The sequence below is a fragment of the Rhipicephalus microplus genome, chromosome 10 (assembly GCF_043290135.1).
Source record: "Rhipicephalus microplus isolate Deutch F79 chromosome 10, USDA_Rmic, whole genome shotgun sequence".
NCBI classification, from domain to species: Eukaryota; Metazoa; Arthropoda; class Arachnida; order Ixodida; family Ixodidae; genus Rhipicephalus; species Rhipicephalus microplus.
Window position 1 is genome coordinate 15,290,259 of NC_134709.1, and position 286,951 is coordinate 15,577,209.

General features: G+C 46.1%; 15 protein-coding genes across 25 annotated transcripts in view; 4 read left to right on the forward strand and 11 right to left on the reverse strand.

The window, feature by feature from the left end:
* Nucleotides 1-732: 732 nt before the first annotated feature.
* Nucleotides 733-2,581, reverse strand: LOC119180582 (uncharacterized). The gene has a single exon (XM_037431690.2). It carries the CDS (start codon nucleotides 2,550-2,552, stop codon nucleotides 1,335-1,337), a length of 1,218 nt encoding a protein of 405 aa, XP_037287587.2. The 5' UTR covers nucleotides 2,553-2,581; the 3' UTR covers nucleotides 733-1,334.
* A 15,914-nt stretch (nucleotides 2,582-18,495) lies between these two features.
* On the reverse strand, nucleotides 18,496-75,280 carry LOC119180581 (DNA primase large subunit). 3 transcript variants are annotated; one of them, XM_075875087.1, is made up of 8 exons: nucleotides 75,160-75,280; nucleotides 74,359-74,431; nucleotides 33,437-33,645; nucleotides 31,553-31,812; nucleotides 29,155-29,366; nucleotides 26,014-26,166; nucleotides 22,555-22,830; nucleotides 18,496-18,931 (listed from the first exon to the last, which is right to left on the reverse strand). In XM_075875087.1, exons 3-8 carry the CDS (start codon nucleotides 33,643-33,645, stop codon nucleotides 18,707-18,709), a joined length of 1,335 nt encoding a protein of 444 aa, XP_075731202.1. In that variant the 5' UTR covers nucleotides 74,359-74,431; nucleotides 75,160-75,280; the 3' UTR covers nucleotides 18,496-18,706. The 3 variants fall into 3 exon arrangements, with proteins under 3 accessions (XP_075731202.1, XP_037287586.2, XP_075731203.1); XM_037431689.2 differs by lacking the exons at nucleotides 74,359-74,431; nucleotides 75,160-75,280 and adding an exon at nucleotides 34,497-34,697; XM_075875088.1 differs by lacking the exons at nucleotides 18,496-18,931; nucleotides 74,359-74,431; nucleotides 75,160-75,280 and adding exons at nucleotides 20,771-20,958; nucleotides 34,497-34,697.
* A 257-nt stretch (nucleotides 75,281-75,537) lies between these two features.
* On the forward strand, nucleotides 75,538-78,144 carry LOC119180569 (peroxiredoxin 2). 2 transcript variants are annotated; one of them, XM_037431667.2, is made up of 4 exons: nucleotides 75,538-75,678; nucleotides 76,553-76,690; nucleotides 77,102-77,472; nucleotides 77,939-78,144. In XM_037431667.2, the coding sequence occupies exons 2-4, from the start codon at nucleotides 76,557-76,559 to the stop codon at nucleotides 78,025-78,027; spliced, it is 594 nt and encodes a 197-aa protein (XP_037287564.2). In that variant the 5' UTR covers nucleotides 75,538-75,678; nucleotides 76,553-76,556; the 3' UTR covers nucleotides 78,028-78,144. The 2 variants fall into 2 exon arrangements, with proteins under 2 accessions (XP_037287564.2, XP_075731204.1); XM_075875089.1 differs by lacking the exon at nucleotides 75,538-75,678 and adding an exon at nucleotides 76,110-76,231.
* An 8,715-nt stretch (nucleotides 78,145-86,859) lies between these two features.
* Tnpo (transportin 1) lies at nucleotides 86,860-142,116 on the reverse strand. 2 transcript variants are annotated; one of them, XM_037432034.2, is made up of 21 exons: nucleotides 142,056-142,116; nucleotides 141,657-141,788; nucleotides 134,942-135,017; nucleotides 133,558-133,814; nucleotides 130,773-130,988; nucleotides 126,170-126,292; nucleotides 119,254-119,433; nucleotides 117,920-118,027; nucleotides 117,184-117,244; nucleotides 114,463-114,938; nucleotides 103,679-103,753; nucleotides 103,241-103,327; nucleotides 101,950-102,057; nucleotides 100,556-100,714; nucleotides 99,754-99,841; nucleotides 97,564-97,662; nucleotides 95,969-96,064; nucleotides 92,618-92,693; nucleotides 88,245-88,419; nucleotides 87,569-87,681; nucleotides 86,860-87,310 (listed from the first exon to the last, which is right to left on the reverse strand). In XM_037432034.2, the coding sequence occupies exons 2-20, from the start codon at nucleotides 141,771-141,773 to the stop codon at nucleotides 87,574-87,576; spliced, it is 2,685 nt and encodes an 894-aa protein (XP_037287931.1). In that variant the 5' UTR covers nucleotides 141,774-141,788; nucleotides 142,056-142,116; the 3' UTR covers nucleotides 86,860-87,310; nucleotides 87,569-87,573. The 2 variants fall into 2 exon arrangements, with proteins under 2 accessions (XP_037287931.1, XP_075731201.1); XM_075875086.1 differs by lacking the exon at nucleotides 142,056-142,116 and having other exon boundaries at nucleotides 141,657-141,831.
* Nucleotides 142,117-150,451: 8,335 nt separating this feature from the next.
* Nucleotides 150,452-160,709, reverse strand: LOC142774170 (acetylcholinesterase-like). Its single transcript, XM_075874564.1, has 4 exons — nucleotides 160,501-160,709; nucleotides 157,146-157,370; nucleotides 155,510-155,751; nucleotides 150,452-150,918 (listed from the first exon to the last, which is right to left on the reverse strand). Exons 1-4 carry the CDS (start codon nucleotides 160,690-160,692, stop codon nucleotides 150,759-150,761), a joined length of 819 nt encoding a protein of 272 aa, XP_075730679.1. The 5' UTR covers nucleotides 160,693-160,709; the 3' UTR covers nucleotides 150,452-150,758.
* Nucleotides 160,710-161,841: 1,132 nt separating this feature from the next.
* Nucleotides 161,842-162,887, reverse strand: LOC142774875 (cholinesterase-like). The gene is made up of 2 exons (XM_075876025.1): nucleotides 162,843-162,887; nucleotides 161,842-162,207 (listed from the first exon to the last, which is right to left on the reverse strand). Exons 1-2 carry the CDS (start codon nucleotides 162,885-162,887, stop codon nucleotides 161,842-161,844), a joined length of 411 nt encoding a protein of 136 aa, XP_075732140.1.
* On the reverse strand, nucleotides 162,868-167,586 carry LOC142774171 (carboxylic ester hydrolase-like). Its single transcript, XM_075874565.1, has 2 exons — nucleotides 167,192-167,586; nucleotides 162,868-163,218 (listed from the first exon to the last, which is right to left on the reverse strand). Exons 1-2 carry the CDS (start codon nucleotides 167,411-167,413, stop codon nucleotides 162,961-162,963), a joined length of 480 nt encoding a protein of 159 aa, XP_075730680.1. The 5' UTR covers nucleotides 167,414-167,586; the 3' UTR covers nucleotides 162,868-162,960.
* Nucleotides 167,587-169,495: 1,909 nt separating this feature from the next.
* LOC142774172 (uncharacterized) lies at nucleotides 169,496-173,756 on the reverse strand. The gene is made up of 3 exons (XM_075874566.1): nucleotides 173,180-173,756; nucleotides 170,826-170,985; nucleotides 169,496-169,800 (listed from the first exon to the last, which is right to left on the reverse strand). Exons 1-3 carry the CDS (start codon nucleotides 173,487-173,489, stop codon nucleotides 169,521-169,523), a joined length of 750 nt encoding a protein of 249 aa, XP_075730681.1. The 5' UTR covers nucleotides 173,490-173,756; the 3' UTR covers nucleotides 169,496-169,520.
* A 2,786-nt stretch (nucleotides 173,757-176,542) lies between these two features.
* On the reverse strand, nucleotides 176,543-186,674 carry LOC142774594 (acetylcholinesterase-like). Of its 2 annotated transcripts, XM_075875091.1 has the most exons (5): nucleotides 186,099-186,674; nucleotides 183,823-184,045; nucleotides 180,607-180,831; nucleotides 178,615-178,856; nucleotides 176,662-177,139 (listed from the first exon to the last, which is right to left on the reverse strand). In XM_075875091.1, exons 1-5 carry the CDS (start codon nucleotides 186,422-186,424, stop codon nucleotides 176,866-176,868), a joined length of 1,290 nt encoding a protein of 429 aa, XP_075731206.1. In that variant the 5' UTR covers nucleotides 186,425-186,674; the 3' UTR covers nucleotides 176,662-176,865. The 2 variants fall into 2 exon arrangements, with proteins under 2 accessions (XP_075731207.1, XP_075731206.1); XM_075875092.1 differs by lacking the exon at nucleotides 178,615-178,856 and having other exon boundaries at nucleotides 176,543-177,139.
* A 5,199-nt stretch (nucleotides 186,675-191,873) lies between these two features.
* Nucleotides 191,874-194,692, reverse strand: LOC142774173 (uncharacterized). The gene is made up of 3 exons (XM_075874567.1): nucleotides 194,520-194,692; nucleotides 192,619-192,930; nucleotides 191,874-192,169 (listed from the first exon to the last, which is right to left on the reverse strand). The coding sequence occupies exons 1-3, from the start codon at nucleotides 194,683-194,685 to the stop codon at nucleotides 191,970-191,972; spliced, it is 678 nt and encodes a 225-aa protein (XP_075730682.1). The 5' UTR covers nucleotides 194,686-194,692; the 3' UTR covers nucleotides 191,874-191,969.
* Nucleotides 194,693-196,066: 1,374 nt separating this feature from the next.
* LOC142774876 (uncharacterized) lies at nucleotides 196,067-203,032 on the forward strand. Its single transcript, XM_075876026.1, has 5 exons — nucleotides 196,067-196,169; nucleotides 197,002-197,733; nucleotides 198,444-198,615; nucleotides 200,082-200,414; nucleotides 202,606-203,032. Exons 1-5 carry the CDS (start codon nucleotides 196,067-196,069, stop codon nucleotides 202,982-202,984), a joined length of 1,719 nt encoding a protein of 572 aa, XP_075732141.1. The 3' UTR covers nucleotides 202,985-203,032.
* Nucleotides 203,033-203,792: 760 nt separating this feature from the next.
* On the forward strand, nucleotides 203,793-212,494 carry LOC142774877 (acetylcholinesterase-like). Its single transcript, XM_075876027.1, has 6 exons — nucleotides 203,793-204,071; nucleotides 206,775-207,241; nucleotides 207,458-207,572; nucleotides 208,231-208,455; nucleotides 209,558-209,799; nucleotides 212,284-212,494. Exons 1-6 carry the CDS (start codon nucleotides 203,793-203,795, stop codon nucleotides 212,492-212,494), a joined length of 1,539 nt encoding a protein of 512 aa, XP_075732142.1.
* A 4,617-nt stretch (nucleotides 212,495-217,111) lies between these two features.
* On the forward strand, nucleotides 217,112-237,076 carry LOC119181424 (hydroxysteroid dehydrogenase-like protein 2). Of its 2 annotated transcripts, none has more exons than XM_037432669.2 (3): nucleotides 217,112-217,260; nucleotides 234,017-234,151; nucleotides 235,721-237,076. In XM_037432669.2, the coding sequence occupies exons 2-3, from the start codon at nucleotides 234,034-234,036 to the stop codon at nucleotides 235,960-235,962; spliced, it is 360 nt and encodes a 119-aa protein (XP_037288566.1). In that variant the 5' UTR covers nucleotides 217,112-217,260; nucleotides 234,017-234,033; the 3' UTR covers nucleotides 235,963-237,076. The 2 variants fall into 2 exon arrangements, with proteins under 2 accessions (XP_037288566.1, XP_037288565.2); XM_037432668.2 differs by lacking the exon at nucleotides 217,112-217,260 and adding an exon at nucleotides 231,578-231,786.
* On the reverse strand, nucleotides 223,621-252,928 carry LOC119180730 (DNA helicase MCM8). 2 transcript variants are annotated; one of them, XM_075875094.1, is made up of 9 exons: nucleotides 251,991-252,928; nucleotides 251,142-251,515; nucleotides 249,737-250,084; nucleotides 248,760-249,039; nucleotides 247,595-247,854; nucleotides 246,328-246,551; nucleotides 242,182-242,380; nucleotides 240,872-241,204; nucleotides 223,621-223,740 (listed from the first exon to the last, which is right to left on the reverse strand). In XM_075875094.1, exons 1-8 carry the CDS (start codon nucleotides 252,445-252,447, stop codon nucleotides 240,899-240,901), a joined length of 2,448 nt encoding a protein of 815 aa, XP_075731209.1. In that variant the 5' UTR covers nucleotides 252,448-252,928; the 3' UTR covers nucleotides 223,621-223,740; nucleotides 240,872-240,898. The 2 variants fall into 2 exon arrangements, with proteins under 2 accessions (XP_075731209.1, XP_075731208.1); XM_075875093.1 differs by lacking the exon at nucleotides 223,621-223,740 and adding an exon at nucleotides 236,847-239,095.
* Nucleotides 252,929-266,375: 13,447 nt separating this feature from the next.
* Nucleotides 266,376-286,951, reverse strand: part of Mob3 (MOB kinase activator 3) — a 21,736-nt gene continuing 1,160 nt past the window's right edge. Inside the window, exons 1-7 of one of the 4 annotated variants that reach the window (XM_075875098.1) lie at nucleotides 285,988-286,951; nucleotides 283,149-283,311; nucleotides 281,203-281,296; nucleotides 278,678-278,811; nucleotides 277,702-277,817; nucleotides 276,770-276,856; nucleotides 266,376-275,783 (exon numbers count right to left, since the gene is read on the reverse strand). The exon at nucleotides 285,988-286,951 is cut by the window's right edge and continues 1,010 nt beyond it. In XM_075875098.1, coding sequence (XP_075731213.1) covers nucleotides 275,724-275,783; nucleotides 276,770-276,856; nucleotides 277,702-277,817; nucleotides 278,678-278,811; nucleotides 281,203-281,296; nucleotides 283,149-283,263 — 606 coding nt within the window. In that variant the 5' untranslated portion in view covers nucleotides 283,264-283,311; nucleotides 285,988-286,951 and the 3' untranslated portion in view covers nucleotides 266,376-275,723. Of the gene's footprint in view, nucleotides 275,784-276,769; nucleotides 276,857-277,701; nucleotides 277,818-278,677; nucleotides 278,812-281,202; nucleotides 281,297-283,148; nucleotides 283,431-285,987 lie in introns of all 4 variants that reach the window. The other 3 variants (XM_075875097.1, XM_037432146.2, XM_075875096.1) reach the window with 3 other exon arrangements.

Here is a 286,951-nt window from a genome sequence, read left to right on the forward strand (position 1 = left end):
TCTCGAGACCGACCCCTGCCTCACGCATTCGCGCTATGCGCCTTCCTAGCGTATTACCCGCATTTACATGGATTCGATGCATTATAACGTTGATGCAACGTGCGAGCTGTGGCGCGTTTGCACCTCAAGGCCGAACGAAATGATATAAACATCTCATTCACCACAGTGCAGCAATTCCTCATTCGATACAAACACGAAGCAGGTGTGGAATTCGCCTCGACCGACTCGGGTGTAGCACAACTTTAGCGAGACCAATTTCTAGGTTAACACGCGACATTGTTCGTAAAGCATTTCCTCTGGTATATCAAAGCCACGTGCCTCTTGAGTGGCAGCATTTTCCACGAAAGCAGACGACTCTCCGTTCGCTGACACAATAGGAGTTGGCATTTTGCCACGACGCAATTTAAGCTTCCTCCGGAGAAGCAGGCGCTTATTGAAAGAACGCCACAATCTCAAACTTGCGAAAGTGCCAGGTGGGAAGCATGCGCCAAGACGGCACGTACTACAGGATATCTGCTCGGAGGCACCAATTGTTGGGGCTTAACGTCCTAAAACCGCGATATCAATGACGCCGTAATGGAATCCCTCGGGCGTCCAGCGTGCCACGTCCATTGAAATGCGGCTGCACCAGCGGTTGGGATTCGATCCCGCGACCTTCGGGTCAACAGAGTGGCACCATCACCCCTGCCACCACGGCGGATTCCGCTATAGGAGATAACGACACACAACGAGTTCAAAAAACAATGCATTTACGCTTTATTCGGCATGTACAGATGCACGGTGTAGAACACACTAAATGCAAATAGACACAAGTAATGAATCGTGAAAAAATACAATAAGAAATGTTTTCGCGAAGAAAGCGTAAACACCCAAGCTAGACACGATATGCCCTCAAGGAACATCGACGCATATATTCCAAAGAGCTGACAGCTACTTTGGTCATGAAATTGCTTGATCATTGCCCGGCGCTGAAAGCCAAAGATCAAACAGCTGCATGCTCTTGGGCATCGTTACTTATTAAGGTAAGGCAGCGAGTAGACTGGCTATACCAAAACGTTGGACGGAGGCAGTACATAGACGGCGGGCGCCGAATGCCACCCAATTAAAGTCGCGCGCACGGTTACGATAGTTAAGAGTACGGCCTGCCCCCTACGAATTAAGGGCACCCCCTCGGAAGCACGCGACTATATACTTATTTGTTCGGAAACGCCTCACGTGGGTAGGAGAGCCACAGGCATGCCCACAAGTTAGCAATAAGGACAGCATATATCGTACACGGCGGACCCACAAGCCACGGTCAGTCCCCAAAGTCCACAGCCGCAAAAAGCGGGAGGTCAGTCCAGACGCAGCTCTTTGCGGACGTACTTGGGAGCTTCGTGTATGATGCCGGCTTGGATGAGGCCGTGGGCCGTGTCCAGGACAGACTCCCTGATGGGCCTCGGCTCGACCTTGAGGACCTCGCGCATCCGCTTGTTCGAGAACTTGAACACCTTGCCGACCCGAGGGTAGAGCATCTTTGCCGACCGATCAATGAAGCCGACGAGCCAGAGACCGATGTTGGGGGCCGATAGGAACGGAATGTAATAGCCCTGACACGACAGTTCTTCGCGGAGCATGTGCGCCATGTCCTTGAGCCAGACGTTGCCCGAGTTGATGATGTGTCGCTGACCGGCCGCCTCTGGCACGATCAGGGCCTGTACGTGAGCCTTGGCCACGTCGCGAACGTCACACACGGCGAAGTTGACGTATGGAATAAGAGGCGTCGACTTGTCGAGGAGTCGCTTGACAACCTCGATGCTCGTGCCGTAGGCACCGTGCAGCGGCGGGCCGAACACCAGCGACGGGTTGACGGTGACCAGCTCGAAGCGCTTTGCGGCGGGGAGCGCGTTGACGAAGTCCCAAGCAGCCTTCTCGGCCAGGGTCTTGCTCTTGGCGTACGTCTCGAGACCCTTGAAGTCCACGTTGGTCCAGTCGTTCTCGTCGTACTCGCGATCTGCCGGAGTGTCCACCTCACCGTGCACGGCACCCATGGTGCTGGTGAGGACCACGCGCCGGACCGTGCCGGCGTCAGCGGCGAACTTGAGCACGCGTCGCGTGCCTTCGACGGCCGGTCGGATCACGTCGTCGGGATGGTTCGGTTCGGCGTTTGGAAACGGCGACGCCACATGAACGACAAGCTGGCAGCCCTTGACGGCGTCGGCCCATCCGGCGTCGTCCAGGAGGTCGGCCTCCGCCAATTCCACTGGGTGCTGGGCTTCGGGGTAGCAAGTCCGTAGCGGCTTGGTCTTGCGGTCGTTCTGGGCGTCGCGGACCGTACCGCGCACTCGGAAGCCTTGCTTGAGCAGGGCTCGAACCACGTGCAGCGCGATGAAACCGGAGGCCCCGGTGACGAGCACCAATCCACTGTCCTGGGCCATCGCGAGGCTGCGGCGGGACTGGAGACGAGCGGTAGAGACGCAAGATACGGACAGGAGAGGCAGCGGAGAGCGCGCTACCTTTACGATGTGTGTCTGGCGCTGAACTGTCAAAATACCGGTTCTGCGCCACCACATAGGCCCGTCGCCTCCCCCCCTCCGGGTCGCTTGAAACGCGGAAGAGAACGCACGCCGCCCTAGTTTCCTCCGCCGGTGGCGGCACCTATCCCGGAAACGCGGGGTCGGCACAGGACTCGTCGCCTAGGCAGCCTGGAGAAAACGCATCATCAAAACTACACTACAATCAAAACAAACGACCGACGCCACGCCGCCTGGCGAGAGACTGGAATGACGCGCCTCTTTTGAAGGCGGGAGTACCACACTTGCCACGGTGACTCAGTAAATATGGTGCTCGAATGCTCGACCGAAGGTCGCGGCGTGGAGTCCCGAGCCCGGCGGTTACATTTCGATCAAAGCAAAATGCTAGAGGGCCCGTACACTTCGATTCAGGCGCGCGTTCAAGAACACCAGACAGCCAAAATTTCAGGAGCGCTCCACAACGGCGTGTCTCATAATGATATCGTTTGTTTTGGGACGTAAAACCCCGACAATTATCATTAAGAACGGGAAAGCTGGGACGACACTCGTTCCACAGCAGTCGCCCGCCTTTTTGTGCATGAACAGCCAGTGGTCGTGGGTATTAATGAGATAGCGTGCATGCTCGAGATGCAAATCAGGAATCCCCGTATTGCGATCTTGGCGTAGGCAAGAGCACTCATGCAAGAGTGGAAAACGGCTGTTTATGACGGCATCAGCACGCGCTGCTAAAAAAACGCGTTGTGGTGTGGCACTTGCCTGTCTCCGTTTTTGTATGTAGACTATTTCCCGCCATGGTTGCGACGTAGGCGACTGTATGAACAAGCGACAAAAAAAAAGTGACAACTATAGTACTTTCGCATTTGCCCCTTCGTGTCCTTGTGTACACAGCGTGTACACAAGGACACGAAGGGGCAAATGCCCCTTCGTGTCCATTCGCATTTGCCCCTTCGTGTCCTTGTGTCATCGTGATAAGCACCTTAGGCGCTAGGCTTGCCGGCGTTACCTGTCATCACGCTGTGTCATGTTTTCACGGTTCATCATACGAACGGATATGCACCACAACGTGTAAATTCCACTACTGAGCTGTCACGAAATAGCTATTGAGAGAGAATAAAACATTTATTTGTGTTATGAAGCGTGGAACAGCTACATTCATTTATTTGCGGCCAAGGAAGGAATGTCCGTGAGTGGGATTCTTAGTCCGGGATCCCATTGGCACGGGCCGCTGTCCGAGGCTCGCTCGTCTCACGAGCTGGACAGAGCTGCCATACACCCTACAGTGTTCTGTTGTGCTCGTGGGTTGCAGAGGTGGATTGTGTGGACATTCCAATACCACGAGCTATTGATGGCGAGGACATATACCGTAGCGCCATCTCCCAGAATCTTTCTGTGACGTATAAAACGACATCACGTGCTACCGACTGTGCGACATGTTCGATAACTCCGGTGATCCAGGCTGTTCACGCGGCTTTTCTCTCTTTGCAAGCGTAGGTTGTGTTTGTATTAGCCGCTAAACAACCTAGAGAGTTTGCTAACCAAGTTTTTTCTTCTTTTTTTTTTGCGAGCCAACGTGCTGTCGTCACCGCGTCGTGAACTTTCGACGGATCACATGCGCATGACGCCATGGACGCCCAACGCGAAGAGGAGCCCTGGTTATGGTGTGAAAGGTAAGTTATGATATTAATCTAGTAAATCTGTAAACCGAAGAATTCTCATATTTCGCGTACATTTAAGTTAACTGAGTTAACGACAGGCGCGATAGTGCACACCTGTCGCTTGCTTTTGCGAGGAGCGCCTCTGAGAGGTAACGCTTCCTTCGGTCAGCGTGGACTGCCACGCAAGATTCACGGCGACATTTCACCCTGCTTTTCGAGCGGTATCAAGTATCCGATGATGCTTTGACATTAATTCTTAACATAGCGTGACCTTAGCTCTTTTGCCGCAATATACCATTACTGTTCACAACAACCGTGGTCCATGCAGCCTGCTGTCGGCAGAAGTGTTACTGGACGATTATTTACAAAATATTGTAAGCACATTTATCGTACTTTATCGTTATTATTTGTACATGACCATCATCATCGCGATTGTGCTCGTTCGTTTCTCTTCTGAGCCGAGGCAATCATCGCGGAATAAACGCTCCTGCTGGTCCTGCCTGGTGAAGTCTTCCAGAGTCTTTCAATATATTTAAATAGGTGGAACTTTACCGGCATATATTTTTGTCTCCTTAAGAACACCCGACACCAATTTGGAAACTCGATATATATGCTTGTGTTTGATAGTCCTGCATGCGCGGCCTCTCCTGACCGATTATTAGTGACGAGCATTGTCTGTAAGATATTTTACCTTAGCTTTAAAGTAAGGTAAGGAAATACCTGGGTAACGATGCGAGCTCATCCGGGTATTCGGGTGCAATCTTTTTTTTTTTTTTCTGTGTGTGTGTGTGTGGTTTGACGCAGACAGGGGGCCCCCTCGTGGCGTTGCAGAGGTAAAGCAAGTATCAGAGAACACGGACTGCTGGGCTAGTTGGTAATTTATCTTAACTGAGTTGTAAAAAAAAAAATTGAAGTATACATAAGGAAGGCACCTGAATACAGCGCACACTAACTGAAACATTATTGAAAAAAAAAATAGACACATGTAAGCGGCCGGCTACGAGAGCACGTCTAGTGGAAGAAATGATTAGACGAGCAGACAAATGGTATTAATGACGCGTTTCCAGAAAAGCGCGGGAAATCGAAGAGGCTTGTTTTATCAACCAAGCTGTTGATTCATATGTCGCGAAACCCTCGGTTGTGTTACTCGCCACTGAGGTGGCTTTTCTGGAAGCACGTCACTAATACAATCTGTCTGCTCATATCTAATCATTTCTTCCACTGTCCCCGTGTTCTTGTAACCACTCATATATGTCTTTTTTTTTTTGTCAATGAAGTTCCAGTTGTTAGTGTGCGCTGTGTCCAGGTGTCCTCTTTATGTACTTCAATATTTCAAGCAACTCAGTTAAGATGATATCAGAGAACACTTGCAGGGCGCGCACAATACCCCGAGTGGCACCCGACGAGGACTATTGTTTGTCAACCCTCTTGCTCTGTTGTTGTTGTTGTCTTTATTTCAGACAAATGTATGCCTCGGATACAAGGGCAAAAGGCAGATGTCCTCTGCCTAACGGGACCCAAGTACCCGAAAGCACCACTCAGAGCATACAATATAAAAATAAATACAATATAACACACTAATAATGCATGCGTAACATTGTTTTTGTACAGAGTAAATGGAGTACATACTTGTACAGTAACAAAAAAGATTCATAACACTACAAATAACGAAACCACAGAAACATATGACTGCTATATACAGAACTGTCCGGCTGCTCTCAAAATGGTTTTTGGCTGCTTACGCCAAGAATGCTTTTCTTTTTTTTTGGGGGGGGGGGGAGGACACGCTCAGATCACCTACAGCATTTCATTCTTCAACGCCCGCGGGTCACCAAAGTCTGGGCGCGCGCACTCTCAGGCACTGCCCCATCGTGGTATTTAGGCGGGCGTTTCGAATAGAAGCGCAGTCATTTTGAATCAACGGCGCTAGCGTTAATTACGCGATGCGTTAGAGCAATTACGATTCAATTTCGGCACTGCCAGACGCAAAGCCACGAATAACTTTAAAAAGACCGCAAACAAAACTTTCGCTCTCGGGGGTTCCTTAATACTCGCTTTCACTGCACTTGCTTCTTGGGCGTGATATAACGCGAAAACGTTGCAATATCTGCACGCACCGCTTGCTCGACTATTAATTACAGTTACAGTGTCTTGATTGATTTATTTGTGGGGTTTGACGTCCCAAAACCACCATATGATTATGAGAGACGCCGTAGTGGAGGGCTCCGAAAATTTCGACCACCTGGGGTTCTTTAACGTGCGCCCAAATCTGAGCACACGGGCCTACAACATTTACAGTTACGGTGTCTTGTTTTCGATGACTCCACCGGTCTCTAGCATCCACCAATACGTATGCGAGCAGCCCAGCACATCCCGCGGCTGCTGACAGGTGAGACGTCCGAATATGCAATGCAAAAGAACAGCAGAATGTGCAATGCAAAAGAACTACAGCGTCGTACTTGCCGCACATTATAACTACTTTTCTACCATTCCCCCTCCCCGCAGGCGCTGCGCCGTGCTCACTACCGGCCTGCAGAGCAGAAATAAGGCGTCTTCTTTCTCTAACCATTACCACCACTACATTTTCACTCCCGTTCTGGACGCAACATATCTTCAAATTCATAATGGAATAATTGGAAGCGCAAACCAATGGGACACAAGAGAAGAGACAGACAAGCGCATGAATTTGTACCAACTAGCCCGCCTGGCAACCCTACTGCAATCTTTTGAAATGTACGGCACTCAAAAAAAAAAAGAGAGAGAGAGAGGGGGGGGGGGGGGCGCTGAGTGAGCTGCTCCCCCGATGATAAGCGCCGAGTCGTTTCACCAATTTTAAGTTTTATCACTCAAGTATATCCCTGCAGCGACGATTTGGAAGAGCTCACTTACATTAGGCTCGCTCGAATGCATCCGGCACTGCGGTACCAAGCGGTCAACAAACATGTAGGCTAGAAAATGAACTGCTTCGAGGTTCAAAGCAAGCGCACTGCACTGACGCCGGCATAGGCACGTCACGTACGTGATATTTGCTACGTCACAGCGACAGCAGCGCCGGCCTCTCCAGTAATCACCCTCGAGGCCAATAACCACTCTTATTCGGGGGTATATCTTCTCATCCGTCAGTACGCCACATTAAAGAAGCCATCATAAGGCGTACATTTACACACTAATCAGCGTCGTCGCCTTTATAATTTGTGTTGTTTACGAATAAATGTTATTAGCCTCTGCAATACGGATAGTCCACTTCAATAACAATACAACTAGTACTTCAAATCCCGCTTTATGCCGAAATTCTGAAGACCCGTTTTCTCGCAAAGCAGCAGGTCGTGCGTCTTTTGTCAGTGCATGCACGGACATCCACAGACCACCGTGAATAGAAACACGAACTTGAGGCTGTGAACGCCATCTCTCATTGCGATAAAGTAGCGCGTGAATGAATAAAGACGTCTGGTGTTCAAATTCTGTCAACTATCGTGAAGGGTTTAAAGGGGCCCTGAAACACTTTTTCTTTAGTAACCGTGGAATTAATTCACTGGAAAAGCGTATTGCCTCACAAATTCAACGCCGCAAAAAATTTTAAGAATCCGTCCAGTACGAGCGGAGTTACAAAGATTTGTCACACGCTGCAATCGCATTATCTCTTCTCTGAACCCGACGGAAGCGCTGGAAGCTAAGCAGGGAGGGACGGCAGGGGCAAACAAAAAACGTCACGCACGCCTTGTGACCTTAAGAACGTCCTCTTTTTTTTTCTTCGAATACGTGGCTTTTTCAGTGCGATCGCTCGCGCACGCGTGGACAAGTGACGGCATCCCGCGGCGATATCTGTAACCACCGAGCGCGCCATGTTCAAATTAGCCAATGGCTGATAGATGGGCCTACTACGATTGATTTTTGGGCTTATTTCGTGATTTGTCGAGAGAAAAAAAAAACAATTTTTAGCCGACTTTCATAATTTATTGTGAATTCCAGGCCGCATGCTGCGCTATAATATTTGGCTCGCGTGTTGTTGGGCGCCTCTACTACCGAACGGCAGCATTTCCTGACTATGCTCAAAACGTGTCGCAGGGCCCATTTAGAAGCATTCCGTAATAACTGCAGCGATATATAACCATCAAACTTAATTCCCCTCAAGCTCTTCAGCGCTGATATTTTATCCATCCGCGCGGCTCTTTCTGCGATGTCGATTTAGCATGTGGGGTCACGCGCGTACGTCCTCTTTTGCGTTATTTTGTGCTAGTGTCGTGCTTCTTTGAGACTGAACACAGCTGGGAAAAAGCTGTACTTCACAGTATGCATACAACTGATGGGCCCGAATTCAAGTGTATATGTTACTGTGAAGTGGCAGTCAGGCTGACTGAGTGCTAGGCCCTTAACGCAGTAAAATTCCCAATGGAGCACGCCTTGTCCTGCGAGCTGAGTGCTCTCGCAACTTCCTTTCGAAGGTGAGCGCAACACCTTCATGTGCGATGACCTTTCTTTGGATTTGTGGATTCTGTATGAACCACGGACAAGTTAGTTAAAAGACCAGTATATATAGCGTACACGGCAAATCTGCATGACACAGTCAGTACTCAAAGTCTATAGCTGCAAAAAAGCGGGAGGTCAGTCTATGCGCAGCTCTTTGCAGACATACTTGGGCGTTTCGTGCATGATGCCAGCTAGGATGAGACCGTGAGCTGTGTCCAGGACGGACTCCCTGATGGGTCTCAACTCTACCTTGAGGACCTCTCGCATCCGCATGTTCGAGAACTTGAACACCTTGCCGACCTAAGGGTAGAGCCTCTTTGCCGACCGATCAATGTAGCGAAGAGACCAATGTTAATTAATTAATTAGTCAAAATTTCCGAAGCCGTCTACTACGGCGTGGTTTTGGAACGTAAAACCACAGATAATCTTGTGATCATTAAATAAGACATTATGGATCTTGGGACCTAGCTTCTCTCCATTATCAGCATTCACTGTGTGATTATCTTCAGTAATTTTGCCTACTGTTGCACTGCTGAAAAAATGAATGCAGTATTTGGTGTTGTTGTTCACAGCCCATCTGGTATGCTCAAGGTCTGCTATGTGTCATAGAAAGCTATGTGCGTGGATTCGTACAGCGTGGGATGCAGTAACTCTGATGGGTGAGACATGGGCGAGGCTGACTAAAGGGAAAGAAGCAGAAACAGAGAAAAAAAAAAAGAACATAAGTTTTCAGCAAAAAAGGATTTCTCACCGAGACGAGATTCAAACATACTAATTAAAGGCGAGTGTCGTAACCACTTGCATATCCAGTTTATTTTTTCCTTCGTGGTTTTTTTTTTAACACAGGAGTTCCTAATGGTTCTCCCACTCGCCTTGCTCGCAGTGTGGCAGTTGGCTGCTGCTGCCCAGGACGTCGAAAACAGTAACTCAATATGCAGGCACCTTGAAGGGACGGCAACTTTCCAATCATCTCATAGAGACGTTTAATTAGATTTTCATTGATCCTCCTCTTTTTGCACAGTCTATGTACACATAATTTTAAGACTTGACAAACACCAAACGCTGTTAGAGCCCAATCAGGCTGCCGAAATGTTTCTCTCCTAAGCGATCGGTTGGCTGCAGTCTCCCGAATTCCTCCAACTAATCCCTGGGTGCATCACTGCCTTTCCTGCACTGATGGATCGTCACCGCTGCTCAACCCTTTTCGCCTCGGGCGTTGGAATACTTGCCATCAGGAGATGACCGGTTGTGAAAAAGCGCCTAGCAGTCTACCTACAGCGCTAAGCCGATAACTCGTCAACACCACGTATATAAATGAAACCGCTGTCACTTGTTTTGGTTTTCCCAGGAAATGCAGCAGTTGCCCCCCAGCCTTTAACCTTTGCAGCTGTGACTCGGCGCCTGTCTTCGGAAAGTGCTGTCCCTTCCTCGGGCTTTGTCTGCAATGCAGGTCTGTGCATACCTTTGTGAATGGCAGCAATTTACCAAAATCAACACCGACAGTTATCGCTCCCCCAATTTATGGTGCCCGTTTCACCATGTCTGAGTGCGCCCTCCATCTCGTCTTTTACAGAATGGCAGGCGGGGGTCGCTGTCCACGGGGACGGGTGACAATAGTAGGAGAAAAAATTGGGAGGCTGCGTGTCCTTGGCACCCAACGATAGGCGTGAAAATCTGAAGAAGATCAATACACAGGGAGAACTCATTCATTCCACCCATATCGCGACCATAATGTCCCAGGAAGCCATGTTCGCGACAGAATGACGAACACAGCACTAAACATTCACATTCAGCTTTGGAGCGAATACACGAAGTAACGGTATTTCGCCAATTTACACTGGAACAGCGGCAAGGATAAACAGCTCAACAATAAATATGCCATTATGGCTGCATTTCTTAGCTGAGTAACCATCTAATAATAAAACGGGCAGCTGAAGAAATTATTCGCTCAGTGTTCCTTTGCAATATGCCCTCACACTAGCAGAGCATAGCAGAGCCATGTATAGTACGGTATAGAAAGCAGGTGGTAAAATGATGTGGGGGTGAGGAGGAGGGGAGAACTAGCCCAGAGAGACGGAAGGAGAGAGAATGACTACAGAGAGCGATATATATATATATATATATATATATATATATATATATATATATATATATATATATATATATATATATATATATATATATATATATATATATATATATATATATATATATACACAACACAGAAAAACAAACAAAATAAGGAGGAAAAATTAGAAGATACAGAAAAGATAGAAAGACAAAGAAAATACGCAGAAATATGCTCATTGAATGCGACAAGGAGAGTTCACAAGTCTAGAAGAAAAGGCGAGTCAATGGACCTTTTTCATACTTTGCAAGTGCGCTTCTGTGCCCTGCGTACTTGAACAAGTAATGGCCGCACCTGTCGTGCTTAAAGCAGAGATGCAATTTTAGTTGGACATGATGGGTCGTGTCTTTTATGAGCGTTTATATCAAGAGAGGCGACTTAACATTTTCCATGTCATTCACTGATCCCGTGCTTTGCAATAAATGATGAGCCGCCATTACTTTTTCGAAATGCATATCGGGAAAGCTAACTTTACAGTTCTGAAAACTATTGTCACGGGTGTGAGAGAATGAATGAAACAAATATATTTACAAAATATGCAGGGAGAGTCAGAGGCAGCTGACGCCAAGATGGAGGCCTAACAGCAACAACACAAGCACGGTCTATGATGCTTTTTCGTTGCCGATGTCGTGCAACATATAACCCCCGCCGCTGGCAGTGCCGTCTCGGCATCTAAAGGAGAGTAGGATCATATGCGGATATGTAGGGTTTGAGGCGGGTCACGTGGACGACGTCAGTAGCGGGGGCGGACGACGACGACTGACTGTCCAACGGAGCAATCTCGTATGTGACCTCGGTAAGCCGGCGTAAAACCTTGTAACGCCCAGAGTAGCAAGACAGCAGCTTCGAAGAGAGGCCAACGTGGCGGCATGGTGTCCAGAGGAGGACCAATGAACCTGGAAAGTAGGAAACTACTCTGTGATGGCTATCGTAGCGGGCCTTCTGAGAGAGCTGCAAGCCAAGAAGACGTTCTCGTGCGATTTGGCGGGCCACTTGAGCTCGAGCAGTGGCATCCCGGGCGTACTCTGTAACCGTTTGCGTATTTGATGGGAGAAGAGTCTCGAAGGGTCACGCTGGATGGCGGCCGAACAATAAATAGAAGGAGGAGAGGCCAGCGGTGTCGTGGCATGACGAATTGTACGCGAATGCAACATAAGGCAAAGTACTATCCCAATCAAGGTGATCTTTGGAAACGTACATGGAGAGCATTGTGGTCAATGTTCTGTTTAGGCGCTTGGTAAGACCATTTGCTTGTGGGTGATAGGCCAAAGTGAGGTTGTGACGCGTCGAACACGAGCGAAGGATGTCAGTTACTACTTTTGAAAGAAATGAGCTACTACGATCAGTCAGCAGCTGTCGAGGAGCGCCATGGTGAAGAATTACGTCACGAAGCAAGAAGTCCGCGATGTCAGTGGCACAGCTTGTCGGTAGCGCTCGTGTGTTAGCGTATCTTGTGGCGTAATGAGTGGCTACAGCTATCCACTTGTTTCCAGTGAGAGAACTAAGAAATGGTCCAACGAGATCAAGACCGACGCGGTAGAAGGGAACGGTGGGTATGTCTATTGGTTGGAGCGGACCAGCTGGTGGCAAGGTGGAATGTTTGGAGCGCTGGCAGGACAAGGGTCAGAATCATGAGCTGAAAGGTCAGGTGGGTCCACGGGGTGACGGGATAGACAGTCGGCATCCTGGTGCATTAGGCCAGATTTGTATGCCACGTCGAAGCTGTATTCTTGTAGTTTCAAGGCCCAACGGCCAAGTCGTCCAGTTGGATCTTTAAGGGACGACAGCCAGCACAAGGCATGGCGATCTGTAATTACCGAAAAGGTGCGGCCAAACAAGTACGGTCGAAATTTTCCTACTGCCCAGACTAGTGCGAGACACTCACGCTCTGAATGGAAAACTTGCTCTCCGAAGGAGAAAGGAGGCGGCTGGCATAAGCAATGACGCGATCCTGTCCTCGTTGCCCCTGGGCGAGAACAGCACCAATTCCAAGTCCACTAGCATCGGTACGAACTTCAGTATGGTCTGACGGATCGAAATGGGCCAAGATGGGTGGGGAAGTAAGTAATGTTGTAAGGGTGCTGAAGGCAGGCGCTTGGTCAGTACCTCAATAAAAGGCATGTCCTTCTTCAATAGCTCCGTAAGTGGTCGGGCAATGTCAGCGAAATTCTTCACGAAACGTCGAAAGTAAGAACAAAGGCCGATAAAACTCCGTACATCTTTTGCGGAACGTGGTATGAAAAAATCTTTGACAACTCGAATTTTGTCAGGATCAGGTTGCACGCCTCCAGCACTGACAAGGTGGCCCAGCACAGTGATTTCCCGACGGCCAAAGCGACATTTGGAATAGTTGAGCTGAAGTCCTGCTGCCCGGAAAACCTCAAGAACAGCCATTAGGCGGCTAAGGTGGCTTTCGAATGTAGGTGAAAATACGATGACATCATCGAGATAGCACAGGCACGTGGTCCATTTGTATCCACGCAGGAGAGAGTCCATCATCCTTTCAAATGTAGCTGGCGCATTACACAATCCGAATGGCATAACCTTGAACTGGAAAAGTGCATCCGGTGTGATGAATGCGGTTTTCTCACGGTCTCGATGATCGACAGAAATCTGCCAGTATCCTAATCGCAAATCGATAGATGAAAAGTAGGCAGACCCATGTAGGCAGTCGAGAGCATCGTCAATCGGCGGCAGTGGATACACGTGTTACTTACGTGTTACTTTGTTTAAGTGACGGTAGTCTACGCAGAAGTGCCAGCTGCCATCCTTCTTCTTGACTAGCACGACCGGCGATGCCCATGGACTGCAGGAAGGTTCGATGACGTCTTTTGTGAGCATTTCTTCAATTTCGTGCTGGATAACTTGTCGCTCAGAATTAGACATGCGATAAGGATGTCGTCGGATGGGGCTGGCGTCTCCAGTGTTAATCCTATGAGTTATAAAGGATGTCTGACCCAAAGGGCGGTCATCAAAATCAAAGATGTCGCGGTAGGATTTCAGCAGGTGCCGGATGTCAGCTGTCTGTGCTGGAAGAAGGTCCGGAGTAATCATCTTGTCGATGGTGGCATCCGCTGCGATCTTCGAGGATGAGAACGGAGCAGAGGACGAAGAAGATTCGGCAACGAATGCGGAAATGGCAGCATCTATAGAAGAAACTTTTGCCAAAGTCATACCATCTGGGATAACTTGAGCGCACCAGCTGAAGTTTAGGATCGGAAGAGATGCTGTATTTCCCGTGACTGTCAAAAGTGTGTGAGGCATGGCAACATTTTTGGCCAGCAGAACGTCAGCAATAGGTGTCAACATGTAGTCACCATCGTGAACAAGAGGGACATATCTCAGGTTCATGTAAGTAATGGCTTGAGGTGCTAGGCGAACGTGATCTGCAGAACACAGACGGGGTTGAGCTGGTGTTGGGTCGTCATGGCAACACGGTAAATCAAGTTGAAGCATGCCGGTTCCACAATCAATAAGAGCAGAGTGGGCGGATAAAAAGTCCATGCCAAGGATAAGTTCATAGGAACATTTCTCGAGCACAGCAAATAGCACTGTCGTGGAGCGATCAGCCACACTTATACGCGCGGAGCACATTCCAAGCACTGGAAACGTGCCGCCCTCGGCGACCTGGATGAGTGGCACTGTGGGTGGCGTTAAAACTTTCCTAAGGTGGCAACAAAGTTCTGAACTCATCACTGACTTGTGAGCCCCTGTGTCCACAAGTGCAACAACGGGTGTGTCATCTACTTCAACGTCAATAAGGTTGCGTCGAGTCGGCAGCATGGTCAGAGGATTTGGCGGGCAAGTGGTCGATGCAGCATCACCTCCGGGAGCTGCATCATCTAGTTTTCCCGCGGCAGGTAGTCAGTCGGCGAAATTGGGGCGAGCGAGACGACGGGGGACGGGAGAGCGGTGAACGGGACTGGTGAGCATGCGGAGATGGAAAGCGACGACGATATGGCGGCATAGAAGGAAGGTTTTCACTGGTGGCCTGAGGTGACTCCCGGTAAGTTTGATAGCGTCCATGATCCCTCTCTGGCCGATGGGTGTACCCATAGGATGCCTGATGCCAATACCACCGAGTGTTACAATGATGGGCCACGTGTCCGATACGGTGGCAGTTGAAACAAATCAGGCGATCGTCAGCAGTCCTCCACTCTGCTGGATTGCGAGGGCGTGCCGGAAGGTTTTGGCTTTGGGCATACGAAACAGGGGGTCGATGACGGTTGATCGGCTGAGAGGGAACTGTAGTGCACTCGGAGGCCAGTCCAGCATTGGAAAGCTCTTGTCGCACAATGTCATGTACCAGTGGCATCATCTGTGGGCTAGAGTCAAAGGCATGGGAGCACGTGGACGCAGGAGACAGAGCTTCAAGTGCAAGTCTGACGATCTTGGTCACGTGCTCTGCAGTTAACGGCGTCTGTAGTGCAGGCCCGTCTTCGCACGACCAGGTTGCTGCTGTGTTTGGTAGAGGAGTGAAATTATGGGTGATACGTCGACTTTTCGCAGCCTCAAAACGCTGGCACTCCTTGATGATGGCATCGACCGTGTTGCAGTCCTTGCATAGGAGAAGGTTGAATGCATCATCTGCAATGCCTTTTAATATGTAAGCTACTTTTTCGGTTTCTTCCATACTGTGGTCTGCTTTTCGGCAAAGGGCAAGCACGTCCTGTATGTAAGTCACGTAGGACTCTGATGACGTTTGCGCACGAGATGCCAACTCCTTCTTGGCCGCTGCGTTTCTACCCACAGACTTGCCAAAAAGGGCGCACATCTTTTCTTTGCACGCATCCCAGCTTCCAATTTCATCTTCATGTTTCTCGAACCACACTTTTGCTGTTCCTTTCAAGTAGAACAGGATATTGGCTAACATAAGAGTTTCATCCCAGCGGTAATTCTTACTTTTACGTTCGTACAACGGCAACCATTCTTCGATGTCGACATTATCCGTGCCACAGAACGTGCCAGGATCTTTTAGCTGCGGAAGGACAACAGTTGTTGTTGTAGTCGCCTCGGCGGGAGCGGGTCCCTGGTTTGCCATGGTGGAAAAATCCAAGCGTCGGCCACTGCGGAGCTCCGTTATATCGTGTTGTACCCCGTACCACCACCAAATGTCATGGGGGTGAGAGAATGAATGAAATAAATATATTTACAAAATATGCAGGGAGAGTCAGAGGCAGCTGCAGCCAAGATGGAGGCCCAACAGCAACAACAACACGAGCACGGTCACTAACACTATCGTGCAACACTATCTATTGGTTTGTCATGACTGAAACTGGCAGCACACCATGGGGAGGAAGAAACAGCCGAGCCGGCCTACAAGAAAGGACAGAGTCGCTTACTTGCAACTGATTTTTATTGGTAAATTGTATCAACTATATAGTCTCGCACAAGGATTAAAAAAAAAAACAACACCGGAGGGTGACACCAAGATAAGACACTACTATCACAATAAAAATCTGTTGAAAGTGAGTGCTCTGTCGTCTTGCATTGGCTGGCTCAGCTGTTTCTTCTTGTCCGTTATGCGCTGTAACCGTTCAAGTGTCAACAGGGGACTCAACTAAGTAGCAAATGTGTGTCCTGCACATTACTTTATGCTGATATGTTCATATTATATCAGCATTTATTAAAAGCCTAAGTATTATTCCATGCAATGCGGTTTCCTGTTAAAAATACTTAAAAATGCTAGTGCATTTGTGGAGATTTCTATTTGAAAACCTGAAACATAGTATCCTTACGGCGCCTTTCAATATTGAGATGGAAAGTGCCACATTGCTTGGACTTGTAATAGACGAGATTGAAAGTTGCAGTGAGACGTGTCTGTAGCGTGGCCTGTGGTTTCTATAAAATTTGTCTAGGAGTCATTTCTATATTACGTTCATCTACTATAACGTGCTGTCGGCGATATGAAGTTCGTGTAGTATATGTAGCTCTATGTGAACCTTAAAATGCTGACTATATTTTGCCTCAGGATTATCCATCACTATAAAGTTGTATGTAACATTAATGTAATGACAAGTTCCAATTTTTAAAATGTAACTGTAATGAATTCCATTTGCATTACAAGAACTTCTGGCCCAAACTCGTTCCAAGATTGGGAAGGAATGCATCGCATGCTTTGGATGGCTGGCGTGGCGAAGTGTAATTTGTGAATGGCAAACTTAGCGGCCAGGACTACCACATGTTTGCCCTACGAGCGTAACAGTTTAACGTCTCTTGTTACTAATAAATGTTCTTCTGAGTTTGGAGGTAGAGTTTGCATTCCGTGCAATGGCGATACAACGAGAACACCACAAGTGGCTCTCAACGTGCTATCCGAAAAATGGTAGCAAGAGGAAGTTTTGTTCTAACCTTGAGGAAGACAAGTCCGCCAGTCGAAACGTCGACTCGACACAACCCCTGTTAACGAACTTTTCATCCCGACGTGCACGTGGCTAATCTGACCAGCAGGATGGGTGCGTCGTCAAAATGACTCCTCGAGACAAGGAAATGCTTCCACGTGGCCACCACAGTGTAGTGTTGTGCATGGCGAGGGGACATACCGAGTTCACAGCAGACTGCGCAGCGAAGGGTGTGGCAGTACCTACCATGAACTGCTGACAGTGGCCAGCACTCGCAATTGGGCAAAGTGACACGCGGACACAAGGTGTTGTGGAAGCTAGGTCACCTGCAGCGCATAATGACGAGCCTGGCGAGAAAATTGATTTGGTGGCCCGTGACATCCGTCACAGTCACGAGGCTGAACGTCGTAGGAGCGCAACAAGTGCAGCCATCACTAGTAACGAATCTTTTGGCTGCGGCTCGTTGACAGAAACATCAACCATTACCTTGCACTCGTCCTGTACACAAAAACGAGCAACAGTGGAGCAGGGTCACCGGCAGGCAAGCCCTGATGGGACAAGAGAGCACCTAAGCGAAAGGAGCAATGAGTGATGATGACTGTGACGTTGAAAGTTGTGAGCTGCACCACTGTATGGACGATCCTGCAGCGCTCGGCGAAACGGCGCGTAATAGGCACGGCAAAGGAGACTACGGCGACGGCGCGGACTACAAAAAGACCGCTGTGGAATGTCCCACAGATCTACTACAGTAGCACTAGCCGCCAAGATGCGCGGGGAGTTTGCGAGACTGGCATGGTGTATGTCCACATGCGTTGGACAGCCGGCGGGGAGAAGGATAGTCTGTGAACGGCAAGTGTAGGGGTCGGGGGGAGTATGTTTGACCAATGAGAGTAACAGTTCATTGTTTCTTGTTACTAATACTAAGTGTTTTTCTGAGTTTAGAGGTAGCATTTTCCTTCCGCGCTGAGGCCAGACGACGAAAATCCCACAAATTTCAAGGTGGCGATACCACCCGCCTTTTTTTATGTGTTTTCTTGCTCACCAAGCATCTTCTCGTGGTTAGGAAGGCGATTTATAAGTTATGAAAGAAAAATTAACCAATATTGGTACGTAGCGGTGGCATAGCAATCAACACAATGAAAAAGAGGGTGACAGCAGATAGACTGGCGCGAGCTCTTTGTATTGACAGCTCAGCTCAACTAACCAGTTGTAAATACATATATTCCTCCACGCCTGTGCCTGCTGGATCAGTCTTCCTCGTAACAATATGAAAAAAGAAAATCATTTTTCTCTTCTAATGGCCATGCGCTGGCCACGTTTCAAGATCTCTTTAGGTAAGAGTTTCACAGTCAACAATCTACCGCAAGTGGGTAGGCTTAAAGGTTCCATGCTTTGGAAAAAACAAAATATTAACATTTTATTAAAGCTTCGATTCCCATTTTGGAAAAAAATGTGTCACTTCAGTGACAATATACCTAAAGGAAAAGGCATGCTCTGCATTCACAGTGTGTGGTCTCAATTAAATTAAGTCTAGCAAGTCACTTTGCTTTTTCGAAAAAGGAAGTCACTTTTCCTTCAATGAGCTCTAGAACAAAACAAGGATTAGGACAGTCCGGTTAGTTTTCTGATGTAGAAGTATAACTGTGAAGGTTTGTGAATTCCAACTAGAGGTTCCTGAAGGTACTCCGCGTCGCGGCTTTCAAATGGTTCCGCCTGCAAGACCATCTCCGACGCGAGCTGTTTTCCGATCCTCCCCATGTGAAGCTTGCATGCTGCTACGTACTGCTTGTTTTCGCACAGCTGCGCGATGTCTTCCATATCTTCCACCTGGACATGGGAAGCAAACGCCCAAATAAGGCAACACAGCAAAGTTCTCTGCATCCTCAGTAAATGCAGGCACGCTTCCCGACCTGTGAGCGTCTGAAATTAATACGTAAACTTTCACCAACTTAATTTAGAGGGGGCGGGAAGCAAGGGGCATTCAGCTTTCGAGGCTTGCTTCGAGATTGTCTTTTCAGGCATGCGTCACTTTTTCATTATTATTGATTCACATTTACGTTTTCATGCAACACACAGGTACTCACAAACTTGGCACCACATAAACTGACCATGGTGACTTTTTCAGCGACTGCTTTTTGGTGATTCAGCATCCTTTAGAAACCTGTATTTGCGAGGCTTGTCCTTCAGCACAAGGTTTGGACATTCGCAAAAGCGACTTTCCTTTTACAACAAAATTTATTTCTCGAGCTTATTGACAGGCAGTACTATAAGGTTGCCAGATAAGGGCAAATTTGTATGCCTTATAAAGAGTGTGGGTGAGGTGGCAGGCATGCTGAGAAGGAGAAAACAGAAATGTGACTTTGAGTAGGGTAGTGCTCTGTTTTGTACGTTCAAGCACACATTCATGCTCTGTACACATACATGCTTTTCTTTTTCAAGCTGAGTGGCTTTGCACTTTATCCAGCTTGAATAGTTGGACAAAAGAAACTAAGATAAAGGAGATTATTCTCTAAAGCAGTGGTTCTGAGCGATAGATGTGTCGGAGACCCTTTATGGACTGGTGGAAGTGATGGGGGACTCCTTGAAACAGAGGGGAGGGAGGGGGAGCTTACGTAGATAAATTACCAAAACTGGAGTGTGAAACAAGTGCCGTCTATTGCTACGAAAAACATCAAACAAACGTGCCCCATCACTTCATTTTGGACAGTTCATCAATGCGTGGCACAGTCGCGCTCGAAGTAAAATGCGAGTGAGGGTTTGCCGGATCATCGAAATGGCTTCGCGCACCCCCATTTAAGAACCACTGCTCGAAAGAAACAATATAAGATTTGCTGTCCAGTTTTTCTTAAATACCGCCCAGTTTCTGACAGACCCTGCTAACATCGTTGGTTCTAGTAGTGAGGCCTACACGGTAATGCAAGTTTTTTAAGCTCAACCAGACATTTCCTGGCGGCTTCGTGCACGGTGTCGTTTTGTCTGAAGTTCCAGCTTGCCTGACATAAATTTTTGCTCCTTTGAAATAATAGCTTGCACAACATGACCAAAATAACGAGGTTGGTTGTTTATTTCAAATAACTGTTTTATAACGAACTGACCACTCACTGGATATGTGTATGAGACCTTGGGTGACCATTTTCATAAACCACTAAAAGACTTGAACTGGAACTGTTATGGGTCCCTGAAACTTGAGATTAATTGCAACAAATACCATACTACGTGTTGACATAAGCAGGCACGCCAGACTCATACGGTGGCGTTCTCAGATGCTTCTATTAACCAGTGAATGCCTGTGAACATAAAATTTGCTGCAGCAACTGTTTGTAATGAGAAACGGAAGCAACATGCCCAAAAAACATTAACCGGCTGCACCTCTTCTACCATGAAGTTGTGGTACTCGCAGTCCGAGTAAGAACATGTTGACCTGTGGTGAGTCAACTACCATCACGGTCCATCAAAGCCATACAGGATCCGTTGAATTACAAGTGAGCCTTTGTAATAAGAGGACAGTCAAGGATACTGCTGCCAATAGGCAGGAGCAACTGTTGTTTTCCAAAGTCTGTAAGCTTGCCTTGCTTCTTCAACACTGAATCCATTATCACTGTTAAAAGATTGTTCAAAGCCGCAATGTGCTCATTACAAGGAGCTGGGGTGCAGATCTGCTCTTTCAGTGAGGTCACGTACTAGAATGCTGTTAAGGTGCGTTTCCACTAAGGCGGCACGACACCGATGCAGAAACGAGGCCGACGCGGCAATCGGGAAACGATGTCGCCGGACCACCTGGTACCACTGAGTGTTGATGACAATGGTGGCGCCTCGAAAGACAGCACAGTGTCGTCGTGTAACACGCCAACAAACTGAAAACACCAGCAAAATGACACGTCAGGCTTGAATTTGTCCATGCCATTGCTTCTGATGATGAAAGGGGAAATCTTGGGGGGGGGGGGGGGGGGGAGATAAGAAGGCTTAGCACAAGAGAACCAAAAGCCTCTTAATGGTCACCTTACACACTTCACGTAAGTTGTTTTTTCAATTCGCTTTTTTCTCTCTCCAACTCCTACCCAGGAGAGACAATGGCAGAGCAGAGAGCACAGCCAAAGGTGAGAAGCAGGTGCTGCCCTGTTTCGATTTCTTCGTGCAAGTTTAGCTGGTGTCGCCGGGTCCCTCCAATGTGACTATAGAATTGGCTGACAGGAGGTTTTGAGCCCGACAAGGCTTGAAACGGTGCCTTCCACAGACCATCGGTGAACTGTTGGTGTCATTGCAGTGTGAATAGGACGATGACAAGACAAAAGACAGTCAGGGGACCAAAATCAGTGTCGCGTCGCTCTGGTGTAAAACCACGTTTACTGAGCTTAGAGATGATGGTGATGTTGGCGGGTCATGTTTTAGCACCAAACTGCTGTGTCAACAATTCAGATTTTTAAAAAAATTTTCACTATTTTTTATAGGTAGCTGATAACGATGAACCGACAAGAATTGGAGATGAGAAGGTGGACGTGGGATCATTGGCTTTTCTCACTTAGTAATGTTTTCGGTTCCTTTATTTATTTTTTGCAGATCATGTTATCTATGAGGTCGTGTGTCACCAACAAGCATATCTAAAAGCACGGTCATAAGCAGAATGGCCCACATCCCCTCTGATCTACACAAACTTGGAGTCACAGCATATTTGTCATATCTGAGACCAGCTACCATTGACTAAACAGGCTGTCATGCAATCTTCATCTGTAATAAATGACTATTTGTTATGTACGAGATCATTATAAGTGGGCTCGATTACAGAGCACTGGTCCTAGAGCTACCGTATGGTCTCTTCTTTCACAGATTCAATTAAGGACAGTTCATGTCGTTCAGAAAACTACGGCCTCTCACTTCTGCATTACAACGGCAAAGGGACATTGTTCCGCTCTCTTGATGTGACATCAATCACTGACGACATCAGTCTTGGGCTGTGCCGTATGATAACTTATCTCTACTCCTTTATTCCACGTCCTTCTAGGGACTGGAATGGCCTTCCCAGATCAATTGCCTCCATTCAGAACCCGTTTTGTTTTTGAGTATTAACAGCTAACACTGTACCATAAACATTCTTAATCCTTGTTACTCTCACATCTACAGCTGCAAGGCTCTTATGCCATACTAGCTGTCATTGAAAAATCTGTAAATAGGGCGGGTGCTGGAGCTGATGATTTGACAAGCGAACTTGTCTTCCAAGACAAGTCCGCTTGTCCAATCATAAGCTCCAGAACCCGCCCTGTTTATGGATTTTTTATCACAAGCTTCCATCTTAACCTTCCTACCATTTTCTGGACTAGCTATTATTGTATTTTTCGTATTGTCTAGTTACTGCCATATAATCTGACATCTATGTAAATGCCTTTGGGCTTGTGTACTATTAAATAAATAAATAAAGTAAACACTCACAGCTCAGGGCAGATGGTCTGCCTTACCTGTTCCTTTCCATAGATGGCCTGAAACTTGTCGGTGGTGAACGGACAGAGCCCGTTGTCCTGGACTTGAGCGCATCCGTGGGCGGTGTAGTCGACGCGCCTGCCCTCCTGGCCGTACATGTGTCGCACGCTGTACGTGAGGCGCGACGTGTTTGCCTGCCACGTGTGGCTGCAAGTGGCTTGCTTGCCGGGAGGCTCGACGTAGTGCCGACTCCAGAACTCAATCGCCTCCTTCAAGTCCAGCCCAATCTCCTTCAGGAACAGCGAAAAGACGAACTGAAAGGAACAGACACAGTTGTACACAGTTCAAGAACACATTTTTAAAGGAGCATGGCCTCAAGCTTGGTTAAATAAATAACACATACCGTGGAAAGCAGATGCTGCTGTGAACAGCTTAGCCAGATCTTGAAGTCTTGCATGGCAAAAAATGTTTGCAAGCGGAGAAAGGTTTTTACTTTATCAAGTTCACTCTCTTATGGTCTTCATACAGTTCCCTCACTGTCTTCTTACAGAGCAAGCGCCCTTCTCCCACCATTTCTTTTCAACCTGTTCTCTGCTACATAATGCTGCTGCAGCTGTTTCTGGAAATTCAAGTTTCGAGAGTCTTCAGATGTGTGCACAACGTATGAGTACTCTTACAGAGTGGCACTTTGGGAATGCACTCTGAGTTATCACAAATTGTCAGAATATTAAAGGGGTACTGGGGTACTGACACATTTCGCGGCAGATATAGCTTGCAGGATCGATTCCTGCGAACATGCGCATATCGTCTACAAAATATCAGCAGCAAATACAGCTTGGAAGGTAATTGCAATAAATTTTGAAGTTTTCATGGGCGATCGGCTCCACCGCACCCTTGGGGACTTCGTACTTCCCTCATGTGACCGCACCCCCAGTAAGTTATGACGTCATAGCCGCCATATTTATTTTTTGTTGCGTATGCTCTCGCAGAGTATTACTCGACGTGTGCTCGCGAGTACGTGGCTGCGGCACACAAGTTGAAAGTTTTGTGTTTCACGACATTGCTGTCTTGTTTCCTGTCCGAAAAAACTTCTTGATGCGAACTGCGCGGAAGTGCATCACAGTTCTGGGTGCTGACGTGGTCGGGCCTTGCACCACTAGGTGGTGATGGTTGCACCCAGCGGCATGTCATTTTTGAAACCGAAATGACATTGGTCATAATAACAAGCCTGTAATTAATTATCTTGCGCCCTGCAGAAAGCAATGTGTCGTATTATGACTAACAAGCCCCCAGGAGCACATGCAGCAAAAAAAAAAAACAAGAGGCAAATTGTACTGTGTCAGTACCCCTTTAACATTTGAAGAACATATCCCCCAGCTTCATTACACATGGTATTTCACAAAAAGATTCTCTCCTGTTAAATAAAAATAGTAAATACATGCATATTCAATAAAGGATAACAAGTGCTTCTTTGTGGCTCAATCAGCCGCCATTTTGAATATTGGTACAGAAATGGGCAAAGGCCACACCTCCCTCCAAATCTCGTCCAATTATCTTTGACCACATGGTTGGCCCCTGCATGAGGTTTTATGGTAGGATGAAATTAGGATGCTTTACAAATGCTTCCCGGTTATCACACTTACTAAGCGTAACCGTTTCACACGAGCAAAGTGCTTGGCAGGGCTTTTACTACGAAACCAAACGTCGGCACCTCTTTAACAGTGCTCTTGAACACTCCTTGAGTTTGAGCTTTTACAGTGTGCACAGGACTACCAAACAGTTGCTCCACTTTACCAGCGATCATGACTTTTACAGTGCACTTGAGGCCCGCAGCTAGAAGGTGTACCTCAGGGGCGCCCGAAATTTCGATGAAAGAGGGTGTTTTATCGAGGACAAATAATGAAAATTGGTTTTTCTCAAGGCCTTCAACAAGTGCCCCTTCCTTCCTGAAGAAATTCCTGTCAACGGATACGGTGCACTTGCCAACATTAGCCGAGATGACGGTATCTAGAAAAGTGGTAAGTCATGACCGAGTCCTCCAAAAGGAGAAGCCATGTGATCAAGTTAATTGAGTTAAGCAGACGACATAATCATGCATTCCAGCATCAGTAGTGCAGCTATGGTGTTAGAAAGGTCAGGGACTCACTCATGGTTACATTACAGCACTGCTGTGAAACATACATAGTGGCCACATTTTTCAAAGCGATCGCTTTCAGAGATACTTCTTCTTTTGCATAACACCAATTCTAACATGCAGCAGCTCAGTTCAGTAACAGGCATCACACACGATTCACTACTTGGACGCTTTCTCAATAGCTGGCACGTCGATAATTTTGTCCTCTCCATATCCAATTAATCCACACTCTATGCAATACCTATGTAATTGGACAAAAATACAATATCAAGAAGGTGCGATTTGTTGTGTTGCCAATACTAATAATTATTGTTGGGATTAACATACTAAAACCACAATAACATCATGCAAGACGGCGTACTGGAGGATTTCAGAAATTTCTACCACCTAGGGATTTGCAACATGCGCCTAAATCTAAGTGCACGGATCTCTAGCATTCTCACCTCCATGGAAAATGCAAGTGCTGTGGCCCCGATTCGATTCCGTGGACCTTAGGTTTAGCAGTAAAGCACTATAGCAAGACCACACTGGCAGGTGTGTTGCCAATACTCTCCAACCGCTTCATGCCCTAAATTTCAGAGTACAGAATACAGTAGCTCCACTAAAACATACCTTACCACAAATATAGAGGATAAATCCTTAGGTAACCACATTCATAATTCGAATTCATAATTTTTATAAGGTGCTCAAGTCAGATGGGGTAGAATGTGCCTGCTTGTTGCTTATTCGGGTCAATTTTTATGAACTATGTGATGCACGTGCCCATTACAGTAGCATTCCAATCACTCTTCATACAGCAACACTGATTAGAAATGGGAGCAACTCTTTTTATGCATTTTCTTAGCGAGTGAAAACGACAAAAGGCCCGTGCCGAATGTCGTAAAGTGGCGATGGTGAGCGAAACATGGAAAATTACCAGATGGTTTGCACCCCTGCCACATCCACATACGTGATTTGTTAGCTATAGGGCATGCGACATGAGCTGTAATGAAGAGCCTAAGGGGAAGAAACTGCATTATCCTGTACAGTGCCGAAAAAAAAGGGTTGAAGGAAGCAGTGTCGCCCTTGTGGCGAAAGCAGCAAGCACGCAGATATGGAAGCAGCGGCATGAGGGACCTTTAGATGATGATGGCAATGCCCCTCTCCTACCCCCACCGTGTGCGCACCCATGCTTACGGACAACCCCTTTGTCTAAAAGAAAATTCCAGTCTGCCTGCCAAGACAAGTAGGATCGAAGCTAGTTCAAAGTGAAGGGATGCTAAACTAAATGGTGCCTACTAGATTAGCTGCCCGACACAAGAGGACAGACCTCACATCACCGGCCCTTCTTCAACATTAGTGACGGTATCTTGGCACCACTCACTCGATGTTCGTGGGCAAGTCTCCTGTCCCTCTTCAAGGTGGCATACAATGCGGACATGCACGGCGGGAAGTACACGGCTGCCTGGCCGTCCACTTCGTCGGCCTTCAGCGGGCTACATGTCATGAAGTATCCTCGTTGTGCTTCAAAAGCAGCCTGCAAGTAATGCGCATTAGCCACAGTAAGTACATCATCTGCCCGAGAGTACTGCGACTCCACTGCGGGGGCTACTCTAAACAGAGTCTACAGATGGCAGCTGACAGCTCTCTTGCAGTGTTTAAGATTTCTCACTTCACGTCTGAAACTTCACTAGTGTAAAGAAACACATCAAAACTGCGCATGATTCCTCTTTGAGTTATTGTGTTGCTGAATGAAAACACTAAACATTGCACACAACCATGTACTTTCACACATTTTACAGGATTTGCCAGATGAAAACGATTACTTGTAAAGCAGTGCACACAGACACAACACAAGAGGAACGAACAGACACGACAACGCTGCACTCGAAACTAAATTGCGGAGTGCAGTGGTTGTCCTGTCTTTTCAATCCCTCTTCGTGAGCTGCTTTGCAAGCCAACAAACCAATACAAACTCACCAAACTTTCAACAATACTGAGATGAAAATGACACTTTCAACCATGTAACGACCTTCTTCCTTGGTTAAGGATACCTTGGTTAAGGATACCATAAAAGTCTAGATTACAGAAATAAAAGCGATGATTTGCCATAACAACCGTAATTAATTGAGACACGACTGCATTACGCATGCCTTCTTTCTTAGCAGCAGAGCTAAAATAGTGGGAGCCACAGTAGCAACAACAGCCACTGAACAATTTTCTGCAATCTCAAAGGCCATAGTTCTGCTTGCTTGGTTCCACTGGATTCCTCTAGATGGTACCACCTATCCAGCTTATCCAGCCGAAAACTGAACTTTTGAACCACTCGCACCATTACCCATAGAATGCCAGGCTTTTTATTTTTCTATTAATCAAACAGAAACACACAGGCAGCATTTTATTACATCTCTTGATGCACCAAAAGTTCTTTTTTTATGCAGCTAGTTTGATTACTAGTGTAGGCGGACGCTCTCACGTCATCAGGATCATTTTGCAAATGTCCCACTGGTGGGGCATGTTGTGTGATACATTTAGCTTGATTTCTTGGTAAGTAAGGCACTGCTGTTGATAATATTGCCGTTTCATACATCGTCATACATTGAGCTTCAACTCCGACATAAATTGTCCTTTGCCTTTAGTGTCCCTTTAACTGGAGCTCAACCATTTTGGAGTCATAATGGACAAGTCGGCACAGTGTAATCTGGTCTTGGTTTTTGAGAAATCGTACCTATGCAAACAGGAAAGTGACGACAAACCGAGAAAGAAAAACTGTAAGTACTCATAGTGACATCTAACTGTAGCATTTATACTGACATCAAGCTGCCTCGAGCAGCCTTTAGCCTTGAGGACCATTCAGAACTTTCTGGTGAAACAACCTTTCGAAATATCGATTGATTTACCTCCTCTTCTCTTCTTCATCTCCATCTTTATATTCACCCCACCTGAGTTGCAGTCAAAAGACGAGAAGATGAACCTTGTGGGCTATCCAGAAGACGAGGAAATTGTTATATTATGACTCGAAACCAAAGATTACTGAAGAGCCCTTTTGTTAGCCTTACAACAAAAGGAAGGTATGCGACACAAAAATGTCAGTGACATGGCCACGACAGCACGAAGACATGGGTGGCTTGATAGACAGATAGGTACAGTCAATGCCTCTGCATCACCGAAGAATGCTTCACACTTGTAACTGTCGTCCACAAGTCCGCACCACTGTCATCTTTTTCCTCTCTTGAGATTACCACAATATATTTTTTCAATCACATGTTCTGCGGACGTTGCCTCCATGTTCCCTTTGAGAGACGCACTTTGTTAGACACAATTAAATTAATCCAGCAGACTAACTGCATGTTGGATTTGTTTGGTCGTGTCTAACAAAGAAACAAGCCCCTTCATAAAACATTCCCTTGGTATTATTCATTTACAGCGTGGAGCTGACCACGGAAAACTCAATGCAGTGGGATAGTATGCAAGTTCTTGCTGCTCAACAACCAGCTTGCGTAAAAGTAAAGTGCCTTTTGACGCCCTCTGGCAAAAACGAGTATTCCACACTCGCCGCCTTTACTACAAACAGATATGGTTAACACTCCCAGGGATTACACGTACAGAAATAACCAACAAACTGAACGGAGAAGCATCTTCCGTTATAGCTCAATTAGTAGAGCATCGGACACGTAATTACTACCTTGGAGGTTCTGATCCCACTGAGGATGGTGAGAATATTTCATCCACATTAAATCGATTCAATTTATGTCACATTTGCTACACTGAATTTAGAGACAAAAATTAATGCCTGCTACCCTTTAGTCGGCCTGATTCTCTGTTGGATTTGTTTAGCTGTGTCATCAAGTCATCTTATTACCATCATAACATGAGCATGTTCATTTCACTACAGTTAAACAACTTTCTTGATTGTAAACCTTTTCCAACACAGAAGGTTTCCGCATGACACATTTTCCAAACTTTCATTCCCGCAATAGCAATCATATGGACACTCTCGGCAGCTCCTTGCCGTCAGCGTCGCCGTACTGTTCCGCAACATATATATAGTCTACAAAACCCACACAAAAAAGAAGTTCATTCCAAAGCATGCAACAAAGTAGCTCAACCTGCAACCCCTTATCTTGTGGTGTAACGTTTTGAACCTTTCGACTATAACGCATAAATCATCCTGCATTTTGATGGCAAGCTATTTACGTACACTAACTAACGTTGGTGGTATGCACATCTCTGAGGTGCTTGTTCACCATCAGAGACATGTTCACCATCCCTTGCGAAATGGCGCAAGGGGCCAAAGTATGCCCTAGAGCTTCGCCCCGTCCTTTTTTCTTAACCGTAATGGGGCTACACCTTTAGCTCCATACTTTGTCTTACAGGGCCTGTGGTTGCATGCTCATCTCTTTCATTGCATTGTTGGCGCCGAAGCCGTACAGCGCACAAAGGTCGCTTTGCTTGCCGCAGCGGCCGTGCTTATCAAAGATTCATTGTTTTGCTCCTGCAGCAAAACCATGGCATTTGTTCTTACCCTCAAAGATTTCCGAAGTTCCGCCATCCTCTCATCCTGGTGCAGCGTGCGAAATCGAGCCGACCTCTTGAAGTGTGCGGTGCCTTGCTCGCACGCTGCCTGGAACATGCCTGCAAGGAACTCGGAAAGGTGGTGCTCTTGAATGACGGCATCGCCCGCTTGCAGAATGACCCGTCGAGCACTCACAAGGGAGAGGGCATGCTCGAATGGCACTGCAAGATAGGGAGTACACCCGCGCAAACATGGTCACACTTGATGCTGGTTCACTGATTGTCACCTATCGATTGATTAGATGAAATGATGACTTACATAAGGAAACATTACAGCAGGTATGAAAGTAACCACAGTGAGGTGGCTTCGAATTACCATAAACTCACGTAAGAACCACAACTTGCACTTGGCAGCCAGAAATCGGGAAAGAAAAGGCTGGCCCGTAGAAAGGGTGCAAGCCAGAGACCACATTGTTTTCTAACCTTTCGTTAGATGCCCGGATACATTCAATTTTTTCTTGTGTGAGAGCTAGATGTTATCACGTGAATTCCCATATATCCTTGAGTGAGTGGCAGCATGTTCTTGGTTAAGTGCCAGGCTGTCTCATTAGAAGTGTCAAGAAAAGCATTTCATGGTTAACAGTTTGGCAGACAACTAAAATAAAGAAACACATTCCAACCAGTGCATTCGAAATACTAGCAATGAAGAGCACAGCCCACTGGTAAAGGGAACACCTAAACGAAGTATTTTTTCTACTGCTGAGCCCTTAATTGCAAAGGGATATGAAAACATCATTCAGAAATATTCGCTTAAAAGGAATCAGAGCTGTTCTCTCCCAGCATTCTTACACAGTTAAGCCACTATGCTTTTGCATGACAACAAAATCACGATAGGCACTGCATAGAAGTATTCCCTTTAAGAGTGGACCGATCTGTACAGTCTAACGCATTTCTAATCATTGTTATGAGCATTACATGTCACCATAGGTCTCTACTGCCACGGAACATGACGGAAAGGGCCCATCATCAAGCCCTCCTAAATACTTTCGTTAATCACTGGAAGTGTAGGTTGTCTGAAAAACATTTCCCCAAAGCAGTTCACTAACGAAAGAACTGACGTGTCCTTGTCCTGTTACCATGCTTCTAGGAGGAAAGTCCTCGTTAACAGGGACCACGCACTCTCCTCCCCCATTTGCCGTAGCTAGTGTCCACAAGCGGTGAAGCCCGCAGCCATTCCCTCGCATGCCGAGAGAGAGAGAGCAAGCATGTTTTATTGATGTGACATGCCTTACACCCGTTTACAGAGAGACTGCATGTGGCTAGGTAAAATCAAAACTAATTCTTCCTATGTATTCTAAAAACTCCCAGCGCATAGTATGTGCCAGAGAAACTGGGCAAGTGTCACTGCTTACCAGTGGTCTACTAAAGATGAGGTTGTCCTCGAGCGAAAAGACATGTGCCGAAGAAATTGGTCAAATTCCACCACACACCACTGGTCCAGTGAAATGAAGGGAACACACAGGCAGAAAATGCTAAATGATTTCTGGACAGACAAAACTAATCATTGAGAAATACCTCAGTGAACTGTCGCAACGAACCTAATGATAAACACTGGGGCTGCACACTTTAGCTTCGCTGCTTAAACATCTGTCCAGAGGGTTTGTGTGGTGGTTTATCTTCTTCTTTCTATGTACTTTGGTTCTCGATGCTCGCATTGAACGAGCCCACATCACATGCCATGGCCAGTGAAGTTTCATGACCGGCTTTGGGCTCTCCGAACTAGTACCTGTTGCGTAAGAATATGTACATGCACATCGTCTTTCCCTCTATATCTCAAGGAGCCATTCTAGCAAAAAGGACAGCATGACCTTCCAGATACAGTTTTGACCCTTTTATCATCGTGCATGCATTCCGTAATTTCCACACACAATCACTTCAGAGTGATCTATGCCCTACGCTTGTTTGTTTACAATGCAATATATATCTTTTTTCAATGCATGAAAGGATGGTGAATCATGCAGAACTGGCAACCACAGCAAAGATGTGCAGTCAACTGTGCAGAACGCGTGAAAGAATAAATTCATTATGAAAGGGCAGCACTCACTTTTGTGGTGGTGTGTGACGACGGAACAATATGGCAAATTACACTGCATAACGCTAGCAGCCAGAAAAAGAATGAAAGGCCTGGTTCCCGCGTAAGTGCAGGATGCAGCCTATTCAAGATTGTGGAAAAGAAGAAACTTGTAGTGGCAATTAATAGAGTGTAAGAGGGTTTCGACTGCCTGTGTTTGATTAGCGTGCGCTCAGGCCGCAGCCATCTCACTGTGGCTTTTCAATTGTGCTCTTCATGTGTTAAATGAGAAATAAAGACTGAGTGACTGATTGACTAATTGAAGCTGTGCTCTTACCATTAACAGAAAATTGTTTGGCTTCAACGATGCGAGGCCAGTTCTTTAGCATGGCATCGAGAACCCTGGTCAGTGTCGTCAGAACATCGCGAAACTGCTGGCTAACGTGGCACTTCAGCAGTTCATTAGATTCGGAGAAGGCACGCTCGATGATGGCTCTGCGCTCGTTCCAGTTCAGTGCCTCAAATCGACACTGGAACAGCATTGACTCGGCCTGTACTACAGTGTTGAGGGCAGACTTGAACGGGCACAGCAACAACCTGCAAATGAGGTGCATAAGGTGTTAAATTATGGAAAATTCAAACAAGGCAGAAGTTTTCGGGAAAGAGGTGAAGCTCAAAGTGACAAAAAATTGTTGAACGGGGAATTTTGTCACTGGCAGTAGCATAGCCAGAACTTTTTTTCGAGTGAAGGGGAGAGGGTAACCATACTTTATGTATCTTTGTGCAGCATTTGTATGTGTGGGTGCACATATACGCGAGCAAACTTGAAAAATGAACCCCCCCCCCCACAACAGCTATGGCCATGGTCACTGGAGGTAAAGAACTGATAAGCAAACATGTCTTGGTACTTCTCTTTAACTGGCCTCATCAAAAACAAGTCCTCTTGTGAAAATGTTGGCTACAGCGACGAGCTCTCTATTCAATACATACTTTAAAAGGAATGCCCTAAAAAAAAAACGAGTCATACTTAGTTGTCAAGCACAACCACTGGCATAGTGAATGTGAAACAGTGTAAAAAACAACAAACAAAACAGGCAGGATTGGGCACTGACTACCAACAATGCCGTTTCTTTTATAACATGGCCACAGTGACAATACGAAATTGCTGTTTGAAATGTGCTTCCTGACCTTTCCTTCAGACTCTGCCTTTTCCATAAACCCTTGCATGCCCTTCTAAGCTGCTGCTACATCACTGTGCGTCATCGTGATTGACTGTCATTCCAGTTGTTCCTCTCCTTCCGCAGCACTGCCAGTACCAATGAATAAAATGCATACAATAAAAATATGTTCACACTGTACAGTAACTGCATATCTCTATTTGGAAATTTCACAAGGTAATGTAAATAACCATCATAAATGTTTGCTTTTCTTTTTTTTCTCAATAATAAACGGTATACGTGTGACTTAAGCTAGACCAGGAAGCTTTAGTAATTGCTTTGATGCTCAATCCATTTACTATGACAGGAGAAAGCTGTCCCTGCATCACCGTTTTGAGAACTTCCATTGTGATTATTAATTCAAACAGTCATTCATGGATGCCAAGACTTAGACTAGAGGTCGGCGCACTTGCCTTGAAGCCGCGTGGTGCTACAGGGTATTATTTGCTAGCAACAGCACTGGGCAGAGTCTTGTTTTTCTTCCTCATATGATCACTAGTCGCTACTATGGCATCGCCGTCATGCGCGCATGGCTGCGCACCTGCACCGCGAAAGGACACGTGCCACTCGAAACTGTCTTGCAGCCACACCTGAATTGAGTGACAACAAGCTTTGAGTCTGAATATGACAGCATCTTAGCTTCAAGCTCCCAAGGCGACAATGTTTTGCGTCACTGTGGAACATCCGCTGATCATATTACGACGATCAAGCAGTACAGAATGACAGAAAGAGCATACTAAAATAGCGAACATGGGTTTAAGCCATGTCTCTGCTTTTGGTTCTTTCAGAGTAACAGCATTAACAATATACAGCAATCGGCACCGTGTCTGTGCTTACTGGCACAAACTTCGTTTTTCTAGTATTAGGTACAGTTTCTGAAAAACAGACATATTTTGTTCAGACAGTGCCGAAAATGAGGCAAACGTACAATTTAGTGAGAAGCTTGAGAAACAGCAACACATACAGGGATCTGAACTCTGGAAAGATCTGGAAAACTTTCTCACCTAAGGAAAAAGTGAGAAACGCTGTCCTGCCGACTCCCTTCGACGAGGCACTCGTGGCAAGTGTCCTCTTGCTCGAGAACACTGCGGACAGTATCAATGTTACCCTCACACCGGGCAATCTTCATCATAATGGCCAGCCTAAGGTGGCATAAGTTGCACAGGAGTTCCAGATCAACATTACCATCTGGATATGCGAGGTAAAACACCATCTGAAAGGAAAACGGTTAATGTGACATTTATAAACCCGTTCCAAGAAACTGCTTGTAGTCATGGCTGCCACAACTCACTACCGCTGCCTCGATCTAAATATTTGCAATGCCGTGACGTCAGACTTCACTGCAATCTACTATAAGTTACAGACAGTTTACTCATTTGTTTTGTCGCATAAAAAAACTTGGCTCATAGCCACAAGGGGGACTGGTCAAACTGTCCCTCATAAAGGATACTTAAAGGCTACGCCACATTAAAAATAAAGCATAGAAAAGGACGACACGTAATATAAACTAAAAAAGTGAAAAAAGCAAGAGTATTCAAAAAGCTAGAGTAAAAAGTTTAACAGCTTCAGATCCTCCTTCTTTTTTTCTTTTTTGATCGACGTAATGCAGATCGTTTGACGATCAATCTTCCGAAGACCTTCGTGCAACTGAGCCAGCGCCTCCTGTATTTTTTTGGAAAATAGAAAAGGCGCTTACTGAGCATGTCAATTATCATAAGTATCTGTATGACTTGGGGCAACCTGAATTTTTGTACTGATGCCTAGCCCTGATGCCACATGAGTAAAAACAGCCTACGGCATCCTTTTTTTTTTTGTTTGTTTTACATCTTCAGCATATGGGTTCGTACGAGCACATTCTGATTAAATTGGCGCCAGCCTTGAATTACTGCGTCAGTTGTTTTACCGCAATAGGAACTTCGTTGTTTTGAAGTGGAATGTCTAAAACCATCGTAACACATTTACTTATAGCCTTACTTTTTATGGTAATTCATACTACGGCCGCTCCAAAACGGGTCGCTGATGAAAGTTTAAAAGGGCAGTTTTTTTAAAAGGGACTATGCTTACTTTCGGAAACCTGGCATGGGCGCTGACGGCTTACTTCTGGCTTTCTCGCCCTGCTGCATCGCACCTGCACGGCATACTCGCATAAATGTGGTGCATGTCGTCCGTGAGGCCGTTAAGACCACGTTGCGACGTTCGTCTTCCCGCGCCGATTCGCGCACAGCGGCGTGACAAAGGCGACAATGCAACCAGTTGCAACGCGCTTGAAAATCAAAAGCTGCCTGTCAACCAGAGATGCCAACCACGCTGCCAACAAGCTGCACCGAGCCAAGAAAGAGTCGACGCGAGTCAAACCGAAGCTTACGGCTGCAAATTGGTCTTTCGTCGACTTGCGGCCATTTACGTTTTTTTTATTAAATGTATCTTTTACACTGTTGCCTTTCATCTACATTTAAAAAATAGTAGCAACTAAAATTTTATTGTGAAACCGGTTATGTTGTAGTATTACGTGCTTAGGGTGACATTTTATAAGAAGCACTACTAAATCTCAAAGGCTATGTTTCTGCAGGTTTCATACGCCGAAAGACAATTGTAAGCATAGATGTTTGTAACAAACAAAAATACGTCACCACGACGATGTACCTACGCGGACTTGTATTACTGAGTATTAAGGGCAGGTTCTAAAGCCTTTCAGATGCGCCATTTGTAATTTCAACGTCAAGGTGATTAAACAGGTGCTGCCACTTTGTGGTCAGAGCTGTAGCAATAATAATTTAGCCTTCAAGACTTGTGACGCTTGCAGGTGCCGCCATCTCTCGCGCTGACAGGCACCTTCAGCTGGTAGGTCTTCTTAGTCTGGAGCAGTAGTAGAGTCTAGACACTGTCGCAGTAGGTTGATATGTAGGGTTTAACGTCCCAAAACCATTATATGATTATGAGAGACGCCGTAGCGGAAGGCTCTGGAAATTTCGACCACCTGGAGTTCTTTAACGTGCATCCAAATCTGAGCACGCGGGCCTACTGCATTTTCGCCTCCATCGAAAACTAGAGCAGTGGGTTGTTGCATACATTTAAAGTTTAGGTATTCTCTTGCCAGGTCACTGCTGCAGCGCCGTTAGTCCCGTCCTGGCCAGGAAATCTTACGCGACGTCGAGTGCCTGTTGTAGGTTTTCCTCCAGCTTGCCAAGAAGAAAAATAAAACCACCTTTGCCGGCCATGTGGTGATGAACGAGCCGCTTCGATAGGTTGTAGTGCATTGCAATGTTAAATAAAGCCCCTAAATCTTCGTACGATGTTCTAGGAACTTTATTGTAAGAAAAAGCGGGGACGACGCTGACCTCTGCGGTGCGCTAACGTAATTACCCAGAGTCAAACCCGTAGCCAGGAATTTTTTCGGGAGGGGGGGGGGGGGGGCGGCGACGACGACACATGCTGAGGTCTTGCAAAACATCTCTTTTCGTAATTTGTTGCCGGTAAAACACTCCCCTCCTTCCGAAGTTTAAAGGGGAAGGGGGGGAATGTAAGCTCTTCTTGCTACGGGCCTGCCCAGTGTGTATTCCTTGCTATTGATTGGACGAATATACTGGCTGCAGCCTTTCGATCTACCAGGAAACACTTGCGAGTGCTTGTCTGGAATGTTGCTTTTGGTCTTGTCAGAAGGTTAACTGTCTTGGAAAACACAACAGTAGTTTGTTTTGAGTCGAGGAAAAAAAACATTGCATTTTTGCTGGTCTCACAAAAAGTGGCGTGCGTGTGCGCGAGTGGTCGGGGGATTTGAAAAAGATATGTTGATACACAGATGAGAACATACGCAGGAACATTCATAAAAGGTAGGAGACACCCCCCCCCCCCCCTTCCCTATCTGTTCGAAAGAAATGTCTGGCTATGCCGCAGCGTAGTTGCACACTCTGCACGTCATTTAATGCCTTGAGCCGTGGGAAGAGTACCTGAATTGCAGCGTAAACACCTCTGTAGCTCCACTGACAAGTCCAAACAATGAATTAAGATAAACCACGAATAGCCGGATCCAGGCCAGCTTTGCGCAGATCACAGCATACCGCAGAAAAGGAGAAAAATGTGAAAACTAGGTGACTTTTGCGTAAGCATTACTTCTTTTGAAAGCTGACACGACTTGAGCGCCTGGGCGTGATTAGCTTATAGGGTCCCTGGATTAGCGGGGTGGCACGGGGTCTCCCCTACGTCTTCTCTGGACCAAAATAAAGTTATTGATTTCATTGAATTATATGTGTGGTGTAACGTCCCAAAACCACGATATGATTATGAGAGACGCCGTAGTGGAGGGCTCCGGAAATTTCGACCACCTGGGGTTCTTTAACGTGCACCCATATCTGAGCACACGGGCCTACAACATTTCCGCCTCCATCGGAAATGCAGCAGCCGCAGCCGGGATTCGATCCTACTACCTGCGGGTCAGCAGCCGAATACCTTAGCCACTAGACCACCGCGGTGGTGCGAAATAAAGTTATAATCATCATCATAGGGTTGAAGAGCAATCGCGGGCACGTTCTTTAAATGATTTGACTTGTGCTCTACTCCTCCACATTTGCATTTTGCTCTTCTGCAAAATAACAGTCACGTGGACATCAGCGGTTTTCTTCTACTTTGTACATCCCAACGCATTCCCCCCCCCCTTTTTTTTACCTATGTTTTTGAAACAAGGGAACCTCCGACCTTCACTCCCAAGTCTTTATACGATAAGTAACCTCCCTGTACTTCCTCATTTATTCCTCCTTTATACGGTAAGTGTCTCTCCTATGTTCGCGAGCTGTGCTATTCGCTGTCATGAACCAAAACTAACTCGCCAAAAATTTTTACTCTTCTTGTTCGCGAAGTATATTTTTAAAATATTCCTTCACCTCAGAAAAATAAAGCAGATACATCGCAAAAAATTTAGACGAAACGGAGCAATTTATTTTTTTATTAGTTATAAAAAAGCATTGCGAGACGAGAATTTCTGAAACCTGACTTAATTGTACAGGTAAAAAGTTTGAGATAGAATCCGACAACTCCCGCTTACGTCTTTTACTTTTTTTCGAAGGCACATAAATTGCATAACATGTCGATAAATTTACCCTCAAGTGAACGCGGGAAATCGTTGCCCCCATAAAGTTTCATAATTGAACTTTATGGTTGTCCCTGGCGGCCTGACGTATCGGATATGCATGACAAGAGAGAGAGAAAAGAGGGGGGTGAAGGAAAAAGAGTTTATTACGACGTCATTTCTACGCGGACAGGTGGAGATATAAAAGAAAGAAAATACTAAGTGAACGGATTTGTAGCCAAGCGTAGCAGTAGATGGACTTAGAGTACCACAGGCATTGTGCAGCTAACCAGTGACCTTTAGGGCAGATAGTAAGTGGTAATAAAGGAACTAAGAAATCAAGGAACTAAGAGAAGAAGTTAGAAAAACAAATCTTGCTATGGGCACTCTGAGGGTGGTTAGTTTATGGTACAGAGAAGTAAATGAGAGGATAGAGAATAGTATATTATGTAGGATGAAAAAACTGCATATATTAACTCAATAATTGTTCAACAAATTTTCATTAGCCTATGAGAGCTTAATTAAGGGTGACATAGCTTTAAAGCATAATTGATCAGTTTATACACTGCAGACTGATTTGGCACGTTATTATGTGTCCATTTAAGGCCCGCAAATGGTTGATTTAACGAAGCGGCCAATCAGAGAGCTTTAGAAACTCCAAGCTCTTGCTTTTATTTATACTTTCCTTTGGACGAACGAAGAAACAGAGAGCAAGCGGGAACGCAAGAGTTTGGGGACCAACCGGCTACAGGTAACTGCCACTAAAACTCTATATTAGAGTCTTGATGCCACCAGACTCTATTAGAAGGCCATATAGTACCGGGCACTCCTATGGGCTGTGTGCAGAATTTTTTTCAGGAGGGGTTGGGGAACGAAGCACCAAGTGATATAAAACGGGGGCCGGACAGGCAAATGATCATCTTGCGCTACGGCGAAAAAAAAAAAAATTCTGCGGGAGTGGGGCAAGGGCTTGCGTTGTGTTGCTCCCTGGCTAAGCCACTTTCCCTAGCCATTGTTTCCCCGCGTTTTCGCGTTCTTTCATACCCGTTATACAAATGAGAGTTTCGGTTCCGGAGACCCCAAGCGTGTAGCGTACGCACGCTCGTGAGTTCCTTTGTACTCCCAGTCGCGTACGCGCAAGCCGCTATGCACCAACTGCCTACCGACAGCACGCAAGCAGCCGCGCGTTACACGCCGATCTTCCGTGCAGTTTCATTCACAAGGTGTACGCAGGGCAACGCGCATGCATTCGCTGCAATAGTCAGCACATCCTCCTCGTTTCAAACCCAGTGAGAAACGCCCCTGCGCTTCCGGCATAGCCCATGGACGTGCATACAACGTGGGATGCTGCTCTCACGTCTGCAGAACGTGTCTTCCTGTTGCCGGCATACGCCATCCAGCTGGTCATCACGTATCACGCGGGCCGCGGCTTGAGGAGGTGTCGACTGCAGGAACCGGGAAGGGGAAGATGTGCGTCGAGATGCGAGGACGGTGAAAATACGACGTGTGCTGCCGGGGGCGGGCGCGTCACTGTCATGGTCAGCCCGCGGCCGCCCAGCTTCCAAGGTCGTCTCCGTTTGAACGAGTATGGCCCCTCTCTCCTTCCTCTTACCCATCGAGTCTGGCGTTCACGCCTCCGACACCTTGCGCCTCCACACTTCGTCTGGCTGGTGTTTCGCCAGCTGTAGCGGCGACATCGGCAGGTTGCAATGAAAAAAAAAAAAAAAACGGAACGCCTACATCGTGCGGGGGCATGCCTCATTGAGATCGCTTCGGTATGAATCTTCGATTATTCATCACCCTTTGTGAGCAGCCGTAATTACCCGGCGCAACTCCACATGGGCTCTCTTCCAATCGTGTCCCTTTATAGTTTGTGTTTTGTAGCAAGCGGCACCGCCTGGCGAACGCGGATTGAGTTCTTTCTTGATCATATTCTTCTCTCTTTCATAATTCTTTGTGTATCTCTGTCTACATGATCATCTTGTTCTTTGTTATGTCATATTTCTTTCCTTGTCTCTTTCTGTATTGCACTCACTCCTCCTCTCCCTGCTCGTAACCCTCACGATGACTTCTGTTTTTCGCGCCTTGCTATACTACAATGTACATGGCTATGCTATGGTTTAACCTCTCACCTGTTCCTTTACATCCTGTTTCCTCCCTCCTCACCCCTTCACCCACACTTCCCTTTCTCACCCCCCTGCTAGTGTGTACCATGCAATGCTAGCCATACTTTATCTTCCCCATTCATCCTTTGCAACCTTCTCACTCTCACATAATTCCTAGTTACCACCACTTCAATTTCCCACCCTCTTACAATGCCATGTACTGTACTTACTGGAGCTGCTTGGCCCATACCCGCTTCGTGTGGCGCATACTCGCGGAGCTTTCGCGGATGAAGCCGGCCGGACCCCAACCTTGAGCAGCTCCGCTGTTAATACCTATACCAGATCCCCTGCTATAATAGACGACTACCTAACCCTATACTAGGGGAAACAGAGCGCAGCAAAAGGACGAGAACGAAGGAACACAGTGCACAACGCAAGCGCCGAATCGGTGCTCGTCCTTTGTCAGTTTGCCACATCTTTAATATCCCCACACCATCTCCCTACAGGTGCCGTGCTCCCAACTAGGACTGCAGAAGTTGCATCTTTTCCTTTCCTCAATCTTTATCTCTCTCATTCTTCACCTCTCCTCAGTTTTTTTTTTTTTTCGCAATCTTAGTTCTAGCAGGACAGAAAAAACTTCTTGAGGAAGGCACATTTATACGTCCAATATCTTCTGCGTCATTTCCTTTCTCGAAAACAGGATTTCATTCTCACGAGAAGCTATAAATGCTTCCGGCTGTAAACAGAGCGACAATCAACATGGCGCTCGCGACCGAATGAGATAAGACCGCCCCCCGACGTGTCCCAGACGCCTCCAGGCATAGTATTATGAGCAACGACATGTTTACGGCGTCTTCTCGGTCCTGGCCGTCTCATCAGAGGTGCGCAACCATGCGCGTACGTGCGTACGTACGTACACTCTTTCTTCAAGACACACGACTGCATACACAGACCGGCCCTTCCGGCGCATTCAAGCGAGAGGAAACAGATACGCGTCGTGCCGTGCCAAGCACTCGCCGTCTAGGGCAAAATATGTGCCGCGTGCCATCACGGCCACCGGGCTCCCATGCGTCTCTCGCAGCTGAACCGACGACACTGACGATCACGCCAACGGCCCATTTCGCTCCGACTGCCGCTTGAGTGCATGGTGTGGGTTCTGTGAGTCAACAGGTGCGCCCGTCGGGACTACAGCTGCGTTCTTCGCCTGCGTAGTACATACGCCATCCCTGTGCGCACGAGGTAGGTTTTGGATCCCGACACCCGATGGAAGGCCGGAAAGATGCCTGCGGTGTCCTCGTGAATCGTGCGTACTCCAACTGTATACGTCAGAAGTTGCACCAGGACACCTGCGGGTTGTGACGACCCATTTACGTCACGACATGTCTACCTCGATGACGTTGAACTCCCCGTGTAAGTTCTGCCACTGAACGCATTCGAGATCGTAACAGTATACCAACAGGCTGCCGTGGCAGCCGCTTAAGCGTCACCCTGCAGTCTGCGTGGAAGGTGTTCACCCCAGTTGGGCACTTAGGCTTCATCATTATTGTAGCTAGAGCCCTTTCGTTGTGACGGCTGCACAGGATCAACGCCAGCGACAGAACTTTGAGAGGCGAAGTCGACGCCGGAGGACCAATGAGTGTGTGTTACAGTCTGAGTGCTGTGGACTGACTGAAAGAGACGCTTTGACTTAGAGCTGAAGCTAATGAAACGGTGCGAACGAACTCGAACATCAAGCCTTCAACGCCTAAGTCACCGCGTATGTGTCACAGGGCAAACTGCGCGGAAAACCTTCTTGTGGAGTGACAACAATCAACTATTCATCCACCGATGAGCTGCTGTTCAAGATCCTATATATACCGATACAGCTGCGTGCAACATCCCAAATCGGCGAGTCGCTCTTGGTGTTCCTGGTGATCGCTGTCGTGTCACAATGCCGATACAGTGCTAACTGAGCGTCCGTATGTGACACCTGTCATATACCATGTCTCACCATGGATTAAGCCAGCTACTATATTTAGAAATCGAAGAGAAACAGCGTACTAACCGCCGCAAACATTGGCGCTAACCTTGCTGCGGTATGAGCGTTGACTGACGGTGCAAAAGCAAGTACATGATAGAGAAGCGAAGGAGAGCGATGCCGAAATCGTTGGCAAGAAGCGTACGAGACCTAAGTGCTCAGGCACATTGAAGGCAAAGCGAATCACAAATGGATCCTGGGCGCTTATTCAGACCCGTTTAAGAACGCCACTGCATGGCGCAACGACGACTTCTCCGGGTCGGACTGGTTGCAAGCATCGCCAGAAGGCGACGAGTAGTACTTCGATCCCTCTCTTCACCAGTCGCGCCATCGTCTCGGTGTTGGGCCCACCTGTGTTTATACGAGTTAAGAGGAAAACGACAAGGTCGCCATGCGCATCATTCGCCGCCAACGCAGACGATCCACTGGCGCACCGCGCTATGGCAGACGACGACAAAGATGTCCGGAAAACGGCATCAACGCCACCACATTCGCCGCCAGTCGCACTACCGCCGAATCAGGCGTAAATTCGGGCGGCGCTGGGCACCTGCGGGACGGCAAGATGTCAGACCCCATGGTGTACAACGTCCTCTTAGGACTTGTCGTAGTGGCGGCCGTGGTGTCGGTCGTCTGCTTCACGACGCTCACCATCGTCCCGCGCGCCGTCCTTGCCATGGGCATGATGGCCTGCATATGGAACGTCATCGATAACCTGTGGGGCAACGACGCGATCGAGGACGAATGAAGAACAGCCAAGCGCAGCGCGTGACCATCGGTTGCCGCGTGAGTACAACGATATGGACGAGGGGAGGCCGTCGCGCATGTTCGGCGAAATCGGACCGCTCCCATGAGTACGGTTGGGAAGTCGAGTGGACGTGCGTGACGGTGTGACCAGCTGGTGTGAGACGTCAGCGACGACGGGTCCCGGGCCGTCGGGTCATATCCGTGGTTGACGCCGTGCTCTAGACCCTCGAACCGCAAGTCCGGGCCTCTTCAAAATTACACACACTCTTGCCTGGAAGTTGACCGCACCAGCGCCACCTGGCGCGAAATTCGCGTGTGATAACCACCGTATCGCGGTGCTCTATGACAAAGAAATGTCCGCTGAAACGTACCTGGCTCAAGCTCAAGGTAAAGCCAGACACGAAAATTGCGAGCAGATTCGAAGACATCTGAAGCGATTGGAATGTCCACACGCGAGATAAAGCACCGAGTCTTCCACGACCACCGCGACCAAGTAGAGTCGACGACTGCTCCTAACTATATACTACCTAATTCCACGGGACATCAATCATCGATGCATGGCGTGTCGTTTGCAAATCTGCTGACGCGACACCAGTGGACAGCAGTGTGTGTGTACTTAGTGTGCGGATGAAAGATATGGTGATTACAAAAGCGTGGTGTACCGTGATGTGCCAAGTGCGTGCGTGCGAGCCAGTTATTGAGAAACCCTCGAAATCAGTGCACAGCTTTAGCTGTGAGAGTAGATTTCAAGTCGGCGTGTTTCTACAAATACATTGCCCGTTAGCGTGGACATGATAACCAATTACGCTGACGTGGATAGCGTGCCGAGCAGTACGTCGTGGAAAGTGACGCATGCAATGAACATGCCTATTGGGAAGGACAACTTAGGGATGCTGTGCGAGAGCACTGGTTTTGCAAAATTTTACCCGTTGATGAACTGAAATGACATGCAGAACAGGTGTTGCACGTTCAAACAGTGTGAACCAAGACATTTAACTCCGCAAAGCACGCGAGGCAATGAGCGAATCGCGTGCACGATTGCTATAGAAAATTTGTGTAACCGGTGCCAAGTGGTGATTATTGAGAAATTTCAGGACGCGAAATGCTTGCTGCGGTATAGCAAGTCTGTGATGTGGTCAAACTGTGTAAAGCGAACCTACGTCAGCACGGGACGCCGAATAGTAATATTAATAGTAATAAAAAACGTAGTGCTGACTGCAAAATATTTAGGGATATTTCCCGTATCACTTGTCAGTTCACCAGCCTAAACATGTTGCTAGGCATGCCAAATGTTTGATGATGTAGTGCATCTGATTGTCATCATCCAGGAGAGAAAGAGAGATAAAAAGCAGATTATTGAACGCAGCAATTAGGGCTAGTCGATGTCTAGCGCCCGTCCTGTTTATGGGTCTTTCTATGCGCTTGCTAAAATGCGCACGACAGAAAACACTTCAATTGCATCCGCCACAGAGCATGTGTGGTCGGGTTGAGATTAAGCTCCCGCTTTCACTGTCTGCCCCCCTCCCCCCCCCCCCCTCTGCGTTCCTGGTTGTCGGTCGGAACCAGTTGGCGTCCGGCTAAGGCCTCGAACAAACGTTGGCCTCGGTTGGGTGTCTGTACAGCCAAGGAGACCATCGGCCAAGGAGACCATCTGCCAAGGAAACATTTTCCTACTGACGCTCTTGGGTATATCAACCAAGAGTCATGGTATTTTAAACAATCACTCCGTGCTTTGCAAGCAGCAATGCGAGGACAGAGAAGGAGAATGAGTCGAGCACGCAACGCAACCGGTAAAAGCAGTGACATTAATAATTTTTGTAAAAAAAAAAAAAACGGGCATCATATGGATGGAGGCGCCGTTCCGTCAAACAGAAGGGATGCAAAACGGTCTCCTGGCAACTTGAACTGGATCGAAATGTTCTCTCTTGTGCCGAAAAACCGAATTTACTTGTCCTTTATCTGGCTCACTCGAATCCAGCGCCGATAGCTTGCGAAAATCGCAACCAGCTCCCCTTCCCCACCGAACGAGTCGACAAATTGCGACACCAACTAGCGCCCGCTCAAGCCATTAACAGGAATAAATTGTTAAAGTCGTCGCGCGCTTCAATTTCAAGCTTTTAAAAACAATGTATAATCATTTATGTTTCTTGATACGTTTAAAACGTTTCTGTACACCGTCAGTTCACCTTCTGTTTGTTCGCGCCTCGCGTTTTTCTCTCGTCACGTTTCGTTTTCGTTCCTTGCGGATCGTGCTCGATGCAACCTCCTCACAAACCCTCGCCGGTTGTCTTCTTGCATACTGAATTTCGGACGAACTGACGTAGCGTGAGGCGCGTCGTGCTCTGCTCATTTCACAAACGCAATTGTCTTCTTCGAGGCTGCAACCTTGTCGAAACGACGGCTACAGCGACAACCCGTGTTCAGGATTTTTTTTTTTCATCTCTTCAAGCTTCCATCTCGCACTGAACTTGTGTCTTTCTTTAGTTCATTGTCAGACATGTCCGTGAACATACAGTGAGAAACTCCATTGAGAAGCCGTTACCGCGGCTCCTTTTACCTTGATGCTGTGTACTGTCGATTAATCGGCGGCCCATTGAAGCCTTTGCATATACCAAGACGCTGTCCTAGCTCGACAGACACACACGTGGACGAGTGGCTGAGAACGACGCGATTAGAGAGTAAGAGGTCAGAACACGTAACAGATCACTTTGTACTAGAAATGCCTGCTAGTAACTCTAGCAGGCATTTCAGTTGTACATTAAGTGGTATTTCAACAGCAACACAACAAGCTATACTTCCCACCTTCAAGAAGAAAAATGTTTCTTTTTGCTAGTGCTGTAAAGCGAACTCCTTTACTTTTTTTTTTCTTTGCGGGTGCGCGAAAAGTATACTCGGGAGAAAGAATGCACCCTCTTTTGGAGAGAAGCTTCACCTGCACGTTCATTGTGTGCTTCTAGCAGAGGTGCTTCACCACGAGCAACCCCCAGTTACACGAAAGGCTTCCAAGAATCCTTTATTTCTTACACTATCTTTCCTTTTTTTTTTTTTTCTTGCTGAGGACGAACGAGTTGGAAAATTATGTTGGGCTGTAAGGATTCTCTTCCTTTCTTGGGACGGCGGAAACTCGAGCGAGACGGGCGCGAAACGGACAACCACGATGCCACACAACACAAATGCCAGTGCTGTCTCTTTCTTTCTTTCTTTCTTTCTTTCTTTCTTTCTTTCTTTCTTTCTTTCTTTCTTTCTTTCTTTCTTTCTTTCTTTCTTTCTTTCTTTCTTTCTTTCTTTCTTTCTTTCTTTCTTTCTTTCTTTCTTTCTTTCTTTCTTTCCTTCCTTCCTTCCTTCCTTCCTTCCTTCCTTCCTTCCTTCTTTCTTTTTTTCTTTCTTTGAATGATGGAACAAGCCCAACCAGTTCCCCTTCTGACTGGCAACAGCACTGCCGGGGTTTTCTTTTTTTTTTTTTTCATCGCGCTCTTGTGAAGTGTGGGGTTCCCCGTTGAAAGGCTCTGTTGGGCGCAAATGGTCTGCGCGAGATGAGGCTGACGGTCGAAGCACGACCTCCTCTGGTCGTGGGTTGGAACCCTTTCCAAAGGAAACGCTCGTACGCGCAACCGAGAAAACGGCGTGCTCAACTGCAGTTCTGAAAAAGCTTGAACAGTTCGTCTCGCGGCGTCGACAACCGCGGCGGTGCAGCAATGTCAATCGAAGGAGTCATCTTTTAGCGAAGCGTCTATGGCGCATGCTTGTGTTTAGAGAAATTTATTCTCACAGACAGTGAACATCAGTTACAATCCAACAGAACATTGCGACAGAACACAACATCCACAGACCCACCAAAAGTTGTCACAAAAAGATATCTGTACATATGTAAACGGAACACAACATACACCACTTACCCAACTACACAGGAATTGTTACAAAAACAATGTCTACATATGCACAATACATGGTAAACGAAGAACGCACAAATGAAATGTACAGATCAATATGTCAGATATTTACATAGTATTTACAAGGTGTTTGTATGAGTACTAAACAAAGATTATCCTACCAATACCAGGCAGGCCTGAAAACAAGCCTTACACGTCTCTCACAGATGAACACAAAACGGCAGGACCAGTGTCGAAGGAATTCCTCCTCACCCAGAAAGAAGCGTTCCCCCGACAACACAGATAGTATTTCTTTGTACAGTCGCTCCAAAATCGGGTAGAGAGCACGGCGGCGACGACCTACTGCAACAGCTTCACAACGGTTACGCCAAAGACAGTAGTCTGTTATATCGGTTGTGGAGTCGTACACGTAAAAATCCGGCCCCTGCGAGCGTGCAGAAATGAAGTCCCCGAAGGTGAACCGGTCGCGTGCCCTGTTTGTACACGCCGTTCGCGACTAATCGATGACCTCTAGATAGCGGGCTGGTTAGAGATCGGCCGTCTTTACTATGGCAATTTGCCTTTTTTTTTTAGTTGCGAAGCAGCTCCTTGACTAGCCTCTGCAACGTTCTCTCTCCGTACACCTCCGCTGCGCATGCTGGCGTCTTGGGCAGGACCAGGAATACAGCCGCAAGACTGTCGTTCCCAACTCCCTCTTTCGCCTCGCGTGGCCGACGCAGGCAGCGTCTGCTCGTAACAAACCGTCTGCTCGCGCTGCACAACCGTGGGTGTAGGAACAGGATCGAGCGTTGTCAAGGGCGTCTTTACTTGGCTTTCGCTTGAACAGCGCCAGAGTCAACGCCAACGCCGCAGTGTAAGCGTTAGCGCCCGCTGCTTCGCATCTACACACGGCTCCCTTTAGCGGGAGATGATTCAAGACTTTTGTTTGTTTTTTATCGAGGTGGCTTGCCATTTTACGTTCCCGTATTTCGTTTTTGCCCGCATGCCCACACGGAAAGCACGACCATAGATAAGCGTGAAGGGGGGGGGGGGGGGGCAGCTTCCTGGTCACCTAAAAGGGGTGGGGCTAACTTAGCCCCATGCGTTGACATAATATGCAGGTGGGTTGCGGCCACTCAGGGGAGGGGGGATGCAAAGTCTGTTCTATTGACTTAAATAGGGAGGGGGGCGCTGCGACAAGCTATCGCATCGCCCCCCCCCCCCCCCTAGCCCACAAAGGAAAACCTGCACACGTCTATGAGCACGAACATCGTTGTTGCGCCTGTAACAGCCTAAGTACGTGGATGAAGAGAGAGAAACAACTTTATTGATGGCATAGCAAGGTCGGTAAACTTAATTTTTCGGTGGTTCGAAGGGTGAAGAAAGCCCGATTCGCAACATGGAGAAGAGAAGCAGCAAGGAGCTTTGAGCAATGCGAGGGCCAGAAAGAAAGTAACCCGTTAGGTGCGCATACGCACATCATTTTGTGCAAGCCCCCATTTTGTCCGATAGGGCAAGGGCTCTGAATTTTTCTTTTCGAAAGAATGGTGCCTACCTTAAAAAAACTATCTTCTTTATAGCGGGGGGGGGGGGGGGGTTGGCAAGATGTGTTGTGACAACGGTGCTACATTATTGTGAAACGGCGCGATGGAAAAAGACTACTTCTCGCTAGTGCAGATTAATGTGTGCTTATTTATCAAGTACAGCATACATACATACATACATACATACATACATACATACATACATACATACATACATACATACATACATACTACATACATCTTCATTTTTCATAATGTCCATTTTTAATTACAATCCTAATGATGTAAACCAACAATGCGAACCCAGGATGAAAGCGTACACAAAATTACTGAACTTCATTAAAAGAAGGGGCGGAAGTTATGAAGTTAACATACTAAAGTTAGATGCCTAAATTAAAGTTATATAAAGCGTCAAATAAAGTTAGATGAAAGTAGCGCTGGTCATGCCCTGTCGTCTTGTGAATGTGAGTTTTTCGCGGTCAAATTTCTCGTAAATTGTAATAATCTGTGGCCTGGTACGGAGGCCACGCATCGGTACGTCTGTGGCGTAACGACGCAGCCGCAGGGGCGGCGCCATAGTGGGGTGTACTCTGGAACCCCCGCCCGAGGCGCTCCGGAAGTAAGTATATCTGAAGTGTGGGGGGGCGAAGTTTGTGGGCAGTAAAATATATATATATATATATATATATATATATATATATATATATATATATATATATATATATATATATATATATATATATATATATATATATATATATATATATATATATATGGCACAACGGGAGCATTGTAAACAAGGATAAATATATTTATTTCCCAACAGTTTCGGGAGGGGTCATCCCTGATGAAGGGAGGACCCCTCCCGAAACTGTTGGGAAATAAATATATTTATCCTTGTTTACAACGCTCCCGTTGTGCCATATATATATATATATATATATATATATATATATATATATATATATATATATATATATATATATATATATATATATATATATATATATAATCGGCGTTACTACATGTCTCTGGTTTTGCTAAGGCGAAGGGAGATGGGATTGTAGCAGCTGTTAGTTGGCGGGCATGCCCCCCCCCCCCCCCCCCGGTTCCGGAGCCCCTGCTCCACCCCCCCAAATTCCTGCCTGCCCCCTTCCCCTCAAGAACAAGCATAATCGAAATAAAACGCATTTGTTCCCAGGCTTCCTGCCTCGCTGAAGAAACTCGCGTGCCGTGAGGGCCTCACCTCCCACCAAGCAAATAAAGAAAAAGAAAATCCTCGCGCCACCTCTGCTTAGGCACGGCGCGTCTATGTGAGCGTGTGTTTGTGTGTGTGTGTGTGTGTTTCTGCTTTACTGAAAAAGAGGCACCCACGACAAGCGAGTTCCTTCGAGTAAGCTGTAAGCTGTAACCTATGCACTGTGTGTTGAGAGTGTTTGCTTTAAAGGGACAAAGGGGGAGGCATGCAGCAAATAGGGGGGGGGGGGGCAGAGGGGACAGCTGCTTTTTTACGTGCCACCATCCACGCCAGAACTCTGTAAACGGCGTGTCCGTTCAAATTCCGCGCCAGTTCAGGATCAATGCTATATTGCACTGACTGCCACGACTATGTTCCAGTCCGTCGTTCGTGCAGCAGAGTGGCGCAGTGGAAGCGTGCTGGGCCCATAACCCAGAGGTCCGTGGATCGAAACCACGCTCTGCTACAATATTTTTTTTGTTTTTTACACAGTTTTATTTTATTAGTTACACGTACGTTCTGTAGCGTACTATAATATACCTCATTTCTGACTAGAAGTTCTGCCCAGTCTCGAAAACGGTGCAGTTAAGCCTACTTTACATTAATATTCTAGTAACGTTCAGTCAATCAGCCTGTCTCTCAAGTTCCGGAGGATTCGACTGCCGTATTTGTTTGCACACAATCAACACTCGTGAACATTAGCTATGTTGTCTATCACCCGCCATCACACTGACTTCACTCAAACACTCACATAGCCAAATTGACGGTTGCCCACCGAATTTCATAATGCATTCCCAGACCTATTTCTGTACTTTCTGTGACGGTACGTGTGACAATCTCCAACGACTACCGAAAAAGCATAGACCAATCTCGCAGGCAGTACAGTGACTTTTTTTATAATCATATTCATGTTCACTCACATACTACACTGACAATCGCCAGCACACGATTACGTCGGCAAAACTGTGGCTGGTACGGGCTGCTTAAGTTAGCTAATACTAATTAAGTGGCTAGTTCTACAGTCAGTGCTGGCTCAAATTGATTGCATGATTGTAAGAATCGATATTTAGTGATATTGCCCACTCGCTGTTTTATCACCCAGATTGTGTTCATTCAATGTCATTTGAATGACTGAGTTGTCACGAGTCTTTATCTGTTGTCGTTCTTTTTGAGGCATTGCATTCCGGGTAAATAACCGTGAAAGCGAAACAGGGCAGGCATGCCGACGCGGCGGGAACGAACTGGATGACGCAATAACGGCTTGACGTTGCTGCACAAGCTATTGGGGCGCTGCAGTGCGCGTTCTCATTTCGCAACCCACCGATTGATTTGATTTGATTTGTGGGGTTTAACGTCTCAAAACCACTATTTGATTATGAGAGATGCCGTAGTGGAGGGCTCCGGAAATTTTGACCACCTGGGGTTCTTTAACGTGCACCCAAATCTGAGTACACGGGCCTACAACATTTCCGCCTCCATCGGAAATGCAGCCGCCACAGCCGGGATTTGAACCCGCGACCTGCGGGTCAGCAGCCGAGTACCTTAGCCACTAGACCACCGTGGCGGGGCAAAAGGATAGTGCTTAGGGTTATGATGTGATGGCAACCCGCCGAAGTGAACAAAATAAGCGCTATGCGCCCCCTTTCATTACTATGCTGCCACCACTGCATGAAATATCAAAAGTGTGGGAGCAGAAATTTCGGAATACGAATCGAATACAAGCTTAGTGCCACATGCTAATCGAATCAATTCGGAATCCCCCCCCCTTTTTTTTTTTGGAATTTAACAGTCTCTCAACCTTTCTTTTTCTTCCACGTTTCATACTGAACAACATGTGCGTCCACGAGTTCTTGGCATTAAATTCACAACCAGCTCGCACATCAGGAACAAGTAAGCAGATGCTCAGCATGCACAAAACTCTTCAAAAGTGTGTTTGCCAGCCATACTATATGCTCACTGTCTCATTAATAATATCAAATGTTGGGGCTTTACGTCCTCAAACCGCGGCACGATTCTAAAGGACCCCGTAGTCTATATAGGGTCGGCATTTATACACGCAGCAGCAAACACTCGAGCATTACCACTGCATGGTCGCTGCATTTGTTCGAGAATGAACTCCGGTGTTCGCACATATGAACATTTTTCCGAGGGAAGGGGGCTTTAACCATACTTTTCTCTTGTGAATGTTCTTGCTTACGTTGAATATGTACAGATGCAAAATGATAATTTCGGTGGGAAGGGAGGGTTTGAACCCCTCCGCCCCTCTGACTGTGCCAGCTGCCTATATACATAGTTACACAGCCCTGAACACATGAGCACACTCGCATGATGACTTCCGTGACACGTTGCCCGATGTCGTGTCCCTCGACCTCGGTGTCATGTATACGACCCTCGATCGGAGACAATGTCTAATGACAGAGCGGGGGTGTGTGCTGTCACAAAGGCGTGCCTCCGAGATGCGGTGGCGCCGCCAAGTGAGTATTACGTGCGCCGACAACAAAACCGACGCGCTCACCAAGCTGCACGAGGCGTGACGCGAGTTCGAAGCTTCCTGGACGAAAAAAAAAACTCGCCCATTGTTTGAAGCGGTTTCGCGTGCGATGCCGGCGGCGTTTTCGTCCGCTAGCAACTTAATGAACAAGTAATTGAAACACGCGCCGGTATACACGGCGAGACTCATATGCGAGTGAATATACGTTATTTCAGTGAACTTGTTATGCACGAAAGAACACAATGAAGAACCATCTACCACAGCTGTATACACGACGTCTGTTTGTCATGTCACGAATAAGGATAGTACCTGAATTACACAGTGCATTGTGCAAGCGCTGGTTGTATATACTTTCAATGTGTTTTTTTTTATGTCAGAAACAGAAAGAACGAATTAAAAAGGGTAAGTGTATAGCTGAAGCTTTTCGAAGAGTACATTATACAGCGTATTACAGCATTTCAATAAGAGACCGGTACTGCATGCAACATTTCCAGACATCCGACGATGGTTATTCCTAGATTTAAACACACTCATATTTACAATCTTACGTACCTCATTCCGCCTATACACCTGGCCACTCTCCTGCAGTCGTTTCCTTGACACATACCAATATTTTACATGGCGGCAAACTATATAGTGTATGACGAACACGATGAACGGGTCATTACACGAATAGCGGGAGATATACTTGTCGGTTACGTCACTAAACCCCTTTTCTTCGGCCACGTGTGGTACATATACCGCATACCACGTCCCACGGAATGCTGGTATGAGCCACAGGTGAATCACGTTTTTTTTTTTTTTTTTTTTTTGTCACGTGGCGGTGACGTGGACCAAGGCAGCATGGCTGCGCGTCCAAGAGGAAACTACGTATTTGGCCGAACTTGTGGCCGAAAAACAGAAAGTCAAGACTACAGCAAAACACACCGCACAATGATAGCGGCGAACTGAGGGCGTCGGCCGTCGATAATCTGATCCGCGGTAACGCACGTCGGAATTCATACATGCAGGCGGCGTCGAAAACGTTATCGCTGGTGGCCGAGTTTGTACCAGCAGAATAAACTCGGCTGTTCGCGCTTAGCTTGCTCAAGCCATAAACTATCTAGAAAGGTCTAAGACATTCTGGCGCGGACTGCGCAAGGCAGTGCCTGTACACGTGCGATACGCCATGGACATCAAACGTAGAAAGTATAGTGTGTGTGGCATCAACCCAGGGACGGTGATGACAACTTTTGTCGCGACGGGCCTGTCCACGATATGCCCATAACTACTGGAAAAGAACAAAGACGACGATCCGACTCGCAACGCTTGACCCAAATCAATCTAAAAAGAATTCGGTATAGCCCATTAATTGCGTTCTGCTTCACATAACATTGACTCTCATGCAGAATGAGTGGGATCTGTGGTTTTTTTTTCTTCCTCTCTCTCTATTTTTAGTGTCTCTCTAACAAGGTGGATACGCCTCACACGTTGTCCAAACGTTGACCAAAGCCCACGAGGGCGGCTATCGGTGTATATAACCTGTCGCACCGTTGATACATGGACGGTTGGGTGACCGACGGAGAACACATCCAATCGGCCGAAATGTGCCTATACACGCAAGAACATCGATCCCGTGTCCTTGTAGGAACGACGGTTCAGGGAACAAGGGGCAGAAGAGACCGGAGGTGGAAGTTCGCTACGGTAATACAAAGAAAGAAATGACGATTATCGATCGCGTCGTCGATAAAAGGAAAGTCGCTCGGTCGATACACGTCTATGGAAACCCCCGCATTTTCTCAGTGTTTCGCTCGGAGGAGTCCCGTATGCCATGCGATTCCAAATGCCGCCACTACTTCGGTCCTCGGTCAAAGGAGCACTGTCACAATTGTGTGGCATCGCAAGAGAGACATCTTTCGTTTCCCTGGCATGTATAGTGCTAACGTTCTCCGCACACCGGAGCCAGCAAACACGCATAGCATATTTTAGTTTGATGTCGAAGTTTTCGTCGCCCAGCATCTACCAGACAGCCTCACCGCAAGGGACAGCCCACACACATTATAATGGCAACTCCATCCTCTATTCCCTTCTTCCCCAGCACAGGGTAGCCAGCCGTTCTGAGAACTGGCTAACCTTCCTCCTTTCCCCCTTCCCTGCAATAGACGTTGTCTGGATGCGGCCGAAATTACTTGCCGAAGTCACTGGGTGTCAATTCACCCTTCGTTGTTTACATGCAATATGCACAACTAAGAGTGAACTACACGGTGCTGCAAGAACGTCACGATTTGCTGTACTCGCGTGACAGCTTACGTCACGCTGTGTATGCACGTCATCATGATACCATTGTCTCGATATCGGAACCAAAAGCGTTTTTTTAAGGACTTATCATTAAAAATGTATTGAAACTTTTTTCGAACAACCACGATAAACTCTTTAGCGTTCTCGACAACGAAACCTTCATTCAGAGCAACAATACAAAAACTCACTTCAGTACTCCTTAGAACAATGAGGTTGCTTTACGGGCTTGCTACATCGAAAAAGAATATGTATTATTATTATTATTATTATTATTATTATTATTATTATTATTATTATTATTATTATTATTATTATTATTATTATTATTATTATTATTATTATTATTATTATTATTATTATTATTATTATTTGCATACATTAATGCACAGGGAAAAGAGGGAGAGAGAAAGCTGGCAACTGCCACCTGAAAGGGCAGAACGCCTGCCAGCTATTTCGGGAGAAGGGAATTAAGAGATAAGATAAAAGAACGGAAGATGAGAGAAAGTGGAAAGGAAAGAGGGAAGTAAAGATATAAATTTGAAGGAAAGTGAAGAAGGCTGCGACAAGCATAATTAAACCTGACAAAAAAAGCATATAAAGTCACCAGGTTCATTTGGTTTATAAAAGTCGGTAATGGTCGATGGGACTGGTCGCGTAGAGAAATGCAGCCTCTTAGAAAGATGTAATCGTATATGGTCGTGCACTTAAAGAGGCGCCGCAACACTTTTCGGGCATGGTCAGAAAACGCTGCCGATCAGTACTCGAGGATCGAACTCAAACATGCCAGTCGAATATTATAGCGCTACACGTGGCCTGCAATTCACAACGAATCCTCAAATTAAGCTAAAAATTGATTTCTGTTCTCTATACAAACGATTGAACAAGCTCAAAAGTGACTCGTCACAGCCGTGGTACCAGCTATTGGCTGATATATAAGCATGGCTGCTCGGTCATTACTAAAGCCGCCGTGGGACGCCGCTACTTGTTCACGCGTGCGTGCGTGCGTGATCACGCTGACAAGCCGCGTATTCGAAGGGAAAAAAAAGGAGAAAAATGCTTAAGGCTATAGGAGGCCCGTGTGACGTATTTTCTTCCCCCGTGCTATATCTCCCTGCTTAGCTTCCTGCACTTAAGTCGGGACGAGAGAAGAGATAATGCAATTGTAGCGTGTGACAAATCTTTGTAACTCCGTTCGTACTGGACGGATTCTAAAACTTTTTGCAGTGGTGAATTGACGAGGTAATAAGCTCTTTTAGTGAATCCATTCCGTGCTACTTGAAGAAAGTGTTGCAGGGCCCCTTTAAATTCAAAAGTCACATATTTCCTTACGAATCTGCCTGAGACGACTCGAACACAAAAGTCATCTCCTTTTTCATCTGAGTTGATTGGATTCACCCCCCCCCCCAGCCCTCACCCGAAAACTTTCTGCACCCGGCGTGGTATGCAATGCCTCCGAGATCAATAGCATTCAAGCGTTCTCCCTTCATGTGGTGTTACATTGCCTCTGGGATCGGTCCATCTTGGCTCATGCAGCTGGCCCATGTCATGTGATGGCGTTATCGTGCGACGTTAGGTTATGTGAAGTCATAAGATGTCACATTACATGCCGTTGCTGTCTTCTATCTATCATATGGTTGTTTTGGGACGTTAAACACCACCACCACCACCACCACCACCACCACCACCACCACCACCAACAACAACAACAACAACAACAACAGCAACAATTATTATTATTATTATTATTATTATTATTATTATTATTATTATTATTATTATTATTATTATTATTACTTTCAATGAATGACCACAATACGTGATCAACGCCGACGTATTAATTAAAACAGGAGCTGGCGCCTCTGTTTACCTGCTCGCTACCCAGGAAACGAGGGAAGGTCGTCGCCATCGATTCGCCGGCAGCAGAGCGCGCTGTGTTTACGTTGCACGCCACAGGGGACGCGAAGCGCGGAAATCACTTCGCCACCGCATTGACCGACAAGCGCGCGAAAACCGCGGGAATCCATTCCGTTCTAACAGGCTGCAGCGCAACTAAAGAAGCACTCGATAAGTTGATCGTTTCAGTTAAATTATAGAGCAACGGTGACAATGAGAGTTGCAAAAACGTAGGCTAACGTATTGCATTAAAGGACACTCGATGTAATTTTTTTTAAAGGCGATGGTCTTTCTTGCGATCCTTCAACGCAAAAAATTTGATCTATCTGTCTGTCGGTCTGTACAACGATTAAGCCAGCCGGCGAAAGTTTAAGTCCGTACCCAAAGTCCACCCATCTTTATTTGGTGGATGCGTTTACACTTGTGAACGATGTCCGCCAAAAAGCAATATATTACGCATATTTCAAGCGCTACATCAATACTTAAGTGTTAGACAGTGTGTATGTTTATGTATAAAATGCATAGATACGTAATTCTAAGCACCAAAGTGTTTATTACGATGTGCTGACAATGCGAATCTATAAATAAAAAAGTGCGTGTTTCCTACGCTTCGCTAAAAAAAAAAATCAGGGCCTTTAACTCAAAGTATTTGGTGCTGCCACCTACCAACGGCTCTGCATTCTAAAAAAAAAAACTTGTGCTTTTTTTTTATTACTGCCAGATGGCGGCACATTTCATGTAATCAAAAGGAAACGATCAGTCATTTCTTATTACATTGTCGCCGTTTCGATTTATTCAGGCAAAGCATACTAGCACCACCTCTTCAAAGACTGGGCTTGCAACTATCACAACCTGATCTTCTTTCATTTGGAGCCTCTACACTGGGTTTCAGCCACAGGGATGTTTTATTCGCCGTTCAAGAATACATCACTGCGACTAAACGATTTTCTTGCTAAATTACTGTCTCACTATTTTTCTTCTTTTTTTTTCTGCAAACTTCATATCGGTATTTCAAATCAAAATTAAGTTACAAAAAATTTGTAGGAATGACGCATTGCTGAAAGTTTAGGGCAAATTCACCTTATAATCGGCCAATCCCCTTCTTTGGGTACGAGCCATTTGCACAGGGAAACAACAACAACAACAACATCTCATGCAGCGCCTCCGGACAGAATACTATGGTCTTTCAATGTCATTTGCAGCGAAGCACGCAGACACGCGGTCATTTTTTTTTCTCGTATTATAAATTGCTTTTTCAAGACGCCAAGAAAATCCCGCTTGCTGTGAGAAGACGCTTAGTAAGGGAGGAAACACGGAGAAAGCGCGGGTTGCGACGCCTTCTATCCCGCACCAGTTGTCGTGACGTCATATATTTTGATGGCGCCTACTGGGGCATACGTACTCCCTTATCGGTAAAAATGAGGTACATTGTCTTCTGAAGTAGCCAGAAACTCAACCCACCAAGCTTCAGCTAATTTGGTTGAGCAAATGCAGGCAAAATACGAAAGAAACGGTTTCAAATCTGTGACGTCACCACCAAATTTTCGGTGGGAACTTCAAAAGTGAAACTTTCGACATTGACTTTCACATCTCTTAACAAATCTATAGTGGTGCAATTGACCAAACTAGAGTTTTCAGAGTATACTTTTGTCAGAGTCATTCAAAAAGTATTGAAGGACTGTGGTAGTACGTATACTATTCACATCATCACACCGTAAAGTGTGCTTGGTTTTGATAATGTATACTGACGCCTGTGCTCAAGCGTGAGGTTTGACGTCACGTCAAACCATGAATTATTCTTTAAACGCCAGTGTAGTCGAACTTTCTGAACAAGAACAGGTCGATCCAATTCCTAACGCTCGGCTCAAATCCAAAGAAAAGGCAGCTTAGAAGGGCACTGGCCGGCTGTTTCGTGTTAAACTGATTCTCACAAAGCGTGGGATCTGCTTTTTTTTTTAGCTTCAAGTTTACTCTGCAAGACAAAAAAGTCACCGGGCCCCGTATGCATTCGCCTCCGACTACTCTAAGGCGAAAGCCGTTAATGTTTTTCTTTGACAGCAGTTTACATTGGTCCCTTCTACCCCAAAAGCTTTTCGCACCCAGCGTGGTTTTGCATGGCCTCCGTGATCGGCCTAAGGTGTGACCTAGTAGTGGCCATATGGTTTCCTACTTATGCACTAGAGGGAACTCTGGCGCTAGTGTCAATTGGACCTGCAACGCACGCCACTTCAGCGAGCGTGGGAATGATGAGTAGCACATGGATTTGCCTAATTTTCTTACTTTCAGCTCCGCTTGGCTTCGCGTGGCTTGAAGTTGCTTTTTCGCGAAACGACAATCAGCAAAGGTTAAGCAGTTGCACTACACAACTTCAACCAATTAGGTTCACCAGTTGAACTCGGGTCACGAAGTTCAAAACTGTTTGTTCTTTTTTTTTTCGAAACAAAACCAAAACTTTGAAATAAACGAAGCCACAACAGCGTTCGAAGCCTGCAAGCACGACGACTAGGCAAATCCATGTACTACCCATCATTCCCATGTTCGCTGAACGATCGCAGCGCCAAGTGCCCTCTAGTTAATTTTAGGAAACTGCTAGCAGTGATGCCACGTATGACGTCATCACATGATGACCCGTGGTGTGTCGTCATGTTGGTGCAACAAATATCGGTGACCAGTGACGCCACGATGACGTCTTGGGTGGTGTTTCTCACAGGATTTCTTCGGGTTGTCGCCGTCCAATGGTACAGGCGGTGGGAAGAAGAGGGGTTAACGCCCTCCTCCCTCTTCCCGAACTTTCAATTTTGCATTCTATTTGCGCACGTACAAACGCACGCAAAAAATGCATGAAGTATAGACTCTTAACCTAATAACTCTTACTATCCGTGCACAAAATCGTGTTTATGCTTTACTTTGTAACGGATAACTTGGAGGGATACATTGTAACTGATACATAGATAAGGTACATTGTAGCGGATACAGATAGCAGTCACATTGTAACCCTTGTAATTGTTAATTTCATAGAGGTTACGCTGTAACCTTGTATTTTTTAAAATCGATTGTAACTTATAAAGTGGTGTTTTCGGGGCTACGTCAGCCTCAGTGATATCTTTTAGTTTTGATTGAACACTATTTTAAATAGAGGGCAATCATATAACTATATATGGTTAGATATTCCGTTCCTTAAAACCACTCCCCTCGCAGAACTTTTCTGGGTATATATAGGCCCCGCCGCCGCTACTGGTCACTTCCAAATGTAGCGTAACAAGTGCGAGAAAATGCCAAGAAGTAGAAGAAGAAGGTACCTTCGTTTTCTTCGTCGATCGCCCGCACGCATCGCCCAAGAGACCGCGCGGCGTTTCGTGTAGCAATATTTCTCCTTTCATTGTTCAATACTGCCCTATTATTACTTTCTCTTTAATAGTACCACCCACTGTTCGTGAACTATCCCTCACAGTGAATACCTGCTAAGAGAGTATAAGACAGGCATCATCATCACCTTTATTACTCGCGCATGCCACGTCGGGGTATTCGACTCGTGCACCCCCCTCTCCACCCCACCCATTCATCGTGTCACACGCACGTCGACAGGAGCAAGGACGCCGAGAGCGCCGACACGGACCAGCACCCCCCTCGAGCTCCGAGCCTACGTGTCCCAGCACGCAGCCACTTGCAGCGGCGGCATTGATTAGCAGGACCCCGGGTCACAGCTTCGAGCCGGCTACCCTCCCCGCCTACCTCCGCACCACCGACCTATATTTATAGGGTGAGTACAAACGGTGCGTTGCGCGACCCTCCGCTGCCAGCATGTATCTCACGTGTGCCTGTCAGAAACGGAAGCAGCTGGTTGCGTGTGGTGGCGCCCGATCGCTTGGCCTGCGTGTTGTTGTGCGTCCGCCGCCGCATGGGCTCCGCCTGCTACCGCGCCTCGGCTCACTACGTCGTGGGAGCCCTGCAGAGCAAGTAGGCACATAGGGGGCGTTGCTTACCATTCCGAATCCTCACGGCAGAATGTCGGACAAGTGCGGATGCCGGTTTTGCCCCCCTTTGTTTTCTTTCAGGTGAAACGCTTAGGTGCCTTAGCAATGGAAGGAAACAGCGCAAAAGACTAGAAACGAGGTAAATAAGGACACGTACATATACAGAGCCTTCTTTGTCTGGTTGCTCGTCTTTCCCGTTGTTTCCTTTCAATATGTCTTACCAACACGCCCAAGCAACAACTTTAGGATGACCAAAAAGTGACAACAGCAAAAAAAAAAAAAATTATTTGTGTATGCCACTTAATCCCGCCATCATGACGCGACGGGTTGCCAGAATTCACGACTTCATCATGACGTCACTTAACGTCACATTAAAGTCATTTGATGACGTCATGACATGCTCTAGTCGCCAGGTTAAAGATAATTGATATGTGAAGTTTAACGTCCCCAAAACACCATATGATTATGAGAGACGCCGTATGTAGTGGAGGACTCCGGAAATTTTGACCACCTGTAACGTGCACCCTAATCTGAGCACACGGGCCTACAGCATTTTCGCCTCCATCGAAAATGCAGCCGCCGCAGCCGGGATTCGATCCCGCGACCTGCGGGTCAGCAGCCGAGTACCTTAGCCACTAGACCACCGAGGCGGCGCACTAGGTCAAAGGTAAGCTGATCTCCGAGGCAGTGCGAAAAGCCACGTTGAGATATGCAAGATTTTGCGACATGGGGTGTAGTCGATTGAGCACAAAAATAAGACGGCTTTCGCTTTACAGTGGTTTCAGGCAAATGCATAAGGGACCGCCACAAAACAATTTATACCGTCGTGATTACGTTACAAAATTTTGTTATATGTGACGCCCTGACGACGTCATCAAGTCATGGTTATATCTTGCATCATTCTCGTCTCCGACGCCGTGGCACAGCCGCTTCCGGTTGGTAAATTTCCCGTTTGATGAGGCATATCAAAGACTTTAGGGACCACGCCACTCTTTTTCATGCGTATAGTCGAGAGAAGCGTGGTATGCTCATGATAACTGCATGGACAGGGGCTGACAGTTGTCTCCTCGATTCAGCTGCACTTGCTGCACTAATTCAAGAGTGGCTTTGGTCCTGGATTTGGCGAGTGGTCGCGCCAAGTGCACTTATACACTCGATTTAACTTCCTGCTGCACGAGTTCATCGCCACTTCAGCACTAGCTTCACCGTGACTTGTAGCGCAGGATATAATGCGGCGTGGCTGCACCTTTGATTTGACCGCTGCGCCGAAACCCCGACTGTTCAACTGATTTGCACCATACGCATGACCAATGCTCTGATCACTTGTTGAGACTAATACCTACTCCCCTTTCTGCTTCAGTGAAATCGCCTTGTGCTCTCTTCCACATTTTTCTTCCCAAGTCCCATTCGCACAGCTAGCATTGTCCAGAGCGTTCAGATATCAGAAGTATAACCCGAAACATTTCAGAATGCTCGTGTTCTACAACCATACTGAAAGAACGATGATACAGGATGTCGGGGGTCTGACATGATGCATTTCTTTTCCTCCGTTGGGGAAAGGGGGGGGGGGGGAGGGGAGAGTCGTTTAGTGTACAGCAGGGACAACCAGTTGTTAGCCAGTGCTCGCATTCTGACTGTGCTATATTAGGACAACCAGCTGTTATAGCTGTCTCTCATCCTGTTCACTTTGTCTGTGTCTCTTGTGCTATAGCTGCACGAAAGAAAAAAAATTGTAAAAGCAATTTTAGATCGGCAGGTGCACATTTTAGAAGTCAATCGAGTCGCTTACCTCTAACTGAAACGGGTATCATCAGCGCAGGAAATAAAAGCTGTTCAGTTTTTTTTAATTATTTTGTTATGGCTTCACGGCTAACTTACCAACATTCGTTGATGTCAGGGCAGCAGTACGAGGTTCAATGTACCCATATTGCGCGGTGCTTTGGTTCATGTTGTCGACATAGTCGACAAACCTTGCACTCTAACAAAAAAAATCTTTATTTTGAACTTTTTCTTTCGAGATATTACTTGCTTAATAATGCACTTGGATTCTCTTTGAAGATCATTTACTCGCGGCGGAGAGTATAGTGGAACCCTAAAGGGAGTCAGCGGGACTATTTAGAGTCATTCACGTGGCAAAGTTAGGGCTACCCAAAGGTGTCAGACATATGCGCTGTCCAATCTTGTTAAGGCTAATCTCGATGGGGTACGCTATTGCGTATGTTGGTGTCTATCCGCAATGAAAACATCATTATTAAACTTCTTTTTCCTGCTCAAATCGAATATTCGAATGTCCGATATGAACGGAGCATAATGCATGGATGCTTCACGCCTCCGGTAGCTTGCCCAGAAATGTTCGATATCTTATTGTTTTATTATTATTATTATTATTATTATTATTATTATTATTATTATTATTATTATTATTATTATTATTATTATTATTATTATTATTATTATTATTATTATTATTATTATTATTATTATTATTATTATTACTTCTTTCTGCACTAAGCAACCTTATGCCATAAAGCCAGCATACGTATCCGTACCGTTTACGTTGTTGCGTTGGTGCTAACCTACGCACTATATCGTCTATTGACGCAACAGCACTGTATATATAGTTGAAGCATTCCTGTTATAGTAACAGCCAGAGCAATAGAAACAAGGCCTTCAAATCACCCTTACCCTTGCACCATTTCCCATTACCACCTCCACATCGCATTATGCATGCCTCGTAAGGTTCGGAAAAGTTGCGCAACGCTGTCCCAATACGCAAATAGGCTATGTCAAGTAACGAATGAGAAAAATTACACGGGGAGCATGTAGGTTCTATCGTTGCATAACAGCAGCGTCGGAGCACGTTTTCATTTTGCGCCAAGCACCTTGAGAGATAGCAGGCAAATTGGCAACGGTTACTACGCGGACGTTCTGACCTTGGATACTGTTTCCAAGAGAATTTGTCCTGTGTTCGTAAGTTGCTCCCCCCCACCTTTTATCTCCTTGTTTTTTTTCGTTTTTTTAATACTCGTACACACTTATGGACGATAAACACAGTATGCGCAATCCCTATTGGCGGAATACTACAGCTATAAAATGGGAGTTGTATGAGACTTCAGCAGTCACATACTCTCTGAAACCGAGGTGAGGGCATACAGTCGAAGAATATGTCCCATATTTATATTTACCCAGTACAAAAAGAAAAAAAAAGAAAGAAAGAAAGAAAGGAAGAAAGAAAGAAAGAAAGAAAGAAAGAAAGAAAGAAAGAAAGAAAGAAAGAAAGAAAGAAAGAAAGAAAGAAAGAAAGAAAGCTTTGTGGCTTTGTAGGCAAATCACGCTGTTTTCTTATAGTTTTCAATGCTCAATTAAAACTTGTATGGCGGACGCACGCCCATATATGGTGGCCTAGTGGCTATGGTGCTCCACTGCTGACCCGCAGGTAGCGGGATCGAATGCCGGCTGCGGCAGCTGCATTTTCGATGGAGGCGAAAATGATTGAGGCACGTGTGCCTCGATGTAAACGTGCACGTGTTAAAGCACTTGACGTGGTTGCAGTTTCCGAAGTCGTCGATTACGGAATCTCTCATAGCCACATCTTAGTTCTTGGACGTTAAACCCCAACAATTATTAATATTCATTATTACAACTCACACGGACTGAAACAGCGTATGTATGACGTCATACCCGAAAGTCGATTACTTATCCAAAGCAAGTCGTGCTAGCCAAATACAATGCTAATCGCACTTGAAAGACTTCAACTGTACCGAGTGGTTTACCACTTACAATTGTGATCGAACATGACAGGATAATGAGAATCTCTATCGATTGGTGGTGCGGTTCGAAGTATTTCGACAGCCCGCTTCTCTGATAACCTTCGACAAACGGCAGCGAAAGTCGTTACATCATCTCGATAACATTTGCCGATAAAGCGGGGACAAGTAACTTTACACGGTCCGCACGGGACAGGCCTTCCTTAAACACGCCTGATAAGGCACCGGCTGTATACTTGTCAGATAAATGCGCCTGCTCAAAAGTACCGCCATATATTCGACGCCAACCCCGTCCTTCCTGATATGTGGTCCGCTCCCAAGTTTGCGCAGAAAGAAGATAAAAATGCGAAATCTGCTCCCTGTATATAGCATTACACAGAAGAATGCTTGCAAAAGTTGTATGCGCATGCCATATGAATAGATTAAATCCGTGCTACAATGGGTGCGACGAAAGTTTCAATGCCCGGCGAAGGCCGGACCCCGACCTAATATTTTTAATGTGTGGGATTTTGCGTCTGAAAATCACTATTTGATTATCAGTGACGCTGAAGTGAAGGGCTCCGGAAAATTCGACCATCTGATGTTCTTTGAGCGTGCCCTAACATCGCACAGAACACCGCCGCGGTTGGGATCGAATCCGCGACCTTCAAGTGCGTAGCCAGCGCCCCTGTCACTGATCCATCTAGGCGGACGTGGACCCCGACCTAAACGTTGGCGATAAAATGTCGTGTTTTGTTGTTTGTTCGTCCGCTTGACGCCCGCGTAAAACACACACACACACACACACACACACACACACACACACACACACACACACACACACACACACACACACACACACACACACACACACACGTGTGGCATTCATTTTCTAAATGTTCCAAATGCAGAAACCGAAGCCCAAGTTTTTTTTTTTTTTTGAGAGCGTATACAGTACGCCCAAGTGTATTTGACAATAAAAAAAAATTCTAATCAGTGGGGTAGTTACTTATTGAAACACGGACTCGAGAAAGATGTTGCTATATAGTAAAAAATGAACCAAACGCTGCACCTGTTTGAATCAAACTGAGCCAGATTCATTAAACTATAGCGCTGCGCAAACATTCGTGAGCAACACAATGAACATGGTCGCATTGAGTCTGCTTCATTTGTGGCCTAGTACATTTGTTACCGTGCTTTCGCTCCACAGGCGCTTGTTCTTGGGCGAATTGGCGCTCACTGAAGGGAATATATACTGTAGTGCAAAATCGAATGGAAAGAGTCGAGTGCCTATATATATTTCCCGCCTGTCTGTCAGTTTCCTTGCGACTATTGCAGTGCGGTATCAGGTTCTCCTTCCGCTCTCAAGCATCATATTTGAAATAAAAGACAATGAAAATAAAGTTAATCGGCACCGACCTGTATTTTGAAGAAGTTATCCTAAATGGCGAAGCCTAACACCGCCTAAAAAGCTGAGAAGACGACATGCATGATTGACACAGTGCCACGGACCAAGACGAAAAGAACACATAGAGTGCAAAGGACGAGCGCTATAGCGCAGAGTACGAGCGCTGTTCTGTCCTTTCGTTTTTGTCTGTGGCGCTGCGTCAATCATGCAAGCATTCCAACTAGCCGAACTTTTCATTCTACTGAGAAGAAGAGCTGAGACATTTGTGCAAGCCTTCAGTAGATGGCAGGAACAAGAAAACTGCTCGATAGTTCAGGACAATGCACTTTGTTTGCAAAAAAGATCGCTCGTTGTTCAAGTGTAGCCATCACCATTGTACGTCCACGAAACGAGGCACGCACGGCATGGACGAAAGGCAATATGGGTACTAATTTCGTCGAAAAATGTAGCTTTAACGTTTATAGATAGATAGATAGATAGATAGATAGATAGATAGATAGATAGATAGATAGATAGATAGATAGATAGATAGATAGATAGATAGATAGATAGATAGATAGATAGATAGATAGATAGATAGATAGATAGATAGATAGATAGATAGACAGACAGACAGACAGACAGACAGACAGACAGACAGACAGACAGACAGACAGACAGACAGACAGACAGACAGACAGACAGACAGACAGACAGACAGACAGACAGACAGACAGACAGACAGACAGACAGATAGATAGATAGATAGATAGATAGACAGATAGATAGATAGATAGATAGATAGATAGATAGATAGATAGATAGATAGATAGATAGATAGATAGATAGATAGATAGATAGATAGATAGATAGATAGATAGATAGATAGATAGATAGATAGATAGATACTGGCACACCCACTCCATTACATCTGTCGTGGCTGAATGAATGCGTGCTAAAGCAACATGAAGAACGTTTGTCCCACTGATGCCAATGTCACTGCCACCTTGACCTTCGAGACGAAGGGTCTCTTATCGAACCCCGCTGGTCAATTACAGCCAGCGCCTTACGGAAGCTTGTGGCAACGGCATACGGGAAAAGGGCGAGCTATATGTATACATACATCAATGAAGCAACGACACATAGATGCGTGTATTTTGCTGCGCACGCATATAAGATCAAGGCTCGCAAAAGGAGGTCGGGAGGCACGTATGTGCACGGGCGATGTCGGGCGTAGCCTTTGCCACTGTTTAACGTGCACGGCCACACACGATCGCCGTGTTTGATGGTGTCCGATCACGCGATTCTCGCGCTGTCTCGGCGCAGTCATTGACGACTTTAGAGTCGGTAGGGGGCCGCAGTGGAGGCGATGAGCCACGCTCACAGAGCTGGAGCCTCGTACAGGAAGAGAACCACTACGTTCGGCAAGCCGACCAGGGTGTTTCTCAGTGTTGGTCCCAAGCGGTGAGTCCATGGCTGGTAGGCACGGCACTATCACGCGAAGCACTATAGTAATTTGCTGTATTTTGCAAACAAAAAGTCCAATTTGTAAGCGATAAAGGACGTGTTGAAGGCACAAGACAAGGCGAAGCGTTTGTAGTTGATGGGGCCGGACCTCATTTCTCAGAAAAAAAAAAAAGTATAGTTAATTTAAAGAGGAGGGGCGGGGAAATAAGCCTATTGAATGTCCTGCACAGGGCAGGAGAGCCCGCCTGACTATACAAGTTGAAAACGGCGGGTGAGGAGCCTTGACCTGCCTTATCATACTGGACAGCTAGGACTCGCTGCTTTTACGACCCGATCGTGCGTCAGAATCTGTCACGAGTGATGACAGGCCTAAGCGACCAACACTACCAAAACTGATGTTACAATGTACAATCTATTTTGCATGCTTTATTATTCGTATCTTGAATGTTTCGAGGCATGCTTGAAGACAAGTCTTGAGCCAAACCGAGAATCACTGTTTCAGGTTGACCGACCTGCCGCAGGCGATCAAGGCAGCCGAGTCGGGTAGCAGCGCTGAGCACGGTCCGGCACAAGCACGATCCACCGACTCCTCTCCCGACGCGATGCCTCAGGGGCGACAGCATAACAGGGAAGTTACCACAATCAACGCATCCCATCGCTCCATGCACTATCCGGATTCGTCGGCCACCACCGAAATGTCGTCGGACCTGGTGTGAGTGGAACGTCTGTAACTTCAATAAGGTTCATTTGAGACTGGGCTAGTGACTGATCGTCATATACCGCACGGTGAAGTAGTAGTGCACTTTGGACGAGTGCACGGAGGGGACAAGAGGGCGAAAGTCGTGTTCTCCTGGTACCCTGCCTACTACTTCACCATACGGTATAGTGAACCTCTGCAGCGTTTCTCTTTCAACTCCGGCTAACGCGACCCAGTTTAAGCTCAGTTTAAAGGCACATTATAAAATTAAACTCGGGTACGTCTTACGAACTTGAACTGTATTTTTCGTATTTTGGCGACGTCGGCTGAAGCAGATTTCCTGAAACTTGGAGTGTCGCCCTCTAAAGCGACATCGGCTAAACAAAATTTCCTGAAAATAGGTATAGAAGTCTGTGGCCCTCTTAGACGACAATGCGCTTCATTCTTACTGATCACGAACTGCGCAGGGGTAGTTACTTCTCCTCGCAAGTACCACTAACCAACATCAAACCATAAATGTAGAGGTGTATTAATGTCGACTATAGCTGGGCAGGTTTGGCTAATCGAGGCTATCCATCGTTACATCAGTGACATCACTCAATATCTAAATGCAGGGATTGACGGGCCTAACAAGCTTTTATGTAGTTATTTCAACGGGTCGCATTGTGATTGCTGCGCCGCGCTTGCGTCCTCCGGACGCTGCGTGACGATAGTTATAGCGCGAGAACAGAACGACGACACAGAGACAAGAAGGGCACGAAGGACTGTATCTTTGTGTCGTCGTTCTGTTTTCGCGCTATAACTATCGTCACGTCATACCAACTAGCCCAAGCTGCCACACTTCTAAGTGACGCTGCGTGTTCCCAAAAGAGGGCACGACTGTAACTAGTCCCCCCCCCCCCTCCCCATCACCCTTCACTTTTCATTTCCATTTCTCGAACACTTATTTTGTAAACATACGTGACCACACCGGGTATTGACCTCCTGTGCGAACTCGCTGACGCCATGGATGTAAACGTGTGTCCCTCACACACGTGAACGTCGTCTCGGTGAAAAGGTTCACGTCACGTGGCGGAATATACAAGACAACAAATTCGTTCTTCTGCAAGAGCACTAGGGGCCTCCCAAGGTCACGCGCTCAATGTGCGCGCCCGGAGAAAACGAAAGCGTTAGAGGGGATTAAAAGAAAGAAATAGAGGAAGCAGAAGAGAAAGAAAGAAAGAAAGAAAGAAAGAAAGAAAGAAAGAAAGAAAGAAAGAAAGAAAGAAAGAAAGAAGCGTGCTTTGCGTTGTACGCGCGCAAGCGACGCGTTCCTGCTTGACTGGCTTCGTCACGCACTTCCGTGATGTGTCGAGTATTACCTCATTCCGGTAGGAATCGAAACGAAGAGAGATAGGGGAGAGAAAGCGAGAGACTTTGAGAAGAGAAAGAAAGAAAAAAAGAAAAGGCCTCGGCTCTCTCTTTTACGTGGCCGGCACCAAAGGACGCAGAGCCAAGGTTGCTTGCGAAACGTGCATTGCATCGTACGGCGTGCCGTGCTTTCCGGGTTCTACGCAGTCAGCGTTGAGAGTCAACTAGCGCCGCCGCGGTGGTTACACGGATCAACTTCTGACGGGGTTCACTTGCAGTAACGTGCAGCACAAGCTCTAACTCTGAGAAGATTGCAAACACGTACGTACATAACATCATCCAGCTAACACAGAGTCGACCCCGACACACCACCCACATGCTCCCTACTGCAATTTTGAGCACATGCTTTGGCTGTGCCCTACCCAGAGCGTAGCACAACTGAATACCCAAGAGGCTTGGCAGGAAGCCCTCGAGAGCAACGAATACAAGCAGCAACTACAGGCGGTCCAGAGGGCCCGGGACATCGCTACTAGCCTTCGGCTGCCAGCGCCATCCTGGGCGGAACCTCCAGGTTGAATTAAGGGTCGGAATGGCCCTTTATCGGACTCCTCAGGATATGTTTAAATAAAGACAATCTCTCTCTCTCTCTGCGGTAACGTGTAGATTTTCGAAGTCACCGGTGCTACGGCACATATTCTCTGATTGATAGGTATGGTCGCTGTTGTCGTAAAGCTTACTGGAAGCGCGGGGTGAATAAGCGCGGGAACGATTCGCCCTCTTGTAGTTGTACGCTTTCCTTTTTATTAATAACTCGCACAGCCAATCGTACCCGTATCGCTGCTCATGTCGCAAACGAAATATTGGGAGCGCAAACTAAACGGGACCCAAGGGAGGAGACAAACGAGCGCAGTTTGTCTCCTCCCTTGTGTCCCGTTTAGTTTGCGCTCCCAATATTTCATCGTGAATATATACCGACTAGCCCGGCTACCAAACCTTCTGCATGTCGCAAACGTTTTCTACACGTCATCGCAAAATCAGTATCACTGCATATCAGTATCAGCCTCACGTACGTGAGGCTGATACTGATATGTACTGGTGTCTAATGTGCGTAGGTACTATAGCTATTGTAATAACGTTTTTTTTTCTCTCTTATTCTCGCTCTTGCTTCACACGCCTACAGAATGTCAGATTTGGGTGCACGTTAAAGAACCCCAGGTGGTCAAAATTTCCGGAGTCCTCCACTACGGCGTCTCTCATAATCATATGGTGGTTTTGGGACGTTAAACCCCACAAATAAATCAATCACGCCTACAGAATGGAAAAACCATTCAGGTATTCTAATCTCTCGACGATAATCACAGCACTGCCTTCTCGCACTGTGCTTAAACCTGAAGGTATATAGAACGACGTCAATCTCTTTGTGCGAGGACTGTAGAACACTTTTCTTTTTTTTCGTTTAGTGTGTCGTATGCGTGCATTTACTCGTAACTTCGTACCTCTGGCATAAATGACGCGGGCGTAGGGGGGGGGGGGGGGCTCAGAGAGGTAATGTCTTCTCCCCCTCTCCTTTTTTTGTGTGTTTGCAAGTGTCCTGCCTTGATCTCTATCTTTCGATCATCGTGCATTTGAATTGCCGCACAGTTAAGTACAGCGCATTCAACTTTTATTTATTGCCTGTTTGTCTTGCGTCTGCGTTCGATGCCCGTCAGCTGCGCGGGGATATTCAAATCGTTACTGCCACACGACCAGCTTTAGAGAAAACTCGACAAAGCAATGCATTTACGCCTGCTGAGAACGCATAATCGTTTTTTTTATAATTCAATTTCAAGGCACGATTTGAATTTTGGTATACATAAATATAAAAGCTATGTCATGAAAAACAAGATGGACGTTATGACAAGATGAGTGTCCCCAGCTTGTGATTTTTCTAGATTTACGCCACTGCTTCGCACCCTTTTCGCTGGTGTGATATAGTACTGATCGTAGCGTATAACAGTAAGTTTCCAATCGACTGCTGATTTAACGGCCTATCGCTTCCATCGGAGTCACGCACGCATTTTCGGAGAAGATGAGGGTGTCAACCACCTTCTCAATATATGAATGTTAATGTGTGTGTTTGCACGTGTATACCCACGTATATACATATACACACAACCCGAACTTGAAATTGTTCGTGAGGAGCTGTGGATAGGGAGTTTCTCTACCCTTCACGTCTACGCCAATGGCGACCCTCGACATCTACGGCAAACAAAAACTCGAGGGAAGATATCCCTGGGGTCTGATCAAGCTCAATTCCCTCGCCACAATTTTCCACGGCATTGCGATCTTGCCCAGAACCGCAGTTAATACATATACCACCCGCCAATATCGGTATTCCACGTCAGCTGAAGCTCAGTCCCATTAAGAGCACTGGGTATAATCCTGAAAAAGCGGTATACGTGTACAACCTTTTGTTGCCTCGCGACTGTCTAACCGTGCCGTACTTTCATAGGACTGACATGAGGAAATTTACAGCGCACGGCGCTTGCCTATCGCGCGTTGCATAACATGCGGAGTGTCCTCCGAGCCGGTGGTTTATTTCTCCACTGTTGGCCGTCGTGGGCGTTAATGACGTCGTCCGATGGAAGAACTGCCTCGACGTCGTTTTGAGGGCGTTGCAAGAGGTAGTTGCAGAGTGCACAGAGCTTTCCTATTGAGGAAGTAATGTATCACCGCCATGACCCTGCCCGCCACCCGTATCGGTCAAGTCCGAAGAGGCATAGTCACAAGAGTGCACAATGCTCTCCTATTGAGGAGGCAATGTATCACCGCATTGACCCTGCCGGTCACCCATATCGGTCAAGTCCGACAAAAGAAAGTTTAGAAAAAAAATACACGAAAAAATATTAGACGAAGCGGTGAAGTGCTTCTCGAAATAACCCCTGCTTTTGTCCTCGGGTTTTCCGAGAATGAAGGCGAAAAGCGACTGGGATGCAACATCAGGGCGTTTCCAAAAATTCGCTGGTTTAAGCTATGAGGAGACAGGGCCGACTGGGTTAGTTTCCATCTACAGTGACTACCCCTGTTCGCATGGGTAGCCGCTGTAGTGCGTGTAAGCATATACGAGTCTGTCATGCTCTAACGAGGATGGATGAGGCTAGCTGTGCATTTCTGATTGAGTGGCAGCTCATGCCACCTATAGGCCTACGCACGAGGGAGGGGGGCAGGGGAGGGGGGAGGGCGAGCAGGGGCACTGAGTTAGCTCCATACACTCTAAGAAGTAAAAGAGGAAGAAGGGTACGGGGTTGCTCCTTTACAGGAACTAACTTGCCATACCCATTGCCTCTAACTGCGAAGGAGTAACCGCGCTCTCGCGGTTACTCCTTCGCAGTTAGAGGGAGTAACCGCGCTCGAGGGAGTAACCGAGTAACTTCGCAGTTAGAAGGAGTAACCGCGCTCTCGCGGTAACTCCTTCGAAAGGAGTAACCGCGAGAGCGTGGTTGCACCTTTGCGGAGTAACCGCGCTCTCGCGGTTACTCCGCAAAGGAGCAACAGTCATTTTGTGCAAAAGAAAAAAAAAGCAGGTTTATACTGACTTAACCAGCCTTTCGAAGAGCATGCAGGCATTTGATTAGATGTACAATCAATGTGCAAGCACCACGTTCAGAAATAAATTGCGGAAAATTTGCAGTAAACGCGCGGGATTCAAACTCGCGACCACCCAGCATGAGCGTACGCTGACCACTGCACCACACCATGCTATACGGCGCCATCTGGTAGGAAACGTGCTTGTATAGGTACCGATGGGTCGTTTGCACACGGCGAGAACATTCCCGCAGTTAATCGAAATTAAAAAGAAGGCGTTTTACTCCACAAGGAGGAAATTGCTCCTCCTCGCCGTTTCGTGTGCAATTTTTCGCGCACATTTCGTCTTTTGGGAGGAGCAAAGAGCCTTCGTCGGAGTAACTGCGCAGTTCCTCCGGAAAACTCTTTAAAGTGTACATTGACATGATAGGGAGGGGGGCGTGGTGACGAACCTTCACCCCCCCCCCCTTTTTCCCCCCTCTGAATGGGAGCCCTGCACACACGCTCATGGACCCATCCACACCTAGCGAGGGACTTGGCTAAAATTACTGTATATGCTACCTTTAGGCAGCATATATAACTAAAGGTAGCATATACAGTAACTCTACCTAGACTTGACTAAAGTAACTTATACAGTTACTCTAGTCAAATCTAGGGTATATACAGTTACTCAAGACTTGATATAGAGTACACAAAGTCACTCTAGACTTCACTAGAGTAACTTATACAGCTACTCTAGTCTAGTCTAGAGTATATACAGTTACTCTAGACTTGACGGCGTCATGGCGCCCTCTATACTGAGCACTTCGTGCATGGGAGTAATCGCGACGAGGACAGATATCTGTCACCGTGACTGGCACTGAAAGGGGAATCGTATAATTCATTGCTCCTTCAAGCAACTCCTTAACGTGGTCCCGCGACGCTCTTGTAGTGTTTGTCCCGTTTTCTTAAATGCCACAGGATTGATTGATTGATTTGTGGGGTTCAACGTCCCCAAACCACCATATGATTATGAGAGACGCCGTAGTGGAGGGCTTTGGAAATTTCGACCACCTGGGGTTCTTTAACGTGCACCCAAATCTGAGCACACGGGCTTAGAACATTTCCGCCTCCATCGGAAATGCAGCCGCCGCAGCCGGGATTCGATCCCGCGACCTGCGGTTGAGTGCCATAGGGTTCTCGACGTACTGTAGTACCGTATGATGTAAATGGCGTCGAGACTTGATTCAAAATACTACCCGAATGGCTTTCAGTCAAGGGGATGTGACGAGAAAAAAAAATGGCCCCGTACTTGTACGTTTGACTGTCGAATGATGATAGTCTTCCATCTGGAGAGAGTGAATGGAACATTTATTTGAATTCAGCGGGACAAATTCGGTTAATCGTATCGTGTTAGCAAAGCGCGGGAAACACCCGCCTTTTCGAACATAACGTTTAATTTTCGGCTTAGCGTAATAAACGCTACGTTCCCTAGAATTACTTATGTATGACGTTTATAGTATTAACACGCCACAGTATATTGACGGGTTGATGTTCTGCCTCAGATATGCGCAACATTTGCTTTTTAATCGGTACTACGCACAAATAAGAACGATGATACCAGAGCAATATTTGTGTGCGCTGCGGATGTGGTTGGATTTTGGAATTAAATGCAAACAATAAAAAAAGATAGAGACAAACCGTTTCGGGTGACAAACAGACAAGTCGACGGACAGGCAGACCAAAATTTTAGCGTCGGAGTATCCCCTCCCCCCCACCCAAAAAAAAGATTATCGCCTTAAAAAAAACAAAAAAAAAGCCCTCACACGAAGTTATACACGTCTCGTTAGGTGACGTCTAAAATGGATCATACACGGCGGCTACCACAACAGCCAGCGGTGGTAAAAGCGTTAGAAAATATGCTGTTTCTGGCATATCAAACTGTTATTCCGTGTCACCCTGCTTGACGGGTGGGGCGGTGAGCCGTCATGCCACGCTGTGATCGGGAAGACAGCGCGCACGCAATTTAGAAGAACAAACCATAAACAGTTGCGTGAATTGAAGGTGATAAGCCCCATCAGAAGGTGATAAGCCCCATCGCAGGGCTCCGACGGCTCGCGAAGTAGCAGCTGCACAAACGACTCCTACTCGTAACGCAGACTGGATGATTTTCTCGGAACAGACCAGGTGCTTCTTTTAGCCGGTTTTAGGCGTGCTCTCTTCAGCCGCCGCCGGTGCCAAGAATGCAAATGATTCAGACGGGCGCCTGGCGAGGGGAAGTGGGCGCCGCGATCCGTGATTACATCATCACGTAACGTCACGGTGTGACGTCACGAGGGAAATCCCTCTCGTCTGCCGCACCCCGGCAGTCACACCGCGAAAGATTCCGACGCTCTTGGCTTCTTCGAACGGACGTTGCCATCCGACACGGCCAATGTTCTAGAAAGTTAGACGGAGCGCCAAAGCGAGTCTTTCTTTTTGGTCATCTCCTAGAACGCGCGACAACAGCGTAAAACATTTCACCTTGTCAGCCAGCCGTTGTTCCGCAGTGTCCTTCAGCGCCGATGAGCTTGGGCACTAATGCATAGCTGGTCACCTGAAATCGAGCGAAAACAATTGTTTTGTAAGCCTCGGAACAATTATTTTACTGCCTTCTTTCCCGTTAAACCTATATAAGAACACCGCCTAGAATAAGGTAAGCTAACAGACCCGTTCACAACACTGCAGGTATTTGAACGCCTTTGAACATCGGCGACTGACCAACCTAAATAATATCAGTCGGTCATCGGCTACAAAAAGCTTATCGTTCGGTATCAACACCCTTACTTCATCAATTTTTTTGGGGGGGAGGGGGGGGTTCTTTCCTCTTCCTCCCCTGGCTACGGGTTTCTGTCGCAGTCACGGTGCAAGAATATTGTTAACCATGGTCGCAACACCAAAGCAACCGGACGCACCTTCAAGAAAAAAAGCGCGCGTAGAAGTCCTCCACACCACGCCTCCTAGTAAGCGAGCGAGTACTAGAAACTGACAGATTGATTGATATGTGGCGTTTAAAGTCCTAAAACCACCACCATATGATTATGAGAGACGCCGTAGTAGAGGGCTCCGAAAATGTCGACCACCCGGGGCTCTTTAACGTGCATCCTAACCTGAGCCCACGGAGGCGGAAATGTTGTAGGCCCGTGTACTCAGATTTGGGTGCACGTTAAAGAACCCCAGGTGGTCGAAATTTCCGGAGCCCTCCACTACGGCGTCTCTCATAATCATCAGTGGTTTTAGGACGTTAAACCCCACATATAGATCTATCAACCTGAGCCCACGTACCTAAAGCATTTTCGCCTCTGTCGAAAATGAAGCCGGGATTCGATCATGCCTAGAAACTGCACGAAAAAAAAATAACAGACAAAATAAACACGTGAATAACAATTATAGTAATAACGTCGCCCTGAATCGTGTCGCCTCATGCGTATGCGCCTGCTAGACTTCCTCCATTCGCTATCACAACTGTTTATAAACACTTTACGTAGTGCCGATTGTCGCGCGTGCTCGCGAAAAGAACGTTCTGGAAAGTGAACCCTGCGCCGAAGGAAAAAAAAACGAATATAATAAAAAGAGCTGCCCCTACGCACGCGCGCAAGGGCTCTGCGCGCCTGTCACGTGATACGCGCCATTTCCTCCCTCCCCGCTCGTTGCGACGCGCAAAAAGTACAAAAACGGAAAGACGCGCCGCCGCTCGACGCAGATAGCGCTCTCCTTTCGAGCCGGGTAGCGGTTCTTTTTGCCGGTGTCTCCGTGGATTACCCTGAATTTCTCTTCTCTGCACATACCACCTACCAAAGTCACGTGAGTAATCCAATTGTCTCGTATTTTCGTTGCCTGCCGTGTAGGCGGGCGCGGGTTCATCCCGCGACGATCTATGCCCGATTTCCATTCATACGGCCGGCGTGGTTCTTTGTCGCCGGCAGGCCTGGGAGAAAGCCCATTGTGCCTCTGTACTCTATGATTCGTCTCTCGCGGCAGAAGAAAGTCGTCAGCTACCTGTCGCCAGCGCTGCCGCGCGATAGTCTTATATCCGTCAGAATATTCCGCAGCGAATTCTTGCACATTGCGGTACAATTTCCGCACCGCTTTATGTCCCCTACTCATTGCATTCGCTGGCACATTGCCGTGTGCCTGCCTGTCTGCTGCGTCTCAATTTGATGAAGAGGATATGCTTCCTGTTCTTCGTGTGCCGAAATTGTAACCCTTTGCGTCCTTCCGTTCCTTCGTGTCGGCGGTCAATGAAATGTGCCGGCATGCGCGGGTTGGCACCGCCTCATCGCATTGTTCAAGGTCGTAAGAATTTGCCTGACTTGTCGCCTTGCGTTGTACGGCGCCGTACTTGTCCGCTCTTTCGGTACGTTTTCTTTCGTAACACGCCTCCGGCGGCCGTTGTCGTTAATTTAATTGATAATTTTGCGTACCTCGAGACTCCTGTCGCATCGTTTTAACGGTCGTGTCGCTTTCGGGTATCGTATCGCTCCTTGTATATGCCGCATCCTCTGCCCCCTCTCACTTTTTCTTGTATATTTATTCGTATCCTCCTGTTCTGCGTGCCGTGCTGTGTTTCTTTTTGGTGTCAATCATACCTTGCGCACCTGCGTCCTGCATACTCCGGTACTGCGCTCCGCTCCGAACGCCGACCTGCTACATCGCATTTTCTGTTTTCTTTCTGCAGAGACATGTCCCTTCCTCAGCTGACCAAGCCTGCCCCAGACTTCTGCGGTACTGCCGTAGTCGATGGTCAGTTCAAGGAAATCAAGCTGTCCGACTACAAGGACAAGTACCTGGTTCTCTTCTTCTACCCGCTTGACTTGTAAGTAACCCTGTTGCGTACTGCTGTCGAGTGTTACCGATACTTTTCTTAAGCGCTGTCCATTCATTGGCCTATATGTGCGCGCCTCCGGAACAAAAGCATAGTTCAAGGCAGCCATCAAACGTCGACACATGAAAGCCTGGCATGATCGGCCAGATACGCTATATCACTGAATCTGCACACCCACACCTGAATTTTTGAGGTACATACCTAGAGACCACTTGCATTTTTACATTCATGCCTATCGCAAGTCACTTCCTAGAAGTGCTTTCGAGATTCTAGGCACATCCTCTTCCCTTGCTAGGATCTGCAGATTTTTCTGTAGTTTCTACAATCGCTACTGTATTTACCTCTCGGCATTGCTAGTCATTCTTGCACGACACTTCACACCAGTCTTTCTTTCCTCTTCAGCACCTTTGTCTGCCCCACGGAGATCATCGCCTTCAGCGACCGTGCTGAAGAGTTCCGCAAGATCGGCTGCGAGGTCGTGGCCTGCTCCACTGACAGTCACTTCTGCCATCTGGCATGGATCAACACGCCCCGCAAGGAAGGTGGCCTTGGCGAAATGAACATCCCACTTCTGGCCGACAAGAACAGCAAAATCGCAAGAGCGTATGGTGTCCTGAAGGAGGATGAGGGTATTCCTTTCCGTGGCCTTTTCATCATCGACAACAAGGGCCTTCTTCGCCAGATGACCATAAACGACCTCCCTGTTGGCCGCTCTGTCGACGAGACCCTCCGGCTTGTCCAGGCTTTCCAGTATACCGACAAGTACGGAGAAGGTATGCCGCTCTGGTCCTACTGTAGATGTGTTGCTCTTCGTGCTTGCAGATATATTGTCACCTATTGTGCTAGGCATATTTAAAATAATCGAGAACCACGCTGCTGTACGGAATCATTTTGTCCATCTTTCTCTCGTGCTTTGTCCATTGGAAGCCACTCCAGTAATGTTGCCTTTCTTTCTGCACCAAAGTTTCTATTTTTGCCGTGTAATGGTTCTTCATTCACCTGTTCACATAAGATCTTTGTAAGTACATTTCCCTCGCTGACCACCTTTTTTTTTTTTTGCTTTTCACTGGCATAAATATTCAGATTGAAAATGTTCTTGTTCATTCCTTTTGATCACTTAAGCACCTAGTTCTTATCCACATTACTACTGTTCATGGTAAATCTCATTCTTGCCCATTATGGTGCAGAACCACACTTCCTTTGCAGTCATGATTTTCCCAATTTTCTGTCTCAATCCAGTTTGCCCAGCCAACTGGAAGCCTGGTGGAGACACCATGAAGCCTGACCCCAAGGGTAGCAAGGCCTACTTCTCAAAGGTTGATCACTAAGTCCCCTCTCCCACAGCTTCAAGCCAAAGCCCACTCTTGTTCAACCCCATGTTCTTGTGACACTGTACTGTTCTATCCTCCTTCATATCAAGTATTAAAAGACATTTTTTTTTTTCACTTTCTTGTATGCCTCTTCCTTTTTTTCACCTATTACTGAACTTGCGACTTGGACCGCACATTTAATTACCATTATTTTCATAATCTGCTTAGTCTTTTAATAGCTATTCCTCATGTGTACTTCTATACACCCAGTTCTTTACTGCTGAAGGCCAACCTTTGAAGCTATGGCATCTGCCACTAATGTAATTGACCTTTGGTTTTTAGGGTTTTTTTTTTCTTCCATTGAAATTTTATACACTGCCACTGTACTTTTAGCAGAAACTGGAGATCTGCCATTCATCTGAATCCATGAAACATTTGGCTCCTCCAATCCAGTGCTAAATTGTTGGTCCACCAGTACTTTTATGCAGCTGCATATAAACTTGTACCTGTAGACAATTAAAACAAGTCCCTTTCAAAGCAGCTGGAAGGTTTGCGAGCCTCTTGTTTGCATGTTAATATTGCATCCCAACTTGGCCTACGGTTTTGCTGCCACAAATTATCATTAGAAAGCAGGCGATGTCGGCAATATTGGCAGCGCTATCAGTTCCTGTTCAGACTGAGCCGTCTTAATTGAATACCGCTTCTATTTTTCGAAGTGTTAACGTGGTTCCGAAAGTCGACATCTGCAGTTTTGTTGCCGCGGAGTGACCATACAAAGTATAGCGACTACTATCAGGGCCGTTGCCAGCTCTTGTTTTCGGAGGGGCGGGGGAAGGGCTGTTTAGTCATAATTTACGGTCCAGCTTTCGTTTGTATACATGCGTTTATGTATCTACACGCAAAATTCGAAAATCTCCCCCATCCCGGCTACCAGAATTTGATGATCTTAGCTTCGCCTTGTCCACAAACTCTGTCAAATGACGAGATAGGGTGCTCTGCCGTTGTGGGCGTTTAAGTGAAACACGCTATCGGCTTAGACATAGATTGTGCTCTGAAAAAATGTTAATTTCACTATCATACACTTAATAGAGGAAAAGCAAGGTTAATGTTACATTTTTAAATTACGCGCCGAAAGAGCTGCGCGTGACATCACGGATTTAACATGGTATTTTTCATATAGCGACATCGGGGAGTTTTCGAATAGGGGCCCCAAAGGAATAGCGTCAAGGCCACTGCGCATGCGCAGAGCCCAAACCGCGTTTGGGTTTTCGTACGCTGTTTCACGAAATTAAGCTGGAGCCGCAAAGCCTGCCCCAAAGGTTACTGTCAAACGCGATGGCACCCAGTGGATCTGACCAAGAATTTATTTTTTAAATTTATTTTACCCTCAAGGTCAAAAGCATTACAGAGGAAGGTAGGAATTTGGCGAGTATCCAAAGCGCCGCAGATCCTATTCGAAAACTCCCTATTCACTCGACGAAACCTCTTAAAACATCTTCAATGAGCCCATAGAACAAGATGATATTGTACATGGTTTATTGCGATAAGGAACTTCACGGGACTGTAGCAGACGTCGCAGCGTTCCGTGCGTGAATCTTGAGGCGGCGTACCTTACAACCAGGAATTGCTCTTGAAGCCTCTTCACACCCACCGATCCTCTTCTAGCAGCAGGCGTGGCGATCTCGACATTGTGAAAAAGTAATTTGATAAAGTAGTGTAGCGAGCAATATATTTTTTTTTTCAGAAAAAGAGTACGCCCCCCACCCCTGAATACACTATAGTGATTTACCAATACAAACACCATTTTCCTCTTTATAAAGAAGTTAGAAAATTACACTATCTCGCGCTAAAGAGAACCACCATGTGTCGATGCGAAGCAGTAGGCGCTAGCGCTTACACTGGCGGCGACGCTGGCGTTCTTAGCGGCGTTGCGCAGGAGAAACTTGGACGCAGTGATATACCGGAACATGCCACCAAGCGCTGCTAATGGGCGGTGAGAGACAAGACTGCGATTGGACGCAGACACCCGCAGTCCGTTTTTATGAACGCGATACCGCGAATTTTCATTTTTTTCAACAACGCACAGGAGAAATCTCCCGTCCGGCACTATTTCATCATTCCGACGACTATAGGCGGCGCAGCGGAAGCTACAAACGGTAGAGTTGCTGTATATGCTACCTTTAGCATATATATAGCAGTATATATATATAGCATATATAGTAACTCTAGTACAAACGGCGGACGAGACGATGTTGCGAGCGTTTACGTCAGCGTCTCAGAGCGTGAAGACGCGTTCAGAACTGCGTCGCAGTTTTATCACCGTGCGACAGCTTCGGAGCACGGCTACATGGCGCCGCCTGCGTCGCTGGAATGACCGAATATACTTAGAACGTTAACATTCACTGCCTACATATACGGGGTGGCCAGTGAATGGTTGTGCCAGGGAACACACCGATTGACTTAAAATGCCGCCATTCCGAAATTTGAGTGTCCAGAATAGAACGACCTAGTTCATCTGAAATGTGCCTGCGAGGCCAGCTAAGCGCCGTTATCACAGTAACACTTGCTCCAAGTTTTCCAGACCAATGCAGTTAGAATAACTGCCCTTTCTGTTTCGAAACTGCCGCAAAGAAGGGCGTTGACCCAATTTCCAAACTACATACTTTTTGCGTTGCGACGACACGGTCTTGCCACACGGTTCAGACACCAAAGAACTAAAGCAAGTTTTTTTTTTTTTTTTTTGATGCAGTGACAACTCAGTTTTGCCGTACGGTGGCGCCACCAAAGCAACATCCTTACCTCTTCGAAACTTGCATATACACAAACGAGTATTAGCCTCTAGCCAGCCTCGGGGAATCGAACCCGGGACCAGCGCCTACTGAGAGAGGTCCTTCCAACAGGAATCCATAGGTTCAACAAATGGGCAGATTCACTTCACTACTTCAGCATACATTATGCCAGAGAAGGCTTTAGGAAATTTCATTGCTCCATATAAGATAGTGCTAGCCGGGAAGAATATATCTGTGGTGGGCATGTGCCACGTTGACTTCCGGCAGATGCACACAACAGTATACTCTCTCAGTGAAATGAGCACCGAGCTGTCTGACAGTTTTGATCCTCGTCTTTACTAAGCTTATGCTCTAATATCGTATCTTATTGAACTCAAATTTGAACATTAGGGGCTTCCTAACATTCTAGCTAACGCTCTACTTTCAGTTGGCTGGGGGTGAATTCCAGTGCGCCTTTTCGCAATATCATCAAGTGCAAGAACCACAAGTCTACCTGATGCCAGCAGTACAAACCAACAACCATTCTGCAATTTTCGTAAATAATCTTTGGAGTGTAATGTCCCAAAACCTCCACATGATTATAAGATGCTGTAGTGGAGGGCTACGGAACCACCCGGAGTTCTTTAACGTGCACCTAAATCTTCAGCACACGGGCCTCAAGCATTTTCGCCTCTATTGAAAATGCCGCAGAGATTCGATCCCACGACCAGCGCTTCAGCAGCAGCGTCTTAGCCACTATGCCACTGTGGCGGTTCTGCAACTTTCGTACAACACACTTCATCAGGTGGTGTCCTAGCAGTAATTGCATCGGACAATGTCCCAATGACAAGACGTGTGCAACTATTTACATTTTGAGAGCAAGTGGAATAAGCTTTCCGCAAAAACATGATGCAGCTTAGTTTTTTTGGACAGGAATAGCGTAATAAGCCATCTCGAATGGGCTTTGACTGGTGCTTCTAAAACTATCTTTAAAGGCCAACTCTGGGGATATTGTGACCATGTCAGGGCAATGGTGCTTTTTTATGTTTGAGACGCACTAGTCACGCGCCCGACAACTGTGAGAAAAGTAGTTCAAATTATTCGGAGACGATAGGATACGTTTGGAGAACAAGCATTGCTGTTTCCCTTCTATGAAGCAGAACAGACTTTCGTATTTGTCTGCCTGGTTTTCCATAACGCTGCCAGATGGCACTACTTGTCCAGGCTGTCCAAGCTGAGAAACTGCGTTTTGAAACCTAAACACGCAGTTAGCCCGAACTTTCGAGAGTTGGCGGTCTGCCACGCCACTTGATACGGCAACACAAAACGCAAATAATGCATTTAATAGTGAGTGTCCTGATCAACAGATGGCACGACAATATAAACACTCCCGTAATGACGTGTGCAGATTTTGATACATAAAAGAGTCTATTCTATAAACACTCCCGTAATGACGTGTGCAGATTTTGATACAGAGTCTATTCTATTATGAGTTTTGCAATTCACTTTAAGGAATAACTCTGGTTCAAGTTTGTGCCTGCAGCGATTGTCTGAATCGCTTATGCTGTTATGGTGAATTGCGTGCGGCCCACAACACAACACCACTTGCCATCCATCACAAGCCAACAACACAGAAAATGGGAATCGAACGCTCAACCAACGAAGCGCCGACCGAACCTACACAATCAATCCATAGCAGACAAGCTGACCCCAAGGAGGTTATACTAAAAGTTTTAGTATAGCCTCCTTGGCTGACCCAGCAGTGGCACATCAGTTCCGTCACTTCTTCCTTGCAAAAATCTGTCTCGCACACAATGTTGCCATTAATTCTGCAAAGCGAGGTAAGCGTTTGGATGGAAGCTATAAAATTCATTTGAAAAGAATCAGCAAAACTCTCAAGCCTGCAATTACGCATCAATGGCGCAAATGTGAAAATGAAACGCACCCAGTGAATTACATTGAGATCTAATGACCTCTAAAAATCGCAGGAGTTTGCCTTTAAGCAGCAGTTTTTTAGTTTAGTTCAAGTTGCGGGATGAACTTTCAGCTTCGGCGGCTGCATTTTCAATGGAGGCTTGTCTAACGCAACAGCGCATAATCAGGTCCTATTTACACTGCATTCTCACTCTCCGAAGCCAGACTTGTCACTGCATGCCTCACTGTCCTGTAAGAAAAGCAACCTGCAGCCGTGTTAAACCAAACTAGAATGCCTTTAGCAAGAACAGTTGCAAAGTGCCCACTATGCCGCAATTATTCGGCAAATTCATGAAGTACTCGGCAAAAGTCCCAATGGCATTATGTGCCATAGGGACTCACAGGCTTGTCAGCTGCAGAATTTTTTGATGCTGTTGCTAATAATTATAACTGTGCGAAAGCACTTTTCAACAGGGGGGCCCTTAAACCAGTCACTCGTTATGCAAATCACACGGTATAATGCTGGGTGAAATTTTACACTTCTGGCATAGGACTTTCGTACCAAAGTAGTTCAAAAAATACGTGTGACTGAGGTAGAACGCCTGCTTGCAACAGAGGGTGCATGGGTTTGATTTTTTTTTTCTGGCATGCATCGCAATATTTTACTACAGGACAACGCCAAGTTTTCAGTCACAACTAACAATGCCAACACTCCTGCAGACACCAAAATATCCGTGATATGAATGCTTCAACAGTTTCTTGTTAAAACGTTCGCAGCTGCATAGAGAAATCGCCAGTGTTCAGGGCTTCATTGCTTAGCTCAGCCAGATAAGTTTTAAGGGTTTGCTCAGAATTATAGCATTTCCAGATTACATGTCTCATTAAGACAATATCAAGAATACATTAAACTGCGGTGCAATTACTTATGCTTAGCTATGCAGTTCTGGTAATCTCTACCTGATATGTGGGGTTTAACGTCCCAAAACCACCACATGATTACGAGAGACGCCATAGTGGAGGGCTCCGGAAATTTCGACTATATGCACCCAAATCTGAGCACACGAGCCTACAACATTTCTGCCTCCATCGGAAATGCAGCCGTCGCAGCCGGGATTTGATCCCGCAACCTGCGGTTTAGCAGCCGAGTACCTTAGCTACTAGACCACCACGCCGGGGCCTGGTAATCTCTACTGCGCTTTTAAAAATTTGTAAGGTATGTTGCCTGAAATCTGGTTGTCCGCCTACCTGTACTGTATTGACTAAATAACTATGGTCATTAAGAACAAGCATCAAAAGTCCATTTACACTCCAAGGCTACACTACAATAATGCAGACAGACTCAAGAACCTGTTTGAAACAACTGCATGCATTTTTTTTTCAGGTGAATGTTCTGAAGTGAATAAAAACCAAGGTACACACAAATTCATGCACATTACACAGAGAAAAAGCACAAAGTCATTGTCGTTATCTCTTTTGTTTTTAACAACACTGAATAACAGAAGGCAGTTCCATATTTATCCCATTTTGCTATCACTTTCAGTAGCTGAATAACAGTGGTCAGGAATATTTAAAGCCTTTTCGCACACAGAATGACCATTAATAATAAACCATCTCCTCCAACTTTCCTCCACGCACAAGAAACATGCAAAAATAAATCTGCAATAGGTTCAACTCTGTTGAGAAAGAGAAAGGGGGAAAAAGAAACCCTTGTCATGGCACAGAGCGAGAATTACAAACAACTGGCAAGTGTCCTGCCACATGCAATAATAAATCACATCTCTCTACGCATCAATAAAAATGGTGAGAGGGAAAAGATAACGAAAACAGATAAGCATCACTACACACCAACAACCAGAAAAAAAACTGCTCCCATCAAAAGTCATCACTATGACAAGCATCTTTTTGAGACGGGTGCCTCATTCAAAATGGCAGGTACGCGTGTGCAAACACATCTAACGGAAACAAGACGCCCTCTGTGGAGGCTTGAAAAACTTCCGCGAGGACGAGAGGGGAAGGTGTGACACCTAGGAAAAACACTTTTTTTTTTTTCAACAGTTTTTAACTTCACACGACCATGACTGCTGACGTTAAGCCAGCAAAAGAAATAAGCAAGAGGTGCGGAGGAATGCCGGCAGATAGCTTGATGAAAAATAAAATAAAAAGGCAGCCACATCAAGGGCCTATTTACGAGGCAAGCCGCTCAGGTGAAGGAGATGGAAACAAAACAAGGTAAACAATTCAATGCAGTTTAAAGAAAAAACAGGAAGCGGGGACCAGCCCAGCAGTACACAAAGTTTCCGGGTGCTTGCTACCGACAGCATCGGCTAGCTATTCTGCCAAAATTTAGGAACAAGGAAAACAACAACAACAACAACAAAAAAAACCAATCGAGGCACCCACGAAGTCGCACCGCTTCACTTCTGGCCACAGGGTACAAATGAACTGAAAGGAATATTGGGATTCGAAGCAAGGGGAATCTTGGGACTTTTTCAGGAAGGGCATCACACGACGGAAAAATACGAGAAAAACAAACGGGGAACCAAAGACGCTGGCCAACGCGATTCGTGCCTTCGCTAAGCCGCGAGCGAGAAACCGATCCAGTTTTTTTTTTTTGATTAACGCGATATTTTATTCTGTCCCATTCCGTACAAAGTTTTCGCTTTCTAAACGCGACCCCCACCCCCCTTCCCAGGAAACATTTTTTAAACGAGCTTTTCATCACGAGGAATGACAAGAAGTTGTGTGTGTGTGACGTGTCGACGACGGCGATGAAAAAAAAAAGTTAAAAACGCGAAGGAGAAGAAAAAAAGACACGCAGTCACACGCGCACTCGCTACTACACATTCACGCGGCTCCCACCCATGTTATGTGTGTCGTCCATAAAAAATAAATGATGGAAAAAGCGATACGTGAAGAAATACTTCCTGTACAACAACGACTCATCTTGCACTCTAGTAATTGTAGCATCACAGATCCTTTGAGAAAAATTGTATAAGTAAAAAAAATATTAACCTAACAATAAAGTTAAAACAAAATGACCAATTTGTTTCACTCTCCTAAGGTTGCTATACTGACTAACCAGCTCAAAAAACTGTAACCTGAGGACCCCCGACACACGCATTGAGAACTTGTCGCGTTCCTGCTCACGAGTACATTAAGAAAAAGAATAATCAGAGGAACTTTGTTAACTTTTTTTTTCGACACTAAAAAACAAGCTGACAGTCACTTTTTTTTAACTCTGTACAAAAAACAGTAAAAATAGTCTCCTTAAGTACAACAAAGAAAAAAAAAACAGAGGAAAAGCTGCCTTTGGCAAAAATGAAAAGAATATCCTAGCAACACACAGTAAAACAGACTGTCGCTCAATTGAAAAACAGCTGTGTTACAGTTACACAGTGAAAAAAGTTAGCACACAAGTTGGCAGAAACCCCAATGTCGCGAGAGAGGATTGAATTAACAGTTTTTTTACGTGGCGTAACAATAAAATAAACGAGCCAAGATGTAGCCGACATGAGGAAAAAAAAAGTCTCACTAGAGGGGAGAAAAAGCACATATGACCCTTATCGCGCATTTAAAGCGGGGATCCAACAACGCGTAGACTATCGATTGCATCCGCGAGGTAACTTACTGACTTGTCCCGGAAAGAAAAAATAATGAAATAATAGCGCAACAACACGTGACAGCGGCAGTCACTGCAAACGCAGCGACAACTTACAATGAAAAAACGACCTAGACAGAATGTGTATAGGACACTCGCGATCGGCAAAAAAAAAAAAAAAAAAAGTTTCACTTATTTCATTGGCTCTAGAAAGATTTGGCATGCTCTTTCTTCTGCAGAATCACTGTTGACGCTTCGGCACGCAAGTTCGGCACAAGTCCATTGGAGGGCACAGCACGCGGCTAGTGGCAACGGACAGTTTTTATCCGATGGAAGGGTTCAGTTCCTCCAATCCCTACAGGGTGGCACCACTTCCGTCCTTTTTGCTCATTCCAAGCAGCCAGAGTAAAGCACCTTTGATATCTCCCTAGGATGACGATTGTGCCGTTGCCGTCCACACAACATCCCGATTTCCTTTTCCATCCCGCAGGTTCGCCGCACACACAAGGCGCATTTTCACCTTTCTGTTAACCCGTCCATATGACCTAGCGGAGATACGGCGACGCGAAGCTATCCCGAACCGGACGCGAACAGATTACCACGAAAGAGAAATCGTCTCGGCGGAGGAGACCAGTCATATTTCGTTTCCCTTCGGAGGCACGCGAGATTACTATGTCCATCACACGAGTACGCGAACGCGATTTTTCTAGATGTCCATCCCGCGAGATCTAAACGCGAACATACGGTTGTTTTTACTGTCCCTCTTCAGCTTCAGGGAACCCCCAACTAACAGCGCGGACACTCCCCCCTCCCCGGTTCTTTACGCGATGGCTGGCGGTACGACGCGGAGGCGGTTAGGGCCCAGCACGACAACGGTGGCAGCGGCTTGGAGGGGGGCACGTTGGTTTCTTCTTCGGTTGCTACCCTCTGGTTGAGTAGAGAAAAAACGCGTGTGTGCTTTCTTCTCCACTCCCGTGTCTTCTTCACACGACGCCATCCAACACTTCCCTCAGAGGGCGCCCTGCGAAATAACAGATGAATGCTCAACCAAAACAATGACTGTGCCACCTATGGCAAAGGAAACTGCTATTACTCTACATGAATGGATGGATGCCTGTTTTAACATCAAACATGTTGCTTGATATTTATTTTCCGTCGATTGCCCCCCCCCCCCCCACCCATCCAATTTTGAGATGCTCAGTTGGAGTTGTGGCCTGTAATTAGCAATTCTCTGTACTTAAGACCCGTCGCAATGCCATACGGTGGATAGGTGCCATACCTTTCTCAAACGCCGTAATTGGTCGCAAGCCTCTCCTTCAGGGCAGGTGGAAACTGTTCGGAAAAGCGCTGCCAATTCTCTTCCCCAACCTGGTTCTTGAAGCCATGGAGTATCTGTGCAGTAAAACAGGCTCAGATGTAGTAAAAAAAACTGCTGCCTCGTCAAAACCATGTTCATTACTCGTGTACTGCTGCAGTTGATTGCAACCCAAAAACTTGAGCTCCGCCCTTAACAGTCTGCCATTCACCTTCGTAACAGAGTTGCGCCAGGCCGCTTTTTGTTCGAAGTGTTTTTTTCACTGAACAGAATACTAAGAACATTGGAAAATAAAAGTTCACTTCTGACGAAACCACTGTCACGTGGTTCTGACAGTCGTGCTGTTAAACTCTTCATTGGGTGAACTTGCGCCAATGAAATTAAAAGTGCAAGCGGTACACGCTGTACATTGATAGTGGCTATCACAGTTGGTCGCGGGAAATCTGATCAGCGACAAAGTGCGTCGGCTTTAATACATGTGCCATCCGAAGTCCGGCGTTATTGTTGCAGCCGCGTTAGTTCCAGAATAACTCCACCATGCCTTTCGTAACATAGCGCGTTGAGTGCGCAATGTTATTGGAAGGCTTCAGGAGTATTACTAGATCCCGCTCCGCCTCCCAACCACCCTGTAACATCTCACCTCGTGGAACGTCTGCTTCAGGTCTGCCTTCGGGTTGACCCAAGATGCGACAGCGTCGCAGAAGAAAATGAAGTCGTGCACAACTCCGCCGGGGTTCACACTGATCATGCTGCAGATGCCGCGGAAGGCAGAGTCCTTCTCTTCATTGTCCCTAATGTTCCGCAACGACGAACACCTACACACCAAGTCAACCCGGCACCGCACAAAGGAAGAGAACAGTTAGGACAGGCCAAGCAACCCACGTGATGGTCTACTGTAAGATCTCTATCAAGAAAAGTTAATTTTCATGCAAAACTGATGTAAGCATTGAGTTGTGATAAAAAATAAGGCTCCAGAGAAAGCTGCTAATTTAAGGATTATCTGCCATACCTTTTACATATTGAATAATGACCATAGCATTGGACTCCTGGCTAATGAATCTTCCACAACAGCTAACACATTTGTTCAGCCAGCGCAGGTGAAGTTTCTGCACTACAGAAGCCATCTCATTCTCGTTTTGTTGCCAGCAGCGTCAAACAATACAGGGGGGGGGGGGGGGGTTCAGGGGTGCGATGAGCAACCCTGATGTTAGATTGCCACGCCTCTGCCATTTTTTTTTTTCCTTCGATCACACTGACCACTCTCCAAATTGAGATTACAATAACGTTGTCGCATGGCTCCAGAGATAGTTTACCAGCACCCCACCTGCTTACTGCATAGTCAAGGAGACATTGTGAATACGGCAAATTAGAATTCTGTTCTTGATACAAAATTGCAAATTCTATGCTGCTTTTTAGTGTGACAATATTGGGCTCACATGCCGACTGTGGATCAGTGATATTTTTTGGCCGTGTTGAAGCGTTGCAGGGACCCCTTTAAGCTAGTAGCCAAATATATTAAGACAATAACGGTAGGCCTACTTAACTGCATTGCATATCAAAGACACCTCTAAGAATGCTCAACAGGTCATGCTCTTAGTGCCCAAGCAAAACATCATTAAATTGTGCGAGGCGTCGTACGGCCAACTTAAGAGGTTTGCGTGATCAGTGCCACACAAGCTCCCATCGAGGCGAGTAAAAACAAAACCCATTTTCTTAACCTGAAATGAACAGAAAACATTTGTGGCAAAGGGTTGCAGGGCCATGTCAGTTCAACTGCTTTCTGTTTTGCCTGTCTTTGGCAAAAGTAATCAACACTTCTTCACTTAAACACATTCACAGCTCTCCGCAAGTGACCGCCTCATTCAAAATGTTCTGCACTGTTGCCCACAACATTGAAGCTTGTAACCAAGATTTCTTTGTGCCATTTGATGCGCTTTTTTGAATGAATTCTGATGCTTCACAAATAAAAGTGAGCATACAAATCAAGATAACTTAAGTTGATGGGTACTCTTTTTAAAGAAAAAAAAAAGCGCTATCTGCTATGTATTAGAGCCAGTAAAATGCAGTTACTTTCTTCATTCAACTAGCCTAAAAGGACAACTCCAACATTACCCTGTTTTTTCTTTTTTTCTTTTGGAAGTTCGAAGATCATAGATAACTTGCACAATGCATTTTTCTGGGGGTGCACATGGTGTCTGCACAGCCATGCACGATAAGAAGGCCGAGTAAGAGTGCTGACATTTTCGGCACAACTGGAATTGGAGGGAGTTTTTCACCTGTCGGTTACGATACCACGCGAGCTCAGGAGGCCCTCCGATTTCCAGTGGCAAACAACACTAGAAGACGAGACGAAGAAAGGACACAAAATCTCAGCGCTGTGGCTTCAGCGCCGTAGATTCTATCCTCCTTTCCTGCAGTCTTTTAACACTGTTTTCAGCTGGAAATCATGAGCCAAACAGCCCAAATGTGAACCCTCACTTAAAGGTTCTCAACACCTTCCTACCCTGCCCTTTGTAGCAGCAGCCAGTTTTAATCACATCAGATGCATTCGCTTTTATTTATTTTATAATCAGGGAGATGAGTTGGCACATTGCCAACTCATCTCCCTTCAAGCGCTAACAAACAATGGTTCCACATATGTCACTAACATATGCCCAAACATCGATGTAGCTGTAATGTTGTTCTCATTGAAGCCATCTAGTAATTACATTTAAAAAATGTACTTAAAAAGTTGACTAGTGTAAATTATGACTTGCAAAACGGTGCCTCGATGATGATTCATTTTGCTGTGAAAAACATGCCAAGCGTGTCTCAACTGGCTTGCATGAAAATTCTCGAGAAAACATCAGTGCACATAAACATGTTTATGGCCCCGCTATGGTAAACGTTAATTTTTTTTTAGTTACATTACAGCAACATTACTTATTGCCAACTATAAGAGTACCAACCCCGCAGCCTCGTCAAGGTTGTTTCAGTGGCACATAAAGCTCACTTCAAGTGAAAAACAGCCAGCATAGAGTTCTTTGCAGCTGGCCTTTAAGCTGAAGTGAAGCAAGAATATTTCTGTCACCAATTCTCACAGACGATTTTGATCTCCACCAATCAAACATACTTGGTCAGTAGATTGTTTAGATTCAGATCCATAAATGTTGCGATAACCGGAGAGCGACTAATATCGGCAAAATAAAGAGAGAAATAAAAGTAAATAGCATACAGCGTGAAGTTCGAGATGTGAATGTGGGGGGTTCTTAATAATAAAAAATAAAAGAAAAGATTGTTTGGAAGTTAAGGCACACAATAAATGGTCTTAACAGAAAGGGGAAGGGAATGCGCAGCACATGAGAAATTCACAAGGACAAGAATATATGCGGTGTTTCCCATTCATGGTGGAAGCGTTGCAGGCAGCACTGTCAGAACCTATTGCAACTTTCTATCACTTATCTTTAGCTTTTTATGCTGATGAACAGAACATATGTCCCATGATAACATCCACAGACAAGTTGACCGTCATCAAAATTTGTTTCCTGTTTAAACTGACCTAACTTATGCAGTTTTATAGCTGCACTCTACAGCGGCTCTGTTACTTTGCTCAGTTATTTATGGCAATATGGCAATCCACAACGTTTCATACGATGCCTGCTTTGAGGGGTGAGGCACTGGGAAATTTCACCACAGCTTGGCAGCTAGAAGCCAATGATTCGCAGATGGTTGGGCTAGTGGGAGGCCTCGTACGGCCTCCCAATGAAATGGGTGCGAGGTCGCCAAAGTGCTAAATCTTGAGCAAGTGTGCTAGGGCTTCGTTTCACTTTTGTGGGACTGTGCGGAAGCAGAATGCTTGGCACAGCATCAGAAACACTGTTGTTCGGTGAAAATTTGTGAAAATATTAAAAAAAAATGTTCAACCTACTACAGCGTGCTGAAAAAAAGCGTGCTGCAACCTACTACAGCGTGCTGAAAAACCTACTAAAGCGTGCTGAAAACAAGCACACAGCTACAACTCAGCTGACGAAGTCGCAGCAACTGAAAGTAGACTGTTTTTCAAGCAGTGCATCAGCGATGACGTATGCCACACGATATTGGGAGGGGCGCTCGGCGAGAGGTCAAAGCGGTTCGGGAATCCCTCTTTTTGCTATTTTCTTCGCTACCCATGGAGGGTAGCGAAGAAAATAGCAAAAAGAGGGATCACTGCGGCTTTGACAATTGAACGAACCTAACCCTTCTATTACGCCACTGTTTCGAAAAATTCTCGCAGCTCCGCGTTTGTTGTCACAATTTTCCCACCATAACTGAATTTCGACTTCTGGGTGGTTTACGGGCCCTTTAAGACATGCTTGTTCCCCGACCCACTTATCTTTTACAGCATGGTCCGAAAACGCTATTGATCGATATTCAAGGCTCCCGAGAGCATGAGAGCCAAACATAACAGTGCAGCAAGTGGCCTGGAATTTACTCTTAATTCTCAAAGTCCAGTTTATCCCTACCAATGATGATATATACTCAAATGACCTGTGGCCACTGGCAGAGTTGAGTCTCGCGGGCTGCGTAGTTACTGCGCCCACAAGAGAGTGCCACATGCCGCACTAACGATCTCACTGAAGGTCAGCCACGTGTTAGAAAAGTGCTGAAGAGCATAATGCACACGCAAAGCATTGTTCTATTCTGAGACAGCTGGCCATTGCTATGCCACACAAAGTTACAAGAACATTTGTCAACCAATTTAAACACAGTGCTGCCTCAACGCTCCAAGTGGGGGGATCAAAATGAATAAAATATACACAATCAGCGAAGCAACGCACGCATACACCACCAGATGGGAAAGACTTTCTACCTCTACAAAGTGAGAGCAATAAACCATAAACAGCATGGCAACTGCAAAAAAGAAAACCAACTGCAAGTCAAGAAAACTAATTATAAAAATGAAAGGCAAAAAACGTTCAACAGACCCGACAGAGAGGCAGATCAAAAAGATACGACATAGTAGAGAAACAAATTAAAAAAAGGGGGTTTACACACCACGGGCGTATAAACTGCTGTAACATGGGTGCCACTTCTTCGGGGCAAACGTAACCAAGGCGCCCGATCGTAATGGCTACATGTTCGAAGAGGAGGTCCGAAGGAAGAGGGGAGGTTGGCAGCGGCAGCGTAGGTTGGTGTGGTGAGCAGGATGGTGATCCGTTTTTTTTTTTTTTTTTAAAGCAACGGGACCGGTGGTACGGGAAGATGCAGGCAACGAAACAACAGACGCAGTGGTGGTGGTGATGGTTGAGGTGTAAATGAGGTGCAGGTGGAGGAGGGGTGGAGGGAAGACGTCCATGGCAGGTGGAGGGAGGTAGGCCGGGAGGGTAGTCCAGGAAGTTGGGTGGTAGATGGGTGGAGGGAAATGGGTGGGGAAGAAAAAAAGGAGAAAAAAGGAAAAAAGCAAAGACAACCTATAAACAAACAAACAAACACAGCGACACTCGCAAAAAATCATTGGCAACAATGTTTCAATCAATTAAAAACAACGGTCCACACCACGCCAGGTGCGCCCCACACACAGGCTAAAAAAATTATATGTATACATAATCGTTTAAACAAGTTGGCAATCAAGACAAACGAGAAAGAGAGAGATTGTTGCACGTAACGAGGTACACAGAGCGCACCCAACCATAATAAAGAGTGAAAATAACAAACAAATGAGAAATAGCAAACGGCACAGAGGATTGATGAAGAGAACGGTTCGAACCGGGTGTAGAGTGTTGATGAGTGAGTGCGGTTCTGGATGGCTACTTTCATGGCGAGAAATTTATTAGTGAAATTTATGCCCACTCCTGCAGTATCATTCGCAGTTGTTGCCTAAAGGTTTTTTTCAAGTTATAGACAGCTTTAGACTAACGTGAAGCACACAGAAAATGGATTTGCAACATACCACGGGGCTTTGTACACCACTGCATAAATTGTGTATGTTGTGTCACAATACAGCAGACCCTTGGTAAACGTAACCTGAAGGGACCATGAAAATATGTTCCATTTAACAGGAGTTTCGTTTACTGAGAGGTGAACATTGGTGCAGAAGCCCGAAACCAAGCATTGCAGAGATAAAAGTGCCGTTTAACAGATTTTCATTTACTGAGAATCTACTGTAATGTGCTTCCTGTAATAATTACGGCTGCTAGTTTGTGCGATCAATCAGCCTTGGCCTCTGCAGTTGCAAACTTTAAACGAAATTGTGAATTGACCTTCACTTTATTGTACAGACCGAAGAAATACTACCAGATATTGTACAAGTGCACCGGGGCTGCAAGAAACTTGATTCCGAGGAAGTTCCCTACTGTTTTAGTTCAGCTTCAATATAATTGTGCCTCGAACGATGCTTCCTGTGCTACTGTTTTTAAAGGCATAGTCTCAGCTTGGCCACTGTTATGCCTAACATGCACTTAGTGGCTACCATGTCAAAACATTGAAGAGTCATCTGTAACGACACTTCCCAGAGTGCTGACCGCGTAAAATTACATGGCTGAAATGAGCCCTTTCAAGTTAATACTGAGGAAGACAAACTATCCCCTGAAACTATTCAGACACTTTGATATAGTATCCTTAAATAATATAACTAATTTCTTTGATTGTGTGAAATAAGAATGTCCAGGAATATCTGCTGCACCGATGGGTACACAGGCAGGCAGACAGAGTCTTCAGTTCCATGCTCTATTACTAAGAGGAACAAATTTGGAACACTGCAGAAATTTATGTTGCTATTTTAACGACCAACTCAATTCGTTATACACTCGTAAAGGCAAGAAAGATCTGAAAAAGTTTTTTTCTCCACATCCAACAAATTAGAGACATCCGGGCAACTTTACAATGAGGTTTGATGCTAACAGAACTGTTATCGTGATCACTCCAAGTGGAACGACCATCACCACCGGCCTAATATTTTATATTCACTAATGTACTAAACCCCTAACATTTCCCAGTTCGCAGCACCCTTGAAGATAACACAGTAAAGGTTTGCGTGCGGATTTGAAGTACAGCATAACCTAGCAGTCTGCATTAAAAGATAGCAAAAAGCCACACACGTCAGATGTGAGCATGAGTGTAGGTCACCTAAAAGTGTTCATTGCCAACAAGACATAGACGGTACCAACAACAAGGGCAGAGAGTCGTGGCAACAAGCACATGCAGGTGGGATTTGAGTTTAGCTAGATGAAACGGCTTCGGCACCAACGATACGCAAATGAATCCTGCACAATTGATACAGGGAGCAAACTTATAGTAAAGTGCTTTATGGTACCCAACAACATTGCAGGCCAAAGCGTAGCCAAGTGTAATACAGTTCAGCTCAATGGGTACCACTACTCCGCTGGTTTACGGCTTTTGCCCAGTCGTGTGATTACAGCATAACAGGTCGGATTACAGGTCGGTGCGTATGGAGGCCCGAAAGCTGCTACTGAACTTGTGGCAGTTTGAAAAAGTTCAGCAAAAAACATCTCTCAGATTGTTACCAGGATGACAACACTGCACAAAATGAATGCCTAGCTACTGAATGAAACGAGGAAGGACACGAAAGTATTTAAGTTAGTAAAAGCTCAGTATAACAAAAACAGTTATAATGAAGTAAATGAATAACCTTGCTTTTGGTACAGTGATTATAAGAAATTCAGAGGGTTTATAACAATGTTTATAACTAATTTTCAGATACTGCAAAGCTCTTTTCCTCTGACATGACCCTGTTATAGCGATGTTCAACTGTAATGCCAGCTCAAAGCTGCACTTGTTGCAAATCCTGCCACACAACTTGAAGCCCAAGTTGCACTAAGACGACCACATTTACGCCAGTTGATGCTAGAGATAAAGCATGCCCCAATACGCTATGATCAGCGAGAGTTCCTTATGCTGTAAACTTATGACTTTATTCCCCAACCAATCCATGCAAGCACTGAAGCGTAGAATGCCAGAAAGCTTAACCAGTCTTGAGCAATTCAAGCAATTAAAAACCACCACTTTAGCCAATTGCCATTAATGCAAACTTCACAGCCTTGTGAGTTAGGTCAATAACCTCCCAACATGTTCCCATGCAGCTCAATGTGCCATAACAATGGCCTTGCCTTTCATGCTGCTAGATTTCGGTGTCTGTAAGAACATGGCCAACATGCTGTCCCACAAAAGGCCAGTGTAGCCAAGATTTCCTTTTTACATGGGTTTTACTTTCTGTGCTTCTAAAGTTCACTGCCAGCTAGACATAAAATCAAGAACCAGACTACAAAACAGATGCCATGCACTGGACTAGCAAGTTTACACCTGCAATAATAAAGAAAGGACAGTAGGTAACTATCCCAAAGCATTACTAGCACTACTACTGCAGCTGCACATGCAAACACACTGTACCGGTGTTCTCCAGCAATGTTTTCGGCGTGTTGGGACGGTTGATGATGGTCACCAACTGAGATAGTACCATGGGGATGTATGGCTTCATGTCCCTGCCTGCACGACAAACATGGCACAAAAAGGCAACTAAGATGTGTTTCTCCGAGACAACCACCCCTGCCACAAGACACATTCAGCGTCGCTCACAGTGAATCACAAATGATATTCGCAACGAATGTTATTGAGACCTAGGATTTCACAGTGTCTGCCAAAAAACCATTCACAGCGACATCTGTTGGCCGGCGACTGTGATAACTTTACATTCCAGGTCATGCTTCTGATTTAGACGTTTTCACGGTCTTTCGTGAAAGGCAGAACTATTGCTGGCAAAACGCGCTGCTTCGCGAACGCAGACGACAGCTAGGGCATCGACTGCCCCCTTATTTGTGCGCTGACAGAGTAGTGCTAATTCCACACCCCGCTACGTCTAAACATGATTAGTACATTAATATTATTGAAATGGTTCCTTTTACTGGTTATTGTTCTCACTTGCTTAGCCCCTGCTGTCGGGATTAAAAAAAAGTACGGCAGGCGTGGGTTCGAGAAACACATTCTATAAACAAACGTCAGCTGCAAATCTCAATTGCCATGCTCATGTCACCGCAACAAAAATGGTATATACGCACGACCTCTTTCGCTGCTAATGACATTATTGATGCCCTGTGACAGGATCATGAGATGACTGTTTCCCACTTAAGCAAGGGAGACAGTCCGAAATGAGGTGGTCAAATTGCTATGCGTACTTGTTTGTATGAGAGTATTAATTTTGTGTGTACAATGTGCGTGTTGAATACTGATTGTGATTTTTTTTGTACAAATGCTTGTTCCCACTCCTGCATAGGCTCTGATATGAGCCTGCAGTATTCTGTAAATAAATAAATGAATAATAAATCTCAAGCCCACTACAACCCCCAAATACTCAAAAGCAAGAATAGGGCAGAAGTTAACGAAAACCAACCCAGAAGCAAGCGGCAAGAGTGGTGCCAGTGAAATTTGCTTACCAGAGGCTGCTAGTAAAAAGAAGAAAAGAACAAAAGAAGCAAGCTTTCAAGTTCAACACTTGTCACAGTGAAGAGATGTACTATGCCGAGGCATTCACAGGCACGCTAAGAAGTATGGGTGCGAATGATGACTTAGGTGGCAAACTACAGCAGAGTGCTTAGCAACTTACATTCTGAAATGTGTTACATTTTAAAATTTGCCATCCTTTACACACTTTTAAACTGAAAAAAAAAAATAATAATAATCTGGGTATGAGAACGAGAAACAAGCTTGCATAACTTTGCGCAACTTCACGGCAGTGCAGATTTTCTCAGCATTGGCAGTTTCACGACACAGCTGCTCTGTGCTGCAGCGAAACCACCTTTCCAGGTTATTTGCATGTGGTAAAACGTGTTTACTGATATTTGTCTTGCACACTTTGAAACTTCAGAAATTTTATATTTATATTGAAGCAAATTCAAAAACCACAATATTAGTTCGGACATTCGAAGCAGTAATATATCCACAAAAGATAAATTACAGTGCCCCACACTACAAAGGAGCTGACTACTCACCAAGTTTGACAGAGATCTCGCCAATGGCCCATGTTGCATTATTGCACACAGATATAATCTCAGGGTTCAGATTCTGACCGAGAATGGGAAGAAAGTCGGCTGCAAAGGAGGCAACAAGATAAGTCCAAAAAGACTTCGCACAATTCTACTTCACAAGCAAGCTACTTAAATCTGCTTCTGCTTACCTGATTAAGCCTGTCCCTTTTATAACAAAACTATTCGAATTGCACACAGAAATGTTTCTAGGTGAACCATTTCCGTACCCCAAACGAGATTTGTAAATTCGATTAAAACTAAAACACACCATAAATGGGACATTTAGCTTATAACGGTGCCACTTACCCCAACTTTTTTTATTTCTCTCTTCTTTACAGAACTAAAACTTGGAATGTAAACTACTATTCACAGCGACATCTGTTGGCCGGCTACTGTAATAACATACCAGGTAATGCTTCTGATTTATACATTTTCACGGTCTTTCGTGAAAAGCGGAACTATTGCCGGCAAAAACGTTTATCAAATTGTGGCACACTGAAAGACTTAAAGTGCTGAACTGCAGCAGCTGCGCTTTCAAACAGAATGAATAGTTTTTGTGAAATGTTCTCCCTCACTGCAGGCACCATCTACAATCATCCCCCCTGCCTCAAGTGCGGAACATGCTAATATATTTTTACCGGATGGCCACACAATTCGCTCAAATCATTAATTCGGCACTTGTTACAGTGAAATCTCGGTTTAACGAACTTCAGGGGGCTGCGGCATTTTCTTTGTTATTTTGAAAGGTTGTTATAGTGAAAGCCCAAAAATTAACCATAAACACTTAGTTTTCACCGACCAAAATTACTTACCTTTACAACGGTGGGTCGTTGAGCTCATTTTTCAAGAGAAAAAACACATGCACAAGTGAACACCATAAAAAGCACGTTTACTTAAAAGAAGTGTGCTTTTTTTTTGTTATGCAGCACGAACTTTGCAGCGCGAAGGCCTCCAGCTCATCCACATTCTTGTGGTGCGATTTGGTTCTTTGGTCAGAACAGCCTGCTTTCTGCCTTCCAGTTGCCGAAAAATATCCACTTTCTCGCTTAGCGAAAACTGCTTCCGCTTCTTCATCGCAAGCAGAGATGAACTCATTTGTAGTAGCGCCGCAGCGGGAACGCCGACTTGCTTTGCATTCGCGATAAGTGATCGCCGAAAAGAGATGAACACGACTGACAAACAACGCCTCTAGAGTCCATGTACAAGTGACGAAGAAAGAAAAACCAGAAGCGCCGCGGCTGTCGTCTCTTCCAAAGAAAAAAGTGCTAAAAAAAATTCCTCGAGCTTTGTTTTATGCTCCCTTGCTGTTTCAGGTTTTCCACGCCCATGCTTCCTGCTCTGCAACTCCCACTTTGCCTCGCTGACTTTGCCCTCCCGTGTTGCCCTCACCCCTTGTCTCTGCGCTTGTAAACCTGCAGCGTTGGCGTTTAAACAAAAAGAAAGTAGCCTTTTCCTTTTTTTTTCTCCCCCCTCCGCACCGTCGCGTCTTCAGAGAAGCAAGGCGTCCGTTTGCTTTGACGTCTGTTGCGTACCGCTCCAGAGGTCGCGACGAATTTCACAACAAGAGTTTGCTGTACTGAGGCGTTAATATAACGCAGAAGTAAATTAACGCTCGTTATTTTGAAAAGGTCGGTATGCTGAAGTACATAGTAGTGAAACACTTTTACATCGGAACTACTAGCAGACGGCATGAGATTTTTAAAAGTTTGTTAATCTGAAAAGTTCGTTAATATGGTGTTCGTTCTACCGAGATTTCACTGTAATAAGGAAAACTGAACCTCTTAATTTTGTCCTCTGGGTCCTGGTAAACATATGCATTGTTTAAAGAAGTACTGACACGACTTTAAAGCATAAAGAAAGGAAAAAAAAAGGATATATTTGTATTCATATTTTCATAGCCATTCTGTGCACTTCCGAACGAACATGCCTATTTTCATTGCCCTACTACTAAGAATGAAGAAACTCTGCTACGACCCCCCCCCCCCCCCCCCCTAGTTATGCACCTATATTTATGCACATAGGCCTCAAGCACTTCCACCTCGATCAGAAATGCAGCTGCTGCAGCCGGGATTTGATCCTGCAACCTTCAAGTCAGCAATGGATTGCCGCGGCGTGTCTAGATCAATTTCAAGAGGATCTTCATGGCGGACTTACAAATGCAGGGATTCACGTGCTGGAAGCAAGCCTTTGTCAGGTCACCGAGCAGTGCAAAGGAGCTCTGTCGCACTTCAGGCATCAAGTCCTGCAACACGCACAAAACAGGCAGATACGTAAAAATGCATGGTCATACTGAATGCGTACTAGGAAGTAATAATTTTTCTCGCTGCGTTACTTTCAAGAACCATGCCCAAGCTCTGCATGATAATGGTTCTGTTGTTGCCACACAGTGCTTGATGTATTTTCACACAGTGCTTGAGTGTTTTTGCATCACTTGGAACGCGAGAACCTACACATGTCGACAATTGTTTCTATACCCCCCCCCCCCCCCCCACCCTAACATTGGCGGAAATTATTATTCAGGTGGAAGCCTTAAATGCCTCATCAAGTACGAAAAGTGACAATCAGTGTCGACACCCCCCCAAGTGATGTAAAAAATCATGACAATGTGGTGTCACCCTATGATGTGATCACATGACACTTGCCACTAGGTCAACAGTGGCTTAGTCCCGCAGGCAGTGCCCCTCTATGGTGCAGAGAGCTGGAAAAGGGGTGGGGTAAGCCCAGCTGACAGACTAAAAAGATGACGATGGCTTCCACCAAGTTGTCACAAGAATCCGACTTAATTTATAAGCAATTAACGTAAACTGCAACAAAAACTTGACTGAACCATGGCATAGTTCGATATAGCCTTGATATGCAAGAGGTGACATAAAAGGGACCAATATTTGACATTCCTACACGGCAATACTAAGTCTGGCTCAAGTGAATGCGAGTGTTTGCGTAGCAGACGCAGCACCTGCATGCACTGGTAGAGCAGCTGCATGATGTTGGAGGACATGACGAGGCTCTCCATGTGACCGTCCAGGCCTTCGGCCAGTCCACTCAGAAGATCCAGGGCCACTATGACAAAGTCCTTGTCGGGGGCCTCAAACTGGTCAGGATGGGCCGCGTTGGCCTGCATTTCGTGCACAAGTCATGGACAACCTTAGCACAGTGAACAAGCTTTTGTAAACGTGTTCACACGCACACTTAGCACTCCACTTTAGCCTCTTGAGGCGAAACGTACACACATGTGGTTCTTTGTTCACTAGCGGCCAAGAAAGAACCGGATCAGGCTAGTGCAAATGCAGTTGAAGCCCTTCATAAGAGACGAACGGGTATAAGAGACACTAGTGTGCCAACAGTGAAATACAGGTAGACAAGAAAATGCATAAGAGGTACCCTGCTTATAAGAGACATCTCATATAAAAGACAAAAATTGCTGCCCGGAGCATGCCTCTTATCAGGGTGTCTACCGATTTGCTTTTTCGAAATTCCCTCACTTTTCAAGGTTTTCCATGATGATTTAGGTACCCTGTGCCTTTCTTATGGCTATTATTGTGAACAAGGGTCCCGTAGAAGGTATTGAAAGACCAGTAAACCTTAAATTCCTTTGGTAGGTGTATCCTTTCGCGCCTACACTTAGAAGCAATGGTTATGCACTGTCTTTTTTTTTTCCCCTGTATCTTCTTGCTCTTTTGCAGCCGAAAGAGTGGCTTTTTACGCTTGCATCAACGGTAATGTCTATTTTTGTGACGATCACACAGACTGCTGTCAGTCTCCATGACCCTGTAATTCCCCAATTTTTCCAGAAAGATACAAATTCCCAACTTTTCCAGGTTGGTAGACAACCGGCTAATAAAGCAGTTTGACTGTGGTAAATTTTAAGCTTGAAGTGAATAATAATTAGGTATAACGATTTCTAATTGCATTCGAACAGTCTATATCGCACGCTACACAGAAAAATAGACATATTTGTCCTGACAAAACTATATCTTACACAACTTAAAAAAAAATGTACACAAGGCCTGTGCCAATGTCTTGGGTTCAAAATTATTGGAAACAATTTTGAATAGTAGCAGGATTTGACTTTTGGTAGAATGCAAGTGATAACCTGCAATATATGTTACATTTCAAAATTTAGTACACTCAGTGCATATGAGCCACTACTACAGAAGCTTTCAAAATTTTTAATGCACACATAAACATAAATGCCAGACAACAGATATGTCTAGCAAAGCTGTTTTCCTTTTGTGTTTATTTTTCCTCCCCCTTCTCTGTTTGTGCATAAACATTCCTAAATAATCCACCTATTACAGAATATGTCATATTAAAAGGCACAAAGCAAACAGAAATGCCTTGAAGACTCACCATGTTTTGATTTAGCGTCTGCTCCACCAGGGAGACGCACCTCCTGAAAACAGGTTCACAGTACGGCAGGAACCCGGACTGGAGGGCAGTGGCCACACTAGACAAGCACTGCGCGATAGCCCAAAACAGCACAGAACGGTTAACACCCAAGAGCCCAGTGCACCAACAGCAAATGCGCAACCACCACGTTGGTGATGAGAGAACATAGGCAACCATGACAACTCTATGTACAACCTCCCAATTCTGTGAACCTGTACACTCAAACCCCATTATAAAAAGTTGCGTCTTACACACAAATAATTGCGTTGTATCCGAAAATTCGCCAAAGGTTTATTCCTAATACTATGTATATGTTACAAGATTGTTCTTCACGTACTTTGTTATATCGAGGTATGAGTGTAGTTGGATACAACTTTGGAAGTCTTTTAGAAGTCTATAGCATTTCCATCTCCAAGGCCGTTGCACAAAAGCCTGTACCACATGTTATGAATACAAAAGTGATGTCATGAGCTGGACAGCCATGATTCTGCCTTTAGAGAACATAGCCAGGTTCCGGAGCAGGATTATTTCTTTCGTCGCAACAGCGATCGGCTTCAGCGCCTCGGTAATTCAGGCAGGGCCTGAACAGGCTCACATAAGGCTACATGCTCATCAGACTGCCACAGGACTGCTCGTCATACAAAGCATTCACTACAAACTCATAATAACAAAGTTGAATTTTGCATAGAAATAAGTTCGTTACATCCGAAAATTCGTTATAAAGGCTTATTTCCAACACTATATCAAATACAAGACTATATTTAATTTACTACATTATATAACCAATATTTTGTTATATCCAGGTTCATTATATTGAGGTTTGAGCGTGTTATAGTTGATTTTGCCGCTGCGCTAAGGCACTCATCGACTCAGCGGTTGTCGTTAGCGCATGTAGGCTAAAAAATCTGGAGGGTGTACATTTTTTCCCTCAGCAGTGACTTGTCCCAATGCAGCAATACTGTACCAGGGTGTATCAACAAAGCTTGCGTGGTTTTGGGTGGCGATACAAGCAGTGAGTTCTTGCACCACGCTGTGTAAGAGAAGTAAATGTTATCAACAGAGCCCGTGAGTTGCCTAAGCTTGCCTATTACGACATGTCAGACAGTACGATTCATAAGAAAATCAGAGCCAGAAAGCAGCTCAGTTTGAAGAATGTCATCATCACATGAAGATAAAAGTGGAAGCAGATTTCAGCACTATAAATGAAAGAAACAGACAAAAAATGCCATAGGAACGTATCCAGCATGATTACCTCTAGAAGAGGAAAGAGATCTTTATCGTCATCCTTCAGGACATTCCACTTCTCTATTAACGGTGGCATCAGCAGGTTGATGTACTCCTGAAAAACAATAAGATGAGCGATCAGTGCCAGCAACCACCCTTTCATTTATTTTTGCTTTATCCAATCAAAAGTAATTCACTCGCGTGCTACTGCAGAGCCATTAGTGAAGGTATCAGCCACATTTTGTAAAAATTATAGGCAAGTCCACGCGTTCTGTGCAGTGCTAGCTCTTCCAGTGCTGAACGGCTTCACTGCCGAATGAATACTCTTGTAAAAAGTATGTTTGTGGGACAAAATTATGCCAAGAATGCACAGTTATTCATTTTTTAAGCAGCCTACCTCACTTCAAGGGAAGCCATGCGCCAAGACATCAACAAAGTGCAGGCATACAATTGCAAAGATTCTTACAGGTTTGTTGAGATGATGCCCGACAGAATCCGCCAAGGTCCCTATGGCGTCGTACAGTATTAGAAGATTCTTGTGCTGCATAAATGTAAGAAAAAAACCACTTCTGTCAACAACAGTGCACGTGAACTTTCATTAAACATCAGAAAGTAGACAAAGTATAAAGAGAATTTACTGAAACAGTCATTCGCAGCCTGCCGTCATTGTTTCCATCCACTGTGATTGCGAGAGCACAGCGTTTCAGAGCTTTCACCATGGTGTTTTCGACATATGCAGCATTTTTTTAGACCAGTGGTTCTCAAATAAGGGTACACGGACCCTAGGGAGGCCATTAATATTATACATGAAAGCCTCACCCACATTTCTCTTTAAGCATGACTGTGCCACGTATTGATGAACTGTCCAAAATGAAGTGATGTTTTTGGTAGCAATAAAAGGCACCTGTTTCGTGCTCCAGTTGTGTTTTAATTTACCTACGTACCCCCCCCCCCCCTCCCCTCCACTGCAAGGGGTCCCTTATCACTTCCACCAGTCCACAACACATCCATGGCTGGGAACCACTTGCAGCCTGCCTAGAAAATGGCAGTTGTTTTAATACGTCCTCGATCACAGTTCTGTTTAACACGGTTTTACGGTCCCGTGTTATCACTAAGGTTTAGCACCAGTAGCGCTGCACAAAAAATCTCGTGAACGGTCTTCGCAGCTCTTTTAGCATAAACGTAGTTCTGATGCTTCTGTGAAGCTATGTGAACCAGTAACGTTGGGCTTTCTGCCACGCGAAACACTTGCATCGCAGGCACATGTGGCACAGAATTCATACTTGTCACCTTTCTGCAAAAGTCACAGAACTCGGCCGTGTGCACAACCCCAGAAACACTTGCATGTACTCCTTTGCTTTTGACACCGCCATTGACTTCCAAACTGAACTCTGGGAAACACAGAACCCACTAAATCATTCAACAAACACAACTGACGTCTAGGCAGGAGGCATAGGCCTAGCGTACAAAATGCGGGGGCCTAGACAGACAAAAGGAAAACTTGTATTTTTTCCCCTCGCCTTCCTTTGGTATGTGGCAAGCGCACCTCATGGCCACAGGCGTTCGCCCAGATGCGCGGTTCATACTTAGCCCTACTCTACAGTACAGCAACAAACTAGAAGTGTAGTGGCGAGTGTTCAATAGCAGCGCCAACTGTCGCAGTAAGGAAGGCTGGAGTATGCGCGATTAGAGGCACAAAAAAAAAAAAAAAAAGAAAAGGGGGGACGCCTCTGCTGTGGCAACTACTTTTCGGGGGATTCAAGATAGCATTCGTACAATGGGATATTTGGTCAAAACTCTGGAGTCTCCCGGACAATTCAGGCAAGATGGCAGTTAGTTCATGGTATAGTAGCCCTCCACTGCAGTGAAACAACTTTTACAGCAAAGTTGCATGCTGGTTAAAATGCACCTATTACACTAACTTAGATATAGCAAACCCAGAAATCACAAAATATCGGTAATAACTAAGCAAACTAAAGATACTCTTGTAATAGATATAGTATTAAGAGTATACCTTTACAATAAATTTTCGTATATAATGAACTTATTTTCGTGTGGGACGCAACTGTTATAATGCAGTTTGAGTGTACACTCAAACCTCGTTATAATGAAGTTGAAAAGGAGCCACAATTTTATCGTTATATTAATTATACAGTCAAATGCGGATTTTTCGGACCCTCTAGGGAGCAAAAAACCGTCCGAAAATTCGGGCAGTCCGAAAAAATGAATGCAAGGGGAAAAAAAAAAACGCATTATTTTACTGATAATTTTCAATGCAACCAAAAAAAAAAAAAAAACATATACCATTTCATTGATATTTCTCAAATCAAGAGGGTCAAGATCGAAGTACCAGACTTCCGGAACTCTGCCAAAGCATCAGTGGGTTGGCTGAAAAGAGCCACTAAAAAAAAATGCGTGCAGCCGACAGTGGGTGCCGTCAGAGCAGCCGGCGTTAGAGCTGCAGTGGCTTGAAAAACTTGCTGATTCTTGTTTGAACGGCGTTCCGCTTGCATGTGATCACATTCGCCTCGATCTAAGCAAGGGTCATGTCATCACTGTACACCGATGTCAGCGTCATCAATGCTCGCATCAATTCGACGGTCATAGGTGGCGCAGGCGTTGGTTCCTCTTTTAAACATCGAAGTTGTCTGAATCCGCCATAACTTGACCGACTATTTCGTCGTCAGTTAGCTCTGCGCAGAAGTCGAGCTCGTTGTCAGCGTCGACGAACCGCTCAAAAGTTATTTCCGGGGGCATGGAAGCACCAGCAGAGCGGAGGTCGTTGATAATATCGTCCATGAGAGGGCACAAGTCAGTCACGCTGTCACTTTCTTCAGGCAAGTCTGCTGCCTCTGTGTCGAGTACGAAGCCCGCGTGACGAAAGCAGTTGCGAAGCGTGTCTTGCGTTACTGCCTTCCATGCGTCTGCAAGCATTCCGACGGCAGACCAAAGGTCAACGCTGTAGCCTTTTCCGTTTTCCGAGCACAGCACCATGCAATTAAGTATTAAGTATACGTGAACGGTACAAAAGTTTCAGATTATGGATAACGCCTTGGTCCATGGGTTGAAGGATTGCGGTCGTGTTGGGTGGCATGAATTCCAGCTGGATAGCCTTAAGTTATTGATGTGACCATGAGCAGGGCAGTTGTCAACGAAGAGCAAACACGTCTGTTTTGTTGTTCAAACTTGCTGTCCAACCTGCGGACGTAACTCTCGAACTGCTGCGTTACCCATGCCTTTTTGTTGGCTTCGTATAACACTGGCAGCGTTGCCCCTTTAAAACACCTCGGGCTCTTGGACTTCCCGATTACTAACAAAGGAAGTTTCCCGCTGCCAGACATGTTGCTGCCGACAAGTACGGTCAACTGTTCTTTGCTACGCTCGCCACCATGCATTCGTCACCAGCAACAGCGAGTGTTCTTTCCAGCAGCAGCTTAAGCCAGTTTTGTCGCAGTGCGGCATGCGTCACCAGCAAAAGCGAGTGTTCTTTCCGGCAGCAGCTTAAGCCAGTTTCGTCGCAGTTGAAAAAGTTGTCAGCAGAGAATTGCTGCAACAAAGACTGGAGTTTTCCACTGCGGTACTGCGCAATAACTGCACTGTCAACGGCGCCGCTTTCGCCACACATCTTCTTGAACTTGAGGTCATTTCGGTGCTTAAAGTTTTCGCTTTTTGTTTCAAGATGCAGCCGAGACTGGCAACCGATTGGCAATCATTGAATTAAGCCACACGACGAGAGCGTCCTCAAGCTTTGGATGAACACCTTGGCTTGCATTCATCTTTTGGGCACAAGACGGTTTTTCGGCCGCTTCCAAGACCTTCTTTTTGTTCCTCAGGAAATAGGACACTGCTTGGAAATGCCGAACTCCTTGCTCACGTCAGCCTGCGATCAGCCACTCTTCACTAACCTAACAATGGCGGCTTTCTTCTCCATCGTTAACCGACTGTACTGTTTCCCGCGTTTCGATGCCATTGTCGAGAACGACGAAGGCGTAGTGGGGGCCATCGCAGGCAAGCGAAATCCTCACGCGGTGAACAAAGGAGTTTGCTGACGAGCGTCAAAGCACCTAGGCTTAGCGTTGCAGAGCACACTTCACACGATCGCACAACCACGCACTAGGCTAGCCGAACATCATGTGGGCTGCGTAAACAAATTGGCGCGACAGCAGGCGACGGTGCCTCGGGTACTCTGGAGGTGGCGCTGGTAAACATTCAAGATAGCCAGCGTGGCCAGACCAAATAGGTGTGTGACGGTTAGTTATCAGTGTGTGACGGTTAGTTCTAGTTCGAAGCAATGAAACACTTCGCGAAAGCGCTGCCCGGGAAGCCAGAGTGGCACGCAGGAGCACAAGCGCTAAAGCGAAAGGAACTTTATTGGCACCAAAAAGTTTCGGGGTGGATAGTTTCAATTGTAAGCGAAGCAACCTTGCACGATAAACACGGTCAGTGTTAGGAATCTTTGAGGCCATGTGTGTTTCTCCGCTAACGATCAACGAGTCCAAGCAACAGATGCCGCCACAGTAGATCAGCGCGCTCATTTAAGCGCTCGTAATCGCGTATGACGCAGTTGTGGTGGTTTCCACTGGAGGTCAGTGGTGGTTTCCAACCTTCCATCGTGTCAAAAAGTCCGGAAAATTGGACACCGGGGAGTTCGAGCATCTGAAATTTCAGACTTCCTTATACATTGATTCTATGGGGCTCATTGCGGTGCCGCAAAGATGTCCGAATTATCGGGCATATCCTAAAATTCGGGTGTTCGAAAAATCGGCAGTTGACTGTAACAGTTTGTGGCAATGTATGCAAAGATGAGCGCACACCTATAAGCATGCAAAGAAGAAAACCGCCTTGCGACCCTATGTACCGCTACGCGACCACGAGTGCCACGGAAAATAAACTCAATCGAATCTCATTAATTCGAACTTTTGGGTAATTCAAACTTACGCTGAGGTCCTATCAAAGCTATGTGTATTCCTATGGGCGAAAACGCCCAGTAATTCGAACGTGCAAGCACTTGCGACAATTAATTCGAACATACCGCACTCCGAAAATGCTCTCAGCACCATGCCCAATGGTGCACAACACCTCTCAACACTGCGCGTGAAGAAGGAAAAGAAGAAAAGGAAATAAAAGACTGTGGTGGATTCAAATGCTCTGTCTCAAATGCCGATCTGTGATGCGCCTGTTCCACGCTTCTCCCTTTCGCGTCTCTGCACGTAGAGACCCTTCTCCTTTCAAGACCGCGCGTGGAGAGGGAAAAAAAAGAGAGCTGTCGCGCAGAGTCCTCCTTTCTCGGTGCAGAGGGTAGCAGCGGAGAGGCAGTCATTGCTGTAGGCGCGGAGAGCGAAATCATTTTGCACCGCTTCTTGGTCATGTGACCCGCTGAGCGCTTCCTCAATCCTTTTCGCTGGCTGTGCGAGGATGGCGGCTCAGCCGCGTCGAACAAGCGTCAAACTCCACAGAAAACGCTATACTTAAGGGGAGACACTAGTCTGAATTGTTTTTTTAATTTTCAGTATTTCCAGCTGAAATTTTAATACAATATGTATTTTAATCGCTGAAAACAAATATGCAATTAGTTTTTTGCTATCACTTCTAGATTTTTAAATATTGACTGTTACATAAACTTGCATTCTGCCCAGCCTTTTCTTCCTCATAAAACATTGCTACAAATTGATATGACAGCATTCCATGAAGGCCAGGGAGTGCAACAAAACCATAATTTTATTTTTAGCTTCATTAGTACCAGAGTTATGGCCTTAACTAGTATACTCATTAGAAATGCGAAACTGTTGCTTAAGTTTGTTGCTAATTAAATCACTATTGTAAATAAAAATATTACATTTTTTCGGTTTTCTTGCACTAATCAATGTATAGGCTTTCAAATGCTGCAAGAATTATCAAAATCCGACTGCTACATCAAAAGATACTGTGGGCAATGGTTTAGGGTGTGATGAAAAATGATGTTTTGAGAAAACGAGAAAAGAAGTTTAGGAACATGCTGAGCACTTATATTTAACAAGAAAAGGTGTGAATCGGTTTATTAACCATGTTAGAAGCCACCAGGAATGTAGTCATCATCATTCTCCTTGGTGCGCTTTCTTTTCATGGCATGCTTGAAGTTTTCAGCATGCTCATGCTTCTTCTCCGATGCCACTAGTCGGCGACTGTCCTTTTCTGAGCATCTTTCAGCGGCCACAACACTCTGCTGCAGGTGCAGCTCCTTCAATATGGCGGCATCTGCTCTCCCATTGCCAGCGTTGAACCTTGCGACAGTATCGGCCACAGCAGCTTCAACAGTGAAAAGCGACGTGTGTTTGTTTTTGGACACGAGCTACCAGATGACAAAGTGCAGGCTTTCGTTTGGGTTCTGTGTTTTGCCTCGCTGATAACGCTCCAGCAATTTCTTGTCAGAGAGGCGCGTGTAAATGGGCCGCAAGGCATCAACCACATACTCCGGCAGGTTGTAGCGATGATTCGGAGGAGTCTCCTGCTTGGCAACAGCCTTGTTGTACTTGCACCATGACTCTCCACCAGTTGGGCAGTGAGAGTGCTGAGGGCGTGCATCAGTAGATGCTGCGTGATAAAAGGTTGCCCAGACAGCATTATTCATGGCCTCAATGCTTCCTTGGTTGCTTCGTAAAGCCTATCCATAATATGACGTGAGCTTTGTGACCAGCTCGCCTGTCAGTTTGCCCTTGCCGCCAAGGCTTGGCTTTCCTTCGGCTCTTTGTTTTTGCAGGAGGTTCCGAAGTGCTGTGCCCATGCGCTTATGCACATGGTTGACACAGTCCTCTTTTTCTATTGGCACGAAGCCATATACCTGTGCCTCCTGCAGACTGTTGAAGGCCCGGCTGTCTCCATCACACAACATGGTTGTGTAGTGAAGCCCATGTCTCTCCAATGAGCGGCCAAATAAAATTTGTGCTGCTTCCACCTCGATTTGTCCTGGCTTACTGGAGGTATTCTTTTGGCAAGTGTGACCAGCTAGCCACTCGGCATATTTTGGGTTGTCCTCCTTCGGCCCTAGCTGGCAGCCCAAACAAAAGTTCGATAGGACGACGAAGTCGAGCACATAACCCGTGATTAGTTCAATCATGGTCCTTACACAAATATGGGATGAGTGGCCCCTGGTCAGCCAAGTCCCATCAAACGAAACGGCGATATTTCCAGGATTTCCATAGTTGAGTTCAGAATACACCGTTTTCACGGTGCTTGCGCAAAGGTTGCACGGCGGGCTTGTTGGTTACTTATGTTGTTCGAGGTATAGCGCATCCAGGACGGGACAAAGAAGAAAACACAGAACACATACACGGCGCTAATGTGTATGTGTTGTGTTTTCTTCTCTGTCCCGTCCTGGATGCGCTATACCTTGAACAACATGCGCTATATGCTCGCACAGTCGTCAATAACGCGCGCGGCAGACTTCTGCGCGGCAGGGTTCATTTTCGATTTCACATAATCCTGGTATGTCTTGGTGTGCAGGCCTCTCCGTGAAATATTTAGGGCGGAAAAAATATCGTTGAGCGCAGTTTGCCCGTATCTTGTGCTCATTGCAGCACGAACCGCGAGCACGTTAATTTCGAAGGGGCCGTGCGCTGCGCCCCCCCTCCCCCCTCTCTCGGCGAGCTCTATACGGTCCTCAGTTTACTGCACTCGTCACATGTAAGAACAAGTTTCGCGACTATGCCATATTCGCGGTCTTCCGTGGAGATTCTGCCAGGCCCGCCACACACACCGCACTTCATACACTGAAGAAGTTCGTTCACCAACTCTAAGCTAACGACGGTGAACGGCGTACCAGGCGTTGCGGCTCCATCCGAGTCTCGAAAAAAAGACCGCTTGCTTTTGTGGCAGACTTCGATGAAAGATCTTGCAGGACATTGCTCGCACGACACTCGATGGCCACTTTTTCAGCGTCGGAAACCAGGGGAGTGTCGACGCGCACAGCTCTCGTGTGATCTTGGGACGCGGGTGCCGCGGCGGTGATAGCGCTGGCACAGTCTGGTTCTTCCGAGTTCTCGGCAGCAGAAGGTCTCGCTGGTGATAAGGTGCGGGCTCTCGGACGCCGTTTTCGCCTTTTTCCGAACGCATGAGCACTCCGGAACTTCCGATGACCGCCTGCCATTGCACCGAATGCACAGCCGTTGTTAGGCCTCTATGCAAAATGGCGGCTTGCACGCCGCTGTCTAGCAGACGAATCCCTTCGCGTCCAATAGGAAACCGGGAACTGCCCCACGTGACAAAAACGCACCAATGATGTGCGAGTATTTAGTTTTTCTTTATGCGCAATAGCTGCGTTGCTGCTAGACAAAAAACGTTCTTCTGCTAGGAACAGATAATAGAAAAATGAGACCAAAATGGTCGCGCTACTTGGTGCAGTTCTCGCGCGCTGCAGCGATGAATACGACCGTTTTTGAGGTGGTTTAAGAAGCGAAAATGGTCATCAAACTGACTTTGCGACCCAATAACTCGACAAATACGCATTACAGGGCTATAATATTTTAGGAACAGCTTCCTTAGACCTTAATGATTACGAAAAAAAAAAAATACTTCAAAAAATCGGTTTTACGGAAAATTTTCGGCCTCCCATACCCGTGTCTCCCCATAACACACTATGGTCATTTTTTCTTTTTATAGACTATTTATTAGACTACTTTAGTTCGTTAGATTAATTTAACAGTCAATTCTAGTTAGTGACAAGGAGGTTTAAAATACATGATTCTCAATGGAGTTTTCAAGGGGAATTCCATTTACTTCGTTATATCGATTATTTCGTTATATCTCATTACATTATAACGAGGTTTGAGTGTAGTTCATTTCGAGTACAGTAGACTCTCAGTAAATGAAAATCTGATTAACGGAACTGCTGCTTCAGAACAACTTCCTCTCATATGATTGGTTTCATACTTGAATGCTGCAACCAACTTCATCTCTGAGTAAACGGGACTCCTGTTAAATTGAATACATTTTCCCGGTCCCTTCAGGTTCTGTTTGACGAGTCTACTGTATTTCAAATTTACAACAATTCAAATAAAGCGAGTTAGAATACACTTAAACCTCGATATAGTAAACCTGGATATAACGAAACATTGGTTATAATGAAGTTTATGAAACATACTCTTGCAATAGATATAGTGTTAGGAATAAACATTTATAACAAGGTTTTGGAGTCGTGTAAGATGCAACTTTGCTATAATGATGTTCGAGTGTGCTGTAATATTTATTCGAATGTTCAAAGTGCTCAAGGGGGGACGTGGCCCTTGAAAACCGAACAATCGTAAAAAAGTGTTTTCGAAAAACCACATTGTTGGGTTGTACGTCACATTAACTACATATTCTGTAAATATCAGCGCCTAATTCTACCCCAAAGTGCAAAAAAAAAAAGATGCTAATTTCGAGGCCGCTACTGCGTCCAAAATGCGCAAAAGCCAAAATGAAACCAAACTTCGCGCAGGCGCCATTCCGAGACCATGCGGCCGTCTCGTGCCATCTTGGTGTTGTTTTGACCGTGAATTCTTTCTCGTTTGCCACCTTTCAAAATGGCGTCAACAGCGCGGTTGAGATGCTATCAGCGTTTCCCCAAGATGCGACGTGGAACGCTGATTGGCTAGAACAGCTCATTAATATCTCGTGGGCGAAAACGCGCCCGCCATTGGCTGCTGCGCTGGAAGGGGGGGGGGGGGGGGGAGGCGGTCCCTTTCGACGAGGGCACATCTGGCGCGCTCATCTTGCTGTTGCTTTCTGCTCCTTCCATCTCGATAGACGTTTGCTTACGAGCTGCTTTTTGCCTTGCGCGGCATTTTTCGATCAGTTTCTCTCTCTTTTTTTTTTTTTTCGCATCATAAGTTCTGTGCCCTTCATCTTTGTTGCTGCACGTGATGCCGGCAAGGAAGCCGATAACGGTGCGCTAGTTTAGAGCGCGTTATGCGGCTTCTACGAGAATCGAAATTCCGCTTTTCTGCATCAAGTTCCCAGTGCATAGATGCTCGCGGCTGCAAAACTGTGCTGTCAGTTGCCACCAGTCCAGAATTCGACAAAGCGTGTGTACCTGGAGCCGCGAATGCGTCGAGCGTGTCCAAGATCACCAGATTCAGCACGTGCAATCAATCGGGGCAGTCGAGCGTGACACAGAGTGTTGCTAAGATCGCCAGACCCAGCACATCGTCTGCATTGGGGCCAATAGCGTGCATGGGCTGTCGACCCTTCATCTGCGGACGCATTTCCCAACTAAGGGAGAAATCTATGCAAATGCGAGAAGTCGAGACGCCGTTCATGTTGAACTCTAATCTATGCCAGCACTGCAGAAAAAATTTGAACTGATGCAGCCGCCTTTTGAAAGAGACAACCTACGTATGAAAAAAAAAAAAAAATGCAAATGGCACTTACAGAAGATGGAGGGAAGACAAAAGAGGAAAAGAGTACACAACGACATTTCAAGCTACTCTGCTGGAGCTTTTTGAGGAAAGCATGTGCTGAACTTTCCAAGCTCGTTTTCTTTTTTAGCTAGTTGTGGTGCTGAGGAAAGCAATTTCTCAAGAACTGCTTGTCATATTTGTGTGCAGTTTCATTTATTCTGCACCTGGATGATTTTGCCAGGGTGTAACAAGCTTCTCTCTCTTTTTTTTTTAAATTGGTGCCATCAATTATTGATAAACAATTGATTTTTGATAAATCTCATGCCTACTGGCTACATCAAATTCAAAGTTGCAAAAAATTTTTTGGAGGGAAAATCGAAAACTAAAAAACAAAAAACGGCTCTTTAGCATTCTGGGATATCTATCCAGGGATGACCACAAATATCTGCAGCCTTCTGGTATGTCCTGGGATTTCTTCCGGCCCTTCCTCACGCACACAAGTGAACCACCAAGTTAGACATCAGTAACTCTAGAACCTCTCAACACAATTTCATGGAACTTTGCAGTTTTTCTAGTTTTAATGTAGTGAATATACCCGAAAATTTTCACCAAGATATCTTAAAAATAAGAAAATTCGGTTTTTGAGGTAGGCTCTCCCCTTAAATATTGTTGCAATCCTGAAGTACAGTGTTATACAAAAAGGAAGTACAGTGTTATACAAGGTGGCCACAGACCTAACACGCACCAACATCGCACAGTACACTTGCTAGCATTTCACCTCCACAGAAATGCAATTGCTGCAGCCAGGATTAAACGTATGCCCTTTGGGTCAGCAAACGAGCACGGTAACTGGCGAGCCACAGCAGCCGGCATGGAACACGAGAGTGAGCCAAATTACCTGGTATTTGCTGAAGGCAAAGACGAGCGTCTCCAGGATGAAGCTCAGGTACGGCACCAGCTCGGTGCAGGCCTCTTCCTCGAGGGTAGCAAAGGCGCTGCAAGCCGCCTCCTGCACGCGCTTGTTGGCGTCCAGCACCCGCTTGAGCAGCTCGGTCATCAGGGGCTGCAGGTACAGGTCGTGCGGCTGGCTGACCACCCAGTGGGAGTAACGGCTCAGTGTCCAGCAGGTGATGGAGCGCACCAGCGCCTTCTTGTCGCCCAGGCAGCCAATCAGGTAAGGGATCAGCTCGGGCAGGTGTGGCACCATTCCCACCATGCAGCCCTCGGCGATGGCACCCAATGCCAAGATGGCAGACTCCTTGATCTCCCAGCCTTGGTGGAATAGCGTCTCCTTCAGGATCGGCAGCAGCACCCCGAGGAGCTCCTCATGGAACACGTTCGCCAGCACGTCCAGGGCTGCGGCCGAGCACTTCCCTGCATCGAGTGAAACCGCCACCTTGAGATCTTTGTGTGGAAAAAGCACAATGCGATTACAAGCAGAGAGTGTGGGGGTATCTTCGGTGGTCTTCAATTGTCAATACAAATGCGAAGACAACTTGCCACGAGCACAGACTGAACATACAGCCTTCAGATAACATGTCCAGTGTTCTACCAATGGACCTTTTTCACAATCCGCAAATAAACTTTCCTTCGCTGCTTATTTGCACTACTAATAGAGGCACCTGCCTTGCTTCAAACTGAGACGACGTCCTAGTTGAACCTGGTGGGGCTCATCTGCATACAGTGAAATCTTGGTAGAACGAACCCCACATTAAGAAACGTTTGAGATTAACGAACGTTTGAAAAATCCCACGGTGACTGCTAATAGTTTCAATGTAAAATTATTTCACGACTACGTACTTCAGAATACCGAACAACGCCTCAGTACAGCGAACTCGTGTTCTGGAATCTGTAGCGGCCACAAGAGTGGTACGCAAGCAGACGACACAGCAAACGAACGCCTTGCTCCTCGGAACACGCGCGACGGTGCAGAGGGGAAAAAAACGAATGAACGACTTTCTTTTTTTTTTTTTTTGTTGAAACACTGAAGCTGCAGATATACAAGCGCCGAGGCGAGGGGTGAGGGCAACATGGGAGGACCAGGTATTTTCTTTTTTAAGAGGTTTTTTTTTTTTTTTTTCGGAAGAGGCGATGACAGCCATACGCTTCGGGTTTTTCTTATCTTTGTCACTTCTACATGTGCTCCAGGAGGCCTTGTCAGTCAAATTCATTCATCTCCTTTTGGCGATTACTTATCGCATCTGCAAAGCAAGTCGGCGTTCACGCTGCGGTGCTACCACAATGAGTTCATCTTTGCTTGTGACTAAAAAGCGGAAGCAGTTTTCGCTCAGCGAGATAGTGGATCGGGCAACAGGAATGTAGATGAGCTGGAGGCCTTCGCGCTGCTAAGTTTGTGCTGCATGCGTCAATAAAAGAACTTTTTAAAGTAAACATGCATTTTCTAGTGTTTACTTGTGCATTTGTCTTTTCTCATGAAAAACGAGTTCAAGAACCCACCGTTTTAAAGGTAAGTCGTTTTGGTCTGTGGAAAATCAGTATTTATGGTTAATTTTTAGGCTTTTACTATAACGGCCTTTTAAAATAACAAACGAAGTGCCATGGCCCTCTGAAGTTCGTTATAGCGAGATTTCACTGCAGCAGGAAAGCTAGCTTCACAATTATTAAAAAGGTCTATTGAGCTACAGCTGGGATTGCCCAGCTCGCTTTAATGGATATTTTAACCCAATAAGATGGAGCATATCAGGTACACATTATTGGGTATTGCTGTCCAATAAAGTGGAAGAGAGGGCGACTACCACTGTAGCTCAATTGCTACAGCATCAGACAAATTTTCTGAAGGTTGTGGGTTCAGTGCCTGCTGGCGGCAAGTTGTCTTGTCGTCCTGTATAATTTTTCTACATTTATATTTGCAGTTGACAACACGTGTTGCCCCTATACTTTGCTTGGCTGATGGTTTCATTAGGCTGTACATAAAAACCCCCTGGCCAACACGCCATTTTCATTTCAGTCACTTGGTGTTTAATATGTATTCACATTTACATACTGTCAAGTCTCGAAAGGAGAACGCCCCTCTCGGAACACATGGAGACAAGAGACACGGTGGGCAAAGCGAAACACCGTTTACATTTATTCAACTCCTTTTACAAACGTCCACTGCACCACCTACCGCTCAGTGGCTGTTAAACCTAAATGCGACCTATCTGCTAGGCACACATATGCTACGAGGTGCAAATGACTTTACAAGGAGCGACAGCACCCCCTCAGAATATAGGTTTTTTTTTTTTCCTTTTTGGCCTCTTTAAAATGCGGCTGCCACTAAGCACACAAAAGAATGCAAAAGGAGTACAAAATACTTCAGTGCGCAATAAATTTGTACGCCAATTCAATAAGAATCATATTGTTCATGGGAGTGTCAAAATTGCGACCAAGCACGCACATACCCCTGTGCCAACCTTGTCGGCAGAGAAATACTGCCGTAAGAACCAGGGAATAACATTTGATGACAATCACATCTAAGAGATAAAATATTGGTGAGCTGGATCAAGTTCATGGCTAACAGTACCCTATTTTGTCTGTCCTTTTGCACTGTTAACTAAGATGACTGTTTACAGCATGTCTTCGACAGTGGCCATGAAAATGCCTGTGGCACTACACTCACGCAGGTTCCAGTCAGATAGCGTGTTGTCATCATCAAGGCCGTCATCTGACACAGAGTCCTCCTAAAGAAAATAGATCAAGAAGATCAGCAATGTTTAGACAGAGATTATTACCTAAGGTAGAAAAGGACAGCGGAGATAAGAAATGAACATGTATGACACAAGAGAGAAAATAACGAATTAAATGATTTAGAAAAAAAGAAAAGCACTGATCATCCAATGTAGGATGCCTCATATTCCTGCAGGCAAAGCGCGCGTGCGTGCACACACACACACATACACACACACACACAACCCACCAGCATGGCAATGGGGCAGGCTGAAAAAGAAAATACGCATCTCTAAAACATTTTGCAGGTCAAGGAAGATCGAATACAGTCTACAAAACAGGAAGATCGTGTGTGCTCCCAATTTTGAAGGCATCAAGACTGGCCACAGGATGCCAAACTTGAGCCAGCCAGTGGAAAGTCCAACATGGCCGCTCTCAAAATCAAGCAGCATGGCTCGAAACGAGTGATTTAGTCCGAAAATTCAAACATTAGGGCACAAATTTGTCCGAAAAATTGGTCGCGAGTCATTTATGCACTGGGAACCTTGACGGTGCACTTATGAAGTTCAAAACATCCAAAAAGTACAAATTTTTGGAGTCCAGAAAGTCCCACGGCGACTATGACAAGATCTACTAGGCAGCAATCCCATATGCACAGGAAGAGACCGACAGAGAAAGGATTCACTCACATCGATGTTATCGTCCATGTGCTTTTGACTGTGCGTTTTGGACTTGTGAAACCTGGGTCGGATGTCCTCTTCACGATCGGGAATCATCTCGTCCTCTTCCACGTCTCCCTGCAGAAACGAGCCAACAGAAAGAAGGAAGAGGAAAAAAAAAAGCACTTGGTAAGTGAAACGGCATTTGCTTTCTTCCACCTATTCCTGAAGAGTTCTGCCCCACATTTCAGACAGTACGATTCATTAGAGCCATCATTTTGGCATCAAATAATGTTTGTGTCATCATGCATGTGGGCATAAATCTGACCTAAGGAGAGGCCTTTGTCCTGCAGTGCAGAAGTCAGGCTGATGATGATGGTGATGATAATGTTCACCCGAGATTTAAAACAGCTGGTTTAGCTAGGTTCGGGAACTTTTCCGCAAACGCTTCCTCAAAGCAAGTGTACCTGGCATTCTTTCACCATCATTGAAATAACAGGAGAGGGTATGGAGATCGATAATCAAAACTTTGCCAACTAAACTTACTTATAACACTTCACTGCTAGCAAGATTCGCTCACTGTAAATCTTTGATATGTGGGGTTCCGCGTCCCAAAACCACCAAATGATTATGAGAGACGGCGTAGTGGAGGGCTCCGGAAATTTAGACTACCTGGGGTTCTTTGAATTGCATCCAAATATGAGCACACAGGCCTACAACATTTCCGCCTCAATCTGAAATGCTGCGCCGCAGCCGGGATTCGGTCCCGTGACTTGTGAGTCACTGTAAATCTTCACTGGAAGATACCGATTGATTTCATTGATTATTTTTGCAAATGAAAGCTCATGAGCATCTGCACACAATAGAGCATAAAAAAAAAAACATGTCCAACAAGACAGTATTTTGACAAAAATTCTTGGGTTCCAAACCACCATTGTCACAGATGGCAATAACCTTTATATGAAAAGAGCTAAAGTTACAGCTATGGTCTAGTTTCATCTGTTCTAGATTTTCATCTGTTCTAAAACATGCCCATTTGAATTTTTCTAAGAAATTCAATACTATAAAACAGTAGAAAAATTGGGCATATCGACTTTTCGTAATGAATTATTTAAAAAGTACTTTATTAATAATAATATTAATGAATTGCATTTTAGAAGGCTAAATTTGACTTAGCCCAGAAATTTCATTTTTTTATGATGAAAGTTCTATGAAGATTTGGAGCCTGATGAACGAAAGTTATTGGACTTTCCCTATAACCTGACACCCCATTTACAAAATGCTAAGCCGTCCCAGATTCGCAAGCTTTTAAGAGAAATTCAAGAGAGGCGACGGGTGTTTCAGATCGAGTAGGTGAGTCTCACCTTGAGCAGGATGATGTCAATCTCCGAGTACTTCATTCCCCGGACAAGGATGGGCACGAGGCGCGACAGGTGCGGCGCCAGCACCTCTCGACAGATGGGCTGCTCAGCCAGCGACAGCCAAAACTCGCACGCCTCTAGCGCAACCCCTTCATCCGTATCTTGTGTGCGCATCAGCATGTACTGTTCACAGAGGAGAGAGCAAAAAAGACACGAATACTTACAATGAGGGTTCCTTCTGAAGAGTGGTATTCAACACTCGAGAGCGGCCAGCTTAGCTTATCTGCATACCTGGACTATTTCATTCCACTTCTCTGATACTTGCAGAAGAATCGGGATCATTTGTAGTAGAAATCCTAAACCCGATTACAATGTACACATGTACATAAGCACACATAAGTACAAGTACAAAGTACACAAGTACATCTAAGTACATAAGCATTTCTGCACTGTGCCCACATAAGAATGCAGCCACTGTAGCAAGGAATCGAGAAAGAGTCGAAACCCGCTACAATGTAATTGAGTTTGTGCGTAAAGTTTTGTCGTGGTGAAAGAAGAAAAAAAACTGACACGAGCCAGTAGAACAAAAAGCTCCGGTTACGAAGGCGATTGAGTGAAGGGTGAAGGTGCGTCCGCTTGATTTCGCAGTTATTTATTGCGAATTGCGTTCTCATTAATTTTACAAGGAAGCAGTGGCTTTAGTCTCGTACACCATGATCTTTTCAGGAGCCCCCTCCCCTTCAACCACTTGCCATGCTGGGGCTCAGATCTTGCTTTCCACATGGAATTTTTTTTAACGATTCCTTGGATGAAATAAGTCACTTTCTGTTTAGTTTAGCAGGGGAATAGATAGAAAACATCTAAATAAAATTTATTGTGGAATATTCCTTATAAAAATTTTTTGCCAGCCTGACTAGCCTTACGGAACTTTTCATTACGTTTTTGTTAGCCAATTTTAATAAATGTTATACTGTTAAACTCGTAAGGAATCAAACTGTGGAGTAATGCTATTTTTTAAGGTTAATTTTGTGAACAATAATGCGAGTGAATTACATTTCAAAATTATGGAGCATCAATACAATTAAAAATTTTCATATGATGATGGATATCAAGCATCAATATAAATAGCGTAGCTCTACATGGCGGATCTTTGGCTACAGCTGCGTCTTAAACTGAACCAAAAGATATCGAGGAAAAGTGCCTTGATCACCCGTAAGAAATGACTTAATTAGACTTCATTTGTTTTATCATAAATTGCAAACTACTTGAGGTACAATAAAACTAATTACATTTTTAAAAACAGGAGGAAGAAACACATACACACACCTAATTTCCTTGAAATATCTCTAATCATAAAAATTTCATTTCTAAAAAAAGACACGGATCAAATCATGAGAAGACAAAAAAAAAAATAGATTTTCTGAAAATTGAATTTTTATTTTCTGAAGCCCTCCCAAATTCCTAAACATCATAACTGAAAACCACCTAGAAGTGCTTCGACATATTTGTTGCACTAGCCAAAGTGGCAAAAATTACCACAAAAATGAACCAAATTAAAAATAGAAATTGTAGCTCCGCAACGGCGCAACCGAGTGCCATTGCTTTTAGCTTGTAGAAAAGAGAGTTTTTCCATGCTCAAATTCGCGCCTCAGCTGGCTCCTCCCTTTAAAAACAAGCGCGCAAAAAGCAATTGTCTGAAGGTCATCTCAAGGCCTCGGATTGGCCGCGTCCGCCATGTTACTTCGACACGCCTCGCCATTGGCCGAAACGAAAAAGCGCATCTGCTGCTTTCCCCTTGGTGCGCAATGATAGGCGCTCATTAAGTCTGCTAAAGCTATTCGACAAGCGAATTCAAAAAAAAAAAAAAAAAAAACACCCTCTGTCACGCCCGGAGGTATCAATCTGGGAAAAACCATAGCTAATTTCACAGTTCCAGCACCTCTTGAAAGTTCTCCAGGCCTGGAATAAGGGAACCATATGCACTATTCTAACATACCGCCATTACATATGACCAGTGAGCATAACTTCACAAAATCTTGTACAGTCGAATCTCATTAGGGAGTTTTAGTGCTGGGTACGCATTCTTTTGGGGTGATGCGGGCTTGGGAGCGCGTGGCGTTGCGTGCCCAACCCATACCCAACCGGAATGCCTTTTAGTTGGCGCCACGGTGGCACGCACGCAAACGCAAGCCGCACGAAGGTCACAAGTGCTCGCAGCACCATAGCGTCTTGTTGCATAAGTATTATTTAAATATTTCTGATTGAAAATGTAAAATTAAACATACATAGTGATCAGGACACTTTTTTTTATTGTGTACAGTATCCTGGTATACGCAAAAAAGTGAAAAATACAAGGTTACTATAACGACAGTGTTGACATCTTGTGACACTTCGCGCAACCACAGTCATGAACTTGTTAGCTTACGCGTAATGTTTTTGAGATGAAAACAAATAAAAACGTTACTCATTTGTAATATTGTCGCTGCGCAGTTTTTGCATCAGATGTACAATGCACAATGTTTCTGCAATAACAATGTTGTGGTTGTCTGTTTCAATATAGCCGCGCTAGATGGCGCCACCTATTCAGCTGGTCGGGGCTGGCATATATTTAGTTTTTATGTTCCAAGCCATTCTAGCTTTGGTAATCTGGCTGAAACCGTGTAATCGCTATAAGTGCTCGCACTTTGGCTTATTTTAACTCGACGGCTAGAGTATCCGTAGTGCGGATACTGTGCGTTCTTGCGAAGGTGGACCTTACAAGGCGGCCGATCCATGCTGTCCGAGATTTCGCGCCTTTGTGTCATGCTATTTGTATAGTGGCTAGCCACTATAATATTTGCGCTTAAAACTTAAATGTCAAAGTGGTGGCTCTGGCCAGCCTCGGCCTTGCTCGCCGTGAAGGTAACATGATGCGCCAGCATGTGCGCCGGGGCAGCTTATCTCCGCTAGGAGGCCAGTGGTGGCAGCGTTGTTTATGGGCGCACAGATGCATCGCCCCATCGCCCCAGCGATCTTGCAACGCATCTGTTTGGGGCTTCGCGCATGCGCAATACCGCCGCCCCAAAGTCCTGCGTACGCAAGCCGCTTGGGTACCCAGCACTAATACTCCCTATTAATGCGAACACGCTTAATTCGAACTTCCGGTTAATTTAAACTCGCGCTGAGGTCCCGTCAGAGCTATGCGTATTCCAATGAGCAAAAGCACCCTGTAATTCGAACGCGCAAGCACCTGCGACGATTAATTTGAACATACCGCGCTCCGAAAATGTTCTCAGCACCATGCCCAATCCCACGGCAGCAACCCCAACACCTCAACGCTGCGCGCGAAGGAAAAGAAAAGGAAAGGAAAGGCTGCGGTGGAATGTTTGCTCTCTCTCAAATGCCAATCTGCGACGACGCTGCTCCCTTTCCAGTCTCTGCAAGTACAGACCCTTCTCCTCTCAAAGCCGTGCGCAAAGAGAGAGGGAAAAAAAGCTGCCGCGGAGTGTTGGCTCTCTCTCGTGCGCCTGAGACGTCCCCGCTACACCGCCGACCGCCAAAGAAAGGGAAGACCACTCAACCCCTTTTCTCAGTTCCCTCTTGGCTATGAGTCTCAACCAGTTCTTCCACACGCAGGGATTCGTGCTGGGGTCGGGAAGTAAGAGACGCTACGACATTTTCGCAATTAATTAATTAATGACGCATTTAATTTACCACCAACAGCAAACGGCGTTCACACATGCTGCCCGCATACAACAAATCTGCTGCACCAAATTAATAACACATGAATAAAACACTCGCGACGTGCGACACAGGATACATGAGCAAAGTACCGGCAACAAACAAGAGTACGACCATATGAAGGAAAGACGCGACAACACAAATGATGAAGTCATCAATTAACAAAACCACACACCATGTCTCAACGTGCTGCCTCCCTTCCCGCAAAGCTCATCTGAATAAAATACAGGAAGTTCATCTCATGAAAAGTGCATATTCTCAGGGGCCTCGGAGCTGGCTGTTCGAGTCTGGGATCACTTCCTCCAGGGGTCACTGTCCAATTTGTCAAGGTCTTCATCGTCTTCGTCATTGTCACCTTCATCGTCTGTCACAGTCACTTCCATCTTAGCCTCTTTCACAACGTCCCAATCGCTCGCTTCCTTGTCTCCTATTCCTAAATTTCCATCATCTTGCTGTCTCTGCCTCAGTCATCATCTCATCGACTCTCATCACCATCTCATCGCACCGCAGTATCTTCCTTTTTCATTCCGCCTTTCTACCATCTCGATCTCATTGGACCATCTCTTCGATCGCAGTCCCTTTTCATAGGACCCGACTCCGCCCCTCCGTGGCACCTAACCAATTGCCACTGTTGATGCGACATATTTCTTTGTCAGTCGGTGTGCGCCAGCCTCGACGACCACCCCCGCAGCTCACACCAGCAGAAAGCCCTTTCTCAAGCAAAGTAAAACAAATAATGTACGAACTCCAAATTCAGAGAGAAACGGCGAGCTGTTTGATGACACGTGAATTATGGGCGACCAGGAGTCCTAACCCTCAGACATAGCACGCCATCTGTAATGGCAGACGTGCGTAGTTTAGAGTGCTGCTCTGAAAAGTCCCCAGTTTCCGGTGCCCGACGACCAGATCGAGTTTCAACGCCACCAACCCGGTGTCTCCCGCACAATTCTTTGCAATCGTCGCCACTTCGTCCTTCAATGCCGAATATGGTCATCTGGGCAGAACGCAGTAATGAGCCTGGAAGCCGCGGAGGCTGACGGAATGTGAGGTCAGGCCTGGCCTGGCACACGCGCTGCAGCTGAGTCGCATGTACAGAACCAAAACCAAAGGTGCTCCGCTGCCCTCATGCCATAAATCGGAAGGGCGCGCTTTGTGCATCGCCACTGTAGTGTTCGTAGACAAGAAGCCGCCACACGGTCCTGGTGTTTGCGCGGTGGGACCACTAAACCGCCGCCAGAACTTTTCCCAGGAACTCCACTCCGAAATGCGCATTCGTTACCCCAGGTGTTTTTCTTTTTGCCGTGGCGTGGGTTGAATAAATGGACGTAAACATCTTGAAAGACCCGGGTTCCATTCAACGTTTGCGGGGACGTCACACATTGGTGCCACGCCTCCCCCCTTTCCCGTGCCTGCCCACTGCCACGTACACCTTCTTTCAACGACGCGAGCGAAGAGAAAGAGAGAGAAAAAAACTGCCGTAGAGTATTGTTTCTCAAATGCCGATCTGCTTCTTCCCATGTGGAGATGCTCCTCCTTTCTCGTCACGTGCTGGCCACGCTGCGGCTGCGTAGCGGAGACGCAGTCGTTGTTGTCATTGTCTTTGGAGAGTGTCGGCGCTGAACATTGCCGCGCGCAACTTCTTTTGCCAGGAGAATGCTGAAGGCGAAGTAGAAATGTTTTGCAAGCTGCGTGCGAAATTGACTCGCTGCAAGACAAACGTGTGCAGACGTCTGCAAGACAAACGTGTGCAGACGTCTGCAAGACAAACGTGTGCAGACGTTTGCAGACAAACGTGTGCAGACGTTTGACCAATTGCTTCAAATAATGACGATGTCCTGTGATTTGTAAATAAATGTAAGTCTTCTGAAACTTCCCCCTCGTGTGTTAGCTCAATGCACATGCGCCACTGCATGGTGAGCCCTCCGTTCATTTAGTTTTCATCAATTCGAAAAAATTTTTGGGCCCCTTCGAGTTCGAATAATCCAGACTCTACTGTAGTAGTTTCGATGCTTTTGCTTAGAGAATGCCCTGAAAATTTCATTCAGATATCTCAATGAAGAAAGAAGTTGGCATTTGATAGTATCTTCCCCCTTTAAATAAGGCATAATCGTACCCTAAATTATTGCCGACCCATGAAAACAGAACGAGTGCGAATATGTCACTAAGTAGCGAAATTTTAGACAGCCACGACCTCAAAACGCAAAAGAAGCAGACAATGATATCCCAGATGCATATCCCGGAACAAGCATTGGACCAGCGATGCGTACTAGAACACTGCAGAAGCAGCCAATCAGAGGCCTCGAAATGAATTTCAGAGGTCTGTTTTTTGAACCATGTTTCGAACACAGAATGCTCTTTACGAAATACTTTTACGAGCCCAAAATGGTGGTGGGCAGTTCTGCCATTGCGAAAATATAAAATTTAGAAAAAAAAATGCTTTTTTAAAATGATTTCCACAATAATTTTTGCCACCTCGGCAGGTGCAAAAACTTTTTACAGCACATCTACGTAGTTTTCAGTGAAACTATTTCGGAATAAGAAAGAAAAAGGGCTACAGAAAACGAAAATGCGATTTTAAAAAAATCGCGTTTTTTTATGTCCTATTGCGAATAAATCTGTATACGACTCTTATTCTCACTGGTTATAGCAGACCGAGTCAGTGTTAACATAAAGGTCTGTTTGGATTTTACGTACTCATTTTACACCAGACCGAAATTGTCTTCATTATGGAGGTCTGTCATAATGAGGTGATACTGTAACATGTTTAATCATTCGATAAAGACCCAGCATTCACTGCCACATAAATCCGGCACACCGTGAGACAGTACGATTCGTTCCAAGGCCGTCATGTTGGCATCGAAGTCATCTGTGTCATCACTGTGTGCCAGCTGAAACAAGAGCCAGCATACCCTATCTTCTCACGTAAAACCCACACCCTATAAAACAATTTGTGAAACACATTTTAAAAAGGATCCTTACATTTTCCTGCAGAGCTAGCTTCATTGCGCAGCCGTGAAGCAATGTCATGAAGGCACCTTTGAAAGACCAGAATTTGCATTTTTTTTCTTCCAGTTGGCTCCAAATATACAAAGCTTTCTTTCATGCAGGTTACACACAAGAAAATACAGTATATTTGTCTACGAAGAGTCACCTAAGGACATCTAGAAGCAGATTGAGAGATTAGCGGACCAATACTTACCTCGATGATGTTGTGTATATGGGGAATGAGACGGTCCATGCGAACCTCCAAAAGCATGACTAGAGCACGGCACACATTCTTGCGGACTTCAGAGTCTTCGTCCGAGGCGAGGTGGAACAAGTTCTATCGTAGAAAAAGATAAAGAAAGAATGAATTCATTCAAAAGACAAGGCACAAAGTTACAAAACCAGAAGGGCCAGTAAAAAGGTCAATTTTTTGCACCAAGTGAGGTACTACATTGCATTTGTTATACCTTGGTGACACGATGTTCCCATTTGGAGACGCGACATACTTCTGTCTTTTCTGTGCACTATCAAGAAAGAGGAGACCGCAAATACCGAACTAATGGTAAATTAAGCATTTTTGTAGTCTAAAGTTCCTTCGCAGCACTTCTGAGGGAACTACCTTGCTATGCATGTTGACTTTGATGAAAGTGAAAATTTCAAAATGATTTTTTACTGTTTCTAAGAGTCCTCACAGCTAGCAGAAAACCAGTGTAACTAGAGTGGGGTCGTTGAACTTGGTTCATGAAGAAATTTAACCTAAGTTATCAAGCAATACAGTGGAATCAGCATAGATAAAAAATGTGATATATTTTGTAAAAAAAAAAATGTCCAAGTTATAGATTTTGTTCAACAAGTAATGTCGCCTGACCCAATGTTTTGCAGTCAAAATGTCGGGTCCAGCCACATTAGTTGTTCAACAAAATCTATAACTTAAGGGGAGACGCTCCTCGAAAGCACTTTTTTTTTGTTATTCAACTTAGAGCTTCAGAAATTGGACCACTGATGCAGTTTTTCCTCCTGATTCCAAATCTGTAATCAGTTTTTACATAAGTGCAATAGTTTGGGAGTTGTGTTTCAAGTAATGGTGAAACTTGATAAGTTTTCCGGGAACTTTCGCGCATACTAAATGTTCATGCAGAGAGTTGTTCAATGGCTCCTTTTGCTCCCTATTAGCCATAGAGTGCCGATATCTAGCTAGAAATTGTGCTCCAACTTTGAAACTATGAAAAAAACATCTGTGTAGCAAACTACCCTTTTTTTTCCACTCGACCACCATTAAATTTATTAATAGATATTTACAGCTGATAGGTTGTGCTGATTCAAGTAGATATCGGCACCCTACGCACTCTCCTCAATGTGTGTGCCAAATTTCGTCGTCGTATGACCATTCTAAGTGCCCGAAACACTTCCCGCAAAAAATGCAAATTGGCCAAAATTGCGAAATGAGAAAAACGCGTTTGAAAGTTTGAAAGTCTGTATTTACAAAAATGAAAAACGCAGTAGCACGAAACTTGTGCTGAACACATACACACATGTCCAGAGGGAATATCAGTTGTCTAAAACTCTCCAGCACCGTAGGTTTTCCCTTGCCGGCTGGTGCGGCAGGACTCTTCCACCCGGGCCCTCTTGGCTGCACTGCGACGGTGTGCCCTCGCCTCAGCGGTCTGACGCACATTCATCTTGTGCATGCGCATGCTGTCTCGGCGGTCGCTGAGGGTAACCAGGGCCTCCGAAGGAAGCACCCCAAGCTCTTCCAGCACCTTTTCAAAGCTCGCGTGGCCCCGGTTGAACCACAGGACTGCAATGGCTGTGGCTGTTTCCACAGCAGTCCGGGAAGCAAACCGGGTCTTTGGACACAGCAGCCATATTTTGCTGTTCAGGGACTCGGCCGCGTTCTGTGTCTTGCCGTGGAGGCACCGGGCAAGCAGCTTCGCATCTGTGAGACGCTTGTAGATTGGGAGGACTGCCAAACCCTGGGCCTTGGTCAGGAGGGGGGTGTGGCACGGTGCAGGCTGGCCCTGCGCCTCAGCACGTCGGTGCTTGCACCACGAGTCTGGGCCTGCAGGACAGAACTTGTGACTTCCAGCACCGTCTGTTGAGCACGAGTGCAAACATGAGGCCCATATGGCAGTGTACATCTTGTGGACATTTCCCCGATTGTTCACAATGGCCACCTGAAAGTAAGTTTGAAGCTTCTGGATGGTGGTCTCCTTCAGCTTCTCCCCTCGTGGAAGTGGCGTTGGCAGCTTCCGCAGGCCGGTGCCCAGACGTTTCGCCACGTGGTTGGTGCACTCCTCTTTTTCAATTGGAGTGTCAGGGTACACGTTGGCATCACAGACCCCGTTGTAGGCCTTGCTGTCTCCATCGCTTAGGAAGATGGTGAACCGCAGGGGTGTCTCATAGTCCACAGTCCTCTGCCAAATGCGCACTGCAGCTTCGGCCTCCATGGCATGCGAAGAACAGTCGCAATTCTTCTCACAAACGGGATGATGAAACGCCTGCCATGTTTCTTCATCGCCTCCCATGTCGTTATGCAAACTGCACGCCAGGCAGAAGTTGGAAAGCACTTCATAGTCCAGGCACAAACCAGTGTCCAAGGACACTACAGTTCCCACACCATTGTGGCTTTTGTGGCCTCTTTTTTGCCATGTGCCGTCAAACATGACTGGCACGTCACTGTTACCAGCCACCTCTTTGGTGACGCTGCGTGCCCTTTGCATGTTTTCACAGACAGCCTTCACTGCCGCACTGTGAATCTTTTTGCCGATAGCATGGAAGGTCTTATGGTGCATAGGGTTTGGCAATCCAACTACTGCACAAAATCGTGAAAGTTGCTCATGCCCGATACCGACGGCACGCGCTGCAAGCACCACTTTCAGGTTCACGGCAAAGGCGTCACGCGAACTCCCGCCGTCGTAGCTTCTGCTTGCACCGCGGCCGCCATCTGACGCGACCCGCTTCGACGAGTACGCGGACGAAAGGATGCTCTCCGAGCACTCCGCATTCTCGCAGTGTAGCTCCAGAAACGCCGAAAGGCCTTTCCGCTTTTTATTCGGTGCCCGAACTGCGAGTTTACTCTCGTGACAAACGGGGCATGCCGCGCCTGCGACGACGGCCGTCAATGCACCCAACTCGCACAGCACTACGCTTTCGGCACGATCGGCATTCGGCCTGACGTCGTTTTCGAATAACGCGATCTTTTTCTGCGATGCACTCACAAAATTCACTGCAGCGTTGATCTCGTCGTCGCAGTTGCCATGGTCGACGTTGCCGTGGTCGATGTTAGGCCTACCGGCCGCTGGCCCGTCGCGGACATTTTCGTTGGCGGTGGCTTTCTTGTACGTCCTCCGCCGCTTCCCTCTGAACTTGTTCTTACTTCTGTATTTCCGATGGTCGGCAACGGCCTTTTTCGGGCTTGCCATCGCACGAAAACAGCGAAAAATAACTCCGGAAAACAGTGAAGCGAACTACGGCAAGAAAACACGGGTGCTGTCAGCCAATGGCGGCCCTGCGTTAGTGGCGCGCGGTTTGAAACGGCGGGAAAAGACTGTTTTTGTTGCTTTTTTTTTAGATTTTTCGTGAACGTACGAGACTTCAAGAACTGGGATCGTGGAGAGTAAGGACAACTCTACACGAGCCAGCGGCCGCAATATGGCGGACAGCTCTCTTCGCGGCCCCGCGAGCACGCGAACAGCAGCCCGTTTTGTGTAAATTTCGTGATGCCGCGCGTCACTGCCGCTCACTCAGACGCGTTTTTCACTGACTTCTGATGCTTATTTCGCTGTGATATTTTCAGATGTCAAAATATAATGTATAAAGATGATAAAGCAACAAAAAACAGAAAAGGTGAAATTTGGAAAAAAAACGCGACTTTTCGACCCGCGTCTCCCCTTAAAGACTAGAGAGACAGAGAGAGAGAAGAAAAAGAAAAAAACGAAGGTAGGGAGGTTAACTAGCAGGAGTGCCTTGCTGTTGTTTCGGCAGAGCAAAGATTTCGACCATATCTCCTCAGACGGTCACTTTACCGTCGTTACCAACCATAACGCCCTATGCTGGCTTTCATTACTTAAAAATTATTGCGTCGCCTCAATCGTTGGGTGCTTCGCTTGCAGCAGTACGATTTCAAAGTCGCCTACAGATCTGGGGAGAAGCATCAAGATGCCGATGCTCTATCGCACTGTCCTTTGCCCCAGCGGAGGCCACTCACCATCGCTACTCCAAAACGGCACTACCGCTCCAATCACAGCACTATGTTTATCACCCGGCACCAAGTCCGTGCTTGTTTCACAACAGCATGTCGACCCATACTGCCGCACCATTGTTGACCGCATGACCGACTCTACTACTCCTCCAAACGCCTGACTCTGTCAACAACTTAAACAATTTAAGCTACTCAGTGACGCTTTATACTGCTACATTTACCACATCGATGGCAACAAGTGGGTATCCGTCATCCCACATTCTCTGCAACTTGAAGTTCTAGAAGATTTTCATGATGATCCAACCGGATTTTCATGATGATCCAACCGCCGGTCATCTAGGCTATCACAAGACTTACGACAAGGTATGAAGTCGTCATTTATGGCCGGGCCTTTCTTCAGCCGTCGCTAAGTATGTCGCCTTCTGTGTCCATTAACGGCGAAAACGACCAACAACTGCTCCGGCTAGCTTAATGCAATCTCTTCGTTGTGCTACCTTGCCTTTTAAAGTCGTCGGAATCGACTTGTGTAACCACGTCCCACGAAAAGAAGCTTTACGAAAACAACGACGAATGATGTCTACCAAAGAAAGCTTCCACAGGAAGCAGCAGAACACACCTCGATAAAGGAGTCAATGTGGAGCATCAGGGCCTGTGTGCGGTTGACAATGAACTGGTTGATGCAGGCGATGGCGTGTGACCGGATCCGAGGGCTGGTGTGCCGGAAGAACTGGAGGAACTTCGGCACCAGTACGTTGAGGGGCCGGTTCAACGCATCCGTGTCCAGCATCTCGGCCGAATCCTCGCAGATCTTCTGCAGGGCTCCGAAAGAACCCTGCATTTATCAAGACAAGAACGAATGACATGAGGCAGCACAGACAAATTCTAAGGGAAATTCACTGCACGGTTGACTGATCCGGCAAAAATGAACTAAGCTCACAGAAAACTGTGTTGGTGCTACCAGCTGTGACAGTATTCATGAACCCTCCATTCTTTTGAGCTTCGAACAGTTCACAACAGTGTTTCGAACAACTTTGACAGAGTTAATAAAGTTTTCAACTTTGCGCACAATCACATACTAAAGCAACAAATAGAGTAGAACTTCGATTATACGTCCCATGTTTCCCAACGACCCACTTCTTACGATGAATCGGTTAGGTACCGGCGATATTCCCATAGAAGAAATGTATTAAAAACCTTGGTTATACGGCGTAGTTTTATGCCGACCCCGCACCTTACGAAGACTTTCACATTCTGTCTTAGAGAAACAAAAACCACTTTTACAAATTTCCCTGAGTGCAAAATATGGCCCATAGTTTTTTCCCCCATTTATATGATGCCCGGATTATGCAACGGTTTTGTGTGGTCCTCTGTAAGTCGTATAAGCAAGGTTCCACTTTAGAAGTGAAAGCTTAAAACCTCACTTAAACTAATATAACATGAATCATGTAGAAACAATTGATCAAATCAATACTATTAACATGAAATGATAACACAAGGGAACCTCTCGGCTCTTAATAGACAATATTTCATGAACCACAATATGACATTACAGGGACTTATTCCCCCAATTAGTTTTATGCATGCAAGTTCTCCGCTGTACTATGCACTCTGTAGTAGTTTCATCTATTTTCTTTTCAGCTTATCAGGGCTGCGATCATAAGCTGTTGTATAATTCTTTCTTCACATTCAGCAATGCCACATTGGCAAAGCTAATCGACACCAAACACTAATCACCACCATCAGCCAAACCTACGTCAACTGTTTGTAAAATGAAGGCATGTCCTAACAAGCTCTCATTTACTCAGTCTTAAGCCAATTTCAGTTTGTGCCTACGAACGTTTTAATATCACCACCCCACTTTATGTTTGTAATCTGCCCATCTGGAAATTGTGTCGACTTTTATGCTAAGTGAACCTTCCTGCATTACCACTGGTGCCCCCCCCCCCCCCCCCAACGCTAGACCTAAAATAAACTCAACTGCTCGTGGTTTGCACGAAATCATTACGAAACAGTCCGAAACAATCGCAAAGTTCCTAAACATTGTGCTGTGTTTTATTACGAGTGGTGGTATTTTTATGGGGTGAAACCTGATCACTCACGCACAAAAGCTCGTGAAATCAAAAGGCAACTTGTGCCCGTTGTTGCTGCGTTACATGCTCACTTTCAACGTGGCTCTCGCATTGACAACCAGCCCGAGGCTATGCTTCCCTGGAAATTGATCACCATCACATCTAATAACGCTCCGATACATCATCTACAATCGACGAACGCTCCATCATCGAGGCCCCATGCAAATACCTGCAAACTATATACAGATGCTGCTATCCTGACGGCGGAAGGACATCATTCCCGAGTACTACGCATAATTTTGTCAGTGGCCACCAGCGTTATCTATCTGCGGAGGCCACTTCTCTTGTGATGGAACTTCAAGCCATACATGATACAATCCAAGATGCCACCTCTAAGCTGCCTATAATTAAGCAGACTGATGTATACACTGATTCCTTAGGAGCTATTGAGGAGTTCAAGAAAGTACACAAGGTGATGGAGATCTGCCAGGTGATTCATAAGCTGAACCCTAATACAGCTACTTGCATAAAAGTACACTGGATTCAAGGCTATGCTGCGAACCCACACAACATTGCTGCTGACCAGCAGACGCACTGCCCTCCAGACATCAACCTTCCAGCACATTCCCCTTCCACCTCAGCCCCTAAACTTACTCCATACCGGTAAAAATGTTCTCCGGCAGGATACACGCGCTTCATTCCACCGTGTGTCTGCTCTCTCACCCCTCACCTTACTAGGGTGGAGGAAGTTGTGCTTAGGAAGCTTCGGGCAGGGGTGGCCCTTACACCGGCCATTATATTATCATAGAACTGGTCACATTTACGAGTTGGTGAGACTTCTCCATATTGTCCCACTCCAGTGATGCAAGCAGATGCATGCCATTTTATATGGACATGTAAAGGGCAGCAGCCAGATTGCTCCCGTCACCTCCTTAAAGCCGGCCTTCTCTACAGCGACACAGCCAGTTACAACCGCTGGATACATTACAACACATTCCACAAGACATTACTTCATACACAACACCGGCCTAACGGCGCACATTTAACAAACATACTCGCGAAAATATTATGCCTTAAAAACAAGTCTGTCACAATTAAAAATAATAACAAATAAAAAGTTAAGCATGCGTGGCAAAGCCCATTCAATTAGCCTCAGTGGCTGTCAGACATTTATTTTATGCACTGCATTAGCTGCCTAGGTCCACTCTTTCTTTTTAGGGCCACGAGAATCTCTGCTAACTCTATCTGCTCTCTAATCCACACAGCTCCCTTCATTTCGATCACAGTCTACAAAGCTGCCTGCAACAGCGGTTGAAATGCGAGCAAGCCCACCTCGCAAACATTGTAGTCCTCGGAGTCGAGCAGCTGGCACAGGCGGGGCAGTAGTTCGGGCCACTGGGTGAGCTCGCCTTTTGAGGCGATGGTGGTGATGAGGATGCCCACTGTGGCACGGATGAGGGGCGAGTGGTCGCCCACGCTCTCCAGGCATTCTGCCTTAATGAAGTCGCCAACCTCTCGCGGGAACTTGTCAAAGTGGGCCTTCACGTTGTTCTTCAAGATCAGACCGCTCAGGGACCTGGTTGGCTCATCTGCACAACACCGAAGTGGCCAATGAAGAAACAGTGTAGCAAGCTACACTGAATTCTTGACTTTTGCAAACACCTAAACACCGGCCACGACGGTATAGTGGTTATCGCTCTCAACTGTTGACCTAAATGTTGCAGGATCGAATCCCAGCCGTCGCAGCTGCACTTTGATGGGAGGCGAAATGCTAGGGCCAGCAGACTTAGATTTAGGAGCATGTTAAAGAAACTGAGGCAGCCGAAATTTCCAAAGCCCTCCATTAAGATTTTCCTCATCATGTCGTCGTTTTGGGACATAAAATGCCCACTAATTAATTTTTAAAAACCACTCTATCTGTAAAACTGCTTCCTAATGAGTCAATATTATATCCACAAATAGAATGGGCAAGCACTGGCAGATACAGAAAACAAAACAATGTAATCATATCAAAGTGCAGTTTCTATGGAAGTTACACCGTAAGATAGTGAGCTAGCATGATTTATTTGTTTACGAGCTGATAAGATGAAACAACAGGCGTCTTTCTAAGCACTACTACTAAGTTGGGATGTTCTAATCACATTTCGTCTTTGGGTTAGGTTTTTAAAGTATGAAAAACATTCAGCATCTAATTTGGAAACTTCACTGTTGAAGCACTTCTAGTTCAAAACATACTCCTTTTGAGATATCCCAATCAAACAACACAAGTTGCAAAGAGATTCACAAGGAGGCTGAGTCAAACATTTAATTGTTAACATGGCTGGAGCACAACATTTGTGCCTGCTCATCCCAGAGCAAGCAATGCCGAATCAACATACTCTTCAGAGGTTCCCGCTGACTTCAGTTGTATTCGTGACGAGCCCCATTTCCATGAAACTAAATGTAAAGTAAATAAACCATTAACCCTTTGCGGCCAGTTGTCAGGCAGGGCCGAATGATGCAACACCGTCACGGCAGTTCATGGTAGGGCAGTACTGGACAATTTTTTCAAGTTGCTTCACAAGAATTTTTCACTATATTATGCACCATCCGTAAAAGAGTAAGTAAACTTCTTTTTCTTGTGGTTTGAATCTTTTCGATTCTGACCAAAACAGACGGAAGGTGGTAAAGGATTTAGGTCCACGACAGTAAAAAGATGAGAAATCTGCCAACTCACCCTCAGATTTCAACTTTGTGAGGACAAATATGAGGTAGTTGTTGAAGTCGGGGTACTTGTTCAACTCCTCAAGTTTCTGCAGAGAAGGGAGACAGAAAACCCGAAATTTGCGCGTCTCAAGACTGGCAGTGCAATGCGACAATATGACAAAGAGCCCACATCTTGGCAAAAGCCACATCTGCGTCACAACAGGGTTTGAACAAAGCATCACCACATGCCTACAACTGCAATCATGTGAAATCATCTAATGAAGCATGTCACTGGAGCCGATGTTTCAACTAATGAACTTGTTTTCAACGTGCAGCAACTGCAACCGCAACAAATATGAGTCCCATTGCCGCAATGCTGGCTCCAGCTAAGACAGTTCAATGTACCTCCGCCAGGTTAGAGTCTTTCTCTAATGTTTGTATTACAACTGTACTGTTATTTAGTTATTTTCTACTAAATATTTTTTTTGCACTACAGCAGAAATAGTCAGGACCACTTTTGTTGTAGTCATGTAAGACTTGACTACAGCAAAATGAATCCCAATCTGAAACTTGCTCAGAGTGCACCTACATCTCCACTACCATTAAAAATTATTTTTTTCTTGTACAACTGGATTAACAGTTTTGTTCCAGATTGTTTAGCGAATGCTGCCTGGTTTAAAGGGACACTAAAGTCAAATGACAATTTGCGTGAGAGTGAAAGCTCAATGTATGGCAACGTATGAAACGACGATATTATTAACAGCAGCATCCTACTAGACGAGAAATTAAGGTAAATGCACAAGATAAGTGCACCACAGTAAGATGTTTGCAAAATGATCTCAATGAAATTAGACATACTGCCTACAATTAATCACTAGTAGTCAATCTAGCTGCACCAAATAAAGAACCTTCCACGCATCAAGAGACCTAATAAAATGCTGGTTGTTCATTTGATTCATGGAAAGAAGAACCACTGGGCGTTTTTATGGCAAATGGCACAAATGGTTCAAACAGCCAGTTTTTTCCTGGTAAAACTAGACGGGTCGTGCCATCTAGCGGGGCCCAGTTCAACCAAGCCCGCCTGTAATCTTGACAGCTATGGCCGAAAATTGTTCAATGGCCGTTGTTGCTGCTGTGGCTCCCACTATTTTCCCTCTATTGCCTTCAGTGTGAGCGGCTGCCAATAAAGCCGAGCAACGTTGTGCACAGCAACGGTGACGCCAGACTGCAGGCGCGGGTAATTTGGAGTGCGCAAACCCGATGCGGACCACTAAAACGTGATCTTATCCCAAAATAAGCACGTCCTTGGCACAAAAGTAACACCGAGAGATTTATGAACCGCTATTTCAACAATCAACGTCGACTTAATAGTTGCTTTAAAGCAAGTGTCCCTTTAAAGAAGCCATTCAATGGTTGCTTGGAAAAGTGTTGCAGGGCTCCTTTAAGATATGTCAACACCCCACAAAAAGTACATAAAATAAATAAAAAATGTTTTTCGTACATGATAACGATCCAGTTCATCCAAGAAGGTTTAGCAAGAACTGATGTTTGTTTTCATTCATTCAAAAACTGTTAGAATGCATTGCGGCCCCTCCTGCATGTACATGACACTGAAAGCTTCGAATTCGACATTTATCAGATCAGTCAGAATTGTCACTTCATTTGTGTATTATCTCCTTAAACTTTATTTAGGTATTATAAGACTTTAGAAAAGCATTTTGTAACAGCTGAGAGCTTGGGTGCATTACAAATTCCCACTAGAGGGCCGTGGGATGTTTCGGTAATCTGCATGCCTGAAAAATGTGTATTTAAGCCCTAAAATTTGTATATCTCGGATTTCCAGATGTGTTAAAAACTAAGTACAATAAGTGAAACGGGCATACTTTCCACTTTAACGTATTTAGCCCTCAAATTTGGCTACCAGAAAAATGAATGCTCTTAGATCGTTACAAGAATTATGTGCATTTAGCCGAACTGGGGCACTAAGTAGGCAAGAAAACAACAACAACAATAATAATAATGCACTCCCACACATGCAAGAACAGAATGCACATTTTTTTTTTTTTTTCAAAGCCAAAGCTATGAATGTGTAAAAGTTCAGATGTAGTGCATGTTTTTCCATTACCTTAGCTGTACCTTAATACCTCTAAAAATAATGATCTCTTAGCCTTTTTTTATATATTTAGAGTTATGCAAGCAGTGAGAACTCCCTTTGCACAAATATTTATGCATGAGGTTTGGCTTGTTATTTACTTATACGATCACCCCATCAATGCCTCCCAAGTTTTTACAATTAGGGCAATAGTACGACAGCTAACTGCAGCAGAAATAAATAGCCTTTTTCAGTTTTCCGGTTAGAATTCTTTTCAGCTTACAGCTTATTGCACTTTGTACAAACAGACCAATTACGGCATATGTACATAAAATACAATTACAAAATCTGTTAATCTTGTACATTCAAAATACATTATCTTTAATATACTAAAATAGCACTTCAACTTTAGGGCTAAAACTTGTGAAGTTATTTTTTTCGGCGGTGGTAACATACCTTATACATGAACAGGACATTTAACACAAGATTTTGACTGGTGCTTATTGTAATCACTTTCAAGTTAAACTGCTGTTAAGCTGGCAATGCAACAATGGTATAAACAGCACGCATTCCTTCTGGTGTAATAACTGTGAAACAAACAATGGAAGCTATTCTCAAGTGCTCTTTTCACAGCAAGCTCTATAATGACTTTATATATAAACAAACGGAATGGCAGGTCATCAGGTCAAGTTTATTTTCAGAACCCTCCCACGGCCCTTTATATAGATCGCAGTTGTAACATACACTTCACTGCAAGCCATCTACACAAGGTTTTTTTTGTGAAACATCTTATTAATCAACGCATACAGGCCTCTTACAATAACAACAAGAACACTGTTACCGATGCAAACAAGCATTCCACAAGATAGGTTTCTTGACTGTGTGCAGAGAAAGATCAAGTAATATTGAATGCCATTTAACTGCCATTTAACCTGCCAAATGTTCCATATGCACTGAACTACCCTACAAGCCTGCCCTAGTTATGCCTGAAAAAAATTGGCAGACAATTTTTCCAAATATCAAACACGAGCTGCCACAGTTTCCCAATTTTCACAACTTATTTTTGTCTGAGTTTCATTCTGTAAATGCTTCATATTGATTAGTTATTCGTTGCATACACTTCAAAAGGGCCCTACAACACTTCTACAAGTACCTATAGAATGGCTTCATTACTGTGTTAATTGTTGCACGAATCGACCGCCGTAAAAATGTTTAAAATCAGTGAAGTATGAGCCCAGTTAAGAGATTTAACGCGCGCTGTAATCTTTCTCTATTTTCTCACTCCCAAGAATGCACTGGAAGCTAAGCAGGTGGGGATGGCACAGGGGAAGAAAATTACATCACATGCGTACATGACCATGGGCTTTTTTTTTTTTTTTTTTCCTGAAACGCGCAGAAACACAATAGCTTCGGTAACTATGCCGCTGATAATGCTCAAATCAGGCAAAGGTCGCGAATTTGGGTACATGGCAAAGTCATTGGGGTATATGGCATCATTTGTAGGCAGAAGAGGGAACAATATTTAGAAGACATTGTAAAATAGCTGTGAATTCGGGAATGCGTGCTGCGCCACAATGATTGGCTTGCATGTTCTCGGGAGCCTTAACGACCGAACAGCAGCGTCTTTCTTTGTTAACACCGTGAAAATGTTGCATGACCTTTTTGAGGAGAATTATTCTATGCAATTTATAGCAATGACACCATGCCTAGAATTTTCACCTTTGCAAGGATAGTATGACTAGAACCAATACCGTGCGTACAAGCCTGTAGCTACACTAAACCCAGCAGTGATCTCAGCATGAAGCAAGACTGAGCAGCTAACAAAACCATTCACAATATTCGGTATGAATGTAAAATTATCTGTAGTCTCTTTACACACTAAATGAGTTTTGGGAATCGGCAAGTGAATAGAAGTCTAGCATTATTAAAGGGGCATTGGGGCACTTTTCCAAGTAGCTGTCTAATGGCTTCATTAAACAATTCAAATCACACAGCTCATTAAAATAGCACAGCAATTCTTGCACTCTGTTGCATACTGTGCAAGTACAGCAAGTAACCTGTTCAGTTCCACTTTCAAGTACATTGCACGCTTTGTGCAGCATCCCTGTTTTTTCTTACTGGTTGCACAAGGTTGTGTTTTACGGTGTGCTATGGGAGGCTTAGTCCACGCTATGCCAATATTGCATGTGTATCTTCAGTGCCACAGCTTATCAAAGTGAAAACCACCTCTTTACAGTGGTGCAATCAAACTGGTATTATGCTACGAAAATCAACAATGCAGCAAACGTAGCTGCATCGCCATGTTTTGTTGATGAGACAGACTTTTCATTGGCCTACTTAAAGTAACCCCAGCTGTACAGTTGAGAGGAATGCGGGCTGGGGAATCGAAATCGTGCTTTTACAGCTATTAAGTGAACCCAGACAATGAAACAAGCTGAGGTATAGTATTACTGAATGAACAGGCAAAATTCTGAATGCCCACATAGTTGAAAATTTTCAGAAAATGTTTCATGACCTTCTTATAAACTATGTGGGCGCCAGTAGACAAAAATCCATGCCATCATGGTGACTAGCATTTCGAAAAAGACTTCAGGGTGGGGTTGCCACCCGCAATTCCTTTTTGCTTGTTTTCCTGGCCTTCTCGCAGCAAGTGGTAAGATTTCCAGATCGTGAACGAACAATTTCCCCAACATAAGATAAATCTTATTTCTCTTCAGTGTCCCCTCACACAATTTCTCCTCTCGTACCAGTGAGCGTGCTGAAGCTAAGCAGGGAGGGGAATGACAAAGGGGCAAGATGATGCATCCCTTCGGAGTGCACGTCATAACCTAAAGCATTTCCCTTTTTCCTCCAATGCGCGGCTTACTTTCAATGTCATTGTGAGAGCCCATGCCACCACAGTAGTGATACAGCTCAGAAGCTAATTTAGTCAATGGTCATGGACATTTACTATATGGCACAGAAATTTAGGTATATGACATCTTTTGCAGAGAAAAGATGGAAGGATTTCTTAAAATGAATTGTAAATTTCAGGCTGTGTGCTGCCCTATAATGACTGGCTCACATGTTCTCAGGAGCCTTGACTGCCAATAAACAGCATTTTTTCACCCCACTGAAAGAGCATTGCAGGTCTCCTTGAAGTGTTCATTGAGAACTTCAGGGCAGGCAACCTTCAAATGCCAAGTCGTGATGCAATCAAACCATTACCATCAATGCATCGCAGTTTCTGTAATCCCCACTGCAAACCCACATTTATACCAGGATCAGACGAATACATAACACCACAAACGTAGAAGTGAAGTACAATATCGGCTCTATGCTTTCTGTACTCATGGCAACTTGTTCCACCGGGAACCTCATCACAACTCGTCACATGTTTCATTTCACGAAGCTACTTCATAAGCGTTTTTGCTTGTGCTCGCATGCAATGATCACTGCTAAAGTTTACTATAACCGAATGCATTAGTGTGTTGCCCATCCACAATGTAGCTTCCCGGCACATGAGGCGGTCAGGTTCACCTGAAACTGCTTATTGCTGCTTCCAATGCCTGCTTATGCTTGCAAGCCAGTTGTAAACTAAGTTATTCAATTAGCTCAACAACATTTCAAGCGAGGCAGTTGGCCTCGCTGGGCGTGGGATCTTGATTTAATGCGTTCCAAACTGGCGTTCCCGGGCTTCAATTAACGAGGCATTCGTTCTAGTTCACTCTTGATAAAGGCTACGGCTGCGAGAGCGGCAATAAAATTTCATAAAGGTGCGACACGTGAGAAAGCGGTGACATTTGTTCATCGCTGGGAGTCAACTACACTTTTCCCGAACGCTCGAAATGTTCTCACCGGCGTCGCACTAAACTACCAACTAGGCTTCCCGGACGCACCGCTCAAACCCGCAGTTTCGAGAATGGGCAAGTTTACGCTCAGTTTCAACACGCGCCCCGACCAACCCCAACGCAACGCGGGGAAAACGGAGTCGAGGCACACGTCTTGGGCGCGACAAACGTGCCGAATGAATGTGCTCGCCGGGAAAGCTTCGCGGAGTGCTACAACCGAACCTCATCGACAGACCACTGCGGTCATTAGCGGACGCTTGGAACCGGCTTCACGTCACAGTGCGGCCTTCACCGTACTTTCTCCGGTCTTTTCGGCCATTCATGAATTGATCGAAGCCGGCAACGGGGGAAGAGATTCGAAACACCTCGCCTCAACGCGGCAGCGACTTCCTTAACCGGCTTAACTAAGCTGAATTAAGCCGTAAAAAAGGAACTCATTCGAACCCGCAACGCGCTGGACACAGGTAGCGAAAAAGACGACGCGCAAGCACGATCAATGGTGCGAAGATTAGATTATTGCCTAGCACGCAGAAACGAGAAGAAAAAAAAAAATGCAACTACGCTTAGCGTTCTGACTGTAAACGAAAGCGTGGACCAGCTTTTCTTTTTCGTGTGGAAAGCGTTTGTTCGGGGACAACCCCACGACATCGGAAGGTTCTGGCGCTCGTGCGGCGAGCATTTCAAAAGTGCCCATTGATCGGTGCAGGCCGGCGGGATGGGTTACGGCGGTCGACTAGGCCTAACTCATGCGGGTGCATGCGCGAGCCCGACACCGAGGCGCACGGCCGCTTCGACCGAGCGCCGGCAGAAATCATCGCAAGTACCTGCTGCACGGCACGCTGGGTCGCTGTGTCCGGTGACTGGGATTCCTTCAGTAGCTGGAGGATTTGCCGGAGTCCATCTTCTTGCGGTTGCCACGATAACGACATGCTGCCTCGCATCTTTCACGCAACCGGCTAAAAATTTGATGCGGCCAAGGGGGAGAAGAAAAGGAAGAAGGGTAAGAGAGAAAGCGACAATCAAAGACGAAAAAAAAAAACACACACACACTGGCACAGGCGTCGCTTTCTACCACTGCGGCGCGAAAGGTAGCGCACTAGGCTCATTCGTTCGCTCGGAAAAAGCAAGTGCAGCGCATCGACGCATGTTTGAGAACATAGTTACGCGTTGTGACTCGAAATTTAAGCGGCATTCATCTTATTCCAGCAAGAAATGAGACAAACCTCGCGTGTGTCAGGCAGCGCTCATGGCGGAAAAGGTGAGCGAGTCGAAGAAAAACCTGATACATCGTGTACTTTTCATCTCCACGGCCATCCACGGCGTTTTGTGCCAAGCTTATTGATATAAACTGTAAGAATACAAATAAAATCAAGATAAATGTTCGCTGTTAGGTGTATTTACAAATGTAGGTTTGACTAACCCACGTCGATCGTTTGTTTACATACAATTTTGCTCAACAGGCGGCGACAGCAGTTTTAAGCCGCGAATAAAAATACATTTGCGGGAAATTTAATTTGCGGCAATGCGATAACGTCCTGCACCCGAAAAGAACGCGTTTATCACAATCGTCAGAATGGCGGGCGGGCGACAATAAACTCATCGAAGATAATTGCGATCTCTTGTCATTTATGTTCACTCGCAAAAGTGCCTCGCCGGGTCGTTATCACAACGTATATTAACGCTTACACGAAAGGGAAAACAAATGGGACGATTCTGCCTTTTCGATCTATTGTGGCGCGGAAACTGACTGCAAAACTTAAAATTACACAATTCCGCAAATTTGGATAGTTATTTTTGGTCATCTTTCCACGGAAGCAACTTCGTCCCTCGAGGCGTGGGAGTCGCTCCTGTCGTCATCTGACTACCGTCTTCAGGCAGAAGTGGTCAACTGGGCCGAAACGGTCGTGGCAAGCTTTTGGCCACCACCCTTCGAACCACCGGCAAATTAAGTTTGCCGACCTCGCTATACAGTCAATAGAGTTGTTTCTCTCTCTCCCTCTCTACGGGAGCACCACTGAACGCTTCTGCAGCAGGTGGCTACAACCGAGGAGAAGGATACAGATTTGTTGAGAAAGGTGAGATTTTCAAGTTCATCGTTGATGGCCACTTGTCTGTGGCGACGTCTTCTGAAGCAGAAATGTGGAGAAGAAGCCGCGATATTACCGCCCTAGAGCTATATTGGAACTACCCGCACACTCACTTTGGTTCACCAGCCAGAAATGTTGGTTCACAGTGCGTCAGTGCTCCGCATAGACGCGCGCACGGTGGTTGCAAGGGGGGGTGGGGGTGGGGGGTTAGTTACGCAAATTCAGCCCCATATGCATACCACGGCCACCAGATGAAAAGCGGCCGTGCACATTGACATTGAAGAAAGAGGGGGGAAGGGGGGTCCTCTGTGACTCGAAAGGGAGTGCACCATGGCCCCAAAGTCAGCCCATGTGTTGACATAATTCGGAGGGGGAGGAGGCCTGCGACGAACCTTCGCTCCCCCCCCCCCTTCCCTGAAGGAGAACCTGAGCCGCTAATGGTGCTAATTCCGTGATTTATTCTGCACGAAATTCGCTTTTCGATTCTGGTCAGCGAGAAAGGAAGAAACAAGCGGAAAGACAGGAAGGGAATACAATAGAAAAGAGACGAAAAACTACTACTTCTCTTCTCTTGCACAAAGGCAACATCACACATTTTGTAGTAAACACAAGGCTATACATATGTACATAGCACAACACCTACACAGTGAGTTCACGTTTTTCCAACACTGAGAGTCCTCCAACACAGAAATGGGTTCACACTGCATAGGAATGTGTCCGCACCACACTGAGGTTGTAAAAAAGACAAGTAATCACGCCAATTTGAGTGTTCAAGCAAAAACGTGAAAGTTCAATAAAACGTCTAAGGTGATCTTGTCGCTTAAATACTGAACTGTTTTCAGAAAGGTTTTCCCAAAAGTATAGTGAAACACAAAAATGCTGTTTTGAAACATACCGCGGTTAACAGTGAAGTACATTTGTTTTTTGTTTAGTACTTTTGAGCTATTTCTGATTCCTCCAGAAAGTGAACGACTGCACGCGCTGCAGTGGCTTGTAGCTTTCCTTTTGGCCATGGACCCAAGATGATGGAGGTATACAAAAAATTGAGTTTTTAAAAAAAGGTTCTTTTGAGGTACGTCATGATTTTTACAATGCAGAAGAATGTGTTCCACGTCTTCTTGAGCTTCTCCACATGAGCAGGTAGGACTGCCAGCTTTCCTCATTCTATACAGGAAAGCCTTCGTGTAGGCTGTACCAAGTCGAAGCCTATGGTTGACTGCTTCTACCGATCGGCTAACCTTTAACGGAATACTAAATTCTATACCGGGATCAATGTTATACAACAGAGAGTTTTGCGCACCATTTTCGAACCAAGTTTCCTTAGACAGCTGACAGCTCAGCTTATTTATTAGACACCGTGCATCACTCATCGATAGAGTTAGCAGTGATATATTATTTTCTTGATGTGCTGCATGTGCAATGTGATCAGCTATGTCATTTCCAGTGATTCCACAGTGGCTGGGCACCCACTGGAACGTTATGGTGCGGTTTAAATCTTTTGCTATAGCGTACGTCCTCTGTATTTCATATGCGAGCTCACTAGCTTTGTTGCCCAAGCTGATTCCTTTTAAAGAAACTGATGAGGACTGTGAGTCACTGATAACTACCCATCGAAGTGGACCTGGCTGTAAACATATGAAGCGTAAAGCAGAGTATAGCATAGAGTTCTGCCGTTGTGGATGTTGTGAAATGGCCGAGTTTAAAAGCTTTTCACGCTTGGTATGCAGGTACAAAGAATGCCGACGTAGAGCTTTGATTCAGACATGATCCGTCGGTGTACACGTGAATATAGTCTTCATAATTGGTATTGAGGTGTGTTAAAGTTAATTGCTTTATTACAATTATGGGCATATCATTCGTACAATTTATTCCCGGAATCTAAGTTGTATTATCTGGGATCGAGAGTCGCCATGGTGGGTGGGATGCACATGGAGGCCAGTATTCGTGCGTAGGCAGTAAACTCTTGAATTCTAGTAACCCGCAGGTCGCGGGTTCAAATCCCGGCTGTGGCAGCTGCATTTCCGATGGAGGCGGAAATGTTTTAGGCCCGTGTACTCAGATTTGGGTGCACGTTAAAGAACCCCAGGTGGTCAAAATTTCCGGAGCCCTCCACTACGGCGTCTCTCATAATCATATGGTGGTTTTGGGACGTTAAACCCCACAAATCAATCAATCAATCAATCTTTAATTCTAGTATATTTTTATGCATTCTTGCAGCTGATCTCTCCTGAATGGCTCGGAATAGGGGATGATTAGCGTGTTGAGTTGCCAACCGAAGATAATGCCGGCAAGTTTCCGTAAATCTCATAGCATGGAAAGTCGGCTGACGAGACTCCGCAATTACTAAAGCACTGGCAGACGCTCGCGGTACACCAAGGCATATACGAAGGCTTCTGGCCAACAATCCTCTCCTCTAAATTACGTCATATCCCATGTAAAACCGGGGCCGAGTCAGCTATTCTTCGTCGAATTCTTGCTGAATGTACACGCAATAAAGAAGAACATGAACTACCCCATCTCACTCCGGTCAGTCGACGTAATATAGTGATTAGGGAGTTGACTTTATCCTCTATTACTGGGCTTCGCGCCGCCTCTATACCGGACCCCGCACGCGGTTTGGAGAAAGCGGACGAACGACTGCTACGCCGCCTGCAGACGAACACCTTTATCAGTCCGGCGGTCGCAAGGCACTTTTTGCCGGAAATCAATGGCACCTGCTCGACCTGTCATGTCCTCGCCGACACATATCACGTCGTAGCATCGTGCGCAGTTAATCCCGTCCCTTTCTCATCCCCTTTTCCTATCGCAACTGGGAGGAGCACCTGCTCGGCTGCTCTACCTTGGCTGCGCAACGCTCCTTGGTGGAGCGCGCACGGACAGCTTCCAGCTCCACTGGCGTCCCGGAATAGGGTCTGGCCACTCTAGCACGCCGATGGGCCACGTCGGCACTATCTAGTAGACTTTTTCTGAAATAAATGTTTTTACCACCACCACCACCACCACCACCACCTATCCTCTAATGATTTTATGTGTGGTGCCCAAGACAGACGTCTGTCTAAAATAACACCTAAAAATGTGTGCTGTCGCACAAGTTGTAAGCGCTGAGAGTCTATCTGAAGTTGGAATTTATTAAGGCATTTCCTTGAGAATGGAAGTACAGATGTTTTCTCACGAGAAAGAATCATGCCTCTGCTCTTAAAAAGGTCATTGATTATTGTCAGCCCATCTTGAAGTTTTTGCTGAACTGCTTGAATGCTCGTGTCTGATGACCAAATGTACAGATCATCTGCATATATGGAATATTTCAAACTGGTAGGTAAATATACTTGTACTAAGTACCTCCAGTTAATATGTGTGCTCTAGAACAAGGCCCGTAGCATGAATATTTATTTTTTCGGCTGTGGGAAGGGCAACATATGGTTGAAAGCCTTAAAAACACCGCTATTATTTGTCCGTGCTAGATCACTCCCCGCCGTCCGAATTTCGGGGTGGGGGGGGGCGGCACTTCCTTTTCACCGGCTACGGGCCTACTACTAATCATGTTTCGTCATGTTCCGTGCGTGAAAAGAAAACCAAAACGGCAGGGTTGAAGCTTGCGATGAAAAAACAAACAAACAGGGGCTGTGTGCCCTCGAGCAGACGTTTCGTTGTACAAGTGGAGTTGTCTTCCTCCAGGCTAGGACTGAATTCCTTGGCGTTATAGCGTTGCTTGGGCGGACTTGTCTTCCTCCAGGCTAGGACTGATTTCCTTGGCGCTATACGGTTGCTTGGGTGGCGTTGTCTTCCTCCAGGCTAGGACGGAATTCCTTGGCGCTATAGCGTTGCTTGGGCGGACTTGTCTTCCTCCAGGCTAGGACTGATTTCCTTGGCACTATAGGGTTGCTTGGGTGGACTTGTCTTCCTCCAGGCTAGGACTGATTTCCTTGGCGCTATAGGATTGCTTGGGCGGACTTGTCTTCCTCCAGGCTAGGACTGATTTCCTTGGCGCTATAGGGTTGCTTGGGTGGACTTGTCTTCCTCTAGGCTAGGACTGATTTACTTGGCGCTATAGGGTTGCCTGGGTGGAGTTGTCTTCCTCCAGGCTAGGACGGAATTCCTTGGCGCTATAGCGTTGCTTGGGCGGACTTGTCTTCCTCGAGGCTAGGACTGATTTCCTTGGCGCTATAGGGTTGCTTGGGTGGCCTTGTCTTCCTCCAGGCTAGGACGGAATTCCTTGGCGCTATAGCGTTGCTTGGGCGGACTTGTCTTCCTCCAGGCTAGGACTGATTTCCTTGGCACTATAGGGTTGCTTGGGTGGACTTGTCTTCCTCCAGGCTAGGACTGATTTCCTTGGCGCTATAGGATTGCTTGGGCGGACTTGTCTTCCTCCAGGCTAGGACTGATTTCCTTGGCGCTATAGGGTTGCTTGGGTGGACTTGTCTTCCTCTAGGCTAGGACTGATTTCCTTGGCGCTATAGGGTTGCCTGGGTGGACTTGTTTTCCTCCAGGCTAGGACTGATTTCCTTGGCACTATAGGGTTACTTGGGTGGACTTGTCTTCCTCCAGGCTAGGACTGATTTCCTTGGCGCTATAGGGTTGCTTGGGTGGACTTGTCTTCCTCCAGGCTAGGACTGATTTCCTTGGCGCTATAGGGTTGCCTGGGTGGACTTGTGTTCCTCCAGGCTAGGACTGATTTCCTTGGTGCTGTAGGGTTGCTTGGGCGGACTTGTATTCCTCCAGGCTAGGACTGATTTCCTTGGCGCTATAGGGTTGCCTGGGTGGACTTGTCTTCCTCGAGGCTAGGACTGATTTCCTTGGCACTATAGGGGTGCTTGGGTGCACTTGTCTTCCTCCAGGCTAGGACTGATTTCCTTGGTGCTATAGGGTTGCTTGGGTGGACTTGTATTCCTCCAGGCTAGGACTGATTTCCTTGGCGCTATAGGGTTGCCTGGGTGGACTTGTCTTCCTCCAGGCTAGGACTGATTTCCTTGGCACTATAGGGTTGCTTGGGTGGACTTGTCTTCCTCCAGGCTAGGACTGATTTCCTTGGCACTATAGGGTTGCCTGGGTGGACTTGTCTTCCTCCAGGCTAGGACTGAATTTCTTGGCGCTATAGGGTTGCCTGGGTGGACTTGTCTTCCTCCAGGCTAGGACTGAATTCCTTGGCGCTATAGGGTTGCTTGGGTGGACTTGTCTTCCTCCAGGCTAGGACTGATTTCCTTGGCGCTATAGCGTTGCTTGGTCGTACTTGTCTTCCTCCAGGCTAGGACTGATTTCCTTGGCGCTATAGCATTGCTTGGGCGGACTTGTCTTCCTCCAGGCTAGGACTGATTTCCTTGGCGCTATGGGGTTGCTTGGGTGGCCTTGTCTTCTTCCAGGCTAGGACTGATTTCCTTGGCGCTATAGGGTTGCTTGGGTGGCCTTGTCTTCCTCCAGGCTAGGACTGATTTCCTTGGCGCTGTAGCGTTGCTTAGGCGGACTTGTCTTTCTCCGGGCTAGGACTGATTTCCTTGGCGCTAGGGTGGCTTGGGCGGTGATTGAGCGAAATTCCTACGACACGCGGCAAAGCTTGACCAATAAAAGAGAGAGAATAAAATTGAAAGGCCGCGAGGTTATCGAGATGCAGCGTTTTGTAACGGTAAAAGAGCGAAGGTTAGGTTAGGATTGGTTGTAGAAGCAGAATTGTAGCCTCCGGTTTGCTACCTTGCATTAGGGGAGGGAAAAAGACGAGAAGAAGAGTGGAGATAAAAGTGTCTACAACATTATAAACGTATAAAAAACCAGAATATTGCTCTTATTTAAACAAATTCTTTTCTTTATATAAATAATTACACGCACTGGATTAAGCACCACAAGGTCATCGGTAATCTTTATATTATATAATCGCCATTCTAAAACTGCACAATATTTTATAAAAGCACTCAATTCTTGGAAAATCCCCCACAGTGGGTATTCACCAGGGGCAATAGGTGACAAGAACAAGAACTAGACGCGCGGAAAATAAAATGAACAAGAGCGATGGTGCTATATATCGTATTCAGTAGGTCACTACCATGCAAAAAGTTCATAAGGTCTTGACTGATTTTCTGTACGGAGATGTACTCGTGTCGGCATTCGACCACTGGCCATTCCGACAATGGTCTGTTGTCAAGGCGGACTAACGCACCAGCTAGCACTCGCGTTGTGTCCACTTTTCCTTCATATATAGTTGTCGTTCGAATTGCGCCGTTTCGCCGCTGTTCGCCATGCGAGTTTCGTCGTGAAAGCTGGCTTTCCGACAGTGAGCTCTGAACGCGCAGTCGGAGCAATGAGTTCGTCACCTGAATATGACAAGGTACCGAGGCTACAATACGGTATCTACGAGAAAGCGGGGGAAATAACTCCGCTAACAAATCGGCCGACTACAGTCGATTCACTGAGGCTCCCTGGCCGTGTGTATGCATCGTCCGATACGTTTTCATGCGGTTTCAGGAACACTGAGAAGGAAGGTGACAATGGGCTGTACTCTATTCGATTTTATTACATTTTCAGTAACACCATGAAGAAAGGCAAGAATTAATTGGCTGTGTAGCGTGGCATATGCTTAAAGGTGCATTGCAGCACATTTGTAGCACGGTCTTAAGACGCCGCTGATCGGTAGTCGAGGCTCATGAGAACACGCAAGCCAAAATTCTAGAAGTCGCTTCCCGTTCTCTAGAAAAATGACATATACTCAAACGACCGCGCCATATACCCAAATTCACGGCCATTGGCCGATTTGAGCATAGCGAGCTGCTTAGTTAACGTGGTCACCGAAAGGTGCCGTCACATGTCCGCGATCGCGCTTGCGATCACACAGTAAGCAAGGCGGGTGTTCAAAAAAAATGGAAATAAATTGCTGAAGATCGTGACGCCCGCTTCTTCTTGACCCCTCCATCATCTCCCCACTTCCCGCGTAGCTTTCAGGGCGCTTGCAGATACGGGGAGAGAGGGAAAGAAAGCGCTTGAAGTGTGGGACAAATTCCAGCGTACTTGACGGATCCCAAACAAAGGAAAAAAGAAACACATCGTGACATACTATTTGTGAAGAGACCGTTTCATTATAACTCGGGGAGGTGTTCCAGGGCCCCTTCACAGTCTCGTGCGCCACGGTGTGTGGAAAATGGTGGATATGAGGATTGTGAAAGACCAGTAGCATAGCCAGAAATTCTTTGCGGGAGGACGATGAGGTTAGTAACACGCATAGAGTTTCACACAATTATTTTGTGGTAAAACTCAACCTCCTACCCACTTCCTTTGTTCTCTAGAGCAGAGCTCTCTCAGCTGCGTAGCTGTTGTCGTTCGTTGCAGAAAAGAGTGGAAGGTTGGTTGTGGTTGTCGTATTTCCTCATTGCGCTAGCCAATGTCCTAGCTTTCTTCTTACGTGTCCTCCGCCAGACGACGAACTCCTTGGTACGCAGAGCATTCCTTGTCGCCGTTGTCTAGATCCTGCTCGGCTGCACCAGTGAAACGCAGCCTTCTGCCCACTCCCGCACGCAGCTGAAAGAGCTCTGCTCGACCCCCCCCCCCCCTCTGTCGTCACCTAAAGCTACGCCAAAGGCCAAAACCGCACCACGAATCCTGTTATCATATGGCCAGGATTCTGGTAATTCTGGTGGTGCTCCTGCAGCCCGTGCATAGCCGAACCGATTTAGGCACTACGAAAGCACGACATCAATACTAACGCATTCATTATCCACGCAAAGACGCGCGCGTCCAGTCTCCGAACGGTTGCTGGGTCGACGCAAAGTATAGCGCGCGTCGATCATCATATATCGCCTCCGAGATTCGCAGCCCTCGCCGATCCTCTCCGGGTTTCGGAGGCAGACTTCGTAACGTCCCTCAGGGCAACGAAGGCGCGGCGCCCGAGTCTCGAAGTGCCCGGCACCGCTGCCACTTAGGGTCTGGCTGCGCGATCACTTCCTTGGGACCCAGCTTCATGATGGTGCGTCGCAGTGTCTCGTATTCGGGCCACTTGGTCGCCTTCAGAATGGGTGTCCTCCTGCGCAGGATGAACACCGGCGAATCAGGCCTGACTATACAGCCGATGAATTACTCCGAAAGCAAATCCCCATCCGAAAGTGCAATGCCGTACAACTTGTACAAAATTGGCTATGATTCTATGTAGCACTATAATTTCATAATATGCAGCTCTTTCATAGGGTTCCGGGTTGCATCGCCAGCAGACGGCACTGTCTTCCAATGGCGGATCCCGAGGGAGGAGGGGCAATAGGGTCGATCGCACCTCCATTCCTCACTGCAGTGCTTGTAGTTCATCTCCTAGCCCCAATTAGGACAAATGAGTAAAAGCATTGCACTTTGACACAATAACAGTTTTTATGCTATGTAGGGGTTTTCCTGCTCGAAAAAACAAGATGTCATGAACACGCCCCCCTCTCCGGTGTTACCTCAGGCGACCACCCGCCTTCCCCCCCCCCCCCCCTAAAATCAATTGCTCGACCCACCCCTGCTTTGTGAAGCGAATAAATAAAAAAAAAGCCATGAAGTATGAACTGGATATGCAGTGACGGCTGCGTAACCTATATATGTGTACACGGTACGAACAAGTGAGGTCCAATTGAGCTTTGCCCGCAGGGACGACCGTGACCTGCCGTGATCGTCCAGTAGTTATATGCTGCTTGGCTGTTGACTCGAAAGTCGCGGGATCGAATCCCCGCAGAGGCGGCCCAATGGAGGCAGAGTTCTGGAGGACAGTACGCTTAGATTTAAGAGCGCGTTAAATATCCACAGATGGTCGAAATTTTCGGCGCCCTCCACTGCGGCGTCCCTAGTAAGCATATCGTTGTTTTGGAATGTAAGACCCCAACAGTTACTATTACGAACGATTGTGGACGCACTCCCTGAATCATTTCCAGGATTTGGAGACATCTGAACGTGGCGCTATCTCTCGGCGGTGGAACGGCAGTCTGCCATAACCAACGTTTATAGATACTTATCTATAAACGTTGGCCATAACTGAATGGGAAATAGATGAAAAAAGTCACCTCTTTAAAAAAACAAATGTTTTCAAAAACGACTCCGGGTTATATGACCCACTGGTACATTCAAGGAAGCCACACTCAAGAAATACTGAAGGAAGCCACGGGGTTTGTAGTGCAGCGCTGTAACTTTACCGGACTGTTAAAATAAGTCTCCTCTCTCTATAACTGGAAGTTCTTTTTGACAAATAGCTTTTAAAGAGGATACTCTTTCTTGGGGACCTTCGACGGAAAATTTTTTGTCTGTCTGTCTGTACATTTGTATGTTTGTCCGCTCTTAACGATACCTCAAACGGCCTAGCCCATCCACAGCACCCACCAATAGTGCTCAAGATTTAGCATTTATACTTGTGCGATTGTCAAATAAAAATCAATCATTGCGCATATCTGAGGTACCAAAACAACACGTCGATGTTTTGTATGGGTGCCTTTATGCTAGAGACGGCACACACATCTAAGCACCGTAGCGTTAAACACGCTGCGCTGGCAGTGCATTGCGATGCTCAAAAAGGCAAGTGTTACCAACGCTTTGCTAAAACGACACGGTGGTGGCACCTGTCCGTCGCTTTGCGTTCTACACCTTATCGCCTCCGAGAATGGCACGCATCTTTCTCCGCAGGCGCGCATATGCCTTCCTTCGTTTTCGAAGATAAATGCCAGATGGCGCTCGTGTATACCCGGCCTCTAAACTCCCTAAGGACCATCTAAACTCCCTAAGAAATGAGACGAGCCTAGAGCAGAGTTTTATAACTACAGCCCAAGGTGCCAGGCTAGAAGGGGACGAAGCTATTGAATATTTAAGAACAAGGGTGACAGAAAAATTTCAACAAAGAAGTACTTTATGCACCACAATAGACAAGGACGAATCAAGTGGTGCAATGGCAACATTTTCACAACGAGAGTGGGAAAGGGGTGAGAAAAGGGTTCCTAGTAGTACATCAACAGGCCCAGATGGCATTCCAATAAGGCTGATAAAGACATTAGGTCCGAAGTCTAAGCAGGCTTTGAGAGAGGCAGTGAGCACAATAATAATCGATGGTGAAGTTCCCGATGGATGGAAACTTAGCAGGATGAGCATGATCTATAAAGGAAAGGGGAACAAAGCTGACATAAACAACTACCGTCCTATAACAGTGACATCAGTGGCCCAAAGGCTGGCGATGCAGATTATAAAGGAAAGACTGCAGGCATGGAAAGAAGATGAGGGGGTGCTGGGGGAACTGCAGAATGGGTTTCGGAAACACAGGAGGTTGGAAGACAATCTGTTCTCACTGACGCAGTGCATCGAAATAGCAGAAAAGGAACACAGGCCCCTGTGGCTAGCATTCTTGGATATCAAGGGAGCATACGATAGCGTGGTTCAAGAGGAATTGTGGGGAATACTGGACACACTAGGCGTGGAACATGTAGTCACTAATCTTTTAAAGGGTATCTATAAAGGTAACAAGGTAGTTATAAAGTGGAAAAAACAGGTATCCAAGCCTGCAGAGGTAAAACGGGGGCTTAAGCAGGGGTGCCCCCTGTCACCCTTATTATTCATGATGTACCTACAAGGATTAGAGGCAAAATTAGAAGGAAGTGGGCTGGGCTTCAACCTCTCTTTAGTCAAACAAGGAAAACTTATTGATCAGGCACTACCAGCATTAATGTACGCAGATGATATAGTGCTAATGGCCAACAACAAGGAAGATTTGCAGAGATTGATGGACATCTGCGGTAATGAGGGAGATAGGTTAGATTTTAGATTCAGTAAGCAAAAATCAGCAGTCGTGATTTTCAATGACAACGAAGGTAGTGAGCTTAGAATACAGGAGGTCACGCTAGAAATAACAGATAAATACAAATATCTGGGCGTATGGATAAGCAATGGGACCGAGCACCTGAGGGAACACGAAATATACGTGACGACTAAAGGTAACAGGAATGCAGCAGTGATGAAAAACAGGGCACTGTAGAATTACAATAGGTATGATGTTGTGAGAATATGGAAAGGGGTCATGGTTCCTGGGCTGACGTTCGGCAATGCGGTCTTGTGCATGAGATCAGAAGTTCAAGCAAGATTAGAAATTAAGCAACGTGGAATAGGTAGGCTTGCTTTAGGAGCTCACGGGAATACACCAAATCAGGGAGTACAGGGTGATATGGGATGGACATCATTTGAGGGCAGGGAAGCTAGCAGCAAGATAAAATTTGAGAAGCGATTGAGAGAAATGAAGGAGGAGCGTTGGGCTAGGAAGGTTTTCAGCTACTTGTACATGAAGAATGTCGATACAAAATGGAGGAAGCGAACCAGGAAGTTGACTGGTAAATACTTAGAAAACAGCTGGTGGCCAAACCAAAAAGAACTATCGGTTAAGAAGAATGTGAAGGAAACGGAGACTGATATGTGGAAAATGGGCATGATTAAGAAGTCCGCACTAGAGATCTATTAAAAAGGAAATATTAAGCAGGATTTAAGCAGGAAATTGCCAAGGAAAGGATCTATGATAATACTCGGGGTAGTTCTCTACTGTTCGAGGCAAGGACGGGAGTACTGCGAACCAAGACATATCGGGCCAAATACGAAGGGGTAGACACAGTATGCAGTGCGTGTGGAGAGGAAGAAGAAACTGTCGAACACTTGATAATGTTCTGTAAAGGGCTTTACCCTATAGTCCAGGATGATGGCGCAGAGTTTTTCAAATCACAGGGGTTTAGGGACCGGGAGGGCAAAATACACTTTAAGCAAGTAGACTTAACTAGAAGGAGGTTATCTGATTGGTGGCTAAAGTCAAGGCACGAGTGAAAATTAAACTCTTCACTGCAAAGTACGAATCCTCAAACTCACTTTTAAAGGAAGAAAAAATAAATGTAGTTTTGGGTTCATTAAGTATTACGGCTTGGTGGCGCTAGCCACTGCCCGATCTAAAGGGCACAGCCATATCCATTTATCCATCCATCCATCCTCGATGCGCTCGTTCGCCTCCGCTGCGTGCTCGAGGCACTCCAACGCAGCGCTTCCAAAATATTATACCGCAGAACATCAAATAAATGTTTTGTTTACTCCCTGCGAACGCAAGACTATCGTCTTTCGACGACATTTGCCGTGTAATATGCAGATTCGGGGCCAATTATTTTTCGTTAGATATTTTTTTCGCCCTTTTACCATTCAGTTACGGCCACGGTGCAAGAATGTGGTTACGGGAGACCACCGCTGGGACCGATGACAGATGGCGCTACGTGCAAATCCTGGTCATGGCCGTATCTTAATTCACGCAACTTGCCCGCGTACATAGCCCCTTGATTTACCTTCGTACGAAGGCAACGTTTCGTTAGAGGCTAATTCATAGCGGTCAGCCTAAAAAAGGGTGGATGTGGTGAAGTGGTACTGCTGAATTTTCGTTGAATCTCGTCTCGCGACAAAGCGGTATCAGGTCACACCGCGGAGCTTAAAGAAGGAAGCTTAAGCAGACCCTTGCACTATCCATCACTCCGAAACTGGCATGAAGCGCCATAGGCTGCATGTTATACCATAAACACTATATCGTCAGATCTCCCTCCACAGCGGACTATTATGGAACCCTGTGAGAATACGAAGGCTACAAAGGCGCTCACCCCGAGTGCGCAAACGTGGACCACACTTGTATCATGGTCCTGGACCAGTACTTGTCCATCTCGCTAGAGGGAGCGTCGGGCTTCAGGGGAGCGCCGAACACCAACTCCATGTCCTCGAAGTGTACGGCCTCGGTCTCGTCCGTCCAGTCGGAGTACGAGGGCTTGTGTCCCAGCACGTAGGCATACACACGGTTCTTTCCCACGTGCAGCTGCTCGACGAGTTGAGACGTGGGACACGACTCCTGCAACGTAGCAATCAGCTCCGGTATATGTCAGAGTGGGCCGCGGACCATTCCAGCGAAATTGGAGTGTGTGTAACGTGCACACACACACACACACACACACACACACACACACACACACACACACACACACACACACACACACACACACACACACACACACACACACACACACACACACACACACACACACACACACACGCACACACACGCACGCACGCACGCACGCACGCACGCACATACATACATACATACATACATACATACATACATACATACATACATACATACATACATACATACATACATACATACATACATACATACATACATACATACATACATACATACATACATGCATGCATGCATGCATGCATGTGGGGGGGACTGAGTTTTTGAGGATAAAGACGTCCTCGAAAAAAGGGAGAGTCGACTTGGTTGGTTGAAATAGCGTACTATAGACCATATTCTAGATTGGCTCCTGTGCCACCATATTGGGCTGTTAAACTTGCCGTTCATGTTAGCCTGGCGTATTCATGTTGTGGTACACAAAAAATGATAAAACATTCGTTTAGCAGTCCGAGATTGCAATGCCCATATATCTCACACGACATCGTCTTATAAACAACATTGAACGTGTCGCATACTGCCTTAATCCAAGTCGCAACCACGTGGCAATAAAAGCCTTGTATGTTCGTACTGGGGAAATGAGTAGTTGAGAAAAAAATCGGATTTTAGTGGTCCGCATGCTGTTAGTGCAATTGTCGCCCGCCTCCAAGAACGGCTTTCCAACTACCGTGCGCCATGCCCATGATCGACAGTACGAGCTTCGCTTTAGCGGAACACAACCCGGCGACAAAACTTGCGTCATTCTCAGGTGTAACGTCAAGTTATTTTTTTTTTCGTAGATAAGACTGAACTGCGAAAATCTGATTTTATTCCGTATGGCGACGAAAGCAAATACTTGCTATCAAGGGTTGTTTGAATATACGTGGGATTAACTGTACCGACGCCCCACTACATAATCATTCTTGTATTCCTGAATCTCCCCACTGGTGGCACAAATGGTATTTATCTTAATTTATCGATTACTGACGCACTGAACGCTGTGCAAAATATGGAAGCTTTTAGACGCCAGTGACTTTTCAATCGCACATGAAATGCCATTTGCCCTTACTTTAAAACTTCTGGAAAACCATGTTACCCACTAAAAGCCTTAACTCGTGTACAGAGAGCACATTGGGTTAAAATGTGCAAGGTTATGGAGTACGTGATTAGGCGCTTACCAGGACGTCCCCTACGGCGTCCTGGTTATATATAAAGTACGTGATTCGGCGCTTACCAGGACGTCCCCTACGGCGTCCTGGTTATAAAGTACGTGATTCGGCGCTTACCAGGACGTCCCCTACGGCGTCCTGGTACGTCGCGTCTCCCGTGGCGGCATCCAGCACGATGCCCGTGGCGTTCTGCCAACGCTCCAGGAGCTCGTACCCGACGAGCCTCGTGGCCAGCTGCTGGGAGTCGCCCACGCCCAAACGTTGCTGCTCCAGGAACCACGGGTAGGCGCCCTCCCGCTCCACTCGTCCCAACAGGAACTCCTTGCCTTGCGGTCCAGTCACCTATACAGTGCGTGCAAAGCGCAAATAGTGTTCCGCTTACCCTCCCGAAACCCACTCGTCAATACGTTACATCGTACTTCTCAAAAACCTGGCGTGGTACTACCTACATGGCCACTTTACGCATGGAATGCATCGCTGTAGAAGATATTCAAACAGTTCGGTCAGCCAAATGTGTAAGTCTGCGCGTCTTGCGCTTGGACTTCCCTTCCCTATACGTGCGAAGTGCGCGCGTTATACTTCGCAGAAACCTGCCACGGTATACCTACACCTAAACGTTCTAGAAGCTATTCATAAAGTTCGGTCAGCTAAATACGTAAGTCCACGCGTCTTGCGTTCAGATTTCTCCACCTGTCATAGTGTCAATAGACCCTTTTCAAAATTTAGCGCCACCTATCGGACGAAGCCGAAGACACATTTTCTTCGCCATGTCTTGTTCACCCAAGAGACGCTCATTGGCGCATAGAGCTTCCTAATAAACACTAGAGGGAACTCTGGCGCTAGTGTCTATGGGAGCTGCAATGCACGGCGCTTCAGCGAGCATGGGAATGATGGGTAGTACACACATTTGTCTAAACTTCGTACTTCTGGCCCGCTTTTGGCTCCGTGTGTGTTCGTGTGGCTCGAAGCTGTTTCCTCACGAAACAAAAATCAGCAAATGTTCTGCGATTGTGCTTCACCACTTCATTCTCTTTAACTTACCTTTCCAAATTGGGTCACGAAGTTCAAAAAAGGGTTAAATCTTTATTTCAAAACAAAACCGAAACAGAGCAATAAACGAAGCCGCAAGTACGAAGACTAGGAAAATGTGTGTACTACCCATCATTCCCATGGTCGCTGAACGATCGCAGAGCCAGAGTGCCCTCTAGTTATTTTGAGAAACTCTATGCATTAGCGTACCGTCCAAACGCGGTACTCGCCCTGCAGGAACGCAAGCGCTGTCCGTGTGCGGTGCAGGGAACGCTCACCGGCGTCGCTGGGACACACAGCCCGTTAAGGTCCCTAGATGAAACAACTTGTTTCATCTAGGGACCTTACAGCCCGCCAGCTCGCACGATCGAGTGAAAACGATATGGCGGAAGGGCTATGTTGCCAGACTGAATTTTCCAAAGGGTCTATTGTCACGGTTCTCGACAGCTCGCCCGGGGCTTCAAGGTCGAATGAGGCCGCAGCGGGTGCATTTTCGAAGGAAGGAAAATAGCTCGACGCCAGTCTACTAAGATTTAGGGCCATGTTAAAGATACCCCGGTGTTAGACATATTTCGAGCCCTCCACTGCGTACGGCGTCTCTCATAATCATATCGTGGTTTTGAGATGTCAAATTTCAACAATCATGAGTATTATACCTACATTTCGTTTTTCTTTTTTTGTAAATGCGGCCTCCGCGATAGGCTACTGCTGCGGCTACCGGAACGAATCGCGGAGGCCTCGATATGAAAATGAAGAGACGATACACGACTAAAAACAACCTGTGGACAACCGTGTAAATGCCCTTTTTCTAAATTCTAAAGCAAAACGCACCATTGAATATTCAGTCTCAAAATAACAAGGAAAAGACCACATTACGAGAGGTAACCTCACTAAACTACAGAGAAGTTGCATAAATGCCAGCAACACTGTAAAAAGCCGCGAAATGCTCAACTGCTTCTTGGCTAAGCCGCCACTGTGCATGTAAACGAATAAAAAAAATTGGCAGATCCCACGTACCTTGATGAATGACGTTATGCGAAGCATGCGGAGGGAAGGTGACCGTGTTGTATTTTTGTGTGTGTGTGACACGTTATGACATGACGCTAAACAGTATGTATAAATGTTGCACGCCCAGCCATAAGTTGTACAGTCGCAGATGTTTATATAATCAGTCTGCGCTTGCTCTATGATGCCAAGAGGACCATGAGTATTAGCAACAGAAGTGATAAGCTGATATGAAGCGCTGCTGCTCACGAAGATGCATGGTAGCCCTGAACATTTACTGCTACATTAATCAACTTCAACGAATGGCACCCAACTACAATCGACGTTAACACGACCGGCATGGCGGTAGTATATAGAAGCACACATGTGATGTTTATGATATTGGATAGCCAGCACTGCAACAACAACTGACGTTTCACATTATAGGTTTCATTTGAAGAGTATAGTTCCGAGACCTGGCGTGGCTCTGTGGTAGAACACTTGGTTGCCACGCAGGATTCTGGGTTTCGATTCCTGCTGGGACACTGACATTCATTATCTGCATTCCTCGATCGGATCAACGCTGTCGATGTCAGCTTTTTCTTAACGATCATGCGCGTTATAATTCCACATGTGTGTTGTTGCCGTTCCTGGGTAGATAATAAGTATCAATCACTTGTGGCACATACCCGCGTGCCATACCCGCCCGCGGGCATGTGCCACTGTTTGGCGGAAAGCGTTTTGACGACGTACGCGACGGGATTGTAACACTATTCGTGTCTTGAGCAGCGCGTCATCTAAGGTTGCACGGCGGGCTTGTTGGTTATTCATGTTGTTCGAGGTATAGCGCATCCAGGACGTGACAGAGAAGAAAACACAGAACACATACACGGCGCTAGCTTTCAACAAACAAATTGTTGAAAGTTAGTGCCGTGTGTGTGTTCTGTGTTTTCTTCTCTGTCCCGTCCTGGATGCGCTATACCTCGAACAGCGCGTCATATTCGTGAAATCATCTTAGCCTCGCATAATAATTTTGGTCATAAGAGCACCCAGACGTAAGCGGCTAGATAGATAGATCTGCGTGGATGGACGCCTAAAGTGCCTGCAGTGCGCAAAGAAATGATTCGCATTTAAAACACAAGAACTCGGGGCTCGCGCGAGTGAAAAGAAGCATGATAATGACTCGATGGCTAGAAGTTTCATTTCTGCAGTGTGAAGACTTTACGTGATCCTGGTGCCATGCATGCCGACCAAACGCACAGGCCTACTCATGCACAGTAGCGGGCATAGGCTGTTTCCCGTACATGCATGCGTATACAGATGACGCTGCAAAAATTTCCTTTTAGTAACTCGTGTGTTCCTCGATGCCAACGTATTCATTACAAGAAGCCTCGCTATAGCTTCTACGGTGTTGCGCTGCAAAGCCCGAAGTCGGTAAAATCCTACACGTCTCGTATACCTTTGACGAGGATGACTTCTCCAGCGCTTCTCGTATCTGCGGCCTCGACAGCGGCGGCCTGTTGAACACCGGCGCGAACCTGGGCGCTATCTGGCTCCTGGCGACCACATCTGCGGACGCCCTCTGCAGGCACTGCATCGACGCCTCGGTCACCAGGTCAGCGGGGCACTGCAGGCTGATCGCCAGTCGCATGGCGCCTTCAGCGCCATCAGTTTTGTACCTAAGAAAGGAAAGAACCATACGCGATGACCTTTGACCCAGACATATAGAGGCTCGGCTGCTGACCGGCAAATCGCGGGATCGAATCGGCGGCTGCATTTCCTATGGAGGCAGGAATGCCGTAGGCCCGTGTGCTCAGATTTGGGTGCGCGTTAAAGAACACCGGGTGGTCGATATTTCGGGAGCCCTACACTACGGCGTCTCTCATCATAATGGGTGGTTTCGCGACGTTAAACCCCACATATCAATCAGAAACATAAAGGAGATCAAAGAAACGAAGTTAGGACTACGCCGCCAAAGCCATTGGAGAGCGAAGTTGAAAGCGTGTGAGTGGTAGACTAAGAGAAAGTAGTCTAGTGTTGAGCATAATCATCGACATCATAATCACTGAGCATCATCGTCTCGAGCATCATTATCATCACGATAATCGTCGTTTAGCATCACCATGATAATCATATTATCATTTAGTACAGAATCGGGCGTCGGCATCATCATTCCTTCCTTTTCTTATAATCACTACCCCGCTGGTAACGGCCCTATAAGAACGTCAACGTTACCCCTTGAAAGCGGCAACGCAGCTCCGCCAAGAAGTAATAATTAAGCAACTACACCCATTTTTAAATCTGACCATCCGTACGCTTTATTAAATAAAAACAGTGCGATGCTATATACTTGACTGCAAGCCTAATTATTGCCGTAGTTAACAAGGTTCTTCAACAAATCATAGCCAGAAAGTAGTAAGAAGAAGTCAAAACTACGGGTTTTTTCTTGCTTCTCATTTTAATGTCGCCACTTTGAACTACTATCAAACTCAACTTTTCTACACGAAGTGTTGGACATCGCATTGTTAATTTATCTCTAAGAAGAAACCTTGGTTCCGTCGGAGATATTCGTCGTGAAGGACCCCGGCGTGTCATAAAAGAACTTCCTGCGTTTACTCCGAAAAGAAGAGGACCAATGGCAGTTGTAAGGAAAACGACGTCGCTTCATTTGTTTTTAAATTTTGGCGGCCATTGCGGCGCTCGTTTTCTTTCATTCAGGCTCGACCAACGGGGGTGGGGGATGGGAGGAAAAAGGTCACGGTGGCTAACAAAGTCGTCCCCCCCCCCTGCTGCAGTACTTCTACGGTACACTCGATATTCGACTGTACCTATGGAAGGGTCCCCCACTCTGCAGGATGAACCGGGCCACATTGCGTGTCCAGAAGCCCGAGTCCCCGTTGAGCAGGTGGTAACCCAGGGACGTCGCCCCGGCGTCGTGACCGGCCAGCACCAGGCGCGAGGCGTTGCCGCCGAAGAGCTCGATGTTGGCCAGCGTCCAGGACAGCGCGAGACGTTGGTCGTGCAGACCAACGTTGCCCGGCAACGTGTTGGGCGACGGCCCGCTGAGGAAGCCCATGACCCCGACACGGTAGTTGGGCACGACCACCACCAGGTCTCCCAGGGCGGACAGGTATCGGCCGTCGTAGAGCTGCGTGGCCGCAGATATCTATAAGTGGGATTGATGCCCCCTCTTGACATTTAATAGTAATACCATGCAGTGACAATAGTATCTGGCATTTCATGTGCTAAAACCATGATAAGGCTATAAAGCACGCCGTAGAGGAGGGCTCCGAAATTCGTTGACTATCTGGTGTTCTTCAACGTACGCTGACATCACGCAGTACATGGGCCTCAAGCATTTCTCATTCATCGAAATGCGACCACCGAAGCCGGCACCTGCACCACGGCAAGGCGAGACGGCAGTACACAGTAGCGCACAGTGCCGGAAAAGAAGCACTTCTCTGCGCATGCTCAGGCAAGAGGCGACGCCTATGAATACGACGGGGGTGGACTACTTAAGAGAACTGTTCGGACCTTGGTTTTCTTTTTTATGCAAGTTAATCTGCGACATATATTAAGCTTTAGTAACCGCTGTTGCTATAGAGTCTGTTATGATTATTAGCAGCCCGACAAAGAACACTCAGCGATTGGTGAAACTTTTTAACAGGCTCCGACCTATGTGAAGGTGTTTTTAGCGACTCCTCGGCACCCACAAGGCAGCCTTGTTACCAATGAACTTTTGATATGCCTTCTCTCGTGTCTGTGTTTGCACATCTACCGCATTTTATCATTAAACTCTACCACATAGTTCAGCTCTGTCGTTCCAAGCTGTGCAGGTCCGCGCATCGTGTCATAGGCGTCACTTTGTCACAGACATGTCATTTGCCACGCTTAGAAGCAGCGCGACTGCAGTAGTGGCCTACTGGTATGCGGCACTCGCCTCGAAATTGTTGCCGCCGTTCTGGAAAGCCGCACCGTACAAGAAGAACAGAACAGTCTTCGCTTCGCAGGGGCCCGACTCGGTCGCGCAGTTCAGCGCGGGCGACCAGATGTTGAGGTGTAGACAGTCCTCGCTGCCGTTGCTGACGTCCACGCGTTGCCGACCTAGGTAGAAGTCCTGCTGCGGGCAAGGCGGACCTTTGATCGCGTTGTCCAGCGTGCTGCCCCTCTCGTCTTCCTGCGTTCAAGCGAAGGAAGTGCACCTTTGGAGGCTTTGATCGTTCGCGATTATGCTCCAGATCACAGAGTGTAACCAGTTCATCCACGGAAGTCTCACGCTGTACGAAAACAAATATGAAAAAAATTGCCCCCACCTCCCCGAAGGGAATCGAGAGGAAATGAGAATGAATTTTTTGCGGCGAGAGTACACGACGTAGTAATTTCAATGGCGTAAATTAATGACAAGACGAAGATTTGTACCGTAACCATTAATTTACACATTCATCAGCCAGCGAACGGTCAAGAGTGGGGCGCAGAAACGAAAGAGAGCGAACGGCGAGAGGAGGAGTGGTGAAGCACTGTACCTACCCGCCGAGCTCCCGTGATGCCAGCGCCTTCACGAGCCAAAGCGCGCTCCTCCTCTCCACTCACTCTCTACTACTCCGCCCTCACCACCTGCTCCGGTTGCTAGGGTCGAGGATAAGCGCGCGCGCCCGCAGCTGCCACTATGGGAGAGGGAGTGTGAGTGGAGAGATGAGACCTGCCGGCGCGTCGACACCGACAGACGCCTGACATGCCCCGACTAAGAAATGCATTCGCATTTAATACCTTATTTGACCATAGCGCAAGACTAACTATAGTGTACAAATAGGAGGAGATCCACACGATCGCGTTTCCATAATTTAACATTCATTTTTTATCGTAACAGCTGATCACGGTCAGCAAGGTATTCAAGTTCGCACTACTTGGTAGATATTTTACAATAGAAATATAACAAATGATAATAATAATAATAATAATAATTTTTATTTCCATCAGCGATGGAGGAGACTGCGGGTAAAAGTTGCCTGAAGGCACAAGCAACTTGACAGAGGCCCGCAGCCACCCCTACAGTGCAGGCAGCGATGGCAAACATTCACATAAAGAGAAAAAAAAAATCACAAGAAACACATATTCGGAATACAGATATGTCTAAAAAAAACACATCAGTAAGGAAGAATGAAAAAAAAAGCAATATTTTACACTATTTACTATGTTAGCATGAATTGATGAAATGCTCGCGCAGTGTTCGTGCAGAAGTTATTTTCAATTCAATGTGTAATTTATGAAATGAATTTAAAAGGGTTGGCAGCGTGTATGATAGCTTCTGCATAGAATAGCTTGTCCGCGCAGTGACCACCTTCCACTGTTCTATGTAACGAGTGCCGTATGAATGGGTGTTTTTGGCAAGATGAGATAACTCGTGGAAAAACTTTAGGTTTTCTTTTATCTCTCGTTTGAACGCTATACTTAACTTGTAATTGTATAGGGTAAACACGCGGATGACATTTCCCTTCAAGAATAAATCTGAAGTATGGGAATTGTAGGGTACATTGAAAAGCGCACGTAGAAATTTTTTCTGCAGTACATGAAGTCTTTCAAGATTTGTATATGTCGTCGTACCCCATACCAAAAAACAATAATACAAGGAAGAAAAAAAGAGCGCATTGTAAACAAGAAGCTTTATTTTAAAAGGTAATATCAATCTGTGACGCGCCATCATACCAACCACACGAGATAGCTTGCCTAAAACTGATTCGATGTGTAAATCCCAAAGCATATTTTGTGTGAAGGTAACTCCCAGTATTTTCACACTACTCACTATTTCTATTGCTTCATTTGTGTAAAGAAGGGTGATGTGATCGCAGGTTATCTGCTTAGATTTTGGTCTGAAAATCACGGCTTTTGTCTTTTTAGTATTAATTTGCAAAACGTTTGCTGCTGACCATTCTTGGAGCGCCCTTAGAGCAGTGTTGGTACATCCTTGAATAAGAGAAACAAAAAGAAGAGCGCTGAACATATTAAATTTGATATATGTTTTCAAAAGCGCACATCGCATCGGGGCTCTCCCGACGGTTGGTGGCAGTGGAAATGCCGCCCACCACTCCGATTGAACCTTTTGAGATGCGCGCCTAAGGAACCAATAAATAGCAATTGTGTGTGCGCAGCACCATTGAGCCGTGCCCCCCCCCCCCCCCCCCGCCGCCTGGTTATGTAACAAGTTCGAACACGTTGTCTTGTGGTTCAAAGGTCACCAGGTCTATTTTCATGCATTGCTAGAGCACAAGCTTCCGTTTTTTATGCGTGTCATAGCTACCATACTTGCGCGACCAGATTCTAAATAAGTAAACATATATTATAATACGTTATGCTTGTGATGTGCTGCAAGGTGCGAAAAATCGCCGCCGTATTAGTAATGTAATAGGCTTTACTACTCTTTAGCTCGATTGGGCCTCGCACACTTTACTAGCTTTTCGTTCGAGAAACGCTTCCTGCATCACTGCGAAAATACTCACAAGGTCTCTGCTAGCGATTCGGTCAATCTTTAACGGCCCTAAAAGCCGCGTGGAGGTACCACGTGGTGGCGTTCTATTTACACCATAAAGAACACGTCCTGTTCAAAGACTGGTTGCGCTGACTTAGAGGAGGTCGGGGGCCAGCTCGACCAGCTTAACTGCCTTTTTTTCCCCTTACATAGCGAGTGTAAGCTTTATTTGTTTTCTCCGAATAATTGCCAAATGGATACCGCAGCCTCCACCGCCCGCTGGATGACGCAGCGTAGGTCTTCAGGTCCGTATGGGGGAAGGGAGTGATTCTTAAATGAAAAGAAGAGAAAAGTGAGCTCCGTAACTGTCTCTCAGGGGGAGGACACCTTAACAGTAGCTCACGAGGGCGGGGGTAAGGAGCGATTAAAAGGATAGAATTAAAAAGTAGAGAGATAGATAGAGTAGAAAGAGAGAGCGAGGCGCAGGGACAGCGACACAGACGTAAGAAGAAGATAGGAAAGATGGACACGGTCGCAGGAGTCCAAGGACGGGGCACCACTCGGCGAGAGCTCTTCTCGGCGTCAGGAGATGGCGTATGGCGAGCCCAGTCGGCCAGAGCTGCGCTGTCGTCGGAGATCGCGGGGGCACAACCGGTCGGCACGAAATCCAGAGAGCGAGTCTCCGTCCGTAGGCACGAAGGAGGCACTCCCATGGCTGTCAGAGTATTTGGTTGGTCTGTGTAGTCGTGCGTGCAAGTATACACATCTACATACAGGGCAGCGACGGGTCTCCTGCCTGCGGTGGCTTCCCGGATAACGCTCACGTTTTGTGGGACTGCCCAGGTGGTCATCTAGCCATGAACGAGAGCCTCAAACACATACCTGGAAACCTAATAACTGTGACCCTGGATGACTGGCTGGTGGACACCTCCCCGGACATTATGAAGGCACTAATCCAACATTTGAAACCTCTAGGCCTGTCTGATGGCTAGACCTCGCTTTTTTTCATAAATGGACTTTTACTGACGTTCGCTTATTTTAATAAAGTTGTTCCCTCTCTCTCCACACCATATGTACGAGTGCGGCCGGAGATTGGCAATGTTGGCACACGAGAAAAAATCACAGCATAACCACGTAGCGAATGATGATGAGTGGGGCAAAGCAGCGTTCGTCCGTCCATCCATCCGCGCACGCGTCCATGTGTCTGATCACGTTCGAAAATGCAGACGGCGCGTGGGTAACACAGAGGAGACACGAGCCAAGGAAGCCGAGCGCGAGCGTCTTCAACGTGCCCGCCGCTCTGCTTCGTCCATTCCCCACCAACGATCCGCCTCGTACGGCGACTATCCAGGAGACAGAGAAGCACTCGTTCTCCGCACACTCAGGCAAAGCACGCGCAGCAGCCAATCGGAGAGTAGTAGCACATCGGAGAGCAGCGGCAGAGTAACGCCATCTAGGAAATAAGACGAGAAATGGTCATCCATTTTTTTCCCTCCCTTTATTTCTCGTCTCTTCTTCTCTCGGTTACGCGTGACCAGTGACAATGTTAGAAGAGAAGCTTCGCCCCTAACATTTCTGGCTACGCGCCAATCTGCTCCGGACGAACTTTGCCGCATTAGAGGGGTGTGTCGGAAGATGTCTACGTGTAGTTGGCGACATTGAATGGAACCGTTAGGCAGCGCCTTACCCCGACCGGTGAATCCAGCGGTTGCGGCGGCTTGAAGCGGAGAGCTCCTCGGGGCGCCTTGGCAAACGGCACGCGCAGGAATGCATGCACGGTCCACTCGCGTCCCTGGTCGCTGACCACGAGCTTGGCCCCACGGACGGTGCCGAACTGGCCCTTCACCAGTGCTCGGCTGCGGTTCGACCAGCGCTCCACGACAATGTAGGATACGAACGCCAGAAGCATCACTGACCCGACGGCCACGCACGCGAAGACGAGTTTGTTGCGTAGGGGCCTGCGAGAGAACGGAATGTCGTTTGATATTCGAAGATATATCTTCAGGAGAACCCAAAACTAAAATGTGTAATCCTAGGCCAGTGTACTCAGATTTGGGTGCACGTTAAAGAACCCCAGGTGGTCAAAATTTCCGGAGCCCTTCACTACGGCGTCTCTCATAATCAAATGGTGGTTTCAGGACGTTAAACCCCACAAATAAATCAATCAAAATGTATAATCTAGAAAATTTCAGTCAAGAGTTCGACAAACGTTTGTCTAGTCAGGTATCATAATCAGGATGAAGGTCACTGACCAAAGCAAGGTGAAGTCCGATGTTTCGGGACCCGTACGGATTGCGTTATCTAACTAAAGGAAGACAAGAGCGCTAAGTCGCTTTTTATTTCAAGATGTCGCACAATGAGCGGGTGTAGATTGCTGGTAGATTGCCATCTGTCTTGTCAATAATGTCATCGGACGTCTGAATAAATGCGAATTACAAAAGTAGTGTCATGGTGGGATTCTTTTTCTTGACACAATATAGCTGCAGCATTATACCAATCGACCGAATGATCATGATTATCGCCGTACTCGGCCAGGGCGTTCGACGCTTTAATTGTTGGTCACGTCCCTTTGATATTCCTGTAATCTCCTGAAGAAGTTGCCTATTTCGCCGACGTAACTGCCGCTATAGTTTGCGCATGGTATTTTGTAAACACAGCTGCATCTCTCGATGCCTATAACCGCTCTTTCACGCCCACAGGCTGATTCCGAAGTTGATTGGACGGCATGCGCGCAAAGCGAAAATCCATATACCTTAACAAAATGCCGCTTAATGTTTCGCCGACCCCAGTATAACACAGGACCCCGGCGCGTCTTAGAAACGTCTTGCTTTGGCATGACGTGTGATTGAGGACACGATCTTCAAGTTTCCTAAAAAATTTCTTCGGGTACCCGCTTGTATATAGTCCCTAATGTATTCTTTTACATTCCTTCAATATTTCGTCGCCATCGACTTGAGAAAATGGGTGTTGCCCACGTCACAAGAGAGGAAACGACCGATTGCTTGTGACGGGCTGAGTGGCGCGAAATAAAATTCAGGTAGCTGTATACGCTATTCGTCGCTTTCTTGTGCACAGCCAACGGAAGGCTAGTTCCGGTACGGCTCACCAGGGCGTCCTGGAGGAAGAGGCTGCTGTCACTCATATTCTGCAGTGAACTGCATGCCGGCTTATATCGAGTTCGAAATAAGAAGGAGCCATGGGGCGTCATTTCTATCTACTTCAGTGTATCGGAAGCTACACCCGTCGATTACATCACATTTTAAAATAAAAAGCAATTTACGGTTCATGCTTGCTTAGTGTGATCAAGAAACCCGCACTGGTCCCGAATAGTCGGTGTTTTCCCCTCGACTTGGTCAGTGACCGCGTCTTCATCCTCAAAACAAACAATCACCCGAAGCAACCTTCATAATCCGTGAAATTATACTTTGCGCCAAGCTTCCTTCTTGGCTGCAGAAAAAATTAGCGTCTCTCCTAACGTCAAAACGGTATCAAGAAAACGAGCCAAGCCTAAGTTCTTGAGGTGAAAGACTAGCGTGAGGCACTCCGTGGACTCCTAATGTTACATTCCCATAGTTCCGCAGGCTGGTACCTGCCTGCCCCAGCTGACAAGGTTTTTTCGTGTCAGCCGGGGCGACTTCGCACGCGTTTCATTTCTCCCATTTTTACTTCTCGAAAGCATAGAACCAATGGTATGAAGTTGTGACAACCACGCCATCGCTTCAATTTAATTTTTTTTTCATCCGTGGCGAAGCTCGTTTTGAGTCAGTGGTACCCGACCAATGGAAGGTGGCGAGACGAGGGGTACTGCAGTAAAACAGCCCCCGCCTCCTTGTCCCCCCTAAATTGAGCACTCTTCGCACGCCTGTGGTTAGTGCAATACCCCAAGCTGATGCGTAAACAGATGGTCACTGCATGCTGACGCTTGAGTCCTGACCTGTCAGTCCACTTCCGGTGACCCTGTGCCCTTCTATACGGTCTATACGCCCTGCCGTCGAGGACAGCGTTCGCACTCACCGTTATTCTAAGGTGTTTAAGCCAAAGAAATCAAACGCTTGCCGGTCGTCCACTCTGTGCGGCCGCTGGTGCTTGCTTCCGGTTGTCCTAGCAACGGATGAGGCCACAGCCGCCATGCCGTGCTGAACCCTGGGTTCCGCCTCGTCCCTTTTCTCCGACTCTTCGTGCGGTCGTTTCTCGTCGGAGGTCGCGCTGTGCACGCTGAACGGCGACGTGGCTCCAGCCTGCAGCGCTGTCTGCACCAGGAATTCCGGTCCTTGAGGCGACCTCCGCTCTGGCTCGCTGCGTCGTTCCGGTAGTATTAAAATAAGTCGTTTGAGATTTGTAATAGGTTAATTGACTGAGGACGAAGTAAGGTAGTGGTGCTACAGTTGTCATTTTTTTTTCATACGCATGGCTTTCAGTGTGATCGCGAGCACGTGCAGAACTGGGAGGCAGCCCTGCTCGGCTGCTCCGACCCGACGAGCCAGAAGGCCTGGTCGACAAAGCCAGAGTGGCAGCAGTCGCCAATAGACTCCTGTAAGGAGAAATCCACCTGATTGTGAAGGGTGTGGAATGATTGTGAAGGGTGGCCTCCTGTGGGCCTTCTCAAACTTCCTCGTATATGCACCAGAAATGAAGTTTTTTTTTTCAAGCAAGCAAGCGGCATTTCGTCGTAGCCGCCATATCTACAAACATCCCTCGATCCCCAAAACAGTCAATGGTCATATATAACGGTATATTACGTCATTTGTATAGAAAAAGGGAACGATTTCTAGCCGATTTTGATAATCGATTGTAAATTTCAGGCAGTGTGTTGCGCCATGTTTGGCTCGTATATGTTCTCAGGATTCTCATCCACCTATCGGCCGCGTTTTTGACCTGGCTAAAAAGGTGGTCAGGGGCGCTCGTTTAGGAAAACGGTCATCTTTTTCGCGGGTTCGCACCTTGGATAGAAACAAGGTGCGAACCCCTGGAGAGCTAATCCAGTGTCTTGCTGGTGCTATACAACTAATTTTTTTATGAATGAAACAAACCCGCAGTCCCATATCAGAAGAAGTGCAAATACCAAGGGTATCCAACGGACAATTAAGGAAAGCACATGGGAGGTTGTTCTTTTCTAAATGTAGTTTATCAATTGCGTCACAAATTCAAAAGCAATTAAACTGGGTGCTAAAGTAATCATTCGTCATTGGGATATCCAAACCCACACGCACCCTTCGAAATTCATCCAGTCTTGTGAGAGCTAATACACTCAAGCCCGTGCTTCCTTAGTAAATTGCTTGAATGAACTTTGAACTATACATCCCTTGGAATGAACAACGTACCTGCGCGCAGCGTCTCTATCGTATTCGGAGTCCCATCTGGAGGTAGCCTTCTTCTCCTGACGTCCCCTTGTAGCGGACGCCGAAGTGGGCCCTTCGCTTTTGCTCGCGAACTCTTTGCCCGGCGGTCGACGAGCCTTGCTGTCCGATCTTCCACTGCTCTCTGCGAGAGTCAAGAGTTGAAGTGATCTAGTTTTTTTTTAATTTTTTTACAGCGAAAATTTTATGGGATCACGACAACAGCCGATATTGCCGGCGTTAGTTGTCCACCACCGTCAGTGTCCGTAGCCATTACCACGTGAAATCAGATGGAGTTTGAACTCGGACCCTCTGCGCGGTAGACGAGTATTCGACCACAAAGTCACGCTGGTGCTCGAAACTCCTTGATTCGTTGATATGTGGGGTTTAACGTCCCAAAACCACCATTTGATTATGAGAGACGCCGTAGTGGAGGGTTCCGGAAATTTCGACCCCCTGGGGATCTTTAACAAGTCGGAACATGTACCTTCACGAAAAGACCCCTTGCCAGTGTCATGTCAGGCAAGGCATCACGTTAACATGTTATATATAGCGTGTTATAGGAGTAAAATAACCGGGCGTCTCACAATGCGACCTTTGCAATGATTAGACCGTCTAACGCTTCCAACCAATCACAGAGGGCTCAGCCACTGTCTTTTTGTTGTCGCCAGCCGCAACATCAAGAGGGTGCGCGTAGTGCATTTCAGCTGTGTCGTGGATACCTCGATTCTCTGCTCAGTAATGAATAATGGCACAGAGGGTGCTTCCTTATAGTCTAAAAAAATCCAGCGAGTATACTTGTAGCAGTTTCCCCAAGAGAGTTTACATCAGGAGGAAGGCCACGCTTTCAGCTTTCTTGCTGCGTGATCCGCGCCGGCCCCGCGTTTTTTTTCACAGGGGACACGACACGGTCACCCAACCATTCGAGGTTTTCAGTGAAATACGATGAGTAGATGGTCTATTGATTGATTGATTGATTGATTGATTTATAAGTAGGATTTAACGTCCCAAAACCACCATATGATTATGAGAGACGTCGTAGTGGAGGGCTACGGAAATTTCCACCTACCGGGGTCATTTATCGTGCACCCAAATCTGAGCACACGGGCCTACAGCTTTTTCGCCTACATCGGAAATGCGACCGCCGAAGCCGTGATTGGATTCCGCGACTTGCGAGTCGGCAGCCGATTACCTTAGTCACTACACCCCCGCGGCGAATCACACGATTGCCAAGGCAATTTATGAAAACGAACAATCTTAGATGCCTCATCAAATGCGAGAATTGACCGTCGCCGTCACCAATGCGAGTAATGCAAAAAAAAGAAATGTCACAGTTTCACCGCAAGGGCGAAGCAATAAATGCGACAGCAACAACTTGGAATGTGACGCTGATAACGGCAATGAGATCGAAACACGGAGCGCGCTGCTCACGCGCTAATGACGCACGAAAACAACACACACAGGACGAGATCTAACTATATAACAACGTTTAGAGCTCGACACTTAACGCGCTGTTCAAACCAAAACGACGAACGAAACGTATTCACGGGTACAAATTTGAATGCGAACTAACAAGCGTCCCAGTTATTACTTCGCTGTGTTCCAAAAGCGCACTCTTTATTGCAAACGAGGCCTGTCCAGCGAGCGAAGTGATCTTTGTGCGCGCGGCAACTAAACGCAATAGTTCCGTTGCCAAATTCGCGCAAGATTTTCTCCCACCGAACGATAAGCGCGCGCATACACAATCGTCTACGCCCCGCCCCCTCCGCGGGGCAAAGTACACGTGAGAGATCAGCGCGCGTCGGCGCATCGCGACGAGCTGGTCACGGAGCGCGCTCATTGCGCCATCTCGCTGGTAATGCTCAAAACACGCCATCTCCCCCGAGATCGGCCCCGTCAGTGGTAAGTTGTAGATATGAATAGCTTGCCGTTGTAACGCAGAGGAGGTGTTCCCTCGTGGCTCAGATAGCTAACGCCACGCGCTCAAAAACGAGGTCAGACGTCCGACTCCGCGTGCCGGTGTCTTTTCTGGCTTTTTTTCTTTTTTGCATTTTCATACAGATACGTATTAATATACGGTGAATAACGACGGGAAAAACCAGTTAAGAGTGTCCACATAATTGCTACCGCAATAAAAATCGTGCGATGACGTAACCACGTGACGTCGTCGTGATGGCACTGAGTGCAAGGCTTGATAACCTAAGAAGGAAATGGTATGGAGGGGTTTTTTGTTACTTTTTTTTTGCTCCGACTACTGCGGGAACCTTGAGCGCGCATGTATATACGGCCTAACCATTATTCGTTTAACCTTCTGCCGCGATATTCTATCACGTGCCCACCTGCCGGATCAGAGCTGAGCTCCGAGTCACTTTCCGCCGACCGATCACCGGATGCAACGCCCGAAGTTCCGGAAGTCAGTTTCGCCTTCTCCTTGGTCCCGTCTCGAGGTATGTAGGGTATACCCAGTTGAGACAGGCGTCGCGGCAGCCATTCGTCGCTAGGCACCTTGACGGCAGGCGGGCATTTTGCTACCTGGTCGGCGTTCGGCGTCGTAGTCGGAGGTAGCCGAGACACACCACGGCTGTCTTCGTCTTTCGCTGCCTCTGTAAGGGTGCGAGAAAATCCCGTAACACCATATAGTGTGCGCATCTGCGGATGCCTCTGTCATAACAAAACGCTGTGATTGGTCTCTCTTATCCGAGTTATCTCATCCCGGCGAGCGAAGAGGAAGCGAAGCCAGAAGATGTGGTACGAGGAAAATAGCAACGTCCCGAGACGTTTCTGTTTGGTCACGTGACCTCAACAGAAACGCCAGGCACGACGTACTACAAGAGCAGCACGTCGCAGTCAATTGCTATGGCACAAGTGCCATTGGTCAAACCGTAACAACTACTAAGCGGTATTGCATAGGTTATAGCGTTCCTATGGAGAGAGAAAACGCGCATAGGGAAAGGGCACGCCCCACGCTAGCACGCCGTAGCGCGTACGTGTGGTTAGGGCTTTAGTATGTGGAAGCACATGAAGGCCTGACTACATGTACCCGTCGCAGAGCGTCAGCCCGTGTCGTGTTGACGCGGCGCCGGGAGGCTGGCTGCACGAAGCTGCGCGCCCTCTCTTTCCACGTGGGAGAGGCCGCGGCAATGCTCATCCGGCCGACTAAAGGCCTCACCCCACGTTCCCGTAGCAGCACGTCAGCGCGTGTCGTGTTGACGCGACGCCACGTCCTCTCCCGTGTGGAAAGCGAGGGCGCGCAGCTTCGCGTAGCCAACCGCTCTCTCTCTCTCTCTAAGGAGAGGCCGCAGCTTCGCGTCAACAAGACACGCGCTGACGTGGTGCAACGGGAACGTGGGGTGAGGCCTTTAATCGGCCGGAGGATCGTTGCCCGTCTGACCTACTGCTCCGCGAAAGTGAACGAGATAATTACAGAGAGAGGTTGAGAGAAAGGTCACCTTTGTCGGGTGCTCTTGCACCGCGCTGCTTGGACGTCGAAGTGAGCGCCGTCTCGTACGAACTCGTGCTCAACGACGTGTCGGTAGTATCACGCTTCTTCATGCTTGCGGGTGCGTTCGCGGCTCACCAGGTTGAACTGTCACGATCACCGCCTTCGTGAATGCACAGCTCTAGCCCGCGAATAATGGCAGCGAGCACGCGACTGGATGGCCGCAAGAGCACGTCCCGTATGATGATGATAGTGATTATGGCGATTTTCTAAAAATGTGATGACGATGTGTTTTTGAAAAGTTTTCGTTAAGATTGTTTACGCTTGAAATTAAGGCCTAAAATATTCATGCAACTAATTGATGATTGATCGATATGTGAGGTTTAACGTCCCAAAAGCACTATATGATTACGAGAGACGCCGTAGTGAAGGGTTAGGGAAATTTCGACCACCTGGGTTTCTTTAACGTGCCTTCATGCAACTAATTCATGACCAATCCCCCTGAGTGGGTATGAGCCATGTTAGAGGCATCAATCATCATCAACATTGCACATATTCGCAAGGCGGAATGGGTTACGAATCAGCTGGTTACTTATTGAATTCGCAGTTGATTATATACGAAACCGCAAGTGCTTTTCAACGGCGAAACATCATCATGGTTAAGGCTTTCATGTAGATTGTAGTGGGATTTACACACAGAAAGTGTGTAAATCCCACACCACCGCTCCCTCTGCTCTACGCGATTCTCCCACAACTCACCCAAACGCCCACTACTACTCCCGTCACTTCTCCCGCTTCAATCGCCGTCTTCAACGCAAAACTCAGCCTCTTGCTGTTTGGAAGGACAATTGACAAAATCTACAAACCGAACAGCTAGAGGCCGAGTTCAACGTTCTCACGCCAGTAATAAAAGATTGTATCGAGAGCTCAAAAGTGATGCATGGACTTCCGCAGAACGGCATCATAAGGTTTCTGGACCTTCATTGGTAGCTCTGCTGTGATCACTCCAGGTGGCATTATGAACCACGTGAAAGTGAACCCCCTATATATATACTCCCCTACCACTCAGCGGATTCCGAACTAGTTAAGAAGGTGATCAAGAGGCTTTGTTTCGAGAGTGCCCTTAAGAGGTCCTGTCACCGTGTGGTCGAATCCAGTTTCAACAAACAAGGAAAGGAGCTGCTGGATGTAGGGTTTCCCCAACCTTTGCTCTGTGGATGAATGTAGAACAGTTGAGCAAGGGAGTAATACCACATGTATGTATGCACGCGGTTTCCCGTAATCTGAGAGAGATTGCTCATTGGGTTAAGGTACCTTGCGGTGCTAGTTAGTAGGGGTTCACCATTCATATGGGTATAGCGCACCACGACAAGGACACAAGAGAGAGACACACACACACAGGAGCCAAAGTGCGCATCCTTTTAGGGGGCTAAGCTTCTCAAGGCGTGGGACGGTCGTACCTGCATGTATGTATTAACCACCTCACAGCATATCCACGGAGTGAATGAGGGACGCACGTACGGACGCACAGACGCACGCACGGACGGACGGAAGCGCGGACGGACTGACATACGCTTCACCCCACTCGTCATCATTCACTCAGTGGATATGCTGCGATTTTTTCAATGCCAAAGAAGTTAAAAAAAGCTGGGCAAGATAACGAGAAATGCAAACGAAAATCAGGGGTGCGACACAAATCACAAAAACAGGTTTGTTGACTGCGCTGAGTGTGTGGTGTATTGCCTGCAGCTATCTTGTGGTTGCAACTACGTCGAACAATCCGATCACGGCTTAAATCAACGGCTGAGTGAACACCATTACAATGTCAGAAATGTGGCAGGTGGTTTCCTAGCAGTGCATTGTAAGAAGTGCAGTTGCTCGCTTTTGTTTTGACGAATGCCGAATTGCAGCAAGAAATAGAAATCGACTTACACGCGAGATAATAGAAGCAGGGGGGGTGAGATTGAAAAGGTGGGGGACAAATGTATTGACATGCTAAACAAAGAATTTGATTTACTTGGTGTCTGTTACGGTGATGATGACATGTGTGGTTTAACATCCCAAAACCATTATGATTACGAGAGACATTGTAGTGGAGGGCTCCTTAAATTTCGACCACCTGGGGTTTTTTAACGTGCACCCAAATGTGAGCACACGGGTCTACAGTAATCGTCTTGTTAATTATGCGCAGCAGATTTGTTCACGTTTTGCCCTATTAGTGGTGTTGTAATCACAAAAAAATAAACTGTTGAAAGCAGCGCTGTTTGTGTGCCTTCATTGTGTATTCAGTTCAAGTGCGTTCTTACCATTCATAAACATGGAATACTAAAGTGCCCAGATTTCCGCCTTGGTTGCGGAAAACATTTGGCTTTGAGCAGCATATACCTGTGCAGATGTGAACATTTACTTCGATGCCGCACAAAAACGATTATTCTAAAACGAAAGAAATATTATTCTAAATCGTCAATCAGTACACGTGGCCTCGAGAAATCACTCCAGCATTTCGTAGCGCCCATATACAGCCAGCCGTGTCGAGGAAGCCGTGGTTCCAACCGGCGTCCTTAGGCACATGAGGGAGAGTTCTAACTACGCGCGAAGTGCAACGTTGGCCCACACCAGCGCGGCCACTGCGATGCCGTAGCCGCAAGATGTCGTGCCGGCGCGAGCAGCGCCTGCGTGCGGCACCGTGGTGTTGCCGTGGTGGCCTGTTGGAGTCGTGGACGGCCCCGACCGCACGATGGCGCACTCTTGCGACTTGTCGTCGTCTTGCTCTCCGATCTCCTTGGGGCCGAACTTCATGATCTTGGGGTGGGCGCTGTCGTACAGGGACCATTTGGCGTTCCCCACACGTGGCGCCCTCCTGCGCCAAGAGCGGCAGGTGTCGGAGGGAGAGTGATGTTAGGCAGTGCACCCTATAGCGATTTGCTGCGATTGAACCAGGAACTTCGCTAAAGCAAACGTGTTGGATCAATTCGACAACCGGGGGGGGGGGGGGGGGTTGGAGCAACCACGTTTTCAAAGTCATATTTCAAGAACAAGCGAAAACAGAGGGGAAAACGATGGGAACAAAACAGAGCGTTCTGTGTTGCGATTCTGCGTCAGTGGTATTTTTCGCTCTCTTTAAAGACGATGGTCGTTCTTGGGGACTTCCGCCACAAAAATTTTGGTCTGTCTGTCTGTCTGTCTGTACATTAATCTGCTTGTCCATTCTTAACGGCACCGGGTACTTGAAACGGCCAACCCAATCCGCAGCGCCCACCAATGTTGCTCAAGGTTCACCGTTCATACTCGTGCGATTGTCAATTAAAAAGCAATTATCGCGCATATCTGAGGCACCATAACAACACGTATATATTCTACATGTGCGTCTTTTACTAGAAAAGGCATACATAAGTAATTTTAAGGAACGTAGCGCTTATCACGCTGCGCTGACCATGCAACGCTTGCACGAAAAGGCGAGTGTTTCCAACGCTTTGATAAAACGAGACGGTGGTGGCACCTACCCGTCGCCTTGCGTTCAACACCTTATCTCCTCTGAGACGGGCGCGCACAACCGTCTCAGAGCCACGCGCTTCGTTTTCCAAGAGAACTGCCAGATGGCGCTCATGTCTCACGTGTGACCTGACTTGATGCGCTCGTTTGCCTCAGCAGCACGCTCGCGGAACTCTAACGCAGTGCCTCCAGAATACCATTCACCAATTTTGTTGCGCAGAACATCCAATAAATGTCCTGTTCACTCTCTCCGTACGCAAGACTATCGTATTTCGACGACATTTGCAGATTAACATGCAGATACGGGGCCAATTTTTTAAACTTAAATTTGCCCAGTCTAACCCAGTTGCTTCTATTGTCCTTGATAGTACGACCCTAAAGCTAAAGCCAGCTTGTTCTTTTTCTTCTCAGTCGATGTACAGATTCTGCTAGCCTTGAACGACCATTGGTTATCCTGGCGTCTCCTTACACGCGCTGCCCATGCCCGTTCTTCTTGATAACCAGCGAGTTTCCTGAAATGATAGTACCACAGGACTGCGGCAATACGTAAAGGGACAGACGAATATCTGTTATACGGCAATCTACAGACGATACTACTTTAGGAATCCGTGGCATTTCCTTCAAAAGGTAAATGCAGACAAGCCTACACCAAAGGGCCGCACTCCAAAACTGAAGTCTAACTAGAGGGCCGGTGACACCGCCTTCGGAGAACAATGCGGAGTGGATGAGGGCGACTATCACTCAAGTCGTGGAGGGGATCGAGGGATCGACCGCTGCACTTTGGTCATCTGGGCGGATGCCTCTCTCTGGACTTGTACCCGACTACGGCTGCTATCGTCTCACCCCGTGCGCGCGAACGTGGCCCAGATGTCTATCATGGTCCTGGACCATTTTTTGTCCTCGTCGTTGGAGGACACCCCGTGCCTGAGTGGCTTGCCGAACACGAGTTCCACGTCCTCGAAGTGCACAGTCTCGTTCTGGTCCGTCCAGCTGGAGTAACTGGGCTGGTAGCCGAGCACGTAGACGTAGACGCGATTCTGCCACGCTTTCAGCCGTTCGGCCAGCTCGGACATCGGGCACGCCTCCTGCATATGGGGATGAGCCGCGTGGATGTCGTTGAAGGTGGCTTAAACTTTTTCTGAAAGCACACTGCTGAAGTTTTCTCCGGCGGAAACAAGCTCATTAGATGAGATAGGAGTCCTATATGCCTCATCAGTCCGCCTCAATGTATCAGTAGATATAGGGTACTCGGCTTCTGGAACGAAGGTCGCGGGTGCGATCCCTGCCGCGGCGGTCGAATTTCGATGGAAGCGAAATAGTGGAGGCCCGTGTACGGTGCACAAGTTAAAGAACACCAAATGGTTAAAATTTCCAGATACCGCCTCTACAGCGTCTCTCATAAATTTATATCGTGATTTTGGGATGTGAAACCTCCACACACATATAATTATTATTATTATTAGGAGATGCTTCATCAAACACAGAAACTGAACATCGAAGACGTGAACAGGATTGATGCGAAAAAATTATCGTCGCGTGATGAGGTCACCACATGACGTCATTATGACAACACAGATTGTAAAATTCGTACGACTTCGCTGTGGTATATACCATCACTACTTTACACAACGTGACGTAACGTGATGTCAACACGTGGCATCATCTTTGGTCAAGAGCGGGCCGATGATGGAGGTAGTGCAAAAAGCTGGTGGGACACAGAAAACGTGTAATGCTTCCCATCCTGGAGGCAGAAAACTTACGGAGGGGGTGAAAAGGCAGGATCAATACATCGACTGAAAATAAACTGAATAGTGCTTTCGCCTTTCGCTCACCTTATAGGGACCCTAAAGAGAAACAATGATTGGGTTTAGATTGATAAACTGCACTCTGAGAACTTAAGGCCATTTGTTTCACAGTCATAAGTTAAGTTATAGCGGAGAAAATCATGATTGAAGTTTCATTTTTTATATTTTCGTGAAATATTGGCTCGATGAAATATTCCGTACCTTCGTATGATAGGTCTATGGCACCCTTGATGACAATGTACTTCACTTTTATCGAGTAAAAGATAAATACGTCAAAGAGCCTAGGGGGTCAAAGTGAGTCCAGAATCGTGCACTGCATGCGGCGTGCACGATTCCGTACTCACTTTGACTCTTTGGGGTCTTTAACGTGCGCCTAAATCTTAACACACGGGTTGTGAAAAAAAAACTGTAGTTCACCCGTTTCGAGCAGCTGTTTGTAGCTAATGCGACATAACCGCTGTTCGTTAGAAGGAAGGATTCCGAAAGAATTAAGACTTAGAATAACATAGAGCCGAGCTAGTTCCCCGAGTTCATTTTCGAAGACTGTGCGTGAAAACACGGAAACAAGAAATATGCCCAGACACCACACGGGAAGGCATGCGCGCGATCGGGAAGCAGGAAGTGGGATCGGCAGATGAGACTAAGTAGTTTGCGTAGGTAACGTTTCCACAGAAAGCACAGGAACGGGTTTATTGGCGAAACATGGGAGAAGCCTTTGTCCTTCAGGGGGCGCTGTCAGGCTGACGGCGACTCCGATACGATTCATAATCGTATCGCGGTTTTGCCAGGTAAAACTGCATTATCTACATTTAATCTCGTCCTACTTGAACTGGTATAGCGCATTACGGGGAAGAAGAAACGGCCCAGCAGACCGACACAAGAGGACAGAGCGCTAACTTCCAACTGTCGGTCTGCTCGGCCGTTTCTTCCTCCCCGTAATGCGCTATACCAGTTCAAGTACGACGAACCAACTCGCCCAATCTTCAACACTCGTGTAATCTCGTCCGTCTTCGAAGGCTTTAGTCCTCACCAAGACGTCTCCGACGGCTTGCTGGTAAACCGCGACCGGAGAATCCGCGTCCAACGTGATCCCCGTGGCGGTCTGCCAGCGCTCGAGTACCTCGTCTCCGAGGAGCCGTGCGGCCAGCCGACGGAGATCGCCGGACGCTGACCGGTGCTGCGCCACGTACCACGTGTAGACTCCCTCGCTGGCCGCCCTGCCCAGGAGGAACTCGGAGCCCTCGACGTGCCGCCGCTGCAGAGATCGAGGTGCCGCTACAATTGCCGCCAACTGCTCCGAACTGACTTTCATTACTAAATGCCCCAAACTCTTCTTTTCAACTCGACGTGTTGGACGTCTCGGTGAAACGTGAAAATCGCCACAGTAGTAGCTTTGATCTCATGAAATGCTGCTTTGAAAGCAAACGTTATCACTACCTTTACTTCTGTAATTCGGTGCTCAGCTTTACCGCTTTGATCTCATTTCTTCAATAAGCATGGGGCACTCGCACATCGGCACTCGATCGTGTGCCCTGGTGTATTTCTTGGGCTAACATAGCGTTTCGCTTCGCCGTAAATCTCGGAGGCCACGTAGAAAAGATGCACATGGTCGAGATCTGATCCGCCAGATGCCGCAGCAATGCCAGCTCCTCTCTCTCTCTCTCTCACACACACACACACACACACACACACACACACACACACACACACACACACACACACACACACACACACACACACACACACACACACAAACCGGCTGTTTTTTCAATGACCACAATCATCTAATTTTCGGTAAGTATTCACACAGTGAGCTAGTACGCATCTTAAGTAAACTTATAAGATCCGACAGTGTATGTATCGATTATATACCTCATGAACCAGAACCATCAATAATGTACGAGGTTTATTTTTTTAATACTTCTTCTGAATATTCCAAAAATTGGATGTGCTCATTCAAGAGCCTGGAATACGAACTAGTCTTGATTTGTGCACGAGCCCCTACAAACAATGACCACGAACGAACAGTCAGTGCATGAATGTTGTGCAATATCTAATGCATCAATGATGAATGAATAATGCATGAAGAGAACGTGTGGAGGACTATTGGATTTCCGCTTCCCGCTAGCGGCAGAGTTCGTTATGTTGCCGGCTTTCTTTAGCTTCCATTTCAGGAACATAGTGCGTAATATACAGCACACCATCTGAACTCTTTCCTGGCTGTTGCTGCTTCCTACCTTCGTGCCAGCCTGATACGCTACCTGTTCGATGATATGAACACACTAGTCTGCAAAAAAATAGGTCTTACTGCGTAATATCATACGGAGAAGTTGGGGAAGGGTGCAAACTATAGCACACTCAACGCTAGGCCAGTTGGTGATCTATGACCTACATACACTGAACAGAAGCAAGCAAGGACTACAAACAAACGGTGGCTTTCGTCTGCTTGCTGTTCAAATTTTTTCCCGCACAGTGTACCTCGATGTGTCAGGTATACAGCCGATTACAACCTAAGAAAAAAAAAGTAAGGTCCACCCACCCATCACAACGAGCCTGCCCTTCGCATGTGAAATGCAGCCGTTCTAGCTAGCTGCTGCTCAAAGCGTAAGTACACTTCTTCTAAGCTATTGTCGACTCTAGGCCTATAAGGAGGTAAAGGTTTGCCTTTACAACCTAAAACGTTGCGTTTCGCTGAGCCATGATGTCAGAATACCTGACGAAATTAACCGGAACAATAAAGTTTCTGACCTGAAAGAATGAATTACAAAGATAGTTTCAAGGTCTTGTCTTCTTTGCCACAGCCTTCATCAAGCCCGACAGATGAAGCCAAGAAGGTACTAGGAAACGTTAATGGGACTGGCTCAAATGCACTTAAATTACGACAAAGATACGAAAAAAATAAAATGCAGGAAAAAAACAACCTGCCGTTGACAAGGAGCTACCTTGCAACCTTCGGATTACGTGCCCGATGCTCTACCACTTCAGCTATGGCAGCAGTCGCGCTATCGTCTTTGTGTGCATGCAGACCTGGGAGAGTGAGTCAGCGTCGCTCGTAACCATGACAGGGAGTGCGGAAGACTTTTTTTTAGTCAGCTGGCGTCACATGGCATGTGACCTTTTTAACAAACAGACAGCTCCGGCGCACAATCTAAACGTTGCAGTTCCTGTCCCGGCCAGCGGCAAATGTTTTTTTTGTCCACTTTACTTTCTTCAGATCTGTACTGCGTAGTATACTATACTCTTAAAGCAATACAGTTAATATCCGCTACATTTTCTTTCACTCCATTACCTGCTCTGTTTTTCATTATTGTTAAATCAACCCAAAACAATAGACAGAATAAGGGCATGTCTGTATGGGAAAGTCACGCTAACTGAAACCCTCGAGAACTTCTTGACGTCAGGAAAATGAGTTAGCACTATCAGATGGAGCATTTATGCACATTCTCTGCAGGAGAGAGAGAGACAGCAACGGTTGTGGGCGGAGCAAAATTTTTTTTTAAGACGGTAGTCTTTCTTGGGGACCTTCGCCGCAAAAATTTAGGTCTGTCTGTTTATACATTTGTCTATCCACTCTCAACAGTATCGGGTACTGTGAGCGGCACCCGAAACGACAACCGACCCCATCCACAGCGCCCACCAATGTTGCTCAAGCTTCAGCGTTCATGCTTGTGCGATTGTAAATTAAAGAAGCAATTATCGCGCATATCTGAGGCACCATAACTACACGTATATATTCTGCATGTGCGTCTTTTACTAGAAAAAGCATACGTAGGTATTCTTAAGGACCGTAGCGTTTATCGCGCTGCGCTGACCATGCAACGCTTGCACGAAAAGGCGACTGTTTCCAACGCTTTGCTAAGACACACGATGGTGGCGCCTACCCCTCGTATTGCGTTCTACACCTTATCACCTCTGAGACGGGCGCGCACGCCCGTCTCAGAGCCGCGCGCTTCGTTTTCCAAGAAAACTGCCAGATGGCGCTCATGTCTCACGTGTGACGTGACCGGATGCGCTCGTTCGTCTCCGCTGCACGCTCGAGGCACTCTAAAACAGCGCCTTCAGAACATTATTCACCGATTTTCTTGCACAGAACATCAAATAAACATTTTGTTCGATCTCTCCACACGCAAGACTATCGTCTTTTGACGACATTTGCAGATTAACATGCAGATACGGGGTCACTTTTTTTTTCCCAGGATGCAACCGACCAGAGGAAACGTTCCGAAATCTCGAGCGTTGCCCGAACCTTGGTCCCTGATACGGCCTGCCCGTTGTGTGCTTCAATGGGCATGGACAGCGGTGCCCTGTTGAAGACTGGCCCGAAGTTGAGCGCCAGCGGATTACGTGCGACGGCGCCGACGTCGGCGTCCTGCAGACATGAGACCGCCCTGTCCGTAGACAGGTTTGACGGACTGCAGTGCAAACTCTCCGCCAGGCGGCGCGCACCTTCCATGCCCTGGCTCTCGTATCTGCGTGACCACGGTACTGGATCACTAAAGGGACACCAAAGCGAAGCAACGACTTCACTTACATTGATGCACTGTAAACCCCGAGCGCTCTCATCATAACCCAAGTTTCGCCATCACAAGATCTCTGTCAGAGAGAAGAAATTCAAGGTTGAAGCTTCGTTTTTAGATTTCGCGCCGAAAACTCCGCACGTGACGTCACTGATTTCAAAACATTTTTCGTACTTCCGCGACATTCGCTGGGCGAAATTTTATTGGACTTGGTATGTTAAGTCTACAGCATCCACTGATGACGATGTGCTTCATTTTTATCGGTTTGAAGCTACTTATACGACCCAGCATGCAGACGCCATCACAATCGTCTACGTCACGGTTTTTGGTGCGGGTATCTAAAGGTGGCGTCTCCACCCACATTTTTGTTTTCGCGCGTTGGCTTGCTTACTAAACACTTTGTCACGCTAGGAGTTTCGCTTTCGGGATTGTGTAATTGTGCTTTACTAATACGCGAAAAATGGTTTTTATCTTTAGTGTCCCTTTAAGGTAGCACTAAGGGAACGCAGTTTGTATCGTTAGGTGCGGTGCACTCTTCTACACTGGTATCACCAATTGTTGAGGCAAAGTTGTGAATGGCCCGCCACTGTGGTTTAGTTCATGGGCTCGACTGCTCACGTAGCGGAATCGAATCCCGAACGAGGTGGCTGCATTTTCGATGGAGGAAAAAATGCTTGAAATTCGTTAGCTTATATTTAGGCGCACGTTAAAGAACTCCAAGTGGTCGAAATTTCCAGAGCCTTCCACTGTGGCGTCCATTGTAATGATTGGTGATTTCGTTTAGGGACGTTATACCTGAACACGTACTTATCAATAAAGCTAATCTTGCCTCAACCACCACAGCTAACTCGACGTTCCACACACTGCTCCAATGTGTGGAACGCCGTAATCAGGTGGCCCGTTCTTTTGAATAAACGGCTGAAGTTTAGCGCCCGCCCTCTCTGCTCCCTCTTGCTTTCTTCTAGAGCCTCCCCCCACGCCCCCCCCACCCCAAGTTTGCGCTATTATCTACCCCATTTTGAAATCTTAGTTTGCGTAGTATTTTCGTTAGCCGAAAAAAACGTTCTTGGCGTTTGCGCCAGACAATACGACTGCTTCATAGGTGAAGGGCAGACAAGCCTTGATTGTGGGGGTACAATCGACTGTCGTTTTTCTTTCTTAGGTTGCTAGCGAGTATTTAGAAAACCACGGCAGATGTCTGTGTTCGCGTTTTGCACTAAAGAATTCATTGTCTATAGACTCGCGTTCGTTGGCGGGGGTACATACGAAGGAAAAAGATTATACTATAAGAATATATTTTTTTCAGCTCACCACAACACATATCACTAGAACACACCACACTGGCCCAACGTTCCCATCAGAACTGACCACACTGTGTAGGTGTTCCCCAAGGAGGATTAAAGAAAAATTGCTGGAGTGGAAGCTCCCGCAATGCCTTGCCAGCAGAAGTGAAGCCACCTTTTGCCACTGCCAAGATGGTGGAAACGTGCTCTTTTCTGATAGTGCCCACTTAAAGATCAAGTGGTTTTGATATTTTACGTAAATGCTACGTTAATTCTATATTAAAAGATAGTTGTTCCTGACGAAATAACACGCAGAAACAAGTATGGATGACTGAATCTTCAAAGAACTTTGCCTCCAATTACAGGCTCACTAAGGAAAACTAGTAACTGTAAAACGCACTTGTAGCACTATGTGACCCGAAAAAGTTCCCACATTAAACTCGTTGGGCGTGCGAGGGAAACGCTTCGTCTTTAATCGCTGAACGGTGATACTATATCATGCCCCTAGTAAGCTGGCCGCCACAACCGCCATCTTGCCAGAGGAACGGCTTCACCTCTGCGCAATCATTTCCACTCCAGCAATTTTTTAAATCCTCCTTGGTGTTCCCACCAGAATGCAGCACACCAGGCTGGTGCGCCCACCGAAACCCACCAGTGTGCTGTGGTGTTAACACAACACACCAAACACACTCTGGTGGGTTTTTCAACAGTGATATGCGTACCTGTGGTAGGGCCCTCCACTCTGCAATATGAATCGCGTCACGTTGCGCGTCCAGAACGCCACGTCCCCGTAGAAAAGGTGGTAGCCCAGAGACGACGCCCCGGCGTCGTGTCCCGCGAGGACCATCTGCGACGTGTCGCCTCCGAAGGAGACAATGTTGGCCAACGTCCACTCAAACGCCAACCGCTGATCTTGCAAGCCCGCGTTGCCGGGGATCCCCTTCTGCGTGGGACCGCAGAGGAATCCCAGCGCACCGACTCTGTAGTTGGGCACCACGACGACCAGGTTGCCGAGAGCGGCTAGGTACCGGCCGTCGTACAACTGCATCGAATGATACACGACCGAAGGCTACGGTACAACTATCCCTATACTTTGTACAACACAACTTCGGAACATAAGATGCCTCATGAAACACGGAAAGCCGACATAGGCGTCGGCATCGTGAACACGAGTGACGCGAAAAATCGTCGTCATGACAGCGTCATGATATCGCGCCATTATGACGTCAGAGCTCGCAAAACATTGTGACCGTTGTCACACAACATATATCGAGCTAGTTGGTTCATCATACCGAGGCGAAAACTGCGCACACTTGACGAGGACTGACCAAGGAAAGACAGCGCCTGCGTGTTGCGCTTCCTCGGCGCGTCCTCGTCAAAAGTGCGCAGTTTTTGTCACTGTACCGCATAGTTTCCTTGAGTTCAGTGCTGTTGGTTTCATTGAATCGTATCTACCATTGCAAATCGAGTCTTCGATAAGTTTAAATCGATAAATATTGTGAATAACCTGCGGTACATACCTAATGCCAGAGGACACGTTATGCTGGTATATACCACACGGTATTAGAGGAATTAATTTTATGGGCACACGAAGGAAAGGGAGTCACGTTCTTCGTGTCACCACCTGCGAAATTTGTTTGCCCTGCACTCACGTCTTCCTCTGTCAATATTGGTATATGTCAAGCAGGCGCGTAACCAGAAACTTTTTCGGGGGGCGGGCACCTTCTTCATTTTGGGGGAAAGGGGGAGAAGGGCACTCCTTTGAAATGGTCATTTTTGTTTTCTATGCCATGGCAAACAATATTTTCATGGGGGGGGGGGGGGGCACGGGCCCAGTATGCCACCTCCTGGCTACGCCCCTTAGTAAACTTGTACGTGGACGTTAGGCAGGGCTGGAGGGAGACGAGGAGGAAGAAGAGGTTAGAAATAAATAAGATGGCTGACACCCCAGCCTAGTACTGTGTATTATTACAAAAGTAAGGAGGGGACCATTTTCTATTCGTTCGAGAGTGTCCCTGCTATCGCGTCCTCAGCAATGCTGAAGAGATTTGTACTTTTTATCGCTCCTACGAACTAAAATTTCCATTTTGCCCGTACATCGAAGCTGTTCCCGCCATTCTGGAAAGCCGCCCCGTAGAGAAAGAACAGGACGGGCCATCTGTCGCAAGGACCCGGCTCTATTCCAGTGGTGCAGTTCGACGGCGGCGCCCAGATGTTCAGGTGAAGGCAGTCCTCGCTGGCGTTGCTCGTGCTCACCACGTCGCGACCCAGGTAGAAGTCGTGTTGCGGGCACGGTGGCCGCTTGTGGTTGCTGTCCAGCGGTTTCTGGCCGCCGTCCTTCTGCGAAGCCGCCACGTGGTATACAGTTAACCTCCAACGAGCGTCGCTGTGGCCACGACATCATCTGCAGAATATTGTACCCTGAGGTATGGTCTTATCACCTCATGCTTGCACAAGATACCATGACGTTTCTTAAGCCAATGCCCTCCGTGGCTACGCAGGTGACGCGCAATCAGCCATTGTTTATGGTATGGTACCTGACGTCATCAGAACTGGGCGCACATTGGTGCTTGAAGCCACCAGAAGCAATCATGCTGATTCCACGCCAGTGTATATGCCAGTAGGGTGCCATTACAAGCTGTCCTTATGGGGGTCATCAACTACTTTTCCGAGCAATCATAATATGACCTCAGTGTCTGAGTTTAGTACCCCTCATAATTCGATTGCCTCAAAAGTTCCAGTGGGGTTGTTTGTACCACGCTTTAAGCACCTTCTCTTCTAGTTCCGACGAGCACGCGGGAAGATATACGCATAGAAGAAAGAAGGTACGTCCGCGCGTCTCATGACGTTACGCGCGTGATGAGATTGATCTCTCGCGTTGCGATTCCGATGCACGTGTGTGACTCACTGCGCAGGTAAGGACGCGTTTACACTAGAACAACACGACACTCACATGACCCCAAAGAAAACACGGGGCAGACACAAATCATCGGCCGACGAGTCGCCCGCCGACGAAGTCGCCAGACCCCATGGTCACACTAGGCCGACGACGCTGACGACGCCTCAAGACATTTCATCGTAGTGTAGCATGATGAGAGACCAAAAACTTCAGCAAAACTCATCCACAGACCTGTCATCGGCATGTCTTCGGGAGATCGGCGGCTGAGCGAAAATTCGCCCCATGTCTTTGCATCAAACGACCACGAAGTGGGCAATCTTGGGGGAGTTAACAATGTCCTCTCCGAGGCTTCCGCGGCGTCTGAATAGGCAGCTCGAGCATCCGACGGAAGTATTTTTTTCGCTACCCTAGAGCTACCCTATTGTGTATCCACAACTCGGTCCCTCGTCATACCATGAGTTATGGCGGGGGCTGCGCCGGTTAGCCTGAAAGGGACAATGTCGGATCGGGGAGCATGGCTGAAAATGAGGTGCAGGTATGCAAGCTTAGTCGGTGTCGCTGCGTGTGCCTCCAATGTGACTACAGAATTGGCCAACGAAAAACTGTGAGCATGAAAAGGCGTGAGCGCGGTCTTAGAGAGACCACTCGGGGACTGTTTGTGTCTTTGCAGTGTACCTAGGCCAACGACAAAAGAAAAGACACTTCTGAAGACAGCCCGCAGACAAAAATCGGTGTCGTGTCTTTCTAGTGTAAACGCGCATCTCGTGGCAAGGAGAGCATCTGATACGAACGGTACTCTTGATTTATGTCGACTATTGCTAAATAGCATGCTCTCTGCTGTTTGACATCGAAGAACAGGCGCCGGTATATAGCTTCTAAGAGAGTGAGCGCACAGACCTCTCCATGAAATGCGGATGCCTGAAAAAATGGCAACTTCTTACTCTGCTGCAGAACTCTCTTTGCCGCACACGACTGCACAATTTATCCGAGATAGTCACAACAGGGCCTACCATCTGCAAAATGATTTCTCACTAAGCCCGAGGGTTGGTTATCGAACCCTTTAACGTCAATTATAACAAATCAGCATTTACTGGTGTCTACACTCGCTCAGAACCGTCTCTGTATGCCGGAGATCAATGTGGCGGAGTAAACTCAGCTTCGAAAATTGTCGTCAGTGCCACTTCAATAGAAACGCACCCCAAGCGGCGAGTCAAGCGGTTGCGGCGGGTTGAAGCGCAGCTGCCCACCCGGCAGCTTGGCGAAGGGTAGACCCAGAAAGGCGTCCACCGTCAATTCGCGGCCCTGGTCCTTGACCACGAGTCGCTGGCCACGCACGGCGCCGAACCGACCACTGACCAGGGGTCGATCGCGCAGCCTGAGGTAGTCCAGCACGGCCATAACGACCATGAGCAGTGCCAGTGCCAGCACAAGCACAAACGCCACCGTCAGGGCGGTGCTGCGACTGCACCTGCACCTGGACACATGCGTGCTAGTCAGACTACACTACCGTAGTTGCTCGCAGTAGCATGCAGCTATGGCTAATTTCACCTAGTATGTAGGCTGTGGACCTGTTCAGATAATACATGGCATTGCCAGCGAGCCATGACTAAACAAGACAATTGTCTTCTATCCGAGTCTTGGCCTTGCCGAAAAAAACGCAGCAGGAAAAGTGCAGACAAGACGACGAGGAGGCTTTGCAAATGTGAATCACATGCATGAGTCACGCGAATATACATGGGAGAATAAGATAATAAACTGGCAAGAATACCAAGAGATGTGCTGGCAAATAGACGATCTTCAGTGCAAAAATAAGCTGGTGCAATAAAAAATTGAAGGATCTAGGAAAGCAGTTGGTAAAAACAAATTCTAAGAGCTGCTTCTACTTGTATGCTCGGTAAAATGTGGAGAAATATGGTGCCTACACCTTCGTTAAATGCATTAAGTACAGATTAAATATGTGTTCAGCGGCTCGCCAGGCTTTTTGGTCAAAGGTTACCAGTCGGCTTCCCATTTAATACTGTTCTGCGAGCCTCACTCCCACGACCACCTCAGCCGAGTGCTGTCCAGGATAGGCAAGATGGCGACCTCCAGGCGTATAGTGTGCACTGATATGCGACATGCTCTAATGTCTGAGTGGCTGCGCACCATGGGCATTTGTTGCTGAATATGTGAGGGTACATTTTGTGCAAGGGCCGTTCCACGCGCTACCCGCACAGCCGCAACGCACGTGCCGGTACACCTGCCGCATCCAAGCAGAGGGTGAAAAAGCGTCGTCAATTGGCTCATTTGTCCCCGCTTGCGTGCGGCAGGGGTCCCGGCACGTGCGTTGCGGCTGTGCGGGTAGCGCGTGGAACTGTCCTAAAGCCCTATACATGCGCTACACGCACGGCTGCACCGCACGTGGTGGAATACCTGCCGTACTTAAGAGGAGGGCAAAGGAGTGAATCGGTGACGCCCTTTCGCCTTCCGCTAGAGTGCGGCAGGTGCCCCGCCACGTGCGGTGAAACTCAGTGAAACTTAGCGGAACAAAAGCTTCGCAACTGATCAGAAAATCGTTTTGGCGCGACTGGCGCCGGCTGCTGCTACACGCCTTTGCGGGTCCTGTCGGTCAATAGCATCTGTGCTTACTAAGCGGCTAGGAAACTGCAGATCACGAACTCTGAATCTAAAAGAAAAATGCCCTACTCCAGTTTCCCCAATTGTACAATCTGCAGAAAGAATGGTTCACTTCGTGATTGCATGTGGTTCACTTCGTGATAGTCTGCGGCCACGTTTTGATTTCTGCTGAGTCATTTTGTAGTTTTGTGTGATGTTTTGTAATGTCGTGAGAGTGTCCGTGCTATTTTTCTTTGTTAGACAAAATATGAATGAGAACTACCAGACATTGACACCAAGGAAAGTATAGGGGATGTTGTAAGAAGTAATTGTTACGTAGATGTAAAGAAATAGACGTGCACGGTCACTGCTGGTGGCATGTTTTCCTTTCTTACACATTTTTCGTTCTTCACAACTACATTAAAAAATTACGGCTAATAAAATTCCATATCCCTTCTTTGGCATCAATGTTTGTAAGTTCTCATTAATGTTGTTTGTGATTACGTTATTTGTAGTGTATAGATGAACGAATAAGTGTGTCCGCTGACCGGAGGGGGAAGACCAGCTCTGCCATACTCGAGATCGTCCTCTGTAGACAAAAAAAAAAGGAGTGGGGGGGTGGCGGAGTGTGAAAAATTGCACTTCCTGCCAAACGCGACTTGAGTTCCTGCTTATGCAAGAGCCGTGCACTTCTCCTTTTCTTTGTGCGGCTGGCTATCGCCTCGTCCGCGAAAGAGGGTCACTCGGGGAAGCTGTCGCTTGATCGTTTGTCGTGCGCAGTCCTCTCTAACCACTCTCTTTTCTTCCTCTCAAATTTTCTTCAAGTCTCTCCTTATTCCTTCCCTTAAACGGATGCTTAGGTGTCGTCAACTGAGAAAGACAGTTGCGAGGTGCACTATATTGTCGTCATTTCGTGTTACTATTTTGTCTAAACATCGCTTCCACGCGATCGAGGCACTTACGCCCTCTATGAGTGTATCTGGAAACTGGGGCGTGACACGCGACTCGGACACTCATCTCCAGTTTGTCCCGGCCACGGTTTAGCTTCACGGTTTAGCGAAGAAACAGTTCTCCAAAAGCCCGCAACGCCGTATGGCGGTCACCTTAGCGCGTCACCGGTCTTTTCGTCGGAGGCCCTCTCGCGGGCGTCTTTTACGATGTGGTGCTCGGCTTCAGCAGAAGGCAGAGTCGGAGTCGTGTGCTGCGTTCCGGCGCCACCTACTGTCTCCGTAGGAGGATGCCTGGCGTCCGAACCGTGGCCGGGTACCACGCCTATGTATGCACCTTCTGTACGATTACCTGCAAGAGACCATGACCCAAAAATGGCATGAACCCTCTTCTCCCCCTTATGTCTCTTCGTGACATCGGAGAGAAACGGGACGGATCTCCTTGGGACGTTCGGAAAGAAATAGAACGTTCGTCTTCTGTTGATGTTATACGTACACGACGAACCATATATCCAGACCTATTCGCGCAGACATCCCATACATCGCTTCCTTGTCTCCTAGAGGCTTGTCGTGTTTCCGCCAACACGTGTACTTTGTTAAATAGTCAATAGCAGTGCTACCCTATAGAAACCACTTTCCCAGAAAGATCCACCTATTGTTTCTTAATCAATATTTCCCGTTTCCCTTCATAATTATCCACAACACACTCACTACTGCGGCCACGTTTCGATTTCTGCGGAGCCATTTTGTTACCCATCTATTGTGTCTTATCGTCTCAAGCGTAGTTGTAGTTGTATATACCTTCAGCAGAATGGTCGTTTGGGCCAGTTGGTAGATAATCGGGGTGCCCGTTGGGCGCTTCCCTGGATGGAAATGCCTGGCTGGGCTGATCCATGTGGGTGGGAGGCTCTGCCGGCGCTCTGGGATGAGCCGATGTCGCAGTTTCACCGGGAGACATCGGGTGTGCAAATGGTCTCGTGGAAAACGCGGGTTCGCCCTCCTCTTCCGCTGCGCGTGGCAAGTGTGGAGGCCCGGTGGCCGGAGAAAGTCGATCGGACGCCGTGTGTCCGCTGAACGGCGGCGGTGGACTTGCTCTGCCATACTCGAGATCCTCTGTAGACAAAAAAAAGGGGGGGGGGGGGAGTGGAGTAGGAACGATTTTACGCATAGAGCAAGAACAATTTTTAGCGTATTAGTAAGTTACCCTTCCCCAATCTAGAAAACACCAATGTTACCGCGACACGACGTTGGGTTAGGCGAGAAAATGTTCGAAAAGAAAGTGTGGGTCACCTTGAGATTCTCGCACCGAACATCGCGATGCCGTAGATTTAGAAGGCGTCTGCTCGGTCCCACGTAGCTTCTAATCGATAAGTGAAAATCGATAAGTACATCGTCATCTGTGGATGCCCTAGATTAAGCGTATGAAGTTTCAAAGCTTTAGCCACCGCAAAAGGTTTCATTTCGACGCCAAGCTGAAGAAATCTGAAATAGTTGGATTTCATGCGCATCTGAGCGCAGAACAAAATCGTTTGTCGGAGTGTATACTCTCGCTAAGCAAGCAGCTTAGCGAGGGTATTTCGACTACCTGGGGTTCTTTCTGGGTGCACGGACCTACAACATTTCCGCCTACATCGGAAATGCAGCCGCCGCAGCCGGGATTTGATCCCACGACCTGCGGGTTGGCAGCCGAGTACCTTAGCCACTAGACCACCGCGGCGGTGCAGTGACGTACATGTTATACGATCGTAATTATTTATTTCCAATTATTATTAATTAGGTTATGCCTCAAAGAAAGTTTAGAACAAAAAGAGTCAGCGTTTTCTCGCAACTTTTCTGAAGGCATAACTGTTCGTCGGCATCACAGGGTTGAACTGTGTTAGTGATATACATGTGCTATGATGTCATGTTCACCTCATTCCTTTAGCTACTGTTCTACCAGTGATGTACTTTTACCGGGATGTATCATTCTTAACTGCCATAGGTTTGAATGGTATACCTTTTATTACGCTCGTTTTATTTAATTCGCTTGCTCGTGGGCGGTGGTGGTGGTAGTGAGGGTGGTAGTGGTAGTGGTTAGGTGAGGAGAGAGAATAAAGACGCTTACTTGTGCAGCCCTCAAGGGAGCATGACGCGGAGTCTTGGGGGGGGAAAGGGAGAGGTGGAGAAACGCAAAAGTGGAAAAATAGAGTTGGTAGTGTCACCCGAGGAGTTGGAGCGAATTTCTCTCGGTGCGCGCAACGATTCTTCGACTTCGCCTCTGCAGTCACGTGCTCCTCACGTCGCTGATCCCCCATTGGTTAACCTTGAGCAGCAAGCGAATTTTTCCAAACTCCGACGATGTAGATCGCAGCGCTCTAAAAACCTGTGTTGGCCTCGTACGACGGCTTCCCCTCCGCTCTTGGGGCAAAAACGCTCGCACGTGAAACAGGCCTTAGTTGCCAATCCTTGTTTAAAATTTTGTACACATGAGTAGATAGAAGGTCTCCCTGGCAGTTTTTACTTTGAAACCTCCTACTGTGCGATATCAACTTTCCACTGGTGTTTATATTGTATTGAATGTTGAATAAACCTTCGAACTATTTTCAGTGCAGGACTGTTGAACAGTATAGTACGAATATTAGTAAGACTGGCACACTCTTACGCTGCCTACCTCTGATGGTCCTAAAGCACGATCGGAAGATTTCCGCGGCGCGAGCACTCACCGGCTTCAATCGTGGCGATGAGCTTCTCGATGGCGGCGATCTTTCTTGCCTCGGCGGCATCGTACACAGCAGGCCCAGCAGCTTGGCCGTGTGTTTCACCACCAGCCGGGGGCAGATTGCTTTGCGCAGTCATAAATGAGTCCTGCGCGTCGGCCTGGTCGTTCATGGCTGCGAGACCGTGAACGTAGCGGTTCGGCGTAGAGAGCACAAATTCGGCCCGCTCGAGCGAATCGCCACTTCGGCTTCTTCTACGGTTGGCCGTTTCTGTCTTGGCGCTTCCACAAATCCAAACGACGACGACGATGATGATGATAATGATGATATTGTAATGATTGGCACGGATTTACACCAATAGGTCGGCCAAGACTTGGCCAGATCATACAATGTGATTTTTTAAAGTGTTAATACAGATGTTACAGAGGCAACTGTGGCGTTTTGTGTCACCTGCATGTTGTGCGGTAAAAAGGTTCGCTTATCCTCTGCTTTTGCAGAATGGAATCAATCAATCAATGGATGGATGAAAAACTTTATTGATCAATCAATCAATTATTTGATTAATTAATCAAGAATTTTTACTGCAACAGATAAGGAATCTTACATATGTTCGGTATACATTAGGAGGCCCAAATTCGATAACTCCATCGGGACCTCCCGATACAGTCCACTCGGCCTGGAATCGACAATGTCCATACAATGCTGCAGTTTTAAAAGCGCCTTTAGCTACCATTCTTCCTCCCTTTGTTTTGCTCCTGATTCTCGCGACTGCCTGCCTTCGTTTTAGGCCCACGTGCTTGTACACTTCGATGCATCGTCATCAACATCATCATCTATGCACGTGCGCACGGCGCAGTACTCGGTACGTAACAAACTCTACAGAATATCGCCATTTATTATATCCCTGGCGAAGAGACTTTTGCCGCACTCGAAAACAAGAACTAGCTATCACAAGGCTGCGTTGCCGGGTACCAAATATAAATTTCTATAAACACAGGTCTGCTCAGGCACCTTCGCCACTGTGTGCATTCTGTGAACTGGAAACAAAAGACCATTTATTTTTGACCTGCAGGCGGTTTAACACATTACGAAAAACCCTTTTAGAAATACTTTTACGTGGTATTGGTATGGACTTATCTCTGCCTGTAATTTTGTCTTTTGGAGCTTCCATTTCTGGTTTCTCTAATGCGACAGTATGCGCGGCCGTCCGGGACTATATTGATGAAACTAATAGGTTGACTAATTAACCAGTTTCATTATCCTAACATGTCCACATAACTATATACGTATAAAATCAGACTATTGCTCTATTCTAAGAATAAATTCGTTTATGTAAATATTTGCATGCATTACATTAAGCAACACACTTTCCTAGGCTATCGGTAATCTTTCTGTTAAACCTCCATCATTCAAAATCTGAACAGTAAATTTTGAAACCACTCGATTCTTGGCCAATTCCCCACAGTGGGTATGCGCCACTAACAATAGGAGAACAACAACAACTACTACGTTCCGATGATTGGCGAGGAAATTCGCCGGCGACCCAGCCTGCCATGAAGAAGGTTGAAACTCTCGACACATCCACGACGACGAGTTCGTACGAGACCGCACCCACGACGACGGTGTCGAAGAACCGCGACAAAGGGTCCACCAAAGGTAATTATACTGTCGGGTCACGCCCGAGCCGCGAGGTGGCTAGGCCTAACGGCCCCCCGACTTTCCCGTCGCTACGTGGTGGATGAAGGCCGCTGGAAGGGAGCCTTTCTGGGAACGGGGCTCGTCGTTGAGGCACTGTTGCACAACGAGATTGTGGCATATATAGTGTGTAGGCCCGATATGTGACGAAAAGGTAGGGGCACGCTGTAAGATCAGTACTCCCGGTCAAGTTCTGCTGTTAAATTTTTTATAGCCGTGAGAAGGCCGAATCCGAACCGAACCTATACACCGGACCAGTGGACTTCGATTAAAAACTACCGAGCACCATATACCCAAAGTATCGGCAAGTCTCGTTTATTGTGCGATACCGACAAAAAAAACAAGATATCGACAAAAAAAAACACTGTTCTCCAATTTACGTAGCGTCCAATCTATCCTATTTTTTTAATACCCCGTCAGCTCTTGTTTTTTTTTCACGAGCCGCCATTCTTGATATCGCCCTTAAAATTCGATGAACATTTCGAATTACGTGTAACTTTAGTATTTTCTCATAACTGGGCGTGACCTAAGTTTGCACGGGCGGCAAATTTCCAATATAAAGGACTGGCCTGAAGCCTGTATTCAAAAAGTTCGTTAGCGAGATTTCTTCATTTAGTCCAGTCAACGTCATTTTAGTTGCGATTACCGCCTCGAGATCGCGTTCAGATCCAGAAACGACATGACTTCTGTCATCGATTAAAAACGTATTATCCTAAAAAAACGCCCAATGTACAGATCTTACATGGCAAAAGGTGGTTAGGACGTGATGCCTAGTCGTTAATTCCATATGCAGAACAAGCCAGTGACCGTGGGTCGTTGCCTTCGTCAGCGTTGGCTCCAGTCTCCGAAACCATGCCCGAAGTACTCGAGTCGCCAGATTCCGTCAGTAAGCAGTTGTCGAAGGCCAGCGCATCCATCAACTGCTCGCCTTTCGTCAAAGTGCCGAGCGAACAATGGCCACCGCGCCACCTGTCGCAGCTGGGAATACCATACGTGCCGCGAACGGCACAGAATGCGTCCGCGATAACTGCTAAGAAATCCTCCAACGAGATGTCTGAAAGTTTGAAGGGATCTAAGAAATATATGCAGAAACCGTCTCGGGGACCTTGTAACCAACCTGCCGCGGTGATTTCAAGAGAAAAATTTAAAAAGCCACACGACGGCCGTTCCAAGGAACCTCCGAGGCAGTCTTCCAGGGGGCATTCCAAGGAACTACCTGAAGAACATTCCAACGAACCGACACACGAGTATGCTAAGACGATGTTGAAAGAACGGTTCGAAGGACCAGGATCGGATACCTCGCAGAGAACTGCCAAGGAAGTTTCTAAGCAACCGTCTCGGAAACCTTTAAAAGATGCTTCTAAAAGGAATCCCCAGCAAGCTTTAAAGGAACCCGGCAATGATCCACACGACGAATTGCTCAAAAGATCATTCGTGGGACCTTCAAAGGCTACCTCGGACATTCCCACAAGGCATTCAGCATCATCGACGCGACAGGCAGCAGGGTCCCCCAGGGAACGAACAGGTGATTATGATAAATTTGTTCATTCTGACGTCATTGTTGCTGTTCAGTATAGTTTAATTGTTACGACGAAACTTGGAAAATCGCTTTCTAATTCGCCTGACTTATTCCGCTTCTCGATGAACACCTAAACAGTGTTGTGTAGGAAGGAACGTCTATGCACGTGACCATCCGGTATGTTGGGCGCGTTCGAGCCGAAGCGGACAGACACAGGCCAAAGCCCAAGAGCACCAGTGATGACTAATGAGACGCATGCTCCGCGTCCCCAGCAGAACTGACCCCGTTTATTCGTACACCATCCTTTATGTAGATATTCCGATAGAGGGCGACCCAGAACCAACACAACTTGAGTGACGTATGTCACACGCCCTCTACAACCATAGGCGTTCGCAGAGGGGGTGGGGGGGGGGGCAGGAGGGTGGCCACTCGCTCTAGTTACCTAAGAGGAGGGCGCAAAGTGAGCCATTTACATGATAGGGAGGCGTCCATGCGCGTGACCATAGGCGTTCGAAGAGGGGGGTGGCACCCCCCTAGTTACCAAAAAGGGGAGGCACAAAGTGAGCCCCATACATTGACATAAGGAGGAGGGGTGCTGTGGCTCGGGGGAGGGCGCAATGTTGCTTTATACATTGACATGTGATTAACGCCGAACCTCGCTTGCACCAATTTTCCAGACTGGGAAAGGGCTCCTAATTTTTTTTCTTTCCTTTCAGCCGCTCAGACGGTCACACTGACAGGGGGCAGTGAGAGCTCGGACAGTCGCGTCGGTTATCCCTTCTTCAAAGAAACAGCGAGCGAAGTGGGCGCCTCTTCTTCCTGGCCTAAGCAGCGCTCCGAGAAAGTGATGCCCCCGAGTAAGATCACCGAAAAGGACACTGCGCACAGGTCAGTGTATTTCGCTCACCAATTGATAGATTTCGATACTGCGAAGTATTACACGGGTTACGAGACACGGTGTAACGGGCACTCCGAATAATTAGGGCGGATGGACATGAAAGCCGAAAAGCGACCGTCGATCTAGGCGCGTGATCGCAGATGACACCATAATGACGTCGCACATCGCCAACTATTGTAACGTCATACAAACGACATTATCGCTTGCCTTCAGGGGCAGAATGGGTGGCAACTATACAATCGATATCAACTTCAAGGGTTTGTGATGCATGCGTCTCGCAATACGGACTGTTATGCCTTGCACAGAATCTGTTCCTCAACAGTATCGCTTAACGCATTACCAAGTGGGTGGCAGGCTTTTTGCCTTCGGGCATCTCGTAGAGTGTAGCACGCGGCCCAATTCTGTTGCCCACGTCAGGCTCGGGGACATCCAGCTTAAACGGACCTAGAAACGGATTCGACAATTAGGTATACAAACCCGCCGAGTCGAAGAGAGAGACTTTCAGATCACTTGCTAGAATATTCTTTCTTTTTTCTTTCATCAAATACGGTAGTGGTACTATTCGTTTCATGCTTTACTCGGCCACAAAATCAACTGTTCGCATTGCATATAGGACCTGACATCACCATTTTTCCCCAGTTAGGAAAGAACGACGTTTCATCTTTAAGCGAAGCTATTATTAGTTACATTTAGATGAGGCACATTTACAAAAAAGGAAAAAATAATACTGGTTAAGGAAAGAGCACAGAAATGCTGGTTGCACACAAATGCTCCCTCGAAGAGGCGCCCCTGACATGCGTATTCGTATGGGCCATGTTCCAGTAATTCATTCTTTGTCCGATCGTGGGCTTGTAGACGAATAATCGTTTTCGACATGGAAACCTGCTCTTCTATCGAGGTCACTTGTCACTTCACGCGGCCATATAATTTCGTTTTCACCTTAGCACGAATTAAAACCCGCCGCGGTGGTCTGTTGGCTAAGGCACTCGGCTGCTGACCCGCAGGTCACGGGATCGAATCCCTGCCGCGGCGGTCGCATTTTATATGGAGGCGAAAATGCTTGAGGTCCGTGTGCTTAGGTTCAGCTGCACATTAAAGAACCCCAGGTGGTCGAAATTTTCGGAGCCCTCCACTACGGCGTCTCTCATAACCATGTGGTGGTTGTGGGACGTTAAACTACTACAATTATTGAGTATCAATTAAAGCATGACCATCGTTTTTACTTGTGCCAATCTTCAGGGTTGCACTGATATGCACGTGGGTAATAGTTCGATTCACGGCATGGAGAAAGGAAACAGTTTGGAGGGAGCGTTGGGATTGCGAAAAAAAGAAAAAAAAGTAGTACGTGCAGGAACGCAGACGCAAAGCTTTGATTTGCCCAATTTTCCGGATTGGTGAAGGGCTACTAACCTCCTTTTTTTTTTTTCACGCACACTGACAACCTGACAACGAGAAGGCCACTTCGAGAGACGGAAGCCACGCGAACGACGAACATTCTGTCCGGAACCACGTCACCGTTCACGGTGGAGAACGCTGTGTCCACGGGGAAGCGGTCGTTCGAGGACGCTGCAACCAAGCCCGAGAATAAGGAACGCAAGGCTGAGCCCGAGATCAAGCCCGAGTCCGGCGTCGAGCCCACAATCGACGACGTCCGAGAAAAGCCGAAGATTTTCGCCCAGCCCAGCTTCGAACGCAGGGTGCTCGTGCCGTCGCATCTGCAGCAGTCACCACTTGGACGCAAGGACCAGCAGCTTTACGCGAAAAGCGGCCGTAGGGAGACGGATAAACGGTAAACACAAGCTTTTTTTTTTCTTTATCTATAGCACTAGCTTCTAGAGACGTTATGTTCCTTCCTTGCTCGGTCACTTTCGGTCCGCTCCTTGTCTACCGGAAGTTGAGATTTTTGGCTGTATCCGAAAACCACAAAACTCACGAGAAGAAGGTAGTGGCCCGAGTACGACATCGGAGTGTTGGGTATAATATATCGTGAATGACACATATTATATTGAAATACAGATATAGTTTGTATGCAATTAGGGTTAATTAACTGTCGGGGCAATTAATACAAATCGGTTGAATGATTCAGTTCAAACAGCAAAGGATTTTCTTGAAAGCAACTTGGCTAGTTACGGCAACTGGAGGAGCGAATCTCAGAAGACGCGTTTCTTTGCAGCCACCGCAATCAACTCCCAGAGCGCGAACACTCACTAGCGGAGCGGAGGCAATGTACACGGAAGTGCAGCTATGAAGGCCCTATTCGCAGTCGCTGGTGCTATGGAAGTCGACGGCCAAAAGTTAACGTAGTCTGCCAAATTTAGCCGAAACTTCATCGAACGCTGCTGACTAGCACAACCAAATGCAATTGGGTGAAACGTTGAGGGCACGAAATGTTTTTCTTCCTCTGCTGCATTCGCTGATAAATTACACACCGAAAGCGGATGGGACGACTTCCCTTAAAGGGGCCCTAAGCAGTTTCTTAACATTTCCAGAAAACGCGCGCATTGAGTTTTGAACACCGTCGCCAACCCACAAAGGAACGATCTCTTCTCTCCGCGCCTTTCGGCACTCTGCAGCCCTTCAGCGTATACCATTAGGTCTGCTTGTCGTCCACAATACTGGACTCGCTCGCTGGATTGCGTGCCGACCGGTTGTACCCTCGCGATCTCCGACGTCAGCGTAGCTCTGACCTACTGAACTTGCTCTACGCCATCTCCTGACGCCGATCTCCGACGACAGCGTAGCTCTGACCTACTGGACTTGCCATATACGCCATCTCCTGACGCCGACAAGAGCTCTCGCAAGTGGTGCCCCGTTCTCGGACTCCTGTGAACGTGTTTCCATCTTTCCTATCTCTCCCATCCCTCATATGTCCTCGCTCGCTGTCCTAGCGCATCTCTATCTCTCTCTGTACCTTTAATCCTATCCTTTTAATCCCTGCTCACCTCCATCCCTTGTGAGCTACTGTTGAGGTGTCGCACCCTGATGCAGACAGTTACGGTGCTCACTTTTCTTTCCTTTTCCCTCTTATAGCCACTTCTCTCTCCACAATGCTGGTTTGTCAGCTCGAGTGTACGCACGCTCGCCGCTCTTTCTCCTCGCACGATGAGGAGTGAACGGACGAACTGAAAATAGCGGAGGGAAGAGTGGTACGAGCGAGGGCCTCATTCGTGTCATCAGACGCGTGTAACTTTGCCATTACGGCACCGTTTTAGAAAATTATCACAGCTATGCATTCGTTGTAGAGTCGTTCACAACTGCAACACAACTAAATTTCGACCTTTGGGTGGTTTAGGGGCCGTTTAGGTAAATGTAGTTCTTAAAATACGTTTCTTGTGTAGTCGGATGTGATAATTTATACGGTTAGTACGTGCCAAAACAGCGAGTCACAAAGCAGTGAAGGGCTCCGGAAATGTCCACTTGTTTTCACGGCCATTGCACAGTACACGCTTTTGAATTCATCTTGATGTTACCTGTGTTTCTATCATGCGTTATCGCCTTATGGTCATGCCATCCAGACAGAGTACACCTCCGCGAAAGAAACTGAGGCTGGATTTGTATAAGCTGTTAGCCATTAAATATCGTCTAAAGATCCAGCCCAACTTATTGAACTTGCCATATTTCCATCATATCATGGTCATATCTACAATGGAAATTTCGGCAGTAAGATGACGTCGCCAACTGCTCGAGACACGATGGTCGCAGTATCGAACCACGATCGTGGCGGTCGCATTTCGAGGGAGTCTAAGTACTGGAGGCCCGTCTACGTGGATTTAAACGCACGTTACAGAGCACAAAGTGGTTGATATTCCTAGAGTCCTCCACTACGTTGTTCCTCATAATCGCATCGCGGATTTGGGAGGTAAAATGCCAACAGTTACCTCTGACGTCACAAACTTATTTGGTTTAGAAGTATTCACTTAATCGGCAAGCTTAAGACGAAGGATACGCTACGTCTAAGCACGCACGTCCTCCAATCGCAGGTCTCTCTTCAATAGGCTGTTCGCGTTCGCCCTGTTTGTCCTGCTGGCGCTCGCCGCAGCTCTGTTCGGCGTGGCTATGCTGGAACACTGGTGGAACCGGGACCGACCCACAGTCAAGGGCTTGTTCGGCACCGTCCGCGGTGAGAAGATCGTGGTCGGCGACCAGGTACACGAGTGGACCGTACACGCTTTCCTGGGCGTCCCGTTCGCCAAGGCGCCTCAAGGGCCTCTGCGCTTCAAGCCTCCGCAGCAACTGGACTCCCCCCTGGCGGTGGGTGTGCTAAGCTGTGCGCGCATGCATTCGATTTGTGTATGTGCGGCGCGTACGTATACAACAGCGAAACAGTTTATGCGAACCCTGTGCCGTCGGAGTCCTTGACGTGGTCACGCTGGAAAGGGTCACGTGACCAGAACGGAAAAAGGGGGATCTATTGTGAGAAGGAGAAAGGCGGTGACGTAATCGATGAAGCTCACTTCAGGCGGGTGGTTCAAATTGTAACCTGAAATGGTGCTCACGTGATCAAGCTTACTTAAAGGGTGCAATCCAAAGAGTGGTCAGTAATGGGAATCGTGTGATGATGCTTACGTGAAGCGGGTGATTCAAACAATGCATTGAAAAGAGGTCACGTGATGAATCTCACGTATTGCTAAGAGAGAGTAACGAACGGGGATCGCGTGCACAGGCGTGCTCGGGGATCGCCTTCAGGGGGAGGCGCGAGGCTTACCGCAGAGCCCTCTCCTTAATAGATACACTTATGGGGCTGACTTCTGCCCCCCCCCTCGAGCCACAGTTCCTTGCTTCCTTATTATGTCAACGTAGAGGTTGAATCTACGCCCCCCCCCCTCTCTTACAAAACTAGGGGGACTCCCCCCCTTCCCGTACGCACGCCTATGATCGCGTAAATTATGGATGATGAAGTTTGGGGTGAACGTGATGTAGATCAGATTCAGCAAAAGAGGACTGAGCTAGAAGTGTAAGAGGAGTGTCTTATATTCATACCTTAGAAGTAACATGGCGCAATGAACGAAGAAATTTGAAGGGACTGGATGAAAGAGGAGAACAGCTTCACGGTCCGAGAGGTTTCACAATGTAGCACTGGCGAGACATCTCTATTGTATACACACTAGTAGCTTCCGGGACGGAATACGAGCACACCTAATCGCCTCCCTTTTCTAGTCTCTTCTCAATGGCGGGCATGCCACACTTCACTTGGTATATGCAGAAGGGCATGGTTGGAGGGACATTGGACAGCCTTGAAAAGCGGCCGCCCTGCCCGCAGCAGGACTTCTTTCTCGGTCAGCAGTTGGTCAACACGGCCAACGGCAGCGAGGACTGCCTGCACGTCAACATCTGGGCGCCAACTCGAAATTGCTCGTCCGACGCGGAGCACGGCTCGTGCCAAGGGAAGACCGTGCTGTTCTTTCTCTACGGGGCGTCCTTCCAGAATGGCGGTAACAGCTTCGAGGTACGCGCTTCCAGAGACGACGCGTTAAAATGAAAGAGTAATGCCAAAAATCGTCTCGTGTGTACGTCACCGAACGACATAACACGTCACAGATTGACAACTTTTGTGACGTCATTGACGGTGAAGTCCCGTGAAGTGCCGTCACATATGATGATGTCATCGCACGACATCATAACTTGGTCAACGGTGGGCAGATCACCGAGGCAATGAAAAAATAACGTTACGTGCAAAAATTTTTCGGAGGGTGGCAGGGCTGGAACATTACATCTAAGGCAATATTTAACACTTTTTAACGCTAACCACCATACTCAATGTTAACCGCCGATGGCTTTACTGCTTTTATTTTGTGGACATAAGATTTTGACAAGAGTTTTGCAATAGTAATGTTGAACACTTGAAGTTGTTTGTGTAGCCCATTTTGCATCCTCGACATCAACGAGAACTGAGAGCAGAGGGAAATGAGGATAGGAGGTCCACAATTCAAACGCGTTTGCATAGCCGAAATTTTTAGCGTTTTTATCGATCCATGACGAATGTGCCGAATGGCTCAAGGGCGGAATGTGCGTATACTGATTAATTAGTGCCACACCATGCACGAGAATTAAGGTGGATAAGCTCCGCGATGCGTTAATGCAGCCAAAATAGCAAGCTTGCGCAGCTATATAAGTGGTACCACGCAGATATTTTTGTACCGCCACGGCCAGACCAGGAAAGGTGTGCGGGCGACATACGCCCACGCGCATCTATTGTCCGGCCATGGTCCACTGGATCGTGCTACCTTCGGCCGATTTTATGAGTGTATAATTCTATGTCAAATTCAGGCCACAAAGAACGAACTCTCGACGCATTTTACATTGCCTTGTAGAATGTAAATATATATATATATATATATATATATATATATATATATATATATATATATATATATATATATATATATATACTACAAAATTGTCTGGCAGCTCTCTTGCCCCAATTTCTGTAAAAAAAATGTTCTTGTTTACAAGTTGTCTGTATTTTAAATTTTTTTCGTTTTACTTCTACAAAACTTTTACAGAAATTGTCTGCATAAACACAACATTCAGTTTTTTTCCTTACAAAAAAAACATGTTTTCTGTTTTTTTCTTAGGTTATTTCACTCTTACTTATTGTTTTGCTGTACATAACCTTTACATGTAGTATGCAGTGAGGCACATTGGCCCGTAAGAATGGCTAAAAAGCAAAGCTCACAGGGTCCCTTCTGCATAAGACGACTCGAAGGCGAAAGCCACCTTCTTTGTTTTCTTCCCAGTCGGTGTATTGAAATGGTTGAAAGCTGGGCAAGTGGTTGATTGTTGCGTCACCGTCACTTGTACGGTATAACGATGTATTGATACTCCCCCGCCAAGCTTGCTGCGTGCACCTAACGCGGTTTTGCACTGGCTCCGAGATTGGACGCATTGAAAGCTTTCTGTATCTCATCTGGTTTCGCACTGCATGCCCCCGTGATCGGCCCTCCTTTGACCCGGCGACGGTATACCACAAGGTGACGTCATCATGTGACGCCACAAATTTGGCTATCAATGGCGGCGCCGATGGCGCAGGACGACGGTCGATGACGGCGGTCTATTTCAGTGCTTGGTGAGGCATTCGACGTTGTCGCGTTAACGTACTTAGGAATTCGCATTAGTAGCAGCCGTGGTGGACCATTTCAGTTGGAAGTAGGTAGGTGTTTTTTTTCCATATATTTTCTTCTTTCGTCCACGTTAAATGTGTATGTTAGCTACACTGTATATAGAATATATTTGATGCGTTCTTCACGGGAACAGGTAAATAAAACGTGTTACGAAAACATCGTATTAAACAAAGAGGTTAAAAAAATCTGCGTATTTCTTGAGCAACTCATTTTCATCGAACGTTGACATAGCTGAATAACTTGCAGTGCCTTTTTTTTTCTTTTGAATGACAAGAGTGAATTAATTTAAAATATAAGAGAGAGAGAAGCTCTACGAATTTTATTCTCTCTCTCTTGCCTCAAAATTAGCACGACTGAGGCCTCAGCGTGGCTTGTAACGCGGTTTGCGCTGGCATGCCAAAGAATGCACGTAGAATTTCTGGGTGTATAGGTCACGATCCCTTTTCGCGGTTGAATTATCCTGTTTTGGGCAAAGGTGTGATCATAGCAAGCGCATGAAACTCAACTATTACATAGGGACGTTGGCATGTAATGAAATGAAAAACAATTATTATGCAAAATCGTATTAACGAGATTTACTGCATATACTAGCGCAGTGAAACAGTAGGAAAGGACTGAAATAAATTAGGGCAGACTTCATGACTATGGTCAATATATTATCTATATGTGGAGTTTAACGCCCCAAAACCACCATACGATTATGAGAGACGCCGTAGTGAAAGGCTCCAAAAATTTCGACCACCTGGGGTTCCTTAACGTGCACCTAAATCTAACTATACGGGCCTACACCATTTTCGCCTCCATAGGAAATGCAGCAGCCGCAGCCGGGATTCGATCCCGCGACCTGCGGGTCAGCAGCCGAGTACCTTAGCCACTAGACCACCGCGGCGGGGCTGACTATGAACAATAGACGGCGAGATGACATGAGGCTATTCAAATTGGGAAGTAGTGTTTGAAAAAGAGTAGAAATAATTCTTTGTGAAAGGGCCTCTGGCACCAGAGTTATGAACTGAGCATTTCGCTGGCAGCTCTACGACGGCCGGTACCTGTCCGCTTTGGGAGACATCGTGGTGGTCGTGCCCAACTACCGTGTCGGGGCCATGGGCTTCCTCAGCGGGCCGTCGCCCAACACGTTGCCGGGCAACGTTGGTCTGCACGACCAGCGTCTCGCGCTGTCCTGGACGCTGGCCAACATCGAGCTCTTCGGCGGCAACGCCTCCCGCCTGGTGCTGGCCGGTCACGACGCCGGGGCGACGTCGCTGGGATACCACCTGTTCGGCGGAGACTCCGGCTTCTGGACGCGTAGTGCGGCTCGGTTCATCCTGCAGAGCGGGGGACCCTTTCACAGGTACCTGCAGCTGTGGATGGTTGGCTGTGGTGGCAAGATGTCTGCCTCTTTGGTACAGTGGTTGCGATGCTCGGCTGCTGACCCGTATGGTGGTCGCGTGTTCGAGCCCAACCGTCGGTTGCATTTCGACGGTGGCGAATACTGGAGGTTTGCGTACTGTGCGTATTCAGTGCACGTTGAAGATCGCCAGACAGCTAAAATGTTGCGATCCCTCCACGACGATGTGTGTCATAACCACATCGTGGCCTTGGCAATGAAATCAGTAGATATTACTTCACGTGGTCATGACGCTGCTTTGTTTGGTAAGCAGGGTCATGCCTCTGCATTACATATAGGCTTCAGATTTATGCTGTTTCCTTCCAGGTACGAAGGTGATGGTGTCGAAGGTACCATTCGTCTCGCGACTAGCCTGCAATGCCCTGCAGACCTGGTGACCGAGGCATCACTCCGGTGCCTGCAGAATGCGTCTGCAAATGCGGTAGCCCGCAGCAAGATGGCGCCCAGATTCGTACCTATTTTAAAGAGGGCGCCAGTTTCCAGGCCGCCGTGGCGACATACCCTGGAGACGCCGGCCCCGAATGTACGCATTGGTTCGTTTGTATATACCTGCTTTTACAGGTTCAAAAGCGCGGACAAGACATTACCAAACGCCACGGAACAGGACATTTCCGTGAATTTCCATACTAGAACAAATTGACGAAGAAGACTGCGCCTGCCACTAGGCGTTCGTGGCAACACGGAAGCTTCAACCCGGACCACTGCCGGTGTCCCCTGCCGGTGTCCCGGCACGTGCGTTGCGGCTGTGCGGCTAGCGCGTGGAAAGGCCCTTGGGGCCTTTCCACGCGCTAGCCGCACAGCCGCACAGTTTTTCGAAAGAGCACAGAACATATTTGTACATCACGTGTACCGTCACAGTGCCTCAATGCACAGTCACATTCAAGTATAGCGTAACTCTTTTTCGTTCCCTTTACATTCTGGCTTCCCTTAAATGTTATTTTATAGCGACGTGGTGGTTACAGTTACTCAAAGTGCACGCTACGTTTTGCCGTCGAGTCAATCTGTTCGGTCTAGCCCACTAATATCTTGAAAACCCACAACGAAGAGATCTACAGCTGCTGTTGAACGCTCACACGCAGACGTCGGGACCCCAGGCCAAACAGTTCCTGCTGGGCCGAGTGCAGAACGAGGGCGCCTACCCATGGTTCGTGGAACAGCAACGTACTGGCTCCAGTGATCCCCAGCAGCTCGCCACTCGTCTAATAGGCTACGACAACCTCGATCGCTGGCAGAACGCCACGGGAGCCGTACTTGACCCGACCGCCGACGAAGACTCGTATCAGGAAGCCGTGGGAGACGTCCTGGTGAGAATGCTCAGAGGCAGCTGCTGAATTATCTCCTCCATTTTCGTGCGCGCGTGCTTTGGATATAGGGAATGCAGTGTGCCTGGTATACCTTTTGCTTAAGAGATATTTGCAACGCAAGCAAGTGCTGTAATAAAAGCGACTGTAAAGTGAAGAAAGCAAAGAGAGACGCACACGTGAAGTGACAGATTGACTGTCCATTCACTGCCTCACTTTCCTTTGTCCTTTGGGTCGCTGTGTCGCTTGCGTTGCAAATCTTTTTCAAATGTACTAACTGACTCACCCTGGCAAATCACTGTTCTTCTTCAACGCCTAATACTGAGTGAGGCGTTTGAAGATTGTGGCAGCTGTGCCTATTCGTCCGAGGTGTGTCGCAAGCGCTTACGGCACGCTGACGTGGGGAGCAACCCAAACACAAGTTAGCGCGGACATGTATGCCATTGACGCTCGTCTCTCTAAAATAAGACGAGTTGCATTAGGGGCGTATATGCAGCGCGTCACTATAGTAAGTAGCTGTTCTCTAATGCGCCTACCACCCCCTTTAGCGGCAGGTCGCTGTTCCCGTATACTCAGTTTCATTCAGCCATAAAACTTGCAAAGCTGTCGAAACCAGCGAAATTCTTGCAGTATATAGATACGCTGCCACTTACAAATACGTCATTGACTTTAACCATACGTAATAAGATTTGTTTCTGATTTTAGAATAAGAAATATATGTAGATGCTTTGTGCCTTAAAATAAGCACACCCCTTTATTTACTCGGTTGTGAATTGGGTGATCCGGATCGCTGGGCATCTTTGCTTTCGTTTCCAGGCTTCCGCGATTAGTTACGGAGCTAATCACAGAGGCCATGTTTACAATGATCAAATTTGTAGCGCGAGACGCGCGGACTTACACATATTGATGACTGAACTTCTTGCATAGTTCCCACAGTGTTGTACCCGATGTGGGAAATGGAGTACAGAGGTTGAAGGGCAAGCCCCCAAGATCTGGGCGTAGGCGATCAGTCTCGTCGACCCTATAGCGGTAAACGATAGTGTATACCTGGAGAACTATACTATCGCAACACGTGCAATTCCGGGCGCCTGCCTTGCATGTACAGGAGGCATGTCCCATGTCCCGGCTGGCGGAACAGTTGCACGCGTCGAAGAATCGCGTGTACGCCTACGTGTTGGGCTACCGCCCCATGTACTCCAGCTGGACGGACGAGACAGAAGCCGTCCACTTCGACGACATGGAGCTGGTGTTCGGCGTGCCGCTCAGACCGGGCTCGCCGTCCAGTCAGATGGACAAGCAGTGGTCCAGGACCATGATACACGTGTGGTCCACGTTTGCGCGCACGGGGTGAGCTACGTACATTCCATGCCGTCAACATGAGTGAACCCGAAACTAAGAGTGGCGGTTAGCAGCGCCTGTTTTTAGGGGCACTCTTCACGCCTCGCTCTTTCCAGACACGTCTTGTGTACAGCATACAACCTCGTTGAAAGGAAGTGGCGTGGGGACCATAAGATAGTTCGTTACGTGCAATATTCGTTTTCATAGCCTTGCGCGGGCACCTGACGCTCCATTTAAAGGGTGAAGGGGGAGGGGGCATAAGTTTCATTACAGTGCTGCCTCTCCATGCCGGTTGAGTCCGAAAGAGAACGAGCTCCGGAACGCATACGAAGATGAAACTGCAGCGAAGGCGTCAATGGTCCCGGACTGTCATTGGTCCCGGACTTTCTAGGGGTAAACGTGGCAACGGTTTGAATGCAAGTGGTCGCGATTATAAAAAAAAACATTGCCATAAGTTTAAAAGTAATGATAACGAGTGGGCGAAGCTCCGGGGAATTATTAACTCCCGCACATTGCCAACTCGGTCATTCAAAGACGTGACCACACGTGCGTACAGTATATACAAGGTTGTTTATTACTCACAATGCGCATATGGCGCTTATATGCCCATATGAATGTCCCTATGGACATCTATATCTGGATATCAATACGGATATCCACATGGATATCCTTATGAATATCGATATGGCTACCCATATGAATATAAATATGCATACCCATACGGATGTCCAAGCCAAAGTGGATATCCATAGCGTGTCAAGCCGACATACAGGGGACATAGCTCGACCCTAAGAAGCTTCGCCACAAAAAAATGTCAAAGATACGAGTGAGTAAAGGTATGGGTCATAATTTGCGCCCTTCTTCTGATGATTAGCCCCATTGGGGCCTTTTATGTTCGTTGTAGCAGTAGAGACAGAAATCGGAAGTAAAAAATCCGGAATATGGTCTATTCCCAATATGGCAACAAGAGAGAACAAACATGAGAAGGCGTAATAACGACGGAATGAACTTCGTCTCACGAAACATGTTTCTGTTCAAATTCATTTGAAGAAGTATGTGACCATATTTTAAAACAAACTTTTAAAGTCAAAACCTCATTAAAATGTTGTTGCGAATAAATATTTCCTTCAATAAATAGTCATTCCATAAATATTTTGTTTCTATGCGACCTTTTGAGTTTTGAGCTTTGCGCAAGCTAGACATTTCTTCATTATTGTAGGTATGGCAGAGACGTTAGCGTTCTCGGTTTCAGTATAAAAATAATAATCTCCTTGAAATGAAGCGTAGCCCACCAAAGAACGTTTCTAGTTCGCTATAACCAGTAACTTTCCATGTCACTGTTCGTTATAGCGAGGTTCAGTGATAGTATGAAGCAAGCAGTCAACGCTAGAATACACCTCAAAAGAATCCTCGCTATAGTCGGGTACAACTTTAGAAAAGTATGAAGTTGGGCGTGTTGGTAACGCATAACCGATACTTTATAAGCATGAGGCATTTCCTCCTTGAAAAGCAGATGGACAGATCCCTGGACCAATAAGCGCGCACTCTAGACGAACGTCATGACCCGGCCGGCCGGTGACCCCGCCTTCGGATAGCATTACCAAGTGCATGAACAGAACTATTTCTTCGGTCACGAAGGCGGGTTGACTGGCACGCTCGGGTCATCGTTTTTTTTTTTTTCGGTTTAACCTGACTATAGGTTTGGGAATTGCGAATGGACAAGCGCTATACGCTTAAATTACGCGTTGACAACTAGGCAGTTGACTGACGCGCTCGGGTCATCTGCGCAGGGCCTTTCTCGAACTTTTTTTCGGTTTAACCTGACTATAGGTTTGGGAATCGCGAATGGACAAGCCCTATATACGCTTAAATTACGCGTTTACGACCGTATCTTCTGTGGAGAGGAGATTAAAAACTGGAACCACAAACCAAAGCGCGCTTGACTTCTCATGATTTTTCTTCTTCCTGCTGGAGTACCAAGGCTTTGTCTAATAAGCACTACCTGCAACGTCGTACAGTTTGTGATAAGGTTTACAAATATTCTGCAAGACTTTAATTTGAAAGCGCACCGCGCATCAAACAAACAAACAAACAAACAAACACAAGACGGGACACTAGTCAATTAAAATACGGTTGATCGCGACTCACGCCATGGGTGTAGGTAGGAGGCAGATTTAACCCTGCCTCCTCAGATTTAATTTTTACATGCATAAATGTACACGCGCACATAAAATTACACACACGAACCTGCATAAAGATAGTTGAAAACCCCGACCCCCTTCTTCTGGCTCATGGCTCATGGATGGGCTTAACCAGAACTCGCCCCTTTTGAACGCAATGCTACACCACCACAAAGGAAAAAAAATGGTCTCATGGCTCATGGATTGGCTTGACCAGAACTCGCCCCTTTCGAACGCAATGCTACACCGCCAAAAAGAAAAAAAAAGTGGTGCAGCTTGCGTCACTCACTGCAGGATCGACGTGTTCTCGCAGGAAGCCACCCACCGTGAAGACTTCCAAGTGGCCCGCTTACGACTCGCACCGGCTCACAACCATGAAGCTGGGACCACGGGGAGTGACCGCGCAGCGCGACCCCAAGTGGCAGCGCTGTCGTGCCCTACGCGATTCCGGCGGCGCTGCAGTGTCGACGTCGCCCTTGAGGGCGACGCAGCACGGCCACTACGCCCCGAGCAGAAGGCCCTGACTGAGCGCCCGCAATAACCCTTTTTCTTTTCATAATCGCTTCTTTGTATATATTACGGTTACAATCGAAAATGTGCGGTCCATGCGATTCTCTCAGGTTCCTCTTGGCAGCCTGCTTAACTAACTTATTCATCTTATTTATTTACGTATACTGCTGTCTTCATAGACGAGACATACAAGGGCGATAACCTCAGATGATCAAGCAACGAACATGCAGTGTATTCGACACGTATCACAAGATGGAGTTGTAATCCGCTTGCCGCAATGTGGCGACGCGGGGCGCTTGTTAAAGGCCTTTTTTTACTTAATAACCATCCCTGGTTCGGAAGACCATGAATTGAATGCGGCTGATGTTGATTGGGTATACAATACGAGACTCTAAACTAGCTTATGATTAGGGTGTGAGATCGTAATCGATGCCAATAAAGTATCGATTTTACTTAAAGCCATTCTTATATTTTAGTCGATTCTGATCAAGTGAATTGGCAGCAAGTAATAGCTCTTTCCGCGAAATGGGAGCGAGGTTTAGTGGTTAATTGCCGAATACGCAGCGTCCGTAATGGCGTTGCGTACTTCAGAAACGCTGCATTTCGTAAAGTGCGCATGGGCAGCAGCTCTGCGCACGTGTTCCATGCTGCTGCGCACGAAAAACAAAAACGCTATTGTTTTCGTAAGCCAAACCGTATAGCAACGCTATTTTCTTTTCGTCGACTAGATTTGCACACACTTTTCCTTTTCATCCTTTTTTTTTCATTTTTTTACAGCGCACAGTTTTGTTGGGGCATCTTCACTGCGACCTGTGTTGCGATTGATTGGTTGATTGATTGTTGATATGCGGGATTTAAAGTCCCAAAACCACCATATGATTATGAGACGCGCCGTGTAGTGGAGGGCTTCAGAAATTTTGACCACCCGGAATTTTTTAACGTCCACCCAAATCTGAGCACACGGACCTACAGCATTTACGCCTCCATCGGAAATGCAGCCGACGCAGCCGCAATTCGATCCCGCGACCTGCGGGTCAGCAGCCGAGTATACCTTAGCCACTAGACCACCGCGGCGGGGCTGTGTTGCGAATGAAGTGACAAAAATGCCAAAAGATCAATGATGCGGTCACCCAACAGTCACCAAACAAAATACAAGTAGCAGGTCTATTATACCAATATATATATATATATATATATATATATATATATATATATATATATATATATATATATATATATATATATATATATATATATAAATAAAAAATGAACTTCACAAAAATATTCAACTTTACAACATAAGCCGTAGAAGGAGCCGGCTATAACTTCACCCTCCACCGACGCCCGCCTTTTTGCTACATGTGAGACGCCATGTGACGTCAGACACTACTCAGTCTGTGCAACGTGCTAATCAAATATATACGCACCCAATTAAAAAAAATCTATAAATGCTCGAAGGACGTCGAAGAACCGAATCCGCGACCTGGCAGCAGAACCGTAAGTCATGGGATGTAAGCATGACTAAGCAACCGCGCTCCTTATCCGACGGGGCAAATTGCGGGTCCTTGCCCCCGTCTTATCGTGTTCCCGTGTAGTTACGCACCCGTACGTTCAAGTATCGCAAATCAACACGACCAACCAGCCTAATTACAATCGGGGTGCTCGGACGAGGTTGGGGAGTCGAACTCTCGACCTACAGCAGTTTACGAGTGTAAACAGCGCAATTCACTGTATCCGCATGCATTTTGTGTCTGTTTTTGAGTTGTTTTATTGATATCGTTTAGTTGTGAATTTTTACGAGAGTGACCTCTAATTCTTGAAATGTGTTATGTAAACTTCTTATGCTATTTATGTTTGAATTTTGTGTGTAAAATTGCAGGTTGCTTGAAATCAATGTATTGAATATATATATTGTTTGCCAGTGCTATTGTTTAAGCTTTGTACTGTCACGGACTGCGGAGAGACAAGGGCCTTTGTCAGGCTGTTCGCCTTTAGCCCTTTGCCCCTGCAGTGAGCTCTGTATCCGGCTTTCTGTAAATAAAGTACTACTACTACTACTACTATAATCGCGCGGTAGCCATGGACATGTATATAAGTGAGCGAGAGATCATAAAAAAGAAAAGGCCGGTTTTGCGCAGAACACGCAACACTGTCACAGCGGAAGCTAGAAAAGCGGCCTTTTTAGAGCCGCCTTTACACATTCTTTAAGTAACTGCTATACAGGTACACTTGTACTACGCCATATGTTCGTGTAGTGTGGAGGCATTCACTGTCCTTTGTCATTCTTTGGAGATGCGTTGTACCCGCTACACACTATAGGCGCTCGTCTGTCTTTCGTCATTTCCCGTATTCATGTGCCGTCTTTCTCATCTTCTAAAGACGATAAATAATTATGCCTAACGCTACTGTAATGGGTTGGAGCATTCGACGAGCCACTCGTTACGCGATTGACATCGTGTGACTCCTGGTTGCTCCTTAATTTGGTGTTCTAAAACTCTCCGTCAATACAAAAGCTGGAAACCACTCTATGCCGGTCCGTTATCTTGATGTGAAACCTTACATATCGAAGATACTACGGATGTACTGCCAACGTCTGTGGGACGCTCAGTCTAGCAATAAGCTTCATCTCATTAAGCCGAATCTAGGGTATTGGCTTGCAACCATAAGATCAAGACGAAATGAGGTCCTATTTTTAAGGCTGAGAATAGTACATGCTTACGACACTCACAGTCATCTTTTAAATGGCGGCGACCCTCCGAAATGCCGTATGTGCGGAGAGACACCTACCGTCCTTCACGTATTAATAATGTGTGCAGGATTGGAAAATCTCAGGAGAAAGTATTCCTCTAAACGCTACTATGAGCAGATCCCCCTTCATCCAGCAATGTTTTTTAGGTAACCATCCATGCTTTGATCATCACTCTGTCTCAAACTTTCTTAAGGAGTCCCGCACATTGAACATTATTTGGACTTTCGACCCGTAGCACATACTCTTCAAGAAGATGCTGCTGCGGCATTATGTGCTCAGGCGCTACCCACCAGTTTCTTGCGCCCCGCCGCGGTGGCTAAGGCACTCGGCTGCTGACCCGCAGGTCGCGGGATCAAATCCCGGTGGCTGCAGCGGCTGCATTTCAGATGGAGGCGGAAATGTTGTATATAGACCCGTGTGCTCAGATTTGGGTGCACGTTAAAGAACCCCAGGTGGTAGAAATTTCCGGAGCCCTCCACTACGGCGACTCTCATAATCATATGGTTGTTTTGGGACGTTAAACCACACATATCAATCCATCATCCAGTCCCTTGCGCAAAAGGGTTCTTGCGAAGTAGAAGTGCTGTGTAATATGACAACTTTTTAGAAGCACCGTGTTCATGTTGATATTTTATCCTAGTCCATTCCATACACCTCATGTCGCTCATTATTTTACGTCTGCTATTTTACGCACCTTTAGTGCGCATGATGTTAACCCCTTATAAAGCCACCAAGCATCATCATTGTCCACGTCTCATACCGTGACCTGGCGCTCTTTGGCCATCACTGGTCCTTGCGCCATAAAACCCCATATATCACCATTGCACAAATTGTATATCTACTGCGCGAATTGACGCGATTCCTTTCCCGATATGAAGCCTGCCTATATAGGGTCAGCTTGCAACGGAGTTTCCAAGCACCGGCGCAGATCAGTGGTAGAATACTAGTCCAGCACGCATAGAACTAGGGTTCAAATCCCAGTTTGTCCTCGGTGTTTATTTATTTAGTTTTTTTTTCTTACTTCGGGCGATAGTGGTTACGGAAACCGACGGTTGCGGCGGCGGCGGTGGAGAACTGTATACGGCGCAACTACTCTTGTTGTGATCTCGTAAGAGTTCTCGCTGTAAATGCAGACAACAGTGAAAGGAAAATAGCAAAGCGTTGGAAACACCTTCTTGAGCATCGCGTTGCACTGTCAGCGCAGCGCGTTAAACGCTATACAGTCCTTAGAGTGTTTTGTGTGTGTACTCATCTAGTATAAAGGCAGACATACAAAACATAGACATGACGTTGTGGAGGCTCAGATATGCGCAGTATTTGCTATTTTTTTAATTGACAATCGCACAACTATGAACGCTAAACCTTGAGCAATATTGGTGGGCGCTGCGGATGGGGTTGGCCGTTTGGTGCCGTTTGAGGTATCGTTAGGGCGGACACACAGACAGACTTCATTTGTTACATATCGTGTTTCATTGCATCTATTGTATCGTTATACCATTGTATCATGATATCGCATTCAGTTCTTGCGTACGTATATGCCAACATTGTCATGTATATTAGAGCAAATGTCTTCACTGTAACGTAGTGATGTTAGTCGTGAAATATAGATGTGCCGAGGTGCATATGCCCTGTTACTGGAATGGTATGAAGCCTTTGTGTTCTGTACATGCTGTAAAGAATTTTTTTCTAAACACGCAAAATTTTTCCGTCGAAGGTCCCCAAGAAAGACTATCGTCTTTAACAATAACAATGTTGGAGTGAGAAACAACAGCGGCGATATGACTTGTATATGAGTGAGCAACACCAACGACGGGTCGGGACGGCGAGTGAGAGAGTGAAACAAAAAAGAAAAACGATTGAAAGCGTAGACAGCCTTCGCGATACGACCGCCGGAGCGCGCAAGGGTTTCAAGGACGTCCATCCCACCGGATCGGCCGTCGTTCGGCTGCTCACATCGGCGTCACGCGTCGGGGCGAACGGAACGTTTTGGCTGGGACTCGCATTAGCAGCAACTCTCGCAAGCCGGCCAAGGTAAGCGCCACAGCTGCCCGGCGGCTATCGGGGTAAAAAAAAATTTTTCTCTCTCTCGTTTCCGTCATGCGCAGAGAGCCACGTGCAATCTCTGTCGTACGGGCATACAGGGTGGATCAGTTAACATGTATGAAGTATATTCTCGATTGATTGATTGATATGTGGGGTTCAACGTCCCAAAACCACCATATGATTATGAGAGACGCCGTAGTGGAGGGCCCCGGAAATTCCGACCACCCGGAGCTCTTTAACGTGCACCCAAATCTGAGCACACTATGAAGTATATTCTTAAGTTACGCGAAATCTTTATAGAAAAGCCGGAAGCAAAAATAAAAGCGGCGGTATTTTATTTTATCATTCGTAAATTCGACGTTCTCGAACAAGCGTTACAATCTTAAATTTGCATCGAGGATTTCTCGCCGATTTCTATAAGGGTTGATTAAACTATCTTAATTACCGATCTCGGCGGATTGGCAGTTAGCATAAATTAGCACTCCGACGTTTCTGGGCAGGTGCTACAACTTTGGTATTGAAGATTTCTCGCTGGGGATTGCCGGATTGGAAAGAATATGATGACGTGTTGAGTAAGGCTCGGAACAACGCAGGGCCGAGTCGACAAGCGTAGCGCACGTAATAGTTTTTATACGTGGCGCAAATTAGCTGAAATATCCTGTACATGCGTGCGCGTTGTAGTTTAATTACATGCATAACATTTGCCCGTATGCGTAACTAAGCAATTAGCTATAAAAACTAAGGTCACCATAGATCACTTCTGGTGCCAAGTAGTAATTTTTCGGTGGTGTGGCAGAGTGAAGCGCGATAATATGTAAATACATAGCACAGCCGGAAAGTACGCGTATTTACTGGAGTCAAAATTTTTCCATCGATATTCAGTCGCCATTCTCTGGCGAGGCAGTGTTTACAGCTGCACTGTAACCCAATCAAAGAAAAAAAAGAACAAGTCTACTAAAAAAATTAAAAGCAATATTATATCTGCTACGCATGCTGTCCACTTATTTTCTGTTAAGGATAGACGCCGATAACGAAGCGCTTGTATTTTTCAGCGATATCTTGTCGACTTTCCCTAAGCGTCAACGATTACGCTCGTAGAGAGAAAAAAAAATCTAGATAAAAAACAAAAAAACTGCGAGAATGGAAAGTATTATCGTGGCGTTTTTGTCACTAAATGAGTTTGTGTCGCATTGCTGTTTGAACGGGAGAAATAACTATCACAAAAACTGCATTGAAAATTTTCCTTGCGTGCAAGAGAAAGTTAGGTGGCGCTCTTTTTTTCTTTTTCATCCCATAAAATATTTTATACCAGCACATTAGTTCAATTCACTAAATTCGTTTGTTAATTAGTGTTTTTAAAAATCCTCGAGGTGACAAAAGAGATTTTTGAAGCAAAAAATTAAGGAGTACGCTGGCGCCAACTGCTCCGTTTGCCGGACACGTTGGCCTTATCGATACTATGCCTGTCCAAAGATTTTCTCATCCCTTAGATGGGACAAATGTTCTTGGAACTAAAAGTGCCTAGTCACGCGCTGTTAACGACGGCAGCTCACGTGCTCCAGGTCGCGCTCGATCAGGTATTGCGCCAGGATAACGTAGCGGGCATGAGGAAACGGCATGCAATAAGGAAAATCGATTCACCATACCTATTGTCGCGACGGCAAGCTTCGAAAGAATACAAATGTGTCGGGATCATTAAAAAAAAAAAACGGATACATTACTCCCGATAATAGCCGCGTTTCTCATTTCAACCGCACTAAACCGAACTGTCGTAAAACTTCGTTTTTATATCATCTTATGATTTTCCATAAACTGATCCCATAAAGCGGCCAATTCGTTGCAAAAAACAAACAGGAGTAACATTTTGATGTCCACTGCATGCATAAGGGAGCCCTCCGAAGTACTCTACCACCTATACGCGTTATTCGAATGCCATCGTGTAGATGCATGTCTATTTACTTATCCCAAGCCACCGCCCCGCCGCGGTGGTCTAGTGGCTAAGGTACTCAGCTGCTGACCCGCAGGTAGCGGGTTCGATTCCCGGCTGCGGCGGCTGCATTTCCGATGGAGGCGGAAATGTTGTACACCCGTGTACTCAGATTTGGGTGCACGTTAAAGAACCCCAGGTGGTCAAAATTTTCGGAGCCCTCCACTACGGCGTCTCTCATAATCATATGGTGGTTTTGGGACGGTAAACCCCACAAATCAATCAATTATCCCAAGCCACCATCACTCTGTATATAGACTACCTAAGAGATCAGGACGCCGCTATTGTAAGCTGTTAAGTTTATAATGGAGGCAATAAAACTCCGCCATTAGTCTATAACATGTTGCCGCTGCCGACAAAGCCTTGCTTGCCCTTTTTTTGCACTCGTTTTGTTACTTATCCACTCAATATATTGCGCTTTCAATTCCTTTAACCACTCTAGTCATGGTATAGTGTTCACTAATTTCCCTCTATACGTTTAACTCCATATTATGAATGCTTAAATTTGCTCGTACGCACACCATTTTCCTCCATCGCTTGCTGCGTAGGTTCTTGGGCTCTTATGCATACGTTTACGGTAAACCTTTAAGAGGACTTTTTCTTAAAACCAATCAGGCAAGATCTTTCAGAAGCTCCACTGGATGAGTGACTCGACAGACACTACGCAAACTCTCAGTACATATAAATAGTTTACCCGTAACCATCTACGTGAAAAAATCAACGCGACACGCTTGTTTACCGCTACAAGAGAAATTGATTGATTGATTGATTGATTGATTGATTGGTTGTGTGGGGTTTGAAGTCAGGAAACCACCGTATGATTATGAGAGACGCCGTAGTGGTGGACTTCGGAAACTTTGACCACCTGGTGTTCTTTAACGTGCACCCAAATCTGGGCCCACGGGCCTACAGCATTTCCGCCTCCATCGAAAATGCAGCCGCCGCAGCCGGGATTCGATCTCACGACCTGCGGGTCAGCAGCCGAGTATTTTAGCCACTAGACCACCGCGCGAGAGTACAAGAGTGAGAGAAAGAGAGAGAGATGGAAATGTCAGCGTGCATTATGAATCGGCACTCGGAGTCCGAAGCGGGCTAACTTTAGGCGAACACGTATTGGTCGTATAATGTACACGAGCCGAAACAGCTTGGCCATCAGAGGCGAAAAGCCTTCGGAGCTACTCGATCGCCTTGAGCTCTTTCAAGGTGCTTCAGGATGTTAACTGCAGTCCCCGGAATCGCCTTCAAATTGGCTGTTTTCCCCCCCGCGTGAGTGAATGCTTCAAGAGGAAGTGACATTAGTAGTAGCCCGCTCTTGACTCGCGAGGCAACAACAGGCTCCATGGTCGCCACGTGGTCTTCGTTTAAGATAACATGTATAGTAATCTTGTGAATACAGATAGGCTTGGGAGATAACAAACTTTACTAACAAGCTGGCGGGTGACAGTGACGAGCACCGTGACGTCGGTAGCCGGATCTTGTCGTCGTTAAAAATTGGGAACGCTATCGTAATCTGTAGGTTACGGATATGACAGTGTACCAAAACTGCCTTCAACGATAACATTACTCAGACACGGCGGACTTCATCCGAACGCTAGTACGGATCACTGATATATGATGTGAGCGTGGACACACCAAGTCCCTCAAAGCAGTGCCCCCCCCCCCCCCCCTTCATCTCTTGTGATACAAAGTATCGGAGCGCTGCATGGTTTACGTCGCGATCCACCAATAAACTTCCACCTCCCTTACACACTCTCCCTCTAGCGGAGCCTGTCCTATCTAGCAGACAGATCTACCACAGAAAGATTTTCTCGATAACTGCCACCAGGGCCACTGGCAGCCGTTTTCTGCGAATTTATGGTTATGCAGATGATATCATCTTCTTTGCAACGGTGGGCAACATTCAGACGTTATCTGACCGGCTTTAGTCTTATCTTAACACCCTGGAGAGTTGGCTCGATGGCAGTCGCCTCTTACTGAGTCCGAGTAAATGTTCCCTCCTTGTCTTCCCCTTGCAGTATCCGTGTAAGTGGGCTGAACACTCTTGTAAGTGGGCTGAATCTATTGGTGTACAACGCATCGACAAGGCCATGTATGATCAGTTTGCACTAACGAGGCTATAAATAGGCATAAAAGCGTCCGCGTATATTCAAGACCTTTCCGTCACCAGTTAGGAACTCATTTAACCGACAGCCAATACACCCGCACACAATACAGACGCGCGCGCACACACACACACAGCTACAGCTGTGTGCGTGCATCTTTGTGTGTGTTTGTGCGTGCGTGTGAGGGTGCAAGTGTGAGTGCGTGTGTGTGTCACAACCCCTGCTGCGGATGCCCCATGTATAGACAGCTTCTTTCCTGGTACCGTAAAGGAAGATACTAAACGGATTCGAGTGGTTCACTTTCCGAGAATCAGCTGTCTAAATGGCGAACGTCTTTTTTTATTATTTGCTTTCGGAGACGCGCCTGGCTGTTTGGTTCGCCAACGAGGCATTTACGACTCTTAAGACACCACCTCACCCACCACACCCTTATCCCGCTGTGAAGTGTGTACACGATTACGGTGCACAACGGATTGGTACGTCATGCTTCAATCCGGACGTGAATGCGCGGTTCTTGAAGAAAAAAAAAATGGGGGTTAATTTCTATCTGCATAATGTGGCGACACGGCTAAGCTCCTTGTTGGAGAGAGGAGAAGGGGATAAAACGAATAGTAAAAGGTAAAGAAGAAATAACCCTCTCCGCGCAGGAGCGACAGAAAGAAGAGAGAAGAGATTTAAAGATGCGAACTACGGATACGCGTTCTGAATTCCCAAAATTTCCCAGCGTTGAGCGTATACCGGCATTAACGTAACTGTAGCTCTTCTGACGATAGTTATAGCGCGAGCACAGAACGACGACGCAGAGACAAGAAGGACACGAATGAGTCCTTCATGCCCTTCTTGTCTCTGCGTCGTCGTTCTGTTCTCGCGCTATAACTATCGTCATGTCATATACCAACTAGCCCAAGCTACCACACTTCTATGTAGCTCTTCGTATTCTATGTCGATGTCTACAAACGTTGACGCACTTTTTTAGAATTTCTATATGCGGCCCCACGACAGCCGTGGATATGCAAAGACCCCGAGATCAGCGACACGATCGAGTCGGCTCGCTGCATTACCACACGTAAATGAAGCGTGATGACGTCACGCGTGGAGTTGGCGAGCATGCCCGAGAAGGAGTTGTGTAAACAAGGCGTGTTACCATTCAGCGAAAGACCGACCCCGTCTTATACACTAAAAGGCACACTTGCGTCTGCAATGCGTGAAGTGCGAAATTCGCTGCCATGACGTATCACACTCGTATCCCCTTTATAAGAGGCATGTTCCGGGCAGCAATTCCTGTATCTTGTGAGATGTCTCTTATAAGCAGGGTGCCTCGTATTCATTTTCTTACCAACTCGTATTTTAATGTAGACACACTGGTTTCTCTTATAGCCATTTGTCTCTCATATTGGTGTCTCTTAGAAAGGGGTCCGACTGTGTTTGTCAATGCGAGCGTCATAATTTGTGTTCTCTTGAAGAACGCCATACCCGCCGCGGCGGTATAGTGTACATGCTGCTCCACTGCTGACTCGCCAGGTCGTGGGATCGAATTCCGGCCGCGGTGGTTGCGTTTCGACCGGGAGGCGAAATGTTAAGAGGCATGGGTGCTAGATTGACAAGCATGTTAAAGAACCCCCACGGATGGTCGAAATTTCCGGGGCCCTCTACTTCAATATTTCGGTTTGACAGAAATAAAAGAAAACGCCAAAATTTAATGAACATATTACAATCTATTCCTTTTGTTATGAAGAGCTATAGAACGGGGATTTCAAAGTCATTTCTGCCAGCGGGCACTACCAGGTCCCCACGCAGCGTGTTGGGAGTATCCAGGCAGAGTAAGCTTCATTACTGGGGCGACGCGTCACAGCCCCTCGAAGCCCGCCTGTGCCCTGTTTAGCTACCGGTGGGTGGCCGGCCGGCACTGGAGACTAGTCACGCAATTACATGCCGCAAGGGCCAGAGCAATTAGGAAGTTATAACCTTGCTCACTGCTTCCCCCCCCCCCCCGAGCTTCTATAGAAGCGTTTTTTTTTATTTGCCTGCTACCTTGGAACTTATGCTCTGGCGGTGCCCCGCGTTACGCTGTGGGAAAGTCATCACGCCATCCGAATGGGAGGGAGCTATTGCAAGCTCTGGACTCGAACAACAGTTATGGGGAGTCCAGTGGGCCCGCGACGCAGCAGAAAGACCAAGTTCCGTGTGGAAGCGGCCCGCAACGCGCTAAAGCACGTTCCGAAGAACCAAATAAAGTAAGCCCGGCCACCCGTCCATCCGTCCGTCCGTCCGTTTGCCTGCAAGCGCTGCAATTTGAAAGAAAACTTTCCCATACCTGATGCACAGATCATTTCTGAGGATGATTTGGTGCCAGGATTTCAAAAGCACGTCGACATTCATCTGGAAAAGGACGTTTAGAAAACACGCCAATTGTGAAATGTGTTTTTTTTTTGTTTCGTGGTTATGCTTCAAAACGAGGTGAACAAATGGAACGCCTCACGGGGCAATGCCCTAAACCAGTCGGGTCTGCGCAGCACGCGAACATGCTTAATAGGGAATATTTTTAAAAAATGGCGCAAGGACAGCGATGTGAGGGTCGCGGACTGCAACCGAGAAGCACGCGAGGCTGCGTGCTTGAAACACCTGCGCTAGAATTAAAACGCAGCGAAACTACGTATATATGAACAACGAGTGCCGGTGAAGGCCGGTCATAGTTACGTCGGTCATACAGATGCCTGAATGTATACGATAGCTCGATCACAATCAAAGTGTAATAAAAAAAAAAGGCTGCGTAGTTTTCTGGTGGATCATCGCGCGGATGCGTGCCGTTATACTTGACAAAACAAGTGTCGGCCACTCACCCTGATTTGATTGATTGATATGTGGGGTTTAACGTCCCAAAACCACCATATGATTATGAGAGACGCCGTAGTGGAGGGCTCCGGGAATTTCGACCACCTGGGGTTCTTTAACGTGCACCCAAATCTGAGCACACGGGCCTACAACATTTCCGCCTCCATCGGAAATGCAGCCGCCGCAGCCGGGATTCGATCCCGCGATTTGCGGGTCAGCAGCCGAGTACCTTAGCCACTAGACCACCGCGGCGGGGCTCGGCCACTCACCCTAACGATTGCAATAGACTCATTATTCAGGCGCCGGCTGTGGAAATTGTAAGCTGCGTCACTAAGCCATCGATCGCGCTAACGACAACAACAACAACAACAACAACAACAACAACAACAACAACAACAACAACAACAACAACAACAACGACGACGACGACGACGACGACGACGACGACGACGACGACGACGACGACAACAACAACAACAACAACAACAACGACGACGACGACGACGACTACTACTACTACGACGACGACGACGACGACGACGACGACGACGACGACAGCAGCAGCAGCAGCAGCAGCAACAACAACAACAACAACAACAACAACAACAACAACAACAACAACCATGACGACGACGACGACAACAACAACAGCAACGACAGTAGCAGCAGCAGCAGCAGCAACAACAACAACAAAAGGAACTAGCGTATTTAAATTTACCGGCACGTGTTGTTACTGCGTAGCTTCGCTACTTTATGGTTTTAGCTTGTTTTTCATCGCACGCCTGCTTTGATTGATGTGGTTCTGATCACGAGTGACCGGTATATATTTGTGCTTTACCTTGATAAATGATAAATTGGAAGTTATAGCTCCTGTCCTCGTCGTCTCCTCGACCCCACTGCGTGTCTTCTGCGCTTGAGTTGTAACTTTATGACTGAAGACGAACTGCTTATTTCGGCCGGAAAGTATATACTGTCATCCGACAATGTACCACGTTTGAGGATATGGGCGGTAGCGGCTTAGGAGATAACTGCCTTGAGAGAGAGAGAAAGAGAGAGAGAGACTGAATATGCCAATACAATCAGGTTGCTTACGCAACCTGATTATGAGACGTGACTAAACAAAACAAAACAAAGCGTTAAGAGGTTGGTTCAACAGCCCAAGTCGCACTCTGGACGTGCTTCAAAAAGTATTCCGCAAACACTTCGTAATAGCTTCGCCACATCATCCCAAAGTAGGCATACTAGTTGGGCAAACACCTTTCCTTCACCGGCTGGCTGGCCAAGGGGATCGTTGCCCTCTCGCGAATACGATTACGTCAGACTAAGTCAACACCGCTTCGAGCACTACACGCGCACTCGATTACAACCGCACGGCGGCCTTCGTTTGCGGAATCTTGCTTTCGTGTTTCTTTGCATTCGCTTACTTGCTCGCGAACGACGCCAAGGCAAACTGGGTGTATTTTGTAACGTCGTTGGCCCGAATGACAAGGAGCGAAAAATAAAGGGCAAGAAGCCGTGCGGCTTATAGGGAAATGACGACATTAATGAAATAAGTAAGACCTGTAGAGGGAGAGAGAATGCCTACGCAAGAGAATCGAATGGGAGCAAGGATACGCAAAACACAAGCAATGATGCAAAGGGAGACAGCAAAGGAAGGGCAATTGCAGAGAGAGAGAGAGAGAGAGAGAGAGAGAGAGCGGTACACTTCGAGAGTTGCCAGAAGGTGTTCGAGTGATCGTAGAGAAACACGGAGAGGGTGATCGTAGAATGAGACGGTGATTCTACAGAGAAAGAAAGGGGGGTGATTGTGGAACAAAAGGGAGAGAATAAAGAAAGAGTGGTGGCAATTGAAGGAAGAGTGATTTGAGAGAGTGACGTGGGGGGTGATCAGAAGGCGATGGAGCGATTGTAGAGAAGCACAGAGAGAGTGATCGTAGAACGAGAAAGAGATAGAGCGATTGTCGAGAAAGATGATCGTAGCACAAAAAGAAGAGAAAAGGAGAGAGCGATGGTAAAGGAGGAGTGATCGTGGATAGAGAGAGTGTGACTTGGAGAGCGATCAGAAAGTGCTGAAGCGGTTGTAGAGAAACGTAGACATGAACGAGTGAGGAAAGAGAAATGGCGGTGGTAGAGAGAAGGAGAGAGAGGTCGTAGAGAGTTGCAGAGGGAGTGTGTTTCTGTAGGCTGAATGAGGGTTTGAGAGAGGGGGAATCCTGGAAGGAGTTTGATCAGCGGCGGCTCGGTTCGAAGGTCCACCGGTTTGTTTGTTGCGAGACCAGAACGGCGACGCGCTTCTTTTCCTGCTTTAAATTTTATCCGGTCGGTGACGAACGAACGTGCGCCTGGCGTTGCGCCAATCCGAATTGATAAGGAAAAGAAAGGGACATAAACAAAATATGAAGACTCTTTGAAACTCGAGCTCACCCATTTCTTTCCTCGTCAGCGCGCAGACATTAGGCGTGTTCGGCGAAACGAACCTTGGAAAAAAAAAAAATGGCAGCATATCCACGGAGTGAATGATGGAGAGTGGGGCGAAGCATCCGTCCGTCCATTCGTTCTTCCTTCTGTCCGTCCATGCGTGCGTCTGTTCGTGCGTCCACACGTCCATCTGTGCGTCCGTCCATAGCGAGCTATGGTTCGTCCATGCATCCGCCCCCGCGTCCGTCCAAGCGTCCATCCGTCCAAGCGTCCATTCTTACTGCTTGCGCTTCGGATCTACTTCCCACCTTTAACTACCTCGAGTTCATGGTATATACTAGTTCACTGTATTCATGGCACTGCGGCCCAATGCTCGCTAAACCTTTCTAAAACCTAGGAGGTTACGCCCGGCGAGTATAACGTAGCAACCCTTTCTAGTCAGATAGTGCTCAATGTACATGCCAATGGCTGCTAATGGGGAATGAGAGACAGGAGAATTAGGTTTTTAGTTAACGCGCACGCTGCGAATTTTTTACGGTTCAACAGCGCACAGGAGAAATCTCCCACCAGCACCACCTTGCAGGTCAAAACTTAAGACTGGTTACACACTACGACTACGACTACAACGAGGTACGAACGGGTGCCGCTTTAAGAAGCTTCGCCCCTTAAAAAAAAAAAAAAAATCTTCGGCGAAACAGCTAGCAATGACGAGGCGCACCGTTAACGACAGCGTTAACTGCAGGGTGCGGGAACACAGAAGCGATGGTAATACTAATGATGTCTAGAGCTTGAAGTCCCAAAACGACAATGCGAATACGGAGGACGCCGTGGCGGAAAGCTCGGCACGGAAGTTTGGCCATCTGGTGCACTTTAACTTGCACTTGAATGTAAATACAAGGGCGTCTAGAACTTCGCCTTCATCTAAATGCGGCAGCCGCGGCCGGGATTCGATCCCGCGACCTTCGGGCCAGCAGTTGAGCTCCGTAATCCCTAGACCACAGGGGCGGGTATTTCTTGCATAAACGATGGTGATTTGGTGCGACGGAATGGATACCAAGAGATGGGAAAAGTAGTCGAGTACTACAGTGGGTCAGATTGGTTCAAGTTAATAAATTAGTTGGCACAAAATAGAATCAACTCGCGCAGGATAGGAATGATGACGGCGTGCAATTTTTTTAAGGCGGGAAACTTAGATGCCTCATGAGAAGCGAGGACAGAGCGTCGGCATGAATGATGTAAAGGAATAATCACGCGGTGAAGTCACCAGTAGCCATAATTGTGACGTGATCACAACGTCACTGTGACGTCACATGACATCAACGCTATCAAAACTTGGTCAATACAGGCAGACCTATTCCGTGTCTGTAAACATTGATAGGCGCCGTCGACATACCGACGAGGCGCTTGTAGCGACGTCGCTGGCTCCGCCCAATGAGAAGCTCGCCACCATCCTCTATGATCACGTGACAACGCGTACCGTAGGCAGCCTCGCAGCTGTTGCGCCAGTTGCCACGTTGCGCCAGGTAGCTGATGTATCGTGTCGCGAATCGGGAGTAAAAAGGTGTGCCGTATATCTCTATTGAACGCAATCCGCACAGTCCTCAAATCAGAAGCCGGCCTTGGAAGTCGGGGTGTATAGTTGTAATTACGCGTACACAAAACAAACAGCGCCTCCTAACCTTCGCGCCTCGTAATGAACCCATATATTAGCGGACAATTAAAAGAACCGTCACGCTCGGACAGCGACGCGCGCGACAATACGCGGCGACCACCGAACGGAACCCGCGGAAAAGCGACGAAGCCGGCGTAGCATGCTGCAAGGTTACATGGACGTCGCACAGCTATGACGCGCTCAGTCCTCTTCTGATTTTCATTGCTGCCTGTGCCCCTTTTTTTTTCCTCAATAACTTCCTCGACATACGCAATGACCGGTAAACTGTCAGGAGACGCACGCATGCAGAATTTATCCCGCTATCGAGTCGCGCGTGTAATTGCGAGTACCTTCTTCTTCCTCTTTCAGCATCGTAGTGTAATTTCCGACTCGGTCGCGTCTATAGCCTCCGATACTTCTCGCCTTAGGTGAAGTGCGAAGTTATTAGTCGGGAATAATTAAGTCATCTTCGCAGTCGGTAGTCAAGCAATGCTATGTTACTTGATTGATTGATATGTGGGGTTTAACGTCCCAAAACCACCATATGATTATGAGAGACGCCGTATAGTGGAGGGCTCCGGAAATTCGGACCACCTGGGTTTCTCTAAAGTGCGCCCAAATCTGAGCACACGGGCCTACAGCATTTCCGCCTCCGTCGGAAATGCAGCCGCCGCAGCCGGGATTCGATCCCGCGACCTGCGGGTCAGCGAACGAGTTCCTTAGCCACTAGACCACCGCGGCGAAGTTGCTATGTTACTTTCACGACTATCTACAGCGCATAACGTCGCGGTGTAATTTGACAACGCTCGTAAAATATAAAACACGGCGACAACTCAAGTACAAGTGCGTTAGCAGTGGTGTCAGTTCGTCATGTAACAACAGAGTCTCCATTCATTAAACATACGGGGTGAGGTGGCGTGGGGGACAACTTGCCTCAGTTGACGTGGGCTGAATCTTGAAGGCATTGCAAAAATGCCCAAGAGAAATGAACTGTGGTTGTTTTCTCTTTCTAATTTTGCGCTGCTCAACCAGCACACCGAGTACCCTTTCAGATGAGCTGCTTGCGCGTTATGTACGAGATGGCGCAGGTCGGAGGCGTAAGCAGGGTCGCCATCCCATCCAGCGGATGGCCCTGAAGTGTACCTAAATTTTGCTCTTTAGGCGAAATAGGGAAATGTAGAAACTACAGGAGCACCCCCCCCCCCCTTCCCACTGAAATGGAACTTTGTTTATAGATGCGGGCACACGCACAAACACACGCGTGAACATACGTAAAGAAAAGCCGTTCCTCCCTCACCCTTACTCACCGGAAAAAATTTCTGGCTACACCTCTGAGGTGTTCCTATGACCATTTCAAGGAGGTGCTCCCCACCCCCCAAATCAAGGTGGTGCCTTCCCGAAAGAAAAATTGGCCCCGTATCTGCATGTTGATCTGCAAATGTCGTCGAAAGACGACAGTCTTGCGTGTGCAGAGAGTGAACAAAACATTTATTTGATGCTCTGCGCAAGAAATCGGTGAATGGTATTCTGAAGTGCCTCGAGCATGCAGCGGGGGCGAAAAAGCGCATCAAGCCACGTCACACGTGAGACATGAGCGCTATATGGCAGTTTTCTTGGAAAACGAAGCGCGTGGCTCTGAGACGGGCGTGCGCGCCAGTTTCAGAGGTGACAAGGTGCAGAACGCAAGGCGACGGGTAGGTGCCACCACCGTGTCGTCTTAGCAAAGCGTTCGAAACACCCGCCTTTCCGTGCAAGCGTTGCATGGTCAGCGAAGCGCGATACGCGTTACGGTCGTTAGAATTACTTATTTATGCCTTTTCTAGTAAAAGACGCGCATACAGAATATATACGTGTTGTTGTGGTGCCTCAGATATGCGAAATAATTGCTTTTAAAGACGATAGTCTTTCTTGGGGACCTTCGACGCAAAAATTTTGGTCTGTGTTTCTCTCTGTACATATGTCTGTTTGTCCACGCTTAACCGTACCGGGAACTCAGAACGGCACCAGCTGATACCCCAAACGGCTGACTCCATCCTCAGCGCCCACCAGTGCTCAAGATTCAGATTCAGGGCTGGCGAACTCACGCGCTGCAAGTGACCACCAAATGGATGGATGGATGCATGGATGGATGTGGCTGTACCCTTTAGATCGGGCGGCGGCTAACGCCACCCAGCCGTAATACTTAGTGAACTAACTATTAGATTTATCTTTTTTTCCCTTTAAGTAGTGAGGTTGAGGATTCGTACTTTGCAGTGAAGGGTTTAATTTTCACTCGTGCCTTGACTTTAGCCACCAATCAGATATCCTCCTTCTAGTTAAGTCTGCCCGCTTAAAGTATATTTTGCCCTCCCTGTCCCTAAACCCCAGTGCTTTGAAAAACTCTGCGCCATCATTTTGAACTATAGGGTGAAGCCCTTTACAGAACATTATCAAGTGTTCGGCAGTTTCTTGTTCCTCTCCACACGCACTGCATACTGTGTCTATACCTTCGTATTTGGCCCGATATGTCTTGGTTCGCAATACTCCCGTCCTGGCCTCAAACAGTAGAGAACTACCCCGAGTATAATCATAGATCCTTTCTTTGGCAATTTTCTGCTTAAAAGTTCGATAGATCTATAGTGCGGACTTCTTAATCATGCCAATTCTCCACATGACAGTCTCCGTTTCCTTCACTTTCTTCTTAACCGATAGTTCTTTTTGGTTTGACCACCTGCTGTTTTCTACCTTCCTAGCCCAACGCTCCTCCCCCATTTCTCTCAGTCGCTTCTCAAATTTTATCTTGCTGCTAGCTTCCCTGCCCTCAAATGATGTCCATCCCATATCACCTTGTACTCCCTGATTTGGTGTATTCCCGTGAGCTCCTAAAGCAAGCCTACCTATTCCACGTTGCTTAATTTCTAATCTTGCTTGAACTTCTGATCTCATGCACACGACCGCATTGCTGAACATCAGACCAGGAACCAGGACCCTTTTCCATATTGCTCTCACAACATCATACCTATTGTAATACCACGGTGCCCTATTTTTCATCACTGCTGCATTCGTGTTAACTTTAGTCGTCACGTATATTTCGTGTTCCCTTAGGTACTCGGTCCCATTGCTTATCCATACGCCTAGATATTTGTATTTATCTGTTATCTCTAGCGTGACCTGTATTCTAAGCTCACTACCTTCGTTATCATTAAAAATCATGACTGCTGATTTTTCCTTTCCTTTTTCCTTACCAAAGAAAGCGACTTTTGGCGACATCTCTTGACGAACAGCGGCAGCTCGCAAGGCCTCAAAGATGTGCGGCGTTGCAAGCGAGGTTCGGCGCCCGAGCGGGGGCTCGCGGCCGCGGGCGGCGGTACGCGTAAGCATCATATGATCGCCGTTCTCAGTCCTTGACCCGCCTAATCGCCGACTCGCAGCGCTCGGACAAAAGGACTCTCCGCCGTACAGTGTCGCACGTGCGCGGACGGAACGAGAAAGCGGCGTTCTTCTGGTCGCATCCGACGCGCACGCGATCATGGCCGACTCTGAAGGTACGCCCCATCGCGCTAAGAAGCGAATGGCACGATACTTTCGCTGCTTTTCACGAGTGTCGCCGCCGCTCCACTTGCATAACCGATCACGAGCGCCTGTCGGTTACACAATGAGTGCGCAATTACGTTACGACTACGCCGCTTCGAAAGAGCCGCTTCGTCGGCGGCCGGTCTGTTTTTTGTTTTGTTTATGGGCACAGTACAAACCTGTTTGCGAGCATGTGTACTTTTTGAGCGAGCGCGCGCCACAGAGTACACGTGTCCATCCACTCTCCATCCTTTACCGCAGTACAATGAATATGCGAATGGAGCTACTTTAGGCTTTCAGAACCTTTTCGTAAGGTGCGGCCATCCTACGAGGATGGCAATACGCTGCGATTACTGCTCTGCAGTGACCCACAGGTGGAATGGGCTTTTCGGCATGGTGCCAAAATATACTATTCACGCACTGCGTCTACGATAAACCGAGAGGTTTAGTTGCGCAATCACAAAGAACGGAAGCACCGGTAAAACGCACCTGAAACAAACGTCGGAACTATTTTCTAAGCCAAGCCCACACTCCACCTGTTAAACACTTGAAATTTTCATTTTGCCACAAATGCTCTAACTTACAAACCATGCATTTCGGAGGCGGCCATAAACAATACTACCGGGTCTGGGCATGCATGTGTTTCTGCTTACGTAACTGTATACGTTAAAGCAGTTGCGCAGGATAAACAAGAATGGCCTACGAAATCTCGAGAAAAGCTAAGTGAACAAAATGTGATCAATCATGCGTGGAGTGTTAGTCATTGAGCTTGCACAAGCGTGCAGTATTGAACATCTTTTGCGAAAGAACACCAAAACCAAACTACATAGTCAGATTTTACGTGCAAAAACTAGAGTCTGACTGAAATGAGCTGTGGTGGAGAACGTGAAATATCTGGGCATGCATGTGTTTCTGCTTACATAACTGTATACATTAAAACAGTTGCGCAGAATAAACGAATAAACAAGAATGGCCTATGAAATCTCGAGAAAAGCTAAGTGAACAAAATGTGATCAATCATGCGTGGAGTGTTAGTCATCGAGCTTGCACAAGCGTGCAGTATTGAACATCTTTTGCGAAAGAACACCAAAACCAAACTACATAGTCAGATTTTACATCCAAAAACTAGAGTGTGACTGAAATGAGCTGCGGTGGAGAACGTGAAATTATGAAAATTTTTGCCACCTTGTATGCTCTGACACACACACAAGGTAAGCATCGTTGTATGTAAGCATTCTCGGTGCCACGGCCAGACTCGAACTCAGTCTCAGAAGATTAACGACACAGTCATTTAGCTATTGCAACAGTTACCAGGTGATGCTACCCTTATGTCCCAAAGCATCTCTATTAAAGCATTTAGTGCTTACAAAAACTTTGAATAATGAACAATAAAGTGAACTTAGCTGGCAGTAGATCCCTGTAATGCAACAGTTCCCCATTTTGCACGCTACTGTGCTACTGCTGATCGTTGTACAACCATCAAGGACCCCAAAGCAATGTAAAACGTACCTTTAACATCTCTTAGTTCAAAAGACAAAGTTTCCATGAGTAGTAAGTGGACACTGCAAGGGGACAAGAAATAGAGGCCAGTTGGTTTCAGAAAATTTTGGGTAATCACACTGTAACATAATGGACAAACTGGACAATGGGTATGTCCAGTTCGTTCAATTACATTACAGCGCAAATGCTCAAGACCAATTTGACCATATTGCAGCCGCCCTGCCGCGGTGGTCTAGTGGCGAAGGTACTCGCTGCTGAGTCGCAGGTCGCGAGATCGAATCCCGGCTGCGGCGGCTGCATTTCCGATGGAGGGGAAAATGCTGTAGGCCCGTGTGCTCAGATTTGGGTGTACGTTAAAACACCCCAGGTGGGCAAAATTTCCGAAGCCCTCCACTACGACGTCTCTCCAAATCATATGGTGGTTTTGGGACGTTAAACCCCACATATCAATCAATCAACCATATTGCAGCTACGCTTTTGCAGTTGAAAAGCTGGAACGTGTGCTCAAACGTAAAGCAGTGCATTTGCGCGACACATAATGTCGACCTGTCCTTCGAAGACTCAGCATCAAAAACAGCATCAAGACCTGAGCTGTAGTCAGGTTTTGATGCTGTCACTGAACATTGTACCTAATGTTAATTTTGCCAACGACACATGTGTTTTCCCACAACCAACATGTTATCCATGCACGTTGCATTGCAGGCAGCAAAAACAGAAGCATGGCGGCCCAGCTAGTATCAGCAGAGACAGTGGAAGGAGTGTTCAGCATGATTTCGGTGTACCTGAACGAAGAGTTGGTCAACCAGATCGGTGGCGTTTTCGTTTTCGATGTCAAAGGTATGTCATGCATGCTAAACTTTTATCGCTGAATACGCACAGCAAAGCACATGCAACGCAATTAGTTGCAACCTCAGAAAAAAAAAGCGAATCTCTGCCCTCAAAACACAAATTGCACATGCGTGGTCTCACTGCCTAAACAAAGCTGTGTTGTGTCTACCTCAAATATTACTTTTGGGCAAGTACTGATATTAAGATGTCTCATAAAAATTGCCCCATTAGCCAAGTTTTTTTTTTCTTGCCTAAAGACAGCAACACAGACACACTCTTAATGATAAAAGCAGGTTATCTTGAACACACAGAAGCGATTCATGTCGGCGAAATTTGTGATGGTAATCAGGTTAACTATAAAAATTATCTTTGGGTGGAGCAGCGACAGCTGAGAGAGAAGCTAATTCAACTTTTTTGTGCTCTTTTTTCTTTTGTAACCGAGTTCAGTGTTGCTTAATGAGGTTCCTATGCGTAACTGCATTTGCCAGTATGAAAACTGCAGCAAATGCCATTGTATCAGCATATGTTGTTATCAAACTTTTGACATAACAAAGCCATTAAACAAACTAAAGATAGATAAACAAACTTCACCTCTAAAATTTTACATAGGCAACTCCTACACAGAACAGAGGCTTGACAATGGCTTCAGTAACACCAACGGTGGCAACAACACATTGAAGATTCTGCATCAGGTTCGCAATTTAATAGTGCTTGTCGTTCATGCCTGGCATGTGCTTCTTCGGTGTTTATAAAGAATACAGCAGATTTGGTCAAAGAAATGAGTAAACACACAAACTTGAAAATGTGAGGGTGCTTCTGAAAGGCTTTTAGCTTTTTTGGTTTGCAAAAATAGAATTAAATGATTTAAAAACTGAAGTCTGTGACACAGCATTGGTGTCATTGGCATCGCATCTTGAAGCGTTCGAGAATTTCAAATCAGATCACGAACTTCATGGTGTTTGCCGATAACTGTGCTTCTAAAGGTGCAAGCACGAGCGGCCAGATTAATTTCAACATTTGGTACTGGAGAACCGTAATGAACAAGCACGGAATTATTACTACAGTGACCTCATCTGCTTTGCTGCATGTGTTAGCTAGCAGTGGCAGGCGAGTCATGTATTCATTGTCTTTTTAAATGTTTCTTTTGGTGAGTGCCCAAGGAGAAGAAGTACTAGCAGCTCTCGTGGCATTGCACTTAAACAGGGAATCTTGATATCTCACTACCAGTGCATGCTAACCATAGGTCGGCAAACATGAATGAAACTCACTCAGACTCACGCAGTATATCTCGCATTTTGGACTCACTAAGACTCACAAAAATTTTCCTCAGCTGAACTCACTCTCACAAAAATTTTTTTCAACTGAACTCACTCGCACTCAAGCTCACCAAAGCATCACTAACCCGGGCTTACTCAAACTCATACTCACGACTTTATCCGAGTCTGGGTGAGTCCGAACGAGTCGACCCATGAGCGAATTTGCCGACCTATAATGCTAACCCAGTATGTCACAACTACACTAACTCCGTTGTGTCTACTAGAATGCCGGACTTGCTAAAGTTCTCCATTCTCTCCCTAGGTGAGCCTAACAAGTGGTACGTCGACCTCAAGAATGGCAAGGGCTCTGTAGGCAAGGGAGACCCACCTCAGGGGAAGCCTGATGTGACCTTTGTCATGGAGAAAGACACCTTCGTCAAGATGTTCACGGGAAAGCTGAATCCGACCAGCGCCTTCATGGGTGGCAAGCTGTCGCTCAAGGGTGACCTGCCCATGGCTATGAGGCTTGACAAGCTCATGGGAGAAATGCGTTCCAAACTTTGATTCTGGCCGGTGCAGAAATGCAGCAATTTGGACACTGTTTGTGCTGTGTGTTGACCACGATACACGTGTGACGTAAACAAAGCAAAAATGCAGGACACTTAAAACAGTGGCGTGAACTATATAAAAGTGGGACGCAGCGTATGCATCTGAGGTACAGCCATATTTCTTATAGAAATTATATGCATGCAGTAGACCGATGTAAGAGATTGAAGCACAGTTACGATTTTTCATCCTTGCATTGAGTATGCTTTATCCATCAACCGTCGAAACTTATAATTCAGCCTTGATCAATGAAAACTGTGAACCATCACAGAACTGTTTGGAAAGCTAAGATATCTCGTTATACCATGAGAGTTGCAGAGTGCCAGAGCTTATGATGCGTGGGACTATCCCTTATACCAGCAGAATAAAGCAGCAGTACCAGGTAACAAAGAAACAAAAGCCAAGAGTCCTTAATGATCATCAATTAAGCAGCCAGGCAATGATGGTTGTCATGATGACTGTGTCAATAGAGTGAGCTTGTTAGAACAGTTCTGCCAGTGCACCTGTTATAAAATTAGTTGTAGTTGCACATAGTGCAGAAAAACAACATGAGAAATGGGAATGGCAACACTACAGGGTTCTTGAGAGGCAGTAACTTCAATCAATCTTGACTTGTGCTGCCAGAGGGTCCAAAACAAATGCAAACAAGGATGCCATAAACAGTGGAAGCCATTATGGCAACATTGATAGAAGCATGTCATATGCGAGATCACACAAACGGCATTGCTTGTCATAAATATTTTTATTTGTTATTTGTTGTTCCACATTTTTATCAACGACATTTCAGATCAAGCTATTGTAATGTGAAGCCACACAATGTCAGTGAAGGACATGCTAGTCTATATGATTGATACTTTTATTATGAACACACTTGGAGATGACAAGCCTGTGACTTAACAAGCATTTTCTTGTGACATGGTTACATATTGAAGCCACATCACAGTTACTGAATGTCTTACAATACAAACAAGAGATATAATGAAAGCTGTGTGCAATGCTGACAAGTGTGCGAACATATTGCAGCTAAATCACAGTTTCTGAATACTTTTCAATAAAAAGAGACTTAAAAACAGTTGTGTGCAGTGGTGACAAGTTTTAAACACATATGACCAGCAGCTGCAATGCAATGACCGTGAGAATGTTCGCGAAAAAAAATTTTTGTGAAGGAGTTTCAAAATCGGCACGGCTCTGTGGTAAGATACTCTCCTGCCAAACAGAGGGTCTGGGTTCAAGTCCTGCTCGATCCTGTGGACATTTTATTTGTCATTTCGCACAACAGCGATTAAGACAACGATGGCGGCAAACAACCATGGCGGCAAACAACCATGGCGCCAAAATTGGCTATTGTGATGTGATGACAGTTTTCGATGTAAAATAGTCCTCGACGTGCAACCGTAGCTTCATTCTGGTGGTGCACCTGATGTTTTAGAGATCGAAGGCTATCACCTAAGCGCCCTCGCCCGAAAGCACAGCATCGTGAGAAACGTGCATCGTAATTTCCGTAAATTTCAGGGACGTGTAATGTTCAGACGTGCGTTAAGCTTGTTCATTCAATTCCACTTCCATACAGTGTTCCTGGCCGGTGAAATATATCCATAGCATGCGAGGACAGTTATCCTCCCCCAATATGAGAAAGTAGCCTGTGACCGCAGACCAGCAGACATTCAACCTTGTTCTCACCGTTGAAGACAACGGTTTTCGCTGTTGAAGACGGGCACTTGAAGCTTCGGCAGAGAGGCTCACAAGCTTGGTGAGGCATTCCTACTGATCGACGAGGGTTTGGCCGTTGGTATCCGAGCGGGCAGGTCTCATGGAGTTGCTGGATTAGTCGCCCGTACCCGCATGCCCCGGCTGTGGTTGTCTTCTTCGAGGGCGATAGAGCCAACCGGTGCACACGCATTCATCGCAGATCGAAGCCTGCTGATGGCTTTCACGATCTTGTCGTGGAAGTCTAGAGCGGCCACAATTTCTTCACCAAACTCTTCCCCGTTGAGGGCATCAGTAATCTGTTTATCCAGTTTGTCGAGCGCTGAATCTTTGTCACAAAGCCCATGAAGGATTTCCTGCAAGTCGGCGGTAGACGGTAATGTGACTCGCAGGAGAATCTCGCTGGCTTCGGACAGGAGTCGAGTTGTCGTGCCGCGAATGATGTCGCGATTTTTGCGTAGGTTGTCCATCTAGGGAGCATATCAACACAGAGAATGTCGGCCTTCTTCCAAATTTTCGGCACCAATATGTTGAGACAAAGAAGAGACCAAGACCCGCATTGCTCTTGTTGAACACTTCGTTTTCTTTCTATTGCGTGCTCACGTGCAGCCCAGCTGTGCGCTCGCTTCTTTGCGTGTCTTGTGCGTAGCATGGCGTTTTGCACCACCGTTTTCCCGCGGTAGATCCAACAACATATCATTCCCATGGCCGCTGAACGATCACAGTGCCAAAGTCCCTTCTAGTTAATTTTAGGAAACTCTATGCTGTAGATAGTCAAGTATTCTGTAGAGATGAACTCAAACAAGTCTGAGCATTGTTACCTTATTGCAGACTGCTTAAAAGACAAACACTTGAGATGAAGGACTAGACGGTGACAATGAATAGCTATCAACACGCCTAAGCAAGTACCCTTATCAGTCGGAGGTTGTGGAGCCTCCTTGAAGGTGACGAAAAATGGTAATAATTTTTGTCGCAACACTCGGCATCCATTCTCAGTTCGTCTGCTGCACGCCGAGCGCAATTGTGCAGCACACGAGGCACAAAGCTTGCCCTGACAACTCTGGGGACTTCCTTCTTGAATATGGTGTTCACGGAGTTACGCTCCCCGTGGCTGGTGTTTGCGTTGTCTACACAGTAGTTGTTTGCACAGTCGTCTGCACAGTTCGCGATTTCGAGACCAGTTTCCTGACTGCACCACGATGCGCCAGCGCTGACATTACATCGTGAGTCATGCTTGCACCCATGAATCGTAATGGAAGAAAGCGACTGCATTCTATAACCCACGTTCAAGGTCGCGGTGCATACTGACAAAACTTCTTTCCCGTGCACCATTTTCCCTTGTGTAGCTTCCTGGGCACTCGACGAGATGAGAAAAGAGAAAGCACTGAAAATGTGTGACAGATCCCTGTATCACTTCACTTATTCTTTACAGACTCGGGAATTCTTGCAGCGATCGATACAACGTAATCATTCATAGTTCTTGCAAGAAAGTAATATTAATCGACCCTGACCAGTGCCATCTGGAAGTACGAAACCAACATAAACAAGGGTGCTATGAACAGTGGAAGCCGTTATTTGCAGACAGACAGAAGCATGGTGGACGTGAGATCCCAAGCAATTTTTGCTACAACATTTTAACGTCTTACTCCATATTTTTATCAACGAAATTTTAGATCAAACTATTATGATGCAGGCCCATGTAATGGCAATAAAAAAAAATGCTTGTCTATATGGCTGATAGTTATTACAGGTGCACATTTACTATGATAACATTTAAAGACAAGACTGCAACGTAACAAATATACTTTGATGTGATATGCAAAAAACAGTAGGAGAGGAAAGATGGAAGCTTGCGATGAAAAATCGGTAAGCAGGGGTTGTGTCGAAACGTCGGCTCGACACAACTCCTGTTTACGAATTTTTCATTTGATGTGATATGGTAATATATTACAACCACGTCATGGTTATTGAATATCTTACAATACAAACAAGAAGTTCAACAAACAGTTGTGCGCAGTGTTAACAAGTGCAATAAATTACAGTGTTTTGCTTGAACAATAAAAACACTGTTAGTGAGAGGCAGGGATGTGACCAGTACGTGCACCGTTTACATGCAGCTATGCTGTGTTAAAAATAGTATACTAGTTAACAGATGACTTGCATCTGCAACAGAATGATAGTGAGTACACACAAAGAGAAAGGGTCCAACTTTACAAGGGGGGTTGCTGAGAACAAGTGTTTCTGTGTGACATGGAGGCTGAAATTTTGTACTCGTGGTAGGTGCAATTGTTGTGCCATCAGCAGCATGACCAAATAATGTAGTATATATATATATATATATATATATATATATTTTAGAATTTGAAAAAAAAATATGTTGTAAGATACAGTCAAACCCCTTTATAAGAGATCATGATATAAGAGAGACATGGGTGTAAGAGACACCAGTGTGCCTACAGTAAAATAGACGATAAGAAAATGAATACAAGGTACCCTGCTTGTAAGAGACACCACGTGTAAGTGACAAGAACCGCTGCCCAGAGCATGCCTCAACAAAGAGTTTAACAGTATATATAGACATAATGAAGCACCTACTAAAGGCCGTTCGAAACGACCCTTTCTGTGACCACTCGTAAGAAAATCTTTGTTACAGGTGTCGATATTAAATCTGTAAGGTCACCTCATTGACACATGTTTCTGCGCTCCACAGGCAACGTCAGCCAGGGGCTGTTTTTTTTAATGTTTTTAATCATTTCGATAACAGAAATTATAGCTGTGCAATGAACTGAATGGTAACCGAAAATTGCGAATAAGGTCTGAAATGAGATCATTTTATTTGAAATGCAACCATCTAAGAATTCATTTTTTGTTTCATTTTTGGGTAGCAAGATACCTAATATTGATGATAGCTCAATATTCTAGCTCATTGTGAAGCCTGCATATACAACTACAGTGCTGCCAAGCCATTTTTCTTTTGTGCGGTTAAATCCATAGTTATGGCTACTGGCATGATAGGTTCAGTTTAGGTTACACCTGTGTTTTACTTTTTTATGCATAGCAAATCTCAAGGTTCCTTGAAAACTGGCCTTCTGAAGCTAGGCACAAGGCAGTCATCTAAAAGTCGAAACTGAAAAACATTTCTGGAGAGGTGGCCACGTACCTTCAGACGCTTAATAGACGGTGCCCACTAGAAATCGGTGGTCTGCAACTGATATCGGCCAGAGCCTTTCTTGAGAAGAAAGCCCTGGTCGTTCAAGGCGTCCACGATGACACGCACCGACGACGACAGTATGCCGCACCGCTGCTCCGCCACAGTCCTCAACTCACTTGTAGTGAAGATTCGGTTGCCCGTTCGCTGCGATTCCTTGGTGAGTGCGCTCACCAGCGCTCGGGCCTGAGCTGGCTTGCTCATGCCAGAACCGTGCTGCGAGCGCCTGAAGTCGACGGATCCCATTCCGTCGCTCTGAGTGTCTGCAATGCTGTGCTTCATGAGCTGAAAGTGGGAACATTTCAACCTTATCCCTCCATTAAACGTAAAACTTTCGAAGCTCATGTAGTATAAGAACTGCCTACAGAACAGTCAATGCTACACCTAGAGGCTTTGATTACTGTTGCCATTTGAATTAATCTATACTAATGTGTCACACATGAAAGAAATAAGAATAATTGCTGTGGTTTAGCATCCCAACATCCTAAAATGATTGAGAGATGCCACGGTGAAGTGCTATGGATATTTCGACCACCTAGGCTTTTTTTGTTCACCTAAGTTTACACACTCGGGCCTCCTGCATATCGCCTCCATTAAAACACAGCCACTGCTGCAGGGATACGACCTCACGACCTTCGGTAATAGTACTATCTGGTGTTTTACATCCCGAAACCGCAACAGGCTCGTGAAGGACGCCGTAGTAGAAGGCCCCAGCAATTTGGACCACCTGGTGTTCTTTAACCAGCATTGACATTGCACAGCAGGTGGGCCTCTTGCCTTTCGTCGCCATTGAAATGCCATGGCCACGATCGAACCCGCAACCTACAAGTCAACCACCAAGCACCTTAACCCCTATACCACAGTGGCAGGTCCGTTGAAAGAAAGATGCAGGCATCTGAGAATGTGTCACGTGATCAACAGCAACAGTTACTAGTTTGTTATGGGCACTGGGTAAGCCCTACAAGCCCCATGCATTAGTAGCCATTTAGATGTACCGCTTCCTCGGTGACTAAAAGAGACATTCACACAATCCATACACCCAAACTTCAATGTAACAAACACAGATGTAATGAAATATTGGTTGTAACGAAGTAAATTAATAGTCTTGCAACAGATATAGTGTTAGGAATAGACGTTTACAACTATTTTTTTTGTATGAAGAACTTATATTCATGTATAATATGCCACTTCCTTATAATGAGGTTTGAAGACATCAGCTTCTTCCAAATTTTCCGCTTGGTGTGGCGAGAGCCACACTGTACCTCTATCACGTCCAGGGCGTCCTGAGCCGTGCACTCTTCGCGAAGTTCGAGGCGGGCCCTGGCCTGGGTCAGCCGTATCAGGGATTCAAGCTGGCGGGTTGTGATCGGCACAGAGTCCGCTTGCCGAACGCCACGCAGATGCAGGTAGAACTTCTGCAAGTGTGCTGCGCATTCGGTACTCAAAGTTGGCTGCACATACCTACATTGCAAAGAAAGTAAGCGAAGGTTGGTTAAGCAAGGTTAAAAAAATATATATCAAATTCTGTAGTTTTTCACGCCAAAACCAATGCAAAAAATAAATTTGTATACATCCGTACCTCAATATAACAAACACAGATATAACGAAATATCGGTTACATAGAAATAAATGAAAAACAGTTTTGCAATGGATACAGCATTAGAAATAACCTTTAAAATTAATTTTTTCATATAACAAGCTTGTTTTCTCATAAGATGCAACTTTGTTACAATGAGGTTTGAGTGTAGTAAAATCAGCCACGTAAACATGCAAAACCATTCGACGTCATGGGCTACATTAAAAGCTTCACCTATTGCCTGCTAAAGAAATGCATCATTAATACAGCTTGACTTTTTCCAGGGTAGCACGTTTTATTAAAGAGTGCTTTCGTGTAGCATAAAGCTCCGATATCGCTGTGCATGTAGCTTTATGCGCATCTAAGTATGACCGATTTTGACACTGAGAAGCTGTCGATAGTTTGTGCTAGCATCAACTTCCCATCCCCACACTTGCTACAGTGCTAAGCTCCAAGTCATCGCTTGACTGCAAATCAACAAGCCCTCATCTCTAACGTCATCCCCTTTGTAAGCTTAGACTGTCACTGTCCACGGGCGGAGCCCAAAGTATGCATTTGTAATTCTAGCATTGTTACCAGGGGCATACAAATATTCTAACATTTCAAGTAAAAATCGAATAAAGTAATAAAAGATACAGTAGTTACTTTGTTTGACAGCTCTACAGGGGACACACTCTTTCACAAACACGTTTTGTTTTTGAGCATATTTTTTTACAAAACTTTTGCACATTACGTATTTATGTGCTCATTTCAACCATTAAATTATTCTTCTAATACAGTCGACATCCGATTTCCCGGATGCCCGATATTCTGGACATGCCAGATTTCCCGGACTTATCTGTGGCACCGTCAAGTTTTCCATAGAGTCAATGTATTAAAAAGTCCAAAATTCTGGACACTTATAGCCTTCGGCGTCCGACTTTATGGACTTTTTACTGTTAACTGCCGACCCAAAGTCACCACCGACGTTGCCATTTTGGTTGTTTTCATATCATCCAACCTGCCATGCTCGCATCGCAGGTATGGCCAACAGCACCGCCCCAACCGCCGCACCGCGCCGCGGCCTCGAAACCGCACGTGTCAATCCGTTGCAAGCTATAGTTTAGTGGCTTAGCCAAGCCAAACATCACTGTGTTCGTTCACGTATTGTTTTGTCAGCTCTGCTGTCGTTTTTGCGGTTTATTGTTTGCTGCTGCGCGCTATCTTCAGATATCACGTTTCCCGACCTTCAGCATCCACCGAGTTCCTAGCTGTGTCAAGCGGCGCTTTTCGACGAGCGGATTCGGCGTTTACAGCAATGGCACCGACTGCTCCATCGTCTTCATCCGCACCTTCGAAGCATACAAAACCCCCTCGTAAGCTCATGATGATAAAAGCCACGCTGTTGACCTCAGATCTGCTGTCGCCATGCTAGCGGAATCGTGGAAAGCGGTTACGCAAGAGGCTCCGCGGAACTGTTTTCACCACGCGGGCTTCACACTTGACGCCGAGACGGTCGTCTCATCTCAAGTGGACAGCGTGTGTGATGAACTGCCATCCTCGAATGTTGCCTTCGGCGATCTGCGCGCAGCCGGAATGTCAATTCAAACCAGGGTAACCTTTGAGGGCTTCCCCGAGCCTGACAAAGACCTCGAGCTATGTGCGGACTTGACCGATGACGAAATTATTCGTCAAGTTACGGAGGATTCCGACGACTCCGACACCAAGAACAAAGAACCAACGACACCGAGCTACACAGCCAACGAGTTAGGAGTTGACGCGAGCACTGATAGTAGGTCATCGGTGTACAACGGTAACATGACGTTGAATGAAATCGAGCCAGACATGATTGCGGGCAAGCGGAACGCCGTGCAAAAGAAAATAAGCGACTTCTTTGCACTCGTGCTGACCTATAAAATAACGCCGGCCACGTCTCATTTTTTAAAAAATATAAGCGGATCTTTTCATAGCCACATAAACGATGCATTGGCTGAATTGCAATAGGAATCTTGTACTCCGGCCATTACCCTCTCTCTCAGCGAAAAATACCTACATAAAAAGATGCGTTTTAACGTGCATTCGCTTTTCCGGACTACCCGATTTCCCAGAGGTTTTCGCGGTCCCATGAGGGTATGAGAAATTGGACGTTAACTGTACAATATGTAGTTTTGAAGCTACTATACATTTTCTATATATCTAGGAGCAATATTTATTTCTAAACTGTGAATGTGGGAAGGCAAATCAGGGTATCACAACCAACCTAGAATGACTACCGTATGTAGCAAAACAAGAATAAATGTTCTAAACCTCTTTGAACACAAATTATAGTACATTTGTAAAGAGGTTTATTGGGCGAACCAAACGGGCAGGTGGGAGATTGGAGATAGCGACAGGACGAGGAAGATGGAGGAGCTCGAGCGCCGATCTCGTGGTGCCTTACTCTGCGATGATGCTTGCTGTTCCCTTTTGTTGTCATCATTCCTTCATTATACATTGAACATTTGCAAGAGTGAGCGATGTCAAGCTGGGTAAAACTTGGATCAAGCTAGGGATGTTCAACATATCATCAGTTCTGTTTAAATGGGCTTAGAACATCAGTTTTTGTTTACTGCATACAGTATTCATTCCAGGTTATTGCAATATGCTGATTTGTATTATAACTCTTGTTTATTTTTTTATTTATGAATAGATCCTGCGTCTACCAATATAAATGAAGTTCTTGATATTTTAGAAACAGCAAGTTGTACTAAAAAATAATTGCATATTCGAAATAAGGACATGAAAGTACATAAGCTACGAATGCTTTATAAAAATCTGCTCAAAAATGAAGAAATATGTAACTGAAGCAGGGTCTCCACTTAAAAACACGCTAAAGAGAATACAGATTTTTTTTTAGTAACTAAATTACACTTCCAGAATAACAAAATCGCCACAGCTTCCATGAGTAGACACGCAAAAGTGAGAAAACATGCAAAAACAAAATGTGGCCGGCGAAGGCACTTTCAGGTTCCCGCACCATTCACCGTGCCGTCGTAGATTTCGATGTCTACCCTTGCCTACGCAGTTAATCAGCAAATAAGAAATACTACTGGCACCAACCTCTCCTTATATACATCTAAATAAAAAAAAAGAATACTACCATTGTCCTCTGGGAGTGGGTTACCGACTTACCATGTCAAATTTAAGAAAAAGTTTATGAATTCAGTGCAGCTGAAACACAAACCTAAAAGAAACCAGTGACGTCACCTGTGGAGATGCCTGCACAATGTTTAAAAATCGAACTTCAACCTTCTTTTCCTCTTCTAATAATGAGCCTACGATGGTTAAATTACCGACAGTAAAATTTTCAGAGCATATAATTTAACCGCCTAAACTGATTCCTTTGCTTCACACTTTGGTGTTCTTTTAAGAATATTCTATATTCGACTTAGTATATTGAAATGTAATAATAATAATAATAATAATAATAATAATAATAATAATAATAATAATAATAATAATATCTGGGGTTTTATGTGCCAAAACCTCGATACATTGAGGCCTGTTGTAGTGGAGGGCTCCAGAAATTTCGACCATGTGGTGTTCTTTAACGTGCACCAACTTTGCACGGTACACAGGTCTCTAGCATTTTGACCCCGTAGAAATGTGAACGCTATAGCCGGAATTGAAACCGGAACCTTCAGGTTACCAGCCGAGCACCGCAACGGCTGCACCATCACTGCAGACCACATTCGAATACAGTCGTTTGCTTCACTTGCGCAAGAAAATTTCAATATTCGCGCTCTTCTCGTTGTAACCGCTTGTAGTTTCACCACAGCAAGTTCGATCAAAGAGACAAGGAAGCTGCACCTACTGTCGTGCATACGTGATGTACTTTCGCAGCAGTGGTGCTGAAATGGGATCCGACACGGGCCCACGGAGACGTTGCGCGAGCGAGTTCGACGGCTCGGGCGTCTGAGAGGTGGCCGACGCCTGAGTGTCGCTTGCACCCTCCAACAGCTGCTGGCAGGATGAAAGTGAACTGGACTTCTTCAGATGCATCGCCATGACGTGTTCGGACAGACGCCGGTCGAGATCCTGAAGGGTAATGTCAGGTGGTGAAGAACATGAACTCGAGCAAGTAAGGACGAAAAACTTTACTGGGCGAACTTCTGTGGAAAAAAAAAAGAGAAGTGACATACTCAATGTAATGATACCAATGAGCACAATAATCAGTATCAGATATTTCAACAATGTCTACAAGTAATGACTGAGGGGAAAAAAAAAAATCGTGAAACAGAAGAGGAAGAGAGGAAAGAAGAACTTAGCATTCTTGATCGCAGAATGGCGAGTGCAGTCCCCAAGAAAGGCAACGGAAGCAAGCGAGATAGAGATAATGAGTATTGCTGTGTAGTTGAAAAACGCCCCAAGTACTCCTAATCTCCTTGGTGACTTGACCGGATATGAGAACAGTGGACAAAGTTAAAAAGAAAACTATAAAATTGGGGTATTACGAGCTAAAAAGGCAGGTACAAAAGCTTTTCTCTTTTTTTTTTGTAATAAAGGGCTACCACATAAAAAAAAGACAAAAGATTTGTTCACCATGCAAATTCAACCCAACATCACAGTCACAAGCTCACTTATTAGTCTTATGCTTTCTGGCAAGTACGGATGGCGATTTTTTTTTCTGGGCAATAACTGACTGTAATAACAGTTGTATGTTTGCAACCTAAATATATGATTGAGTAAAAGATTACTGGTGGAAAAAAATTGCACCTCTTCATTATTCGATCCGTATTCGAAGCTATGTATTCGTACTCAATTCGTATTCAAGAATTTTGATATTCACACAACCCTAGTACGCACCCAAGGAATGGCACACGACATATTACATAGTTCTGAAGTACGTTTTCTGTTGCAAGGTCCTCGTTTCTGTGGCATATCAAGAATTCACGACATACCTAAAGCTATGCATTAAAATTGCATTTGAGATAAAATAATTGAAAAAAAAAGGTTGCTATTTAAAGGCAGAAAACAAAAACAACTTATATTTTGTTCGGCAGTTTCACAATTCAGGCATCAGATGGTTAACATGATTTTGTGCCAACAATCTCGGCTTTGTGTTATTCTAGAGTACTCACTGCGTTCGGCTGGTCCAACAAAATAAAGACTAGATCGAAGCGCGACAGCAGTGCATTGCCCATGCGCAGGTTCTCAGCCACCGTCTTGGCCCGGTTGTAGTGGCCTCCAACGGGGTTAGCGGCCGCCAGCACGCCGGCCCTGGCGGGCAGCGACACGGTCAGCTCTGCCTTGGCTATGCTCACGCACTGCTGCTCCATAGCCTCCAGCAGGGCCCCTTGTACTGTCGACATCTTGTCCAGCTCATCAATGCAGCAGCAACCTTCGTTTTCATGACAAAACAAAAAGAAGTTTAACACATGCTGAACAATAATGACTTATCTTTTATAGGGCTGCACGAGCTTGTTACGTGTGCAGCGATGGAAGTGACTTCTTACTTTTTAGAGCAGATTTCAGAGCAGAAAGAGCAGAAAGTGAAATCAAGTCTTTACTTTCTGGAGTTGCAGAAAATTATCTCAGAATACTAGGCTTGTGCGAATAGTGAATTTTAGGTTCGAAGCGAATTCATATAGTATATACAGGGTGTTTAAAGAAATGTGTTCACTATTATTGAAAAATTACACAGAAAGGAGGTATCTGTGGCAACCTGTGGCGTTACTTTTACTGTGACAGAAGGAAACCTCAGATTCATACAAACATTAATTATGGCATTAATTATAATAGCTAACACAATTACCTTTTTAACCAGTGGAAATAGGTGGTCGAGTCAAATGAGTTGATTCAAGTCCTTGCGGGGAATAGTCTATAGCCACTATGAAATTTCTGAAAGCACAGCGTTCAGACGAGTCTGAGTGACAGCACTTTGTGGCCTCCTGGCATTTAACTACACAAGATTAGTGTGCAAATAAAAAGAAATGTCACCACATGCAGCTGGTTGTGTCGCGTACTTACCAAGGAAAGGGTGCACCGTGATACTATGCGATTTTCCAAAATCTCTTTTTCAGAGATTTGAATCAAATTTGGGAAATCGACCTATATTCAGGTTTTTAAGGTCTGGGCTTTTTCTTCTTCTTTTATTTATTTCTTTACATTTGCTTAATGATACCTAGTGACGCACTATATAGCTGCATTCAATACATGAAGGTTCGCTGGCTATCACAGTAAGACTAAAATATTAACGGGACAGCAACAGCACCACTGTATTTCCCAACCAAGGCAGATGCTCACCCCTGTCGGCGAGAACCAGGGCCCCCGCCTCGAGTGAGGCTTCGCCGGCCGAGCCACGACCGACGGAGACGGTGAGGCCCGCTATGGAGGCGGTGTTGCCGCAGACAAACACTCCCCTGGGTGCCACTCGGGCGCAGGCATGCAGAAGCTGGCTCTTTCCCAGTCCAGGATCGCCCACGACCAGAACGTGCGGGTCGCCGCGCACGGGCACATGGTCCGGATCATCCGAGTACCGCCTCACTCCTCCAAAAAGAGCCAGCAACAAGCCGGCCTTCACGATCTGGAAGAAGTTGCAGAAGTGAGATCATATTAGAGAGAAAAGTGTTTTGCAGAAATACTACGTGTACATATGAATGTCAAGGTTCAATAGTAGTGATAATATTATGTGGAATTTTATGCCTCAAAACCACAATATGACTGCATGGGACGCCACAGTGGAGGGCTCTAGAAATTTCGACCATATGATATTTTTTTAACCTCCAGTAACATCACACAGTACACGGATCTCTTTCGCCTTCATCTAGATGCGATCACTGCAGCCGGAATCAAAGCCACAACCTACAGGTCAGTCAAGGTTCACCTCACAAGCAAGAGCTACAGCAAGAAAATGGTTAATTGTTTGCAAAATCGCTGTCATATGAGAATTATTAATAGATTTAAGTGGTTAAAGGGCAGGCAGGGCCAAAAAAGTGTCATTATAAGCTATCATGCAACGTAATATTTCGTGTTATCTATTACCGTGGATTGCCAAGAAACATCTCAAAAGCACAATATGATTGATTATTGATTGACCCACCTGGGATTATTTAACGTGCACTTAAATCTAAGTACACTAGCCTCAAGCATTTTCGCCTCCATCAAAGATGCACTTCCGCGGCCGGAATTTGAACTCGCAACCTGCTGGCCAGCAGTCGAGCACCACACGCACTAGACCACCGTGGCGGGTCAAATAAGAAGGACATAGAAAGTCAACCCACCTCATGGCCGTAAATGGCAGGGCACAGCGAGTTCACCAGGAGGCGAAACAAATCCGGCTTGTCATGGATCGCCTCGATGGCGTAGTAGTCCTGACGACCGAGGTCGGGTCCCGACGGAGTTGTAGTCCCGGCCGGCTCGCGTTGCTCGCCTAGGATGTGGTTCGCCACCAGGTAACAGTCTACGGGACCGGTAGAACCTGAAGGATTGTCGCAGCGTGCAAGCTCCACAACGCCCGTCACCGTAACCATGTCACCAGGGACGGCTGACCCGACCAGGTCATCGGTCAGTTCACAGTCAATGATGCGTGGTATTCGACCGCCTTCCGTACCTTCGTCCGACTCCTGGAAGTGAATAATTTTAACAGACGAACAACAAACAGTTTTACATTAGTATGAAAGGCAGAATTATAATTAGCCTTTTTGCAATACACAATATGACCCAACAGTCTATGAATACGCAATTTGATGTAATCAGATGCCAAGGTTTTAGAGCCCCATCTAAAAGCAAGTTGACTTATTTTGAATTAATGACATGCTTAAAGCAATTAACTTCAAATATAACATATACAGCTACCTAATTACTGTAGTCAGATATGCCATCTTCTTTCGCAAAAACAGTTTCAGCAAAGCACTCGAATACATGCAATAGTTAACTGCTGACTGCAAGCAGTGCTAAAAAGGCAAAAAAAAAAAAGAAAAATGGGGCAAATTTACACAAGTGGTGCCAAGCCTGAAGAAAATGCAGAGAGCCCTGTCCATGGTTTTTTTATTCGTTATCTTTAACTCTGTTCCAGTTTTCTCTTTCCTTTTTTCCTCTCTTCTACTCATTTATATTTTTCTACCCACTTTTTCTTACTTTCTTCCTCTTTTCTTATTACTTCTTGCTCGCTACCTCTCTACTTTTTTTTGTTTTGCCAGCGTTATGCCAAGCAATGACAGCATACGACAGCCTGGACCTCTACAATGCCTCACAATTCATGCCCTCACCAAGGCACTCGAACATTTTTTTTTACTGTGGGGCAAGAAAAATAAATCCTCAGCCCGCACCGTAAAATGTAGCAGGCGACTCGAAAAACATGAGAAAGAAGACTTCTCCTTGGCGCGAGGACACAGTTCATTTGCTAAAGATGGTTATGCTGTTTGCGGTTTCGGTGTACGACGTGGCCATTTGAGTATATGACATCATTTGCAGAAAGAAAATGGTACCACTTCCAACTGACTTTGAAAAGCAGTTGTGCATTCCAGGTCGTGTGCTACACTATAACGTTTGGCTCGTGTGACCTAAACAAGCCTCCACTACCGATCGGCAGTGTTTTCCGACCATGCTGAAAAAGTGTTGCAAGGCCCCTTTAAGACTCTGTCTGACACAGTTAATCGGGGAAGGTCAGTCATGACGTGCCTGAAGTCTCAGCGACTGCCAATCGACGAGCTGAGTCAAGGGCGATGTCACCTGCTCCTGGAAGGTCCTGGATCGGCAACCCCTCTCCGGGCAGCAGGTGGGCGCCGTGAAGTAGCCACCAGGTTGCGCAACAGATTGCTCAGCCCCGCAACCCGAGCAACTGAAACCAATCGCCCGGTACTGCGGCTTCACTTCACTGGCGCGAACTACGGTGCCACGAACGGCCACCATGCGGCCGCAGGTCATGCTGCGGACATCGCGTAGCGGTGTCAACGGCCCGAAACCAGCAATGCGAACCGTCAACTCAGGCAGTGGGTCGACTGCGCCAACATCTATTTGATTTTGGTCTTGTTTAGTCAGTGTCTGGTGCAATGCGAGACCTGAAAAAGATAACGATGCGTCAACAGAGTAAACAAATAATTGTGCTGCAAAATGTGGTGGGCGAGTTAGTGACGCATACCTGTGTGATCACAGCATCCAAAAACTCATTACCTCGTGTACATACAACAAAAGTTTATCATTACTCACTGATTCCTGCTGTTAAGCACTTTCTGATACTTTTATCAAATGTTACAGAATTATTTGATGGCTTCATTCGGCAGTCCTGTTAAGCCCCCACATACGCCTTGGCCAGAAAGCGAGTATTTCCCTTTGTGACACATATTTCATTAAACCTAACTGGCCTCACCATATGCAAGCTCACAGTAACAATTATGTTTACATGCGCCTGTTTCGAACGCTCTAAATTTTGTTCGGCGTGATTTTTGTAGAGATAATTTCCAATCAAATAACCTATTGTTTTTTTTTTATGACAACGTCAGTTCAACAGCAGTGGAGATAATTGACATGGCGTACCCAGGAGTTTCAGAACGTCGTGAGGGCGGCACTTGAGGGACTCCCTCAAATCAGACCAATCCTCCTTGACTCCAGCATCCTCGGCAATTTCGTCGATTCGAACTTCGTACGAGCTCCGGGAACGGTCGACAACACCTGCGGGTCCCACGAATTTGGAGACCCGCTCGGCGAAATAGGCCTCCAGAAGCTTAAGCCTCTGCGCGACGCTCTCGTCGGGAGGGTAGTCCTTGTTTGGAAAGTACAGATGCCAGCCCGGGTGCGTCGACTGCTGCGAAGATAGGCGACGGTGGTTTAGGTCGTTGCCAACTCGAGGAGAAAATGCCGTTCCGTCGTCGCCTCGACTGCCGTCCGAGTCTTCGGGGTCGACGATGCGTCGCCGTTGCCGAGCAAACCTTGGTCCACCGGCCCGCCGTCGGAACCGCCCGCGCCCTCGGTTGTTCCAAGAGTTGTAGTTCATTTCCAAGAACGAGCGCACGGCATTTACTAACTCACTAGGCAAACACAGTTGCTACTTTAGCGGCACCCAGTGCGCGCCAGAGTTAATAATTAACGACCAAGCAACGGTGCAAGACAGGAGCCGCAGTTCGCGACACACAGAGATGGCCGCTTCGCTTTTAAAACTACTCGAAAACATCAACCGCCAAAGACAGCATTCATTTAATTTGTTCAAGCGCGAGAACAGGCAGCTGCGAACTGTATTTACCGCCAGAAACTCCGCGTTTGTGGCTTCTTTTCGTGCTAGTGTGCGTACTACACTCGGCTCGAAGCGTCTTAGGTGGTGGCGATGCCAACTGGACTTTTGTTTAGTGACTAAAGCCATGACCTACTACACTCCTGACCTGCCCAGAGAGCACCTCTTCCAGCGCCCACGTTCTAGTTCATACCTTCTGCCGCTAGGGCCGTCACCTACGAGCGGCGTGGCGCTAGGCAGCACCTGTTCGCTGTCGTCTGCTTCAGCCATCGCTGTGGCAGTGCAAATCGTTCTTATTGTGCATGAATTGTGTATGAATGTGTAAAATATGGCAAATAAAGCGATATGATTCCTCGTCAGAGTTGGCTGCATTCGTGTGGACGTTTGAAGCAGAAATAGAACCGTAAAAAAAGCACACAAAGGGTCACAGTGGCAAGCAGACGGGAACTTTTCTACAAATGAAGGAAAATTTATTATGAAAATATTTCTTGAATGAAAACGTAGTCCAACGAGATAAAAAAACTATTGTTAGGCATTCATTGTTCACACTGAATCACGATGGTTCCAGACGATACGCATACACAAATTGCAGAAGATACGCAGAAACACAGTAGGTCGTGTGCAGAAACTTGCAGACGGCAGATAGCTGCAGTAGTCAGCTCTAATAGTGGCCGCGTGCAGTTTTTTTTTTTTAGATGAGCTGACACCTCAAATGTAAGTATGGTGTATTGCTGCGTGCCATATTGCAAATCGGAACAAGGCAAACAAAGTAAAGTAAGTTTTCACGAGTTTCCTGCCACAGACATACGGGAAGAATGGATCGAGGCAATTGGAAGAAAAGGTGAGTCTTGTGTTTTTGAGAGTCGTTTCAATTCAGAACGAGTTGCAAGCTAGCAAGAAGCACCAGGGTGCTTTAGTAAACTTTATTTCCGTGTGTTATGCTAATTCACTGAGCTAAAAAACATGAAAGCTTTTTTAAAGTACCGCGGCTAATATGGCAGGCTCCACAAATAGTGCCAAGAAATTTAAATATAGCACACAAGAAAAAAGTAAATATACGAAATCTGTAAAATATGTAAAAATGCGTAGCGGTGGGTTGCGAGGGGTTCGAGCACCCTTCCCGAAGGCTGCCTCAACAAATGCCGCCGAAATCCATAAAAAAATTAATGATATGAAATATTTACGTGCTGCCTCCACAGTTTGTCTCTCTGTGTGTGTGTGTGTGTGTGTGTGTGTGTGTGTGTGTGTGTGTGTGTGTGTTTAGCGATGGACAACTCTTGAACACTGGGTGTCACTGAAGTTAGCGACCGAATTTGGTCAAATGTATTTCTCATCTCAAACCTCTATCTTCCCATACAGCTTTGTTCGTTTCTGTATAAGCTTACTTAAGGTAATTAGAAACGTTACGCCGGTAACGAAATGTGGCGATTAACTGTTCACTCTATATAGGGCTGGCAGGCGGTCGGGTATAATGACATAATTGAAGTCCTTCGTGCAATGAGCCCATCGGCTCTGTGAGGGTTAAGAGACCCAGCCGGTGAAACCGAAATGAGGAACCTGGAATAATCAGCGACAGATACTCTATTTATGTGCGTGCTGCATCTGAGATTACATCATGCATGACAAAGATTCGTTTTGGAGAATGCAAAAGAACAAAAACCACTGAAGTCATCGTCGTCAACGGCGGAGTCATTGTACAGGTTAGAGGTTTGCGCTCTAAACCAAGACCAAGGCGCTCAAGTGCGCCTCGGTTTCGGCTCTGTCGTATTGGGTCGCGCTTCGTTACTGAGCAGCCATTAGGAAATTCAGCTTTGTTATGAAACCTTGTATAGCCAATGAGCTCTTCGAATAAAGGGCTTCAAGTATGCCACTGGACTCGACCACGTACCATCACTAAACATCAATCGACGAATGTAGTCATCTAAAAAGACATTTACAAAGGCTGCGAGAAAATATGAAAATGCACTAAATGGGTATACAGGTACTTCCCCAGAATAAAATCGTGGCTATGCTTTTTCTTAACCTCCCCATTTGGCTTGTTACATTTTGGAAAAATTAATTACAAAAAAGGTGTTATGGACTGTTATTTTGCAATCTTGCTAGCCATGCGTATACGCCTTTACCTTTGATGAAGGTTCAGGAAAGCATCGCTGGGAGCCCAGCGACCGGTCGAAGGTATGCAGCCTGCATTTTACCGCTGAAGATTACAGAACAGTGACGAAAAGGAAGATGTTGAAGCCCACAGCCGTGCCTTCCTTATTTCCCGCTTCTCCTGATCCACGTGGGCAAGATCCAATGCCGCGGAAAAAGCGGCTAAAACGAACGCAGGGGGAAACAACGCTGGCACCCATACAAGTAAAAATACTGTAAGTAAAACTTGAAGTCTAACACAACAACGGATAAGAATAATGTTAGCAGTATTCCCTTATGCGTTTAGCGGGACAATATATCTGTCATGCTTCGCTATTTTTTCGGCTTAACAGGGGAACGTCCAACGCAGATTCTTCTCAAGAAGAGCGAGCATCAGCGGAGCCTGGGGAAGTATATAGTTCTGAAAACCCAATTGAAACTGCACAAGAGGCCGAGTGGTTGCATTTTCCATCAAGTCAGGACAACATGGAGGACTGTAGTTCAGTTATACAAGGGGAACACCAGAAGAGGCCAGTGCGGCGCTCCATGACGTCGCAAACGTCGATCGGTTTGAAGAAGATGCGCTCCCTGGTCGCGGCAACTAAGACGTTGCGGCGGAAGTGCAGCAGGCTGAAAGAAATGAACAGTAATTTGCATTCACAGCTAGAGAAGCTAAAGAAAGATTTTTTCGAGATGAAAGCCCTCGCCGAGGCGAATGGCGCTCTAACGCTGCAGGTACGCAGTTACGTCAGTGGACGAATGTTATATTAATCCTTTTATATTCGCACTTAATTTTAAATGACTCTGAACATAATAACAATTTAGGAGTAAGTCAATTCTATCAACATCACCCGTACTACGAGAGGACGTCCGGTGAGCGAAGGAATTCTCGAAACTATAAGAGATTGTAAAGGTGGCGATGCTACCCTTAAGTTCTCGCGCATCGGCTAGCAGTGACGTCATACTTTGACGGCCTCAGGTAATGTCTAAGACTGCTGTGTTAGTAGATGCAAGGTCTGAAGTAGCAAGTTTCAAAGAAATGTTCTCAGCCAATGCGGCCAAGTACACAAGGAGCGACGCAACATAAAGCGACGTGCACGTGTCGAAGATTGTTCGCCAAACTCAGAACATTAAACCTAGTCTTAATTTTTTCTGTTCTAATAGTCGTATGATCGGAACAGGAACGATAGAGAATTATCAGGTACTCATTTATCAGTCTATTAACTTAGTGTCCCTATACTTTTTTGTAAGAAACGTCAGAAAGGGGAGGATGGAAGCTTGCAGTAAAAAACCTGTGAACAGGGGTTGTTCCCATTCTTTAATCGCTGTTTACACACACACAAACACTGAAAATAATCATGAACCAACTCGCTTAATCAGTAGTTTTAGCAAAGTTGTTTCGAGGCGGCGTTTCGACAAGCAGGCTTGTTTTCTGAAAGACTGAAATACAATTATAGCCTTAAGGATGACAAGTCCGCTGTCATGATGTCTGCTCGAGAGAAACTCTGTTTATAGATTTTCTTCTTCATATAAATTTACGTGACATTTTAGTGTACGCCGATGCTGGCAATCTTTCTGGTCATACGAAGGTGTAGGCCTGACATAAGGACACGGAATAAAAGAAGGTTGGTGGGTAAGCGCGCACATGAGCAAGTGTTTAAGATACGAAGGTCGGTGTGTACCCCCTTGCGTGATTGGCGCACCCCGAGTTTATTCCTTTATCCTGCGAACAACGAGTTCAAATTTCTGTCGTCGCAAACAATTAGGGACATTGGACTGACAACTGGAAAGACAGTAATTTGCAAGCTGTGTTGTGTTGGTGCTATGGGCCGATCGGTTTATGCTCGTACAGGAAGCCACGCTTGACGCACATGTGATGTCTGCCTTATAAACTTGAGCGAGCAGCATTGCATTCAAAAAGGAAGGAATGGTTTGGAAAGTGTAAGTGAACAGTTTCCGCTAGTCCGTATGTGTGAGTCGGTGGCCGGTTACTGAACATGACGCAAGTCTGAAGTTGCGCAATTCATTAATGTAGCATAGCTGCAATTGAATGTCCACGTGGTGACATGAAACATCTATTATTGTCTTAAGAGTAAACGCATATCTTTTCTCGCGATTATGAATTGTTGAATAAGGAATGATGCCAAATGCAAGGTTTCGACAATCAGGTGCACTATTCTTTGTCAGGACAGCAACAGCCTCCTTTAGTAGCGTGTGTGTGAACGTTTGCTCACTCTCCCACAACATCTAAACTTGTCTTGACAAGGGCAAGTCCAGTACGTAAATGTCGAATTGTTGGATGCGCCGGCATTCCCTGCTCTACGATGTTTCAGCGGGTCAAGCTTCCATTCTCCCCTGCACTTCCGCTTTCTTCCAGTATGTTATCTTGCGCGTGATTTACGCATTTCAACTGCCCTTTCATCATCAGGAAATGCTGGACGAGAACGACAAGAAGGCTGAATTTTTGAAGGAGCAATTGCAATGCCTGCGTGAGAAAAATCACCGTTGGAAAGAGGTGACCATCAGGCAGGCCATAATGTGGCAAGCTAAATCACCCTGCGGGTACGAAATGTTGCGGAGGTCTGGGTGCCTCACCCTTCCAAGTCGCATGACACTGAAGCGTTACATTGGCTACTGTACTGGAGCAGTTGTTTCGTCGCTAATGAAGCAAAGGCTGCACACGGAAAGCACACACTTGTCCGAACGGGTACGTTACTTCGATCAGAATTATTTACAATATGCACGCGAATAACGAAGGAAGCAGCGCACGCGGCAGTGTTTGACTGATCAAAATACATGCTAGTATAGCCGAATGAAAAGTGATTTAAAGTGAATAAACAGGGACCAGACCTGTGGCAAGGATTACTCGAACGTAAGATGTATTGTTTAAGAGTATACGGCAGTGCGCTATGTTTGCTCTAAACCCTAATCATTTCTGTTAAATTATGGGTCATGTACGGAACAACAAAGAAGGTTATTTATATAATTAACTGTCTCCGCCGATATATAACGCATGTCTGTTAACAGTGAATTCCCCCCCCCCCCCCATTTTTTTTGTTAGGAAAAAATGGGCTCTTTGATTGTGGATGAAATGTCTTTAAAGCAAGCACTGACGTACGAAAAAAAAGGAGACAAAGTCCATGGCCTAGTCGAAATGGGAGGCCTAGAAAAAGAAGTGGGCATTCGGAACGAGCTGGCCACACACCTTCTCGCCTTTGTATTTGTAGGCTTATCAACGCACTACACGTAAGTGAATCATCACTTTGTCTATCACTATACGTTTCGCTGTGACTGAAAGACTAACCCCACCTATAGATATAAAAAGAAAACGTTGTCTTTAATTAACCAATGATGTGCTATTCCGCGACCAGGGCTGAAAGTCTGGGGAGGGGCAGGGGGAGTCGTCTTCTATTTTTTAAGGAGGGCTCCCCCCCCCCCTTTCCCCCGGCAAGTCAACTTTAGCATTGTGCACTTATTTGACAAGCACTCGAGATGAGCAATTGGCTCTCCTCCTCTCTCCAACGGAGTGAGATTTTAAGCCCAGCTGACACCGACGCTACAGAATACTGCTAATTTTTATCTTTTTCAGGCTACCCGTGGGATATTATTTCACGCAGTCAGTAAAAGGAGACCACCTGCATCAACTAACACTTGAAGTAATTAAGTCCATCGAAGAAGCAGGATTCCAAGTGGTCCGACTTGTAGCTGACAACCACGCTTCGAACAAAAAGATGTTCACCATGTTAGGGAATGGTCGTATGATGCCAGTTGTGCCGTAAGTTGCTAAGTATATATTTTTGCTCTCAGCTCGCATTAAGCTGTGCGCAATGCCTAGTGTAAATATTTTTTTATATGTATTCGCAGTGTGCCCTCAATGTATGCATGGATCGAATCCCAGCTGCGGCTGCTGCTTTTCCGATGGAGGCGGAAATGTTGTAGGCCCGCGTTCTCAGATTTGGGTGCACGTTAAAGAACCCCAGGTGGTCGAAATTTCCGGAGCCCTCCACTACGGCGTCTCTCAAAATCATATGGTGGTTTTGGGACGTTAAACCCCACATATCTATCAATCAATGTATGCACGCGCATGCATGCCGTGTTTGAGTGAAAAAAAAAACAAAAGACTTGGTCGCACAAAAAAAAAAGCCTGTATCAGCATCAGAGCCCCCCCCCCCCCCTTCTTTTTTTTTAATCAGCGCTGCCATATAAGAAAGCCGTGTCCATAACAAGATTGCTATCAACAGTACAATCGCTGTAAATAGCCCGTCTTTACAAATCAATTGACGTTACGCGTATGCGTAATGTATGCGCACCTGCATGCGACTGTATGAATGGGTGAGTATACTTAAAGTTTCGGAAGATTTAAGGTGTAGGTAATCTCAATAAAACACACACACAGACCTGCAGGATCATGGCATGAGTGGAGAAATTTTATAATAAGGTAATAATTAACAACGCACACGTCCTTCGAATGGCTAACATTTACATTACTTTGGTAAAAAACAGAAAACCGTATATGCAACTAATTATTCACACCGCAAACGCCGCCTTTCTCCAATTTATTTATTCATTTTTTTTTGTTGTTGTTGCAGACATCCAATGGATATGAATCGGAGGCTCTTCCTTTCTTTTGACCACTGCCACATCCTGAAAAATCTCCGCAACCAGATGTTGTCCACCAAACGCGTTCTGTTCAACAATGGGCATTACTACAGCCCCACGTATTTGAGAAAGTTGCTGGACATAACAGAAAAACAGTCGTCGTTCAAGCTTGTTCGGAACCTTACGCAGAAGCACGTTTACCCGACGAACTTCGAGAAATTAAGCGTGAAGAGGGCCGTTGAAGTGTTCTCTCCACAGGCATGTATAAGAAAAGGTGTAAACCCATTTAGCGTTAGTGTCACACACTCCCAGATTCTCTGTATTCCTTGTAGACATCACAATGCGTGACGCACACAGGTCATGCAGGAAATGCCTTTTCGTTAGCTGTAAATTATGTATGCTTCCTGCAACCTGTATTACACAAAAAAATACATCTAATTGAGCTAGAATCATGCTCGCAGTTTTCTATCAGTAGTGACGTTTATACTTCTCAAATTCTTTGGCGCGCTCGGGCAAACTTTTATGCGCTAATATTACGCCACAACTCATTTTACATCATATTACGTCAAGTGAATGTTCATGCAGAAGCAGAAAAAATTTTGCAGCTTTTCGTTCAAATGAAGCAGTACAAAAACTGCCTTTTAATAGTAATTCACCGCAAACGATACGTGAATATTCATGTTAGTTTCTGGTTTATTTGTTTGTAGAACCCAAACGGAAGCAAATGGTGAAAATGTAATTCAATACGTATATAACTGCTAACATATTTATCAGTATGGTCACATAAAAACATGCACATGAGCTGCTGCTACTGCTGCTGCTAACAGCGCATGGTTATCTGAACATACAATTTCCCTTTCTTAACGAATGTACCTGCGCGTATTGCTTACCACACAATAATTACGTATCATTAGAGCTTCTATAAATATATGTTCACTAACACAAACTCACTTAAAAGTGCACGTTATTGATGACTGCAGTGCCACTTGTAACTCGTCTCACTTGCTGTATACGAACGTCCAAGCTTAGAAACCTCTCTCTAAATAATTCCGATCATTTTTAATATGTCGCGTCTCCTTGGTTTCTAGGTGACATCGGCCTTACGATACCTCTTACAATACGGCCGCAGATTTGGCATTTTCGGGTTTGAAGACTGCCTGCCAACCATCGAGCTGATGGAAATGATATTTAAATGGTTCACCATACACAACATAAGAAATACAACCTTCCACGTAGTAAGCCGGGACCAAAACAGGATGCCGTTCAGTTCCCCAGATGATGACAGGTACATTCCATTTATCCCGCTAGGTTTCATATTTTCTACAATAAACTGCTTTATTTTCAGGTTGATATGGCTGGAGCAGGAATTTCTGCCCTTTTTCGCAGCATGGAAAGCCGCGGCACCACATAAGAGGGCATTCATATCTCTTGAAACATACGAAGCTCTCCAACTGACCACAATGTCCACAGTACAGTGCACACAATTTCTCATCCGTTCAGGTTTCCTATACGTGTTGACTGCCAAATTCTCCAGTGACCCTGTCGAAGCACTTTTTTCCACCATCAGACAGCTTCAAGGAAGCAACGATCAGACAGACGCCCGTGCTGCGCTTTCATCACTGCAGAAAGTCCTCGTGATGGGAATGATGCACTCATCACCAAGCGGCAGTACAGAGCAAACAACGTCTCCTCTTGGATCGCCCAGTGCAAGGCAGGCGTCGTGCTCCACAGCAGTAAAGCAAGCCGGACAACCTCTGGAAATGCACTCGCTAGTAAACCAGAATCAAGGGTCGTCAGGCGAGTGCGCGGCATCGACATCTGCTACTATAACCCAGACGATGCGGCCACATCTAGAAGCCCTGCAGACTTGCCGTGGTGCGCTTTTCATATCTCGTTGATTCCGTGTAATGGAATGATTTACATTATTTAAAAATTATTACACACCGTCCAACAATTCCCCACTATACGATATTATGCATATATTATAAACTCTGCGCTGCTTACTGTGTTACATGCAAGCCGCGTGAGGCAGCGTTTGCGTCAGTGCACGATGTAGATGAAAACATGCTTCTCAATCAGTTATACTGTGTATGTATGTAACGATAAGTCCATGGTACAAGCAGGTACTATGGCTTACATTTAAAAATATAACATGCTTTCACCAGGCGCCCACACAACTCGACTAACCGACGTCCCTTTCCCGCAATCGGGGAAGAAATTTTCGGCGGTTTTGAATCGCTGTCATAACTGGCACACAGATGATGGCATGGCTCGTTTGCGTTCGCCTTACTCTCTTGAGATGCTGTCCCTTCCTAATCCCGTCGTCTTTCTCTTGCTTCTTCTCCTAGATTTTTTTTTATTTTTAAACGTTTCTCCCTCAGTTTTTTTTATGTTGTTGTTTATACTATTCTCCGGACTTCTTCCCTCCTGTCGTGACAAGCTATAAATCGACGCGGAAAATGTGTAAATATTATTATACCTTGAAAAAGACGGGGCTCTCCCGACGCAAACGTCGGCTGAATGAACAGTTATCTTGATGATATGTGGGGTTTAACGTTCCAAAACCACCATATTATTATGAGAGACACCGTAGTGAAGGGCTCCAGAAATTTCGACCACCTGGGGTTCTTTAACGTGCGCCCAAATCTGAGAACGCGGGCCTACGGCATTTTCACCTCCATCGAAAGTGCAGCCGCCGAAGCCGGGATTCGGTCCCGCGACCTGCGGGTCAGCAGCCGAGTACCTTAGCCACTAGACCACCGCGGTGGGGCAACAGTTGTTATCTGAAAGCGCATTAACATCCATATATATATATATATATATATATATATATATATATATATATATATATATATATATATATATATATATATATATATATATACATATATATATATATATATATATATATATATATATTTCTCATATTTTGTATACGGACACGTGTCGGTTTAATCATGCATGCTTATCTATATACTGATAAAATTCTTGCACACTTTTCATTTCTACCTTCCCACAGGTGCCCCACAGCCAGGCATAAGGGCCAGCACGCTTGGCCTTATAGCGGGCTTCCTGGTGAAAGCAGCTGAGGATTGCATTACTTGCGACGACTGCATCGGCAAAATCAAGGCTCCCAGCTCATCTGGACCAGCTACTGCTGTGATATTTAATTTAGACAGGGGAGGGCTTTCATACCCAACGATCTCATTTCTTTCCTTTGTGAGCACTCTAGAAAGGGCCGCGGAAGCATTTGCGCCATTGGCCATTTCCAAAAAGAGGCCGATGGCACTTTTTGTGCAAACTGTGCTACCTGCAGTGGCCTTGAACCCTCTTTTCAGCCATAAAGGCGCTACTAGCGAGCACCGAGAAGCCATGGCGCGGCTAGTGTTGCAAAAATTTAGCCGTCCTTTCTTCTCAAACTACGTGCGGGACAAAACAGCCAAAGAAGGAAAGAGAAAGAGAATAGCCGAAAAGCCAAAATCTCGCAAGATTTTAAAAGTTTAGTTGCATGCCTCCATTGTATCATGTACGCGCCCAGAACCTTGCTAGCACATTTTATTGAACTATGACCCAAATGCACGCAGCTCTGTACGCGTACATATGTTTTTCTTTATTGCAGACACAAGCCGTCACTGTGTGCCAGCAAGTAGGATATTCTTCGAAAGTGCAGAAACTTTGTTTGAAACATCAGCTTTAACTGGCATATTGTGGCACGCATAAGTAAAGCGACAAATGTGTTTTGTTTCATTTTGAAGTGCTGTAACATTGCTCGAATCACACGCATACACTCGCCAAATTCTTTTAGCAGAAACCTTGATATCACTTTGAGGGATCTGCTTTTCATTGACAAACGAGTATAATGGCACATTTTCAGCATGTGTACGCGCCCCAACTGCGGGTGTCGCCCTTGGGCGCTATCAATCAAACATAACCACTAGTACAACAAAGGCGGTACTATTCCGCCCTAAAAATAAGTCTGTTAATGAAAACATACATTTCAAGTATGGCGATACTATTATTGAGTTAGTAAATTGTATAAAAATTCTTGGAGTTACATTTTCGAGCAATATGCTTTGAAACGATCGCATTTACAGTGTGCTGGGTCAGTTATCTCGCGTAGAGGGCACGGTGTACAGTGGCAAAACTGTTCTACTATACAAGGTAAAATTCTTACTTTATAAATGACTGTTCTGTTGGCATCTTGCTTATTGTTTCTTGGTATGAAGGACTACGACTAACACGCGCTTACAAAAACTGTACCTGATGCAAAAGACGTATATTAGAATAATTTTTTACTGGTCGTATGATGCTCGCAGAAGTGAATTGTTTCAACAGGCTGGAATACCACCCCTACATCGTCTCTACGATTTTAAGTTAGCATTGGTGGTCAGGCGTCAATTTCAAGAAAGTCGACATTATTTGTACGACCTCTCGAAACTGCAGCCAAATAATTTGTTCGAAACATGACATAAAGAAACATGGAAAATAAAAACTTCGAGAACAAACTACTCCACAGATAGGTTGTTCTACACAGTTTCTACGTTAATTGATAAATATGTGAAAGCTGGCATAGATTTCTTACTCTGTACCCGAACTCAATTGCACGATATACACATGTATAGTTTTCAAGATTTCTTTGCAGTTGCTACATTGTTATCATGGTTGCTATTTTTATTTTTAGAATTTGAACTTGATATTTTTGTAATTGTTGCTTAGATAACATTGCTAACTGTTTGCCAGTGCTGTCGTGCTAAAGGCGTCTGTGGGCCTATGTCAAGCTGCCTCTTTCGAAGAGCAGCTTTTACCTGCCGCTGTCCTTCATCAAACTATTGATGAAAAATAAAACATTATTATTATTATTATTATTATTATTATTATTATTATTATTATTATTATTATTATTATTATTATTATTATTATTATTATTATTATTAACTATGCTCGACAAGATGATGATAATGATGACGATAAAAACTTTATTGGGGTCGCAATGTGTTGCCCTCGATAGGCACATCACTGCCTTTACCATATCGTCTCATCGCACGGACATATAAAATCATAGAAACGCGCATCGGCCAGCGCTCCCCGTTCCAGCAGACAAACTCCCGTAGCGAAATTTGACGCACAATTTTTGTTGTGTAGGTCACAGTAAGAGTTAAAGCTTCAATTCCTGTGTCTCTCCTTGATATGCGTCCGTGGGCGTATGTGCATTATTCTCTTCTATCAATTGACTACAAGTGTAACACCTGTCCAGGGCGAGTGTCCAAGGTAAGTGCTCAACAGGGGCACTGCGTTTCACCTGACGCGTCCTAAACAACCTAAAATCAGTTTGATATTCTATTACCAATGAGTACATTATTAGTCAAAAGCTTTATGAATACTAAATTGAAGTTTTTTTAGGCTGGAATGGCAAAAACAACCATGCAGCAAGACATTTCTACGCAAATATACAGCTTTAGAAGTCAATCAACCAGTATAGCCTAACTACTAAAATGTAACACATAGCACACGTTAGCCTTTTCAGCAAAAAACAATCACACGTATAGGCAGTTTGTCACAGAAGCAGACGCATGGTATCAGTCCGTCGCCCTCCTGCCGGCCGCACAGTAGCAGACGAACAGGTTATAGGTAGCGCCACCTACGGCGAGCGATTGAACGAGAGCGGGGACACGCGCTCCCATAGGAACCCCGCTATCTGAACAGGTCAGGAGTGTAGTAGGTCATGCTAAAGCACGCACATTTTTGAAAGCACAACTGGTGTAATCGCTTCGAGATTTGTGCTATTGCAATTGTTGCGATCAAAAGTTTTTGCATGCTTTTTAGAACAATATCTCCTTTATGAAGCATGCAGTCATCTTAGGTAATCTGAATTTTGGGTTTTAGGGACCATTCGCAGAGAAAGCGAATGGTCCTGCAAGTGTCATTCACGACCTGCAAGTGTCATTCCCACGGACTAAAGGGGCGAAATGTTTCACTTCGAAATGAATTAGAGCCGCGCCAGAAAAGTGGAGAGTTTCGGTCCATTCACAAAGAAATTGGAGTCCCATCTCGCATTGAAACGCCGAAGCAAGACAAATGAACCTGAACGTAAAGTCGACTCCGCTTTTCGTGTCTTGTTTCATCCAAGAACAATTTTCTCGCAATGGTGCGATTGTCAAACACAGATTTCATGATGTAAGTGTCTATAAAGGGTCAAAAAACCACACAAGAAAATTATCTCGAATTAAATGCTATAACTTACAACTCAACAAACCTAACAGGAAGAGAGACAAAGCAAACCGGAGAATGATCGAGGTGGAGAAGTCATTACAAAACCTCCCATTGCATTTAAATAAGTGTATTGTTAAGAGCCATAAATAATGGAAGCTCCCTTGCTGAAACCTGAATGCCACATTTTAGATTGTGGCCAACCCAGTAACGTTTCCATAAATATGCAGGTCTCTGTGATTGTAGCCAGAAAGGTTGTATTCTTGATTTTTTTTGAACAATAGTATTTAACTGACAAATTTTAGCTAGTTAGTAAGGATTCATAATAGAAGACTGTACGAAGTGCAGACACATGCATAAGAGAAGTAGACAATGCAAATGCCATGCTCGGTTCTCTTTGCATATCAGTATCTGGACCGCTTATGCTCTTTCACGACAGTACTTTCACTGTATTGACAAGATGAGCTTTCCTAGGCGTTCTCATACTTCAACTCGCTCAGTGTAAACCAAGAAGATGAAGACAAACCATGCACACAACTAATTGAAACGTGAAGCATCATTACAGCCTTTTTATTAAAGCATTTCATGCAAAGAGGTGCAGCCTCCCAATAAAACTAGGTTAATTTAGTGCATCAGCATATTTGATCCTTCAGTGAATGTATCAAAACCATTTATGGAAGAAAATTCATGCCACTATATCTGTTGATTCATAGTGCTTGGGTGTTTGTTGTGAAACAAGTAAAACAAGAAGGCACACATCACTGCTGCAGAATTGAAATTTATTTCCTTCAAACACAAGTTCCCTGATCACAACAGTCATAATGGAAAGCTTTCTATGCAGACTACGTGCAAGGACATTCTGCAAAAAGCCCAACACATGTCGACATTCAACCATACGAACAATGAAAATTCGTGAACACTGGGTGGAATCGTTCAGCTACAGAAACTAACATATTGTGTGTCCCTTACTACGGTAGGGCTCCACTCACACAGATGAACAGAAGCTTCACTTCACTGCTGTTAACACTACCTGTATTACATGTGCATCACATGTTAACACGAATATATCTGCGAGAGTCACGATTACTCACATACACAAAATAAATATACACTTTTGCAAAGCACAGAGTAACCGATGAACAAAAAAAGCACGACAAAAAATAAATTTTGGGCATGTTATCTTTATTCTTTGTTTTTTTTTAAAGGGACACTGAATAACCTTAGACATATATTGCGCTTTTCCAAACGTTTATTTTTGTTGATTCCATACGAGAAAGTTGATAGCTCAATGGGAAAATGAAGGCTTCATGCGCACTTCATGAATTGGATACCAAAACCACGGCATCTCTAGTGATGCACAGCTTCAGAAGCCAGCAGCATCACCTCCTAAAAGACTGTCTAATATGAACCATCACCAATGGATGCACAGTGTAGACCAAAGTAGTGAGCTCAGCAAGACGGTTGGCAACTTCACCAACCGAATCCCGAGCAGGGCTATTTGTTCAGTTGCGGAGATCACGGTCATGCCTCAGTCATCTGGGCAAGATCTGTCCTACCTTCTTAATTTGTATCTGGCTATTGAATAACAGCACAATGTGATGGATGTCAATGTAGTATAATGCCGAATTCATGTTGTCGAGCTACAGAACATTCTCAAAGCTTGCCAAGTTCCTACTCTGGGTGCTATACAATACAATGTTGCAAATATTTACAGAGAGAAAATTAACTGGGCCCGAACGTACACTGTTAAATACAATGGTATCACAGCAAGCTGGTAAGGAAAATTTAAGGTGGCAGCAATATCCTTTCATTTTCAAGTGCTTCCAAGTTGGTCACTCCTTCTTTCATGAAGAGTAGTTTTCTTGTTATAGCAGATGAATGCTTAACTAATGTACCACTTCCTTTAATTTTTAGTGTCCCTTTATACTTTCTGCTATGGTTAGTAGCCAACATGAGAACGGAAAACATGATGCGAAACAAATAATTGAAAGAGGTGACATGGTGTCTCGCAGCAAAAGCTTACGCAAGATAAAAGCCATTTGAAAGGGAAGGGAGCATTACAGGGAATGCGGAGAAAATAAAGGGACAAATGCTTGACCCAGTCTACCACCAATCAATCAAGGAGAAGGGAACACAGTTCTGACAGCAAGTGACGTAAGAACCAAAAAGAAAAAAAGAAAGACGAGAAAAGTTTGTCTCTGCATTTCATTTTTCAGCTTTGCATATATAAGCACAGCTTTCTCGTTCTAGAGCTTGCCATCTCGGATCATACAAAATCTGCACATTCACGTAATTATTATAATAAAGATCTCTCTGTGATGAGCGGTGGTAACTACACAAGCAGCACTTCATGTGAGACTAATGCAGCCTACATTGCCATATTGTCTCGTGTTAGTTAGATTACAGACAAAAAAAAAAAAGTTCGCATGGTGCTTATGTTCAAATCAAGAAAAAGTGCACAACACATTGCCCTGCGACAAACGTGCAATGTTTTTGGATAAAGCACTTTTTCATTACCACACTTAAACCATGTGCGAGCAACTTACATTATTCACACGTAGCAGTTGAGCAGAATGCCTAGCAAATGTGCGACAAATGATCGCACATCGTGTGTAGCATTACGGGCTGCAGTAGGACATACAGACTACTTACAACAGACGATTTTACGTAAAAAGCATGGGCTCCACCACCCTGGGCTGTTAAACAAATGTTTCCTAAATTTCGTATCTCATGACATGAATCAATAAGGTCAGCAGACATCGAATGCACCAACCCAATCATTTTCATGCGTATGCATCTACCATAGTGTTACCCGTTTAGTTGTTCAACATACGAAATGGCAAGCCTAACTGCCCAATATGGTGGCACTGAAACCCATCTGTAAAATACACTCAAACCTCATCAGAACAAACTCGCATCTTACATGAAAATAAGTTTGTTATATCCGAAAATTCGTTATAGAGGTTTATTTTAAACACTACATCTATTGCAACACTATTTTTTATGTATTTCTTTATAACCAATATTTCGTTATGTCCAGTTTCGTTATAACGAGGTTTGAGGGTAGTCTATACCCTCAACATCATGAGTTTCCCATTGTTACAATAGTGCATTTATCAACCTGGTGACACTTGAAGGAACATTTGCGAGGTGCACCATCTACGATTGTGCACCACTTCTCATTCACAAGCTCACTCACATGACTGCTTCACAACCAAATCACACATTCGCTCCGCAAAACATTCAGCGCTCCTTTACGAGGTTGTCCCTGTATCCATAAATGCTTGCCTTCAGCGCTTTTCTTGACTTTGGAAAGCTCTGTTCAAACACCTTGCAAAACGTCAACATTCTTACGCAACCGTCTTCAATGTAACCAGATGAGCGAGAGTGCAGATCCAACCTTGTCTAATGACATGATTAACAGGCAGTTATTAACACTACAATAACGAGCCAACGTAAACAAACTCAGGTTAGGCTTTACCAGTGCTCCAAACAAATCATCAGTTCCTGGCAAGCTCTGTCTGGTTAAAATCTCACCCACACACTCCAAAATGTCTGGTCTCTCAATTTAAACACAATGGAAAATGCAACCACTCTCAACAATTCAAGTGCCAAAGATCAGCTTTCGATCAGCTAACCTGCTAAAGATACACAGTCCCAACTCATTGTAAAAAATTGAATTTCATCTCCCGTGTACAAAATGCACCTCAATCACCCCATATTAACGGCAGCAAACTGACCGCTCTTTGATCGCACATCCAAGGACCCAGCAGCATTTCATCATCTCGTAAAGTGTGCGAAATGTTACAAAATGTAATGGCACTTGCATCATATCTCGGCCAATACGTCCCATTACATAATAGACCTAACTACTGCTTCACTAACAGTCACTCGGGAACTGTTTAATTAAAATCACACAGCATAATTCTGACACCCGTGAAAGCTCTCTCAGCAAACTGTCTTGGCAAAACTGTTAAAAAAGCAATACAATTACATACTAGGGCGTGCACTTCCTTATGAAACATGCCACAGCAAGACATTACAAAATGACAAATACAGCAGAAATAACTGTGTTTATCATACGTAAAACCCTCTACTGATTTGGGCTAACTGACACAACCATACTTTGCTCAAGTTGAAAAATCTTATTTCATATAGTGTACGTACCCACGGCCACATCAAACGTAACCCTTGTAATTCTTATCAGAGTGACCCATGCGATACTGTCCACCATGGCATAAAAAGCAGTTGCAAGAAGGTGTAAATGGTATCGTTCCTGCCATTACTGCCAAACCCTCAGGAGGCTATCGCGATTAAGCAACACCACTGTAGCGTCCTACAGGTAGCTGACAAATGCAGAACAAAATGTGACCTCCATTTAAAACATTCGCTATATACAATCATCCGAAAATGCTCCAACTGGACACCACAACAGCACCACTTTTATAATCACAAGGAAGGACGAAGTTCACGTCATTGTGCATCGTACATTAAGCTTGCGAAATGTACATTTATACAAAAAGTCACGTCGAGTCGTGTAACCTCTTCCAACAAAGTGCTTTCAGCTAACACTAACCAAGTTGTGCATGTTCAGCAATGTTCAAACATGCATCAACTGAACATGCTAGACAAGCAAATCAGTACTATGTTTATATGCATTACAAATCATGCACATTTAGGTAAAAAAACTATTTATGTCACATGGTGACAGTTTCACCTTCACGAGAAAGTGTGCATATTCACGAAAGGAGTTAAAAGGTCACGAGGACAAGCGTGAAGTTAAAAAGGCAGAGCACACAACAACTTAATGCTTTTTAAGTTTCCCATGAAAGAACTTGGCCATTAGAGTAAACACACTCAAAGTCCTGCTGCTGGTTCTCAGATCCCTGCGAGTACCACTGTAGGATGACGCTTGGAAAAGTAAGCGAAGTTGCTCGGCACAAAAAACAAAAAAAAAAGTGACAGGCAGGACACTGATATTGGCACCACAGCCCAACAAACAGGAACTCATAAGCAGGGGGGTACAATCAATGCTCCTTTCATTATAACCTTCATTCATATGGGAATATACTGATCGAAAAGGATCATGTTGATCCATGCATTCAGTCTAATGAAAAACTGTGCTAAGGCCTTTAAAAAAAAATGGACCAGAATGCCCTACAGGGAGGTACAGATGGGAAAAAAAAGTGCACAAAAGTGCATGGAAGTCAGAAGATAAGAAAAACTAAAAGTAAAACAAGTAAATAATGCCCCGTGCTGCAGTGCATTGCACTTGTTCTTACTCGGGAAAGACAAAGTATCCCATTTCACAGGAAAAGAAATTACAGCTGAACTCGTTCACAAAAGGCACGCACTGAGGAACAGTATTTTGCTCATCATATGTCTCTCATAACCGAGGTACACCAATCTCACTTTCAGATCAACCCCAAGGTAGACATACTGATGTCTCCATGTAATGGTCTCTTACATCAGTGTCTTTTGTAAAGGGGCCCATCTGTAGCTTGAAATTTGAATACTAGCGCTCTGCGTCCCCTCTTCTGTCCCCTCCCGTTGATGGTGCCGATTTGCACTGATGTCATGCTGCACCAACACGCCCAGTCCTACAGTCTTTTCAATAGTGCCGTTTTACTTATCAAACCACATTACCTTAGCGGCTAGGTTCTGCTGCAAAACTCAAGGACGCGGGTTCGATTCCCAGACATTTTGGCCGAATCTCAATGAGCGCAATATGCAAGTACACCTGCATCTTTAGATCTACACACACACCAGATAAGTCCAGGTAGTCGAAACTAATGCGGAGTGCTACCCAACTGTGCACTTCACGATCGTACTACGGTGGGCAGGGAAGTGGGCAGAACTGCCGTAGCACTGAGAGTGAACTAAGTTAAAGCCACCAAGACGGGCACCGCCCTATGAGTGAGATTTTCAATGTACTAAAGGACTGGATGGCACAGGTCATAAAGGTAGGGGCAAAAGCAGGAAACAGTAGCTGAGAGAGTGCCAGCGTTAGTGCATAGTTAAATGACAACTTTAGAGTTGCTCTTGGAAACGGCAGTGTCTTAAGTCCCAAAGAGACACTATGATTACAAGAGAGCATGTAGAGGAGGGTTTCAATCTAATTTCTGGCTATCTGAAATTCTCATCATATCAATCTCTGTACATGAATGTTTTCTGCATTCCAGCCTCTTCAAGATACTGCTGTCACAGCAGGGGATCAAACCCCCAACGATGCATGCAGCAGCAGAGTGCCATGGCAACCGAGTAACCCTAACACACTTCTATACACCACAACAATAAATACAATAGGACCTCGTTCATATACTTTGAAAACAATGATAACGAAAATTCGACAGAGTCCTCTGCGGGAGAACATATAATACCAATTCACCAATACACTGCGCAGTTTTGCTTATTAATGATACTGCAAGTGTTGGCACCACGAAATCGTACAAAAAAAAAAGCGTATCAACAAGACCCTGCATACTGCAGCAAGTGAATAGATTCCAGCCACAAGTAAATAGGTTTTCCCTGCTAACAGCTGCTGTTTTAGCTTACTGCATGTTTGCAACAAAAGCCAAGCATGTAGGAATAAGCAAAATATCTTCTCAGCTACTGCACATATACGTCGATAAGATTGAGCAGCTCACTTTCTACATGACTAAGTGACCAAGGATACAGTTATACCTAGATACAACGAAATCTGCATTGCAACAAAGTATTTCAGTTTTCACAAGTTCATGTCCAGAGAATGCTGTGTATTTTTTGCCTGAATAGAATGAAGCTAGATTATCCACAATTTCATTAAGTCCCAGTTTTACTGCAAGGGTGAAGCAATGAATGGGATAGCAACTAATTGTAATATTATACGATGTGAGGCTGACAGCTAACTTTTTTTAATGCTACCTCCCACAACTTTATAAAACGCTTGTGTAAGAAAATACGGCCACTCGAGGCAAACTTTTCACACAGTTTCTTCGTGTTGAGGGTGCAGCACATAGAAGGGTATGCAAGACGCCCGCTGATGGCTGTCGAGACAGCCATATAACGGCGCGCCAGCGACGACCATGCTTGTAAAATCAAAGGTCGCAGTTGCTGCCCTTCACATCTTTTCATACGCTTGTTAAAGAGGGGTGGGAAGGCTAATATATAAGGTGGGGGGGATCTTACCACATGCATTTCAGAGCGACAAAGACTGGCCTGCTTGTTTGATCTCTGCTTCAGGCACATTCGTTGCCTCTCCCCCAACACCACTGTTGCGGACTATTACTTGCGGTTATTGTATGATGCTGCTAAGGATCTCAATGATTTGGACTTCATGAGCGACATGATGGTGACACAAAGAAAAAAACATGTCGAGGCTGTCCACATAATTACCACCGCAATAGTAAAGTCTCAATGCTCAACGCAATAAAAGACACTTCTGCTGGTGCCAGAGGTCATATGGTTGACTTCTACGCAGTTTTTCCTAAAATATTTTTCTAATCCTGTGCCACGCAACGAGAAGTGGCCATCACAACAGAGCAGCTCGTTTTCTGGCAGCATCTGCGGGGAAAGAAAGCAAACTCGATGCTCTCCTCGCCTTTGGAGCGGTAAAGAAGGACAGCATACGGCACATGCATAGCACGTGGGAATCGTGGCACAGCGTGTCATGCGCTATTTAACATCTCTAGGCATCGCCTAATTCTTTATACACTGCCACGCGTGCCGTGCGTCAGCGCCCAATTCAGTGTTTTTGTTATTGCTGTGCATCAAGTAGAGATAATAGCTGATGCTGCTTTACATCCCAAAACCACAATGTGATCATGAGGGACGCCACAGAGGAGGGATCCGTAAATCTTGACCATCTGGTGTTGGTGTGAAATACGAAAAACCATCACGAATCCCCAACTCGTCCAAACAACCATTTTGACATCTGGTGTTCGGTGAAGTGCATCTAAATATAAGTTCGCAAGCCTCTACAATATTCCACCTACATCGAAATGCAGTCCCTGCGGCCAGTATTCAACTCTCCGACCTCTGGATCAGCAGTCGAGCCCCATAACTGCTAGACCTTCCCGACGGGCATGACGAGTAACACGTATAAGTAGGCGTAGAAGTAATAGTAACGAAAAAAATGAGCTCTTAGTAATCCTGCACGTGATTGCAATTGTTTAGAAACATGGGCGTTGTTCAAAAAAGTTACTATCCTTCAGTTCTTGATCGGTGAGGAAAAAACACATTGCCACTCGTTAATGAATAACGAAAAGCTCATTCACTACGTACCCAAACTCGAAAGAAGCTACTTTCTGATCGGCTCGACTGTTCAGTTCGGTGAACATGACAGCATCAGTGTTACATCACTGTAAGCAACACACGAGGCTCAGATGACAAGCCGCGAAGGCAGGATCGGCGTGATTACTTCAATTATCTCATATAACAGCAGTGCATAGGAGCTGCTTTCGTTATGAATTTATGCGTGATGTGATCCTTCACCAGGACATCAGCAAATCATATTACTTTGTTATATTGAAGTTTAACTCACATTTTTCGAATCGGCCCTGCAATTTCTGCCAGTGAGCCTCTTAGGACAAACTAAATGTTTTGTCACAGAAAGGAGACATTTATGAATTGCACAAGATAACAACGATCAAAATGCAAGAGTGGGCCACAAACACAAAGATTCATCCAAGACTTTGCTGCTTACTTTTTTTCTGGGTTTGTTCCAGCACAAAGATGCATTAGAAGGTGAAAAGTCGCCTTAACACAAACAATTCGCTCTATGCATGATTCAAAGCGAACAAACCATAGGCATTCAGTAAGCGTGCATAGAGTCACAATGTACAAGCATTTCGAGCAACACTGATTCGTGAAAAACAATCACAACATTGCAGTTACAGTGTTTCTACATGACTCACAGTTATGTGATCAGTCTTGTTGCAGCCTTTTGAGACGCTCCATGCAAAAGCAAGGACAGTAAAGACGTAAAATAAAAACTTCTAAAATAGACCATCTCCAAAGTGTACACAATGCATTTTGCAAGTCAGTAAGCTAAACTTCATTTTTTTTGTATTTGAGGGCCCGTATTTGCAAAAACATCCAGTGTGTGTTATTTGCATGATCAGAGCTTCTACAGATGTCTCTTTAACCATTTCACTATCGTAAGAAAAGAAAAATATGCTAAAATTACCATAAAACAATTATTTGCCCAATTTATAGAGCTCTTTCCTCTAAATAAAAGAGTACCGTTCTTTCAATTTGACGGGATTCTTTGATTTTAATAGTCGCAAAATAGAAAAAAAAACTCAAAAGTGGCTTCACCACGTGTCAATACAATAAAAAAACGGCAATAAAATTAATGCCGTAGCACAACTGGCTTCAACATGGACAAGCGGGGCCATCTAGCATCAAAGAAATGCAAGTATGACGAGTACAGTCTTCATTCATTCCGTGTAAAACCAATTTTCGTTAATGACAAGTACAGTCGTCACCAATTATTCGTTTAAGAAATCTCATTACTACTTAGACTCATTAACGGTAGTGAAAGGGTTATCACTTACTTGTGCGTATAAATTGGCAGTAGGCATTTGAATGCCAACCAAATCAAAGAATGTTCTCATGAAAAGATTTTATGAATACAGGCCCTTCTACAGAAATTGATCACTGAAAAAAAAAAGAAAACAAAAAGCTCTGCAGGCTGACAAAAAAAAAACCTGAGAAATAAAATTGTGCTATTTACATAACAAAGTCTTTGCATGCTGTAAACAGGGAGTCAAGGCTTTTAAAATATAGTAAATATGCGATGAAAAAAGTCATGCAGCGAAATGGAAGGTAGCACTCTCCTTTGTGTAGGAAGCGCTAGTGAAAGAGTCGAAAAACAAGAAAACAATGGCTTGTGCAAATTTTCACCAGCAGCGTCCGTGCCAGCGAGACTAGAAGAGGTTTCTGCTCCGTCACGGTCGGTGGTATAGTGCCGGTAAACACGGTGACATCGACGCTGCGTTAACCGGTGGACGTAACGTGTCGTTCACGGACGAAAGGAGGGGCCGGGTCAGCGCAGCGAATTGCAGACATCACAAAGAGGGGGAGGTAAAACGGCGGGCCGTGTGTGGTGCCGTCCCTCTTGTTTTTCATCTGTGGCGGGGACTCAGGATAACCGTGTCCTTGCAGACTTTCCTCGTCATCTCCGTCTGCGGCCAGTCAGGAAAGAAGAATCCATGAGTGGGAACAGATGAGCATTACGGACATTGAAGGAATACCTAAGGCTACTTTCAGTGAATGGTGCGGCAAACATGACTGGTTCAAAAAACAGGCTTTAGTAAGCAAGGCAATGCCACACCAGTTCTAGGATATTAAACCAATTATTGGTGGCATATTGTACCCAGAGATGTTTTTCTTTAAAAAAAAAAAGAAATGATTGAGTTTATCATCCCAAAGCTGCAGAGGTGCTCAAACTGCGGTCTTTCGATTGGCTTCGAGTGCCTGAGAATTAACCCTCTTTGGTGTTATAGTGGTTACGGTAATTGACTGCAGACCCAAAGCTCGCAGGATCGATTCCCGGCTGCAGGGGCTCCATTTTGATAGAGATGAAACACTAGAGGCCCGTGTGCTTACATTTTGGTGGATGTTAAAGAACACCAGGCGATAAAAATTTCTGGAGTGCTTCACAATTGCATCCTTCATAACCATATCGTTATTTTTTTACACAAATCACCAATAACTACCATGCACAAAAACACAAGCATTCTTTCACACAGGCATTGTATAAGAATAGTTCGTATGGCCAGGAAACAAAACCATAACTTTTGGGCCAGCATTAAGGTGCCACGGATACACAGACACAGGGGCCAATATGGTTAAGATTGATTATGTAGATCACACCATAGTCAAAATAATATTAAACCACATTCAACACCATGTAAGGCCCTGTATTCATGACAAAGTACAAAGCATGTATTAGACGGTTAATTAGCCACAAGTAAGGAACGGTGTGCTGGATGTATAAATGGCAAAACAAAAGATAAAATCTTTGAGCCCAGGAAGAAGGCTGTGATGCAAGTCTCCTGTTTATACATGAAATGTAGACTAAGTGCTCTTTGAGTTGCGCCTACATCATTTCCTTCTGTTCAAATGCAAACAGCTCAAATGTAGACACTTCAGGAAGTGCATGGCTTACCAAAGGTTCTAGCTCCTTTTGGCTCACTAGGTCAAATTCAGTGATAAAGTAATAGAAGTGCTTGTAGCACGTATTGACGTGGGCCTCCTGAAAGCAGACAAAATATGAAAATTTACTCTTTTGTGCACTGAGGCTCAACATTGCATTGCGCAGTTGACATTCCTTGTACAGCAAGGCTAAATGTTAAGGAACTCTCATGTAACCTAACCCCACCTCATTCAGAGTTCATAAACAACAATAACAGTAAATATGAAGAGTATGGTGCTTAGAAACAACAGGACAGAGAGTCCATCAGCTGCTTTGTAAAGTGTTCGCTCTTCAGTGGCCCCTCCAACGGACTATAGAACCACTCATCTGCATGACACACACTTGTGTTGTTTTGCTTCCAAATACACTCAACCCACGATATAATGAACCCAGATATAACAAAATATCAGTTATAACAAAGTAAATGAAGAATATCCTTGCAATATAGTGTTAAGAATATACCTATATTTATAACAAGTTTTCGAATATAACAAAGTCATTTTAATGTAATATGCAACTTCATCATAAATGAAGTTTGAGTGTAACACTAGTCGGGCAAGGACCCCGTATTTCTGCCTTCATAACCTCTCTCGAATGCTGTAGAAAACCTGTACTCCTGTGATGTTTTCTACAGTCATCCACACTCCATGTCATTTTGCATGTTAGGCTTTAACTTCACTGTCTGCGACCTCCTTGATGAGGAAGCCTTCAAACAAAAACTGCCCGCTAAACCGTCAGGCTAACCCTTTACACATTCTACAGTTATTCCCAACGCTGTGTAGTGCATCCTTAAATACAGTAATATGTATGCATATTCAAGAACATTCAGGACCTTTTATGCATAAAGCAGGAATGCCACTAAATAATGTGTTCAAATGTCACATGGACATCATCAGGGTACGTACCGCTCCTATGGCGACGAGCCTGTCGAAATGGTGTATGTAGACATGTACAAAGACCCGAAACAGCCTGGCCAAAATCTTTTTGCATGTAGGCACGAAGTTCCTGGGGAATGGGACCGCTGGAAAAGTGAATGAAGGTGCATTGGGCTAGGCATTACAAACTGATGGCATGGCAGTACAAACTGGTCAAGCGAAATACAAACTGATCATGTGACATTGGTTGATGTAAACTCTCCTATGGAGCATAATGCAAGTACAGTTATGAAGCGCCCATTACCCCATAATTCATCATTTTGCAAAGTAGCGAAATGCCCACCATGCACCCATAAGGCAATGTGCACACTTACGCCGCAACACACTTGGTTGATGCCGCAGCTGGTAATGGTGATTAATTATGGCAGAGTACATTATGATTGGTGGTCCTCTAAACCATTATCTCGTTGCACAATTCTCATCGTGTGACATGTGGTAACGAGACTTTTCACCCTACATTGACATCTAATGATACATGGGGTTTCATGTCCCAAGACCACGTTATGATTATGAGAGACGTTGTAGTGCAGGGCTCCAGAACTTTGGAAAATCTGGTATTCCTTAATGTGCACTGACATGACGCATTTCGCCTCGATTGAAATGTGACTGCCGTGACCAGGACTGAACCAGCGACCTTCGGACCAGCAACCAAGCATGATAACCACGGTTAACACATGACATCTGTACCAAGTTTTTTTTTTTTTCTAAAGCAGTTTCAAGCAGTGGCGTGGCTCTGAGGTATAATACCGACTGCCATGCACAATGCCTGCGCTCAATTTCTGCTCAAAACCCCGAGTTTTATCCTTTGCATCCGCCGCGTTCAGTGCCGGAAATGATGACAATCACGCGGGAATTTTTGTGAGCTCTTCAATTCCACCATGTTAATAACTGAAAAGATTTCAAAACTGCACATACCAGTGATGGCTAATAAATGCCCGATGCTTACCAACAGTGACGGGGAATATTTCTTCGTTGTTGATCTGCGCTTCCACCCAATCCATCAGGTGCGAAATGTACTGCGGCGCTGGCAGAGGGGTCGGCTTTTTGTACTTCTGACCATCACACCAAAGGTACTCAAACCTGCATGCCCAAGTAAGCCACATTGCATGCGGTGTCTCCCAGCACGGGAGAGCACTCAAGGAAAAATGTTCAATGACATGTTTTCAAGGACAGCTTGTACGACATTCAAGTAGAAACACATCAGGTGTTGCTGATACATAGAACACCAAGTATGAGCACTATTTCTTTTAGACATGTTGGTAGCAGAGAATTACCCACAAAGATGTGCCCTTCACCCCTATTTCAGCATGGTCAGCAAACAGTGCCTATCAGAAGCCAAGGTTCCTGAGAACACGTGAGCTTAACCCTTTCGGCCCTGGTGTCGTCAAATGACGACACCACACAAAATTTTTCGTATAACTTTGAAAACATAATCAAACCCGCTCCATCCACGGAGACTTATTTCTTCAACTATCCCCACTGCGATCGACGCCACTGTTGCTTCATTTTTGCGGAGCATGAAGCCGTGGAGAAGGGGAATCTAGACCGAGGTCATTTGTGACGATGGCGCGGGCAAGCAGAGGCGGGAAGGCGGTACATTTGGCTTGAAGTCCTGAAGCTGTTTCAAGAGCTTGAACACTTTCAAATATTATGTTTGTTCAGATTTTGTGAGCTCTAGGGCATAGCAGAAATAATAATTTTTCATTTTTACAATTTTATGGCTATAGGGTCATAATGATCCAATTTGATGCCATGGCTATCCATAAATCCATACAGTAATGACAATTTTTGTTTGTGGTCTTCTGAAACCCTAACTATTAGTAAAATATGTACTAAGAATGTGTCTGACAAAAATGAATATTAGAGGGTTGAAAGGGTTAATATTACAGCACAGCCCACGGTCTGGAACTTACAATTAAGTATTATAGTCAGCTGGAAATCATGCAGTCTTCCCTTGTTGAATGATGCCAAAAACCCAAATGACCTCGCCATAAACCCGAAGTCCACGGACATTTGCTTATTTGGGCATTGTGAGCTGCTTAGATACTGAGGTGGTTGCGAGATGCTGCCATGTCCTCTTGCGTGTGCTTGTGACAAATCACACTGAAAGTAAGCCGCATGTTCCAAGAAAAACTAGCTAAGTGCGCAAAGGCATGATTTTGAAAGGACGCATTGTCTTTCCCTCTCGTCGACACCCCCTGCATAGCTTCCAGTGCACTCGCCGTTACGAAAGGAGAGAGTAATACCTGAAGCGTTCAACAAATCTCTGTAACTCGTAACTCCAATCGCATGTGACAGATTCTAAAATTTTTGCCGCAGTAAATTCTTGAGAAATAAGCTCTTCTAATGAAGCCATTCGATGATCACTTGAAGAAGTAATGCAAAGCCCTTTTAACCTACAACAAAAAATTGAAGTGAAAAATGCATCGGTGAAAAAACTGGCATGAGCTGCAGTCAATGACTTCCCCTCACTCAGTGTGAATGCGCGTTCACTACTCAATAAGCTAACTCACGGCCTTTTACTATGTGCACCGCATCCACCACAGCATACTAAGACTAGGAGATGTGGCCATGTACCGTGAAGATGCTGAATTTGTATGCAGCACCACCAAATGTTAAGTAAAGACACTCCCGCAATAATTCTGTCCTTCATAACACGTTCCCAAAGCAGCGTGTCTCACCTAAAAAAATAATTCACTTAACCTTCCTGTCTTTCCTGTGCACTTACTGCTCCCCTGAAACTTTGTGTGCCTTCAGTATATTAACTTTATTCTCAGCTTAAGCAATTATCTGTGCCTTGTGCATTTGTATGGGCTGCAAAATTGTACTATGCACCAAGCAATCGGATGTGTTGATGACGTTAGAGGTTTGGTACAACCTTACACTGAAAGTAATAATGCAGCAACACCACCATGGGTGCGCACAACACAGAAACCGAGCCCAGAGTTCGCCATGCGAAATATAAAGTCAACCAACTTTTTCAAACATGAGTAATTATACTGAGTCACTGCAGTGCTTTAAGGTTGATCTGTTGGACATGGTCTAGTTGGATTTCCCTTTACTCATGCTTTGATGTGTTTAGTTGACTGCAGTATAGATTACTCATAAAGACCAGCAATGAAGGTGCAGTGTGTGAAAGATGCAACATTTAGTTCGATCAAATGCATCAAAGTTTCAATTTAAGTGCTCCACATAACCCACACAATTGTACGCGTCATGCATAAAATACTGATTATCCAAAATCCCCAAAGCACGGCCGCAAGAGGGCAATGACGTGAGCACAAATTATAAAGTGCAGTTCCGTGCAGACGGTACCTTCAATTGCTGTGTACTAGAAAATCATGCACACCCCGAATCCATTGAAAAATTTGTTGGGTTTACAGTTGAAGCAAAAGGTATTACAAAAGAGCAAATCTGCACAGCTCGTAAACGTTCAATGTTGTAGCATCAGAAAACCAAAGGCAGACTTACTTTGGGCCCCCTGACATCCTAGGGCAGCTCTCCTCGGTGCAGTAGTCAGAAATGGTGCCGTAGATGAGGTTTATCCGGTTGAAGAAGTCGACCACTGGAAGCACAAGCATACCTCACGTTTCAGAGATGAATTTTAGTATAGATCAATAATTATTTTGAAGTTGGAGGGTTTCGCACACATATATGTATGCATGCAATAGAAAGCACCCAATATATGACACAGAATTCTATGACACAAGTGAATACAGAGCTCATCACTACCAGGGGTTTTATCATGAAGCGATGCTTTTTCTGATGCCAATACCTTTTTATAACAGGCAGATACTTTTTACGCTTGCTCATGGGCTGGTCAAAAGAGCAGATTGTGGGTCTGACCAATGAGCTAGTGCGAAAAGCATCTGCCCACCACAGCGAGTTGATAAGCAAGAGCTAAAACCATATCAGATAAGGCATCACTCTGCGATAGCACCTCAGAAGTGACATTTACACGCTGGTGTATAGGCATAGAAAAAAGCAAGTACTACAAGAAGTTGTCTCGTAGAATGATGGCAGAGATTACTGTTCTAGCTCATTTAGACGCACCGCAGTACAATGTCTGTGCACATTGATTTCTCACCGAAGCGTAATATGCCGACCCCACGTACACTGACCTTACTTTTTTGTCGCCTCATTACAGTTTCTCAACCCCAAATCCATCTCATTTCTCTGGGACCCTATTTCATTCTGGGAGACAGCCAATCATATATACGGTGTGCATATTAAAAGGGCCCTGTGCATCACTTTTCTAAGTACTCATCTATTAACTTCTCTCAAATAGCTTATTGCCTCAGAAGTTGACTGTCGCAAAAATGTTTGGTATCCATCCAGTTAAATAGATTAGCTGGATAATCCAGTTAAATGAATTAGCTGGACACCTTTACGTGCTTTTTCTCTTCGTACCAGGGAGCAAAATGAAACCTATACAAGGAGGAGGATGACAAGAATTGATTGATTGATATGTGGGGTTTAACGTCCCAAAACCACCATATGATTATGAGAGACGCCGTAGTGGAGGGCTCCGGAAATTTCGACCACCTGGGGTTCTTTAACGTGCACCCAAATCTGAGCACACGGGCCTACAACATTTCCGCCTCCATCGGAAATGCAGCCAGGATTCGAACCCGCGACCTGCGGGTCAGTAGCCGAGTACCTTAGCCACTAGACCACCGCGGCGGGGCAAGAGGATGACAAGAAGATGCATCCCTTCATCAGCGTGCCTCATGACTTTTCTTTTTCTCTTTGAATGTGCAGCTTACTTTCAGTGTGACCGTGAGGGCATGCGCATCCGATGGTGGCCACGGTGTCTATGCAGCTCACATTGCTCAATTCAGCCAATGGCCGTGGAGTTTGTGTACATGGCGCAGTGATTTTGGTATATTGCATCACTTGTAGTGAGAAGAAGGAGAGATTTCTAGCTGACCCAGAACTAACTGCATAGTTTAGGCTGCATCCTACGCTATGATGTTTTGATCACATGTTCTAATCACTCTTGACTACTGACTGGCAGCATTTTATGAGCATGGTGAAGAAGTGTTGCAGGACCCCTTTGACATTTCTACCCAGCAGCACATTTTTAAAATCACACAGCTATCAACTAGCAACTTATTTTGCTGCAGGCCTGATATAAAGCAAAACATAACCGTGGCACGTCCAAAAACACAAGGTGCAGACGACTACAAGCTTGGGCATGCTCAGCACTTGAATTGTGGGGTCTGATGGCAATTTTCCTACTGTTGAAGTCCTTATCTCCTAAGCAGAAAAAAGGGCATGTGATTTGTGCATAATCTGGCTGCCGACTATGGAGATACTACAGAAATCACAACTCTAATAGACTCACTTTTACATATAAGTTTTCCAGTACAGGTAAAGCAAAAAACTATAGCACACAAAAAGCAGAGGCCCATTACCGTGCACAGCCAGCCAGTCGTTCATGTCCTCTCTGGGCGGCAGCCGCACCGCGTCCCGCAGGTTTATGCCCGAGTTGAGCGACGCCTGGGCCTGCTTGTGCAGAGAATATCGCATCGTGCCCGGCTCGAACTTCTTCTTCGGCCGGAACGTCTGCACCGATGACTGACCGATCGTCAGAACAGAGGTAGATTTGTTTTGGGAGGGAGAAGGACGGGAAGGATGGCATGCTGATCTCATGCATGCGCTCAGGCTACGGCTGAAGCTAACTCAATGTAGTGGCACTGCAAGCGAAAGAGGTGACGGGTTGCTGCTAAACGAAGACTAAAGGATTCGGTTAGTTGGCAATGCAGTCCATATCCAGTCTATGGCAAAAATTATGCAGGACATCATAATAATCCATGAGCGCACTACCAAAGGTCGACAAAAAACGAAGAGAGAACGGAGAGTACATGCGCTAAACTTGGAACAAAATTTTCACATATAGTGACTCCAACATGTTCTATACACCCCTTTTAGGCTTGACATATATAAGGTATATTTTTCATAAAAACAATAAGGTTTCTTGTTGAGTGTATGGCCCATATACGGCCCATCCTTTCTTCTTTTTCCCCCCTAGCATTATTATTAACTCAAACAGATCTGCCCACATATCTGTCATTTTACATGAATCAAGAGAAAACACAAGTCAGATAAATTTTTTAGAGGTTCAAGGTAAACGGTGATGAAATCTTCCTCAACAGTGCTTAGCCTTGGTTAGTGCAAAGAGCAGCTTCCATTGAAAATTTTGAATTTGAATAAAAAATGATCATTTCATGAAACGCTTACAAAAGTGGGCCTTTCAATGACCAAAACAAAAACATTTTAATGTGTCTTTCACAACTTGTTTAAAGTGACAGAATCCAGGATGACGAGAGCCAGCAGTTTCTTGGCATCATTCGTAACCTTACATGAAATATTCAGCATGCTGAGAATTTTGGAATTTGTAATCATGGACATGTAAAGTCTGTTAATCCCAAGATTATAACTACAAAGCTCCAAGCCAATGGTCGCTCAAATAAGAACACTACATCATCAGGCAGGAAAGCCAATATGTTATAGGGATTGACTTGTTAGTTACATAAACTGTTACCAGTGTGGAAACAGTACTGAAAAAGAAGAGCAACTGACACAACAAAGCACTGCAGCTCGTATATCAAAATGCGACAGATATCGCGCACTAGCGCTCCACGACCCTGAATAAATGTGCCTTCCGACACATTTATTAAACGCCGATAAGGCTGCCAACAAGGGCACAATGTAACCGTGGCTCTAACAAGCAAGGACCAGCAGAATATAGCAATGAAAATGTTTGACCCTATTATTCTACAGAATACAGCATTGTCACCTTAACCACTGCAGGTACTCAGATACTATCATTTTCAGGATAGCCTAAGAAACAAGAGAATGAGCTGCAGTGCCCAATCACGACCACACTTTGAAGTGATGCAGTAACTGCGTTTTCCTTCTCTTGGTGACCATTCTGCGACTCCTACTGCCCACCGGTTGTCTGTTCTACGCATTGTGACCAGTCCAGGTCCATTTTTTTACGCTTGATGTCAGCTAGGATATCTCCAACTCTTGTCTGCTGTCCGACGACCTATTCTGTCGTCCTCTGACCTCACAATGTTATTCCATTCATTCTGCTTTCCAGTGCACGCTGCGTGGTCCTCAGCTTTTTGCTCTAGTTGTTTTGTTAATCTCCATGTTTCAGCCCCATACACTGGCAATATGCAGTGGTTGCATACTTTTCCCTTTAACTATAGTTTAAGATTTCCAGACATTATTTAGGAGCACCTGTTGAATGCACTCCGGCCCACTCATTTTTTTCAGTGAACTTCTTTTTGTGATTAGGTTCCACCGGGAGCACTTGTCCTGGGTATACAAATTCTCGTAGACACTCCGATGTATGGTTTTCGATCTTAGGTTCTTTGAAAAGACAGTATTGCACCTATTGGACATGAATCGAAGACGGTAGAAACAAATTTACATGCGTTATTAGCCCTAAATCTTCGCATTTCAATCTGTGAGCATTTTAAATGTTGGGTGAACTGCACTAATGAGAACACATGAAGACATTGTTTCAGAAGCACCATGAAACCATTCTGTAAGCTTTCAGGGTGTTGGTTGGCCGTAAATGCTATGAAAGAGGCAGACCTCAAGCATTGCAAATTATTCTCACAGCAGACATTGCAAATCCTTATAAAGATACTGTGGGGACACTTAGAGAAATAAGAATTTTTTGTCAATGAAGAGTATGCCACACACACACACAAAAAAAAGACTCTTGCATCTCAGTTACTTTTGAACAAATCATTCTGACAAAAATTAGAGAGCTTAAGTGCAAGAGGACAATCATGCGGCATACAAAAATTTGAAGAGTGGCGGTCTGTCCATCATGATCGACTTGTGTGCGATTCTACTCCCGACCTTATCCAGGTGTTTGAGGCAATATCATACATATTCAAGAAAGAATGATTTCCTTCTTTGCTGCTTTTTAGGGACTGATGCTGCCAAAAGAGGTAGGGAAATAACTACATTGTGTTAAAATGTCATCTTGAGCATCAAGCAAGTGAAGAAAACTGGGAGAAGTAAACAACACTCACTCAAGTAGCTTCACAACAAAGTATATTATGCCATTTTATGTATTCCTGAATCTTTGGTCCAAATGTAATCGTGAATATGCAGTCAGTGAAGCACACTCAGTATGGCAAAACATGCACACACAGAGTGCGCAAAAGTCAACACGTGCGATGAATTCCAGCAAAAAATTACTGAATAGACACGAGTATGGCATCTCACTTGCTAATAGTAGACAAATGGCTCATCTTGTCGCACTTCCTTGACTGCGGAACAAAAAGCACAGTTAGTGTGCAACCTTTGAGTGCAAATGAGGTGGTGCCGTGCTAGACCAACGTAGCTTACGGCATATTTCCAAGGACGCACTTATCGGCTTGCGTCGTCGTTCAAAGCTGCTTGCACGTGCGCTCCCCTTATCTGATCTGAACATCGCCGGTGCCGTAAACTTGACCCTCAAGCGACGACATTTCCCAGTTTCACACGGAGAACACCCCGTACACCGAAGGTAAGGAGAAAAAAAGAATAAAAAATGGAGTCGCAATGTGGCTACGGCGGAAGACGACGGAGCGACGCGAAAAATGCGGCGCTCGTTCGGCGAGACATCGGAAAGACGCACTACGCACGCGAAGCCGGATGCAAAAGAGCTCCGACACCGACAAAAAACTACGGAAGACGTGTACGCGCTATCGCATCGCCTAAACCGTCGCCTCTCTTTCCCGAGCTCGGTCCGACGAAGTGAACTGAATTCGCGGGTTTTCCCGCGAGTGGGGCATTTCGGTGCGATTCCAACCGCCTGACCATCGCTCAGAGTTCTGTGCTACACATATCTAATGGAAAGGCGGATACCGTGTCTGGGAATCGAACCCGCGACCTAACAAACGACGGCGGGTCGGCGCGCGGGGCGTTCTTCGCCGAAATCCCCACGCGTGAAACCCGGAGGAGGCGACGAAGTTATCCTCACACGTCAACTCAAAACCCCTCCCACCACAACCCTTCAATGGCACTCCCGATCATCTGGCGTGGTTCCGTTCACAGGTCCCTTCTCGCAGGCCTCGGTAACAGCGGACGCATCTGCCTTGTCCAGGTAGCCTGGCTGCGTCAACAAACAACGTCCGAATATAACCTTCGTCGCCGCTTTTCCTCGTTATTTTTGCCCACCGAAAGAACCACCGCGTCATGCGGCACG

Bases quoted from the DNA above. Each gene is read 5' to 3' on its own strand.
- LOC119180582 (XM_037431690.2), bottom strand. From the start codon at position 2,552: ATGTGGTGGCGCAGAACCGGTATTTTGACAGTTCAGCGCCAGACACAC.
- LOC119180581 (XM_075875087.1), bottom strand. From the start codon at position 33,645: ATGGTGTTTTACCTCGCATATCCAGATGGTAATGTTGATCTGGAACTC. The intron at 26,167-29,154 runs GTAAGAACAAAT...CATTACTTGCAG, and splicing joins AACTTCGGAAATCTTTGAGG to GCTGCTTTTGAAGCACAACG. The intron at 18,932-22,554 runs GTAAGGCAGACC...TCCCATGTCCAG, and splicing joins CCATCTATGGAAAGGAACAG to GTGGAAGATATGGAAGACAT.
- LOC119180569 (XM_075875089.1), top strand. From the start codon at position 76,116: ATGAAATGTGCCGGCATGCGCGGGTTGGCACCGCCTCATCGCATTGTT. The intron at 76,232-76,552 runs GTACGTTTTCTT...TTCTTTCTGCAG, and splicing joins CGTACTTGTCCGCTCTTTCG to AGACATGTCCCTTCCTCAGC. The intron at 77,473-77,938 runs GTATGCCGCTCT...GTCTCAATCCAG, and splicing joins TACCGACAAGTACGGAGAAG to TTTGCCCAGCCAACTGGAAG.
- Tnpo (XM_037432034.2), bottom strand. From the start codon at position 141,773: ATGCGAGGCAGCATGTCGTTATCGTGGCAACCGCAAGAAGATGGACTC. The intron at 117,245-117,919 runs GTGAGTGAATCC...TATTTTCTTTAG, and splicing joins ACATGGACGATAACATCGAT to GAGGACTCTGTGTCAGATGA. The intron at 103,328-103,678 runs GTAAGAATCTTT...ATTGTTTTTCAG, and splicing joins GGCATCATCTCAACAAACCT to GAGTACATCAACCTGCTGAT.
- LOC142774170 (XM_075874564.1), bottom strand. From the start codon at position 160,692: ATGCGACTGGCGATCAGCCTGCAGTGCCCCGCTGACCTGGTGACCGAG. The intron at 157,371-160,500 runs GTATACGAGACG...CGCACTGTATAG, and splicing joins AGAAGTCATCCTCGTCAAAG to GTGACTGGACCGCAAGGCAA. The intron at 155,752-157,145 runs GTAAGCGCCGAA...GCTACGTTGCAG, and splicing joins ACGCCGTAGGGGACGTCCTG to GAGTCGTGTCCCACGTCTCA.
- LOC142774875 (XM_075876025.1), bottom strand. From the start codon at position 162,887: ATGCGCGGACCTGCACAGCTTGGAACGACAGAGCTGAACTATGTG. The intron at 162,208-162,842 runs GTAGAGTTTAAT...TCCCACTTATAG, and splicing joins CGACAGAGCTGAACTATGTG to ATATCTGCGGCCACGCAGCT.
- LOC142774171 (XM_075874565.1), bottom strand. From the start codon at position 167,413: ATGCTTCTGGCGTTCGTATCCTACATTGTCGTGGAGCGCTGGTCGAAC. The intron at 163,219-167,191 runs GTAAGGCGCTGC...GCTTGAACGCAG, and splicing joins CGCTGGATTCACCGGTCGGG to GAAGACGAGAGGGGCAGCAC.
- LOC142774172 (XM_075874566.1), bottom strand. From the start codon at position 173,489: ATGCGCACACTATATGGTGTTACGGGATTTTCTCGCACCCTTACAGAG. The intron at 170,986-173,179 runs GTGGGCACGTGA...TGACTCTCGCAG, and splicing joins GCTCAGCTCTGATCCGGCAG to AGAGCAGTGGAAGATCGGAC. The intron at 169,801-170,825 runs GTACGTTGTTCA...GGAACGACGCAG, and splicing joins GATAGAGACGCTGCGCGCAG to CGAGCCAGAGCGGAGGTCGC.
- LOC142774594 (XM_075875091.1), bottom strand. From the start codon at position 186,424: ATGCAGTTGTACGACGGCCGGTACCTAGCCGCTCTCGGCAACCTGGTC. The intron at 184,046-186,098 runs GTACGCATATCA...GTGGTCACGCAG, and splicing joins AGTGGAGGGCCCTACCACAG to ATACGAGAGCCAGGGCATGG. The intron at 178,857-180,606 runs GTGAGGACTAAA...CCCCATATGCAG, and splicing joins AAGCCGTCGGAGACGTCTTG to GAGGCGTGCCCGATGTCCGA.
- LOC142774173 (XM_075874567.1), bottom strand. From the start codon at position 194,685: ATGAACGACCAGGCCGACGCGCAGGACTCATTTATGACTGCGCAAAGC. The intron at 192,931-194,519 runs GTGAGTGCTCGC...TTTTGTCTACAG, and splicing joins CATCGCCACGATTGAAGCCG to AGGATCTCGAGTATGGCAGA. The intron at 192,170-192,618 runs GTATATACAACT...GGTCTCTTGCAG, and splicing joins AAACGACCATTCTGCTGAAG to GTAATCGTACAGAAGGTGCA.
- LOC142774876 (XM_075876026.1), top strand. From the start codon at position 196,067: ATGAAGAAGGTTGAAACTCTCGACACATCCACGACGACGAGTTCGTAC. The intron at 196,170-197,001 runs GTAATTATACTG...TTCCATATGCAG, and splicing joins CGACAAAGGGTCCACCAAAG to AACAAGCCAGTGACCGTGGG. The intron at 197,734-198,443 runs GTGATTATGATA...CTTTCCTTTCAG, and splicing joins GTCCCCCAGGGAACGAACAG to CCGCTCAGACGGTCACACTG.
- LOC142774877 (XM_075876027.1), top strand. From the start codon at position 203,793: ATGGCGGGCATGCCACACTTCACTTGGTATATGCAGAAGGGCATGGTT. The intron at 204,072-206,774 runs GTACGCGCTTCC...TTTCGCTGGCAG, and splicing joins ATGGCGGTAACAGCTTCGAG to CTCTACGACGGCCGGTACCT. The intron at 207,242-207,457 runs GTTTGCGTACTG...GTTTCCTTCCAG, and splicing joins GACGGTGGCGAATACTGGAG to GTACGAAGGTGATGGTGTCG.
- LOC119181424 (XM_037432668.2), top strand. The intron at 234,152-235,720 runs GTATGTCATGCA...TTCTCTCCCTAG, and splicing joins TTTCGTTTTCGATGTCAAAG to GTGAGCCTAACAAGTGGTAC.
- LOC119180730 (XM_075875094.1), bottom strand. From the start codon at position 252,447: ATGAACTACAACTCTTGGAACAACCGAGGGCGCGGGCGGTTCCGACGG. The intron at 246,552-247,594 runs GTGAGTACTCTA...ATTACCCTTCAG, and splicing joins TGTTGGACCAGCCGAACGCA to GATCTCGACCGGCGTCTGTC. The intron at 242,381-246,327 runs GTAGGTGCAGCT...TTTGCAATGTAG, and splicing joins TACATCACGTATGCACGACA to GTATGTGCAGCCAACTTTGA.